This window comes from Chlamydotis macqueenii, chromosome 7, assembly GCF_036417535.1.
Source record: "Chlamydotis macqueenii isolate bChlMac1 chromosome 7, bChlMac1.mat, whole genome shotgun sequence".
Taxonomy (NCBI): domain Eukaryota; kingdom Metazoa; phylum Chordata; class Aves; order Otidiformes; family Otididae; genus Chlamydotis; species Chlamydotis macqueenii.
The window spans coordinates 25,250,069-25,525,234 of NC_141562.1; the positions used below are offsets into that span (position 1 = coordinate 25,250,069).

At 47.4% G+C, this 275,166-nt stretch overlaps 5 protein-coding genes across 16 annotated transcripts; 2 read left to right on the forward strand and 3 right to left on the reverse strand.

Moving 5' to 3' along the window:
- Positions 1 to 913: 913 nt before the first annotated feature.
- Positions 914 to 8,162, reverse strand: DPCD (deleted in primary ciliary dyskinesia homolog (mouse)). The gene is made up of 6 exons (XM_086752666.1): positions 8,074 to 8,162; positions 7,775 to 7,855; positions 7,083 to 7,207; positions 6,283 to 6,416; positions 2,242 to 2,344; positions 914 to 1,116 (listed from the first exon to the last, which is right to left on the reverse strand). The coding sequence occupies exons 1-6, from the start codon at positions 8,135 to 8,137 to the stop codon at positions 1,012 to 1,014; spliced, it is 612 nt and encodes a 203-aa protein (XP_086608792.1). The 5' UTR covers positions 8,138 to 8,162; the 3' UTR covers positions 914 to 1,011.
- A 1,358-nt stretch (positions 8,163 to 9,520) lies between these two features.
- On the forward strand, positions 9,521 to 35,627 carry POLL (DNA polymerase lambda). 7 transcript variants are annotated; one of them, XM_086751922.1, is made up of 12 exons: positions 9,521 to 9,941; positions 10,201 to 10,498; positions 11,171 to 11,339; positions 14,484 to 14,807; positions 15,366 to 15,539; positions 16,323 to 16,451; positions 18,502 to 18,670; positions 19,059 to 19,184; positions 26,446 to 26,627; positions 27,731 to 28,353; positions 29,788 to 30,066; positions 30,363 to 30,643. In XM_086751922.1, the coding sequence occupies exons 1-9, from the start codon at positions 9,827 to 9,829 to the stop codon at positions 26,520 to 26,522; spliced, it is 1,581 nt and encodes a 526-aa protein (XP_086608048.1). In that variant the 5' UTR covers positions 9,521 to 9,826; the 3' UTR covers positions 26,523 to 26,627; positions 27,731 to 28,353; positions 29,788 to 30,066; positions 30,363 to 30,643. The 7 variants fall into 7 exon arrangements, with proteins under 7 accessions (XP_086608048.1, XP_086608049.1, XP_086608051.1 ...); XM_086751923.1 differs by having other exon boundaries at positions 28,247 to 28,353; XM_086751925.1 differs by lacking the exons at positions 29,788 to 30,066; positions 30,363 to 30,643 and adding an exon at positions 34,882 to 35,627.
- Positions 35,628 to 36,324: 697 nt separating this feature from the next.
- Positions 36,325 to 44,156, reverse strand: LOC104484794 (solute carrier family 2, facilitated glucose transporter member 5-like). The gene is made up of 12 exons (XM_086751928.1): positions 44,022 to 44,156; positions 42,947 to 43,045; positions 42,318 to 42,478; positions 42,113 to 42,237; positions 41,703 to 41,848; positions 41,490 to 41,622; positions 40,949 to 41,136; positions 40,711 to 40,821; positions 39,410 to 39,511; positions 38,756 to 38,831; positions 37,104 to 37,231; positions 36,325 to 36,869 (listed from the first exon to the last, which is right to left on the reverse strand). The coding sequence occupies exons 1-12, from the start codon at positions 44,154 to 44,156 to the stop codon at positions 36,630 to 36,632; spliced, it is 1,644 nt and encodes a 547-aa protein (XP_086608054.1). The 3' UTR covers positions 36,325 to 36,629.
- Positions 44,157 to 49,912: 5,756 nt separating this feature from the next.
- BTRC (beta-transducin repeat containing E3 ubiquitin protein ligase) lies at positions 49,913 to 171,864 on the reverse strand. Of its 6 annotated transcripts, XM_086752813.1 has the most exons (16): positions 171,739 to 171,857; positions 155,143 to 155,211; positions 143,726 to 143,833; positions 122,776 to 122,853; positions 109,520 to 109,609; positions 78,771 to 79,002; positions 74,810 to 74,996; positions 70,383 to 70,479; positions 69,360 to 69,497; positions 68,760 to 68,878; positions 66,149 to 66,398; positions 65,330 to 65,448; positions 61,091 to 61,201; positions 60,420 to 60,498; positions 56,848 to 57,041; positions 49,913 to 55,838 (listed from the first exon to the last, which is right to left on the reverse strand). In XM_086752813.1, exons 1-15 carry the CDS (start codon positions 171,784 to 171,786, stop codon positions 56,880 to 56,882), a joined length of 1,887 nt encoding a protein of 628 aa, XP_086608939.1. In that variant the 5' UTR covers positions 171,787 to 171,857; the 3' UTR covers positions 49,913 to 55,838; positions 56,848 to 56,879. The 6 variants fall into 6 exon arrangements, with proteins under 6 accessions (XP_086608939.1, XP_086608940.1, XP_086608943.1 ...); XM_086752814.1 differs by lacking the exon at positions 155,143 to 155,211 and having other exon boundaries at positions 171,739 to 171,864; XM_086752817.1 differs by lacking the exon at positions 143,726 to 143,833 and having other exon boundaries at positions 171,739 to 171,856.
- A 97,830-nt stretch (positions 171,865 to 269,694) lies between these two features.
- Positions 269,695 to 272,487, forward strand: LBX1 (ladybird homeobox 1). Its single transcript, XM_086752101.1, has 2 exons — positions 269,695 to 270,580; positions 270,909 to 272,487. Exons 1-2 carry the CDS (start codon positions 270,256 to 270,258, stop codon positions 271,397 to 271,399), a joined length of 816 nt encoding a protein of 271 aa, XP_086608227.1. The 5' UTR covers positions 269,695 to 270,255; the 3' UTR covers positions 271,400 to 272,487.
- The last annotated feature ends 2,679 nt before the right edge of the window (positions 272,488 to 275,166 follow it).

Consider the following 275,166-nt stretch of genomic DNA (forward strand, 5'->3'; position numbering starts at 1 on the left):
TGCTGCTCAGACTCTTAAGGAGCTTTTGTGGTTTGAAAGCAGCCCTCATCAGGGGAGCTATAGTGGGAGCCCGCAATCTGCTCACTTAAAAGTGGGGTTTGTTGGGATAGTAGCCCTGCAAGTATGAAGTGGGATGGAAGGACATGCAGAAATCTAAACAGAGGGTGCAGAGCAGGGACAGTAGCTGGCTGGAGGCAGAGTTGCTGAAGCAGCACTGCTCCATTGTCCCAGTATGTGCATGGAGTGTCCCCAGTGTGCAAGGGGCACTGCCTGTGCAGCGAGGTTTGTGATGGGCCATGTCTGTGCCCTCACGGAAGGGGTGTGCTACTCCTGAACTGGCCAGCAGCCCCTGTCACTGCTTTCCCCTCCATGCTATGCAAATGAAGGCAGCTGCGTTTCGGTTCCTGCGCTCTGCACAGCCGCCCTGTGTTCTGCATGCCATGTTGCACACGGCTGGCGGTAAGGAAGCAGTTGGGCGTTCTCCTCTTCACCCTATTTCACAGGCTGTGCCCGTTCCAGTCTAAGCATTGATGCTGTTTGCAGAGGTACCAGAGTTGCTGGAACATGCTTCTAACTGCACAGAGGACCTTGCACAACAGCACAGGAGGGGAGTGGCTTCCAAGCACATCCCAGGCAGGTAACGGGGTGTGAGGAGGGGAATCTTGTTTTCCAAATGTTACTGCCTTCAGCGGTGGTGCCAGACAGAGGGAATTCCCAAAGGGAACTACCCTGTTTTTGTGTCACTTCTGCTCATGGAGGTTGGGGAGAGGGCTACTGGCTGTGGCACGCTTCCTTTGCATGCTGCAGCTTCCCACAACTCGTAGAAGGATCGTAAATCAACAGACCAGGCAGTAAAGAGTTTGACCACCCTGCCATCTCCTGAGGCCTACAAAGATTCCTCCAAATGGCTCTATTGACAACAGAACTAATTTTTATTAGAAAAGGCAAAATAAATACCGTGAAGCTGTAGCAGAGAGCTGCCCACCACCTCAGCCTCTTAGCAGCCACTGCCTACTGGGTCTTACAGTCGCCATCCCCATTGTTAGCTGCCTTTATCTTCTTCAGCTCCTTCTGCAGCTGCTCTTCTGCAGCCAGGATCTCCTTCGGCTTCTGGTACTGTAGGAGAGAAATGCCCTTAGTGCTCCAGTTCAGCCTCTGCTCCAAGCAGAACAACTGGAGCCAGGTGCTACCAGCACAGCTGGGGTCCTCCTCCCAAGGGAGGCCTTTCTGTTACCAGCTGCCTCTGAAGCCCGTTTGGAGAGGTGGTGCCATCAAGCTAGGGACGTTTGCCAAGATCTGGAGTGTCTTTTACAGCGCAAGTAAAACTTTCCAGTTGGATGTGGAGTCCTGGCCCCCACCAACCCCTCTGGAATATCCTGGCAATCTGTGTCATGCAGATCCCTAGTGTGCTCACTGACTGTATGCTCACACATGTTTTTTATATATATAACATATACATCAAAGATGCTTTTTTTTTTTTTTTTTTTTTTAAAAGGCAGACAGAAGAGTTGCAGTTCCTCTGTCCTCCTTTCAGAGCCTCCTTGCCCAGTTGCAGTTTCGTGGTGGATGCAGGTGCTTTCTTGCAAGGGTTTGGCCCATAGCAAACAGAAGCTCAGAAGGACTCAAGGTGCTCCTCTTGGCCTATTTCCTGTGCACGTGCAGTTCCCCTCAGAGGAGATGCTCTCTGGGGAGCTGACTTCTGCTTTTAAGATGATGAGCACCTGCTGCTTTAAAGCATCTGTCTGCCTCTGCTCCTTGCAACAAGAAGTAAGTGCCTGGTGTGCTAGACTCTCACACCATGTGTATGGAAGAGTGTCCTCTCCAACACAAAGCAGCAGGTGATTTTTTTTTATTTATTTATTTATTTTTAAGACTGCAAGACCTCTAATATAACAGGTCCTTGAACTCTTGAGACTTATGCTTTGATGTAAGAGAAAGCAGACCTGATCAGACCTGAGGGAGGGGATACATAGAAACCAGGGCACAACAGACACTCTTCTACCTGCAAGTCACCTTGAGGAGCAAGCAGGGCCCCTCCTGTGGCCCGGGCTGTCCTGGCTAGTGTCAGCGTGCCCAGTGTAATCTGAAACTCCCACTGACTGTGTGACAGAGAAGGGGGCTCATCAGTGACCCTCAGCAGATCTCCCTGCTCTGCCTCATTTCCCCACGTGTAAGAATTTTAACTTCTTTGTGGATACAAAGAGAACGGTAAAGTGCTGTTCTGCGTGGCTAAAACCTCACCGTGATGATCAGGGTGTTGTTGGCATGGGTGAAGCTCAGGGCAGCTGTGTCCAAGGGGAGCTGGTATCGGTCCAGGTCAGGAATAGAGAACTTTTTGTAGTACCTACAAATGAGAGAGGAGACAGAAATGAAGAAGGTGGGGTTCCTAGTCCCCTGCTAGCAGCACTGACCTATGGAGTGCTGTACTACAAGGTGTAGATGAGGACAATAGACCTCTCAGGGTTGGCAGGAGGACCCTGTGCCACACTGTGTGCCTGCTGATGTCCTCAGGCTGGCAGGAACACTGGAAACAAACCTCCAAACTGGAAATCAGAGCTGGCAAAGTCCTGAAGGGCTTTGGTGTGTGAGAGCAGGCTGATCCCTCCAGCTTGCCCTTGAGTAGTGCCAGACATGGTTAGGGACAGACTGCTCAGCCCTATGAAGAGGTGTACCTTGTCTTTGTGCATGCTCATGGCCTCTCATTCCCTCCAAGCACCAGCTGCCATTAGCTCCTGTCAAAATAGCTGTCAAAACCCTTGTGCCCTGTGACTTACTTTCCAGAGCAATGCACTGTTGTGTTGTAATCCTTCCTAAACCCATCTTTTTGGCCTCTTGCTGTGCTTCCTAGATAACTCCCTGCTTTGGTGGTGCTCAGGCATCCCCCTGGGCACAGGGCTCCAGGTCTAGCTGCCCACAGTCACCTGAGCCTCTGCTCGGCAACATCTGCATGCAGCCCTCATGGTGGCTGTGGTGCTCCTCTGTACTCGCAGCTCCCCTAGATGTTCTTTCCCTGGTCTCTACTCCAGTCTCCTGATCACCTTTCACATCCAAGCAGAAGACAGAACTTTTTGCCAGCTCCCTATCCAGCCTGTGTCTCTCCACTGACCAAACCTTGGCCCTTTGCTCAGTATGGAGGAGAGGGGATGTGTCTCAGAACTGGAGAAGTTAAGCTGTCTAGGCAGCTAAGAGATTTCCTAAGATTTTGGGACCAGAGCCTTGTAGACCTGTGTCTGTGTTTGCCTGAGACCTTTCCTGCTTGGCACGGCTTGCCCTGCATCTCCTGCTTCTCTCTGGGGCTGCACCAAATACACTAGCTGGTGGTTCTGTGCCCACGTAGAGGCATGGTTGGGTTCTTAATCTCCTCTAGCACTCTCGTGGGCAGTCCTCTTGGAAGAATTGGCCTGTAGCTGGTACTGAGGTGCCCAGAGCAGAGCGGGAACAGGCAGCAGCTGCTGTCATGCGATGAGGGATTCTTCTCCATTCAGCTGGCTGTGTGTGAGGCTTGGCCTCGCTAGCTACCTCTGTCCAAATTGCAGTTTATTTTCCAAGTCACGGTGAAAACAGCTACAAAGGGCAAATGGCTCTCCTGGTGCAGTGGGAGGAATGTACGTGGCTTGTTACCGCAGGGCTCAAACCGTTCTGTGTTGTCACTGCTGTCGGTATTTGGAAAAGGTGGCAGACATGGATAATAAGGGAGATGTCAAAGGTTAAACAGCAGAGATTAGATGAACACAAAGACATGTTAAGGAAGTGTTAACTTCTTACCGATTAGACAAAAAAAAAAAAAGCAGTACACAGAAAAAACCCACTGTTTCAAAGGGGCTTGGGAGTCATCAATGAACAGCAGCATTCTGCTGCCCCAGGACTAAGGAGAAGGGGAGAAGAATGGCTTTGGCTGGCCTCAAACTAAAATCTGTGACAAGATCAAAGGAAACCAGATCTGCCTGGCCACCCCCTCCTCCTCCTAACATTACCACTGCCTCTCGCTGCAATAATTGAATCAGGTTTGGGGAGGTGGCTTTCTGGGTTTGTTTTTAGAGTTTAGTTTAATGGATTTATTTTACAGCAAGAGGTTTTAAGCAAATCCCACTTGAGCAGCCCTTGCCATGGCCAGAGGGAACGGGAGTGACTGCTGGAAGTGAAGAGCTCCTGTCTGGGCTGGGGAGGTAGCTGACAGGCAGTTATCCCTGGATTCTCTGGCAGATGGATTCTCTGCCCTCGCCTCTCACCCCATGGCCAAGGGCAGTATTGCACTCTGAGCCTCGGTCCTGGCCCGAGATCCACAGTGCGTAGGTGAAGCCACCTCTATTTTTTTCCTACTGGAAACCCACTTTTTTGTCAGCCTGTAGGGAAAACTGCTACTGGTATGCTGAGAATTTAGAACTGAGCTACTCAGTAGTGACTTGGCAACCCATCCCATGGCTTGTGCCGCTGGCTGGCGGTCAGCACAGCTTTGTTGCTCAGACGCAGCGTGGCTGACTTCCAAGGGCTGGAGAGGCTCCGAGGCTTCCTTTCTCTCCCATAGCGATGCGTGCTCTCTCTGCGCACTCCATGCCTTTCTCGCTATCTTGGAATTAGTTGCTGAGTGGTGCCTTGCTCTGGCTGAGACCCAGGAGAAATGACAGAAGATATCCTGGAGCCTGTCCTAAGTGTTCTGGTGCTGGAGTCAGTCCCTGCTCCCTACTGACAGCAGTCGTTCTTGTCCCTAATGAGGAGACTTTCAGCTTTAATTCTGAAAGTCCTTAACTTCCATACGCAGGCTGTGAGCTCCTTTCAGATACTTTAACTGTCTCTAGTGTATGGGTGTGTAGGTGGGACAAAAAAAAAGCTTCAATTCAGGTAGAGCATGGGTGAAGCCTCAGTGGTACATTAACCTTACAGCACCTAAGCAGGCAAGGAAGTTCCCACATACATACTACTGTTAGTAGGACTGGGAGTAGATAAGCCTGTCTGTGCTAGCAGGGGGTTGGACTTAGGCTCACATGCTCCCTTCCTGTCCTAGCTCCATGGGTACCCACATGTGGCTGACGGGAGTCTCATCCATCTTTGCTACATCTGTCTCCCTACTAAATGGCCACTCTTCTCCTGTGAATCCCTCTGCGTGGATTCAGGCCAGCATCTTTCTGTACTAGAGCTGTAATTGCTTGCTGCTTTCATGGGGCAGACTCCCTCTTCCTCCTGTCTAGCTGTCTTCTGCTTTAGAGCGTCCAGGTGTGCTCATGTGCAGAGTTCAAGCATCCCCCTGCCGCGGCCTCTGATGGGGTAAAGCCTTGTCTGAAGACTGCGGGTTCTGTGAACCGAAAGGCGTTCAGCAGCCACAGTGGAGCAGTTCTTTGCCAACAGCACCACCTACAGTCAGTTACAAAGAGCGGCTTCAAGAGGGCAAGGGGCAGATCGGCAAACAGTGGGGTGATTTTTGCCTATGAATCTGGTCCTTCTCTGTTGTGCAGCAATGTTGGGGAGGGAAGGCAGGCAGAAGGCAGCCTGCCTAGCTTTCCACACTGATGTATTATCCCAGTTTGTAAATAGCTTTCACTTATCTTCCAATATCCTCCCTTGTTCTCCTAATACTCGCTCCTTGTTATCTCTTCCCAAAACTACTGCTCATCCTGGCTTATCTCACTGAGGCTGTAAATGCTTTGGGGCACAGTGACAGAGGCTGTATAATGACACAGTATAATAGATGCACAAAAGCCTTTTCTTTTCCTCCCATCTCAATTTTCTTTTGGCAGAATACTGTGGTGCTTCCTTTCTAGATTCAGTCTGCCTTTACTTCTTGCTACCTCTAGATCATATCATGGTCATTGTGACTACAGAACAGGCTTATGCAGGGAGATCTGTCTGCCTGGGTGCCCAAGACTTTGCTGTACCTGTTGAATGCTGCAGCTCCGCGCATTCTGAGATACAATAAGCAGATCAAAGTATCGTGTCGGGAGGAGAGGATAGGATGCTCTAGCTTCAAAAGGTCTGCAGGGCTCTTTTTTTTATTTTTTCTAAGGGAGCGACATTTGACAGGGAACTGTCAATTTGCTATTGGAACTGTAAGATAAGTTTGCAAAGGCCAGCACAGAGCTTGAGGGGCTCTACCATAAATGTGTCTGGGGCAGTTGGGAGAGGAAACTGGACAGCTGGAGACACACAGCTGTGAGGTGTGGCTCCTCAGCCCTTGCACACTAGGGACAGAAGGCCAGAGAGGACAGCTCCCTTCTGCAACCGCTAGCCTGCCCCCTGAGCCAGCCCACCCCAAGGGACTGTCAGCCCGGCAGTGCTGTCCTTACTGACTTCTTGTTGGTGGTCCAGATGACACAGCAGCGCTGCTCCTTCTCCACGGAGACACTGTAGACCTCCTTGGGGTAGGGCAGGTTACGGATCCGCCACTGGAAGCTGGTCAGGGTATCCTTCCTCATGAAGACAGGCTACAGCAAACAAGTACATTTAGCAAGACTGCTCCAGCTGTCTTCTCTCCTCCCTGTCTCCTTCTTCCTGTACTATCTAGAGAGGCTCCATGTGGGAGTAGCTCTTCTTTCCCACCAGACTGTTAGACCAGACTGAGCTCTGCCTACCCTAGGGACCTGCTGGATTCAGTCCTGGCTCTGCCCTAATTTGCTGTGCAGGGCTGTGCTTGTGTTTCAGGTCTGTAGAAAAGATGAGACTAAAACCTCTGGCCCCTAAGCCAGAGGGATGTCAAGATGAAACAGGCCATACTATATTAAGGAGCAGCCTGCTATGCATTGCCTGTGTTGGCCTTTCATTGTCATTGCCTCTGCTTTCCAGCCACTGACTTGTCCTGGCACCAGCCTTCCTTTCAGTCTGCTCTTTAGGAAGTCAGAATAGTAGTTGGCCAACAAAGCAGTACAATTTCTCTGCTTAAGGAAACTACAACTCTCCTGAAGACCCCAAAAGGTCCTAAGCTGTGCCTTCTTTCTACCCAGCCCCACAGCTTTGGGATGATTTGTCATAGAGTGCTGGGCAGGTTAAGGCTTTCTCTTGGATCTGCAAGTGATATGCAATCTACCAACTACTGCTGTAAGCACAAAAGTAGGTAGTTTTAGGTGCAGTAGTGCCCGCAGACCCTTACATACATTGGAGCTACTTTCCTTGATGAGCTCTGATTCCAGTGCTCCCAGGAGCGACGAGGTTGGCTCTCCCACTTCAACCTCCCACTTGCCAGACCCCCCGAGGGTGTTCTTCTCTCGCCATCTTCTACCTGCGGAAGGGAGAAGAAGGGCTTTCATTATTCTGCTCTATAAGAACTCCAGCAAATGACTGTCAAAGGTGCCCAGTACACTGAGATGATATGAAGATACATATCTTCATTCCAGTCATTTCCACTTTGGTGTGAGTGGGTCTGCTAGCTGGCCTGTTCCAAAATTCTGGACCGACTGCCTCTCTTTTTTGCTACTTGGTGCTGAAGCCCTGATGGGGCTGCAACCACAGAGTCATAACCAACACCTTGCTTATTTGCAATTGCAAAAGCCATCAAAAAGCATATTTCACCCCAGCATATGTTACAGATTCAGTGCCTGGCTATGCAGGATTTCAATCCCATTTAGTCTGTTTAAATCTGTTGTGACAGGTGAACTGAACCATACTTACATCCCTACAATATTCAGGGACAGGCATGCTTATCTCCCAGAATTTTCAGGAGCGATTTGTTCCTGACCAGGCCGTCCCTCTCAGCACCCCAGTCCTGTGCATGCAGCCCCCCTGCTACGCACGGTGCAGTTCTGCCCAAACCCAGGTCAGCTGGGGGCCAGCTGAGAGCACCACTTACTCAGTAACTGCCCGCTCTTCACGTCGTACTCTTCAGCCATCTCCTTGCCATCCTCGAACAGGTAGTGGATTTTCCGCTTCCCTAGAGGCAAGGCAGGTGGTGAGAGTAAATAGGAATACACCCAGCCCTGGGACCATGGCCGTGTCCCCGCGCTGACGGCCCAGCGTCCTTTTTCGGGGCCCTGTCCCGGGTGCAGGCCGCCCCCGGGAGCGCGCCGTCCCCCCGCCCGTTCGCTGTGGGGTCACCCCAAAACACGCTGAGGGAAGGAAGGGGCGATCCCGCCTGGCCGCCGCGGTTACCGTCCTGCACCAGCGCTGTCTTGCTGGCAGCCCGCAGCCTCTCCAACCAGCTCGGCACCGCCATGGCGGCCGGGCCCCGTCGCCACGGCAACGCCCACACTTCCGCCGCCAGCCGGAAGCACTTCCCGCCGCCCCGGCCCGGGCCGCGGCCTGCAGGTGAGCGCGGCCCGGTGGCCGGGCCCTGTCCCGGCGCCCAGCTGCCCCTGCTCGCTGCCCGGCCGCGGGGGAGCCCCAGCGCCCCCCCGTCTGGTTTGGGGCGGGGTGGGGCCCTTTCCCTCCTTGGGGCTGGGGTCGCGGGGGCCTCTGGCTGCTCCCGCGCTGGCGGGGGGGAGGGGGGGGTCTCGGCTCTCTTGTCGCCTCTCCTGGAGCCAGGTTGTGGAGTGGGAGGTCCCATCTTCCTCCCCCAGTCCTCCCTCGGTCCTCCCTCCCATCCCCGGTGTCGGGCCCAGCCGCGAGGTTTCGGGGGGATTGTTTCCTGCCCCCCAGTTTTGGGTGCTGCTTGCCCTGGGGCGAGCTGAGGCAGTGGCCTGGAAGCCTTCACGGCCTGAGGGTGCTGGCAAGGCAAGCTTGTTACCTGGCATGCGTGTTTAGTCTTGGATGAGTTAAAGTACTACCTGGAAAAACATTTTTCCAAGTCCTGAAAAGGACTGGGGCACCTAGACGCTTGGGGGTTAGTTTGTGTTTTTTCTGTGTCTAACAGAAAGCATTGCTATTTTCAGAGGGCTTTTTTTTGGTTAAAATGTCACAAAACCTGAAATGTTTCTGTGAAGCTGAGTTTTAGAAATGTAGCAGGATTTCTTCTCCCCTGAAGCTGAACTTTTCATGAAAGCAAGAACACGAGTCCAGCTCTGCCTTGGTCTTTCAGAGGATTGTGTTTAACACTTGGGTGAGAAGGTGGCCGTAGGGAGAAGACGCAGCCAGGTGGGACCATTTGCAGCTCTTCCAGGCTTAATGTGATAGGTTTTCACTGGCTTCTGTGTGAGAAACCTCTAAGCCAAACACAGAGTGCTGCACAGAGAGGAAACCTAGTTGGTGTTGACTTAACACTGCAGCTGGGTGGAAGAGGCTGTTGGGATGTACAGCAATTTGGGGGTTTGTTTGGGCTATGGAAAACTGAGCTTTCTGGTAGCCTGGGCCAGTAGTTAAAGCTCCAGAGTTTGCTTTTGCAAGGCTTGTGATGGTAAAGCTGTGATAGTAACTGCGTTGAACTGGTAAATTTTCACTAATTTGCTATTTCCAGCTGAAGCCAGGTTGGGGGTTTTCCTTCTGTGGCTGTATGAAACACTTGGTGTCAAACAGCTGCTCTGTCTCTTCTCATCAGTGACTGGATTTCAGCCCTGGCAGGAGAGGCGTTTCCCTCTTGGGAATGCACTTAAGAAACATCTGGGACATACAGTTGCTTCTGTTGGCTGGGTAGGAAGGAGCTCCAAAATGTTATAGTTGGATATTTTCTATTATAAGAACTCAGCTTTAGTGGTTTCTAAGGTATTCTAGCAGGGTCTTCTTAAGTGGCTTTTTGGTGGTTCCTAACTTTGATTTTTCTGACCTTGTGGGCTGCAATTCTTGTTTCCAGGCGCCTCCCTCAGGGCAAGTGTTTTTGGAAGGCAACAACAAAAAAAGAACTCCAAACCAACAAAGACAGTGACCAAAATGAGTTAATTTTAAGTTGTTGTGGTTGCGTAACGCCATTCTAAGCGACCTCCTTCTTTCCTACTGGTATTCAGCGGCTGCACCTAAACTTCCCAGCACGCCTATGGAGCCACGAGGGATTGTCAAAGCTTTTCCCAAGAGGAAGAAGGTGAGGGATGACTCAGCGAAAGGTGTCCCTCCAAAGATCCCAAAAGAGGAAGGAGCAGAGATACCTGAGGGTAAGTCCTGCGTGCCTGTGACGTGGAATATACTACTCCTACCCCAGCTTGTTGACTGGAGGTGCTGTTACCACAAAGGCTTTTTTGGGCCCTTGAGTGTGTTTTCTGTAGAGATCATGGCCAGCTTGCTTTGGTCTGTCCAGCTGGTGCCCAGCAAAGACTGCCTGCCACTGTTGGTGCCATCAAGTCCTCTGTGAGATGTGCAGCCCCATTGGTTTGGGACACTTGCGCTGAGCTCCTGCCCCTGTGTTTTCCTCAGCAGAGTGGCTGAAACCAGTCACTGCCTACGTGTTGCAAGCTGGCATTGGCCAAGCCAGGGCGGAGATCTTCCACAAGCAGATTGTCCAGAATGGGGGCGTTGTATGCAACCAGCTCTCCTCAGAGGTGACACATGTCGTTGTGGCTGAAGATATGGACTGTGATCGGGCCTTTCGACTCCTTAAATTAACCAAGCTACCTTCAGGGCTGCAGCTACTGAAGGCATCCTGGCTAAGTGCTTGCATTAGAGACCAGAAGCTGCTGAGTACTGCTGGCTACAGTGTCTTTATCCCTCACAGGTATGCAAATGCCACACTGTCATTCCTGTCTACAGCGCTTCTATCCGAAGCTGAACAGCACTAAAATTTGACCTCTGCTCAAAATCTCAGACTGCAACTCCTTGCAGCTCTTGTGGGCCTGACTCAAAGTCACTTTTCTCCGTGTAGACTGTGAAATGGAGTGACTGTGACCAGTTGCCATTCTGTGGGGTAGCAAAATATGGAATAGAGCCCAGAAGTGCTAACAGGAGTCCTGTCAGTTGCTACAGGTGCTAAAGGCACCTCTTCCTAATCTATCAGTGATAACAAAATTTGTTTTAAAAATCCTGATGATTAAATGCTGTTTCTTACTTATTGCAGATGAAAAGTAGAGAGAGAATTGACAACTAGGCACAAGAGGAAATAAGGAATGAAGCAGCAGGCATCCACAGGTTAGGATCAAAATGTTTTGACAAAGTTTTGGAGAAATAGTCTTAAGAATGAGATAGATAGGAGTGGAAGTTGCAGGTCAGTGAGGTAGATGGAAATTGGAGAATTGAGCCAAAACCAGAGTAACAAATATGTGATCTGAGGTCGTACAATTCATATGGGTTGTTTGCTCCATCCCAAAACATGCAGAAGGATTTCTCAGTCAAACTTCGGGGGGCTGTGGAGTCCTTCTTCTCCTATACTGAGGCATCTGATCCATGGCAGGTACCTGGAGGAGGGAGAACTGCAGAAAGAGCAGCAGCAGCAGGTCCTGGGCAGTGAAGAGATCCAGCCACCAGCAGAGGAGGGAGCAGTGAAACCAAATACTGAGGCACAGGTGGAGGATTCCTTACAGCAAGACCTGGGCACCCTTGGACAGCAAAAGCTGGCTGAGGTGAGGCTTCCTGCACAGGCTCTTCACCTTACAAACAGATCCTGCATGCTGCTTTTCCTGGCTAAGAGCATCCCCACAGGATACAATGGCAGATTTTTCTAAGCAAGGGGAAGGCATTTGGATGTTTCAGTGGGTGGGTGCTGGCAGACTCAGGCTGTGAACATGGTTACTGCTTCTCTTTGTCCCTTTTAGGTCTTAAAAGTAGAAACAACACCCCTTAAATGCCTGACCTCTTCAGAACATTTCTAGCTGAAGCAGTCCTGGTTCTCTGATCAGGCCAAGGCTCACTCTGATGATTGTATTTCCCCAGTGTCCTTTTGAGGAATATTCCCTGGCTGAGAATATCTCCCCTTCAGGAAGCTGTCTCTGATATTTCATCCTGTGTTCCTGCCTGAGCCATACCGACCCATTCTCCACTCCTTGGCAAGCACCCTGTTCAGGCACATGTGCAGTGGATCAGGTTGCTGCTCAAATCATTGCGATGGTGTGCTTAAAATATCTGTGTTGGGTTATTAGTGGTCTCTGCTGTGAGTCAGCTTCTCCAACCTGCTGTTAGCTTTCTTTCCTTTCTCTGTATTTTTGTTCAAGTTTGCTGAATTCTTTCTGAGCATCGGCATAATTCAAATCTATCTATAGCAGAGTTACCCCAGACCTCTTAGGGTAGCAGATACCTTGTAATGCTGGCATCTGTTTTCTAACACAGTTCCAAATTTTATTTCACAAAACCCTGTAGTTACTCCCTAACTGGCAGCCCACTGAGGGATCCTTTGTTTTAGGCTTTCCCTTGAATGTGTGTAGGGGGTGATCTTTTCTCCCCAGACTTACTGTCCAGTGTGCTATAGGCAGACTTGGCTGCTGCATAACTGCATCACCTTTGCAGTTACCCCATCTTTGCTGTTTCTTGTAACTCTAATTCAGTGGCAATCATTATTAACAAATCTCACACTTAATGGGAGAAAGGATCTTTTTTACTGTTATGGATCCTGTGGTATCTGCTCTCCTTTCTGCTCACATTTACTTTGGGTGATCAGACAGCTCCTAGAGTCTGAAGCCTTATTGCCTTTTTTTTTTTTTCTTTCAATCTCCTCAAGCAATGATATTTCCTGTTGGTCTTTGCACAAAAGCAGTATTTGTAGACACTTCAGTAAAATCCCTTGTCTCAAGCTTAGGACTGTGTGAGTTTGGGGAGAGGAAGAGAACCCACAGGATATGCTTTAAAGACAGTACCAACCACTTTTAAGACTCAGCTACAACAATAAAGCTGAAGCTGAAATTCAGCTTAGAAGTAGCCTCCATGTAAGTAGAGTCTTTTCCAGCTTGGGTGGATATTTCTTCTCTAGGAGATGACAAGTGCGCCAATGTTTCATAGTGAAGAAGAGCTGCTCTGGGAGTTCTGCGTTTGGATGTAAATTCCTGTGAGGAAACCCTGTTACCAGTCAGACTTAGCAACCACTGTGTGACTGGCATCTGGATGCAGCAGTTTTCTGCAAGGCAGCCTTTGCAAGTAGCACCAGTTATTCACTGGCTGAACCCTGGGGCTGTTACCCTAGGCTGCCTGCCTGCCTCCCTCTCAAGTGGCATATTGCCTCAGTTGCTGGGCTCCAGCTACTGTCCTGACTCGTGTGCTGTGCTCCAGACAAACCGTGTGCATCCCAGTCTCACTCAGCTCTAGCAAGTCAGCTGCTGCAGGATCGTGGCATATCTCAGAAGCTAATGGGACTGGTTGGTTTTGCACATGTGGTTGTAAGGAGTCCATCAGCTTCGTTGGAAAAACGTAGAGAGTCAGGGGTTTACGTGCTGTTTTACCTGTGTGACACTGCTGGCTGAAAGGATGGAAATTGCGTGCTCCAGCTGCAGAGTTGTTTGCATTGTGCTTGGATAACATGCTCTTTAAATGCCTTTAAGGGGCTTACTAACCAAGCTGAACACTCTGAGGCTTTGCTACCCTTAGAGGGAGCAGTGTCTTAAGGGAGTTGTGTTTCAAGGGTTTCAAAGTGAATAAAATTGCTTTAGTCTATCAAGTCCTCAGTCTGACCCTGTTTTCAGCTTTATAAAACAAGAATATAAAAGGGAAACATCCTGCCTCTTCTACCTAAAGATTTCAGCTCTGTATTTTGCAGGATTTGTGTCTCCAGACCTCATTAGCCAGCAGAACCAGAGGTTGTAAGGATATGGCTCTGACTTAGTTAGGCTGACGCTCTGCAGAAACTCATAACAGGACTTGTGTGCTGCATGTAGTTGCTGGACTGATCCTAAACAGCCCTGTGCCATTCAGAGTTACTTCCACGGTACAGGAGCTCTTGGATCTTCGTGGACTCCTGTGTTTGTACATCAGGAGAGGAGGGGATCCCAGCGAGTAAAGCAGTCTACAAAGCCTCTGTGCGGCTTCCCACTTCTGTCCCCTTTTGTTCGTTACCTGAAGCCAAGGCTCATTGTTTCTTAAGTCCACACAGAGGCATCTTAATGCTGAGGGTATCAGCAAATGTATACATTGGTTCTTTCTTCTGTCACTGAGGAATGTGGAGTCCTTTGTGTCATTCCTTCCTCCCCCTTTTCTCTTGCAGATAGCCATGGGGAAAATGGGGGGGTTGTAATTTACTACCCTGTTAAGATTTTCTGTCTGTAATGTGAAAACAGAGTTCAGTGTGTATCTCCTGTGATCTGCATCATGGGGTGGAAGGTGCAGAGTCTGAGTGCGAGTGATGTGTCTATGCAGCCACCAGACCAGCAATAGTTTTCCCAATGGGAGCAGGGACTCAGGATCTGCCCCACCCAGGGATTTCAGCATTGTCATACTGCTACTGGCAGCAGTTACTCGCTTAACCAGTGTCTGACCTCGGTTAGATCTCAGGGTGGCTATAGGAGGTGTATGTGTGCTTGGACCACAGGTGGGCAGCAGTCTGTAGTCTGTTGTGCTTTGTGAGATGTGCGTGCAGCTTTAAGGGATGCATGTGTAGCTTGAGGCATGAAGAGCTATGGTGTGCATGTAACCAACAGCTTCCAGGGATGGCAGTTGGAGCACTACGTACCCTGGAGCTCTGTTAGTGCTCTGACTTCCTACTCTCAGGAGCAGCCTGTGCTAAGGGGACGTATGTGAGGCATGCACTTGTTCTCACATGGTTGCTTTTCTACCTCTCCCTAAAGAGAGTCTCTGATGATGAAGAGAGTGAAGGAGAAGATGCTAGTGTCACCCAGGGAGATCTGGAGGCATTGATTTCTGGCCGCTACCCTGTGAAATCATCAGAGGAGACCAGTGACAGTTCTTCCACAGTGGCCCAGCCTGCCAGCAAATGGGTTTGTGCCCATTCCTCCAACAGCAAGAAGGAGAATCACAACCAGTGCATCACAGAGAAGCTGGAAGTGCTGGCAAAGGCCTATTCTGTCCAGGGGGACAAGTGGAGAGCTCTGGGCTACTCCAAAGCCATCAATGCACTCAAGAGCTACCACAAACCAGTCACCTCCTACCAGGTAAAATACCTCTCCAGGGTGGTGGAGCAGGGAGATAGACTCAGCATCCTAGCTCTGTTACGAACTGGATCCCTTCCTCTTTCTGTACATGGAATACCTTATCTTCAGGCCTTGGGAATTCTGATGGAGGTTGTGTAGCAAGTGAGTTGGATTCATTGACCACCTGCAGTGTTTTCAGATCAGCAAAAAAGTGGAGTCTGGGCTTCTTAGGGTCAGATATGAGCAGATATGAGATAAATGCCTTCTCCAGGCTCAATGCAGGGTCATTTTCACCCTTCTCTTAAGCATCAGCAACTGCCACTGTTAGAGATAGTACATAAAACTAACTGGATCTGGGCCTGGTTGACTGTGACGGTCCAGCCATTCAGCTTGTTATTATTTCAGTCCTGTTCTGCATGCTTGTCCTTTTCCACTTGGCATAGCCTATGTAAGCCTGGCCTAGAGAAGAGACCATCAGGCAGAACTAGTCCTGCCGCTTAGCAGTCACTGAGTGGGCAGCAGCTCCTTAGCTTGTCTGTGACCTTCGCTTTTCCAACAGCAGTTCTGGTTTCTTGCTAGGAAGCCTGTAAAATCCCTGGAATTGGGAAGCGGATGGCAGAGAAGATCCTGGAGATCTTGGAGAGTGGGCACCTGCGCAAGCTGGATCACATCAGTGAGAGTGTGCCTGTGCTGGAGTTGTTTTCCAACATCTGGGGAGCAGGGGTCAAGACAGCTCAGATGTGGTACCAGCAGGTAAGTTTAGTGCCTTATACAAGAAGTCCTCAGACTAGGGTTAGAAGACTGCTTCTGAGCACAGGAGGATTCCTTTCACAAATAGTTTCCAATTGCTGGTATCTGCGGGTGGGATTTGAGTCTGCTTTTATAGGAGGAGCTGTGAGGCTGGGTCATATTGTGGGTGTATTTGGGGAGAATGGAGAGTACCCAGCTGAGACTTGAGTTTGGGTGGTGGGCAGAGGACAGAGTGATGTGATAGAAGGAGTAGGAGGGACACTGCCTCTTCCATTAGCATCGCTGCTTGGAGCTCATGTCACACTGCTCACTGAAATGACACTGCTAAGAGCCAGACTTGAGCCAGGACATCTTGGCCATGAAGCCTGGTTTCCTGTAGTGTTTGTTTTGTGATTGGATTCTTTGCTGTCTTGAAAATGTGGTTGTGTTCACACTGTAGGCTTTCCCTCGTTGGGACATTTTGGATGTCTTTCCTTTACCTCCGTCACTTGCTTTCCTTCAAGCTGTAGGAACACAGTGCCTTAAGAACAGTACCCTTCTGTCAAGTTTGGTTAAGATTCAAAGTCATTGTGGGGTTGACGTTAGAGGTGTGTGTTGAGTAGTGGGATTGCCTAAATCCCTTCTTTTAGTAATGAGGCCCTAAGTGATCTCTACATGAGATCTCAGAAGCTGTGAGAGGCCTGGACTTGAGACAAGTTAAATGCAATCTCCCCAAATCTTGGTTGAAAGTATTTGAAGAGTGAAGTCTTGGTGGGTGTTTGAATATCATCACATGGTCTGCACCAGGGTTTCCGGACGCTGGATGATATCCGCAGCAAGGCGAGTCTCACCAGCCAGCAAACTGTGGGGCTGAAGCACTACGCGGATTTCCTGGAGCGCATGCCGCGGGAGGAAGCTGCGGAAATAGAGAAGACCGTGAGTAGCTCAGCCCTGGGCCCTCGGCATGGAGTACCTGCTGGGATCGGACAGGAGGGTGCACGCTGTATCAATAAATGTCCCTCGCGGTTATAGCTGAGCTCTTCAGCCTCTCCTCTGACCAGTGTCAGTGCTTGGGGGACCTTTTTTAGGCATGGGCACACAAGGCACCTGCAAGGCACCTACAAGGAACCGTAGGAAGGTTCCGTTTGAGTGCCTGGCAAGGAGGAGGATATTTCACAGGTGTCAGTTCTACACGCTGCTTTGAAAAAGGCTGTCTGTGGCATGGTGGGATGAGCAGGTTCCCAACTCCTCTTTCTTGCCTCTCATCTCTGAGATGTCTGCTTCCAGCCGAGGCCCCTGAGCTGTCTCACTGGTGTTGCTTCTCCAAAGGAAGCTGTGAGCACCCTGTGGTCTGGTTGTCAATGGGAGGACAGAGTGTGGAGTGGATATCCTTGCTGGAAGCAAAGGGTGTCCAGGTTGCAGATGGGTGCTGCTTGCTCTAGTACGCCATGGCGCTCCACGATTATGGGATGCTAAGCCAGTGTACCCTAATATGAGCAGAGAGCTTGGGGAACACACCGTCATTGCTACCCCTGTGCTCTCGGATCACCATGGAAGCAGCAGCCAGCGTGACCCTGTCACTCGGCCACAGGGCCTGGCCACGAAGAATACACTCCTGGCAGGCTCCTGCTGGGGTGTCAGTCCCGTGTGCCGGATTAGCCATTTTGGTGGTGAGTGGTCCCTTTCCCAGGCAGGCTGGGTCGAGGAACTGGCTCTTGGGGGTGGGTCTATTGTTATCTTGATGGGATTACTGCGCTCCCCTCCATACACACGCACACACCTCTGATCCAGGCCCAGGAGAGAGAATGAGGGATTAGTCACTGTCTGTGCTGCCTGTCACAGTGAGATCTGAGGAGCTTTTAGGCTCTTGAGTGGGGCTGGGAGTTTTCTAGAAATCTTCATTTAAAGCCAGAAGGGGGGCAAGAAAACCAGAGGAGGGCTTGCTCCGCATGAGAAAGGCTTGTAGCTTCTTGGAGCACCTCTGGGGCAAAGGTTAATGGGTTTATCTCTTGCTAATGAAGGATGATCCCCAAGAGTGACAAGGGGCTGTGGGCATGGACACTGCCTTCCTGAACCCCAGCCTCTGTGATGGCCTCGTCACTGAGAATTGCTGAGCCCCTAATTATTTGCTGCCAGCAGGGTGATTGGCACAATCAGACCAAGAATACTTTACTCCTGTCCAAGGATCTGGGAGCCTTTCTTAAGCATTTAATGAATGAAGCCATCAGAATTAGCGCTGTCTGCGCAAAACAGGAGCTGGGATCCAGCCTGGAAGTGGCTACATTAGGGGAAGTTCTGATTATATGTGTCTACTGGCAGTAGCATGTTGGCATCCATTCAGTCTAAAATGCTGGGACATTTGTGATTTTTCTGGGTCAGGAAGCCCAGCTTTCCTGCAAAGGCAGAGCTCCCGGCAGGAGCGCGCTCCAAGGGACACTTGCCGATTTTCTGCTGTCTTGGGTCCTGCTGGGGAGACTCGCCATGAGCCCACCTCTGCTTCTGAAACAGGATCTGTGACCATCTCGTGTTGAACTGATTCTTTTCGTGGGCAGAGCTAGTGAGCTTTGCCCTCCTGGCCCACAGGAGAGCTGAAAAATCTCTTCTCTCCTGCTGTCTCGGAAACCGAGGGCTCTGAAAGGTTGTGCCACACTTTGCCTCCTCAGCATTGTTGCATCTTCCTGCTTGTCCCAACCAAGCTCCAGCCCAGTGCCCCCAAAGGCTGATGACTGATGGTAGCATGGTATTATTGTATTGTGTGGCAGTGTGCTTGTCATTTGCAGGATTGGGCAGAGGCTACCCCATCTCACATGGCTCCTGACAGCGGGCCAGCCTCCTCGGTGGGGCAGTTTGCTCTGCCTGCCAAGTGTCTGCTCTGTATGGAGACCCTGAAAATGCAGGACAGGCCACAAGGCAGGCACAAGACTTTGCTGTCTTGATGGCATGAAGAGACTGATCTCTTACTCCTCATCTCTTTCTCTTTTTGAAGGTCAGAGAAGCTGCCCTGGCCCTGAAGCCGGGGCTCATATGTGTGGCATGTGGCTCCTACCGTCGGGGGAAGCCCACTTGTGGAGACGTGGATGTGCTGGTCACGCACCCGGATGGGCAGTCTCACCGTGGAGTGTTCAGCAAGCTGCTCGAGAGCCTCCACAGGAGCGGTAAGAGGACTGGGGACTGGCACATCGTGCTTCAAAGTGTTCTTAGCATGGCCAAGCTGAGGAGGCAGTGAGGTGAACGGCCTTCATTGAAGGGCAGGTGATTGCTTTTCCCAACGACAGGACATCTTGTAAGTCCTTAGGAGTACTGCCCCTGCTCCTGGCCCTGCTCCAGTAGCAGCTCTGCAGCCAGTTTCAAGGAGAGAGTATTGCTGCAGCTCAGCATGGCTTCTCCTGTCTGTGTGAGGCTGTCAGGACTGAGGCTGGGCTGCCCCTGCGGTTCCACAGCACATTATGAGACACCTCAGCTGCTGTCTGGACAGTGGGGAGTTCAGGGTGGGAGTGTCAGTCTCCGCCATTCAGCTTCTCTCTACCTGTTCTCTCTCTCCAGGCTTCCTTACAGATGACCTGGTGAGTCAGGAGGACAACGGTGATCAGAAGAAGTACCTGGGGGTGTGCCGCCTCCCCGGGCCAGCCCAGCGTCACCGCCGGCTCGATATCATCGTGGTGCCTTACAGTGAGTTTGCCTGCGCCCTGCTCTACTTCACCGGCTCGGCTCACTTCAACCGCTCCATGCGGGCCCTGGCCAAGACCAAGGGCATGAGCCTCTCGGAGCATGCCCTCAGCTCGGCCGTGGTGCGAGGCCCTGGAGGTGTCAAGGTGGCATCTGGCCATACTCTGCCCACTCCCACTGAAAGAGATGTCTTCCTTCAGCTGGGGCTGCCTTACCGGGAGCCCTCGGAACGGGACTGGTGACAGCCGATTGTCATCCAGCACCCTGGGCCCGCTGCCGTGCTGCTGTTTTCCCGGTTTTTTGCTGGTTCCCCCGGTGCTGCTCTGTGGTGACTGCGGACTGGGGAACATATCCCAGCAAACTGGGGCTCCTCACAAGCGCGAGGCCCTGCCGCGAGCAGAGCTGTGGTGGCTGGAACTACGCTGGAAGCGCTGCCTAGTGCCACAGGCAGCCCCTGGCTACCAGAAGGGCTCACTGGTCCTGCTCTCCCTGGGGAAGCTTCAGAAGGCTGGGCTGCAGAGCCTTGTGATCCAGCACCTCCCAGTGCTTGGGAACTGGGGGATTTTGTGGGAATTGTGAAGGATCCCCCTGCGCTGCTGCTTTGTCCTCCCTCCATCTGAGCTGACTTGTGTCCTCTAATGGGTCTCGCTGCACGGGGCCAGGCTGCTGCGACTGCCGTCAGCTTCCCCTGGTGCCAAGTAACCCTTGAAGGAGAGGTGGGGATCGATGTCTGTGTCTGTCTGCTCAGCCCATCGTGTGCTGAGGATCCTCCAGTGCAGAGAGCTGTGATCCCCCTGCTCTGGCCCCAGGGGCTCCTTTCCTCTCGGTGCGGGAGAGGAGCAGACCTCACAGCTTGAGGGGAGCTGTGCTCAGGAAGGGTTTGAATGTAACGACGCTGAATGTAACCCGGCAGGGCTGTGTGTTTGGTGCGCAGGAGGCACAGAGGCAGAGAGAAACACGAGGAGATAGATGGGTTCTGATTTGGGGGAAGCAAAACTTTCCTTTTATATGTGTGGAAGCTGTGGAGGTACCTGGTCTTTGATCAGAGAGTGTGTGTGTGTGTATCTGAGTATATGTGTATGTGTGTGCTGGCCCTGTCAGTTCCATGGGAGTGAATTTTGTTTCTCAGGAAACCTCAATTATTTTTGTATTCTGGAGATGAATGTCCCAGAGACTTTCAGTGCTCTGTCTCTGTTACGAGTATTGCAGTGGTTCCTCCTGGCAGAGGTGCTGCTTGGTGGCATCAGCTGCCAGGAAGGTCAGGTTGGGCATTTCTGTGCCAGGACCCCAGGGCTCCATCTGGCCAGTCTCTGGGCCGGGCCTGGCCTGGCCTCCTGCTCCCTTGTTTTGTGTTGGACCTGGCCACCCCTGTTCCGCACTCTGCTGTGTCTTTGTCACGTGCAGTGACAAGCTGCGTGTTTGCTGCTAGGGCAGGCTTGAGGGCATTAAACCTGGTGGGTTTGCACAGTTTCTTGCTGCGCTGTCAGCCGTGGGCACCAGCAGTGGGCTGGGGTGTTTGCTGGGGAAGCCTTGACCCCAGCAGTGTCACTTGTCAGCCCAGCCTTTCTACTGAACACCTGATGGAAATGAATGTCTTCTGGTATGTCTTGGTGCTTTGGAACTTGAAGTATAATAAATCCCTTCTCTCTTTTTCCCTGACATCTCTGTCTTTTTTTCTCTCTGCCCTGCAACTGTTGGGACCCTTCCATCTGGCTGACCAGGAGCCCGTCCCATGCCAGCCCATTTCCCTGTTTTCAGAACAGGCAGGGAAAATGCACTGGAGACCATCATGCTGTTGAATGACCACTGCTGGATCTCAGGGCAGGGAGTTGGCTGGCCACCGCCTTTCCCATGGCAGAGCAGGACCTGGCTCTGTCCTCTTATTCCTCTGGCAGCGTGGCTGGTCGCGCTTTGAGAAGGGAGCAGTTCCCAAGCTCTGAGCCTTGGAATGAGCTTTTACTTCACACGTGAAGTCAGGAAGGGATTGCCATCAGCTTTTCCATATTTCGTCAAGGAACAGGGTATGTGGGAGTCGGCTGCTGCTCTGTCTCCTGTGCCTGGAACGCAGCTCAGTGTCCTGAGTGTGGAAATGCTTTGGTTGTCCAAGGGGAATCTGAACAGCCTGGAAGGGAGCATGTGGTGATGAGCAGCAAGAAGGATTGGCTCAAAAGGGAGATGGGAAAGCTGGAGAGGGCAGGGGCTGGGTGGGCAGAGACAGTGAGGCCTGGATTCTCTAAGGGCAAAGGGGGGTCAGCCCCAGAGCAAGGCCTGGGACGTCCAGGGGGAGCACTCTCTCCCCAGGAGGGCTCTGCAGGCCAGGGACCAGCCCCTGGGAGGAGGGGATCCCCATCCTTGGGGTCAGGCGGGCTTGGCTGAGCAGGGCCACAGCTGGCCTTGTCCAGGTCTGGGGATAGTCCTGCCCCAAAGGGAGGTTGGATGGAGGCTCCTCACCCCTCCGGTGCTGCTGGGATGATCCTGGAGGATTTCTCCTAGAGCCTTATGGCTGGCAGCCCTGGGCACGGGCCTGTTTCTGCCTGGGCTGGGGCGGGGAGTGGAGTATGGTGCTGTTTACCTTGGCCCCTGGATGAACGTGGTTTTGCCTCCAGCTCTGGATGCTGGGGTGAGCTGTTCCTGGAGGGCTGGGGCTGCCCCTCTCACCAAGGCCACGTGCTGGGGACATCACTGGGGGTTGGGGGTGATATTACTCCTACTCCTTTTGTCACCCTACTCTCCAGGGACACAATTGACACCCTGGTGCCAATGCAGTGCTGCAGCAGCACATCAAAGCCCTGGCCCTGCTGTTTGCCCTGCTTTTCCTCACAGGGAAGCCAGACGGGGGCTGAGGGGCTGGGGACGCTCTGGAGCAGGACTGTTCCCCCAGCCCCTTGGGAATCGGCAGTGAGGGTGGCCCTGGTGCACACATGTAATGTGGAGGCCGCTGGGGGAGAAGTCCTGCCAGCCCCCTGTGAGGGAAGGGGCCCGATGTCTTTCTGTCCCCTCCCACGCCACGTATCTGTCCAGGAGCTTTGGAGGCGGCAGAGGGCCCTCCTGTGGCCAACTGCAGCCAGGTGGGCCAAAAATGGATGCGGGTCCTCTCCCTTGGGTGCAGCTGCAGCAGGTGCAAAGGGGCAGGAGGTGAAGGAGCATGACCAGGGCTGGCCGGAGCAGCTGGGGGTGACCATTCTGCATGCTGTGAAGGCTCCCACTTCTCCCTTTTCCTGGTATAAGGGGAGAAACACGAGGAGCTGGTCCGTGCTGCCCACTGTGAGTCAGCCCTGGGCTGGGCAGTCCCTCCTGCCCTGGATGGAGGGGACAGAGCTGCCCCACACCGTCTCCTCCTTGTGCCCCTAATCCTGCCCTCCACCCTCTCAGTCACTTGCAGGCCTCAAACCAGAGGCTAACTCCAACCCGGCATCCCCTCAGGCCGCGTGCTCCTCTGAGACTCCGCTTTTGCCCTTGCAGCACGACCAGCCCCTTAGCCCAGCACAGCTTCTGCCTCTTCCAAACCCCAGGATGCCACACGTGCAAAGAATGTCCGAGGGATGGGGCTCCCAGGGTGAGGTGGGTGCTGAGCCCCCAGGATGGTTGCAGGCAGGGTGAGCAAAGATGGTTTTAGGCATCTCTAATGAGGTGTTGCCTGGTTCCTGCTTCCCAGGAAGGGGCTTTGGCTATTGCCACTCCCCAGCACACCCCCTCCCCACCATCCCTGGCTGTGAGTCTGATCATCCTGAAAATTAAAAATAAACCCAAACGCAGAGGCGCTTAGAGACGGAGTGGAAAGTCGAGGAGCTGGGATGGAGGTTCAGCTCCTGCTGCAGAGCCCCTCACTTTCACTTTACCCCAAGACGGGTCCAGAGTGAGGGTTCAGGCAATTTGTGTCCTACCATCAAGCATCTCTCTGCCCCCCAGGATAAAAGGGAGAAAAAGCCTGGGCCAAATCGCTGCAGCCCTGAGCATTAGGCAGCTATTCCCACCCTGCTCTCTACGCTGTGGGGAGGACGCCTGTCCTTAGCCATCACGCCTGTCCTTGTGCACGGATGGGAGGGTGCTGGGGCTGAGGGAAAAGGGGTGCAGAGGCGGGGGTTTGGCTCCTAACACCAGTGCTTCGTACTCAAGAGTGAGTATTTGCTAATGGCAGCACGGCCGGGCGAACGTAAGGGAGCTGCTCTCCCTGCCGGAGCAGGCAGGGAAATGAATATGAATTTATCATGATTAGGTGAACCCAGCAGGGAGAGCGAGCGAGAGAGGGCCAGGCAGGGAGGGGGCGGGCGAAGATGGATCTGTGCAATAAAATTAAATAAGGACACCAAATAGAGTCACTTCTCACGTGCCCACACGCCCTCCCGCGTGCGGGGCCTCTCCTGCCTCTCGCGCTCCTCTGGCTTTGCTGATTTCTCTCTTTCCTCAAATTTATGAGGCCAATTATGAAGAAGAGGTTGGAAGTTCTCGGAAGTTCACTAAATGCAAAGTGCAGTCCCTGCTGTTTCCATCAAATTAATTAACCAAGTGCTATTGATGGCCGGGCCATGTGGGCGTGGCATGGAGCGAGAGGAAAGGGCTGCTGGGGTGCAGCTGGGGGGGCCCTGGTGGGTGGGCAGAGCACCCTGTGGGGTGTCCCCAGGGCTGGGGGTGTGCAGAGTGAGACCCCTGCCCGGGCAGGTGGGCAGCGGGAGCTGGGGGTGCAGCAGGGGATGCATCAGGTCCCAGCGTTGATGCTCAGCATCGCAATTTCTGTTTCCAGCACCGGTGGTCTCCAGCTGGAGGAGGATCCACCCTGGTGACAGCAGGCCTGCGCTAGGGAACGTGGCGTGGATGCTGTGCCGTGTCCCACGGTGGAGGCTGCGGCAGGGGCTGGCAGTCAGCATGAGCCTGTGCCTGGAGGAGTAAAGGCTGGAGCCGGTGCCCTCTCGGGCAGCCCAGGATTGTTCCCCCGGTGGGGCGGGGGGATGCTGAGCCCGATCCCATGGGGGTGGTCTGCGCAGGGACCTCACACCTGGTAGACAAGGGGCTTTCCCTATGGCTTAGCAGCGATGGTGCAGGCAGGACAGGCCCACCACCACCTTCCCTTGCTCTCCGAATCCCAGCAGCTCTCCCTGCCTCCGTTTCCCTACCTGCGCCAGTGACTTGCAGGTAAGATCTCACGAGCTGAGTGCCCTGATTCAACACAGCCCCTTGGCCATCCCTAACTTTTGCGTGAAGCTTCCCAGCTCTGTGTAGGGCTCACAGAGAGGGTAGACAGCTTCATGGTGGGGACAGCGTGCCTAAAGCACACCAGATCTTACAGGGCAACTCCTGTGCCTGAAGTAGCCGTGCCCCTACACCCCAAAGCTGTGGGAATGGCTTTTGGTGGGGGAGGCGCTGGCATGACCTCTGTGTCTGATGTGTCCCATGGTGCTGAGATTGCTTCACACTGAATGTGTGTGCCACAAGGCTCCCTGCTTGTACCACCCTGGCACAGGAACCTTCCTCCTGTAGTGCCATGGCGTCCTTGACGTAAACCCTTTTGCAATTGCTGTCCCAGTCCAAGAAAACCGGCTCGTTCAAGGGGTGAAAGACTTGGGCTGTGTCCTCAGACCAGGGACCTCCCAGCGTGGAAAGGACACTGAGATCCCAGGGGAGGCCAGATCCGAGCATCTCTGCACACACCCAGCTCCAGGCACAGCATGGCTGTGCATCCCGCAAGGAAGTACCAGCCCCACGCATGGGTCCGGCCGCATGCCTCTGCCTTTCCCGCTCCTGCTGCTCTTCGTTGGCTTTGCTCCTGCCCCAGTGATCAATGGGCTCTGGTCAGGCTGGAAAACTGTTCAAACGGAGGCATTTACAAACCCGCTGTCTCTTCAGTGGGGCTGTAAGTCAGGCTCCCTGTCACCGTGGGGAATGGGAGGCAGGACCTTCTGCTCCAGCAGCGGCAGCACATACGTTTCCCCTCTCATGGTAAATGCGTTACCTGGGGATAATTTACCTGCTTATGTCAAGTTTTACAAAGAAACAGACGGGCCGCTCCGCAGCTCCCGACACTCGCAGTCTGAGTGTGTGCAGACACACTTGTCTGCCCAGAGAAATAAAACATCACCTAAGCTGAAAGGAGAGGTTTACGAACGCCCGGACTTCAGAGCTGCAGTCCTTATGTGGAGTCTCCGGTGTCTAGTATTGAGGCTGAGCTCTCGTCATAGTCTGTCCCTCCTTGGGGTCTCTGGGGTGGGCTCCCCAATTGCACCTGGGGCTGCTCAGGGCTGCTCACATCCCCCGCAGCATGCTGGGAGCATCCTCTGCCCACTTCCCTTCTCCGGGGCAACAGACTGGGATGGAGAGATGGGAGGGGAGTTGGGGGGGGAATGGATGCTGGTGCAGCCGCCCTGTCGCCCGAGGGTGAGGACCTTACCGGGGCCCTCGCTCCCGGCCAGCCCGGCCCCGGCGCGGTGGGCTGGGGCAGCCGGCGCCCCGGCGGGCAGCAGAGGGAGCTGGAGGACCGGGTACGGGCAGCCCGGGCCGGTGCTGCGGCCCTTGGGGCGGCCAGCTCAGCCAGCCCCGTATTGGGGGGGGCAGCCCCCTCCGCCCAGCCTGCCCCCCCCCCCCAGCCCTGTGGTGCCACCCCTCCGGGCCCGGCTCCAGACACCCCTGTCTCTGCTGTCGACACCGCCTGAGCTGGTCCTCCGTGCCCCCTCTAGTCTTTAAGGGGCTCAGCCCCCCTTGCTTCATTTGGTGGAGGGGCCCATGCACCTTCTCCCCGCCGCGCCCGTTGTTCCCCCTAGGGCGGGTGGCACAGCGCTTCCCATCACCCTGAGGACCCTGGGGGGGGTGGGGGGGGTGGGGGGTGGGGGGTGGGTCAGGATGGTCCCCGGGAGCCTGGCTGGACGCGAGGCGGAGGACACGGTCTCCATCCCTGGGCAGCATCCCGGGGCCGGGTTGGGTGCTGCAGCACGCGATGGGTGCCTGTCGCTGCTGTCCCCCGGTCTCCGCGCCCACAGGGAACTGATTTATGTCCGGGCCAGCCTGTGCTGACCTCCTACTTTGGCTCGGGCGTTACAACTAACGGCAGGTCAGCAGGGCTACAGCCAAAGTGAAGTGGCTGGCAGGGGGCTGGGGTGGGGGTGGGGGTGCAGGGTGGAGTCGGGGGGTCCGAGGCTCTGATTGCAATGGCACAGCTACCCAGAGCCAGGGGCAGCCACGGCTGGGGCAGGTGTAGCTGTCCCCCTCCACCCTGTCCCTGTCCCGTCTCCTGAGAGCTCTCCCTGACCCTCCTTTCCTCCTCTTTTACCCACAGGGAATCCTGGGTCAGCAGCACCAAGCCTGGAGGGGTGGCTTCTTTTTGGGAGGGAAACTGAGGTACCCATGGACTGATGGCTTCATGAATGTCAACAGCAGAGCCAGGGAGGGCGCCGGGTGTCTGAGCCCAGCCCCGGGCCAGGACTAGCTGGGATGAGGAACCAAGAGGACCTGGCACAGGTACAGAGGGTCGGTGTCCTGGAGCGTCCCCTTGGTCTGGTGCTCCCACCTCCTGCTTGATCCATGAGCCCTGGGGTGCAGAAATCGCCTGTGGGTGCTGCACTCCCCCTGCCCCCCTCATGGGACACTCCAGGTCCCAGACCCCCCACCGCAGTGCACATGGGCCCTGTGTCACTCAGCGCCATCGCCGCATGCTTTCTGTGTGTTTTGACAGTAAGCCCTGTTTGTTTTCCCAGCTGGACTGGATAACCAGCCTGGCAACACGGCCAGGCTGTGGGAGCTGAGCTTTGGGGACGGCTGTATCAGCTGCCCCCCAGTCCCTGCCTGCAGCCACTGCTAGGGTGGGACCTCATCACGGCTGTAAACCTTGATATTCCCATACCCACCAGGCAGCTGCTCCCTGTCCCGGGATGATGGCAGCCTGACCTGCCAGTCTAGGTGGTCTGAGTGGGTTGAGGGGAGCCTTTGGGGACACTACAAAGAACACGTGCCTCATTCCTGGCTGAGAGCTCCCCACTGTCCAGCAATAAGTGAGAACATTTAAAAAAAAAAAATGACAAGAGCACAAGAACAAGGTTTCTGACTCCTGAAACTCTGCAGGAGTTGCACAACACAGTGACTTCCTTGCTGTCCTGTGCTCACACGGGACCCGAGTGTCCCCTAGGGGTGGCACTGCCATGGCTAACGTCATCAGTGTGCCCTGGGCTGGGGTCACCCTGCCTCGACGGGAGCAGTGGAGGGGAAGTTGGAAACAAACCCAACCACAGTCCCATTGCTTATGCGGTTCCTGCTGCACGAGTTCCCTGCTTGCCCAGTCTCCTGATTTGGCTTTGTTTTGCCAGGAGGAGGAGGAGGAGTTCTCTCTGCAGTGTATTTTCCACACAGCGTGTGCTGGTTTGGCTGAGGACTTACCCACAGGGTGGCACCCGTGACCCCCAAAGGCAGAGCAGGGTCCTGAGGCTGAGACAGTCCCTGGGGTGAAAACTGCATCCCCACGAGATATCTGCACAAACTCTCCCTTAAGACCATCTTTGAGACAGGGCTGGGGCCACGGTTTTGGCAAATGTTTGTACTGCTGTTGTCTGGCGTTACCCAAATTTCAGGTCAATGCTGCACAGGTGACGCAGCCTTTGCTCCCTGTTGGTGAAGGATGAGAAGGTCACAAACCATATGCATGGAAGACATTAGGACTTTCCCAGAGATAAGCAACTTCTGCCTGCCTGCTCGCTGTGGGAGGGGCTCTTTTTTGGTGTGCTGTACTGCCAAGGGCTGGGGCGTGCTGGCTGCCACCCCCTCGGCCGGACACACGAGCCTCTCCTGGCAGTGCCTGGCCATCCCACAGATGCAGTGGGTCCGTCGTGGTCCCAGCTGGCTTCCTGCTCTTTGCGAACTAAGGGGTCTGCTGGTGTCCGGGCTGACACTTGTGGTACTTTCCAGCTGGTACCGCATTTCTGCTCCACGTTTCTCAACCACGGAGCATTACCTTTGCAAGGCTGCAGTGAAAGCTCAGGTCCTTGCAAGCAGCCCCTCCCCAACAAGTTTATCAAGTCCTTCACATGACCCCACTGCAGACCATTTTGAAACATTATGGCAGTGATTTTTTTTTTTTTTTTTTTTAGGATCCCTCTTAGGGCTAGGCTGGATTCAGTCAACCGCAGCTTGTGGCTTGCCACCCCTGAGCGTTGGCCACTGACGGGCCTGGGTGCAGCATACAGAGTACAGACAGGTGAGTCCCGCTCCAGATCAGCAGCTTGTATTACAGGGCTGGGTGCTCCCACTGAAAATAGTTGCTGTTTGGGCTTAGTTTTGCTCCAGCAATATTTCAAGTTTGTCAAACACCCTAAATGGCCTGGACAGCACGGAAGGTGCATGGGGAGCTGTAAATAAGTGGGAGCTTCAAAAAACTCCCTGAAATGACCAATAACTCCTCCAGGACATGACAGGGATCACTCATGGCAGAAGAAATCCAGCTCTGCACTGAAAAGAAAAAGCGCTTTCAAAAGCCCAGTCAGAGAAGCACAACGTGGTGCCCGGGCAAGGAGCAGCCTTCATCCGAGCCTCCGTCTCCATCAGCCTGGGACGGTGATGTCCCCTGGCAGGGCCCTGTGCCACCCACTCCCTGTGCCTTGCTGTGTCCTGCCTGGAGCTGTGGGGATGCATGCTGCAAAGCAAAAGAAACAGAGGGTCTGAGCCTACAGACTGGGAGGGAAATATCCCAGTACAACGGAAATATCCCACGCTGGACCCGGCTGTAACCCCCAGCAGGAGGCGGCGGCTGCTCTGTGCTATCTTGCAGGGTCCAAAGTGGGTGCAGGGGCTGCATCCCCTCGGTGCCACCCACATCAGGTCTTCTGAGGGCTGGGGGCTGCACAGGGCTTCCCTGCATGTGGAGAAGATGGAAAAACCCCAGTGGTGGCCTCTGCCCATGTCTGCAAGGTGCCAGCGGGGCCGGATCCAGCCGTGTGGAGGGACCCCAATGGCAGTGCAACTGGGATCTGGATAGAAGGTGCTGGTGGGGGTGTCTGTAGCTCACTGAGACACCCCGTCAGTCTGACCACATCTGTGGATGCTCCTCGGGTCTCCAGGGAGAGGACAGGAATAGAGTAACTGCTTTTACATCTCCTTCCCCAGCATGCCAGAGAAAACCCCCTAGGGGGTCTGAGGATGTGAGGTGGGGAGTGAGACCAGACCTATCTCCTTACCTGGGTGGTGGGAGGGAGTTGGGGGGGGGGGGGGAGTGCAGGCAGCTGGATGGGTGGGGGGCACCTGGCTGCAGCAGGAGAGTGACAGTGGGGTCCATGAGGAAAGGCGTCTGCGTGCACAGCCTGAGCATCCCGGCCCAGGGCCATGGGGTGCTCATCCTCCCTGTGCACCCCACACTGAGGGGCTTACAGCCTCTTTCCCCCAGCAGGTGCTGGATTGGGCTCTCTCTCCCCCTCATTGGCAGCTGTGGCCATCTCCTTGCCACAAAGGGCACAGCCATGGGTGTGCTCAGTGGGTACAGACAGCCCTCTTCCCTGGGGGACCTGGCCACACCCACCAGCTGCCTTCCCTCAGCCCCATCCCAAAGCAAGTCACTGCTTCCCACGAGCATCCCAGGGACCCCCCTCATGCACTGCTTCACCCTCTCGATGGCCACCCCCCTTCTCTGTCCCCACAGGGACATGATGGTCGGTGTCAGCATCCCCATTCGCCAGTGGCTGAGCATCCTCCCGAGTCCCGGCTCCTGTCCCGACTCCTCCCGCTGTCCTGACTCCTCTCTGCCACGCAGCGCTCCTCCTACCCCCCCCCCCCCCCCGGCACACTGCAGCAGATGGTGGAGGTGACATTTGTCTGCGAGTGACGCACTTGACGGTGGCCGTGTCCCTCCACCTCCTCCCCTCACCCTGGATGGAGGAGCCGTGAGCCCACCCAGCAGTGGTAGGACGCGCAGGCACAGGTTGGGAGCAGCCCCCTGCCTCTGCCACAGCCCCCGCCCTCTCCGCCCCGGTCTGTCTGCACCCACACCCCCCAAACCCCTCTCCCAAGAGGCTGGGGGGCGCCCCCTCTGAGGGGGAGCGCCCATCACCACAGGGTGTTCGGGGAGGGCGGGGGGAGGGGGCTGGGTGGGGGTCGGGCACCGGGGACTCCTGTTTGTTCTCCGTTTTCTGCCTTAATTAGAACCCGGAGAGACCAGGCGAAATCGCATTAGCTGGGGCCCCGGTGCGCTGAGCCATCCATCTTTTTTTATTACAGCGTAATGGGGCTGCTCGCGAGGCGCCGTGCGATTTGTCACAGGCCTCGTTCCCTGATAACGGGCATTTGTCATCACTTTCTTCCCGTGTTAATGTCATCATCGGCGGGCTGACAGGCAGACCCGTTGAGGGAGCGCTGGCGACAGACCACATCCGTCAACCTAATATTTCCATGGCTGTGGGGATCAGCCGGGCTGCGAACACACATTAAAGTGCTTATGAGGGGAGGGGGAAGGAAAAAAAAATATCGTTGTCATTAATTAAAATGTTAGTGCGAGCGTGCGTGTGGGTGGTGCTGCGTGAGGACAGGGGAGGCTGCGGCGCGGGGCGGCGTGGATGTGATGCGGTGGCCTTTTAACGGAGCACGCATCAGCTCCTGAAACCCATTTAAAAGATATTTGGGACTGGGGAATCGGCGGCGAGCGCAGTGGAAAGGTCATTGTTAATAAGGGAGCGTGTGCGGGAACGCACAGGGAGGGCACGGGCACGGCCGGTGGAGGACGGCAGAGATGATCATCCCCTGCGCCTGGAGCAGGTTTGTCCCCTGGAGTGTATTTGAGCCACTGGTGTCATGAAGTGAGCGGCCTCAGCCTTTGTGGCAGCAGAATGGGGGTGAGGGGAAGGTGACCTTGCAGTGGAGTTTACCTATGTCTGGGCAAGGACTGGAGTGGGGTGGATGGTGATGGGGGGGGAGGGGGGTGCTGAGCACCCCACAGACAAGGTGTCTGGACAGAGCTCTGCAGCTGCACGTCGGGCACATGGGCAGATGAAATCTGGAGGGCCAGACCCGTGACACTCAGCCCCCTCTAAGCAGCCAGCAAGGGGCCCTGCCTCAGCCCCTGGAGTAGCAAGGGGCCTAGGTCCTCACCCCATAATATTTGGCTGTTGCTATGGAAACAGGTGGTGATGATGGGGAGGAGTGTGGGCAGTGGTTGGTGGTCCTTGGCACCCTGGGTTTACAGGGTGGGGGAGTCTGTTTTATATGCTTTTCTGGGATGCCTGTGATCATACAGAATATGAAGATATGGGTGGCTTTTTTTAAAAAAAATCAGCTTTTGGGGTGTTTGGGAGAGTTTTGGGGTGGGTGTCTCTCAGCCAGCTCTGCCCACTGCCCTCCTAGCTCCCACAATGTCCTGGTACAACCCCACTTTGCACAGCAAAATGTGACTTCAGGAACTCTGACACAGCCCAGGAGGGTCCAAAATATTTCTTCCTCTGCCCAAATTCAGCCTGCAGCTCCTCTGGGAGAAGACCCTGATGTCCCTGGCCTGCGGCTGGATGAGGTCGCAGAGGCTCGGGCATGGCAGGGAGCAGGTGGCCGTGGGCAGCGCTGAAAAAGGGGCACGAGGTTTGAAAATGCGGCCGTGCACAGAGCCTTCACCCCACGGCCCCACCCCAGGGGATGGGCAGGGGCTGCGAAGGCAGCCGTGCGTCCCACGGCCCAGGGAGGTGCCAGCTGCGTCAGGAAGGCTCCCAGCGCTTTCTTTCATTGCTCTTCTTTTTTACTTCTTTTCCATACTTGCTTTTCCCAGACGCAGCCTCTACGCTATGGAGAGTCGTGTTTTGGGGGGCCGCGTGGCTTTTTTAGAGACCTGAGCCCTTTACGTGCGTGCGCATGGACGCACACTTGTGCAACACACAAGCAGAGTCACTTCTACCAGTGCCCCCGAAAGTTTGGCTCCCAAGCCAGCGCCTGGGGCTGTCACCAAGGCTGGGAGTTTCTGGGGATGGTGAGAGCTGGGAGGGGGTAATGATCTCCAGGTGCTGATGGGGAAATCGAGGCAGGAGCAGGGACTTGTGATCCCCATCCACGCTGTGGTCACAGGGCATCCCATCACAAGCAGCATCTGACAAGCCTGCAGACGTCAGGGAAAAGGTGTCCAGGAAGTTTTTTCGGGGCTGCTGGGTGGTGGCCGGGCTCCCAGCCACTTGACATCCCCGGCTGGACTCCCAGGCCACCCCTGGCAGCAAACCCTGCCACCAAACCCTCCCTCCACCCCGGCTCCCCGCCATAAATCTCTGCCCTCCATTGGCCGAGGACCTTTTAAAAAGGATTTATTACGGGGGATTTAAGCCCAGGCAGCGATACGGTTTCATAAATCGAAAGGCAATAGCGCTCATCATTAGCGGTTCGTTCGGGGGGTGACATGGGAGCATCCCCGCTGCCCCGTTCCCGAGGCTGTGCTAACAGCCCCCTCCCCAGCTCCGCTGCCTCCGCCGCTCCCCTTCGCCTCCCAGTCTGTGGAGACCGCGAGCGTGGAAAATCCCCAGACAGGGAGTGTAAATGCTTGTTCTTTGTAAATGAAGAACATAATTAACATTAAATTAAGGTAATACAAATGAAGACAACACAGAGCCTGACAGGATGAGTGTTTGGGGAGGCAGTAGAGAGAAGTGATTCATATTTTTAATTTACTGTACAAATAGACTAGCAGGGCTGGGGGGAAAAGGGCCATCCAAGTGGAGTGGGGATTTTTTTTTTTTTTTATCCCACTGTTGTTTTGCTGTGCTTTAAGCACACAATGACTATTAAAGTCAACTGCCCATATAATAGGACATCTCCTACATGACTGCTCTCCGAGAGGCAGCTTGCTGTAGCAATAAATTCTGGGAATGCCATCTGCTGGTGCGCACCCTCCGCCGGGCACCCTCGCCTCGGCCACCCTGACGCCAGGCACCCGCAACTGGACCAGCCCTGGCACCCTGCACCCGCTGCAGCGACCTGCTCCTGGAGAGCACTGGCCACAGTCTGTGTTGATACACAACTGTTCTTTTCTCTATGGGGTAACAAGTACATTTTTCCCCTCACAAATACGCCCTTAAATTTTTCATAATTTTTTTTTCTAAGAGGTTGGAGTGGGTCTGGTTGATGCTGAGGAAATATTTTAGGCTTCTAAAAGAAAAAAAATTGCTGTTCTCCACTGCTTTGAAGTGCTGGGTTTCAGCTGAATGCCTGTTACCCAGAACACAGTAAAAAAATCGCCCATTTTAAGTAGGTTTTTTTTTTCCCCGCCCTGTAAAAAGGCGCTTGACCAGAAAACGTGTGAGCCGCAGGCTGGGCTGGAGCCGGCTCTGCGCTTTAAGGAGCTGAGAGCTGCGGGCTCAGCCCCAGGAGCCCATCCTGCAGCCTCAGACCACCCGTGAGCACCGATGTCCAGCTTTGAAGGGGCTCAGCTGCCCATCAGCCTGGGCTGTTCCCCGTGACATGCCGTGTCAGACGCACCACGTCCTCGCTGCCATGCATCCCCGTGGCCGGGTCTCCCTGCTCCCTAGGAGAAACTGGAGCGGGCCCATGATGGAACCCCACGTGCTGGCTGGCCCTGCTGCCTTCACCCTACTTTGGACAGCCCCCAGCAGCTGGGGTCCATCTTGGGGGGTAAATCACCCCTCACATGTGTCCCAGGCCCAGGCCGCAGACACAGGGGCTGTTTGCAAATCAACCTCCCCTCGTGCAAGGTCCCCATGTCCGGCATCCTCCTTTTGTGACGGCTGAGCTGGAAGCAGGGCCAAGGACAGTGTGCATGAGCCCCCTGGACTGAAGGGGACACCTGTGTCAGCCCTCCACCATGGCACTGCAAGTTGCTTTGGGGTCCCCAAGGCCAGGGTGTGAGGCCACGGTGCCGTTTCGGGCACCATCGAGCAGCAAGCTGCTCAGCCCTGGGCCCTCTTCCCCCTTGGCAAGACAAGACACGTGGACCAATCCTGCACCCGTGCCCGCAGGGCAGAGGGGTGCTGCTCCAGCTCCCGTTTCTCCATGCAGAAGGAGGCAGGCAGAGGGTGTTCACCCCACTCAGAGCACGTGGGATCTGCAGCCCACTCAGGACTGTCTGGTCCCTGATGGAGCCTTTGCAGTCAGGTGAGGCTTTTGGGGAGCAATGGCACCCCTGTTGAGGTGACAGGAACAGTTCCCTGTTAGGGCACCTGGTGAAACCAGTGCAATAAGGTTTCAGCCTCAGAGGCTCCGTTGGTCCTCATCATTAGCAGGATCCATCCCCCAGGAGCCCATCCCTGCCAGAGCCATAGGGACCATGAGCACTGGCAGGATGTGAATGCCCACGGCTTGTCCGGTCACAGCCCAGGGACACGGGCTGGCTCACCAGCCACCAGTGCTGGCACAGGCACACCAGGGTGTTCTCAGCAAGCTTTCATTGACTTCCTAGTCAGGATGTGATCATTCACCTTGAGGCAGGCAGCCTCCAGGAGGGCTTCCTTACAGGATCTGGACATATCCAGTGATGGACCGTCATTGGTTCCATGAGGAACCCATTTCAAATTATCTGAAAAATTCAAACCAGGGCCTTTTTTTCCCATTCCAGTCTGGTTAGGGTGAGCTCCAGCCCTCCACATGGATACCTCAGTGCTTAAACTCACCCGTCTTTTAGCATTGGGTACATCACAAGAAGGCACTTACACATTTGGAGAAAGTCACCTTAGTCTTCATCTCTACATACATTAAGAGGATCAGGAGCGTTTCCAGGCATGAAAGTAATTTCTCAGACTCTTCTTTGCATCTTCTCTAGTTTTTCAAGGTCTCTTTGGACACTGCTAGAGGACACAGCCTTACCCACACCAAGCAGAACCAATGCTTTTGGAAGCCTGAGTCGAGAGAGCTGCTTTGGGCATGGGGAAGCAGCACGGAGCCCACTTAGCTGTACCCTTCTCAAGATGGTTGAGCTGACAACCCCAAAAAGAGATCCTGCCCTAATATTCTAATTAATAAAAAAGCTGATGAGAAGCTGTTGTCCCATGAGCATAGGGTTTCCTCATTCCCATCCTTCCAGCTCCTGAGCAAACACACCCAAAAGGCACCATAGGATCTTGCCAGTGTCCTTCAGTCCTTGGAAGGAGAGGACTTCTGGCTCTGGTGGTGTCTGAAGTCCTGGCAGAAATGGATCCTGAACCCACGTTTCCTAGGTCTGCCCCATCTCACCAGCCAGCACAGAGCAGTCCTTGGCCATAAGGCAACACCCCGGCTCCTTGGTCTCGCCAGGACCCCGGATGTGGGGCTGCTCCCAGGGGGGCCATTGCCTCCCACGCAGAGGGCAGGGGGCATCTTCCAAGCCGCTCTGCATGCTGGGTGGGAGAGATAAATAAATAGCAGAATAAATAAATACAAGTGGCAAAGAGGCCTGAAATGATGCTGTCGTTTGCTGGGAATGAGAGACACAAGTGTAATTTAGGTTTTGATATTATGAAAGTCTCGCTGCTCTAAAACAGCAGGGCACTCAGTGCCTCATTAATAAAGGATAAACTTGGAGTCTATTTACAATGCACTTTTTGGGGTTATTTACACTCCATTATACATATGTAATGCTGCACATATTTACCGCTCTGCTCTGCCGCCGAGAGCAGTAGAGTCGGGAGGGAGGCGGAGTGGGAAGCGGCTGGTGCTGTGGAGCCGTGACCCCTGCTCTGACTGACGTCCTTTAAACGGCCTGGGATGCGGAGACCCCCAAGCTGGCTGCTGAGGAGGGAGAGGCTGGGACTGGGGGACCCAGTATGATCCAGTCCCTGTCCCCGTGGGCCCAGCACCCACCCAGCACCCAGAAGCTTTGCCAAGTGATGGAGAAAGAGTGAGCTCCTCACAAGAGGTGAAGTCCAGCGCACCAACAAGGGACCATGAGCACCAAACATGCAAGCTGTGGGCCCATCACAGAGTGGGGAGCTGGAAAAAAAGAGGGCCAAATCATCTGCAACAATGTCTGTGTTGGCACTAGAGGGTTTTGGCCACACAGCCATCCCCATCGCCCAGCTCTTACCACTTAACAGAGCAAAATACAATAGCTTCCTTGCAAATGGCAGCTCCCCGAGGGTCTGCCTAGGCCTTCCTGGTGAGGCACAGTGGAGAGAGGGACAAGCCCCCCATCCCATCCTGCTGCTCCCCGGCACTGGGGAAGCACCCACCCGTGCCAGCACACTCCAGCTCGCTGCTGTCCCGGGTTGCGCTTGCCAGACGCCAGCTCTGGAGGCAACGCTCTTTATTGAACACCTTGTGTGGGCAGCTCTGGGCAAGCCCACGTGCCCGGGAGCGATGTGGACCCCCTGCCCCAAGAAGGTCCCTCTGTCTTTGGGGGGCATCTCTTCCAGCATGGGGGTGACGCGCAGTGGTTGGTGTAACCCTGGTGCATCATCGGAGCTCGTCCTGGCCATAGGCTGCGGCGTGATGAGATGTCCTGGGAGATGCAGAGCTGATCAAGTTGAAGGAAATGGGCCCTCAGTTCCCTCCCCAGCCTCCTCTGCCACGCCGGTTGCCCCAACACCACCCAGATCAGAGCAAGCTGGAGCCTGAGTCCTCCAGGGAGCTGCTCTCCAAGGCCCCGTAGCCTTTGAGCTTCATCATCCCGATGAGGTGGGCTGGGATGGAGAGGAAGGAGCAGCGGGTGGTGAAGATGTGGCTGATCTCCATGAAGGTTTTGTTCTTGGTCTCGGGGATGATGAGGTAGATGTACAGGGCCACCAGTAGGCAGATGCCACAGAAAACCAGATAGCAAAAGGCACCAGCTGACATCTGGGGACAACAAGAGACCAGGGACGGGGCAGAAAGCCAGGCATCCCTGAGTTGGGCATGGCACGAGGCAGCATCCCCTCCCGTCACCCTTCCCCGGGCTGGCTGCAGCCAGCTTCAAGTCAAACCAGGAGCATGGGCAACCCTGGGGTTAAGCCTACTTTGGCACCCTGTCCTGCGGGAGCAGCAGGGCTGTGTCCATCCCCTCCTCCTACTTCAGCCCCTCAGGACTGGTACCTGCAAGAAGGGGAAAATGAAGCCCACAGTGAAGTTGCAGAGCCAGTTGAGGGACCCTCCCACGATGTAGGCGGCTGGGCGGTGCGACTGCGTGAAGAGCTCAGCTGTCATCAGGAAGGGAACACCAGCTGTGGAGGGAGGGGACAGATCGAGGGTGCAGGGCACAGGCTGCCCCAGGCACCACCGGGAATGAGGGGTCCTGCCTGTCTCAGCCCTGCAGCCAAAGGGCTGGATCCCAGCAGAACCCACAGGTCAAACTGGTAGTGCTGGGAGGGCTGGAGGAGACGGGGAGTGTGGGGATGCGTGAACCAGTGTCCTGCCCTCGATGTCCCTTTGGGACCCAGTAGGGGGGTGACGTTCCCCCTGGCATACCACAGCCACACCTTGTTGGGGGCTGAGGCCAATTTCACAAGTTGCTTGACTGCAAAGTTTCAGATCGAGTCAAAGTCAAGGTGGAACACTTCACCTGGATCCTCATCTTGCAATAATTGGCCTAAATGCCAATCTATTAAATCTCATACAGATCACATGCAGAGAAGCGCATTCCCGGTGCTCTCCATGATGCCCTTCCCAGCCTCCCTTGATCAAAATGGTTTAGAAAATTTCCTTCTGTCGAGCAGCTAATTGGACACCGTGGCTGATTTGGGCAGGAAAGAAGCAACCACATTTCCAGCATCAGAATTTCGTGCAGGACACAGAAATGCCATTTTTCCAGCTGGCTTTTCCCAAGTTGTACTGTGAAAAAAACCCAGAATGACTGAAGATGATTGCCCAAGCCAACTTGGCTACTGAAAACTGGACATGGGCCGTGGCTACTTCTCCTGGAAGGACGTGGTCCCCCATGTCGTGTGTCATTGAGCTGGCACGCCTGTGTCCCAGGACTGTCCCTTTGCTGGAGGGCAGGATCCCAGGTCCAGGGCACATCTCGGGGATCTGGTAGGGGACTCCATTTGACTTGGTGACATGGCTGGGGTCCCACTGCCTGGCATAGGGCTGACTGGGACCTCTTTATGAAAGATGCTTCAATGGAAAAGACAAACCAAAAAAAAAGTGCCAGTAAGCGAGGGAGGAGCAGAGCCCCTGACGGACTCTTACTCACAGCTCGCCCAGAATAGAGATATATATTTTTTTGTTTTAAAATTCCTATTCATCATTGTTTGTGAACAATGAGCCATTAAAATCCTAATTAAAGATGTAATTACAGTGAATAAAGTCTGAGCTCAGGATGAATTATAGATCTGCTAGCAGCTCTGCTAATACATCAACTGGGTAAACCGGTCCAAGTTTCACTCCACGGTGTTCCAGCCCGCTCTCGCGCCCACGCTCCGTCAGGGGTAGGACAATGCTCGCCATGGGAGCGGGTAACGCCTCCAGAGAGGTCTGGGGAAGGTTCCCAGGGCTTTCTCCCTGCTTGGCCAAGGAAGCAGGGATGAGGAGGAGGAGGTGGAGCATGCCGCAGGGACACATGGGGCTGGAGGGGCTCGTGGCAGGGTCTCGCTCAGGGGGTGCAGGATGATAAACCTGGACCTGGCCACGGGGAAGGGGCCAGAGCACCTGTTGTGCCCCCTCTGCCTGCAAACCCCCCTGCTCCCCTGGGGACCCCATTCCCAGGGACCCCATTCCCACCCCACTCCCGCCGGCCCCAGACCCACCTGGTCCCATGCAGAAACCAGCGATGATGCCAACCACACATGCGACGCCAACGTAGCGCATCCACGGCAGGGCGGTCTGCGAGGGGACACGGGGACGGGGGATGCTGCTGGGGCAGTGGCCCTGAGCTTCACACCCAGCGTCCCCAGAACCAGGTGTCACGCGTGCCCCTCGGCTCAGTCGTGGCCCTTGGGAATGGTGGCCATGCAGGACATGTGGAAGATGGTCTGGGGCAAAGCTGGTGAGAGTCCGCATCAGCAAAGCTCAGCGACCTGTGATGCTGAGACATCCCTGGAGCTGCAGGAGCCTCACCCGGTAGCAGACAGCAGAAGGACTCTGCAGGCCTCTCCAGCGCCCCTGACATGTCACAGCTACCTCCCTGGGGACAGCTATTTCTGCCAAAAAGTGACCAGAAGTAGCAGGACTTTTCTCACATAGACTTATTTTGTTGTCGCTCTTTGCTCTAATTTTTCCTTCTCTTGAAATTTGGAGGGAAAACATTGCTCGGAAGGAGCCGTCTCACCTCTTGTTTCCATGCCCGCTCCCTCCCCTGGGGTGGTACCCATCCCTTCATCACCCACCCCTCCTTAAGGCACCCAGTGCTCCAGCCCCAGCCATGTCAGTGGCCCAGGGGGGTGGTGGTGACAGGACCCTACCTGCAGCAGCAAGGAGACGGTGATGCCGGCCGAGCAGATGCCCATGGCACAGAAGCCGGTGATGATGAGGGGCCGCCGGCCCACCTTCTCGATGGTGAAGCACTGCCAAGGGAGAGAAGAGACTGACAGGGTGGTGGGGAGCTCCCCAGCAGGATGGGGGCATCCCTTGAACCCCAGATCCCAGTGCAGGTGGAGGGATGTTCCCGGTGGCATCTGGGGGGTGGGGGCAGCCCCAGCTCAGAACAGGGTTGGGGCCGGGGCATGGGAAGAGCCAGGACTCCAGGGTCCCGGGGTGAGCGTGCACCAGGCAGCAGTGGGGTCCCGCAGAGCCCTGTCGGGGTTCGGGGTTGGGGCTGACTGGGGTGGCCCCACGGCTGCGTTTGCACCGGGGCCGAGCAGATGTGCCAAGCTGGGCATGGGGCATTTGGGGGGCAGTGGGCAGAGGAGGCAGGGCGCGGGCAGGCGGCACGGCGGCGGCTGGAGCAGGCAGGGTATTGACAGCAGAACAAATGCCTGTAATTTTATAACCAATCTCAGCACGTCCGTCGGGGGCCGTTTGCGGGGCTGCTCCCGAACAATCCTGCTGCACGCCGGGCGGCTGCTGGGGGGACCTTGCGGCCAGGGCAGGAGAGAAGGGGAAAAATAGGAGAAGGGGGCATCCTTTGGAGGGGCAAGGGGGGACCGAGCGGCCCCACTCTGCTGTGGGGTGAGCTATGGGGAGAGGGGAGCAGACCCCGCTCAGCCCCGGTTTTCTGGGAGCAGCCGCTCCCCATCCATCTCTGTAATTGTCAGGGAGCAGATTTAGTGCTGGGTGGCTTGGGCTGGCCCCGGGTGACATTCGCAGATGGGGCGAGGGCCATAAATCTGCCTGGCCCAGCGCTAACTCTCCAGCTAAATGAGGCCTGGCCGGGGGGGCCGGGGCTGCTTGCCCGGGGGCCAGGCTGGTGCTTGGCTGGGGGGCAGATGGGGACGTGTGGCCCTGCTAACAGAGTGACAGCAACATCGGGAGCTGGAAGGAACCACTTAGCCCCCTCCATCATCCCAATCTGCCCTTGCCTGGCGTTTCCCCCAACCTCCCTGCTACCCTTTTACCCCCAAGTTCTCCCACCCCTCCCATACTGAGCCCCTCTAATCCCATCTCCCTGTCCCATTTCCCTGCCAAACCCCCTGTCCCCAAGCAAAGAGGCTATGCTGTGGCACGGACGGCACTTGGGGTCCATCCAGCACCCCCCGTTTGATAATGTCAGGAGCCGGGGAGAAGGCACTGAGAGGCTGCGTCCGTCTGTCTGCCCATCACTCACCCCGATCAGCCCTGCAACCACTTCGATGGCACCGGTTCCCACGGTGGTGTAGGGGATCTGGGACGCGGGGATCCCTGCGTTCTCGAAGATGGTGTTGGTGTAAAACCAGATCTGCCAAGGAGGGGATGCAGTGTGAGCTGGGGGTATGGAGCACGGGGCACTTGATGAAATGAGTTGCCAGGTCTCAGCTCAGCCTCTGCAGAGTCAGGTGCCGGGGTGAGGACCCCGCAGGGCTTACGGCATCGATCCCTGAGAGCTGCATGCCGGCGTTCACCACCACCACCGAGAGGGTTTGCCAGCGAACAGAGCGGTCCCGCAGCAGCTGCCAGACGGAGACCATCTCCATGGAGGAGAGCGACCGCTGCTCTTCCTTCATCTCCTCGATCACATCCTGCACATCAGACGTCCCCAGGAACCGGCGCAGTGCTGTGGGGAGAGTGGGGGTCACGGGCACACATCTCCCCATTGCAGGGTGGATGCTCATAGATACAGCACGGGGCAGGGGCTTGGCTCTGCCCTGGCTCAGCCTGACCAGGGGATCTCTCTGACTTGTGGGACTGAGCATCCACAGGAACCGAGGAGATGCTTCACATCACGGGGATGGGCACCACAGAAATGCTACAGCGCAGCTGGCTGTGAGAGAAGGGCTGAGCCGTAAGGAGCGTGGTGGGCTGTTGGGTGTGGAAGGATGCTATGAGGATGCACCTTGGTCTCAGGAGACCTTGGACAAGCACCCAGCACCTCCTGGAGCCAGTCCTCACCCCAGGACACCCTCTCACCCTTGGAGGCCCCGCAGATGTCGTTCCTCTCTATCAGCAGGTACCGTGGGCTCTCAGGGAAGCAATGCAGCAGGAGGAGCTGGAGGGAGGCAGGAATGACCACCATGGACAGGAAAAGGGGCCAGAACCTGTCCTGAGAGGAGTCCAAATGGGATGTGTCATGGGGAGGGCAGAGCAGGGTCCAGCACGCGTGGGCTGGGGTATCATGCTCACCTTGCCCAGCAGCTCCGGGAGGCCCAGGAGCTGTGCCAAGAAAACCCCCAGGCAGATAAAGATGCTGGGCATGAGGCCCAGGAAACCTCGCAGGTTCTTGGGGGCGATTTCTCCCAGGTAGAGGGGCACCACGCTGAGACAGATACCTGGGGAGGGACAGGAGGGACCAGGATGGAAGAGGCAGCAGGGTGCCCAGCCAGCCCCTCGGTGCATCTCCTCCCATGCCCAGCACCATCCACAATGGGGACCCCAGGGCCAGGGAGGTGGTCCTGTCTTCCCCATGCAGAACCCCCCATCTCATGTGGCCATGAGGAATACGAAGTCTTCTCCAGCCCCCTGGGAACGGGCTGTAGGACACTGAGCCGTGAGGAAGAGGCCATGCACAGCCACACAGCCCGGGCAGCACCTACCTGAGTGGACCCCCGTGATGGAGCGGCCGATGATCACCATCTCGGGGGACCCCAGCTCCCGGCTGAAGCCCATGAAGCCGCCGGCCAGGAGGACGAGGAGAGCACTGCGGCTCAGCGCGCCATTCCTAGCAGGGCACAAGCAGCAGAGCAGCCCCTCCAGCCCTGACCTGTCCCTCAACCACCCTGTCCCATGCCACCCCCTTACCTGCCGTACCGCTCCACCAGCACCCCCACCAGCAGGGAGCCCACCAGCCCACCCAGGGCAAAGATGGAGACGGTCAGGGAGTAGAGGAGGGTCAGGGGGCCGGGGGCCAGACCATGCCCATACCGCCGGGCCCACGTGGTGTTGTAGAAAGCCTTTATGTGCTGCGGGGCAGAGACACAAACATAGGCACCAAATGCGTTGGGAGAAAGGAGAAGACCAGGGAAGACAGGCCCTGTTGGCAAAATGCCATGGGTTTATCAGCATCGCAGGAGGTGCAGGGCAAGACGTGACTGGGGATGACTGGGATGTGCTGGTCTGGTTACTCAGCCAGCTTCAGCACCACAGGGGTTTAAGGACAACTTGGAGATGCCACAGGCAGAGCTTGAGCAAGGAGGTTGTGGGGAGCTTTCCCCAGCCCCTGCCTTTCAGGTAGAGACCAGTTTGGGGGGGGTACAAGAACACAGGTTCCCATGTCCCTCCCACGCCATCCCTCCCCTTGGGCTCCTTTCTGTGGGCGACTGCCCAAGGGAAACACCAGCGTTTTGATGTGGGGCTGCCAGGTAGCAGCCCTTCCCAGGGAGGGATGCAGAGCCCTTCCCCTGCTCCTGGAGAGGCTGCCCATCCCTTACCACTGCCGGCGAGTTCACCACGGCCAGGTTGTAGCCATAGAGCATGGAGGAGCCGAAGGACACCAGGAGAGTGACCGACAGCAGGGGGAAGGTGAGGTGCTGGGAGAGAGGAGGGGAGATCAGCACAACAGAGACAAGGACCAAGGTCACATAAGGCAGGACCTCCACTGGGTCACTGCCCCAGAGCAAAAATCCCAGTGTGACAGAGTCCTGCGCTGAGCAACACTTTGTGCTATTGCCCAGTACCCAGCCCAGCCAATTCGGCTACCCCACGGCTGGTCGCATGGCTGTGAAGTGAGGCTTTACTCTGGCAGCGGCCCAGCTCAGGCTGCCTGGCCAAAGCACCCCTGCTCCGACAGGGACACCCAAACGGCACTGCTGCGAGCTGCCCCATGCACACCTCCCTGCCTGGGAGGCCCAGAGCTGCTGAAAGGTGCAGCTCCCCGCAGTGGGTCCCAGCCTCACCCCTCCAAAACCCTACCTGCACCCACCTCCTAAACCCTCACCCCCACCAGTGCCTCCATCACCCACTCGGGCTGTGTGGGGACATGCAGGACGGGCATCCTCACTGTGGGGAGCGAGGGCTGCGGAGGGGCACCCTGCAGCCCCAGCCGGGCTGGGGGGCGTTGAGACCAGCCCACCCCGGGACTGGAGTGCCCAGTAGGACCCAAGAGGCACTCAGCACCCCGCCCCCCCCCCGCCCCCAGCCCAGGCTGGGTGCTGCACCCGGCTCTCTCCCCTGGAGAGGAGGCGCCCTCCGGCCCCACAGCGACAGGCCCTGTGTCCCCCGTGGGCAGCGCCGTGTCCCAGCACCCAGACCTCAGCCTTGCAGAGGGGAGCAGGGCAGGGTCCGGCCCCCCCCCGCAGCCCCCGGCCATCCCACAGCCCCCTCAGCACAGTAGCCCGATCCGTAGCACCCAGCAGCTCCCGCACACCAAATCCCCGCTAATCCCACCAGGAATCCCGAGCCAGGAGAAGGCAGGCGGGCGATGACAGGAGCTTGGGGTGGGAGTGGGGCACCGTGGGGCAGAGGGGAGCGGGGATGCGGCATCCCCCTAGCCCGCAGGGAGCTCACCCCAGTGATGTCCCCGCTGGACTGCGGGGTCCCTTTCCCGACCGTCGGGGCGAGGCTGAAGCTGGAGCGGAGTGGGGGAGGAGGATGCGGGGAGGAAGGCAGCCCCGGTCCACCGGCCTGGCTCGTGTCTCCCATTTTTCGATGGAAGAAGGAGGGGAAGAGGGAAGGGAGGGCAGGGCAGGCAACCTGGGTGCCCCTGGGCTCATTGGAGGCTCCTCAGCAGCCGAAGGAGGAGTCCGGGGCCCTTCCCCCCTCGCCCGGGGGGGTGGGGGGGGGTGTGGAGGGGCGGGCAGAGGCAGGCTGGCAGCTCCGGGCTGCCCAGCCCCGGGAGGGGCCACGGCCAGGCCTGGGGACGGCGGGGTCACCCGTGTGATGCTCTGCACCGCCGAGGGTCCCCGTGTGTCCCCTCCAAACGGGGTGAGTGGCCCAGGGACCGTAAGCAGGGCAGCGTCCCCGCATCACCCCCAAGCTGGGGGCGAAGGGGCAGCCCCGTACGACCCAACGCCCCCATCAACATTCCCAGCCCCTCTCCCACCCTGTCAGATGTCCCCTGACCTCAGCGATTGGGGTAGGAGGGCTGGAAACCCACACGGCCGTGGAGCGGGGCAGCTGCTGTCCTCGCACACGGAGGGGCACAGACCCCAGCCCCAGCGAGGAGAGACCCGGTGCGCAGCAGCTGAGAGGAATCCAATTTTGCTGCGGCCAGGAGCTGCCTCCCCTGCTGCTAATGAAGTGCCTTTAATTAGCAGCCTAATAGCAAGCTCTTAATTTGCCGAACAGCCAGTGGAAGCGATGGGGACCCCACCAAGCCACGGCTGGCAACAGCTCCAAGGGATTAAAAGGGACAGGCCCTGGCCTTACCTGGGGAGGGGTCCCACGGGGACCGGGCAGAGAAGCAGGGAGAGCCATGCAGGCACGGGCATCCCTCTGCATGAGCCTCTGGCTCTCCCCAAAAACTCTGTGCCCTCTCCCCCAGCCACGAGCCCGTCCCAGCCTGCTGGCGTTCGGCTTTTCCCAGGGCAGGCATCCCACTGAAGGGCTCCCATCTCCTGCCCAGACCCATTTGCTCTGGGCCTTGGCTGGGGCATCGCCATTACCTTTGTACAGGTGGGCCAGGCGGCTGCAGAGACCTCGGTGACAGTGCCACGGCAGGGAGAGACCTGCAGGGAGCCATGGTCCTTTGGGGGATGTTCCCGTTTTGTTCCCAGAGCAGCAGGATGAAATTCATTCATCAGACACAGCCTGCGGGTACCAACCATGCCAAAAGCACTAGCAGTGCTGCAGGGCAGCCCAAAACACCCCCAGGACTCACCTCAAGCCCCGTACTAAGACAGGGCAAAGCAGAAAACCTTGGAGGGGACAATAAGCCAGGCCATGCTGTGTCCCGCAGCCATCTGGTCATCAAGGTACATGGCTCGTCTCTGGGGCCAGTACCTGGAGGCTTAAGTGTGCCCAGTCCTGTGGTTTCTGCCACAGCGACAGGAGGAAACAGCAGCAGCCATCTGCCCTCCGTCCTGACCCATCCCAGCATGTACTCACCTAAAATGCCTCCCGGAGCTTCCCAGCCCCTCTGAAGCCCTTACCTGACCCCAAGCCCAGTGTTTGGCCCTGCAGCCACAGGCCCCCTCCAGCCACACAGCCTGATGCCGGGGACCGAGAAGGGACATCCTCAGGACACTGCTCCAAGCCAGAGGGGTGGCCGCTGCCTTGATTTAGGGGGTAAATCTGGGTTACTGCCACTGGTTCCCCACAGCGTGTGGGAGGGGCAGAGGTTCAGCAGAAGAGGTACAGGTGAGAAACGTGTGCTGGAGGAGGAAGAGGAAAGCTTGGGGTCCCAATTAAGGGCCACCAGGGAGCTGGGTTAACTGGAGACACTCCTGTGACCTGACCTGGTGATGGTGGTACATGGTAAGATGGAGATGAGTGCTGGTGAGAAATGCTGCTCTGTGCTGTGAGGGAATTTGTCCACTATTTACAGGCATCCTTGTTCCTTCCCTGACTTAGTGCAAGGGGTCCCCGGGTAAAACACCTCCTTTGGCTGGAAAAGCTGCTGGAAGCCCACAAACCACCCTCATCCCCTCCCACTGTCACTCCCAGGAGCTCCCATCCCACTCTTGCCTTGCTGCTGCCCTGGTCCCCACATGCAACGCTGGGGCTGGCCCTGTCCCATTGCTTCACACCGTGGGATGCTCACGCGCCTCCTCTCCTCAAGGCATTGCACACGCAGTGCCTGGGGCACGCAAAGAAACCCAGGAGGACTGGGAGAGGCAGAGCAGCAAGAAGAGCCGGTCCTAGCACGCATCCTGCACAGAGCAATGGCATTTGCGAAGGCCAGGAGGACAGAGATACCGTTGGTAGCCCTGTGCTCTCCTGAGGGCTTTCCCCTGAGCTGACAGCGTGGTGCTGTGCAGGGTCCCAGCAGAGTCCAGATGCTCAGGGTGTGGGCAGAGCCTGGACCCATCCTGACCCAAGGAGGTTCTATGGAGGGGAAGGACAGAGCCAGCCCCGCTGCAATGGCAGAGCACCTGGTACCTCCCTGCCCAGCTCCCCAGGGCCAGACATTGGCAGCCAGGAGCCAGCCATGCAGGACTCCACACCGAAGACATAAAACACTTGCAAAAAAGAAAAAAATGGCATGAGGATTTTTGCAGGACTAGGGAACACAACAGCAGGAAAGACCCGCTGGCAGAGTTCGTCCTCTTTTCCAAGATGAGATGGAAATCCCTCAGAGAGAACAGGGTCTTCAGTGCTGCCTCTTGCCCAGCACCATCTACTTCAAACCAGAACAAAGTCCATGAGGAAGCAATAAGCGGCTCAAACAAATGTAGGGAAAAAGACGCATTGCTTAGCAGCCACTGGCCCCTTTCCCCGCGCTGGAGGAGAGGAGACTTGGGAGCGCAGCAGGCAGAGCCGCTCGCAGGCGTCTTCGCAGCTTGAAAGGTCGGAGCAGTTTGCCTGTGCTGCCCTTTCGGAGTTGATACTGCAGAAATGGGGACAGTTCGGCAGCCTCCCCACCTCGCTGCCCCCTCGGAAGAGAAGCCTTTCCTTAATCTGCCTTTGTAAATGCTAGCAGGGTGCTTTGGGCACGGGACAGGGAGCTTTGGACGCATCAGCTGCGTCATGTTAACCAGGGGCTCCAGTTCCTGCAAACTGCAGTGGCCTCCAGAAGAAACTCAGCGGTGTCCCTGGCAAAAGCACTGCTCGGGCTGCTGTCTCTGCCTTGTTGCCCTGTAAACCACCACACCATCCCACTCTGTTCTCCAGCTGTGGGAAGGCTACTTACCTCTACAAGAGAGGCCTTTCTGAGCTCAGGTTTTCCTGGTTATACTCCTTATCCAACTCCAGTAGTCCCCATCAACTCAGCAACATCTCTGCTGGTTTGGATATTTCCAGCTACTCCTGCCAGCAAGGTGCATGTCAGCAAAGCACTGAGGAGACGAAGCTTAGGACGGGAAGGTAACACTGGTGAGAAACAGAGCATCCTTCGGGGATATAATGGATGTGTGTTCAAGCTCTCTTAGGGAAAGCAAAGTGTCTGGTACTCACACACACACTGCCTGGAGCTTGCTAGAAAGGCATCACATCCCTGTCCATCAGACATCCTCAGCTGTTCCCACCAAGGAAGGATCAGCCAGCCAAAGAGATGAGATGAGACATCAGATCGCTGCAGCCCCTTAAGGGGTTACGTCAGATTTACACAGAACAGTTACCACAAGCAGGATCTTACTTTCCTCTGCTAGTCTTCTCCTCCAGCAGCTCAGGTGCTTTCCTCCTGGGACAGGGTCCTGGGCAGTGTGTGTGTTGGCTGTGAACCAACTTGAGTGCTTGGAAAAGAGAAATCTTCCGTGGGCACAGCTATACAGGCAGAGCATCAGGCCCTCAAGCCCAGCAGTGGCATCTTATTCCCACCAAACACTGAACCATTTCCACACCCTCCTGGGTGCTGACAGGTCTGCCACGGCATGGGGGGAGCTCTGCCGCTTTTGACAAACGGAGCCAGGATGCTGCTGGAGCCCCAGCGCAGCCCATACCCCAGGGACTGCCGGGCCAGCTCGCCCACTGAATCAACAGCAGCACCAGAGCACGGCTGTCCGCTCAGGGCTTCTCTTTCCCTGGCCACGCTGCCTCCTCTGCTGAGAGCTCTCCACCCCAACCTGGTTCAAATCGACGCAGCACCACTCAACCGCAGAATTCATCCTAAATATTTTTTGTAAGAGTGACATTAATTCTAGACTGAGCAGGTCTAAACTGGGCATTTTTCTCCTTTCTCAAACCTTACTACACTCTTGAAAGCATGTATATAATTTAATAAAAAAGCCCCAACAGAAGATTTCATTTTAAAGCTGCAGGTTGATCCAATGCTGTTAATTTGAAGCTATGGTAAACATTACTTTCCTCCTTCATTTGAAGTGGAAATAAGGCACACATTTTTAAACAGAAAGGGTAATTAATCACTGAATCGATTTAAGATAAGCTGTCTGGTGTTCATTCTTTTCCAGTGGAAATTTACAACTGAGATTGCTTCTCTTTCTCAAAGACCCTGGTTAGTACCCGAGATTTTGAATGCCATGCCAGAATTCCTGGCAGAAGTTTTCCAGCCCGTGCCCTGCAGCACCGCACTGTCCTGGTCCTAGAAATCTGGAATAAATACTCTGATCCTCAGCCTTAAACATCAAGAAGGGGAAGGACTAGCTAAGGAATGGCTAGAAATAGCCCTCAAGGAGCTCCTCCTCATAGGACTGGGTTGCATTCATGTTGTTTGGGTGCGCACAGAGACCCAGGACCGAGTACGAACGGTAAGGGGTCTCATTTGTGTGTGCTGGCAGCCCCATGTTGTTCAAGTCAAGCTGCATCCTGCATTACAGACTGATCCCAAACGGTGGATGAAGCCTGTCACTGCAATTCCCTTTCCAAATCTATTATCAGACGGGAGGAAAGAGCAGGGAAGGAACAGAAAAGGTTAAAGTGCTATAAATATCTGTATACAGAAAACCCCCAACTCTTGCCAAACAAAGCACGCGGCTGCTGGGAACCCTGTCACAAGGAGAGATGGGGATTGGAAGTGATGGGAGCCCTGCTCCCACCACTTCAGAAAAGCAGGAGCCATCACAATCTCCAGTCCCCCGCTGTCTCCCAAGAATGGAGCCAGCGGGGAGAGAGACGGCAGGAGCGCAGGGTTTGTTTGTTTTCTGACCACCCCAGGAGTCAGGATCTTAAAACTGCGGTGGCCTTTGTTTTAAAAGGGGCTGTTAAGTAAAATGGAAAGATGCAAGGCTGCTATCTGAGGAGGGTTTTTAAGAGAAAGGTATTCTGAGGGCAAGGGTGCTTGCGTTAAAATTTGGGCGAGCCGTAAGCATGACAGCCTCCTCAGCCATGGAGCTACGTGGTGGTGCTGCGATATGTCAATTACTCACTCATTATTGAACAGCAGGATTCTGATTAGCTTATAAAACAAATTTGTGCTTCTCCTACCAGGATCTTGCACCAGTACCCAGAAAAACACAAGTCTTTATAGCTTCTCCCCCTCCACTTTTTTAATAGGCAGGATGGCTCCAGCTCTCCTGCGTCACTCACATCCGTTCTCTGGCTTACAGGGCGGACTCATTTGCCCCAACCAAGGGCCATCAGCTATGAATGGAGAGTTTCTTAATTAAAAAGTATGCTGTGGTTTTAGGAATAAGTGTTTTTTCTGACTGCCAGAGCAGTCTTTTATGCTGCATTCATCAACAAGCGGCAGCTCTCAGGTGGGACTGGCTACCAGACTCCGGTGCATCACGTGAAGCTGCACGTCACGTACGGTGCGTGTGTAGCAGAAGTGTGACTCATGTACCCGGGGCTCGAGGCTCTGTATTTTGACAGTGTCCTTCACCCCAAAAGGAAAACAGGAGAGATTCACAGCTTAATCTTTGTATTTGTATTTAAGTTATTTTCTGAACAGTTAAAAAAAAAAAAAAAACAAACCAAAAAAACCACACTGTTACCATGATCCTAGCTCAAGTGAACATTAGTACATTAACTACACATCACCGTAACATAATCACAAAATTCAAAGCACTCATTACTTAAGAATCCAGATAACAAATATAGCAAACAGAAAACTCTGGAGAAACCATGTTCTTTCTCATCTCTCCCACTTCTACACCCATCTCAGCCTGAGCAGGCAGGAGTGACGCAGCACAGGCTGGCCTGGCAGGCAGCTCTCCTAAACGTAGTGATGTAAAGGGACTGGGAGAAACAGGATCTGTTACACTTCGCTGAGGTCCGCACTGCTTTTCTGCCATGCTAAAACTGTGGCTAGGCTGAGCCCTGCAGTGTCTCGCATAATAAAGACAAAGTAGCTGAAAGCAAAGTTTTACACTCAAAAGCAGCTCCAGATTCTCAGGTGGAATTGCCCCCAAATTCTCACAGCCAGCTCCTTGTAAACGCCACTGCAAACAGCCCAGGACAGGCCGGCCCGCCCTCCTCCTGTACGTGGAGCTTTGCTCGGACATAAACCAGCGCTCCAGCGCCAGCAGATTAAAACACTTTGCCTGGAGAGGCCACAAATCGTTACTCATCACACAGGTACGAGTAGAGCTGCTCTGTGATGAAGAGTGGTATTTCATTATGATTTTCTGGCCACAGCTGCACTGGGTTTCCTGCTTGAGCAGAAATCAGGATCTCTTTTAGGGCGACAGGCTATTAACAAACTGGACCTATTTAGGAGCTGGCTACAGTATCTCAGGGGCTTGTTGTACATCCATGCACATCAGCCTTCCTATGATTTTGAGAGTATCAGCTTAACATCACTCAGGATTAACCAGCACTGCCAGCTCCCACAGGACATCCACTGGACAACACATGTGGAAGCCCAGTGGTCTTGGGGAACAAGCACAAAGTCACAGGAAAACTTTTCTGACATGACAAAGGACAATTTATTCTGGCAGTGTGCCAAGGCTCACCCTGGGAGAGATGCTTAGGGAATTTGCTTCCTTGGCTACACCTCATTAAAAAAAAAAAAAAAAATGGGATGAGGAGGAAAGGAGAGGAAGTCAAATGCTCAGCCTCAGCAGGCAGCTGTTCCTCTCAACCCACTGCTGGGGCTGTAGAGAGGGAATGCACTCAAGGGACCTGTTGCTTTTCTAAGTCTCTGAATTTAAAGTGGGGACAGAAAGAGTGCAGCCCCCTCATGACAATTGGTCCCGTGGGGATTTGCCAGCAGGAGGATGGAGGGATTTCATATGGAGACCTCCTCTGGGGACAGCTGGGTCACCTGGTGTTCCCCGCTCCTTCTGGGAAGCTGCTGCTTATTGCTTTGGGAGGAACAACAGTAGGGCAAGGCTCAGCATGTCAGATGCATCATGCATGCCACTTGGAGACCCTGACAAAGTTCTTTTTCCTCTTGGCAAGTGCAGTTCAGGTCATCCCTTTCTCCTCATGCCCCCATTGCAACCTAAAATGGGCATCAACTAACAAGTTCAACAGTTGGAGTCCTTACTCGATTACCTCCTGATGATTCCTGATGCTCTCATAGAAAACCTCTACTGTTCTGAGTCAACCACACAAGCCAAGAGATCTATTATCAGCATTGTCCCCACTTCTGCAGAGATCCATCTCCATCCCTGCACTCCCTCCTAGCTTTCAACCACTTGAGTTGTCTCCTCCTTTTCCTCCCACAATTAAGAGCAAGCCTGCAGTAGGAAGGCTGGCTGCTCCTTCTTGCCTGCTTCTCCAGCTAGGAAGAGCTGCTAGTATTTGTGATTTATCAATCATAAATATTCCCCCCCAAGCGAATTTAGGAATCACCACCCACGAAAGGCAGATCTAAAATGGTGTTAAAGGAAGCTAACAAAGTTCGGCAAAGAGCCAATCTGGAGATGTGCTTCCCACTGGAGCCAGGATGCCAAAAAACTCAGAACCAAGCCTGGAGCTCTGCTCAGACTGAGAAAGGAACATGTGGCAGGGGCAGAAAACACATACCTGGGAGTGGAGAAATGCACATGATACTCTCCAGCTTTTTCAGTGCTCAAAAAAAATTAAGAAAAAGAAAAAAGGATCCTTTGGAGCAGGAGCAGGTGGCGGGTAGGTAGAGCACGGTGGTCCAAGTCAGCCTCCAGTTTAGAAACAAATGTAAAGCATTTCAATGTTTCCGATGACCATATTCTCAACTTGTCACCTGAATCCTTCCGTTCCAACAGTGGATGTTTCTCTCCCTGACTGTTAACGGGGAGCACAGGGAGCTGCTCCAGAGGAAACAGTTGCAGAAGTTTTCTCGCTGCACATTCCTTCATGCCATTTTCTATTTGCATATTTTAAAGCAAGCAGTATTCCTCTGAGGATGAGAAATATTTGCAGCAAAACTGTGCCCTATTGCAAAGGAGTCACAAGCAGGAGACAGCACGGCCATAATGGATTGTCCTGCTCTGAATGTCCAACACCTCTGGTACCTTCCATCCCACAGTCCAAGGGGGAAGGCTAGTGTGAGCTTCCTACCTGTGGGAGAAGTGCCAATCTCTACGCAGCAGAGGTATTTCATTTGATGTGCAACACTTAAAGCCCCCAGACACTTCAGTCCCTTTTTATCTCCTTTCAGCAGGCACAATCTAGTTCTTTTCATTATAAACTCTGCAATTACTCTAACCTGGCTGAGGGTTTATCCATCCAGTTCATGCCAAAACTTCTCTCTCACACGCCCTTGCACACTCACACACATGCACACATATCCTACCGAGGTGGGGGGAAGTTTGAAAAAGCAACTTTCTTCTGACATTGGGAGCTCTACTTACCAGATTGCTGCTCCCTGGGTGCACAACAAACACCACCTAATGTCAGGCTGTGGCAGTTTCAAGTTCAAGTGAGATCAGTTAGCTTCAGTTTCCTTCTCAGCTATCAGAAAATTTGTACAGCCTGGGGAGTGGGGTAGCAATCCTCACCCTTTTGCAGTTCTGTACGAAGTACCCAGACACAGTCCCTTCTTGAGGGTAAGACACTGTTCTTACCGTGTGCCAGAAATGGACTTCAGCTGTTGCTCACTAATTGTACCTTAAACAGCTCTATACAGCAGAGTTCAAACTACGGTACCACTGAAAGACCCAACAGCGCTCAGAAGTTATAGAATAGCAGCATGGAGCAGTAGGGCTATGACAACCGAGGACAATCTGCAATGGTGTTGTCTCTGTGTTTGGCCAGCCAGTCTTCCAGTTCTTCCAAATTCTCTCAACCAGCAAAATAAAATGCACCCTTGTAGGTATTGCCCACAAAGATGCAATTAAAATATTAGTAACTTCTGCAGCCTTCAGAGGCTGGAGTAACAGATAACGCAAAAGACAGAGGATGACCAAACTGAGGAAAATAACTATTAAATCTGCAGCCAAGGTCATATAAACCCCTGCTGATATGCAACCGTGCTGCAGACCTTATAATAACTGAACTTAGAGGAACAGTGTTCAAATAACATTAAGGATAAGACTCAAAACTTCAACTCAGCAAAGGCTGGGACGTAAACTTTGATTCTCTCTGCTTCCTTGCCACTTTGGCTTTAGGACTGCAGTGTATGCCTGATTCGTAGAACTGCCTGAAATCCAAAACGGCCTCCCTAGACTTAAAAGTAGTGCCAAAATTAGTTGTGGATGAACTTCCCATTGTGACTCAGAACTTCCATGACTCTGCAGAGTTAAGTCATGCTGTCAGTGTTACCTGAACAGAGCTGAGTTGTTAACCTGTTTGACTCCTTTAAAGTAATAGTTCAAACAGACAACAGGAGTGTCAGCACACGCTCCGAGACGCTCTTCAGAAATGATGTAGTCCCTAGGCTCACTGAAAATACAGAGCTGAGTGTTCAACACTGCTGCCCACATGCTTCAGGAACTGCACTACGTACTCCCCAAGTATTAGCTTTCCCTTCGTCCATAACTCTATCGCCTTCTCATCTGTCTTAGCTGTTACCAAAATGATTTAAGCCCTTTGGACTGCTCTTTGGGGACTCTTGGCCCAGCTCCTTGCAAAATTTCATTGGTGGAAAAAGTGCATCTCAAGCAATTAGAAACAACGCAACTGCTTCCCCAGCAAAGTGAAGTTGATGAGAATAGCTTAAAAAAAAATTCCCATCTGCCAAGTTTCAAGTTTAGATGGTTTTAACAAAGCCTGTTTAAAACCCTTCCAGCCCAGAGACAAAGTGCCTCACTTCCAACTGGGGGACTAGAGCAACTCCTCACTAAGGCAGTTGGGGTTACTTAAGACCTACAGCAGAAGATCTGGGCCCACACCTGGAATGGCCAGGGACTGCTTTACACAGTCTTTCCTGATCCAAATGCAGGCCCGCTGCAATTCCTTTCAGCTCTGTAAAAGCAGCTGTTTTCCCCGAGACCCCTCTGTCTAGTTCAGACACATGCAGAACTGTTTCTCATGTCCCTCCTCTTCAGGGCTATTTTTATCTTCTAAACAACAGTGATTTGCAAACGTCTCAGCTAGAAAGCAAAGATCCAGCTCAGCTAGCAGCAAAGGGACTCATCAGCCTGTGTCCCTAAACTGCAATGCAGCATGCATGTAGGTGAGAGAAGCACACCAAAGGCTCTCCCTCCGAAGGCTTTCTAGCAAGGCCAGCCCCAGAAATGCTGCAGAACTGGCCCAGAGCCACTGCCAGGTGTATGGACTGGACTCATGACCATACTCATTTTACCCACCTGCCATCACCAGGGGATTGTGCCCCACTGGTGCTCATGTGAGCAAAATCTTATTGTCATTGGCCAGAGTGTTCTAGGGTGGCTTGATCTCGACAGGTCCACAAGGCTTTTAGTAGCTCCCTCTTTCAGCACTCAGCTACAGCCTCTCTGAGGGGAGAAGGAACGGAAAGAAAGGAGCAATGTCCAGCTTTCCTCCTCACCCCAGCCTCAAACTTCTTCCAGTTTACCAAATGATTTGTAAACCACCAGCAACACACTATCTTCAGAGAGAACAGCAGGAGGAAGATGGTACAGACAATCCCTTTGCTAGTGAAATACCACCCTGGGCCAACGTTTCACCTGGAGCACGGGTGGACGGGGTCTCAGCCCCAGTCTATCATGCTCAGGATTTTGGCAGAAGAGAGTTTAACTTGTCATGGACTAGCATTCCCCAGCCAAGCAGATGTTAAGGGAGACTACAATACACATTCAGCTTCCAAAGGGTTAGTAGAGCAGGCAGGAGAGGAAAGAGATGGATTTGGCTCATAACAGTCAAATTTCAAGGGTCCTCTCTCCACAAAAAATAGGTCTGCAGTCAGAATAGCCAAAAGCTGCAGGGAAGTCGGGGAGGGGGCGTTTGGTCTGGCTGTTGTAAGTGTTTCTGTTGCTCTTTAGAGCTGAATGCTTTTTCAAAGGCCTAGCAATGGATATTGATTTCAGTCTGAGAGTAGCAGCCTCCGTCCCACCCACCCTCCCACCCACCTTGAAGTGACTCTCTCAGCGGAGTGCACTGTGGCTATAAGTCTTCTGCTTAACAGCAAAGCAACACATTCTGGTAACATCTTAAATATATTCATAGGACATCTGTGACTGTGTTTGGAGGGGAACCAAACAGGGTAAAAGGAAGAGGAGTGAACAGGAAGAGGGGGACAAGGGAGGAAAGGGATGGGAAGGTTTAAAAATGTTAACTGTTCATGAAAGATAAAAGTCATCTTCTGATATAGCAGCACTTTAGCAGTCAGCCGCGCTGAGTAGACCCTGTCTGAGATCAACCGCATGCCAACTTTGTTCCAGAAACAAGTCTGAGAGCCTCCCTCTTCAGCAAGTATTGGTTACGTGGATAATTCTTTTGTCCTGGCATTGGCAGATAATTTAAATACTGCAGCTTAAATGAGTCCTGGGAAAAAAAAAAACAGAACAAACCAAACAAACCCCATTCATACTAAAATTTTTAATGATTTAAAATAATATCTGATTGACCAGAGTGTTTGAGACAATCAAGATGTCTGATCTGAGAGCTCTGGAGCATGACTGCATTTTTACCAATCAAACAGGATACAGGATGTGCCTCATGACAGAGCATTTTCATGGGAAAATGTCACTGTGGAAATCCCCGTACAAAAGACTGTCAGCTCTTCTGCCATTTTTCTCAAGCTGCTAACAGAAATGGTGCATGCACCCACCAAAGTGGGCAATCATGCTATCCCACTCCACTCGCACACATCAAATCCACTCTACCACTGACCCAAATATATGAAACATTATGTCTTCCTCACACTGTGTTGGCCAAGACAAAAGGGTAAGGTGATGAGCAAACTAGCCAAGCTCTGACATAAACAATTTAACATCCATGCTGTGCTGGAGAGAATGAGGGCTAGGCCCTATCAGTCAATGATTTTGCACATTGATGCATCTCGATTTAATTTGCCTGGGCTTGTGTTTCAGTCTCCTCTCCCAGCCAAACTGTTCTCTTGAATCAGCTTGCTGCAGAGTGAGAAGAATGGTCACTTCCTCAGAGGAAGGGAATAAAGCTGACGCTTCTTGGCAAAACCCTCCTGCCTGGTGATAACTGCCCAGGGTCAGGCCATCTGCATCCCCTTGTTAGGCAGCAGCTGCTGTACTCGCTCTGCAGAAACCCTCTTCCTTCTGGACAGCAGTGAATAGCTGATTTAATTATTGATGATGATCGACAGAGGAGAAGTCCTTCAGGGGAACTCACATGTGCCACATGCCACAAATCCTAAAATAAAGTCCCTATTCTAAGGCATCAAAACCATTCCTGTCCTTTTACAGGGCACTGCGATTACTGTCCCGTCAAGATGAGAAATATTGATAGACCCAGGTAGTTATTCAAGCAGCATGCTCACACTACATCCAGTGTCTTTGATTTTTAATTTTTTTTTTACCTGTGCGAGTGTGAGGTACAGTGTAGTGTTATTTATCTTGAGATGTAGGTGTATGTTCTGGACGGGGAACGGGTGGATTCTGCTTGGGCAGCTGGGTCATTCAGAAAATCCCAGATGAGGATGGTGTCATCATGTGAGCTGCTGACGATCTGGAACTCATCAAACTGAAGTCGAAAGACTCTTCCAGAATGCTCCTAAATGTAAGTGGGAGACACAGCATATTACTTCACAAACTGCCTGGCACCTGGGATGGAGCAGGGAAGATGAACTTGGGCTTGGATTTTAGTGTTACATTCATTGCTCAGAAAACCCCAAGTGACACACTGTGCATCACCATCACACAGCGTAAATTAAGCCCTCTTTCAGTGAAAATGGTTTGCCAAATCCAAGTACTTGGCTCACGGGAAGCTTACATTACAGTTATCTCATTACTCCTTAAATCCCAACACTGGACACACACTGTGCAGAGCAAACCAAGCTCCTTCCACCACTCAATTCAGTCTGGCATGGCTGATAGGAGCACTGTCTTCCCTGTTCCATGGTGAAACTCCTTCCCGAAATCACAGCATTCCCAGATGCAGTAGGTTACAGGGGGAGAGATGAGAACTTTGCATTCAAGACTTGGCACCATTGCCACTGCTGAAGAGGAAAGAGCTTAATACAGGAGGACACTAAGGAGCCTGGTGTAAAGTCCAGTGGCACAGTAATAATTCCTCTTAAGCAGTTCTAAAAATATGAGCTAGAAAGGGCATTCTTTATAGGCAGTTTGCATTCTGCTCTGAGGCTGAGTGGAAATGGCATGACAATTTGGCAAGAGTTCAGACTGTAATTAACAGGAGGTAACGGCAAGATCCTGGATATCACAGAGCAAATCCACTAAGCTCTCCCTTTTGCATTGCCTATTTTTTCTTGGTGCTTACACTGCCTGCAGGAGTGAGCAGTGGCCTCCTTAGTCAGAAGGGAACAGAAACCACGCAAGTAGAGTGATGTCTACTTCTTCTATTAATACATATTTGTCTTTAGTACTCATATGTTGTAAGGGTCTAGGGTCAGGAAAAAAAACATGCTTTAGAATATTTTAGTACTGAAAATACAGGTTTCTCAAATATTTAGACAAAAGAGAATTGTTAGCTAGTAAACAGGAAGCCTCTGTCTTATTGCACAGCACTACAAAACAGCTCAGTTTGCAGAGCACAATAATTGCTTTAAAATGAAACTCTGCATTTTTAAATTAAAATTAACTGAAAATACACACACAAAAGTCAGATTCTATTTTTAAGAAAAATTTTTAAAAAGGTCCAGTCATTGGAACCTTTCTGGTCTTCTAACCATAAATCAAATTTGTCTTAAAAACACCTTATGGGTTTCTATCTTACACCTATTCCAAACAGAAATGTTTTTCCAGAGTCCACGTTACAACAGTTAAGTAAGTGAAGTGCTTGCTAAAAAACATCACTACAGCAGTGAGATTCACTGAGGGACTGCTCACAGAGACGCCGAGAGGGAGAGTGGTACTTCCAAAGCCTGTTCCCAAAACTCCCTTTTTTCTCCCAGTCACTGCAGGTTAAGTAAGGTTGCCCTAGAAGTTCCACACAGTACCTGCCCTTTGCTGTTGCAGTGGCAATAAGCCGACTGCACACCCTAAGCTGAGGCGACAGGGACCGGAACATCATAAGGAAAGCTGAACTGTGTGCTTATCCTGTGCCTGGAAAGCTTCTGTCAAATTCATGTGGCCGCTGTTCCAGCTAACGAAAGACAAAACTGGAAGGAATCTGGCATGCAGCGAGCATTTGTTATCTGTGCACTTTCCTCCTACTGTTTGAAAATTGAACACGAGCAGCAGGAGACTCACGATGCTCATTGTGCAGCCAGGTTTAATTTTGGAGGCCGAGGAAGAGGAAAAAAAAAACCCAAACCATGGGTAAGCAGATATAAGGACACCCTGTGGTCATAAACATGTAAAGTCCTAAAAGCACCACAACAGTCTCCTCTGCCCTACCTCTTCTGGCCCCCTCCATTGCTATCAAATGGGGATTTATCAGTATCCATGTGTTGAGATTCCTACAGTGTTTCCATCCCACCGCTTCTGATTTATAATACAATTAGCTGGAGCACTTTGGCTGTCCACTGCTGGAAAATGCAGAGGAAATCACACCAGTTAAATTAAGTCTACAGGTTACTGGGCACACATTTGTCTCAGGCTGGAGCAGGAACACAGCTAATACCAAGCTGAAGTCTCAGGCTATGTGTTCATGAGCACAGAGTTGTTCCATAGTTTGCAACTGGGTGGCTGATGACAAAGGGTTTTGCTGGATTTCAGCCATGAAACTATTTGCAGTTCTATTTGGCTAACAAGGTTTTTCAACATAGTACTTGCAGGCATCCGAGGCTCTCACAGACTCTTACTCTGCAGCTTATGGTCCAAAGACACGATTGGAAAAAGAGTTAGCATGGCTTAATGATCTACTGCCTGTCAGCTGAGTCACAGTAACCCTCACAGCCTGCACCAAATGTGAAGTAAAATACTGCAGCCTAATTTACAGTAACAGCAGCAATTCAGGTGGTCGACGAATGCACAGAAGGTCAGCTAGCACAGCTCAACTGGTTAGACACAACCACACTTTCAGATAATCAGACAGCCTTGGTATGATCTTGGTTTAGAGTACTGACTACATTCCACAGCAGGAAAAGGTCTAACAAATACCGACTTCAGCACTGCCCAGATGTTTCTTGTCCAAAAAATAAACAAATTTAGTACTTATTTTTCAATGAGAATTTGGTACTAGACTGAAATCTTCCTTTATCCCCAGGGCAAGTGCTGTCAGAGCAGCAACAGTGCGAGTTCCTTAGGGTGAATGGGATGGAGGAATGCTTCTAGGAACCACCGCATGGCCTTGGCTGTACTGGTGTTTTTCTCACAACCTTCCCATATCATTCTAAGACCAGTGCAGAGCCACTGTTAAGCATGACTGTGAATGCTGTTAATGCTCACAAAATGACATTTTAACCACACCATGATCAGACCTGCACCAAGTATCAATCAACAGCATGAAAGTAGCCATTCCTGTTTAAGGATGATGCAATTTCATTGTCCGTGCCAGTCCTTACCTTCTCTTCCCTTTAACACCCAAAAGCCAGTTAAAAGTAATCGCAAGGGTGTTTTTGTTCTTGTTCTTCAAATTTGGAATGTACTAGTTTTCTTTGAGAAATTTCCTATCAACAATTCAGACAACGTACTACTACATCATTAGGTAAATACAGGTTAACATAAACCCACTGGCACATTGATTCCAAGAAGGACAAGTTTCAAAAATGGATTTAGCTATTAACTTCAAATCACAGAACAAAACCGTTAAAAAAGTGACTGAAACATCCATAGGTTCTGATTTTTAATGCTTTATAGCTTGCAATATTAAAAAAAACAGTTGGATACCCAAAGAAACCAGAACCCTAGAAATGACTTCTAGATCTTGCAGTCTGGGGCTAAACTGACTTGAGTTTTCACGGCTCAAGACAGCCCTGAAGAAGCACACTTTTCTGCCCTCTCCACCAGCCCTACCAAAAGCTCTTACCACAAGGGTTCGCAAGCAGAGGGTCCCAGCTGGAGCACGGGGGTCCAAAGCAGCCACAAGATCCCATACTTTTATTTTCCTAGTAGTGAAAAAATAGACAAACACCACAGCTCTGTTAAAGAGAAAAGAGCAAGTGCTCACAGAAGTAAATCAACTGTTAGTACAGCTTAGCTAATACACCAGTTCAAGGAAAATTACAGCAATCCTTCTCCTCTTAAGACCCGGTTCTTGCACTTCCCCTTTGTAAAGCTTATAGAGCTTAATGGGAGGAAAAAAAAATACTGTCAACAAAGCAAACTACCTAAAAAGCAAATGGTAATAACTAAAAGAAACATGTGGGAGTGCAAACACTTAGTCTATAATGGCAAATGATCCTGAAGACATAACCACAGATGGGAAAGATTGTTCTTATCAGTGGTTCATCCAGAAGAGGTTTCAGGTTGTGTGGGTCAGATATTCTTACAAGCTAAAGAACAAATCACACTGACTTATTTCAAAACGTGAAAAAAGGCATACTTTGTAGCATGGTCCTGATTTACTGGCCATGAAAAGGTCCTCTTGGTATGACAGACAAGGAGTCTAGTATTTATAAAGAAGATACAGCAAAGTGGCGCATGAGACACTGAGACAGACAGGAAGATAGAAGGTATTGACTGCACTGACAGCCTCACCCATCATATGCCCCGCTGACTATCCTCTTGTTATCAAAGCGTATGCATCTCACCAACTCTTCATGGCCTTCCAGTACTCGTAAACATGCCCCACACTCTATATCCCACAGCCTAGAAGAGAGGAGGAAGAAACACTAAGAAGTTTTTTAATATCTGATCGCTGCAACAAAACATTTGGTCTTTGCTTGTAGTTAACGGGAACTTGGAAATAAAGATCATGATGAAGCAACAAAGAAGAAACAAACTACATTCATCACCTCTTTTCCTGCTGTTAAGCGGATGCATGCTTTTCAACATGACCCTGTTATGTTACAGTGTCACATGGGAAATGAGTCAGAGATCCAAAAATTTTAAGATCAGTTTTGTCCAGTCTTTGCTGCTGTAGTAACAGAGGACACCTCCCAGTTATATTCACAGTGTGCCTCACAACTTTATTTTACTGAAGCTGGTTTTTCATAAAATATCCTGCCTTGATTTTAAGACGTTAAGAGAGGGAGACTTACCAATCCCCTTGGCAGCTTGTCCCTTTCTGCATCCCTAAATGCCTATTTCTGATTTGGAGACTACCATCAGGCAAATCAAGACACCAATACAGTGGTGAAAGTTACAAGAATTAACAAGCCCTCTTTGTTTGCCATTTCTCCCACTGAAGGTATGTTTGCTCTGTAACCTAGGCACCTTATGCATAAGCTAAAATGGGCACTCAATGTTTATTGTTTTGTAATGCACTTTCTTCTTGCTCTCAAATAATTCCTGTGGCTCTCTGCTAACTTCTTCTAATAATCCAAGATTCTAAAAAAGTTCTGGCACAAAAATCAGTAGACACTATCCCAGTCAGAGACCCAACAATGCGTTATTCTCTCAACTGTAAGTATCCCAGAGTTCTGGGCTTTGTGGAAGATTTTTAGCATGGAGAATGAATTAAAATATATTAAATTTTACACATATACTACATTGAAAAATACTTAAGAAATGCTTGAACAGTTATGAAGTAAGTCTATTTGCTCTCCACACTTTTGTCAGCTCTTTGGCATGACTTCCAATTATCATGGATAAAGAAAGATTATTTGCCTACAAGAACTGAAATTCTTTGACATGTATTGTCTAGTTGCCTCTGGCTGAGACATGCTCTGCTCATACAGGAATCTTTTAATTGCAGATTCTGCTGCGGCCCCCTGACACACAGCTGAAAAAAAGCAGTCACAAATGTTCTTCAGTGCTCATTCAATTAGTGTTCAGACTCACATGAACTTCACAGTAGTGAGAAATATGGTGGTTCGTGGAATTTTTCTAGGTGACACATCTCAAAGCAGCACAGCTGCTGAGGGTCAGGTCACTTTTCCTTCAGAGACAGACAAAGAAAGAAATAAACTGTCCCCTACTCCTGAGGTCCCCCAGGGAATAATCCAGAAGCAGTGGATGTGTGCCCCAGGTTGGTGGACAATGATTGCAGGTGTCCTGCCAAAACAAGCTGCTTTCACTTCGGACAACAGAGGAATGAACAGAACTCTTTTGTCACTGTAGAACTGGGACAGGATTTGTCAATGTATAGGTTTGCCAAAGAGGAGTACAAGGTGATTATCAGATCCATGAAATTGATCTTTCAAGAATCTGTGAAGATCCCAATAGTTTTCACAAGAATACTAATACATTAGTGAAGGTCAGAGCAAGCAATTCCATGGCAAAGGTCAGCCAAAGGGACTCTAGCTGGTCCGAGAGCCTGTCAAGGACTGTAAAGAGGGTGGACAATGCCAGAAATGAACTGGTGCAGAAAGGTTTGAAGAGCAATCTTGTGCCAGGAACTTCCGTGCCATGTGTTTCCATTCCTTGCCATCAATCCTGAGATTGCCAGCAGCTCTGGGAGGCTGCATCACAGTAAGTCAGGCCTGTATTTTCAGGTTCCAGTTTGAGGTCTTACCTGAATCCATGTGGGGAATGGATCTTCATGTACAAAAGAGAATCTCCTAGCAGTCTCGATGCCAAGTGTACCTTCCAGATTTGATAACCTTCTCAAATTTCCACTTCTTTAAATAGTCAAAGGATCACATAGTAAAAGAACTACTCTTAGGGCTTGAGAACTAACTAAAAAAAATCACCACAAAGTGTACACAGAAAAAATCACTACCATTCTTCCTTCCTATAGCTTTGGGAAAACTTCTGGAAGTCTGCAATTATCTCAGACTTTATCTTGGCAGAGCTGGAAGATGTACAGAAGGCAGGTGAGCCTGAATTCCCATATCCTAAAGAGGATGTTGTCTAAACAGTCCAGTATCAGATCCCCATGTGTGCAAACAGTGGAGGTTGAATACACACATGTAAATCAAGCACTCATATAAATAATTAACCCAAGATGATGTAGTCTGATTCTATTTTCTTGCTCTAAATTATCTTTTCTTTTTTTTTTCCTTTTTTTTTTTTCCTATACCATGCTTGTCTGTATCAATTAATAACTTTGGCCCTAGAGACTAAGATACTGAAGTGATTGGATTAAACTTGATGAACCAGTTTCTATCAGATGGAAATCAGCACAATGATATTGATGCCTATGCAGCTGTGCCCTCTTACACTCGTGAAATTTCTGGCTTAAACCAAAACCTAAATAATTTTTATACATGGAGTCTCCCTACAGAAGAAATATTTATTTCTCAGCTACTTCACATGTCCTTATGTTTGCAGTTGCAAAACCAGAAATCAGAGAGTCATCTTTTGGAAAAAAGTTTCCCTGCAACTGAGGAACGATGAACTTCAAATTCTATATCTGGGAGCAGTCTCTAGTAAAGGGCAACACACAACATCTTGCATTTTACAGTGGATGAAAATCAAACATACAAAGCATCAAGCCGCCCACAAAGATGACTTAGTAACCTGCCCTTTCTTAATCACCCTTCCACTTGTGCCCTCTGCTAATGGCTAGGAGAAACGATGTGACCAGGTAAGTCTTGTGCCGTGCCCACACAGCTGCCAAACTTGACTTCCATTAAGACTCACTGCCAACATTCCTGAAATTCTATCACAATTTATCTGTCAACTAGGGATTTTATCCAATGTAAACATAAAACTAACTGTATTCCTCTTCAGCGTTATCACTATCTTGACATTTATTTTTATTAGCATTGCAAGTCGTATTTTAGATCCTTCCCTGACTGCTGTAATACTTAACTATTTCTTACTCTAGTTCTGAGACCAAGTTTCATAGTATTATTTTCTGTTTGAAGTGCAGTTTTCACCACGTATAAGTGGTGCTACTCTTACATAATGCCTGTAATACTTCTTCCCCGATGAAGAGACAGAAGTCCCAGCTCTCCTGGTCATGCTTTCAGACAGCCAGGTATTAAAATCTGGCACAATGACCTGGTGATGTCAACCAAAGGACCACTCTTTTCTACAGAATGCAAAGCAGGGAGAGGCAGTGTGTTGCAAGGAAAGTCCACAGGCAAACAGCAGCATGAACCACTTTCACTGACGAGAAATTATTACTGACATGCAAAGTGAAGGGGTTCTGCTTACACTACCCAGCTTTCAAGTTTTATCAGAAGGCAGATAATTATTTAAAGCAAAGACAGAGACAAAAGGGAGGTTGCTCTTACTCCTGTTTGCATGAAAGAGCCATTTCCCCAAGTCACGTACACTACTATGCAAGCTTGCTCTGTACACTCCGAGATTATGAGACATCCCTCTGCCAGCACCTGCAGCATGTAGGGAGAAACTCTAGCTCATGATACCAGAAGGAATTAAATCTCAGATTGCAAGCAGGGCAGCTGGAAAAGTGCAAAAGGCAGCAAACTGAAGTTCGTGCTCTAAACCAGCTGTTCCAAACTTAAGCAGGTGCCAAGTACCACAAGAAAAGTTTGGCGAGAGCCCAGGAGGGTTTCTGCAGAGGATTAAATGCCTCTTAATGCAAATCTGACCCCTTTAACTAGACACATCGCCCAATTAAAATATCACAAGAGGACATCAGAGAAAGTGGTACTTGCCAGCTCTTTCATACACCAAAACTGTTAGAGCAACACAACTTGTTGATTAGTATGGGACTCTTGAGATAGAGAGGATGAAAGACAACACAGTAAAACAGGCTTCTAATATCTCTTTCCAGTAGTTCCCAGTGTTCTACATCAAAGAAAGCATATTTCAAATACGACAAGGGTACAGAGCATTTCAGTTGCCTAACCCCTGCACATCCCAGGGAATCACAGACAACGTGCTCGCACAGAACTCTGCAGTGGGGAATGTGTCTCTCACCTGATAGTATTATCTGAAGAGCCGCTCACAACTAGCCTGTCTCTGTACTGCAGACATGCAATGCCTCGTTTGTGGCCATTTAAGGTGCGCACAAATTCGCAGGTACTAGTGTTCCATACCTGTGACAGGAGAGGGGGAGGGAACCACATAAAGACAAAATTATTACAAAAAGACTAACAAAAACTGGTATCTGTATAGTACAGAGGTGCATCCAGAATGTTCTTAATTGAAGATGCTCTCATTAAGACTGCGAAAATTACCTCTCCAATGACTTCTGACTACAGTCTGCAGCTGTTAGCAGCTTGGGTCACTGTACACAGAAGATTTTTGCCACACCATTTGAGAATTAGCTCCCAAAATCAGGGTTTAGCACTCTTGGGCTATGATTTAATCTACACAGGATCTCAATTTTCCTCAGTTTTAATACCGCAGAATACTGCAGATCAGAGTCACAGCAGTAATGCTTAAGTTACTCCTATCCACCCACCTTCACTTTTGCCCCCTTGCTGCCCTCTGACAACTGTTTGAATGACTGATGCTGAAACAGATTATGGAAGTGGTCAACTTGAAAAAGAACACAGAAAGAAAAAGCCCTTTCACAACTGCTTCTGTACTGGGATCTGATACACCATACAGCTCTGTAAACAAGTTGTGCAAGCTTAAGAGAGGAGGGATGAGAGGAAATGAGCAGCAGGAAGAACACTGCTTCTAAATGAAGATCTGTGTAATAACTGCCAAGGACCATTTTCCCTGTCTGGTCACTGTCTTGGTTACTAAATACTCCAGTGTTGCAAATAAAAAGCCTTTGAAACACCTCACCTTTATAGTTCTGTCACCTGATGCTGATACAATATACTTGTCATCAAAGTCCACTACGTTGACTGCAGCTCGGTGACCTACTAGCACCCTCCTCAGGGTGATGTCTGTTGGTGAAGCCATGTCCCACACAGCAATGGAACGGTCTTTGGAACATGTCACCATCATGCCGTTATTAAAGCGGAGGTGCAGTACTGCTTCACAGTGGTGAATCAGTGTATTCAGCATCTCACCTGCGTTCACATCCCACACCCTGCAGTTTCAAATTTCAAAACAAAGAGAAAAGAGTTAAAAACTGTAGAGTGGATTTTCTGCAGAGCAAGAGAGGGACGGGGGGAGAGGTAATTGACTCTCTAGCAATATTAGAGAAGCAAACACCACAAGTTATATCTAGATCTATTAAACAGCTCATTAAAAGATATATTGCATAAACCTATGCATACATTGAGACAGACCAGCAGCCAAAAACCCTGCAATGCAGTTAACACCATAAAAATGAACCAGCCAGGAATAAAGCATTCTTTAATTGAGGGAATTTAGTGCTGAGGAAAGGTATGAGATTGATGGCCTTAAACACTGATGTTTCCTGGTTGTGTCAGCCTACCACACACTCCATTTCCAGTCAATGAGTACTTAACCATGACCTATGGAAAACCAAGTTCAGTGACCAAGTTCAGGTTTAATTTTTGACCTCTCTCACAAGACTATCAAGTCAAAGGATAATTTATACAGAAGCAGAAGACAAGATAATGCTTTTGAAACAAAGATAAGTAATTGCCACAAGTAGCACCACGAATTGCATTTACCCTGCAGTGCATCTGGTACACAGCTACATTCCAGGAATGTGCTGAATACCCACATTAAGACAGAGCATTTATGTCAATTTAATGTTATTGGAACCAACTGTTTCAGCTGAAAGGTAATTTAAGATGAAAGTCAGACAAAATGCTTCATACAGAACTTCTAGGACTTGAAACAAAGACTTAAGCCTTAAAAATATTTATTTTGGGCTACTCTGCTGGCAAACTTCTACCCTCCATAAAGAGATTTCTCTTGGCACTATGATACCTGTATCCCAAATACACTAAGTGAAAGCAGAAAATGGCTGTATCATCAGGCACATCAGACACTGCAGAAGTTAAAACTTTCCTCTGCCAATAAGGCAAGCAGTAAGAAAAGGCAGGATGTGAGAAAGACTTCTAATGTCTTATTTTCTAACTTATGGAGGCTGAAGTGCATCAACTTATGGACTATAAATGAGAACGAAAACTACATTCCAATTACAAAATGCAAAGGAGAAAAACCCACAGACTAAAGATTCGAGCCGTTAACAGACAAGCAGTTTGCAGCCAGGATTGCCAAATCGTACAGGAGCTGGAGACCTACTGACTTCTTTGGACAAGCGCATCCCTGAGATCTCAGAAGCATTTAGAGCCCATCTGTACTGTCTATTGGATGAAGCCCCTCTTCCTGAGGAGACCCAAGGATAAAAGTGATGCATCCTATATGCCTCTGGGGTCTAAACACAGATACAGTGGGAAAGAAAGTACTTCTGGGCAAGTAGCCAGTCTGCAATTTGGCCTGCCTGGCCTGATATGGAAGTTGATAGTGCTTGTTACAGAAATCAGCCTCTCCTTTGCGATCTGTTTAGCACAGTGCAGTTCCCACACCGTCTCCAGGCAGGCAGCACTGCTGAAATTCTAGATTCCTAATGATAGGATCCCAAAATCTAGCAGCACCGCATGACTGCATGCATCACATGTCAGGAACAAAATTTAATGGTTATTAGCTTAACAGTCGTAGTCTACATGCAAGCATGGTGATAACCATGAGGAGCTTGCAGCCATAGGAACACATGCTCATAGCTTCAGAAAAGGCCACTGACACAGCTTTTTGTTGTCTGTAACTTCACTGCATGGGCGTGGTTTGTACTCTGACAAGAAAAGAATATATAACAACATGGAGAAGACAGACTTGCTCCTTCAAATCTAAGCTCATATTTCAGTTCACTAACTCATATGTGCCTGTATTTACGCTGCAGGTCTTAGACTCTCTGAGGTCCTGTAATACATCTACTGGACTTCACATCTGCACAACATGCACCACAAGTGCTGACTTGAGGTGCTCAGCCTTTTGCTGGAGATTGGAAGGAAAGCAAGGTTAGAAAGGTTGAACGAAAAGAAATATCATGCTGAAATTCATTTAAAAGTCACAGGAGATCTAGTCATACATCTTTTGTTAAAATTAAGTGACAATGGATGACTAAATCTTCAAACTTGCTTTGAAAACTTCAACCAACTTCTTAAAAGTTATTCTCAGGGAGAATTTAAAACATTCTCAGGGAGTGTCAAAACATGCAAAACCTTGGTGAAATGCCAGATGGCCTTCCTAAGTCATCTTGACCTTGACTGGTCTTTGCTTAGGTTCTCATGTCTCCTTGACAGCCATTTGCATGGACATCTGATAAACAAGGACAATACACGCCTGAACAAAATACGCTGAACTACTTCATGGAACTGATCAAACTACACACATTTAAGAAAAGAATGTTTCAGCAACTTGCAAGACTAAAATCTTAGAGGCAAAAAGAAAGCTCCAAATCACAAGCACACACCTGACTGTTGAGTCTGAAGATCCAGTAATGATCACCCGTTCATCGTACTGGAGGCACAGGACAGAACCTGTGTGTCCGGTGAGAATTCGCTTGCATTCCAATGTATTCTTATCCCAGATCTAAGATGGCAAACATTCAAAACCAGACAGCTCAGTAAGGTTTTCATCTTTCAGCACCTACTGGTTTCACTGGTCTGTTTTTCACTACAACACATCATCCATAGTGCATGGATGTTAGAACATCTTTAGTGGAATCTGTAGAGTCTTCTAAAGGCTCTTTGGTGCAATATATTAACACATTTGATATTACTGGCTTTACTATGAACACTGGTTTAACCCTTCTCATCAGTGTACAAGGCACAGTAACCACACAGCTTGTAATTACTGATGGACACAACTCTGCTAGCAAAGTCTGTTTGTAAGAAAACAAGGTCTCTCTTGCCAGATAAAAGAGGCATACATGCTGTGCAGTTGTGAGGTGGGGGAAAAGAGAAGGCTAGGTTACTAGCAAGAGATTTGGTAAGTGTCACTAAAATTAGGACAAAATATTTATGGCATAGGCACTACATGCCATTAGTATGTCATTCTGGAGTATTCTTACCTTGATAGTATTGTCTCGTAGGCCACTTACTATCTTCTGATCATCATACTGTAAACAATAAACCCCTTTGCTTGTCTCGCTTCGGCAGTGGATTCTCTGTAAACTGTGCCTTCCACACCGCCAGTTTGACTCTATTGTCTTGAGGATAGACAGGAGAAAAAAGAGAAGTAAAACTTAAGCACAGAACTATCTCCCCTTTTTTTTGTTTGCTTAAGACAGCAGATACTTTTCTTCACACTTTTTCCTGCAATCAGGCCCATACAATGACATAATTGATTTCAAGAAGAAGCCACACACATAATGAAACCAATTAACAAAGGCCTGGAAAACATTACGTGGCTAAACTAACCTGTGTTGTCTGGAATGGTAAGGGAGAAGTGACCTAAAAACCTTCTTCTGTCTCCAGCCTTTAACATTCTGTGACTCAACAACTGAACAACCAAAGAGAAAGTCTCAGTTGAGCAGTAGCTAAGTGTTTGTACAAACTTGTCATAGCAGTGCCTGAGCACTGTTTTTGCCATTAGGAAACTGCCAGAACACGGCATTTGCTCACACCATACAAGGCAACCACGCTCAGCCGCCTCCTGTTTCCCTGGGTCTTAGGGTTGCAGTCTTGAGCAAGGCACTTTCTCCCGGCTCAGTTCCTGGTATCTGCCTGTAACATCTTATTAGGTCTCATCTGCACCGGATAGAGCAAAGCACTGTGGAACAGAAAAAATTAAGATGGTACAGTGCTGCCATAGATTCTGATGTGCAAGGTGTAGGCACTACATCTGCAAAGAGCTCATTGAACAATCCAACTCATTCTCTGTCTAAGGAAGTGGTGAAGTCTCGAACTTCATTAACTGTCCCAGATCTACAAACTCCAAGCAAACACAGACACATCAGATTTAATGAAATATTTCATTACTTGAAATATTGTCAGAATTTCAGCATCATGAACAAATTGGGAAGATATTAAAAAAAAAAACCAACCACCAAAACCCAAAAAAACCCACACCACATCTGGAAAGTGTTTCTAACCTCTATGTCCTGTATAATTTTGGGGTAAAGTGCTCTGTAGAAGGAGTTGGGTGGTGCAGTCCCATCAGGAGGTTTATTTTTAAATAGATATTGTCCCCTGGAAGACAAAGAACACTTCTATTGAACACAACTCATCTTTCAGCATTTTGGAGGAAGGTCCTCCTGGCATTTTACAAATGGGTAATCACTGCTGAAAAGCACAGATTCACATACAAACTTAATTTACTCAGTAAGACATGGTGGTTACTTGTTTGTTTGCTCTGCAACATGTTGGTGTTGCATTAGTACTCAAGAAAAAAAATCTGTGCCTAGTCACTCATGGAAGGGAAATATATTGTCTGTTATGGACATGAGCCCTTTCAACTCAACAGGAGGTGAGAACAGCTCATGCCTACAATACACACACCAATATGAGAGATCACGTTTAAAATAAAGTGTACAAAGAAAATGAAAAAGCCAAGGAATCCTCAAACTCATCATGCATTCAAGCGTAGCTTTTATCTGCATGAGCAGGAACAGTATCAGTTTTGGTACATGGACATTTTACTGCTACTACTACATTTTGGTAAGCAACATTTCATCTGTTGTGCCTCCCTCACTTCAACACTGATTTGGAATACTCATATCCCAAGCTAGATTTTTGCTACAAAAAAATTCGTAAACGGCAATCACTACCTGCTGTGTAAAAAACTTTAATTCCTCATCCTGAAGTTAAGAAGCCACCAAACACGGTGTGGAAGCTAGTAAACCCCACCATGGGCGTACTAACTGCTGTTCCGCCTGGCAACGTGCCTCACAAAATGGAGAGAGGCACAAATGCCTCCGAGTGTAATCCTGGCATCAGAGGCACAGAGTTTACACTGGGCCAGCTCTCCACTTCTCCCTCCCTTGCTCCATTATGGCATAATTAATTGTTCAATACTTCCTTGCGCATGTCTTTCCTGTCCTTTCCATCCAGTATACCTTGAAACTCATTTGACAGACTGTACGTTAGCTACTCTGATCCACTTGAACTAGGGAAATCACAACAATGAACTGAAATTTTTCGGTTATAAGGCGGTAGCAAAGTACAGGACTGAACAAACAAAATAACAAATGCTCAAGATTTTTTTTTAATAAATCTTTAAATAAAGTACTTTAAGTATGACATGAGAGAAAGGTGCTTTCCACCTTGGGCAGAGCAATCATCTAAGTCATCAAATACAGTGACCGGCAGCTACTCATATGGGGACAAATACACGTGAGGAAAGGACACATGGATGCAGGATAACCGCTAACTAGATGGTTGCCTATTTACTCTGATCCAGTTTGGAAGTGCATAAAAGAAAATTAAAATTATTGGCCCAGGGAGATGAAAAATGCTTTAGAGATATACAGAACACCTAGGACACATCCTGGAAGACTTGGGGTAGGTCTAAAAAATCTGCGTACAAGCCTATGTGCCTGAGAAACTGTTGATTGTTTGCTAGCTGTTCTAATACAAGGTCTTGTTGCTACCTATAAGCCCTGCCTAGCAAGGGTCAGTTGTTTACAGTCCAGCTGAAGGATTGCTTGGAATTTCCACGGCATCCCAGTGACCGTTGTGCTGTGGCTCTGGGATAAAAGGAACTATTGTTCGCACGTTTTGATCACTGGCCAATTCAATCAAGTATTCAGACGGACGCAATCGCGCCCAGATTTTGGGCTTCTGTTTTATATTTTTCTAAATCTGTGTAACCCTTACTGCTCCCTGACCGGCTGTCAGTGAAGGCTACCGTGCTGTGGAACTGGGTGTTCCTGTTGTAAACCATGAGCTGCAACTGCTGAAATCAGTCAGCCCAAGTGCAAAGTGAGTTGTACGCAAATAACACCAGTCATCTATCATTCTGAACTGTCCCACTAGTCACCTCCTCGTGCTAAGCACAGCGTCAGCGTTGATTACAAGCTATAAAGCTCTATATGGCAGAGATGCAATTACATTGGATGTTTCTTGTCTGCCTCTCTTAACCACCTCACCATGTCTGCAGTTGTAGCTTCTAGAGCTAATCAGAGGGCACTCTTAAAGAGAGGGCACAACATGCTCCTGTTGTGTCAAAGTAACCTCCAGGACACAGCGTATACCTGAAGAAGAGGTGCAGCTGTCCTTTGAGGTGAGAAGTAGGATTTTGCACTCTTTTTTAGCAATATGATGTGTCTGTATGACTAATAATCAGTGCTAATGTTATTTCTAAAATCTAGAGAGAGCAATCTGAGAACTATCAGCTATGATCTCTGAGAAGATGTAGAGAATGGCTAAAGTTCCACAGAACAGGAAAAAGACAAATGTAGCTCTTGCATTTTTTAAAAAAGGGAAGAAGCTAGACCCAAGAAAATGGTGGACCATCTGACTCAACTTCAACAGTTTGGCAGTTCTAGAGCACACAATCATGTCAAATTGACCTAATTTCTTCTCACAGGCTATTCTCACGACTCAGCTAGAGAAGTATGATCTTGGAAGAGCTGAAGGGTGGACACACAAAAGGCTGGAAAGCACAATTCACTGATGGCGCACTGTCAAACAGAATGGCAACTGGGATCTTGCATGGAGTCTGTCCTAGATGTGTCATTACTGAGCATTTTCATTAATGACAAAGAATGGAACAAGGAGTGCACTTATTACCTGGTTGACGATACTAAAGCTGGGAGAAGCTACAAACACTTTAGAGAACAACACTAAACTCAAAATGCTCCTGACAAAATGGAGAAATACCAAGTAATAAATAGAATCTAATTCAATAAGGACAAGTACCAAGTTCACCACTTAGTAACAACATAAGCATGCGAGAGGAGAAATAACGGCTAAGTAGAACTTCCACAGAAAGGGTAATTAAAACTTTTATAACATATTATATCACTGTTAAAAAAAGAGCACATGTCCTACTGGAAAGCATAAAATGGAGTGTCCTCCATACGGCATGCAAAACCGCTTCCCACACCACCAAACTCTGGTGATGCCTCAGCAGAAGACAGACACCCAGCTGATTACACCATCCTCCAAGAATGGAGCAGAGCAATTGAAAAGGGTCTCAACAGAGAAAACCAAGAATGACAAGAGGACAAGAGGACATAGGATAATGGTTGGTTAGTGCATCCAATATGTAGGAAGCATGATCATCTTCCAACATGCAAAAGATTACTACAAAAAAGAGAATGAGAAACTGTCCTTGTATCTGTGCAGGCCAAGTATAACATCCTGAACCATAGGTAGGAAGACATCCTAAATTTTAAGAATATCTTTGTAACACTAAAGTCAGTGTAACAACAGAACCACTTGCCCCTGCACAGCCTGAGGAATCTCCATCAGTGAAGGTTTTTAAGAACAAGTTAGACAAACATCTGGCATGACTTAAGAGAAAACTGGCTCTGCCTTTGGGAAACAAGAGGGACTAAATAACCTTCACACTTACTGTGACCTTAACAGTACAAAGAAAAATGGAAGTTCTAGAGAGAGCAAGACACTAAAAGAGATGCAAAAGTCACCACTGTCATGCTTGTGTTTATTTTACACTTCTAATAAACATTAGACTATTGGAAGCAGACCAACATAGTACTTATTTTTAAAGGATGTTTCACAATCCTGATTTACTAGCCATTACTTCCTGAGAAGAACAGTATCTGTAAAACTGGAGTCTTTGTTTGCAACTCTGTACCTTTTTTCTTTTTAATAGCAACCAAAATGCCTGAGCTGTCACTTTTATCTTGTTTATGAAATATTCATACCCAGCTTCCTTTCTGCCAACATCCTAGGGACACCCTTGGAAAAGAAAATTACGTATTAAAGGACGTACCCCTGAGAGGGAAAGTTCTAATGAAATGTTAACAGAGCAGCTTCAAACTTGAGTGAGACTCACATTGTAGTGAGGCTATTCCAGATGATTATTAACTAATCTATCTGCATTTCTAAAGTCCCCTATTCTCCGTGGTACCTACCCTCAGCTTCCAGTTTGAAAATTAAACAGATATCTAATAGTGAAAATCTGCTGAGGAAAACAAACAGACCTATCAGGAAACAACTAATTCATAGCACATGCTGCCCCACTGCCACCTCTAAAAAAGCTCTTCTGCTCCGAACTGCTGACTAGTTTAGTGTTCCTCTGGGCCATACACAGCTTCTCAATTTGAACCGAATGACAGCTGGGTGTAAAAATCTCAGTCTGTTTATCTCACTTGTCACAGTGGAATAAGAGTATGATCAGCTGAGGAAGGTGAGGAAAAAGCCCCCACGTTGCCTGCACAGCCAAATGATGCCCTAACTCCCCAACTCCTGAAATTTGATTTAAGCAACTGACAGGTCTGGAACCAACATGATGTTTCAGGGTGCTAAATAAACCTCTTCAAACATGGTTTGAAACACACAGCACCTACTGTCCTGAATGGGGTCAAAAGAGGTGAAGATGCAGTTTCCTCACCATCCTCTCCTCTCTGACAAGCCCCTCCACAGGGAGTCTGTCCTGACCATTCTCTCAATGAGCTTCTTCCACAGCATGCCGTCTGACGTCACCCGATACCACTCTTTGCACACCAGCTCAGCAGCACACAACGATTTGGCATCCAGGTATGACAGAATGTTCTCAGCAATGTGATCCAATCCCCGAGCTGGGGGAGGAAAAAAAAAGAAGGTTATTTTCTGGGGAGACATGGAGTTTAAAACAACTCCCCTTGCTAGTACAAAGATGCCCTCTCTTTCCATCTACTCTTCCGCATGCAGAGCTTGGACCAAATGCACAGAAGAGCATTTGCGGCTAAGTTCAGGAGTGAACAGCGTTCTCCAACTTCCTTTGGATATAAAACAACAAGTCATTAAAAATAATAAAGAATCCAAGAAGTCATTCCAATCTATTTCGATGGGTTTTAGCACTAGGGGGATATTCTATGGATGGCATTTCCAACTCAGCAATGCAGCCCCCAAAATCTCTCTATATTAGGACCATTTCTCATCTCACTGCTACAGCTGTTCTCATGTTCCAATGGCTCAAAAGCTGTTTTTGCTAAAGCAGTAGCTTTTAAACGTAATGAAGAAAAAAATATATATTCCCAATGTGTGCCCTGAAGGGTAGTGGTACCTTTAGACATGGAGGAGGGAAAGATATGCAGATGCACAGTGGAGAGGGAAGGAGAGGCTGTGTAAGAAGAAAGTGAAGTAGGTTTGCCAGTTTCATCTGTTTTAGTGGGTGGAGGAAAAATACACACCAAAATGGTATAATTTGCAAATATTTTCCAATGTGAATATCAGGACTGTCTTTGTTTCAACATGGCTGAAGCGTAATGTAAAGCAATTGCCTGGTTAGCACCAAGCAGCCCGATGTAACATCTGCGTAGCTGGGAGCCACGGAAGGTTATGCTACATTTCTTAACTGGATGGACGTATCCAGTAAAAATGTGTCCTTACCCACTCAAATTTAACCACCAGCAAGACTTCAGGAAAATAAGATGCCTTTTAAAGGAGATGTTGCATAAATACAGCTTCTCTTGGAGGCTGTTTAATTTACAAGTGAGACACAGCATCAAGAGATTATTTCACTTCACCAGTCAGATTTCAGAGGCTTTGTGAAAGCTGTAGTTTAGACTCCATCATCCCTCAGGCACGATGTTCAGACTAACCAAAAAGGAAGCATGGCAGATTGGTATTACACGCATCTTCCCTCCAGTTCACATTTGGGACAGAGTTAAATACATTTTTTTTCTTGCTTTTAAAAACAACAGCCTCAAAGACCTCTCTGCTTGTGACAGAGAAAGAAAAAGCAGCAAGTGCATTTTTACAGTCACATGTCCATACTTCTGCAAACCCAAACTGCGTGCAATCAGCTGATTCAGATTAGAGTTCATGAGACACAACACGCCCAATCTTTGTTTCTGATAATCAAAAGATCTCAAAATTATCTCCCAGTGCATGAAAACCACAAAACTCAGTGTGCTTCCTTTCAAATATCCTAAATTTATAATATACTTTGGGTGAGACATTCTGCCCAGCATTTTATGCTTCCATTCACACGTAGAAAAAGCACATGGTGAATGATACAGAGAATGATACCATGCACAACCACAGAGTTCAGAAAGTGGCTTGACATTTCTTATCTTTATAGACGCAAAATTAGATGTCAACCTGCAAAATAAAAGCATCAGCAGCCTTTATTATGTACTTAATCTGAAAAAATCTATACAACCACTATACAAAATTCTTTTAAAAAATGAAAAAAAAAAGATTGTTTCTAAATTCAGATTGATACTACAGCAATTTTTGGGAAGAGAGATACAATTTTTTAGTGAACGTGAACTGGAACTTGCAGGAATTCCACAATCTGGTAGGGCAGATTGCGTACCCCTGCTTTCCCATGCTGACACCTCCAGCTCTGAGCTCTCTCCATGGGATGGAAATGGTATATTTGCTTTCCCAGTGTTGCTTCCCATGGGCCCAAATACATTTACAGACTGACAGGACGTTTACAAAGGCCTGCCTGTCCAGTGTCCATACTGGTGGCTTTATGTAAGCAGTGTGACAGCAAGAAATTATTTGACATGGGGAACAGATCAGTGGCTTTAAGAAGCAGGGCTACACTGCATAAACCGGGCACAGCAATTTTCACCCACAAGTCTGCCTCTGACCCACCTGCCCTTTCTGGACCATCAGTAGTTGCAATGAGGTGTTGTAACTACTTCCATGACCGTAAAACACCCTTTGCCATTGATCCTAGGAAGGTTTGGCCTCTCCTCCTCATATTTAAGACAAGTGGAAGGGCAGAGTTATTTTGGCCTGGCTGCAAACTCAATTTTATTACTGTGTTTCTTAGGAATAGCACAACTCACTGAGACATATATTTAACAAAGCATTGCTCCCTTAAAAAAGACAAATCTCTGCTCACAAAATTTTTTGCTAAATCAATGTGAAACACGATTAGCCCTTCAGGCCCCCATACCAACAAGAATGTTTCAGTTAGTTCACACATTAAACCCTTATAAAAATTACTTTCTTCATGAAAAATGTTAAACAGCTTGGAAATGCTAAGCCGAGATCTTATTTTTCAGAAACAGAACAAAGTTTGTTAAGTACACAGTTAAGCTGTATTTTTCAAACAAACTTAATTCTGTCCAAAGTACTGGGAAAATAATCTGAGTCAATTTTACTCTACATTAGTAAAGCATGCTCACGATCTAAAACTACCCATAATTCTGGTCATTCTTTGGGACAGTGCTAGGAGGACAGAGATAAGATGCCTCATGATTTTGAAGTAGCTTTATGGCTTTATTTACTTGAGGGGGAGAGCAGGAGGGAGAATGAAGGAGTAAAATGAAAACAGAATACTGAACACTTGAGAATTTCAGAAAGCTAAAAAATACTCAAAGATTTTAGTTTGGGTTTTTTTTTTTTATTATTATTATTATGTCACTTATTTTGAAAGTTTAAGTTCATCATTCTTTCCTAGGCAGTTTTTTACCTTTCTCTTTCCCATTTCCTTCATTAGAAACCTGCCTATACACAGGACATCCTGCATAGACTGCAGAGCCTGCACCAGTGTGACTCCTTGCCATTAATTCTCTCCCTTAGACTTATACTCACCAGGACATTAGCACTCTGCAAATATGCAAATTGATGCAAATACATTATTTAGGCACACAGTTTCCAGAACTATTCAAACACTTAGATAGTAGCTGCCTGATTCCTATCTGTTCTGCATTCTGAGATAGTGAAATTAGCTGCTTCCTGGGTAACTGTGAAAGGACCACTAACAAATATGATATGGCTAGGAAATTTTGAATGTCTCTGAAAATATTTATAACATTTGTCGAAAATTTTCAGAAAAAGGCCTGTAGGATGAAATTAAGCAAGTGCAAATGAAATGTATTGGCTTGTTTTGATGGAGTTTTGTGCAGCAAGATCTGAAAAAACTGTGTATGTATCTATATGTATACTTCCACTTTAAAAGTGGAGAAACCAATGCCCTTTCAAAATACTCTCTATTTTTCTGAAACAGAACAGCTCCACGAGTTATAATGCTGCTCTAAATACAGAGATTATTGCCACCGGACTACTAAAAACTAACATAAAGCAGGTACTTAGCATAACTAAGATTTTTTTTTTTTTTTTAATGCTACAACAGCTATTTGATTACTGAGCAACCAAAAAGAGTAGTAATTTTAATTTTTAAAAATTTTGTTATTCATGCATCGTTGTGGGCATTATGAGTACAACTACCTGTGCTGTGGCTTGTGATGACTATCCTTACAATACATATATGAGCTGTCATTTACTCCTAGCCAAACCACGGTGGTATTAGATCACGCATAGAGACCTCTCCAGCAAGGCAGGCCAGAGCAGAATAGTTTTCCAAGACACAAGATGGAGGAGCAAGCTCCCTCTGCCTGCAGAAATACCTGGCAGTGCAGTGATGAAGTCCCGCTGTAACATGGGTTTGAGGTATGAGTTTATATGTCCGTGCTGGTAGTGACACATCTGGGAGATGAGGTGCTCCACAAACTCCACCTGGTCAGACTCAGACCACTGTTCAAAATACTTGACGCAGAGCTCCTTCTCCTTCTCATAGCTTGCAGACAGTTTTCTTTGCTTGGGCACAATCATACTGGAAGTGCCATTGGCAAGTTTTGTCTGAAAAGGAAGGGGAGAAACAACTCAAATCACACATATGAAGAGAAGCTCAAGCAGTTTTTGATTATTTTTTTTTAGGGGGAAGGAAACAGAAGGTAAAAAGCACTCTGATACGTAAAGTTGGCTGAGGTCACGCATCCCATTTGGAGCTGTCAGCGGGAGAGCAGCCACCGCAAGCTGTAATCCCTGCAGGACAGTGCACTGGCTCACACCAGAGCTGCTCACACAGGACTGTGGTTAGACTGGAAACCTTGAGCAGCAATTGAAAATAAACACAATTTTACTTACATTGTGCAGACAGGAAAATGCATTTGGATTCCTAACCTATACAGTTACCAGTTACTTCAATGCACCAACATAAAACTGCATTTGTATTCTGTTTTGTTTTTCCTAAAGAATGGATTGCTGCTAAAATTCATAGGAAATGCACTAAATGGATGAGGGGAAAAAAAACTGATAGTACTTCTTTTGAGTATAAAATTATACCTTGAGAACAAAGTCAGCTAAAACCCTGATATATTGTACACACTTCTTTCACAGAATGGAAGATTTTCAACTTTCTGAGCACTGTTAATATCTTGTCAGAAGGACTCAGCTCAAAGAAGAGTTTCAGGAACAAAACAAAACACTGACATTTCAATTTACTACTTGATAGCAAGATAAAATTTCTGCTTTCTAAACGATTTAATTGGAAGAAAAGTGCACATTGTGCATTGTAAGGCTCTCCTTTGTCCAAGTAAGATTAACTTTTTGCTGGGAAATTGTTTTTTCCCATACTGGTCAAATAGTTTGTATTAAATGCTGAAAACATCTGATTTTCCCTTTTTCATTGCCGCAGTTTAACACTGGAGAGCATTATAATAACAGCTAATATTATGATATCATTTTTATTTACAAAATACATTTAACGGTTCTCTGTTAATTATAAAATAATTTTTAAAATTACAGAAATCAGAATATAAAAAACATTGATCTAGGGATGTCATATGTCTGCTCTATGATGATAATTCCAGGCATCGACCTCACCAGGGGACTTTATTAACTTTAAGATAAAAAAAGTGAGTACCTAAAACTCTCTGCAAAGATATCTAATAATTTAAAAGAAATGCATGGACTAACTAATTTTACAGGAAAAGAAGAAACAACAAAAAAGCCTTTTTTCAGCAAGTGCCAAAACTGTGAGTTATTTAGAGACCACAAAATCTAGATACCGAAACTGGATTTGGAATACAGGAATTTCTGATTTCTCACTCAGGAGTAAATAATTACTGTACTTCAATACCTCGTCCCAACCCCGACAGTAATCCTGACTTTAGAACACTAAAAACCTCATAATTTGAAGACCTACTCAACTAACCACCATGCACATTTAATTTTCTAGAGAAAATCCACCTAAATACTCTTTTCAGCATTTCCAGCAGAGCTGTACAGACTTTCCTCTGGTAGAAAAAGACAGCAATTAGCTGCCATTTTTAACAAGTAGTTTCTTCTATTTCTGAATTATGGTTTGACTGAAGTTTCTTTGAGAACACAGAACACGGAGATCACACCATCAGTGCTCAACTCTGCAGCTCAATGTTTTCAGCCTTGCTTTTACCCCTACTCCTTCCCATGAATTCCTGCTCTGTCCAGTAAGATCGTGCCAGACAAGGGCTATGACTGAGTCACACTTTCATTTGGTCACGACACGGACAGCAGTAGCCGCAGGTGAGCCGCAGACCCGGTTACTGGGCAGAAAGAAAGAAACATTCTCTCCTTGGACAACTTTTTATATAGAGAAACCTCTAAGGGGACTGTATGCATGAAGTCCCAAGTGTGAAAGGCTGGAGTTTTTCTAGCAAATGCCACAACATGCAGCAGCCTGGCAAAAAATAATTACCAATGGACTGCACTGAATACCAGTCTTAAGGGATTCTGGTCATTTCTGCTGCAGCTAAGCTGCCTGCGAAACAGACATCCCTGTAAAAATGCTGGATTAAGACAGTAGAGAGACGTATTCTACAAGCTTGATCTCATTTCATTGCCCATTTTGTGTGCTGTGCAGCCAATCTCACAAGTCTGTCTCTACAAAGGATTTTTCAAAAACCTATACTTCCGTCTTTTAATTTGAGAGATTGTGGTCTGACTAATATGCTGAGCTGAAGCTCATGTGCAAAGACCACAAAAAGGGCAACTCCTTTCACAGGGTGCCACCACATTCCAGCCCTTCCTTGCTGCCTGAGCACCCTTCTCTCAGCAGCCTTCAGCTCCTCAATTACCTCTAAAACATTGGTTTGGGTTATCAAACAGAAGCTGCGACATCTGCAAAAGCAAGTAATGGCTTATGTGCGTACAAAGAGATGGCTTAGATGGGACAAAATAACCCATTTTGCTTGCATCTCAAGTGAATACAGGCCTCTTGAGTGGAATAATAAGTAAATTAAAGAGTCCATTGACCAACACTTGTAACAGCTCCAGAAGTCAAACTCCAGGTTTATAGACTGGATCTGCTAAGAAAAGCACAATACATGTTACAGTGTTTATGTCCAAATAAGTGAACAGGGGAACACCGTATTTTTCATGCACATACTTTGGCCACATTCTGACAATGTCAACTTGAGACCTGGTTTGCACCCTTGCCTGCTCTGGTTTCCCATCAAAAGGAGTGAGGACAAGCCCAGAGGTGTGGTGTAGTGGTGTGCACACACACACACACACATCTGGTGTGCCCAGCAGATCCTGTGGTCTATTCCTTCTCCTGGGAATAACCAGGTCTCACCTGAAAAAGAGCGAACTGTCTCACATGCCATCCATACTTGAGGGTAAATATCCATCCAAACGCACTGCACACGGTCATGCTTTTTATACGCTTCACTTCCAAAGGCGGCAAAGAAGAATAAGCACTGGTAGTCCATCATCTGGGAGGAAGTTTGAGTATAAGAGAGCAAAATACTAACTCGGAACAGGTAAAGCTTTTCTGACTCCCCTTTCACAGACCCCTGCAAGTGAGGGCTAGGAGGTGTCCAGCTGGCTGCAGGCACAACAACCCATCTGCAGGAATGGCAGAGGTGTCCTCCTCCAATGGTATGCCTGAGCTCGTAAGCTGCACCAGGAAACCCAGGGGACTGAGTGCCTCAGGTTGGTACTAGCTCAGGGATCTACGTACTATGCTCCATTGCAGTCCATAATTACAAGACCATTTCTCCAAATGGCTACATTTAACAAAAAGCACATTTGTATGCCCAGTGAAGTAGAAGAGGACTAATCTATGAAAGGACTTTAATTTAAATAATGGCTTGCAACTATAGAAAGGTGCAATATTTCAACACAGATAAATAAAGCCTGGATAAATCTACTGCTCTGCATTTAAAACAAAACCGCCATGGTATATCACAGCTGTAACCCATCTATGACAACCAAGGTTACTTTTGTTTTTGTTCAGTATAGGGGACCAAGAAGCCTCCTAAAGCACAGAGCAAAAAACAAACACAACCACAGTTCTCTGATTCTAGTACAGGTATAGTGTTTCCCCACCCATATGAGTGGTCACAACTTTTATGTATTTTTTTTTTAAAAAAAAAAATGTCCTCTAATCATCGCAGAGGACTTTGTTGAGGCACTTTCCACAGGGTGGGTGAATTCAGATGATATGTTTCTTAAGGTAAGAAGACATCTCCTAAGTCAAAGAAAAAGAGAAGTTGTCTCCTAGAATATCAAGAATGGCTTAAAAGATCTCAGCAAAGTTTGGGACCTTCTGAACCTTCAAGACAACTTCATGCTGGAGCTCTGAAAAGACAGAGCTTAGATTACCACTGCAAATTTCTCAGTTTCTCTCTAGACAAAAGGAAGGGACCTGCCTTCAATGTTCCAGTACTGACAGGTCATACTGGGCTTCTCTTCTCCTTCCCAGACTCACTGGGACTACAGGCTCTGACACAGGGATGTCTTCTACTGCTTATCTGCAACTGCAGCATTTCACCTTCAGCTGCTTGCACTGCCAGTCGTGGCTAAGTCACTGATCTAGACAGAGCCACCTTAACAGGAATTTTGGATGGGTCTTAGTGAAGGGGAGGAAAAAAGAGGACATAATGTTTAATTATAAGAAATGATTGAAATAGGCACAGACATACCCTGGGTGCCTCTGCACTGCAGCAAGCTCTAAACTTGTTATCGTTAATGGTTTAAATTTCACTGTGCTAATCATTTCAGGACACAAGCCTTTCTTGATAATCTAATGAATTATTCCAACATCCTTCAGCAAAAAAAATCCTCCATGACAGCACTAATTACAAGACGTTTTCCCAGTGCTTATGTAAAATATGACAGAGCAGCAGCTTAGGGAATTGCAGAAAACTGCTTCTAATTTCCACTGAGAAACTGACAAACACCTCTCTTTCATCTCTCCCAGCTCTCAAGTAAGATTTAACTTTCTCATTTAGTTAATTACCGAGTGAGGATCATCATTTTCCCGGATCGGAGCGGCACAGAGCCTTTATCGTGTTAACTTGTGAACTTGATCGATGGCTGCTGCTAAAACTTAATAACTTCACCCCCTGGCAAATTGTAAGATAAATATAATAGGAGAAACTCTGACAGTAAAAACCTGCCAGAAATGAGCGCTGTGTTTATGTTTCTTTGCAGGCAGCAAAAAAAACAACCGACAGCTTATTACTGGGTGCGTGTTACTTATATTTAAAAGACTCCAGGCAGTTAACTTTCTGCGTACTGTTCAAACTTTACTCACAAGATAAAAGACACTGGGGAAAAAAAACAAGCAATGGGATGACAAAGACAGGAACCATGGAGGTGTATGTCCAGAGCGGGGAGGGAAGATGGAGGCTTCACAATGAAAGCAAAGCCACGCTTGCCTCTATATCCTGAATATTCTTCAAGATTAACCACATTAAAAATACCACAGCAGTGAATCCAGACATGAAACTAGTTTCAGCAGCAGCACAAAGCTCAGGAATTTTGGAGTATGTTAGAAGCTGTGTGGGAAAAACAGAGGGATTAAAAAGTACCATCGTGACAGCAAGATGATTCAGTTTGATGTCGGTAAAGGTGGTCTTAGTCAGAGAATTTCAGCACGGCTGGCTTTTCCAAAGCTACTTGTGTGGCCATGAAACTGCTTGCTACTGCCCACGATGAAGTACCACTCAATACCACTCCAATGTAGCAGTGTAACAAAAACGGCGAAACAGAGCTGAGAACATACGCCAGGCCTCCATACCAAAGGGCAGAGCCAGTATTTGAGAATCCTGTTGAAAGGGTGTTGTTTGAATGGCCTAAAGGCACTAACAGCACAATTAAGAGGATACAGGTTCAATTTTTATGGCTAGCTGCTTCTTTTTTTAGGCTTGTAAATACCAAATGCTGCAGAACTGATTCTCACACTGCTGAGGCTAAGCAAAGAGAGAAGTCCTCTGCAGCTCCTTATTGGCAGCTTCCTATTAAAGATCTTCGCTTTGAGCATATTGAGGTGGCAAGGAGATGTCTCACCATAAAGAGCAGGATCTCGTAAGCCACAGGACCTGAAAGGCAGAAGGGTAGCCAGCTCCTCATTTTTCTCCTTTGCAGGATGAACCCGCTTTTCCAGTGCTTGACTTGACAGCAAAGCTACAATGGTAGGTCATTAAACAACTCACTCCATTTACTTTTATTTTAGAAGCTCAGTTTAGAATCTACCCATTTCTGTCCGCCTCCATCTCACATAACAGTCTCTGTGAGGTTAACCATGGGTTTAGCACATATACGGACTTACTCGCTCAGTACTGAATTAGTTTCCACGCTGCAAAGCTCACTGAAACATTCTGAAAAACGAACATATCCCAGAAGTACATGATCATCAATCACATCCGAGAGTCAAAAAGAAAGCACCATGAAAGAAACCACAGCATCTTTACTATTTATTTTCAAGAGCAAATTCAAAATACACACTCACACTGGAATTAACAGTTCCCCGGGTCCCCAAGGATCTCCCAGTTTTGCCTGTCTGGGGCTTTTAGTTGCTTGTCCACATCTGGTTTCTGATCACACTGCAGAAAAACTTTGATAAGAAAGAAAATATCTAGATGAAAGATCACTGGAATTACGCTGGACACAGCAGCCCAGCGTGCAGCACTTTGTGAAATCCCGGGGGGCCAATAGTTTTCAGAGGTACCACCTAAGTACCTGCTATATGGTGTCAGCCTGGAGGGCACCTGGCTAAGGATATTACCTCAGACAGAGAAGAAAAGGTGGCTGTTTTGGTTTAGGGCCAGAGAAAGCTGTAGACAACTGCTGAGAAGTAACACGCTGAGTCTCTCCAGGGACTGGGGAGGTAGGACGGAGCCGTAAGCACTTGTACACCAGCTATACAAAGAGCAGCAATAATACCTTCCTGGAGAAGCTGCTCCCCTCCCACACTGCTACACAGTAAACAGGAACAGGGAGAGGAGACTAAAAAACTATTCTTTTAAGCTAATACTTAATGTTTCAGACAGACTAATAAAGTTTAATTGTCTGGAATCTCGTAGCTCTTACTGTAAACTTTCCTTTGATATAGGTCTCCCATCTAGATTTTAAGTGTTGGCAAAAACCTCCAAAATAAAATTTCTCTGATGCCAGGAATGGATGAGAACTGGGAGTCCCTCTCCTCCTCCTCCCTTATCTCCAGGTTGCCTTTGCAAATAACAAGCACTGATGAGAAATCTGCTTGCATCAGCAGAGCACTGGCATATGTTACTTTCCCAAACTACGATCCCTGACCAAATGTGTATCTAGACATATGGGGGGGAGGGCTGACACTAACACTCTTAAAGAGCTAGATTTCAGAGCACACCTTTTATTAGCTGTAAAGTGATCACACACAAATTTCAAAGCAGATTCACCAGTAACAACAAATCACTTCCACTGGAAGTCACCAAAGGAAATGCTTTCTTCCTCAGCATGGCTACCAGAACCAGAGTTGAACTGTTGGGACCATTACATGTTATTACTCATAACGGAGGGAAGGAATATGCACATTTTCACTTGGAGAATCAGTCCACTAAAGTCGTCGGGTAAAAGCCAGTAGCAGCAAAGGGCCATAAATAATGGCAGGGAAAGGCATAAGCTATGCTCTAAGCAGCAGTTTCATAGTTTTCTGGAACAGTTGCTTCTGTTTTTAAAATATCCAAGCATGATCTACTGCCTGAGTGAAGTTACTCTTCACAAGTGTTATTGTTGATTTTCTTTTTGCTCCAAGTACTCCCTTAACTCAGAGAGAAAAGCTGTCAGGAACAGGTAGGTACACTCGAGTGATTCAAAACAAGGCTGAACAGTGAAGACTATACCATGGGGAACAACACACAAGTAGAGGGGGAGAATGACTCAAAAGACCTGTTAGACAAGACTTAGATTAGCTATCAGGAAGAAATTCTTTACTGTGAGGGTGGTGAGGCACTGGAACAGGTTGTTGAGAGAAGCTGTGGATGCTCTCTCCCTGGAAGGGTTCACGGCCAGGTTGGATGGGGCTTAAAGCAACTTGATCTAGTGGAAGGTGCCCTTGTCTATAGCAGGGGGTTGGAACTAGATGATCCTTAAGGCCCCTTCCAACCCAAACCATCCTATGAGTCTGTGAAGACTTACGTATGTGCTTAGCTCCCAGTGCAAATGTGCTCCTTAGATCTGCTGGCAGAGTTGGCTACACAATCACTCTCTAACCTATTTCAGTCAAAATAAGCTTGTTAGCAAAGACCTGCTATTTAAACTGTCTAAGCTAAAACACTTTGTCTTAACTGAAGGCAAGTTTGCAGTTCTGCTGACAGATCCTGGAGGGCAGCAACCTACAGCAGTCAGGAGAAGGCTGAGTGATATTCTTTCCCACCAGTATAGTTAGATCTAGAAGAGGACATCTCATCAGCTCACACCGACCGATACCAATACTGCTGCTGTTAGCAGCCACCACAGAGGCAGGTGTAAAAATCCATTAAATACTCTTGCACAGTGTCAGGTCAAAGCTGGTCAGTGGGCTGCAGCTAAAATCTTGATAGGTTTGCCTTGTAGCCTCCCACAACCCCTACAAAAGAATCCCATAACTCTCACCCATGTGCATTGTCTTCTCAAGACGAGCTGTTCTGCTAACCGTGCAGTCAAATGTTACCTTGCTGGAAAACTGAGGTGATTCCCACCAAGGACGACCAAGACTGCTAGGGGAGCTGGATGTGTTTGGCCTGGAGAAGACTGGGGGCTAACTACCAGTCTTCCACTGCCTCAAGGGAGGTGGTAAGACAGAATCTTTTCAGAAGCGCATAACAACAGGAAGAAGGGCAACAAGCACAAGCTGTAGCAAGCAAAAGCTCCCATTAAGAGGGAGCTTTTCAAAATATGGGTGGACAAGGCCCTGAGCAAAATGAGCTGACTGTGAAGGTAATCCTCCTCTAAACAGGCAGTTGGACTGGAGACCTCCAGAGGTCCATCTCAAATTAGAGTTTTCTATGAATTTATACTTTAAGAACATGTTGGTCCATTCTTTCATTGGTACCTGGCAAGAGATTCACGACCTGAGGAACAGGCTCCAAAAAATACAAGCTAAGGACATTCTCTAATGAATTCTGTAACTTCAGAAATTGCTTTAGGTTGGGTTAGGCCAAATGGTGTTGATACATGAAAGTACCTAACAAAAGAAAGGCAAGAAGTAGTACCCTCTGCAACAACAAGCAACCAGCTCTGACCATAACAGTGCTTCATGAAGGCATACTCAGTTTCACAGCTGACCAGATCTTCTTGGTATCAGCTGATACTCAAATTGCACAAACCAGAAGCCCAAGTCACAGACTATCACACTAGGGATTTCTCCTTGGCTCAGCTGCCAATAACACTTCAGAAAAACCTCTCAAACTAAAGCAGGTAGGGAGCCTTCCAGTATTCCACTTCCTATAGTAGACTCAATCAAAGTGGAATTATTTGAATATAACACATTAGCAACATAAAAACCCTAGTAAACTGGGGCAGAACAGGATTGCCAGCCTCAGCTGGTCATTCAGCTGACTGTATTTTCCACAGTGTTCCTTCACTCAAAGGCATCAGTCCACTATTACTTTTAGTGAGGTTAATACACAGTGAAAATAGTATCAACGTACCTACATTTCCCTTTCTACAAATATAGGCTAAGTTTTCTTTTCTTCTTATCATCCTACTTCTGGGAGTTACTTTCCTATCATATCAAGAATGTAATCAGTGTGGAGCATACCATGTGAGAAACTTCTTCCATCCTCAGGCACTGATGCATCCCATTGTAAATCTATCTAACAATCACCAACCCTTTCTTTAACCCCTACTACAATAATTGGCTGAACATCTAAGAACCAATTACATGCTGAGTAAAGTAGCTTTTCCTTCCAACGGTTTAAAATATATTCTCTTTTAAATATCATTAGGTCTTCTACTGTGAAAATTGTCCTCCTTTGTGAAATGTAGGGAATATTAGACTTCATCATTGCATGCTATTTGTCAAACACCTCTGTGATACCTCTCACTTGTTTCCTGTATTTTCAGTGAGCTCACAATAGCCTGTACTACATCTAGTATTAGTATACTCAAAACCACAGTATTTGTATCTTCTAATTTAGGAAGAGTAATTTGGGATCATGCCAGGAAAAAGTATATGCAACCTTCTGATACAAAATAAAATTAAACACCAAGAGAATTCACCGTTTCCTACCACAGACCAAACTATAGAGGCACCATTCGTAGCCTGTTCCTTTGATGGAGGGGTTAGAGCTCCCTCTAGCACTCTCAAAACAGAAGAGCCATAGATGCTAAGCTGTGACTATCTGGTCTCAAGCAAAGCAGTCTTGGGTAGGGTTGTCTATAACTTTTATTTGATTTATTTTCTGCTGTCACATGAATAATTAAGAATACATCCACTAGTTTATCTGAAACTCAGGAGAAACAAGTGTCAGGAGAAATTCCCTCTATAACGGATTAAAAATACTCAGATTACTATAATTAACTGCTCTCTATCTCAAAATGTAATTTAGGACCAGCTGAAGGATTATCATGTCAGCTGTGTGTACAATGTGAAACCGTAGCAAGAAATTAAATGAAAAAGTTGTTGAAAATTTTCAATTTTCACAGCATAAAAAAGTCTTGCTACCTCACCCTCCCTTGCAGCTGACAAACATCCCAACGCAGCTGACAGGTTGCCTGCAGCTGTGAATTACGTGTTTCTATTTCAGCATTAAATATTGAGTAACGCTGCTTAAGCAAAACTCAAAAGGTGTAACCCTGCTGAGTTCTGCACAATGCTGAAGACAGAGAAACATCTCACGACAGAACAAGTGTCAGCCCTTTTTCATCATAGGGTATTACTTATTAATTCCTGATAGGCTGAAAGCTGGCAGTACAACGTGAAAACAAGAAAGGAAAATGGCAGCCAAGTCTTTTGAGTTTTACACCTAACTCTCTCACTGCTTTCTTGCACTGCCATAAGCAAGTTGCTCCATTTCACAAGTCGATCAGCTGAACAGATGCATCCCAACACACTTCACAGAGGCAAAGCACAGCTTAATGCCTGGAAGGTCTTCAGAGGCTTCTGTACGAACGGTGCTTGGTGAGGGCAATGTCACCAGGTGACACCACACCACACCCTACACAAGCACAAACTTCCCCTCAAGTGCCAGCAAAGAAAAATTTGCCACTTAATAACGAAACAAAACAGACTCTTTAGAAAGGGCATGGCCTTGACTTCACCAATTAGAAAAAATGCAGCTGTATTAATAATTTCAGCAGCCTTCCAAAGCAGGATAAAAGCCGAGTGCTTTAAGAAAAAATTTTACCTTGAATTTTCTCAAACTGAGCCACCGCATCCAGATACGATTTCTACAACCAATACAAACATGGAAACAGCTCATGCACCCCTGAGGGTGAGCACCCGAGCAGGGGTGTGCTTTAGTGACATTCCTTTACTCATCACCGCAATTTCAATACGTAACCACCAGGGGACTGCTGAACATCGCTTAGGTGTAGAAGTTTGCAATCTTAATATGAGTATGTGACAGAGAGGAAGAAATACAATAGGCTGCGTTAGGCTACCCGTGGCTACATTTGCACTTCTCTGAGAAGTCCAGTAAGAAAGCCTAGAAGTAACTAGACCCCAGTAGATGACAGAAGCACCTGACAAAAACTTCCCAGCATCGCCCGCCGGTGGCCCTCAGTCCTGGTCGACAGCTGTCCTTGCCATTCTGTGCCCGAACTCTGTACACAGTTCTGCTGCTGCACCCAAATCCTGACACATAGACCTTCCCTCCCGCGGTACAGATGGCATCCGAGGCTGTTCCTTTCATCCCCTTAAGAGGACTTGGAGAAAAGGGCTGGCAATGACTTCTCTCTGTCCACACCTCTCGCATGTGGCAGGAGAGGATTACAGTCCGATATCTGACCTGTCCAGCGGGAGTGAGAGGACATGTGAAGTGAAAGCAAGACCTCTGCAGTTGCAATCTGTTAGTGATGCTGGCAGCCCTCAGCTGTGTGCCTCTTTGGGCTGACACTGCAGTCCACCTGTTCCCCCTCATATCTTCAAACAGTTGTGGCTTGGATCCTGCTCAGAGACAGGTAGGAGAGAGGTTGTGCTGACTGAATGGCAGTAAGGCATAGCATCAGCAGCACCTCCGCACACACGCGTGCCCAAGCACTGAAACTTTCGAGATCTCTGATCACTTCTGTATATTAGAAACAATATATCTCCCAACTTCATTTAGGAAGCAGTTTGCAACCATTGTTTTTTCGCCTTTATTATTTTCAGACTGCGTAATTTAATGAGGTCTATGGTGCTATCTTAGGAAATAAAGGGAGGCAGCAGCTAGTGGAAATGTAGCCCTTCTCACGCGAACGCATTATGTACTCCAAGCGTAGGCTTCATTTCTGGGTGCAGTGCGAGACTTCGAACTGTAAGGCAGACGCTCAGTGTAGGTAAAACCTGGGAGGAGCACATCCCTAGCAGTGGAGGTTATCTGGGACTAATGAACTCTGTATTTACCCTGCTCCAAGCAGAAGGCTGGACCTCCTGAGGTATCTTTCAACTTAAGTGACTCTGTGTTTCTAACCTCGTAGTCAAAGTTCATCTACACTTCCCAGGCTTTTGGAGAGAAGAGAGATTTAGATTTTGACTGAAGCCAAATTATAGTTGTGCATTGTTGATGTATTTCATTTATTATAAGCAAAATCTGAAAATCTTTTTTAAAAGATGCTGTATATAGATATTTTTTTTTTAAAAGGCTTTCCAGTTCTGGGCTTCACAAGCCTTTGCTATTGTATCATTCATTCTTCATAGCAACCAAATACCCAGTCCTTAAAGAATACTGGAGATGTGCCAGCTCTCTGGCTTTGCAAGTTGAGAGCATGCAGTATTCAAGGGACCTCTTTGGATATCCAGTCTTGACTTTCAGTTCCATCCCTCCAACTTTTCAAAAACTGTTGATTTTGTTTTTGCATCACTGCTGAGCTTGGAGGAGGTGATCCTTGAATATTAAACAACTTTCTCAGGCCCTTCTTCCCTCCAGGGCTTTATCCCATGGTACTTTGCCCAGCAGATCCCGGAAGAGGCCAAAGTCTGCTCTCCTGAGAAAGATGGCATGAGAACACAGCAGGAGAGGAACCTGATTCAACTCTGTAGCGCATACAAGTCTGTAAAACCCAGTGACTTGAAAGAAAACAACACATCCACATAATTGGCATTAGTTGAGCAACATTTTTATTACCTACAATCAAAGACTTATAAGGAAGGTTCACTTGTCAGAAGAGGGCTTGCTTTGCTGACAAATTACAAGTCTTAATTAATTAACAATCTTTTTTTTTGTAGTATAGTTGTTTTGTAGTATAGTTGTTTTGTAGTATAGTTGTTTTGTAGTATAGTTGTTTTGTAGTATAGTTGTTTTGTAGTATAGTTGTTTTGTAGTATAGTTGTTTTGTAGTATAGTTGTTTTGTAGTATAGTTGTTTTGTAGTATAGTTGTTTTGTAGTATAGTTGTTTTGTAGTATAGTTGTTTTGTAGTATAGTTGTTTTGTAGTATAGTTGTTTTGTAGTATAGTTGTTTTGTAGTATAGTTGTTTTGTAGTATAGTTGTTTTGTAGTATAGTTGTTTTGTAGTATAGTTGTTTTGTAGTATAGTTGTTTTGTAGTATAGTTGTTTTGTAGTATAGTTGTTTTGTAGTATAGTTGTTTTGTAGTATAGTTGTTTTGTAGTATAGTTGTTTTGTAGTATAGTTGTTTTGTAGTATAGTTGCAGCTTCAACTAAGCCGTCAGTCACATGCAACAAGGGACTGCCTGCCTCGTTGAAGTTATCTTGGATACGAGCTTTCACAGGCAGATTAATTCAAATCTATTTTTGTAAACTACATATTGTGTTAAATATACATGAAGGAAAATATGGAACAGTTTCTTCTACTGCACAATATGAGGTATTTCCCATTCTAGGTTCCCTCCAAGAAAATCCTAAATTTTAACATCTGCCAACTAGTGGCAGTGACTACTGGTGAGACCTAATCCTAAGCAGTAGTTGCTGAGTACTGCAAAGGGCAGAACAATGTTCCAAAAGAGCGAAGGGCCCAGGATACCTGACAACAACAAGGAGCAGCATGCAGTTGTTTGCCCCAGCTTCCTTTTCCTTTCAGAATAAATGTCGGTTGTGTCACTGCCTTAGTGTGACAGTTAAACCATAAGCTTCACATCAGCCAGAAGGATTAGATCTTTACATGTACGCAAGACTGTTAATAGCTGCAGCACAGTTTAGGGCAATAATTTGACAATTTCTAAGAGAGAGCAATCAGAAATGTAAACAAATTCCTCCTAGAAAACAAACTCCTCAACTACAAATACTCATATTTACCATTTCTCTTCCCTCTTTTCTTAAATTAAGCTACTGCCAAAGGACCATTCAACTTATCTTAATAAAACAAAGAGGATATGACTGCTCTCTAAAAATATATGGGGATAAACACCAAAAAGGGAAGAAGAACTATTAGAACAAAAGGAAGAAACAAGCCAAAGAACCAGTGGTAGAATCTCTCTGTGAACAGCCTAGCTTGGAAACTCAAGGATGATTTCCAGTTGTTAGAACAACCGGGTTGCGGAACTATCTTCTGATGGAAACAGAATGGAAAAAAAGACCTCAGACCAACCTCTAACTGGCTGTAAGATGAAACTCAGTAAGTTTACTAAAGGGAGAAATACTATCTGCAAGACCAAGAGGCTGGAACCAGTAACCTGTAAGGTCCCAGAAGGTAGAATGACACAAACAAGGCCATGTCCTGTTCTGCAAGAGGACATTCACCATTTTATAGCTCAAAGTATACCTGAGAGGGCACAGATGCAAACTTGTTGACTGGTAACTGAGCAAAATTGACTTTCAATGAGTAGAGAACATTGATGCGACTGTGGGCTGCACTCTGTTAAATATACAAAGGGAGGGCTTGATTCCTCTGTCACAGATGATGGGCAACTGTTTCACCCAGAAAAAGAGCTGTCAATTTTCAGTCTGGCATGTGCTCAATGAGCTTGAGGAGACCTGAGATGTATGAAATGTACAACCTACACCTTTCCATCAGGTGCTGAACTGCTGAGTTGCACACGGCACACAGGAATAGTACTCTGGTACGGTTTTATCCATCTGTTTCAGCTCCAGGAGACTCACAGGTAACTTCAGACTGCCCTGAGGCAGTGTCTGTAGTTGGTTCAACAGGATACCCCTCCTGGTCTCTGAGGCATTTATAACAAATGTATTAGACAGGAACAGAGAATATCTCTTTTCAAACCTTCACTGCCCCCAGGTAAACTCTCATAGGATCTGGGGAAAACTGGATGTTAGCTGGATGTTAGATACCAGATAAAGTTAAGGATGTTAGATGAAGATAATATCTGGATTTTAGTAATGCAAGTGACCTTAGAGTCCCTAATATGGAGGCACTTTTGCTGGAGGAGTTTCCTTCAAGTTACTTACCACTGACTGGGAAGATTAGGCTGTGATCTGCTGGGCAGTCAGCTGCTGTGACTATGAACTCCATTGTCTCCAGGAACAATTGTCTATTGTTTCCATAATTACAAGAAAAGATACATGGCTGATTTCAACATAGTTGCTGTCTTCTGTTAGCTTCTACCTTTAACTGACCAGTTATCTGGGTATAGGCTGCAATGGGTATTTGCCAGTCTTGGGACCACGAAGAGCAAAAACTCAGACACGTACCAGCTGGAGCGTGGTATTCTTCTGACTAGCAGGATCAAAACTTGTCCTGCCAGTTGACAGTGATCTACTTTGAGAGACAATGATAAAGGCAAGTGTCTGACCTCTAGACAGACTATTTAGGTTGAGCCACTTGAGGCACCACATAAGATGAAGAGTTCTTTAGTTCAGTATCAGGAAACTCTGAAGGTAAATGTGTCTCCACCTGAGGACTGATTTGAAGCCTGCTGATCTACTCTTTCATATTAGAAGGGATTCTAACTGCCAGTACTTACTCTAAAGAAGTTATTACAGTGAGAAATGGTCAGAAATGAAGGTAAAGACAGTTACACATTTGGAAGTAAATCAAGGGTAAGACATCAAGTTCTACAATGAGAACTGTTTTATTCCATTAAACACTACTGTAGGAGAGGAGACTGCAGACTTAACAGCACTGCTCCCATTTCCCAACTGCTAACTTACCTATGCAACTTATAAATTCACATTTCTCTGACCCCATCTTCATGGGAGCTATAAGATACATTTTAGGGACTAGTACTTTAAAATATGTATTGATTTCACTAGTACAGCTAAGGTTTTATAATCTCTCTAAAGACAAATTACATTCTGTAATAGTTCATAAATAACTGTTTAGCTATTAAAACCTTAATAGGTAAACTTATAAAATTATTTGTCTTTAAATAAATGTTCTCCTTGTGTTTTCATATTATTCACAAAAAATGTAATGTACTTACATTTTATAGATCAGATACCACGTTGCATTACTTGAGAAACAAAGTTACCATGTACCACATGTTGACTCATACCGTGTATATGAAAAGGGGACAGTTAAAATCAAGTAAAAAACTTTGAATCTTCCAAATTTTAAAGTGTTTCACCTATAAAAAGACACTACTGTAACTTTTAAGTGAGGAAGGATTTCTGGGGAATAGTAATATTGATTATACAGCTGGAAAAAATACATAAAACATTTAGATATATGAGACTCACTATTACTTTTTCAAACACAAAAAAATCTTCTAAGTAAATTGAGTCTGAAAATTGTGACCTAGTTTAGCCCAGTTTTGATTTGTTTTGTTTTGGTTTTTTACAAAAAAAAAAAACAAAACAAAAAAAAAAGACAGAGAAATTTTAAAGAAAATGCTGCTGGTCTTCTGTCAACAGCTCGTAGAAGTCTGCTAGCCCTAACAGAGCAAAAAAAGAAATGGATAACTGGAATAAGTAAATTATAGAGAGTTTACCTAGAGGAAGGAAAATTCTAACGCAGCATACAAACAGGCTTGGTTTTGGCTTCACCAGCAGTATTCAGGAAGGTTTTATTCTGCTGGACAAAGCACATATACTCCAGAAAATGCACTGGTATAGGATCCATGGAGTCTAGCATTCTGCTTGGGGACATTACAGGGGAAACTCTTCTGAGAATTTTTGTTACTTAAACATGGTCTGGTGTGTGCTTGGCTGCCTGAACACTTGCTCCTAGCAATGCGTTCATTGAGGTTGTGTGAGCTCTTGAAAGCTACAGAGCAGGGTGAGAGGGAAGCGTTCTAGGAAAATTTTTCCCTGTATAGGCTCTAATTACATAATGATTTTCTTCATTGGATCCAAACCAGGCCAGCTTGTCCATACTAGTTCACCTGCAGCAGTTTGTACAGGGATTCTGGGTAGCTTACCCAAAGATGAAAGCCACCTCTCAACAGAGGAGTCCTGGCTGGGTGAGGATCTCTTTAGATCGCAGAAGCCAATCCAGCCATATTCTCCTCAGAGCATATACAACATTGTCTGAGAACCTGGCTGTACATCAAAGTCTCTGTGGTGGCCTCAGGTCATTGCCGGATTTATGGAAGTAGGTATACTGCTCTATGGGGTTCCCTTTCGTCAGTCCTGATGGTCAGAAAGTTACATTCATACAAGGAGTACTTTAGAGAGAGTTTGATGAAGAGGTGATGGTTATTAACTTGTGATGAAAATTGGTGGGAGTCCAGAAAGCAAGCACACACGTCTGTGAAAGGAAAAATGAACTTGCAGTTAAAGCAGAACACTTGACTGTCAGTAGAGCTGGAAGAAAACTTTTACTCCTGGTTCTCCTCAGGTTTTGGTCTGATGGTCCTTTCTCCTGCGATATTATACAGCTACTTTGCAGGGTATTGTAGAGTTCCCTAAGCTGACTGAGCCTCAGGGAGAAGACACTAAGTAATAACACTCTACACACAGCTCTGATCCTGAAAGATGGTAGAGAAAAACTTCAGAGTGACCAGGAAAAAAAATGGTGAAGTAAAACACCCCAGAGAATGAATTTTCCCTCAGCTTGCTGGAGAGTGAATATCCCCCAGTCTCAAAGCAGCTCTCAAACTGAAGGGGCCAGCACAGGGAGAGCCACGAGTGGGGATGGCAAGAGAGAGGCAGGAAAACTGCACAGAGAAAATGCAAAACATGGACAATTGAATATGAAAAATATGTGAAATATTTCAAATTAAATTATCAGAAAATAGGATCCAAAAAACAATGAAGAACTACTAGCACTGATAAAATCATCCAGTTGTGAAACCCAACCAGGAGCTAGAATAAAATTAATTTACTAAGGGGGGGAGGGGCGGGGAATAAGATTAGCTGTATGTTCTTTTTAACATGTATGTAAACATTAACAACCCTTGGGTTGCCTATTAATTCACATGTGGCATTTTACACTATTTTTGATATTATGCCCCATGCTGGGACATCCCATTACAGAGTCACGCTAGTGGCTCCATACTTAAGGTGAATTCTGCAACACATCGCCTCTTTCCTCTTATTCTCTTACAGTAAGATTACTTCTGGGCAAGAATTTACCATTTGATTTCAGTCCACAAGGGAATCTCTCTGGGAAGTGACAAACTGATTTAAGCAGTTGTGGAATAATTTATTGGGTTTTGTGTTTTATTAAAGGAGAACAAAAGGCTTTGAGAGCTTTTGGTGTTTTATGTAACAACCAGCAGCCTATTTGGCTTAGAAAGTGTCCACTTTTTCTTAGACTTTCCCCTTGCCTCCCATAATCATCATATTTGATTGCAAATTTGACTCAACCATTGGTAAGTATATTTTTCCCAAGATGCGTGTCTAATACAGCCTTTTAAAAATGCAGACTGACCTGGGGAGAGAGAAGGTGCCAGAGGAATAGAGCCCAGACCAACATTAGGTGTATATAAACAAAAATAATGCTTAAGTACAAAACATGCTTCAACTGATACCATGTTTCCAGATCCCCAAATGTCTAATAGGGAAATGTTAAGTAGCATTATCCCCTTTTACAGACGGAAGAGCCAAGATGGAAAAGTAGAATATGACAAAGACAAAAAAGGTCACAAAATCTGGAGTCGTAATTCCTAATCTAATATTCCTCCTGTGAGGCCTAGTTGCTTACCAGGAATTAACTATTTCTTCCCTACATTTCAGTTGTGAAAGTAACTTTTGAACTCCTCTACACAAAAGGGATGCTGTGAGTCCAGCCCTCGCCCCAAGAAACACTGGAAAGATTAATTAAGGTTTGTGAAGCACTCAAACTACAGGGGAAAACCCCCAGGAAGAAGTCTGTATTTCCATATTCTGACCAGGCCTTGAAAGGCACGCAATAAATACAGCCCGGGGCACAGAGCAAACAACACAAATAAAATAAAATATTGAACAGCTGTTCGTTAAGTGAATACTGTTCATCCCACACACTAAACTTTATTTCTGCCTCAGGCTGCAGAGAGTACAAGGAATCAGACTCAGGCTGAAATAAAATTTTACTTCAAAGGGTTAAATAGTAGCGAAGTTATAAAAAATGGAAATTGTTTCCTACAAAGAAAAATATTAGACAACCTTAGCAGGCAGAACTGCAAGCCCCACTAATGATTAAATGAGAAATACAACTGGTTTAGATAGTACAAAAGGTCTGTGACTTATCAGGTTTACTTCTTTGCAGAGATGTCATGTCTTTCAAGCTATAAAAACTATGTGGATACCAACAAACTCCTACAAACCCATTTCATTTTTAAAGGAGGGCAAGGGAAGAGGTTACACCATCATTACAAAACAAGAAAGTTCAAAATACTATAGCAAGCAAAAATGGTGAGATCTGCCTAGAACTACAAAGCAAAGAAAGCAACCCTGCCCACATGAGTCTTGCTTTCTAGCACATCTATTTACTGCTACCTACCTAAAAGTAAGCAATGCAAAGCTGACGGGTGAGTGCCAGCTCACAGCGAAGCCACACGAACAGCCTGTACAGTTTGCTGGGTGCAGTGCGCAGTGATTTTTGGCTTCTCTCACAAACTGGTAAGATTTTACTTGCTTTTCAGTAGCAGAAAGTGGGATACCTAGAAGTGAACAGAGCCTGTGTACTGATTATCAAAAGGAAATAAAAGCAGCATGGACATCATGCACAGAATGACGGAGTCTCGCTCGTCAACTGTTACAACTTATTTGTGAATTACCGGGAAGGAGAAAAGTAATGCCTGAAAAACACAATGCAGAGAGCAAGGAAGGAAGATCAGGAACTGTGTTAATTAGAAGTAGCTGGATTCCCCTGCATTGCGAACATTAATACTATTTCATAATATTTCTTATTTTCCTTCACAGAAATCACCTCCTAATATCACTCTTTTTCCCATATTAATTCTTCCCTTTACAAAAATACCAATTTTCCTAAGACTAGTATGCAGATCTAACAGTCGTTAATTCCCATGTCTATTTTCACAATAGTTGAGAAAATTGTGATTTTATCAAATCACTAGGAAAAAAAAAAAGTCAATCTTCTTAGCAACTACAGCAGACAAATCTTACAAATTATAATTTCTTGCTGAGAAGTGAATAAACTGAAAAATACTGGTGCAAAAAAAAAACCCATTGACAAAAAAAAAAAACAACAGAAAGGAGCGTTAGGAAATCAACGCAGTATTTGATCTCTCCTCTTTTTTTGTTGATGAAAGCCACATGGCATGCATAGTATTTTTAACTGAGGAGTCTCATTTCAAATATATGCTGAGGAATCTTATTTCAAACATATACTAAACAAGGAGGGGAGTAATAAAACAGGCAGTCCCTTACTCTAATTTTATCCGTCTCCCTCCTCTTCTTTCCTTGATGCAGTGAAACTTTAAATCCAACGCCAAACCCCGACTCTCTCTCTTTTTTTTTGTAAACAGTGATCAACATTTTCCTAAATGACCCCCGAAAGGACCTACTTCAAAACTGCTCATTAGTAACAGCCACGTTTGCAATATTAACCTGGATGCGGCTGTTTATTAAGATCTTTTAAGGGGTTTCGAATGAAGACACACTGCCGGTGTACAGGGAGCACAGAAGGGGTAATTTAAAACCCATGTTTTTCCTCCCCCTCACCGAAAACATGCCCAGCATTGTGCAGCTGTGCTACCAGCTTCATCACTCCCTCCATCTCCACTCTTGCTAATTAAAAGGTTGATCACAGAACAATGCTCTTCTCATTAATTTCGGCTTTCTGATTGGGCAGGACTCCCGCTCGCTCCGCCTGATCTTTTCCACACTGCTGAAGTTAATGTGACAGGAGCCCGAAGATGGATTACCCGCTGCCATATTGCCCATCACCTCCAATCAGCAGCTATCTGGGTAAACTGATTGTTCTAATTTGCTCTCATTATTTTTACAATATCAGGAGAAAATAACGCACACAGCTCACTGTCAAAGCCGTGAAAATCAGCCATTAGTTAAACCCAGACACTGAGTGGCTTTATTAGAAGCACCGCAGTTTACTGACGCAGCTTCACTAAACTAAGATAATACCTGCACTCTTTAAACACACTTTTTGGGGGGTATTTATGTTGAAAGAAAATATTTATTAGGATACTTTTGGCAACACTTGCTGTCTCAGCCTGTTATCCTAACACGCTGGCAGACAACGAAGATTAAGAACAATGGAGGCTTGACTTCCACATAAAGAAGGGCAAAATATGCAGCGTTACCCGCACAGCAGCCCGCCTGCACAGCTCAGCTACTATTTCACAGTTTAAATAAAAATCACCTCAGTATGAATATGACACATGAACATGTAAATAGACCCCAAAATGGCATGAAATACAGTACTACCGTAAAGGCAAACACAGTACAGACATAACGTGCGAGCTGTACGTACAAGGTCAACAATTTAGTTTTGTGTTTGTTTATTTTTGCTAAGCAAAGGAGCCTGCATAGCCCAGCATCAAAACACAGCGACCGAGAGTAGGAGCTCCAAATGGTAAGGGAAATGGTTTTGTACGGCTGGGAACTATGTTCTCCCCTACAAAAAGGCATTGTGCTGCCACAACTTGGGAACAAGTCGGAACAAAAATGTTGCTCCACACCGAAGCCCTACAGGATCCCATAGCTAAGAGATGAATAAAGTATTGTTAGTGGGATGAAGTCAGGCATTTTAACACCACAGCGGTGCTAAGAACTACACTAGAAATCCTGGACCTCTGATAGTCTCTATGCCGTATACAAAGGGACCTACATTATTTTGCCTGCTGCCTATCCACGTCTCAGCAAGGGGAAATGCTAAATAGAGGGATTAACAGAAATATGATACTTTAAATCTTGCTAAACATAAACCTTAAACTGGTGTCTACAACGCTGTAACTTGCAATGTGCTCTAAAAGTGACAGGCAGAGCGCAGCAGACTGATTTTACTTTTAAATAATACCTAAATTAGATTAGTTCTTTGTGTAGATCTGCATGAACCAGAGGGGACATTCATCATTGTGCCAAAAAAGTTAAATTCACTGGGGTACGCTCAAAGTGAATGGTTCTAGACCTACGTTTTATCTCCCAGACACATCATCAAGATGCTGTGCCAATATGCATGAAGCCAGCTAGGAGCTGCAAGAAAGACAACGGGAGAGTAACTGGATACCAGAAAAGGTTTAATTTTTCCCTTTGTAGGTTATGAATTACTTGGGACAGGATCCACAGCTTCCCTGTCTTGTAAGCACACAGCATTCCTTTCAATACTTGATCTTTTTTAATATTTAAACGGTTTAAATATAAGGAAGGGTATTCTCCTCCTCCCCCTCCAAAACAGATGTAATTCTAGTTCCCTCTCCTCCCCCTGCTGTAATTTAAAATGCTACAATTTGCATTACTGCTTTTTAATATTTTTAAATCCTCATCAGCCTCAGCCTTGCGTTTGAGGGCTCATTTTTCCTCCCTCCTAGAAAAGCCACCTCCCAGCTTTGTTTGGTATCTCTTTTGACCCTTGCTGATGGTTTTCTCTTGGAGGGGCGTGCCACGCTTTTCTCCTTAAAATTCCGGCACTGAAAGACTGCACCACACCGCACTCCACAAAACGTGCTGATGGCACAAATTACAAGCCCCCAGCCGAACACTCCAGCCCCCACCATTCGGGCAGATTTATGTGGGCTCTTGCCGACGTTATTACAAGTCAGAGTTTATTGGGAAATTGTTACATTATGCGGAGTGTCTAACAAATTGCTTATGCTGCTATAATTGGATTACAACAGCCGCTTGCTCCCACCGGTAAGATTAGGCAAGTAGGACTCCTGCCGATCTCTGAGCGTTAGCAGTAATTTTATTTGCCTTGCCTCTCTCTTTCCTAACAACATGCCTCTTTCCCTGCCAGCTGTCTGCTGAAAAGGCACAGGCTTGTTCCTTGGCCCTAACAATGCAATTACAGCCCTGCAGATCGCACTGTTTGTGCATTAAGTACAGAGCCAAAACGAGGCGAATTGATCGTTTGACTTTTGGAGGAGCCATGTGATCTCGGCGCGCAGGCGATCCGGCACGCATCAGCGGGCAACGCCGCGGTACGCGCCTGACTAGGAACTAGCTCCGCTCCTGCGTCCGCTACAACAGCAAGGGCGTTGGAGCCCACCCCACGTTAACCCCCGTCGGTCTAACAAAAACGGGCTCCTTTTTAGCAGCTCTCTCACTAGCCTGAACTCAGAACTCACTCTGCTTTCTGAAGTGCGACACTTGTCCACGCCAATGGCTTCCCTGCAGTGGGCCACACTATGAAACCATTATTCCCGTGTTTCACAACACAAGCTTTAGCACAAGGATTGGACATATTTTCCAAAAAACTCTTTCAGTTCTTGCAGCTGAAGAATACTGAAGATGTATCTAGTTAATGTCACAATGATGGTATTTGTATTCTCTACCATCTGAGGGTGCTGCCACTGCAGATGACTACTTGAGAAGCAATACTTCTCTTTGTGTTTGCCACAGTTTACCACTAAAGCCATCACTAAAGCATTCCAAACTGTTTCACATTGCCAGTAGAGAACATCCTAAAGCACTTCATAAGTGCAAGTCCAGTTTGTTTGATAACTCTTATCCTGGCAAACACTCCTTACAAGCTTAAGGTGATAGGACTTGAATGAAGACCTCAAGGCTCTAATTTTTATGCAGAGTATCGATCAACAAACAAGCAAACACTTGGGGTGGAACTACAGCATGTGAAACTACACACAATACAGGTGCAGGGGAATGTTAATTAAGGACGCCAGGTCAAATTCTAAATTTTAAAAGATTTCTCTTACATCTTCACTGCCTGCATACTGAGAGGATCCCAGGATGATTCAGTTTAGAAGGGACATCAGGAGTTCTCCAGTCCAACCTCCTGCTCAAAGCAGCATGTGTTATGAGGTCAGACCAGGCAGCTCACGGCTTCATCCAGCCTGGTCTCGAAAACCTCCAAGGATGGAGGCTGCAGAGCCTCCGCAAGCAACCTGTTCCAGTTGACTGTCATCAACAGGAAAAAATATTTCCTTATAACCAGTCAAATCTGAGAAGGAGCTTCTAAGATCTGTGTGGGAGCCCTTCCAGTATTTACTGAACTCAACTTCACAGGTAATGCAATTTGCTTTCTGTATATTTCAAATCCAGGGCTCCAAGAAGTAAAAACATTCACATTTCATTGACAGAACTTTGGAAATGATTCTTCCTATCAGGATTTTACATATCACTTGACCATCCTTACTGCAGAGCTTTGAGAACTAATCTCCAGAACACACTTACGAGACCCTCGGCTATAAAGCAATTTATGAGTTAACTAACATATCAATATTTCTTCAAAGTCACTTTCGCATTTAAAAAAAAATAAGTGCAATTCTTTTTAAATTCGTGGGTTCATTGACAGGCATAATCATTTTGGGTGGTAAGAGAAGCAGAAATGACAACCACTCCACAGTGTTTGCATAACTGAAGACTAAAGAAGTCTGTTTACATGTAGTTTAACACTCCAAAGAAACTCCGAACAGCTGAAATGCCTTATAAATAGCTCAGACCCAGAGGAAGTGCAAACGTCTGCATTGTGAATTGTAGATCTTAATTACAGACAATGGCTGGTACAGCAAGTAGCATGAAAAAAAAAAAAGTGAAACAGTTGCACTGTTCATGGTTGGCAATAATTCTTCAGGAAAATATTTACTATCAATCAGTTATGAGAAAAGGGACTCTGCGCTCATAAAACAGCACGTTGCTTCTCATACCAGGACCATTTTGCTTCAGCATAATCTGAATTTAAACAGCTTGTTTCCTGCGGATATAATTTTGGAAATAAATAAAACAAGTCTATCAAAATCTGGAGAATGTGTATGGTGGGGTGGAGGGAGCAGGAATATCACATTTCTTTCTCAGTCATTTGCAAAGAGGTTATTAGACCAAGGGGAAGCTAAGGCATAAAGATTGTCTGGACCTAAAAAAAAAAATATATACGTGTATACATATAAAATGAGAAACTCACAATTAAGATAAAAGTAGACATATTACTAAGAAAGAAAGACCATTATTACATCAAAACTTTTAGATAAACCCCCGATGGTGTTTTCTACTTGTGGTGTCTAAATATTGAGAATGCCCCTGCAATACCCACCATTCACACTACCCTCTTTTTACAGAGAGAATACCTACAACAGAAATGTAAAATGACATATTTAAATCTTTATTAGCCAGTAGCTGAGGCAGCGTTTATCCAGTTTGCAATGGCCCCAAAAACTGATGTCCCAGAGAAAGGTATATTCAAGCGACAAAAGGGGACATTGCTACCAAAGGGTTTGGAGCCAGACGCGTGTCCACTGCCAGCCCCTCTGCATCATAACGAAGAAATTTAATACTAAAAATTAACGTATAGAGGGACATACTTTCTCATTAAAACAGTGGAAGGAGTATAAGAAAACTGCATGTAGCTAGTCAAACAATATTTGTTCATAATTAAATTGCTCTAATTTCAATGTCAAGGACTGGAAAGGCTTCAACAGCACTGGAAAACTATGCATTATCCGAAGATACACCGACTCAGTGGTATATCCCAGCAGAACTCCAAGTCAGTTGTGGTGTTCATGGAAAGTAAAAGCAGGGACACTCTCCGTAAAGAGAAGCCATCAATCTGTGACATAAAGGGACTTGAGAGTACAAGAGGGACGCTCTTCAGACCAATTTGTCCTACTGCCAACTGGAACATCCAGCCTGGAACCTTGAATGCTTGTTTATTAAAGAGTACTTGTGATTTCTCCTTTTAATTCACATAAAAATTCTAAGCTCAATGTTATTATTGTGAAGACTATTTTTATTCTAAGAATTCAGAAGTAGTGATGCAGAAAGAACTGACAAAGGAAGGTTGATTTCAATTACCATCTATTTCCACCACTCCTTGCTTTAGCTGAATCATCCCTGAATGTAAAATGTGTAGCTATAGCTAAATAATACTATGATCTTTGAAAGAAAATTTCTTGAAGTGCCAAGCCCTGTTCTGTGTTTCCAGAATTGAGCAGAACACAGCTCTGTCCCTGTGTACAGTACAAACAGCTTGCTGAGCAGGCAGAACATCACTGCATGCTTAAGCAGGACTTTTCATCTAAGCATCCAAAAAGCATCATACAGTTAAATTTCACAGCATTTCGGCAAGGAGAGTATTAATCAGTTCCCTTTTTGAAGGGGAGCAAGAAAAGCCATCATGGTCACAGAGAATAAAATCACAGTGCCAAAAATAAGGAGTATAAACTCTTTCTGAATTCCTAGTTCAATACTGTAACCACTGCAGCATGCACATTTAACAATACGATGAACAGCAATCAAAGACTCGCTAGAAGACACAGCATGCTTAAAAGAACCTGAGAAGGCTCTTCGTTTGCCAGGGCTTTAAAAAGGAGGACCAGTTATCATATGTGGGTAGCCTGAAACAGAAGTCTGATTTTTCAAAGGTGGTGTGCTTCACTGTATTTTTCTTCCTCCTAGCTTCACTTAGACAAAGACAGAGGCAGAGAACCTCTCCCAGCTGCTGCTGAGTTCAGAACTAAGCAGAAACATGGGGATGTTGTATGCCATTTAGAAGGTGTCTCTGTGCTGTCTCTGGCAGGTAGGCCATAGGGTGCCTGTCCCTGGCACATGTAGGAAATAATTCAATGTGCAAAATGAAACTCAGAACGCTTCTTTATATAGCAGATACAAACAAACTGAAATCGACTGCAGGAGTTAATAAACAGTAAAGACCTATCTAATGAATACAGAAATGGGTATTACCGTAGAACTCCGTGAGATCAGCTGTAGACCAGTCTCTTGCTGGGAAAGAAAAAAGTACTTTGAATCAAAAGGATATTTCCATGATGTAGGGAAGTGCAACATCTAATGGACTCCAGGCGAACAGCAAAACTCAAACCTAATACAGCCCATATTATGAACAGGTGAAAGGGTAAGACCTCTGTTTGAAAACAGGAATATGTGTAATCCGTCCAAGCAAAGATTCTGCCAAAGAGACCAGAGACATACCAGAGCATCCCTCACTGCACAGCAAATAGAAAGTGTGAAGGTCACCACAGAAAGTAAGTGGTCCCGAGCGAACAACAGAAGAGAAACTTGTTTGCACACCCAGGAGCATCACAAGAATCCTAGTGACAAACCAGATGCCAGGGGATTTTTAACTGTGCCCCTATCTAATTGAGGATGAAGCACACACCAACACCATTATCTGGCCTGAAGATACTGGCTTACAAAATATGGAACAAACAATAGGAACAGATGCTCATTTGGCCAGATTTCAATAAGCCTCATTAAAACCAAACACCCTGTCCTTGGAGCTCAGGTTCATGCTACATTTCTACCTTATTTAAGCACCTACCACCAATTCCTGAGAAAGCTGTCCACTTGTTGTTGCACACCAGTACTATGTTTAAAAGAAATCCTCTCACAGACACTTTTTGTTTCTACAAACAGGAGGATTTTATATATATGTATATGTTTGTGTGTACACATATATAAAAAAACACAATTAAAGGCTGCATTTCCTTTTTAAAGACATTAGCTCAAATATACATCAGACCTGTTGATCACTCAAATGCAATGGGTAAAAGATGCCAAAAGGTGAATGGAAAAACGCCCAAGAATGGAAGAGAACCAATGCTACAGATCACACAGATGACATCTGTGCATCACAATAAGTCATTTTTAATTCAAGATCTCACCTCTTTAGTCAAAACATGAGCACACTTGAAACAATTTCTACTGCTCCTTATTGGCTTCTACTCCAATATGCCCAAATCCCATCAACAGTTTCAAAGCACAAATACCAGAAAAACACAGCTAAGAACAAAATACAAAGATTTATCAGAATGTGATATTTTAGTTTTATTTTTAAATGTTTGAATAAAACTAGATAATCCATAGGTTTGCAAAAGCCACTGATCACCTGGCTGCACAGTCAGTAGAACATTGTATAGAAGACTGGGCAGACAAGGTTTCCTAACAAACAGAATTCCTTGAATGGTCAAAAAGACAGTATCCCTGCACTACTCTCCATACTTGAAAATGCATATATGTTTATGATAAACTTCTTTTCCCTCCATTTTAGAAAGAATGTCAGTTGTTAGGTTGGTAAGTTACACCTGACTGGTGTTGTCCAACAGTTAATACAGTCTTAACAGAGTACAATTTTCTTTTTTGCAAGTAGATGCAGAATCAGAAATTCTGTTCTTGGAAAAAACATCATCCCTTGCAGACAGACTGACACTTCTGACAAGCGTCTGATAATGCTGACTGTGGCTCCCAGTCAGAGCTGATACTGCACTGCAGAATGAAAAAAGGTAAATTGTAATTTCCAAAGTAATCCTTTTTGTCTTTCAATGCCAGTTAAAAAAAAATTTGAAACTCCTTTTCCAAAAGTGCTGCAGATATAGAAACGTTCCAGTATTCACCCACTTGAAAAAAACATTTTAAAGTCCAAGGCTGTAAGACACATCAATCATGGAGGATAAAACTCGCCATGTGCATAAGGCTAGGAGAAGGCCTCTGAACTCCTTAAATCCCATTTAAGCCCTTCACCTAGGGAACATTAACAGTTGTGCCATTTGCCTATGCCATCACTGAGCCATCTGCATTCAGCTAACTGGATTTACAAATGCTTCGACACTTCTGGAATTCAAAAGACAAGCTTTCTTAGAATCTATTTCATTTTTGTTTGTAGCTGGGAAGGCAAAGGAAAGGAGCACAACAGCCAAGAAAGTCAGTACTAGGAGAAATATATCCCCAGAAAAGTCCTTATTTTTCTTCATACATCTATATATACATCTATGAAAAATAAATATATATGTATTTGCATATATATATGCATGTAAACATGTATATGCTTTTTCCTATATATATGTGATGGCAGATTGTCCTACAGGATATATACACATATATTGTCCTACAGCATATAGAGACACAACACTTTAAAGCATATGCTTTTTCATCTCCAAGGTGATGGTTCAAATTCACCCCCAAAAACATGAAAAAAGTCCTGCTGTTCCTGCCTTGAGCCCTACCCTCACCTCTCACCATGATCCCACTGAAACACAGTTTTAGAATAATTTATTTGGGGCATTAGGATGCTAAAGGTACGTCATTTCAGTGAAAAGAGGCACCACATAAATTAGCTGTTGTTCTTGCACATCCTTGCTCCTTAGTAAGACGATCAGGTCAAACAAAATGCTATAAAGCAGATGGGGTTGAAGGCATTTACTCTAGCTAGCTTGCTGCGCACCGCTTCATGGCATCAGAATGATGCTGTGTGCCAACATGATTCAGTCAGAGCTGCTCTAGCGCTTTGCTCAAAGAGTGTCACCTACTTTGCATCATAAAGCGCCTTAGGAAGCAGTGTGCCATACCAGTTGTCTTAAGCTAAGAACGGAGGTGTTGGTATTAAATATCAGCACTTTGTACAAAGATTGGTAGCTTCTCTCAGAAGTGCTTCTCCACTGGAAGGTAACTGGCACATCAAGAACAGTTTACAAGCACTAAGCCACCTGCAAGCACCATGACCAACTTTTATGATGGCCAATTCCCTGACAGGAAACAAAAGTAATGGGACATCCAAATTTCACCAGCAAAATCCCAGCAAAGATTTAGCTGGGAAATTATCTTAAAGGTCAATACAAAAGTGAGCCTTGAAGGGACAAGGCACCTTTAACAACCATTCAAAGTATTAAAAAAAAAAAAAAAAAAAAAAAAAGGGGATTTCAAGAAGATCAAGGAATAAAAAACTGAAAGAGAAAATAAGCTTTTGACTGGTCAGGTTTGTGGTGACAGAGGAGCAACAAAATGCCAGCTGGTTTCAGTAACAGATGGCTGCGTGCACCGATCTGTCCTGCATGCCCATTCTAAACTTCCTTTCAGTAGAAATATGAAGCTCACACGGGCTAAACGCATCCTTCATGCAGCCTTTCTATATATATTGTATCACGGTTCAAATGTTTTCCATTCATAAACAGTCCTACATGTATGTTGTTTTATTCTAGTTACACTGAATTTTCAGAAACAAGGGTGGCTAATGGCACCTCATTTTTTCCAATCTCACCTACTACAATTCTCAAGGAATGACTTTTCTCTGACAGGATAATATATCGATTTTCTTGTGCTTCCGACTGCCATATCTCCCTCCTCCCTTTCCCCTAAATACAGCATTCACTGTATTTTAATTGAAAGGTCTTTCTTTTTGCACCTCCTCTCTGGTACCTAAGAAAGGGAATCATGATACAAAGAGCTCTCATGCAGTACTTTTAGCATATATCTGGACATTTTTCATTTGAATTTGCCACAGCTAATTATATGGCAAGCATAGGTCATCTCACTGGAAAAGCTTATTCGTTGTGTAGCAGAATGAAGCCTTCAATCCTAGATAGCTCAAGACTCAAGTAATCATTTCCAAGAAACAACAAGTCTGAAAACTCTACACTGAAAGACAGAAAAACCTACCCCAAATACTTGCTTTCTGTTTAATTTTTTTTTCTAACTGTAATTTTTAACAAGAACTTATCTTTGATTAACAATGAACAATCTGCTAAAAAACTCTCAAAACCACTCAAGCCATTCTCTTACTTACTTTGGCCACACAATTTTCAGTCTTCATAGCAGTGCTTCCCAGACACACTGTTTCCTGGTTTAAGCACAGTCTGGCACAGCTGTTGTAGGTCTGCAGAAAGATTAAAACAGTTATGAATAGAAGAACACGATTTTCTTTCAGGCACCACATTTCTGGCACAGGAACCCACAACAACTCTACTACATTTCCTTTTTCCTAAGGTGTAAACATTTCGAACCAAAATAAACTAGTTTACAGCAAAAGCCTATATTGAGGGCACACAAGTCCTCTGGGAAGCTATGTACAATTTTATAGTTCTGAGAGACAAAGAAAAAAATTTTTCTCCTCTTTTCCTTTGAAAAAGGAAAAAAAAATCTGATCTCAGTTGTAACAGCAAAACGCTGCATAACTGAACCACTAAACACTAGTTATCACAGTGTATGTCAAACACTAATAAACACCCCCATCTTTATCAGGTAAAAACATGCGATGACAGCACAAAGGTTATAGTCAGAAGGGAGCACATGTAGACCATGTCACTTGTATTTAATCTTCCTAATTTTGGAAAGCTTTTTCTTTTAAAGTAGAAGGTCTTTTTTTTCTTTAACCCATACACTGTCCCAGGGGACTCTCAGCTAGGGCTGCAAACTTTGGGAGTCTTTGCAAAACACATTGTTCACGGTCCCTTCAATTTTTTAAGGGCAGCACACGAATGGTACTTACAAAGTGTGCTTAAATTATAATTTGGTTGATTTGGCTATTTAAACTAAGATTTAGTTTAAAGAAGAACTCAGGAGTTTCTACTGGAGGCTTCCCCCCACACACTTTTAACATCTTAATTACTACTTGATTAAGCTCACATTTTCTAGTAGTAGGAAGAGTATAGTAGCACCTAAGAGCTTCAGTATTGGATTAAAACCCCAGCGCCTGTTGCCATTTACAGAAAACTGCTCCCAAGCAAAAGTGGCAGCCCAAAAGCAAGCACAAACTTGCTTTGTTTCAAGAGCAGTAAGTGGACCACAGAGAGGATGTTGGTACCTCAAATAGTTGTGTGGGGAAAATCCAAGAAGCATGTTGAAAGAGAATGAAATTAAACTTGCTGCAAAGACATTTCCAAGAGCACTAAGTAAAACATACTAACGTTCATGATATTTTTAAGATTGCCTTAAGGGAAGGATGCACAAAGATTTGCAGTGAACTGCCTGTTAGTTCTCTCCCTGTAATGTTCACCAGCAATCTCTGAAGATCCTTCTTTCAGGGGTTGCTACAGATTTCTCTTTGTTTGATTTGAAACTAATTCAACTGCAAACCTGCCATGGGTTACAAAACCTGTGGGCAACACCAGCATGACAATGGCTCCTAAACCTCTCCCTCTGCTCTAGAGCTATGTCATCAGAGCCTGATTCCCTCAGCCAGTGCTCTCTGTGCCAAGCACCAGACCGATGATCTCCCCATTTTACCGCTCTGCCACTGGCCTGACTGCACAAGATGCAGGCAGTAGCAACATACAAACCAGTAGAGGACCACATCTCAAAGGACATCAGAGGCAAAAATGCAAAGAGATTAAAAGGGGGTTAACACTAAGCAATAGGAGACCAAGTGTTCCTAACAGTCTCCAGCTCAGGAGGACAGTAAGCACCAACTGATGGGAACAGAGCGTTCACAATCAGTTTATAACATTATTCACCTAAGTTCTTCTGATCCTCATTAAACACTCCTTTCTGCCCACCATGGGAAATCAGTATGGATCTGTACTGGTTTGGCACAGTACAGACACTCTTGTGGAAACTGAGGAAATCACAGTCCTTTCCACCTTACTTCTTTACAGACCCCCTTTAAAGTTCACCATGAAACAGAAACAAAAAGGAGCACAGAAGCCCTATCTTCTCCACCGCTTCAGCAGTTCAGGTTTTATTTCTCAATGAGCTCTCTAACCAGAAAACAACCAATGACAGACAGGAATGCAGAATATCCTGGCTCCAGCAGATCTCCTTACAAGTCCTAACACTGCTATCTGCTGTGACTAGCAGCCAGCTAGCAATTTCTGACTCTGGATTCAGAAGGAGGAACTGAAAAATTCAAACACTCAAATCCTTTCAAAGTGCCGTGCAATGAACAGAGTGCATCTTTCAGCAGGGGAGGTTCAGATTCAAACCGGGATTAGGCCACAAGCAAACAGAAGTCTGATGGTCTCAACTTGGTCTCTTGCAAATATTTGCCAACATCATAAAACCATCACTCTGGTATGCACAGCACTTTCTCCTCAGAAGAAAGATCAGAATGGCATAAACTATTATAAATCGTGGCTTAGATGTAGCAGCCCAATTGGTGGACAGAAAGCTGACACCATCTGCTTTGCACTGATGTCCAGACAATACCATGCAAACTTCATTTTATAAGCATCATGTTAGTTAAATTCAATCAGGCTCTGAAGATGAAAAACCATGGAGAGCTGATAAGATTCTTTGTTCAGTATTTACATTTGTGTAATTTAACCCATTTATTGTAAATCTGTGGTTTCTTTCATTTGCAATTTAATGCCTGCATTTCCAGCAGCAGTATTTCTACACAACTTGTCTGCTACCTACTGTAAATTTTATGAGGAGCCCTGACTCAAAGCAAGCTACTAATTCCACTTTGCAGATGAAAAGCTCAGCCACAAAAACATTTGCTGAAAGCAACAAGGAAGCCTGTGGCTCCATGAACTGAACCATGAACCTAACTCAGATCTCGTCAGTCTTTTTCCTCCCAAGACAGGTATGCACAAACCTTGGTAGCAAGCCAGCTTTTTAAAAGCTAGGCTTACAACAGGCTCTCACATTCACAAATGGGAAAGAGCAGACAATCCAAATACACAATACGAAATACTAAATGCTAAATCTAAACAACCTAGAACTTTCTGAGAAGGAAGGAAGCTCACTATGCCACTATTCAAAAGTTGTGTGCATGTCAAAATGTAGACAGAAGTAATTATTCCAACATACTGCTTAATTTTTATTACTTTCATCCAGACATTATATCTTGGTGTGAACAGCAGCAACTGAACTTCCAGCATAACTTATTCATCAAACCCTACAATTCCAGGATTAGTGACACTTGATGGAACTAGCATAGTACAAATTTAAAGCAGATAAAATGAAACACTTTTTCACACAGCAGGCAGTGAACTTCTGGAGCTTTCCATCCCAGGACATTGTGGAGAGAAACAACATCAGCAAGTGGAAAAAGGGATTAAACAAAACCAAGCACAGAAGGTCCAGAGAGTACTCAGCAGAGATATCCCCTGGATATCTGTAGTGCAACAGCGGTAGATGCTGCAGGAGCGGGAGGGGAATGGAGCACAGAGAGCGGCCAGAGCCGCTCAACAGCATCTTCCACTGCTGAAGTCAGCGCTGGATGAGCAGACTCCAGGTCTGACTGACCTGGGCATTCCCATGCTGTCAGTACCTCTCTGCACTTTGACAACACGCCAGCAATACTTAGATTAGTCCTTCTCAACCTTTTCAGCCACAGAAAGGAGAGAAGAACATGCTTTTACTGTGAGAATCAACTTTTACACAGCAATTTTATTACATAAAGATCTGTCTAAGTGCCAAATTACCAGATAACCATTTAGTCCTTCAGCAGCTCTTTGTTTCTCAATAAAAGTAGTGAGAAAAAAAGAAAATTAAAAGGAGTATGTTTAACAAGGAGTTCCTGGACAAACCCGAACACAAAAAAAAAGGAAGCCTACAGAGGGTGGAAGCAAGGACAGGTAGCCTGAGAGGAATACAGAAAGATTGTCCAAGCAGCTGGGATCAGGTTAGGAATGCTAAAGCCCTGATATTATTAAACCGAACCAGGGACATCAAGGGCAACAAGAAAAGCTTCTGTACGTATGATGAGGATAAAAGGAAGACTAGGAAAAATGTGAGCCCTCTCTGGAAGGAAACAGGACACCTGGTTACCCAGGACATGGAGAAGGCTGAGCTACTCAATGACGTTTTTGCCTCAGTCTTCAGTGACAAGCGCTCTAGCCACATTGCCCAAGTCACTGAAAGCAAAGGCAGGGACTGAGAGAATGAAGAACCTCCCACTGTAGGAGAAGATCAGGTTCGAGACCATCTAAGGAACCTGAAGGTGCACAAGTCCATGGGACCTGATGAGATGCATCCGTGGGTCCTGAGGGAACAGACAGATGAATTTGCCAAGCCACTGTCCATCATATTTGAGAAGTTGTGGCAATCTGGTGAAGTTCACACTGACGGGAAAAGGGGAAACATAACCCCTATTTTTAAAAACAGAGAAAAAGGAAGGCCTGGGGAACTACAGGCCAGTGAGTCTCACCTCTGTGCCTGGCAAGGTCATGGAGCAGATCCTCCTGGAAACCATGCTAAGGCACATTATTGGGACCAGCGCTAACGTCTTTGTCGGCAACATGGACAGTAGGATAAGAGTGCACCCTCAGCAAGTTCACCGGTGACACCAAGCTGTGTGGTGCAGTCGACACACTCGAGGGAAGGGATGCCACCCTGACAGACTTGAGAGGTCGGCCTGTATGAACCTCATGAAGTTCAGCCAGGCCAAGTGCAAGGTCCTGGATGTGGGTTGGGGCAATCCCAAGCATAAATACAGGCCGAGTCAAAGAATGGATTGAGAGTTGGCAAGTTGTGGATGCCTGGAAGTGTTCAAGGCTAAATTGGATGGGGTTTTAAGCAACTTGATCTAGTGGAAGGTGCCCCTTCACATGGCAGGAGATTGGAACTAGATGATCTTTAAGGTCCTTTCCAACCCAAACCATTCTATGATTCTTTGAAGACACAAGATTACTGCTGGACATGGAGATTTTATTTCAACCAATATTGTCATGTTTGTGTTCATACACTTACAGTTACTAGTGAATAGACCTAACTGAAAGCAAAATGAATGTCATATCATCAAGTAATAAAGCAGAGCCCTACATTTTAGGTGAAATATTTGACGGTGTCTCATGCTACACTGCAACATCAGAGTACCTCCTTTCATTCATTCGCCTACAGAAACACTGACTAACCTGGAAGAAAACCAAGAAAATCAAAACGAGAACCAAGCCTCAAAAAAGCAAATTTTTCAAGCTCACTTTTAAAGCTCGACCCTTTTATGAATCTCATCTAATTTGCACCAAAACTGTTCAAGCTTCTCCTCACCTTACATCAAGATAAGAGGTTTCTTCGCCAAGGAAAAGCAGTCTGAAAAGGTAGCCTGGTTCAATGCCACAGGCAGATAGCTTTGCGTTGGAGTGCTTTAATATGTTTTTATATTGCATATAAAGCATGCAAACATAAACCAGTTTGTTGAAAACTTCCCTCTTTGTGGAAGCTGGCTGTAATTCTGAACAAGTTTTCAATTTTCGCAGTGCTGCTAGGGTAAAACATTTTAAAGAGTTTAATTTTTACAGTGGCTTCAATGACATGAGATTATCTAACAAAGTAATGGTTAATCAATAGAGGGTTTAGTTGTCAGGTGAAACATATAACACACTAAAAGGGATTGATTGCAAGGCTCCTCCTTATTTACTGGGAGGTATATATTTAAAATGACACAAACTTGTTACCAAGCTGCATTCCTTTAATCTTGCAAAAGCTGTTTGAGAACAGGGTTAAGCAGCCCAATAGCAAAACAAGCTCTAATGAAAAAAAAAACCAACCCTACAAATATATGGGAGCACCAAATCATGTCAGAAGCAGGGGAACCACAAAGCTGTATTCACTCTCAGCCAAAGGCTTAAAATGCCACAGAGACACTAGACTATGGTTCACTAAAGATAGAGTTGTATCTGATCTCATTCCGTAAGTGTCTTTGGTTACATTTTTCTTTTTAAAGAAAGTATGATCCTGCTCTTTGACACAAACACATAAACATTTCTGCTCTTGCCTATGCAGCTCTGGATGAACACTGAATGCCAGCCTGAAGCCTCAAACCCCAGGCAGAACTCTGTGTGTGCAGCTTTTCCACCAACTGAAATCCATTTCTTTGGCCATTTATTCCGAGAATCCCCAGTCCCTGAACAAAACTCCACTTTTTAATAGAAGTTGCAGCCCAAGAGTTCAATAAGATTCCCCCCCCTCAATAGTTAATAATTACATGATTTATCAGAGAAAGATAACACTAATAAAAACACAGCAAAAAGACAAAACCCATACCCTCCCTTCAAGTCATTTTCAGGGAAAAGATTATTAAACTGTTCTTTTTGAACAAGGGCTTTTGTAGCTAAGCACAAATTGCCAAACAGTTAGAAAAAAAAGTTATTACACTCAGAAGAATTGTGAAGTTATACAAACAAATCACTCCAGCAGATTTGGAAAGATCGCTTTCATCTTACTTAGCATCTTAGGAGACTTGCATTAATTACCCTTTAAAGGTCTTTCACATGGACTATTTAAAATAAATGCAATTTATTTATTTATTTCAAATGAGGTGCTTCTTCTGAAAGAATTAAGTAATCTCAGCAAATTTAAAAACGTTTTTATAAACAGGTAATTAAAAAGAAGACTAGAATTAAGTCAAGCTGTAAGATATTACCCAGGATTCGTCATGATTATTTTCTGAAGATGAAATTTTTGTTTTGCATAGCCCAGCCTTGGGAAGAGTAGTCTCCACGGAAAGTCGTAAGGCAAAATAAAGACTAGCCAAACAAAAAACTACATCATTTACAGGATTTTCCCTAAAGCACGGTTTGTCATATTGCAATTACACCTTGCCGGCTGTGAAAGCCAGAGTCCTTAATATTGCCACTAGAGGGAAGACGTGTCTCAACACATGGCAGTGGTAGTTGGGGAGTGGGTTTTCTTCGGCAATTACCATAACAAAGCTCCCTTGGCTGTGTGTACTTTCTAATTACTCAGTACAATTAAAATGACTTACCTAAAACAAACAGGAGGGGGGAAAAAAAAAAAAAAAAAGAAAAAAAAGGGGCCCCTAAAACAAACAACAAAAAAAAAACCCACCTCAAAACAATACAAACAAAAAGCCTTACTCCAATCTGCCTGTTATCCAAAATTACATTAAAGCTGAAGATCTTTCTTCCTCATGCATCAATGCACAGTGGGGGAAACAAAAAAGGGTATGTCACAAAGCCCAAACACCACAGGGTTGTTCAGCGACGTAAAAGCATTAAAACAAACAAAAACAAAGAGCAAGGAGAACTACATCTCTTGTTAAAGAAAAGAAGGAAAAAAAAAGAAAAAGGAAATGTCGTGGTATTTAGCCATCTGGTAGCTGCTTGAAAACAAATTGCCCTCAAAAGAGCAGAAATACAGTATGTTGCCTCTCAGTTCACTGGCTTACGAATCAGACTTTTTTTTTCCCCCTCTTTTTTTTTTTAAATATAGGCATGGTAATGTTAGACTTCTGTGCTGCTGCTGCTTTCACTTCCCTCTTGTCCCACTGTGCAAAGATAACCGCGGTCAGCCCAAGCAGATCTGGCTATTCCAACTTGGACACATTATTCACAGTCTTTCGGGACACATCGTGTTGGGCCCATTGTTCAAAATCCCTCAGGATTTTTTTTTTCCTGACAGCTACTTGCTGATTTTTAAACCCTTAAATCTTTCATTTTATAAGGCACATCATTAAGGGAAGATGGCAGCCAAGTGATTTTTCTTTCCATTGACAATTTGTGACATTTTTCCAGCAGCGTGCAAGGTGTTGAAAACCTGGCAGCTGTTACCTCCCGGGATGAAGCTCCTTTTTTATCCTCCCTTGACAGTTTAACTCAATGGGTCAGCACCTTTAAAGACTGCAAAGTACCACTGGAGTGGATGGAGGCTTGAATTACTGCTCCCTCCCTAATCAATGTAAACTCTCACTGCAGGTGAAACTCTTCATCTATAGAGGTGCATGGGGGAGGAAAATGTAATGCCCTGAGCCAGATGGTTTTCATCTTGTTTTTTAAAGAAGAAAGGAACAAGCTAACAAGGGGACAGCTACTTTGTTAGCTTCTTGGCCTCTCTCATGGCTTTGGATCCCCAGGGTTCCAGCCAGACAAGAGAAAGAATACAGAAAAACATAAACACTTAAAGAAATATAACTAGGGGGCTGGCAACATGCTGCTTTCAAAGAGTTGGGAGCCCTGTTCAGCGCTTTATTTATCACTGCCCACGTTCTTCGGATGGTAAGTGGACATGGCCACAACAGGCAGGGGGGAGCTGACACCACTTGCAATTTACTCAATTACAGAGGAATGCAGAAATGTGCCGGGGTGACAGATTCCTATTAGCACTAATGCTGAAAGAGCCCAGTGGCCTTTCTGCCACAAGGCAGCATTCCTATTGTAACTCAGACTGCAGCACAATCCGCCTTGGCTAGTTTTTTAACATGCATTAAGTGTCACAGAGGAATGGAAATTACTTTCTGTTGTGGTTTGAGAAAAAAAAAGAAAGTCTTAAAAGTAAGACTAAGAATGTACTTTAGCAATTTTAGGAGGCTTTTCAATCAGCAACTCCTTACTAGCAAACCTTAATTGCGTAAAAGATGAGGTAATCAGGATAATTTACAGACCAGGTACGTCCTTGCTTCGGCCAGCTCTCCAACAGAAGGCAAATTTGAACTGCAGCGTCTTCCCCGGAGGGAGGGAGCTGAAGGACCCTCACTGCCTCCCCAGTAGGTAACCTTCTCCACCAGCCGAACAGAGGGCTTCAGCTGTGCACAGCAGAAATACTTTTGAGGAGAAATACACAGAGAGGAGCCCTAAGCAGCAGGATGAGGCTACCAGCTGGAAGTAAACGGTTGATGGTTGCTACTTTTTTACTTTTCTTTGCTCTACCTTCTTTAATATCTTTGTGCTTCTTGCAGTTTGCTTGTCTATTGGCTTCAAACTCTTAAGATCAGACTGTGCCTACTTTAACTTCAAAATAGCACATACAGCATGTTTTAGGTGCTACATGTAATTTTACAAAATTATCTCAAATCTGTGCAAGTGAATTGAGGTAATATTCTGTGCCAAAAATGGTAACAGGGAAAATTCTTGAAAATGCTAAGGGGTCTGTCTGAATGGGGTAACAGACAGGGATTTTTTTCCCCCGGACTTCCATCTGGAAGCTTACAGAAAGACAGCAGAGTCCAATGTGAGGTTTGCAGGAGGTATGGTGCAGCAGCCAGCATTTCCCCACAAGGCACCTTCGCCCACAGACTAACCACAGCAGCAAAAGGCACTTCATTATTGCTCTGCCGAAGAGAAGGGAGGGAGGGTTTTAAACAACCTGCATTGTGCCCGTCGTCTTTAAAAACCAGTGGGGTAATCAAGTTCAGGGCAGCCCCGGACAGCTGCCCTGTGACCTATTCATGCTGACCCCCACTATTCATCACTTTCCTTAGGACTATGAGGGCAAGCTCCCAGGGAGTGGCCACCACAATAGACAGATACGAGCCAACAATAATACGGTTCCTGCAAAAAAAACAGATGGCACTGCAATAAATTTACAAATCTGCATTCATGGCTCTGTTAAAAACACCCAGAAGCTAAAAGGCTGGAGGGGCCCCCAGAGAGCTTCCCCTTCCCAGTTTCTAAAGGCCGACTCTCTCCCCAAGACTATTGAGCTCATGTTCTTCATAAATGAAGAATGGAGACATAGCCCTTAAAATAACAAATGCCTGACCTAATCAATCTAGTGTTTGGGTCTAACGCTAAATGATAGGCACTGAAAACTAATTATGTTTTTTGGCAAGGAAGTTGAATTAAAATGGAAACACACAGGTTAAAAAGGCACTGAAGCATTTGCGAGTCCCTTTGAAAGGGCAGCACACGCACACACTCACACGCAGGGCTTGAAACAGGAACCTGATTCAATAACTCATGCATTTATTTTTAAAATGAATCAGATTAGTCCCATGTGTGACCTGCCGGTCCATCTGTAGGAGCTGGACTTAATGGGCAGTCTTCTCACGCTTACTTCAGTTTGAAGTATGAGAGAGATAAATTTAGTTTAATTTTCAACAGATCAAGCTATCCATTTTCCAAATGGACCATCTGGATCAGCCTATTAAAATTAATTTATAACTTTGCAGTGTGAAAATTCGTTTGTTAGCTTAAATAAAGTTGCCAAAAACTTTTGCCACTTGTCATTGTTTTTTCTGAAGTCTGTTCTCATACTATGATTTTCAGTTTACCCTTTCAAAATTTAATTTTGTCAGATCAAGCACTCAACAAGAACTGCACATATGCATCCTTACTGTCATAGCTTAGATCTTTTCACTGTTCCAGCCAATAGTGTCAAGTTCACTGCCTTTTTCTGTTTCCTCTCCCAGTGCTAATCTCCATTTCTCTCCTGCCTTCCTACCCCTCATGCAGCTAAGAGTGGCCGTGCCTCCCCCTTGCAGCACACCGACAACACAGCTCCACTTGCTGAGACTTCTGAAGACATCCTTCTCCAAAAACTGTTTTAATCAACAGAAGAATGATATTTCTCCTAGTAAGAGGTCCATAGCACTGAGCAATGGGTGTCTTCAGCCTCGGCTTACAGCTTCAGATGCTTAAGTAACCATTACACCTTCTTAGTACTTCCATCTTCTGCTATGTCTGTTTCACAAACCCACCTGAGAAAACACGACTAAGGCTGCATACCAGCACAGCAAACAAGGCAAGAAAAGGTAATGCACCTTTACTTAAACTTGTCAGCAGCTGAACATGTCAAGACATCATACTTCCCCTGAAGTGGTCTGATGCATCTCATTCATTTTCTAAAACTAATCAAAAAGTACTAATATGGCAACACTTTCCCAGAAAGTCCATTTAAGTAGACAGACTTCTCTTTCTGCATTCATGCATCCAATTCTTCTGCACATGTAGGTCCACAGTCCCCAATAATGACATTTTAACAGTAGGTCTTAAGGGAGAGACAGAAAATATGAAATTGTACACTCAATATTTACCAAGTTAGCATCTTTCCACTAAGGTACGAGTACAGAATTCAGCACTTTTTGTGTATTACTGCTTTGACAGCATTTGCAGGTCAGATCTTTTGGGTTTTACAAAGTATGGATAGATGTAAGACGTGGTAGCCACTCTGCACGTCTTCCTGGAGGAGATGCAGATCTTTCCAATAAGCATCACTCTACTCATTGCTTAGGACAGAAGAAAGCACACAGCTGCATATGTGTCTGTTCCCTGCACTTAGAGTTGGAAAACTCCCCACTGCTTCTCGTCCATCACTAATAGAGGTGAGTTTCTAATAATCTGAGTTTCCAAAACGCACTGTCAGCTTCTATTTATGCCTCTGTAAAGAACCAGAATTCCTTCTACCACAGGCTAAAAATTGTGGTCACCCACCTCCTACGACCTAGATAAGAGGGCATTTGCTTTAAGATTACAGCTTCAGCTTGTCCACAAACACTGTTCTTGACACAAAAGACTCCAGATAGCAATCAGAAAACCCAAGGATTTTGTCCTGCATCTGTCACTGTAAAGACTGGACACAAAGATGGAGACTGATACAACATCTCCACAATATCCTGAAACACAGCTAATCCATCTTTTTAATAAAGAATGTCTATGTGAATTTCTTCCAATATGAAATATTTGAACAGTAGAAGTGGGTTTTAGGTGTCTTCTTGATATCTAGGCACCTTGGTTACAATGAATTGTGGGCCTGTGGGAAAGACAGCTTTCCCTGGACACTAAGAATACTTCTGCAGATTGAAATATAATAGAAAGGAAACTCAACTCGAGAAACTGCACTTTCTTGATCTGTATAATACTACCTGCGAATATTTGTCTCCTCCTTAACCAATGATCATGAGGAAGGACTCCTGCAATAAGAAGGCAGACAAGACAGGTAACTTGTGTTCCTTTTGAGTTAACAGCTCTTACTACGAACTTTCTTCTTGGAGACGGGATACATGCCTTTTCTTGTTGAACCTGAAGGCTTGCCATCAATAAGATAACTCTAAGATGAAAAAAATATATTTCTGGTGTGCTGGGCACCTTCTTGGCTACCTTAGGGATGCACAGTAGGAACCTGGTAGCTTTGCCATCTTCCTCTAGCTCCTGTATTTGTTACTGAATGCCAGAAACATTTTAAGTTTGGTGTAACATATTTAATAAATTCTACAAGGTAATTATCTCAGCAATATCTGGTACCTCACTCATTATCCTAGCATATTGCCTCTTGTCTAAAAGACTTACATGGACTAAGTATGTTAGATGGACCTCTTAGCCACAGATAGTCCTTCACATGACACCTACTCCCACAAAATCAAGCACACCTAATACAATACATTGTTTAAAAAGAAAAAGAAAAAAAACACAACAACACCACATCACCCCTCACAAAAACAACTTTGAGTACAAGCATGCCTTATCAAAAGTATGTTCCTTTCTTTACCATAGTTTAGACGCACAATTCCTCTTGGAAACAGCAGCAGTGAGGCAGCATATAATCACCCTATTCCTCTGTCTGAGACTGCTGCTTCTGTAGCTGAGATGCAGAAGAAAATGTGCCAGTTCTTCAGCTGCTGCAATGTATGGCCTAGGGTGTTCACTTAAGTCACATTCATCAGTGGTTTTACTCTGATACACCAGGCAGCAACCTTGGGCAGCTGAGGCACGGACGTATTTTTACTTCTGCTGCCTGAAGATTGCAGTGGGGAGAAAGAGTCAGATGAAAAGGGATCTGAAATCACTAAATCCAACCTAAATCCCCGAGAAATCACAACCCAGACTCCGTTTGTTGACTATTGGGATTTTTAAAAGTGATCCTTTTGAATTGGCAAGAAATTTGCTTTACTAGCTATAAAAGGCAAATATATTATCTTTTATCAGATCACCCTTTCTCCTTTCTGCCCATTAGTAATTTATATGAGTGGAGAAGAAACAAGAACAGGTCATTTTTCAGGTTATTAACCTGGACATCACCTCCAAGAAAATTTACCTACAAGAGCAATGAAAAGCTCAATTGTTGTAGAACACTTTGAGACTCTTGATCTGATGCAAGGCAAAATATACTACAAACAAGACAGGAACAATTACAGAAGAAAAGACTGAAGAGGTCTTGATGAATATCAAATGGAAAAAGGTACAACTAGAGAGTCACAGCTGACTGCACCATACAGAAGTCTAGATTTCTTTTGAAAGAGTAATCAGACTCTCCTGAAAGCTAAATCTCTGTGTCTGATTTTCCTGGGTGTCATATGACTTGTTCAGACTTTAAAGGAGAAAAGAAAGGATTTCCATGAGCACAAGTCAGACTGCAGCTTCCAGAAGCATTTAAGGATTCAAATAGCTAGAAAGTTTTATTGCATTTTTAAAGAGACTGATCACATACCTGTCTAAGTGAATTCTTCTCAGGAATGATCTTCCTAGGGGGCTCATCATTATTACAGTCTTCTCTCTCAGAGGAATTCTGTGAAAGAAAGTAAGCTTTAATTCAGTTCTTATCCCTAGTACCACTCTACGAGGAGAAAAGAAACAGAATATTTGTACTACACAGGCTGTAGTATTTTAAGCATACATATACTGGAGGCTAACTTGTACTTTTAAGCCAAACAGCTTGTAAGGGCAGAGAAAGAATTCCTCCTCCTCAACACAACAGTGCACCACTGTGCAGCTATCTACTGAAGGATCCTGTGCGTTGGGGATTTCTTCTGTAACTACCAATAACAGCCACTTTAAAATGGTGGTTGGATCCGCATTGCAACACCAGTGCTCCTGAACAGCCCAGAATAACTATTTAAAACAGGGGAACCTGTTGAAAACAAAAGGCTTTTAATGGGTGCAACTGCTGTTCTCTGTGCCCCCATGCTTTTAATCTGCCTAACACTTATTAATTGCACTGAGTCCGCTTGGCTGCCAAAAATCATAAAGAAATTATGACAGAGCTAAATTCTGGTGAAAGAGGTTGTCAGGAGATCCTTTAAAAAACAAACAACCAACCCACCATGTAGGTAGTGTATGATATTATGGCTACGTACTTCACTCCTGCCCCCTGACTCTACATACGTACACAATTTCTAGAAAGATTGATGTGCCAAAGTTAAGCTGCCATCTCCAAAAAAAGAGCATCAGTAAGACAGGAGAAGGTGGACAAGAAGAAATATGAGGGTTTTTCCAGCATGAGTAAGAAAATCCACCAGGAAACTTTTGTCCTGTTAACCTCATGATTAAAACCAATTATTCCTCGCTGTAGAGTTAAGATAGGCTACGGTTATCTCAAGGCATGCACAGTCTGCAGCAAACATTTGGTTAAAAACTGTTGGGTATGTGGGGAGATGCCTGGCCTCACTGCCAAAATCAGCTACTCTGGAAGACAGTGTTCTTTTGCACGGGTTCAGCCGCTGTGTTGACAGAGTAATGACAGCCAGCTTTGGGGGAATCCCACACACACATCTAAAATCAGTTTGATCACCACAGTATTCATAGCCTTAGGCCACATTCCCACGCATTCAGTAGCGAGCAACTAAACAGGTTTTAAAGACATACAGAAAAACTGCTTAGGGAGAGCTCTGCCAGGAAAAGGGTGGGTTTCCAGCTACTTGCAGGCAAGCTCAGGAATGTGTATATTAAGGCAGAAGCTTGCATACTGTACCTCTTCCATCTCCTCCACCAAATAATCCTTTGCTGAGCACAGGCCCTGCCTGGCTTCTCGCAGAGCCAGTTTCCAGCCCAACACCTCAGGAGACAGAAGTGGCATCTGTTGGCAAAGGAGGAGCTGGGCCCTGCAAAGAGCCAACATAGCAGAGCAGGGCTAGCGAAAGCAAGCAGGCTGCGGGAAGCCATCGAAGAGCAGTGTGCTCGTGTGCCCACTGCAGCGCTGCGTGATCAGGCACCGTCTAGGCAGCACAGGTCTGCTGGTCTGGTGAAGGGGAAGAAAAGGTACAGCCAGGAGGTAGCTGTTTGCTGGGAAACAGCACATAAGGGGAGGGGAACACAAAAAAAAAAAAAAAAAACACAAAACACAATGACTTGGGATGTCATAAAACAGTCAGGAGGATTTGGTGTAAATCAGGCCTTGCAGACCAAATAGTGGTTTTGGATTTATTTTTTTTTTTAAAACAAGATACTCACAAGGCATCATGACATTGGGAGGTTGTAACAACTAGGGTTTTAAAATGGAAATCAATCCACAATAGGACTGATAAATTGCTGTAAGAGGCCAGCTTTTAAAAGTTTTCATATGAGGCCTCAGCCAGGATCAAGTTATTACATTACATCTAGCTTAGGAAGGACCGTGATTGTAAAAACATACAAGCTAGAATCACATACCTCCAAAAAGGAAGGTCAGGCACTAAAGCCGCTCTTTTCTGCTCATGAAATACTGTTTAGTAAGTGGTTAATTCAAGTAAAGATTTTAAATTTTGTGCTTTAGAGAAAAAGACCAAGTACAAGAAACATAAGAATCTGAGGTGAGTTACTATACATTGCCAGGAAACACATTTTGTTGGGAGAGTTGGGGGGGCGTTTACTATTTCTGGATGCTTTTTCAACATTCACCTCCTTCCTTACAAGAAGTGCCAAAATGATTTCCCCTTCCAAATAATCTTTCTACAACAGTGAAATCTTGCATTCTTCTCGCCTTTCAAAGCCTTTGAAGGATCCTCCCTCAAAAAACATCAAGAAGCAGCAAAATCATTGCTGCTGGCGAACTGTCAAGCCGTTATTTTGAAATTCCTAGTTACTGTAAAGCATCGAGTTATCTACTTTTTCTTTAAGCTGAGCATCTAATTTTAAGAGCAAGCAGAGGACCATTTTGCATTCATTATCTTTATAGGTGGCAAGGCTAAGAGGTTGGCTGAACAAAGACCAGACAAAGACTGCCAAGCGCATATGGTGGTTCACAGCTTGGCGTCTCACCATTCTACAGCACCAACGCAGCAGCTCCAATAGCAGACTATTAAAGAGGAGCGCTGCTCATGCACTTTTGTCGGCAAGTAAGTTCCGCTTGGTGAAGACAGAATGACTGGAAAGCATTACACTTAAGAAAAAGCACAGATGTTTATAACTCCCGCTCATTTCTCAGGAATAGGAAACCCATCAATCCAGGTGCACGTACAAGACCTTGCCTATTTTGGGACTAACTGTAGCTGTGTGGAAGTGAATGTCACTTGATAGGCCAACACTTAGCCACGGCCATGGGAAGAACATAACGTAATCGACTGAAACGGTACATCTATATATTTCTCCTTGCTGAACAAGGTGGGAGGAGGGATAAATGTGCACGAGGTCAGAATAAGGTTTGCTTCAGCAGGACTTTAGTGATGCTCTCGGCTGTAAGAGAGGCAGACAAAGGGAGGAACCGCTCTGAGCACCCTCTCGTGGTTACTGAAACGCACATCTCAGGCACAGACCTGGAAAGCAGCATTTGGCATCCAGACAGTAAGGTGGGTGTACTCACTGGGAATATTAAAGATCTGCAGCGACTGTACTTGATACATAGCAGAGGAATGATGGAATTTGTTAGGGTGAAAGCAGCAAAGAAAGCCAGTGCATGCAGAAAGCTGAAAAGCCATACAAACTCCCTTCCGTCAGGGGAAATTTTTAAATCCCACAGGCAAGCCTTCCTTCACAGACTAAAGCCAGACTGGCCAAAAGTGTGTGCGCATGTGTGCAGGGATCTCTCCTTTTGAACAAGTACAAGCAAGATAAGATGAGAAATGCTGAAGTCTCCAAAGCACAAACTGATCAATCTTAGTAAGTTAAATAGTGCCCCCTTCCCCCATCCTTTCCACAGACAGGTAAAAATTTTCTTTATTTGCCCAAGGTCACACAATGACAGTGGAAGTGCTGGGAAGCGAAGCCAGGAAACCCCAGCTCACAGTTCTTGTAACCTTCACAATTTTTCTCTAGCAGGAGGTTCCTGTAAAGGGGCTCTGCCCTCCATAGCTCTTTTTTCCTAAAATGGCTGCTGTCTGTAATGAGATCCTTTTAAATCTGATTTGCATTTAAAACTTCAGCCTGTAATTAACAGAATATAACTCCGTGGCAGGTTGTCTTAAAGACCACTACAAAATTATTACTATTTAACTCTCCCCATGAAGCCTCCTCCACCACTAAACTCAACACGCTACAATGCAGATGAAATCCCTGGACTGAAGCGTTTGACGGGAGATGACATGCAGTATTTTGTGTACACAGCCCAGCAAAACACTGCTGGGAATGGGATATAACACACAGAGAAATGCACTCCCAGGGACTACCAACGGGGCAGAGCTACCTTTAGCACCGCCTCGTTCGGCGTGGTGGAAATCAAACCCCTGCCAACCGGGGGAGGCTTTCTCTGGTGTGGCTCTGCCCTGCACTAATTACAAAAGAGTACAGACCCAGGCTTTTTCCCAGTGTGGGGAAGTGGGGGTGGGGGAGAAGCGTGTGTCTATGTGAAGAGCACAACTATTTTTTATGCTTTCAAATTCTTAATCCTGTTTGGAGCTGTCAGTGGGGGTTAATGGAAGCCTTGGATAGGAGAATTCCAATCTGGTTGGCAGATGGATAGGTTGGTTATAGCTGCATAACTATGTCTTGCCTGCAGGCACAATTCAGAACACTGTTAAAGCAATATAAAGTCTCTGTCAAGCTGAACCATTTGGATCAGTAGCAAGGAGAAATAATAATAAAAAAAGGAGTTCATTTCTGGGCCTTGCGCGTTTATGCTAGTATGCAGAAACTGATTAATTGTCATCGTGCGCTGGTCTGCTATACCTCAGATTTCTACTTCTGGAGTAGATTTTGCATGCTAATATAATCATTCTCCCTCTTGAGACATTAGCAAATAATCAAATGAAAAACAGGATCATAATTTACTGAGATTCGGGCAATTCTCTATGCAAATTTGACTTGTTATTGCTGCTGCCTCGTTAATCTGAATGCCTTTGACAAACTCCTTTGATTTATGAACTCATGACAACTCCAATGTGTATATATTTTGCTAGATTGACATTATCATTAAGAGTGGGTGGACTGAGCTCACATGAATGGCTGATTTTATTCGCTGGTGTCTGCTGCTCAACAGCTGAGCATCTCCTTCTCACAAAGCCCCTGAGCACCAGGCTCTTCCCATCTACCCATCCATTCATCATCTCGATGTTAATTGGCCCAGGCTTTAAGCAAATTTTCAACACGATTTAAAGGCACGATGACACTGATTACTGACCCTCTGCCATACGGTGCCTATTGATTAACCTGACAGAGATGATGAGCTTGAGGGAAACTAGGTGTGTGCAGACCTCAGGGTGGGGAAAAATAATATATTGTTTATGCAGGCAAAACACTTGTCATTATCCCAAAGGCCAGAATTTGTGCTGCACTGGCCCTTAAAACACACTATTGCTTTAAAACACCTGCATCCAATACAGAAAATGCTTGCTTGCTGTGGAAAAATGATTACAAATTTGATGTCATGTGCAGTCTGTATTTTAATCGAGTTCCCTGATAAATAGACCCCCTCAAGCCAATCAAGTCTCACTCTGGCCATTGCGTGCGTATACATCAGGTTGAGCAGAAGCTGGGGTAGGGCGTGTTTTTAGTGGTATCAGCAGATCCAACCATAGGTAGGAAATTCTACTTGGGTATTTCAGGTCTCTAAGCAAATAATACAGTGGGAACAGAGTGTCCAAACAGTTACAGTAGAGTAAATGTTTCAAGGGCAAACTGGATGCCAGATGTAGCTGTCTCGGTATTTCTGTTGCCACATTAAAATAGATGCTTTAGCACAGACCAGCAAAATAGTGCATTTCCCCTTTTCCAGTGCGAACTGCGGATACAACCTGACCCTCAAGCTCTTAGGTGCACTGAGAGAACACAGCATTTTATCAGAGCTTGAAAATAACTGACATGCTCTTTCCTGTTTCTTTAAGTGTTCCCGTGCTGCACTTGGTCCTCCTCACCAAGGACAGAGGGGTACTGTCTGAGCAGAGAGGGAGCCACTGAATAAAGCAGGAACATCAGCATTCTGCCTGCAGACTGGTGCAATATGAAAGGAAAAGGAAGCATAAGGCCCGTCTAACCCCTGCCCAGCCCCAGGTTAAGTCTGTCAGTCAATGCACACTGTTCTTCCTTCCCAATTCAAGCCAGCAGTCAGCATGCTTCTCTTGTTTAGGAGAGGGGGAGTCAGAGGGACACGAGGCCGCCCCAAGATGCTACCAAGTTAGCTGTCTTCTAATTTGCATTGATTGCTTGCAGGAAACAAGACGCTGAGTAAAGGTGTGGAAAAATTATCTGTGATTGCCTGATGCCCGTGTCAGACAGAGTGGACTGAAAGGGGAGGTGGATGGAGGGAGCAGAGAAAGAGAGATGTGTGGAAATAAGTGCCAGTCTAAGACTAGAGGCACATATAAGCCTTACGTTCCCTTTCCAATAACCTTTGCAAGTGATAGATGAGTCCAAGCCCATTGTTATCGTTAAGGGACTGTCAGTATCCTGATTTTATAAATGCTGTCTGTCAGTTTATAAATATCTCAGCCATTTCAAACAGTGCTAGGATGAATCCTGGCATAGCCAATGTCAGCTTGAAAGCAGTATTACCATTAAAAAAATATATAGGTCTAACATCCAGTAAAAACATTTAAGGATAGCTTCTCCTTTTTCTCCTATCATGAGGCCTGAAACATTCAAATTCACACTTATTTGGCTAGTCACTACAATATATAAAAGCGGTCCTTAACATTGGCAATGTTCTTTGAGAAAAACAAATATGAAAGCTGCAAGTTTGAAGGCAATTCTCTGCCTGTTCAGTAGATAAAACAAAAATGACAGCTGTAACACATAGGGAGATCCACAGCAATGAAAATGCAGAGATAAGTATCAGAACCCATTCCTCCTTGGCATTTGCTGCTCTGAACATTCACTGAGATTAGATCCTTTTAGAGAACTCCATAAATTGCAATGTGTAGGCACAAGGGGGTGACTTCAGCCTGGAATGAAAGCACAGATAAGTTTCCCAGCTCTTACAAGTTTAAAGTTAAATGGTACTTTTTCAAGGGGTTTATGGCTAAGCATTAGAATGACGGAAGGAGAGGGCAGAGAAACTGCAGCCTGCCTTGCAGTGACCAGTATCGGAAAAGGAAAGGGAATAAGCTAAACTGGCCTTCCAGTTCCGTGCCTGCTCTACAGACTGGTATGCACATGCGTATCATGTTCATGTATCTATGACCTGGTTAGCTGCACAGAATCTTGGCTGTTTTTCCTCCACTACATTTATAAACTCCCCATGACAGGAACTTCTCCACCCCCACCCTGAATGTTTGTGTAGCATGTAAAGAAATGAAGTTCAAATTCATGCCTGAGCAGTTCAGGTACTTACTGTAACCTAAATTCTTAAAACTGAAGCTCTGACAGCAGTGAAAATGGAAAAGTACAGTAGCGCCCCTCCAACCAGACACATACACACATGTTCACACAAGTTCTAGTTTGGTCTGAATCTATGTTAACGCTGCCCATGATAACAAAAGTTTCAACAATCTTTTCTGCAGTTGAAAACCAGGACAAGATTCTGGTTTTTAAATCTGTAGGATGGATCCTTCAGATTTTTCCTTATTCTTCATTGAAATCAATAATTAGAAAAACACACATTTTCAGAGCAATTAGGCTTGATAATGAAACTTCATCACATCAAGAGGAGTGTCTAATCAAGTTATTTAACTTAGTAATTACTGGTTGGTTATAAATGGTAATTTAAGAGTGTGGGGAGTCTTAGCATTACTAGAAGAACAATAAATTCAGTTTAATGTTAAAATACCAAAAGCCAGCACAAATATCAAAGACCTGATGAACAGACGCATTTTGAAGCATACGAATCTAGTTGTAGTTAAAAAATAAACAGAAATCCAGATGCTGGGAACAAGCCATCTAGGGAAATTTTTAAAAGCTAGCTTCACTTCATACACATTTCTCAAATGAGAGCAAGAGAGATAGAGAAAGCGAGAGAGAGAAAATATGGCTAATGAGAACAGTCTTTCCACGTTCCCCGGGAAGCAGCCCTGCTTAACATTTCTGTTCTGTGAATTTAAGAGAGTCAGCAGTGGTAAATTTGTTTTTAATATTCAAGCTTTCAAGCCTTGCAAGCTAGTTGGCCAATGGCCCTTTCTATTCCAATTTTTGTTGGTGCCTTATTTACACAAGCATTACATCCGTAGAGTCTTTGAATATAATTTCACGTGGATTAAGGGAAGAACATTTGCTTCTGCTAATCAGGACATATGGTTATTTTTGTAACTCACAGACATCTGCATTAGGCAGTTTGACTTCCCAATTCCTCATAACAAGGTTAGAGCTTAAGAAGCCTCAAGGACCTCTAGTTGAATTTTATTATTTGCATTTTTTCACAGCCAGGTCTGTTTCAGAATTTCTTGTCCTAAATAGCACAAATCGATCAGCACCTTCACAGGTATACATACACTTTTACAGCTTGCACATTCTATGCACGATTTTATAGCGTACATCTTGTACTCCAAGATTTTACAGCACTTCAAAGCTCTCTACATCTTTTTAAGGAACAGAAAGCCCATATTCCCAAAAAGCATGGATGAAAACACCCAATTAACCTTATATGATACACATAATATGGGTATACTTCCAAATCCAACCAGGCCACTTACACAGGACTGGTGTCAGGACTTGTTCCGAATCTTGTTATCACCGTGCTTTGCTTTGTCTATTACTAGCGGCTTATCCAGCATTTCTGCTCCCCACACTGAACAAACCAGTATTCTTCCCTTTCTATTCTTCAGGACAACGTTAAAGGTTTCTCCAATCGTTTAAATTCTTGCTCGAATTTTTCTTAAAATAGTATCAGTAAGGTTATTTTCTCTGGCAGACTGGAAAACTGTGCCACACGTACTTCAGGAAGTGGGATTTCGCATGCAACAGAAGCTTTTTAAAGAAGAACAGAATCAATCAGGGCTCGGCTCTCGTTTCTTTGTTGCTTTCATTTTGCTACATTCCTTTCACAAAAATTCATTTTCAACACATCCCAGAGTGTTAAAGTACTAAAGTTTGAAATTCCCATTAATCACAGCTTTTATCAGTGCTTTTGTATGCTGGAATAAGGCAGAGTTGTTATTTTCTCCCCTACATGTTAGGGGGGCAAAGAGGGGGTGGGAGGGAAGCAGAAAGTCAGCTTTTACTGGCTCTGAACATAAGCCAACATCCAAAAAAACCCATCCAAAACATATTTCTAGTACTAACAAGAGTTAGCAAGAGCCAACGGATCCAGGGAGAGTTTTTAAAAACTTTTTATTTATTAAAATTCTCTAGATACAGATTAACTTTCTTTGTACAATATTTATTACAGCTTCATCTGCATAGGAGCAGCAAGTGCTCTGAAAAATGGGTTGTAAAATTGGCTAGTTTTGCTGCAGATTTCATGTCCTTCTTGAAGCATTATTTTCCAACTTCATAGAACGACTTCCCTCAAAGGACCAGTGCCATCTCACTCATCTCATTATAACACTTCTTCCCATCCCATCCCTGGTCATCGTTTACACTTATTATTGTTATTATTATTATTTTTTCCCCAAAAAACCTCTCATTCTGAGCTTTCCTGACAAGTAGACAAAAAGACCTGCCCTCCTCATCAGACCCCTTCAGACCCCATGGCTTTCTCGCTCCCAAACATCTAATTCAATCACACTGTTCTCATCCCGCTGTACTGTTTTAGGCTTTTCTTGGTTTTTTCCTTCCTATTTTTCATTGCAGGAAAAGGAGATACAAAACAAAGGTATGAAGCAGAAATTGTCTGCCCCAAAGTCAAAATAACAACATGGGGGAACAAACCCCAGATTCTGTCCCCTACGGTGGGTTAACTTTTTAGGCACAGTTCCTCCCTCAAATAGTGAATGAAAGCAGCTCGCTTGTTTAAAGAAGCGGCTACCCGGTGATCTCACTGCAGTGTTAGATTGATGTGAATTCACAGCGTGCTGTCTACACCACAGTACCTGGAGGCACCCAGGTAGACAATGTGAGCCAGGTGACCCTGCAGCCAAAGTGACTTGGTTTTCAAACCAGAACAGGTTCAAAGTACCTACAGAGTCACCATGGAGCAGTCCAGGTGACACAGCTCCACCTCCCTGATGCGCCTCGCAGTAGTAATTTGGACACACATGCAGGCCTTGGTGCTTCTTCCAGCTTCCAAAGCTACATCCATTACAGGAAGAATCATCCACCACCAGACTATGGGGCAAATTTAGTTAACTTCCAATACACGATGTGTTTACTTCCACACAGGGCTATGGAAAAAAACCATTACTGGTATTAAAAAATGTGTGAGTCTAAACATGTCCCAACCTTCCATCATATTAAGCAAAAAAAAAAAAAAAAAAAAAAAAAAAAAAAAACCAAACCTTATAATCTTCTAATAAGAGAATGGAAAAATACAGATTAGGCATCACATCATAACATTTGGCTAGCAAGCATCGAGGCCTTTTAACAGCTGCCACCTAAGAAAAAAAAAAAAAACAACCCTGGGTCCTCCTGATTTGGCTAGACAAATTTGAATGTGGTAACACAACACCCCCTCCTGTAACATTTCCATTTAAAAGCTCACTATTAGGTTCTGCTGTTACCAAATAATTCAAACTCAAAAACACTATCTTCTTGTACAAGAGCAAGGAGTTCCAAAATGTTATTGCAAATCTCACTCTGCTGGGTAAGGAAGAAGAGTTGGACCTGCTATGGAGACCATCAACCGGAGTGGGTAATCAAGCAATCAAAGAAGGAAAGATAAAGGCGTATATAGTATCTCGCCTCCAGATACCTTGGGGCTAGCAAACACTTTGTTCCTATAGGAAATTACACAGCTCTAGATCACTGCCTATTGAGAACCACCACTCACAGCTTTTTGCTACAACATGAATGGCTTATTAAACCTACAACATATCTGTTTTAGTTAACTTCTTGGTGGAGAGGGGCCAAGAAAACAAAATGTACTTAAATGCTGATTTTTTTTTTCCAGGCTGAATGCCTTTCATCCAATAAGACATTCAAAGCAGTGACCCAGCAAATGGATTGAAAAAGCAATCTTCCGTCTCAGTGCCACATTATCATTCCTATTCAGTATTCTCGGTGAGATATCTCAATCAGCTGGATGTGTGTGTAAGTGACAGCGCAGCCCATTGCTGGGTTAATTAAACATTTGACTTTAACACCCTCCCCGTCATTAAGCAAATAAAAACAGATAATTCAAACTGCACTTCATCCATGGGGTACACAACATACATGTCAAAATTAAGAGAGTCCAAGGCCCTCAGGGAGTTCTGCTCGGGGAGGTAATCAGTTTAAATCTTATCTGGTTTATCAATTATTCTATTGATTAAAGCAGGGTGATTATACAAAACTCCTTCTTGCCACATGGGATACATGTCAGCAGAGCAGGACAACACAGGGAGGCTCAAAAACGATTTAAAGAAAACTTAGACAGATGAATAACAGTCTATTAGTACATGCTAGCAATCCATAGATGGAAAGCCTGATTCTTCTTTTTAAGCAAGTGAATTAAAGTCCTTCCAAATTGGAGTGCCAATGTTGTTACCTCATCTGCTTTAAAATCAGATCTGCATGTTGAAAGGGCAATACTTCTTCATTTTAAGCAGATGATTTCTTGCTCGGTATTTGAAACATGTTTTATTGATACTGGTCTTGGAACATAACAAAGACATCAAACAGAAGAAATCCCAGACTTTTAAAAGGCATTATACTTATCTATCAACAGCTCTCAGAAAGTGAACGTAAAGGGCATTCTCAGTACCTAAACCCTCCCACATACACACATGACATAGCTGTAAGTAAAATGTTGCATTTTAATGATTAAAGCGTGGCAGCTCATCTCAGACATAAAAAGACTGTGCTTTGGAGTTCTGGAGATTTTTTGGTTTTGCAGCCCTCCAAAAGGAGACATTAGCAGCTGTGGGAGCTGCCACAGCCACATTCTCCTGTTTTTCACAAGCCCTCACACGAAATCCCACCACAGCAGTCCTTACTGCAACCTCTCTCTTGCATACAGCCACAGTACACAAAGCAATTCCAGTTACTTCTCTTTTTTTCTTTCCAGGCAAAGATTGATTCAAAGGACCCGTCTCTTCCAAGGTTTGTTCATGTCCCAGTTTGTAAGCACAGTCCCATCTCCACTATCTTCCCAGTAACATTTTGTTTCAAGTTTTACTGTCATATCCTAAACTGGATCCTAAACTGGCCTGTACAAGACCTTGCCTTGCACACACAAACCAGAGACCTTTTAAAAATGAAACACTGTAGTACAGGAAAAACAACTGAAATTTAATTCTAAAAGGTGCCTGAAAGCAAACAATTAGCAGCAGAAAAAAAGATCAGCCTTAAACCAAGGACTTTTTTTTTCCCCCTCTAACACCTCCTGTAATTTGTTTCATAATGGTCAGACCAGTAGCACAAACTATTTATTAGCGATCTAATCACATCTCAATTTTTAACCAGGACAGAGGGTATGATGGTGAAAAACGCCAACAGGCTGGAGAGCCCCAACGCCCCACCGGCCAATGCAGTTGGAGTCACAATCACAGAAATTTTAAGAAACAAGAAGAGCTAAAAACACGGCCCAAGGTATGTTTTTGCCCTTCACCTTCAGAAGGGGATTATACGCCACTCCACATTGGCACTGCATGTGCATCCAGCCATACTTCAGCCTCTTCTTTGCAGATCTCTTTTCTCCTTTGGAAGCAAACTAGAAGCCTGCATTAGCATGCTGTATTTTACTTTTACCACTAGAAATACTGAGGGTGCTATTTGTAATTGTATTCTTTTAAGAGGTTTGTTCTCTGCAGCTGTTTTCTGCTTGCAGTGTATTTTGTGTAATCAGCACATCATCATAAATACATTGGCTGTTCCCCCGAGGGAAGCTGTCACTGTTTAATTTACAGAACAACCTGGCCAATGTGAATTCTAACACTACAAGACTATGGCAAGAAGTTACCACACTCGGAAAAACAGGTTTCTATGAATTTTTATATCAAGAGCTGGTCCCAGGACAATTTAGGTTCTAGAAATAGATTGTTTTTAAAAGCACTTTATACACTGGATGGAATGGATTCTTTCCCACTTACAGCTTCTTAAGGCAGCACCAAGCTCACTCCCACATTATTTTAAAGGCAATGATCCCACTCCCTTCCCCAACATTACCATCTTTGCTTCTGACTTTATCAGAAGAAAGCACTGTATGTAGGTGTCACGCTATACACCAATATCTTAATATTTATTTTGTTTTTAAATTAAGAACAAGCCAAAACATCAACCTGTTAGTTTTCTTCATTTCAACTAGGGAACGTACTCTGTTGCAAGGTCAAATGTTATTACCCACATCAAAGGCTTGCTGCACAGTTTATTACTCTGAAGATGTGATAGAACAGCAAAGCATATTCCTGAAAGAGTAAAAACGTATGCAGCTTTATTGGCTGAATGAAGAGTTGCTTCCTTTGTTTGCTGGATATACGGTTGTATTTTGAGAGAACAAATCACAACGATTTTTGTAGAAGGTAGGCAAAAGGCGGATGGTTGATCTTGCTATACACAGACACAATTTAGAAAATTCCATAATGGTACCAAGTCATATTGGCAATCATTTAAGAACTAAACATGAACCCCCAAATAAACATTTGGCCATGACCAGTGAGTTACTTGGCTATTTCATTATGAATAGCTACTAGCAGCAGTCTACTTGACTTGGAAAAGGAGCCAAGAAGGCTGGCAACTTGATTTTATTTTTTTATACTTATATATGCATATATAAATAAAAAATAAAAATGCTAAACAACTACAAATGTAAATAAAATCAAAACCAATTTAATGGATAAATTGGTTTGGGAATTCTTATCCAAAAGCAACACAAAACTACTTCATGCATTTAAAAAAAAAATCTGCTTTTCATTTTGGGGGGCAGCAGGTGGTTAGACAAATTTCAATGAAACTGAAAATTCCCAAGTTCTGTGTATAGTAGCACTTTGCTAATTCTCAGTGGTAATTAGAAGCCCATTTTAATATCACCAGACACAGGGCAAGTATACAAACATAAAAAAAACATTCATGCACATCACAGAGTATTGGTTATGTATTTTGACAAGCATAGTTGAATTTTACTTAGTTTGCAGAGCATTTTAGTAAATTATTTTCATCTATCTGGAAACTAACAAAACCTAACGAACAACCATTGAAGCACAATAAATACTATCTTATCTCCAACATTGTTTATAAGAATGATCTACCAAACAAAAAGAAAGCTGAGTGGAAATGGCTGAAATTTAATGGAAAGCAGTCATCTGGTTGTCTATAGAAAAAATATTACAGGAAAGAGAATATCTGACTATTTTTACCCATCATGGAAGTAGTAGCCAACAAAAAGCACAAGAAATAAAAAGAAACCCACTTAACACAGTGTAGCAAAGTAAGTGCCTCTTCAAGGCATGAATTTTAAGATTTAACACGTACATTTCTTCTCCCCAGTGTTTGGGTTTGTTCCCCTGAAATTTGCATGTGGTCACATAAATATTTGTTTTCAAAGAAGAAATATTTCACTTTGTTCTCTCTATACATGTGTGTATTTAAAGTTAAACAGGACCACTTCTACATGTTTTATTTCCCAGGAGTCACTGAATTTTGACTAACATTGTCTTAAATGCTGTATGATGAAGTACTTCATGACTTCTCCGAATTTGTGGTAAAATTCTGCGTTTTAATTTTTCAATTAAACTCATTAATTAATGTGTTATTAGCTCTTTGCCGTTTCTCCAGAAACAGGTAAACGTGATCTTGCCCAGCCGGCTCCCCCCCGAAGCGCTGCCATCAAATTCGAAACGACAACGGAGCCGGGTGATTCTCAGCTGGCTGCGCCTGTGCCGCACACGCAGAGGCCGACAGCCGCTGCGCGGGGCCTGCAGCGGGGTACGCGCCAGGCCCCCTTTCTGCGTATAAAGCAAGCAAGATTAACACCAGACATGGGAAGAGCATGGAGAAGTCGCTAACGTGTTATGTAAAAACAAAAACAACAACTATCACGCGAAGTGGGATGAAGCCGCAGTTTCGCTCCGGCTCCCGCGGGGCCCCGTGCCCCCCTGCAGTACCGGCCGGGGCCGTGAGGGCGCAGCACAGTACGCGAGATGGCCGCCGCCTCCCCCCCACCCCCCCCCCCCGCCTCCCCGCTCCCGCACGCATGCGCGGTGCCGTGCGCGCACACGCACAGCCCGATCCTAATTCAATTAGCGCAGCCTGCAACTCCAGAAAAGAGTAATTCAATTAGTGCATTGTGCAGCTCCGCAGTACCTCCGAGCAGATGTTCACAATCCCGAGGAACTGGAGCTAGCTTTAAAAATACCTGTACGCCTCCAATGTGGCGCTGCATATGCCGTTTGTCACTGCGGCTCTGCACACCTTCCCGACTCCTAACGAGCCAGGAAGGAAAACTCGGATGAGGTTTTGTTTCATTTCTTTAAACTAATCAGCCAAACTAATGCCGGTGTGCTAAAGACCTTGCCCTCTCCATTCCAGGACGAGTGCATTACATAGTAACAAGATCATTAATGCAGAGGTTGAAGGAGGGGAGGCTTTTTAGCGAGGATGCAGTTTAAGTTAATCATCATGCTGGGCATACTGGGGTGGTGATTTCTCAGTGACAGATGCTGTCACACTTCTTGATGCTCAGACCGAAGAACTAACGAAAGCACGTGCAACTTTTGACAATCAATACACGTGGAGAATAAATGCCGATTTCCAATTACTAAATTGTAATGTACTAACAAAAAAACCCCAAACCATCTCCCTTGATGCACGGAGGGGGAAGACTTCGCCATCTGAAAGGAGGGAAGCGTCTCTTGTCGTTGCTGCTACCCGAGCACTGAGACCCTGCAGCACAGCCCTGTGGCCATCAGTTTGGTGGGCTTCCCAGTATCACCGAGTCACAGCGCAGGCTATGCCACCAGTCAGGCAAGGTCACCAGATTCAAAGTGGGATAAACCCTAAATACGTTTAACAAGCTGTTCTTTAGTCACTGGTCATTTACTTTATTTAAAAAAGAAAAAAAAAAAAGCCCCTGTTAGGATAACCCTCTTGGTCCTCCTACAGCAAACCTCCCAAAAGTCTGAACCACATATGGGGATCAGAGTCAAGTGCAAAAATGATGCAACTACTTTGGCTTCATCCTCTCTCTCATCCTGCTCACATCCTCTCTCATGCCTTCATAATTGTCCCTGCCAGGTGGTAAGATGGGGAGGAACAGAAGAAACTGCTGCCAAACACCTCAAACAAGAAACTTTGCTTAAAAAAAAGAGGTGTCACAGTGTGGCAGTTCAATATTTCATAGCCAATACAAGGAATGTGCAACAACACTGCAACTTTAAATCTCTGCCTCCCGTGTCAGTCTCTCTCCTCTCATTGTAATGCCAAAGGGAACAGCAATCAGAGAGGAGATGTTCAACGTGATAGAGGTCAGGACACTGGTGGATCAACATACCAGAAACACGACCTTGTTTATTTTTTTCCCCAGTATTATTGTTTACAGGGTGCTTTGCTCATGTACCTTGTGGTTCTTAGCTAAAAGATGAAATTACAGCCCAGGATGAAGCGCTCAGGCACACATCCAATTTGTGTTTCCATCTCAGAAAACAAAAAGCTTCTGAGGCCCTCGGGCTGCCATTCAAACTTGGAGAGGCTGACATTTTTAACAGCATGAACCAGAGACTGGCAGAGGGAATGATCTAATGCATTTCTGACTTGTCAATCAAAGATCTCACCTCTGCTGTCTTGTAAACAGTTGGGGGCCACCTAACTACATTCATAACCAGGGGAGAGCCTGCCGCCAGCCGGGGGGTGCAGCAGCCACATGCTCTGGCTATTAGTCACCAAAATTATGATTCCGTTTTAGAGGCACACCATAAACAGCCCGTGGGCAGATTTCACACGGCCGCTGGGAGAGCGCGAGAGGGGAATACAAAGCAAGCTGGGTCCAGGGCAGCCATGTCTCTATGCTGATGGAGTCTATCGAGTGACCTGGTCTAGCGGGAGATGCCCCTGTGCAGGGCAAGGGGGGTGGAACTACCTTTTAAGGTCCCTTCCAACCCACACCATTTTGTGATTCGATGACTGGACATCCCATCTCTCCCTCTATTAGAGACAGAACTACATACACCAGCAAACATTCACTCCAAGGCCAATTTCCTTCAAACGCTTTTCTCACAAATGCATTTCTGAGCATGCACAGCTTGCCCACCCCGAGACTTTAGCTTTAGCCTCCTTTATAACTGTAAATAATGTACTATTATTCACATTTACACTGTATTTCTCAGTAATAAAATGTCAACTTTTAAGGCAAAAATGCATAAACAGGCTGAAGGAAATTTACACAGACAATTTACCGACAATGCTTAACAAATATTCCACTTCCTCACAAAAATATAAACATTAGAAAAATAACTTGAGAAATAAGTTCATTTCTTCATCATGGGTGCAACAAGCTTCCATCACTATAGACTGCTTACATCTTTCACACTCTCACCTTTCTCCAAAAGTGATCTCAAGTGCAAAGACAGGAGCAGCGAACATCACGTCCATGCCGCAAAACCTCAAGCGTGCTCCTGTTCACTTCAATTTGCCTAGCAGAGTACACCCATGCTTTCCTCAACCAGGACACAGCTTTCTGCCAACACCAAGGAAGACACATCTTGCCTCTGCAAAACCAAGCAGAAGGTAGTCCCCTTCATCTGACAAACCCCGTTGTGCAGTTCTTTAGGATCGAGACCTTCACTTCAGGTAAAGCAAAATGTGAATTTCCGGCATTACAGAGAGAGTAGATGCTGCTATCTCTACCACAAAAGTTAATCCTCCTGTTTGACTACTAGACCCTGTCACAGAAAGAGTTTCAGATGTGGCAAAATAAAGTTGACAACTCTTCGCATTTTCACTTGTGCCTAGGCTCCAGACAAAGTAGTAAAAGCTTGATTCTTGTCCAAGGAAGTTTACAACCTAAACTGGAGCTGGTATTTGTAAGGGGTGTCAATTAGATAAAAAGGAAGAGCTGGACTGTTCTCTGTGATTACTCTGATACGTAACCTTTGGTAAGACTTTTAAATTGCTTCTTAAGTCTCCTCATTTATACAATAGCTTATAGAAATAAATTCAAGGAAACACTATGGTCTTATGCAAATCTGGAAGGATTAATACAATCATTTCCTTGACATACTTGATGGATGTAATTGTAAATCAGGATTTTCAGAGAACTGTGACTATTAAAGGCAACATAAACTAAGCCTTGTGAGCATGCATGAAAAATATTTTAAAAGGGAAAGTAATTATCTTCAAATGAAAAAAATGTAGTGAAAACAGACACCTGTTGGCACAACTGGAAATTTCTAGAGCATGGATTTCTAGGAAAATGAATATCATTTGCCTAAGCTGGGTTTTTTATCATTATTAAAAGGATCTACATGCAACCTAGGTTCAGTTGCTTTGCAGAATAACAGTACAGTAAAATTTGGCATCCAAGACACTGAAAATGGAAGGACTGGCCTTTTTCCCTTGTTAAAATACCCTCTTTTACTCGTTCCCACAGTGCCTTATAGGAGTTCATGTTCCAATCTGCTGCCATCTTCCACCATGATCTCCATGAAATTCTGTTACACAATAGACTATCAGTTGCAAAGCCCTTTGAGACAAAAGATGTCAAAAAGAACTGTTTCTAGCTGCTTATTCCTCCATTCCTGGGTTTAGCCTTAAAACATTTCCCACTGTGTGAGGACTGCCAAACAGAGCTGAGGAATCAGAAGATCCTGTTTTAACACAAGCGTCTCCAATAATAAAAACACACAAAGAAGAAAAACGAAGTTATCTGACATATTAACAGAATCATCTCTAAATCGACTATCTGCCAATGTTTCCCATGAGGAGTCAGCAGGGCTTTAACTGAGCTATTCAAAAAGAGCCTCTTTCCACATTTCTGTCTGAGCATCTGAAGGTAAGCACATAAATAACTAGACATATTCAGCAGTGACTAAGTAGCCTTCCAGATGGCATCTTCTCTTTTGCCACAAGCAAAGAACATTGATATGCTTCTCCAGTTACTTCAAACTTGCTATGGAAAAAAAGAAAATAACTTAATATGAGAAAATTTTCTGGACTACAAGAACATCTTTAATGCTTTCCTGAAGATTCGATATTAAAAAAAAGCATTAAAGAAAAATGAAATATTGCAACATCACAGCTTCACGCAGGCTCAAAACCACTCTCACGTAGAGTTCTGCACTGGACAATGCAGAAGCCATGCCTTACAGAGAGGAGTTCTCTTCAAATCATGCAGGTTAGTGGGGATCAAAGCCCACTGAAAAAAAAAAATTGACTGAAGTATGGATGATTCCTTGCTGCAGAAGTTGTTGCTGGCAATTTAGTTTCTCTCTCAATCAGCACTAAATGTGTTCCTCAACACGGGAGTCAGAGTGCTGCAAAGAGCACCAGTAGACTGCTTTAGAGGGCAAGCAGGCAGATTTCCCCAGTTCCCATAGCCACTAGATACACATGGAAACATATCTCAAAATCTGCAGGAATGCAAGTATCAAAGTCCTACTACTCTCCCAACAAGGCAGTACATGGTGAATGGTTGTGTAGTTGGCTCATTTGACCCCAAATATCAATGTGCTGCATTAGCAGAAAAGTTATTGTTCATATCTATCATTAGCAAGAACATCTTGAGGTAAAGAGGCTAATTTCCCTTTTCCTTTGTATATGCTTATTCTGAGTAATCAAAAATAATTCAAGCAGAAATAAATTAATCCCAATTTGAGTTTCTAAATTGTTTTCCATATACTGCTAAGGTTCCTGAAAACCTGAGCTTAAAAGAGATCTGAGATTTATTCAATAGCAGAAAACCCAAAACTAAGGCCCATCCGATTTAGTCAAATTATGCAAATCAGGATAAGAAAGAGTCTAAATTCTGCCTGTTGTCTCCAGGGTCCTCTTAGACTAATAAAAAGTCATCTTCCCCCCTACCCACGGAAAGCTCTGCTAAAAGCTTGCTTCAGCAAAGGAGGCCTGGCAGGACATCTTTCAGAGTCCATCAGTGCTACTGCTGGGTCAGCAAAAAGAGTTGCAGCAAAATGATGCAAGACACTTAAGCCTCCCCTGAGACTGGAAGGATTATTTCCACAGTAATCTCCTAGCCCCAGGAGCAAGAAGTCAAATTCAAAATAACGTCTGCATGCTGTCCTTTAGAGGCAGGCAATGAACTTTCACCAAAGTGACTGAAAATTACAGAAAGATTTTAGCTTATTCATTACACCTGGTTTTGCAAAGTGCTAGGAAACAAAACTCTATGCCACAGGTTAGGTCAGCAGCAGCGTAATCCAGCAGCACAAACTTTTGAAGTAAACATTCATGATACCACAAGCTTCAATGAACACATGCAGCCTACAGAGATATTGCTAAGGTCCCTCAGTCACTGCAGCTCACACAGAACATCTCAGAGACAGAGGATCCAACATGAACATCTCTGCAGTCCAGTCTCTGCTGCTCTCCTGGTTATATCCACATGTCATCATAAAATGCTTGCAATGACCATGAGAGCCTCCTCTAGGTTTCTAGATGCCCACCCAACAGTTGCCTCAGTCTCTACCCACAGCGAGTGTCTGCATTCTGTAAGATTCACTGGTCACCCAAAGTGTCTGAACAAACCTGCTGGGCAGAAAGCTGGCTCATGACAGAGAAAAGCTTGAATCTAACAATCCAGAGACTGAAGGAAAAAAAAAAAAAAAAAAACACACAGGTTTCCTTTATTTGCCTTTTGATTGACTGCTTGATTGTACGATAATTTTGTGTAGTCAAAGTGTCCAGACTGCTGCTAACAAACCTGAATTAAACAAATGCTGGCATCAATTATCACTATGGCGATGAACCCACCCCCACAGTCCTGTAAGTGGCATACAGAAAATTTAGATAGGAGGGGAATCACTGCATGAATAGCCAGATTGGAGACTGTGTGAAGGATACTGTTTGCCAAATATAATTAAGTGGTGTATTTTTGTTACAACTGAAAGCCAATGAAAAGATGACAGCACTAAGCCGATTTAGACAAAACCATTGTATTACATCCAGGTAATGGAAACGCCCCAGTACTGAGCTGCCCTGAATATACACAAGATGGGTCTAAATACCACAGGAGATTTGAACAACACAGGAGGGGTATACAGTATGAGGGAGAATAAATGGAGGAAAAGCAAGCAAGGAAGTGAAGGAGATGCACACATACACAGACGCAGAGAAAAGAAGGTGTGGGGAGAGACAGAAAGTACCTGGAAAGCTGGGAGTGCGCCAGTCCCTGGGTTATACAGGCATCGCAGCGAGGGCATGCTGTCCGCCAGGCTGGAGCAGCCCAGCCACAGAGATCTGGGCATAGAGCACTGCAGAGAAAGGACAACTATGAGATGGGACTGTATGAGACAGGATGGCACAGATTACAGGAACTTTCAAGGCTTAGCCAAATGGCATCAATACAACTGAACCTGGCCTTAAAGACTGAGACATCTTTAAGAGAATACAAACTGCTGATGAGTCTTTTCCTTGGGAGCAGCTCTACAGATGTCATAGTAGCAAGAAAAAGGTACTACGGATCAAGAAAGTAAATTTTTGATCGATTTTCTACACCAATGTGTGAGCTTTTCCAGGAACAAAAAGTTTCTTTCCAGTTAATCAGATCTCTTCTCCATGCACAGCCACACTCCAGGCACAACACAAAGCAAGCAATTTTGCAAGGGAAGCAGAAAAGGAAACGACAACTTTAAGTGTAACACTGTCAGGGAAACAAAAGGTTTTGTATGTTTGGTTTTTGATTGTAAAGGGGATAAAAGGAAAAACCTGCAATCCAAGGTGAACAGGAACTTGGTGACTCTTTATAGGATAAAGTTTCATGTTTCTGCTTGCCTTGTTATTCGTTAAATAAAATACAATTATTATAATAAATTTACTCTGTTCCTTCAAACATAGATACAAAAAAGGAGACAAAGCAGCCAATCAAGGAAAATACTAGCCATTTTAATAGTTAAAGTCACTACCCCCTGAAACAGAGAGCTGCTTGATCATTTTACACCACTACTGTTAAATTTAGGGATGTATTATGACAGCAATTGCTTTTACCAGCCATGGAGCTTTTGATGCCACAAGCTCTGCTGCATTTGTCTAATTACTGGCAAGGCAGGAAAAAAAAAAAAGGATATTTTAAATTGGCAGATAGCTATGAAAACTATAGGATGTGATAGATTAGACGCTAGAGATTTCAAACCCTCATACTCTTCTTTTTTGCAATCCTTGCCTCCCCCTTTTTTTAAAGGGGGGATGGGAGGAAATCTGAGTGGAAAGGGCAGCTGGAATGGGTACGAACTGACAGCTGCCTTTTGAGCTACCATTTCTTGCTGCTCTTAAGAGGGCTAGAAAACCTTGCACAATCTTGCACTAAATTAGTATGTAGGAGAAACGTAACCCATCCTTGAACGAGCAGAAAGGTGATCACCACATCCATAATCTGGTACCGTGCAGACAGCCACAGAGAGATTAACCCTGTCTGTCACCACATTCTTTGCTGTACTTTGTTGCAATTTACGCTGCTGTTCCAGAAACAGTATTAAAAGACTGCTGGTGAACATAACCTACATGAATGTGCTTATTAGAAGTTTATGATACCTTAAGGTAAACTCCCCACCTAATTTTGGGGTTTTTTTTTTTAAAAAAACTCTTAACTTTACAAAGATACTGAAACTCAAGAACTTGAGTACTTCATAATACTACACAACACGTGAATTTGTAGATAATGCCCACTCTGAAAACAAGAGGTTACAGCCATAGCATTATAACAAGCAGTAAAAATCTGAGCCATACTTCCTTGTCTGCCATCCTAACCTCCCAGAAACCAAACACTTCCACAAGCAAAAACCTTCCAAATGCTAACAATATTTTTTTTTCTAACGTATTATGTAACACTCTGGCTATTAAAAGCTGTTGTGATAATCAGCTGTTATATGTATTTTTATATATATATATATATATATATATATATATATGTGAAATGAACATCTATGGTTAAGCATTTCACTGACTTAATAATAATGTATTTAAATCAAAGTTGATCACTCTCCAAGAACATCAGAGTAATACGGGAGACTAACAACAACACAGTACCTCTGATGATGCAGAGCAAACTCTCTAGGTGAGTATCAACTGCTTACCAGTATTCATCCTAGGATTTATAACATAATATAAAATAAATATGGGGTGATTCTTTTTTTTTTTTTTTTTTGGTATACTTATCAAAGTTTCATCCCAACCATCTACTCCCCCTTCTCAGGCTTTCCCATCGCTTGTGCTGGCTCAAGTTTCATGCTGTGATAATGAACTCAAAGAACTCATTGCCATTAAAATCAGGTTGACAAGATAAAAGAGACTACTTTAAATATTTGTACAGGTTTAAGCATGAAGAGACACTGAGGCAGGAAAAATGAGGACCGCTCTGTCAGAGAAAGGCAACTTTATGTTGCCTCAAAGTTTATGTGAGACTATGGCTCAAGTCAGAGTTACTACAAGCTGCAGGTATGGCACTCCATTGTGCTAGGGCACTTACAAGGTGATGAAATGTCTTCCTCTAAAATTGCCATGATAACAAAGGAAAACATTGGAGGTCTATTCTGAGACCTCTCTGCACCTACAGAGGGTATCATTACTCAACCATGCACTCTCACTGCTTAGTATTATTCCAGAATTAGAAAGCATGCGGTAGAAAACTACCAACACCTTAGATGACTTCTGAATCTGCTCCAGTATATAACAAAATTTATATTATTTACACAGTTCTGTTACCTATCTTAAAAAAAAAAATTGTGAAGTTGCACACAGTGTGGGAGAAGATGTCATTCCTGTACTTGCCTTTTACCTATTGAAGGAAGCAGCTACACTAAATTACTGTTGGTGACTGAAAGAGGCTTATTCACAAGCATGAACAAAAGGCCCCAGGTGCTTCAATAGAAACAGCTTGTGTGTAAATCAGATGAGTGACCCAACAGAACAACTTCATTTACAACCTGATCTCTGAAAAATCTCAGCAGCCTCCATCCCCATCTACCAAGCAACCCACGTGTCAAACACTCACTTTTGTACTGTCAGCTCCACAAACAAGGGACCGGCCTCAGCGTTCACTAAAGCTGACTGACAAAACCCTCTCCTGAACTCAAGTCAATCTACAGTGATTCTTCAAAACAAAGATACAGAGGCATAGCGTTTGGAGTCCAGCCAAATGGGAATGCTGGTATTGCTTACTAAGTACCAGGCCAGGATGCCGCAGCCTTTCTACCTACCTGACTCCCAGCTGCATTAATACTTCAGATATCTGCATAACTTTTGGACCCAGAGATGCAAAGTTTTTAATTTATAAAAGCTAAGCATCTTTAATACACAGAGTGGCATAAGATTGGGAATTACTTGACAAAAAAAACCAAAATTTTATTTTCCAACTTATTTAAGTCCCATTCCCCAGATTCTGAAATGTATTTTCCCACTAAAGAAATACAGGGAATACAGTTTCAAACTGACAGAGGCTGGTACCAGCTGCTGCACTGGTGATTAAAATGAGCTTGCCTTATTTTGAATTAAAATAGGCTAGAAGCATTCACAGTCACTGGCTGAGCTGAGTGGGCAGTAACAGTGACCTGAAGGGAAGCCCTATTTTAACCTATGCAATTATTCTTGTAACTATATTGCAATAAGATTTTTTACTACATCAGATGTTCTGCCTCTAATAGCCTACTCTCTCTTCCAATTATTTAATGTCCTAAAGACAAATCTCAATATACACTCAATGGCTAAATTTTTGCCAGTGCTAAAAATTGGTTATTTACTTTATTAGCCACTGCATTACAAGATTACACGTTACCATTTCAGACCATTATTTTTTTTTTTATCAAATTTGTTCTCCTCTAGTCCTTCAGCAAACACAATATATTAGGGGTAACTAACACAGTTTTAGTAAATTGTGTTACAGGTCAGAAATACATCACCTTGTCCTGTAAAACTAAGTGGCTCTACATGGGGAAAAGCAAAAGTTCTTGGATGACTACAATTTACAACTATAGTGCATAGGTGTGAAAACACAAACTCACTGTACTGAATTCTCTGTAAAACAAGAACAACAACAACAAAAAAAATCAAGCAACAGTTTAAAGATATTTTCTGTATAAACATTTTGGAGAAATTAATTAGACCGTAGTACAGAAAGACTGTCTTTAACTGTGGTATATTTTAACATAATAAAGTGTAATAACCTATTATCCCTGTCTGAACCCTGCACTCAACCTCACGATAACCCGTGAGCCTAAAACACCTTTGATTTATAGGCAACTTAACATATTTCTGCACATCTTCACAACTTAGCGGCAAAGTCTAAAAGAAAATTCAGTTTTTTTCCCAAGGGCTGATTTTTTGTAAACTGTACATTTGGTCAGCTGTACTAACTTCAGCTGCCAATCACATCTATTTCAATCCTTTCCTAGTTCAGAACTATTTCCCTTCTAGAACAGTGTCCAGTTGAACTCTAAAGATAAACCAATAACAATTTCTACTTCTTTTGAGAGATGGGAATTAAGATCATGTTCACTCAATATTTTCATTAAGGAGCATAAACAGAATATGGCACACGTTGACAAGAGACGAAGAGCTTAAAAAAAAAATCTAAGAAATGGGGCTTTCTGTGCTTGGTCCAGCTAATTGCAAGCCAGGGAACTGGATAAGGTTGTACAAAGAAAAACAGGAACACAAGTTGTAACTACCACAAAATAATACAAGAGGGGAAAAGATGTACCACCACCCAAACTGGAGCAGATAAAACATAAGGGATACTCTGAAGAGTATTAAAACTATATACACTAGACCTGAGCTTGATATAATACAGATCTTTCCCCACCTCTTTTTTTCCATCACTTTAGAAAGCGAATATGGTATGGTTGGCAATTACAATTCTCCCTGAAAGTCTCTTTTGAAGTACTGCACGCTCCCTAAAATCTAATTCTCAGGAATTCTGATCCTTCACCATGCTTTATCAAACGCATGCTAAGATGTTACTAGGATTCCTAATATTCACAGTTATTTTTCTAAAATAACACAACAAATGGGAGAATAAACCCCAATATTTGTCAATCCCACTCAGTTCTTGTACCTTTTTGGCCGCATATTTAACTAAGCCAATGCCAAAAATCCCCCACACATCACTTTCACATTGTGTCCAATGTGCACTATTCCTGTCACCACAGAATGCAATACATTGTATGAAACACACCAGATAAGGCAGCTGCTATTTATTTTACAAGTGTTGGTCTCATGAAATTGAATAACAATTCCAGAAATTTACTTCTGGCTAAAAAGACCTTTAATTGGTCCTCTTTTTATCCTTTCAACCTCTCACACATAAATAAAAACAAAAAGGTATCCTTACTTTTAACTGTTCAGAGAGGTGTTCTCTCTAATTAAATATACATGACATAGATATAAATAAAGAAAATAAATTCACTGTGCATCTTACGTACTTTCAAAACCAAAAAATCTGACACACATATTTCATTTTTTAGCTTGGGTGGCACTTGATCATATAGGCTTCTTATCTGAGAGAAAAAGTATATGATATAACTTTTAAAAACCTGCAAAAATGGAATAAGAATATTCTTTTTTAAAATTTTTGTAGGTTTTTGTGGGGTTTTGTTTTTTGCTTTTCTTCCCCCCCCATCCCAACAGTGGATACAAGGCATACTAAATACGTAATTAGATGAGAGAGCCACCCAGCTCTCAAAGGAGCCATTCTAGTGAATTGTGTAAATAATATGCCTTTAAAAACCCTAACATACGAATACAGATTTACCAGTTATGGAGCAGTTATATACCTGAGAGACAAGAATACCCATTAAAAAAAAAAATCCTGCCCAATTACGAACTTACTGAAGAGACTAGCATGGCTCAGAGCAAATTAATACTTCTATAACTTTATCCAAAAGATTTTTTGTCTGTTTTCTTTTGAAAATAAGAAAAATGTTAAGAGCTGTAAATATTAATTAAGCCAAAAACAATGGCCAAAATGCATACAGTTAGAATGTATACCTCCTTGGTATACTGTTCCCCGCACTTAAGATAATTCTGACTTTTTTTTTGTCACGGACCATTTTTCTTTAAAGTCTTTCCACAGTGTAAGATGATGACTTTATAAAATAGACAGGCAACTACTGTACTCCTCAGAGTGTGACCCTGAGAAGGATCTCCCAGGTTTCAACTAGCCCACAAACCGTCAGCTCTTCTAGCTGGCACATATTGCATCAGAATCATGGAGGGCAACAGGCAGTTGCTGTCACAACCAGCGCTTTTCACAATTTCTCAGCTTCTATTGTGTTCAGACATTTCGGTCACATTTTCGCAAGCACATATGGGGACATGAAAAGTGGTTTGCGCTCCTGTTTTGCTATAACAAAAGTAAGTGAGCTACGTTGTTAAAGACTCTTGAAGCATTTTCATGAGCCACGAATCAAGCAACCCAATACCTCACTTGTGGAAAGCTGAGAATATGTTCCTGGGGCAATTGTAGGATCTATGTTCACAACAATTAGGTCTTACAAATCAGAGGTTCAAACATGCTACCAGGGTTCAATTATAACACTCTTCCTAGATTCCAAACATAGGAAATACTGGACTTCTTACCCTGGTACAGATCACTTACTTCAGTGAAGTGGTTTTCCCCTTCACACTATGGCTCAGGGGGTTACTACATTCTGCAAGCTTTGCTGTACACACACAGCTCAAACTGCTCTAAATTATTCCTTTTCCTTCAGCCTCTCCCTTTTCATGTAATTGCTCAGTAAATTTTCCTTAATATACATATTATGCAAACTCTTCTCCAATCTTCTGGTAACTCCCTAGCTTACAGTAACTTCTACAAGAGATTCCAGTTCACTAACTACTCTCAAATACCAAAGATAAGAAAATAGAAAAGAGCTTACATATTCAGATTATCCAAATAATTTCTTACCTGAGTGGGATCCAGGAGGATAAAATCACAGCTTTTAGGTAAATGTTTGTGAAGAAATGTTTTCCCCAAAGAGTGGTTACTGGAGTTCAACCTCCGTAATCCCAGATCAACAGAAGTTACACACCCCAGAAAGAGGCCAAATTCCCATCTATAAGGTGTACAAGATCCTCAGTTGCCAAGTGCTTGAGGGAACTTGTGTAGATCATATCAGAACTAGACAATACTAATGTTTTCTTAATTATACATCTTTAATCCATGAAGCTGATAAATCTAAAACAGTGCACCTGCAGAGCTTTAAATTCAGATGCCATAGCCTTCTTTAAAGAGTAAACATGCAGAGACTTGTGTGCACTTCTTTAAGCAACACCAAGATGGTGGTGTTAAAAGCAAGCCCTACCCAAACTTACTAAAAGCAATCTCAGAGTTTATAGAATGAAACTATCTGAAGGCTTAAAATGGAGTTCTTGCAATACCAAGAGCATTAGGCTCTTTCATAAGCGAGAAAACATAGTTGCTATTAAGCTCCATCATGTCCAAAGTCTGATTTTGCAGCACTTCTGAACAATTTAAAATCTTATGTCATAAGAGAGAAATCTAATTCTTTAACATTGGCATTCTGCATTAATTTGGGCATAGCAACACGGCATCTCAGTTTCACACCCACACAGCAAAGACAACAGAACTGCTCTGCCTGAGAGAGGTGTCAGAGGCTGCGTCCTTAATTACAAAGCTCTGACATACAAACACCAAAAACTGAAACAACAGGGAGTCAAGAAGAGAATGGTGAATCATCAACTTTATAATAAAAAGCAGAAAGAGCAACAGACCAACTGCCTAACCATCACCAAACCTGAACAACTATGAAGCTTTAAAAAAATACCTAATGCTACTCTAAGAAATAGGTTTGAAATCTCTGCGGCTTGGGACACTTCTACAACTTTGGTCTGGGTTTCCATCACACAAACTGCAGAGAACAAACTTACACTGGTAGAGAGATGAAATGGAGGTTTCATTAGATTTTTCCTCATCTCTAGTTTTATTTCATTCCATAAAATCCCTCAGGATTATTGTTATGTTATGCACCTACCACACAAAAGTGTTTCAAGGATAACTGATATGTCTGCATAGCAATTTGCATTCTCAAAGTACTATATGAGTGTGAAGTATTAATAATGAACTGCAGGGAGAAAGTTTATTTCTACTTTCCATCCAAGGAATTAGTTTCTGAATTTTAAAAAGTATATGGATCTATTGAAAACAGAATACATGGTTTAGAAGATAAGCAGGAGATGCTAATGACAAACTTACAAAACCAAAGTATTTATAAAATCATTGCATTCTTCTCCTAGGAAAGTATAATTCTAGTGGAAGAATCCTGTTCTCACCACAGTCCTGGTTTTTACAGTCTCTTTTCCATCTGACTTGACTGAAGTGCAGACCATTAATATCCGAAGTGCCTTATTTTGATTATACTGGCCTTTGCTGGTACCAATCTAGTTAAGGTAGCACCAAGAATTTCCAACATAAAACACATTTACAGGTTTATAACTTGGCTCTAAAAATCCTACTCCAAAAGACAGTGGGAGGCAGAAGGGCTCAGATGAATGCATTATATTACATATCCTATGTGATGCACACTTGCTCACAATGGTATCCAAAGGGGAGGGATGAGCTTTAACTCTGAATTACCTTGTTTCACAAGCCACTGAAATGATACTTTTAACTTCCCTGTTTATGTAATCAAAATAATGTTTTGTAAGTGTTTCAGCTAATTAAGAGCTAAACTTGCCCAATGTCACAGCTTGGCTTAAATCACAGAAGCTGTCCATATAATACAGGAATTGAGATGTCATATCTACTGATCATATTTACACACAAGCATTCTCCCCCTTCCTCCCCTCAGAAGTCAATGGCAGCTTGTCTCCAGCGGGTGAACACCTAGGTGACGGGGCGCTACAGACTGCTAGCAGCAGAACACCGCCATTCAAAGAAAGAAATGAAGATCAAGGCTAAACAAATTCACTGTAGGTGTTTGCCATTTTGTAAAAGATAAACTCACAGGAAACTGCTAAGAGTAAAGAGAGCTTTGCAGGCTACTTAAAATGCTGTTCTTAAAGCAACATGTATTTCTGGCCACTGGCATTTTATTTCCTCTGCTCCCTCAGGAACACAATGCAACTCTCCACTGCAGCACAGCAACATTAAATATAAAAACCTGCCATTAAAGGGCAGAGGGTAATAGCATCAGTGTGGGCGACCCATGCTCAGGTAGTGTTCAACTATTATCTCCAGTTTAAGTAGGCTGAAAATACGCAAATCCAGCCAGCACTGTTTTTAGGTAAAATTGTCAGTTTTATGGATATTTATAGTATATGTCCAGTCTTGCAGAACTCTGTCTTCCTCCACCTCATCTGTAACACAAACTGCTTTTAGCCCACATTAATACAATGTGTTACTGGGATACTTCTCACATTCTGTATAAGCCAGGCAGCTGATCAATACTCAGCTATGTTGAGGGGAAAAAAAAAAAAAAAAAAAAAAAAAAGTCATTATGTTAGGATCCTGTTAAAAACAGACACCAGGAGAATAAAGTTGATGCACTGACACCATTCTATCTGGATGCCTCTTTAGATTACTGCTTTTAAATACATCAAAAGTGACTTCCTTTCCAATATACAGTTTTAAAGAATCCTACAGGTAGGACCTCTGGTCCCCACACCAAATCAGTCTCACCTCAAAAAAAATTAATCCTTGCTTCTCACGAGAGCTCCTCCTTTTGATCAAAAGTTTTCACCCTTTGTATCAACTCCCTTACCTATACTTCCTATGGTGAAATCACAGCACAGAAATTGCAATAGCAAAGTTATTTCCATGACAGCATCAACTGATGACACAACCTCAGGTTTATAACTTGTCCTTGGATCAAGAAGGAGTAAGAAGATGTAAGATAAAGACTTTAGAATCAATAATAGTAAACTAAAAATCAAAAGGAAAGCAGCCACTTGGAAAAATATTTTTTAAAAGTATAAGTTCTTCTATTATTTGAGGTTGCCTAATGTGAAAGTCTCCTTGGAAAATTCACTAAGCATTTTGGTGGGTGTGTGTGTGTCCCCTCCCAGAGTATTTTTCAGTGTCAAAAAAAAGCATATATCCCGCTTGCATCAGAGCATTGGTAATATAACATAGCAAGAACAGATGCAGGTCTATTTGCCTCAGAAGTAAGAGAACAACGACAATCCTCTTCCTATTGTTCTCCCAACCTATCACATAAGAAACAGAAACTCATGCCATGCCCCATAGGTCAACAAACTTGAGCTCTGCGAGACAGTAACTGCAGAGTTGAGACTCCTCTGAGACACCTCGCCTCCAGCTCAGCAAAGTTTAAATCAAGAAAACATCAGCTTCAATGTCCCAGCTGACCTTCACCAGTATGTACTTGGAGAGAGAGAAACAGTCTCTCCAAGAGAAGCTCCAAACCATGCTTCATCTTTGCAACACATCACTCATCCAAATAAATGGTTTGCAGATGTAACACAGGACCCAATGCCCATCTTCTTTCAGGTGTTCAAGCTCTTCCCGGTTTCACAGAAGTCAATCTAAGTTGACAGCAGTAAGCAACTTGCACAAACAAGTTACTACTTACTACTTGTAAGATATGAGACAAGACTGGAGAGAATCAAAGTCATCCTGTTAACACCTGCAATTAAACTCTTGTGTTTTAAGGGGTTTTGCTGACGTAGTTTTTAATTCTCTCACAGTCCGCTCAAGTGACTTGGCTCTTTGTTTCTGTTGGGCTCATGGTACCATAGATCCCTTCGCCACTATGTTTCATCATTTCACAACTCCAGTTGCCACGACAACAGGATGCAGCTTATCTGTGCTGTTTTCATATTTCCAGTTTTTGTTGCCATAACAACACAATCATTCTGGCTTTCTACAAAACCAGCAACTTTAAACCATGTATTCTCAAAGATGCAGGATTCATCATACTTGCATCTTCATAGGAGAAGATATTTGTACCAGCAATTCGTAAATTAAGCTGTTCTTTTCTGAAGGCGGATTTTTCACTCACAAAAGTGAAAAGCTGACAGCAATTGCTAGAGGCAGGCTGCTGAGACATCTAAAGTCTGGCCTTTAATAATAGCCAGAGTAATATAACACTAGGCCACTTCCGAGTGGGGAGTCCCCACAGTGTCAGATTGTGTCAAACTGCACAATTGTTATGTGATGTGAGTAAGTGTCCACACTTGTTTCACCCAGGCAGATCTGAATTAGATGCTAGATGCAATTCTCTTGAGTTTTAACCCAGTGGCCTCCCCATTATTACCAGCACCACCACCATGCAGTTTTGTGTTTTAAGATCCATTTTAATTCTGTAATTTGAACTGTTGTTATAGACTTCTTTTCAGACTCTGACCCTTTTCACTTTCAGGTGACTGCATTTTGAACTTCTATTTACAGGAAGTGCACATTCATCAGACCGGTGAGAAAACGTTACACAAACACAGCATGCATAAACACAAAACAGTGATGGCTATGAGGGGTAGCAGCTAACATGGCACCGTAACTTCGTTACACCCTCATTTATGTACTTCATTAATGAGACAAGCACAGGTGTCCAACACGGTTCCTCACATGAGATGAATAACAATAACACAGTCCAACCTGCTTTAGCCATGCTTGGTATCCAGAAGATAATAGTTGGAATCCATCTTTTGGCATGTGTATTCGGGGCTAGGAGAGAATAGACATAAAGAGAGACCTCCTTTTACACTGGGACCTAACTAATCTAAGTCTAAATTCTGGAGCATTTTAAACAATGCAGATTTTTTTTAAGCCATATATGAAGGTTTAGTCCCCAGATTAGTTCTTCTTTACTACTCTGATAACAGCTGCTTTAAGAACACTTCTCTAATAAAGCCACCACCATTTTTTACGATTTCCACCATTTTACATTTCAATTCAGTACACACAAATATTTCTTTTAAAATTCCCATACAAATTCACTTGCAGAAGCACAGCCTCTGTGGTGGGTGCAGCAGCAGAGACTAATGGTCATTAATGCTTTTGCCACTACATAAAGCTAAACGGTGTCAGAAGAGCAGCAGTCAAGCTATGAGAGCGTTTTTACAGTCACCATCCTCAACACGGTCAGACCAGACATTGGACAACATGAAAAGATTAAGAAAAATCCCTGAAGAGGTGCAGCCTTACTATGTGGAGTAACAGGAAATTACACTCACACATAGCCATAAATTATGCCTCAAAGTGATAGACAAATATAAACTCCTCCCCATTTATTGTTTTCATGACTTATCAGGTTGAGGAAAAGGCAAGACATCCAATTGCTCTGGAAGCACAAAACATATATAGCATAACTTACAGCTAGAAAAAAAACGCAACTAAATTAAAATGCTACCTATCATGACACTTATTTGCAGTTCAAAGATATTCTCATAATCAAGTGCATTCAACTGTTCTCCCCCATCCCCATCCCCTGAAAAAAAAAAAATAATAAAAGAAAAATGCTTAGAAATTAAAATCACATCAAGGAACAGGACACCCACGGACACCAAGTCCAGAGACCTTTCTTAGTGTTGGAAACTACTTCACAATTCCTTTCTTAATGCACTGTAGTTCTCCTCCAAGCCAGCAGATGTGTGCCCACAGCACTCCGTCCAAAAGGCTGGAAACATCTTTCTCATGTTCAGAATGGCTCTATTGAAGGGGAGTTTACCCCCATTTGTTTTGCGTCAGCACAATGTTTAGCTCATACAAACTGTGTCCACCTTGGTATTTGTAACACTAAAGAAATACAATTGGTTGGAGAGGAAAAATGTGTCACCACTGAATGCCGAACCTTCAGCTACGGTGTGGAGGTAGTCCAGCCTTGAAATTAAAGAGAGAACTACAACAGACTAAAATCTTACCTCTAAAGAGAAGTACACTTACAGGATTTTACAATATGCTTTGAACACTAGTTATTTTTTGCTTCTCTCTGAATGGAAATCCTCCTAAATCTTTCAAAGCAGTGATAAAATTATGCCCCGGTGTCCCAGTCAGTAATTTCAGTCAAACAAGAATTTTAATAACCACCATTGTGCTGATAAATTAAAGTCAAGTATATATGGTTACTGCATTCACCTGCTGAGCCTGGACTTGCAATGCTTAACACATTAACAAACTATGTTTTAGGGGACTTCTCACACAGCTAGAAGCATCATGCTCCAAGACCTAATCCTGACTTCAGCACAAACTTCATGGGTGGTTAGTCTCTCTACTACTGTAAAATGAGGACAACACTCATTTAACCCACCTCACAGGTTTGTTGAGAGAAACTGCTGACATTTCTACGTGCTTTGAAAATGGAAGAAACTATGTGAAGTACTACATATCTAGCAAGAAACCACAGAAACCCACGTTCTCCTTCTGGCTCAAGAGCTTCTGTTGCTTTTCCAAAGCAGCACAGCTCAGCATACCTATCAAGGAAAAAGAGCCTTCATAAACAAGCAGAAATAACGACCTTTTGAATTCACAGTGTCAGGAGTAAAGAGACCTGAATACCAGTCTCAGATCTGCCCGGGTTCACACAACAAATCTGTGAAAAATGACTTCATTTCTTTCTGTTTCTGTCACCTAACCTACAAATTAAAGGATAACAGTGAAGCTTTCTCTTAGTAGGCTGCTTAACATTTGTAAAGCCCATCAGTCCAGAGTAGTTTGAGTAATTGATTTAAGACACTGATTTAAACTACTTAATTTGAAGACTCTGGTCCTGCAAATATGTAAGTGTATTAATAGATCTACTGCCATCAGCAGGATTACTCTCATGCAAAAGTGTCTCCAATATCAAAGATAACATTGTATTCCTATTTAGGCAACTCTTACCAACACCAGCTCTTTGTGACTCCAAAATAAAGTTCCTTGAGTGTTAGAAATAAAAGTCGTCAGACTTTCAGCAGATTAGCAGCTACTGTAAACTCGACTTACTTTTCAATGCTGACAAGTTAAATACACAAATAGCAGAAACTAAGACCCACTGCCCATCCCTCGGCACCATACTTGGTAAAACCCCTCAGTGAAGTGCGTCTCCTCTGCATCTGACAAGCCTATTCTCAGCTAAGAAGAAAATAAATATACAGGAGAGAAGCAAATTTTACCAGTACGAGGTATGTCATTAACGGCATAAGCAGCAGAGTGAGGGTGAAGTGGGATATTTGCACAAGTGAGAGCTCTTTCATATCAAATGCAAGCACTGATAGAAAAGTGTAATTTAATTAAAATCTCTGGAGATCTCACTTACAGGTATCCAATACAGACTGACCACTGGCTAAACTTTTGCAACCAGGCTCCTAAATTTTAAATTTCTGTGGTTCTCTTAGGCACATTGTGAATGACACCCAGGAACATCTCCTTCAGCAAAGACATGCAATTAAGTACACTTGGTTCAAATTTTCCAAATTTCCATGTCCAAATGACAGCAGACATGCAACTACAAAATTACAGAAAAGGAAGTCATACATGCTTGGTAACTTAAATAAAATTGCCCCTCTTCCCACAGCCTTTAAAAGATCTGGGATACATACAACTGCCCTCTTTGAAAGCTGTGCTATTTTATCAATCATCACTAAAATCTTCCATGATTATGATCCATTCAAGGCAATTCTATTAGCAACACAATTAATTGCCCAGCAAGATCTATTCATTTTTGTATTTTCATTACCACATACTGTTTATGCTCATGGTTCAGTATCATTCATAAGCGTAGTATTTTCTCTTAGCATCTGCTGCAGCATTTTCCATGACTAGAAGTCAGACTGCTAGCATAATTTTCTTCTTTCACTAGCCACCCCAAAAAGCAACACTGAAAGCACTACAACTGCTAACTTCTATCACACTATTTTTTAATATTTCATATTTTTATCTAGGTGAGTGACTAATTCATAATACACCCCTGACAACTGCCTTTTCCAAGACATTCACGTTTATTATTGAGGACTTGCTTTAAAAATGAGCCTTCCATCACTGCAGATGGGTTATTCCATAACCACCAGCAAATTATTCACAGTTCTGAAAAGTAATTTTACCCTGTATGAAATGCCTACCTTCTCTTTAGTCTTTCTGGAGGCTGCAGAACTTATCATTTATATGTTACTCATATATTAAATCATATTATTATATATATTGCAATTGTCTCTAAACTCATGAGTCAGAACAGCTTACTTCACTCATTTTTTTTTCCCCGCAACCTCTGACTTTTTTTCTTCAGTAATCTACTCTTCCGTTTTTAATCCATTTTATTTCTGCAGTCCCTAGTAAAGCCCAGAACAACAGAATGATTTCTGAGAACAAGTCAGTAATTTAAAATTCAGTGGTACCCCCTTCCCTTCCCTACAAAGGCTGATTTTTAGGGGACATTTAATTACAGGCCTGAGTTCCTATTTTCTAAGCCTAAACACAACCCCTGAAGGCTTACAATATTTGAGTCACAGCTGGAGCTGCGGTTACTATACAGTTTAAATATCAGCCTCTTTACTGTGCAATTTGTTTTGAAAATCAAATCAGATGCCATGTCATAAACAAGTGCTAATTAAGTACTGAGCGGAAATTGGGCTTTTTTGTGCAAGAAGGGTTCTTAAATATCTGCATCTTCACTTCCATAAGAAGGAATAAATATGTCAAGAGTGATCATTATAAAAGGAAACCTGCTATGGTACTTGCAAGGCAGTACTGGTACTGCTGTTTCTCCATTTCAGTTCCTGCCATGTAAGAAATGGTGGGGGGGGGAGTTGAGACCTATATGAAATATATATGTACTAAGGATCTTACGAATCTGATCATGCAACCCATAACACTTCCTTTTGCCTCAGAGAGGACATTCACGCAGGGTTTCCATCACATATGATTTAAACAGGCAAGCTAAACCCATCTCTCTGTCGCTGCAAAGCAACAGTATTTTTATTCCTTTTAAATTATGATCTACACACAGCATTTATCTGACGATACCACTGCATTCATTAGATAGAACACCTTGTTCAATAAATATCAAGGGAATAACAGGAATAATGCATTTTGATACTCTGAAGGTTGCCTCTGAGTAACAATATTCATGACTCCATTAACTAACAGGCTCTCGGCTACACAGGCAGAATTAAATCTGTCAGTCACTGACATGGGAGGGCATGGGCAGTTGCACTGAAGATTGTCCAGTTGAGATGACTTCCACAGCAAAGGGAAATATCCCCTGTGGCCTAGATCTTGTTAATGAGTTTGTACGCATTACAGCAATAAACTGAATTCCTACTACAGGTATGCCACTTCATGGCCCAAAAGATACCTTACTCCACTGTCCACAGCAGTACTCAAAATACAGCACAGAGACCTGCGGACTCTAATTCAACAAAACCAAAGACAGGATTTCAAAATCTTTCATTCTTATTAGGAGAGAAAACCATGAGCTCTCTGATTCTAAAATCATAAGCTGCCTATATTTAAATGTGCCCTTCAGGAGATTTTGGAAGAGGAATGAACACTGAGTCAGCTGACTGTCAGATCTCACAGTTTGATACAAACTCCTTCAGAAGGACACAACACTCTCGAAGAGTAGATCCTGACTGCCAGGAAACTTAAAAAATTCACCGCACATGGTGAGCATGGCTAGTCTAGGCCTTTAGTGAATCTGTTCAGAGTACATTGACCAAGATCTGCTCAAAACAAACTCCCATTGGAGAATGTCTATTTACATTCCTTGACAGATCAAAAGACACAAATTTTTATATCCTGCCACAGCAGCAGCTACCAGGAAAACTACTACTGTAACATGAAACACCTGGATACCTTCTTAAGGGCTCACAAGAATACTAAGCCGCTGTATTCAAAACCAAATGGAGATCCATGATGGCACTCCATTAATCTTGGGACAAAGTAAGAGTAAGCGTTGTGAACATGAAGAGCAAAGAGATTCTCTTCATGCCCAGAAATAAAAACATGCTTGATTTCCCAACCATTTGACATTTTAAGTCTGAAATTCAAGTTCTGTATTCAACCTCCTTCAAGACTGCAAGATGCGTGGTGAAGAAAAGAGAACCTGCATTCCCATGGTACTGTCTGAAGCTGTGCCAGGTAAGCATCCAACAAGAACAGCGGCATCCACATGCTAGCTTTAAGCATTATGCATAAAACAGAAGCTGGAACCTTGTCTAGATATTAATGCAAACGAAGCTGATGCCTTTTAAGTATCTTGTTTCTTTTTCATAATTCCATAGAAAAGTTAGAAAGGCTCCCTTGGAATCTAATTTTTCACTGAGACTCATAGCATCAGGTATCGAGAATTCTGTACTTGAGAAAAAAATACAGCCAAAGTGAACAAAATTAAGAAGTCTGGAAAACTACAATCTCCACAATCAGCAAAAGCACCTACAGTGCTAACTTTCACCTTCCTCATCTCCCGCTGAATTTTACGTAGTGGACAAAAAAGCATGCAGGAGAGACGGGTTAGAGGTCTGTGCCAACTATCCTGGAAGGAATTCTGCAGTTCACACATTAAGCAGACAGATTTGTAAGAGGAATACCATTTTTTTTTCCTAAAGAAATGGAAATGCTTTCAAGAGCAGACTCTAGCACTCAACCACAATATTTTCTGCTTAGCTAGTGAGCTCTCAGCTGCTGAGTAGACTCCAGCACTTAAGTCAAACGTATTCCACTTCAATAAACTAATCAAAAAGCTTCCTTTTTGCAGGAATGGCCATTCTATCGCAATTCATTTCCCTCACAAAGCACTGTGCTACAATTACAATGTGGGACCTATCCACCCACCACAAGTAACTTGGAATCCATAACTACCCAGATAGGTTAAATTTCCTTTCCTGATCTAAATGCCCTGTACTGAGTTTAGCTCTATGACAGTTCTCAACTCCTTGAGAATGGTACAAGATATAAATGCTTCTTCGCTTGGCTTGACTAGAGGAAACTCCTCCTTAAAACAAGAAGTACCAAAGAAGCCTGCTGTCTCAGAGGACTATGATGCAAGAATGAAGCAAGGGCAACAGAAGCAGCTGAAGATACCTAACAGGCAGCCTCTGGCAACAGCCCCATGCAGAACAAGTATCTGTAAGACGACTAACTAGAATGAGTCTAAAATGTTGCAGAATTGACTGACCAACCTTTAAAAAGATGAAAAAAATACCCAAATAAACCACAAACAGTATACCCTGTCTCTCAAGATAAGAAATCCGCTGAGACTGAGTACTGGTAACTATTGCCAAAATGAAGCTGTCACCATGGGAGGTCTACACAAATCTACTCCCAATTTAGAACAAATTAGAATTAGTGCTAGACTAACCCAATCTTCTTCTTTAAGAAGATCACTGAAGTCCAGACAAATTAGAAGTAGTTACGCATTTGATAGATGACATGTAGGAAGTTACTAGTTAAAATGGAGAGGATTAGGATTAATACCAGAGTTGTAAGGAGGATAAGAAACTAAAAAGGGTAGAGGATCACAGATTATTTTGAAAAGGGAACCATCAAGCTGTACAGAGATTGATCCTTGTCAAAATCTATTATTAACCTTGAAATTAATTTTAAAATATTCTCAATAATGGCTAAAAAAACCCAAGAATTACCAATGTGCTAATGAAATTGGCTGAAGATAAAGTTAAGAGACATCATAAATACATAGCTCACAGCACCTTGAAGACTTGGGTAACAGAACCAACACAAGACGCACATAAATTAAAAAGTAACATTATTTCCACTATAAACTAGGGATTCAGTAACTAAGAAGAGGGGAAGAGGCCCTGGGATGTTGCTCATTAGATAACGATGGTTCACCAATAAGATGCAGCAATGAAGATGGCAAATACCACTATAGGATATTGTAAAAAGTGAAAAAATCCTAGAAGAGAGAAATTAGGATTACTTTTCCTGGAATATTCTATGTAGCTCTGGTCATTCGTGTTCCATGTAGATTAATCAAATTCTGCAGCTGTTTAAAAATGTCTGCTAAAATGATCAAGAGTTACAGGAAACATCCTTTGGGAGAAAAAAAAAAGAAAAAAAAATACTAGTTTAGCTTGACCAGATCCAGCTCAGACAAGAGTACAATTGCTCTCCACAAATATATGCAGATGAATACAGGGGAGCAAGAAGAGCTGTTTAAGCTCAAGGACAACTTTGGTTCAAGAATAAGTGAGGATGAATTAGCCATGAATGGAGTTAAACTGGAAAATAAGAATGAGGACTCTAGCTTTCAAAGTAGTCAAATTTGGAACGCTCTACAATGGCACAGCAAAGAAAATTCAACTCACTTAAATACTGCTTGGAGAAGCTGCAAAAGGGACCAGAGTGCACCGCCTGCCAATATTGGCCTTGAACCCATGCTCCACAAGGGGTGTTCCAATCCCATGTAGAGATGTTTCCTCTCACTGATGGGCTCTGTACTGATTTGCCTCTGCACAGTCTTATTTTAAGGTCATTGAGATATGGATATATAGGAATATCTTCTTGTCAGTAAAAAACTTTCAGGATATTTATGTTTGTTTACAAACAACTGTGACAAAATACAAGAACACACTACACTGGAGTCATCCCAGTCAAAAGGAGAAAAAAAAAAGGAGAAAAGTTACATAAAGAAAACAGAGAATACCGATTTTTGTGCTTTTGAACCTATTAGTAACATAAAACATCTTCTGTCATATTTAAAGAGGGTGTTAACATTGTCTGGATTTCTTCAGAAAACTGTTGAGATGTTTCCAAGACTCATCTTCTAAAACAAGACCGATCCATCAGTTCTTGAGACTACACCCACTTCTCATTGTTCAAATTCACACGAGACGAATGATAGCTGGCTGCATTCCTCAATACTGCTGAGAGTTTTGGCATCTAAGAAGAAAGGGTGTTAAGCAGACCCAATGAACAACCCCCTGGAGAATTGCCAGCATCTTCCTAACAGAATTTGAGGCCTACTATCCACGAACTAAAAGCAACTCCCACATAAACACTGCTCCATTCTGCATCATTCTCAAAATAAATTACAAACGTGTGTAGAGAGGGAGAGTGCCTATATTGTATGACAGACTTTCATGCTAGACTACTTTTCTTTGAAACAACTAGAGACTGTTTCAGTTGCTCTTTGGGCAAGCCTGGAAACCTTAAGATTTTATTTTCTAGTCAGAATGCAGTCTAGTCTGCTTTGTATCCGAGCAAAGACAGCCATCACTTTTCTCCTGACGATTTAATCCATCTTGCCGTATTTGGGGGGGGGGGGGGGGGGGCTGGAAAAAAAAACCCAACAACAAACCTCACTACCTCTAAGAATAACTACATTCTTAGCTGGAAACATCAAGAGAGGACTCCTATAACCACACTGAGAAAATCCACACAGACACAAAGCTAGCCAATGGAAAAATCACAACAGAGTTCTGCACTGGCTGGTATCTCCCAAACTCTGTTTCTACAATCTTCTTCAGATCTGTTTTGCTCCAAGTTCTTCTGAAGATGGGCCATCTGGACTACAGCTAGAGGCACACTTATTACTGTTCTGCTAACATACCACTGTGCTTAAGAACTACTTCTTCACTTGTTCATAGTATGTCCCTGCAACTTTTCCCTTCTTACCACAGGATGGAGGAAATTAAACCAGCACTAAGGCACGTTGCTTCTGCCAGTCCAAACTGGTTACTCCAGTGGATTCTGCAAAAGGTTGCATGGCTCTTGCTCACAGACTGTAAACCCTCCTGTCCTTCCCTCAAGAAGACTTGAAAGACCCCTTGCTGAGCTTTCCCATTCCTCCTCATTCTCTCCTTCCTGCTGCTCTCATCAAGATGAATGCACAGATTCTGTTTCAGCAGCAAGGGGAGGGAAAATTAAATTGGATGTTTCTCAATTCTTAGTACAGAGGAGGACTAGAAGCAGCTATAGAGTGCAAAATTACGATCAATCATTTGCTTCCAAGCAAGTGTGGAAAAGTAAAATAATTTAAAACTGAAAATCTTCATTGCTTCTTCTCAAACCTTCTGTCATCAGAGCTAACAAATTTGGCTGTGCACGTACAGCTGCAAGCAGGCTGAGCACCCATCGGTTAATGGAACCATGGAACTTGCAGATGAAAGAGAAAAAACGAATTTTAATGCAGTTTTTAGAAATACTTGTCATTGTTTCAGCATTGCCATTTAGTGAATGGGACCGATTTCTCTCTCAGCAGGGGATGATATTTTAATGATGTAACAATGTACTTCCCAGAAGAAAGACAAGCCTCATGAGGCAGATTAGAACTAAGAATACTCAGATCCCATTAAAAACAGACAGTTTCAAGCCATTTTAAAAATTAATTTTGTTTAATGATAAACTGTGTTATCTTAACAGGTGGCTAGCCAATTGTAAAATTAACCAAAACATGGTCAGAAGCACAAGGCTAGCTATTAGAAGAACTGGTTTCTTTTTATTCTGTCTTCTATCCTCAGTGTACCATATGACCCTACAAAAATTCCTCCAGTCCATGACCCGAGGCAAATTTCTAAGCTTCAGCTTCCTCTTTCTGCAAAGCAGGGGCAGTATTTCTGCAACACCAGAGTTCCTCAAGACCTCAGATAAAAAGACATTTAAAAGTATTGTTGTTTAATAAGCAGGGACATATCTAATCTAGCTCCCAGGATGTTTATTTTCAACAGTTTCTGTGGGATCAAGAAGTTTTTCTCAGCACTAATCAGCATCCTGTCAAGACACCAGCTTCATGTTTGATTGCTTATTAATTGTATTTTGAGCACTCAATATTTAGCTGCAGCCACTGGACTCCGCAATGCTACAGTTTCCACAGGGAAACATACAATGCATTCAGCCCTTCAGTGCAAAATTACTTAAAATATAAAAATAATACGCCTTGTTGAGCATCTCCTGAATTGTAGGAAGGAGGAAATGAGGAAGACTGAAGAAAATGTCGAGCATTAGTAACACTAGTTAAATTTGCCACTGAGAATGGTTAAATACTACACAAATCTCACCAGCACAAACAGAGGTTAGAGATGACACAATGTAAGCAGACAAGGAAGGGAGAAAACAGCTTATTCCATCTGCATTGTTGAATTTAGCATGAACACTTTTATACAACAGAATAAAGTGGCATGGCTTGCTGGTTTTACGTGTGATCTGATCATTTATATTCTAAATACTGTTGCAGTGGTCACTGAAAAAATTAATATGACAAGAAATGCATCTGACCAGATGAAGAATAGAATCCTTTCACTCAACTCTTAGCAAAAGTTCGTAATTTCCAGGTATAAATTACATCCCTTGTAATAGAAAATAAGTACTTCTCATTAACAAGTTTTACGACACAAACTACCAACACAGTAAAATCCAAAGAAAACAAAACAGCGGATGAACACATTCACTTGACAAGCATATTCAGTCAACATTTGTATATCAGGAAACACTTTCTGATCCCCACTTTAAATGTTTTTAGAGAGCGAAGTGAATTTCAAACAAGACGAGACCAGGAAGTTTCCCCTGTCATTTAACTTCTAGTTCGAAGTAATTGTTTCTCCTACCTCAGTAACTGTTTACACTGAAAATAAGCAAGAAAACAATGTAACTATATCTTGATCACATTTACCGCCCAGACATCAGCACTTGGTTGGCCACTGGAAATACTCCAAAGATCACCATTTCATTTTTTCTTCAGTAGGCACCTCTTAAAGAGGCGATCTCCAAACACTGTACATTCCTACCTTACCTCTAGAGATAATACAGAATAATTTTATTTTCTTCCTCTGAAATCTTCATTACCTCTTTCCATATCACACACCACTAGAGAATATTGAGAACTTTTAGGCCACTGTTTGTGTCTTGTATCTTCCAAAGATGATCTAGGAGACCCTCTGCCTAACCAAACTTTGTGGTTAGAACAGTCTGCTTTATCTCACTAATGAGAATGATAATTTAGCACCAAATACTCATGAGGAATTATAGCTCTGCTGACTGGCAAATAATTTGCCAAGGCAGATTAGTTTAGCTGCATAAAATAAATATCCACCTGCACATACTAGCACTAATCAGGGCGTGAAATTAAACTTTTTATTCAGTGGGAAATAACTGCTGCAAGGCGGCGATTTAGTCTGGGAAGCAAATATTAAGGTCAGCCTATTCTCTCTGATGTTTATAGTATATATTACAGTGCAGGGAGCATGGTGCAACAAATTCTGCTTTTTAAGTCTATGAAACTAAATACTTCAGTGATGCGATAGCAAATTTGCCATTTGCTTTTCTAATTGCATACATTTAATGGAGCAAAGTGTCTGAAATGAAACATTGCCAGAGAAGTGAGGGTGAAGCTACTGAAGTACCAAAGGCCTGCACCAAGTGTAGGAAAACCTACGGCACAAAGTTTGGAGCTGAAGAAAATAAATCGACATTTTCTTTACAATATACTAGTCTCAAGAAATCCTCAAACTAAGAGAATGTTATTTCAGTTCTACTGGAAAAAAAACTACTAAACATATGTTTAATATTCAAGCAGGATTTGCAACCCTGCATTTGGGAGGCAACTCTCTGCTATCCCAGCTGTTTTACAGAATTATTGTCATTGCTTTCATGCCACTCTTGCTTTGGATACCCAGGATTCTCTGTCACAATGACCACGACACAAATATGGTATTAGGAAGACTGGAAGGTTCTCAAAGCAGAGTTTTAAAACAATAGCTAACAAGTCCCAGGCCTTAAGAATCCCAATCCTAGTGACACCATAAATCACACAGGTTCAGTGCAAACAGAACCTCTTCTAAAGTATAAGCCTAAAGTTATAAGAAAAAAAAAAAAAAAAAAAAAAAAGAGATTCCAAGTCTATTACCCTTCAGCCTCCAATCGCACTAACTATTCCTTACTACATTACCTGTCAGTTATGTGGAAGTTCCTACAAACATGAAAATATAAGAATTAAGGAACTTCAGAGTTGTCTCATTAAATTAAAAAAAAACAAAAAAAAACCCCAATCCAACAAAACCCCACTCCACACAACACCTCCACATATGCATCTTAAAAGACAACCAAAAGGTTTTGGTTCTCCTGTGAAACTGGAAGGCCATCAGCACCTCCCAGAATCACATCCTCCAGAAAGAAATGGAAAATGGTAACTTGGGGGTGAAATGGAAAAAACACACTCATGAAGAACACGAATATCAATGTCTTTCTATCGTGAAGCCAGGAAATTAAATGAAGTATTACAAACTGATTCATTCACAAAAACTGAAACTTCATTAAATATCGAGCTATTGCCTCCCAAACCATCCCAGATAGGATCCCAGACTGGTCAGGTACAGCTCCAAGCACTGCTAATTACACACAACTGAAGTTGTCACTAGTCCATTGAAGAAAACAGATGTTGCTTCATAGAGCTTTGATATTTTTCTTAAATACCTTTCAAAATGAGGAACAAAAAATATGAACTCTTATAAAAAGGGCTTTATTGTATTTTTATAGCATATTACATACCTTGTAACAATCATTCTGTTAAGTGTAAATGTCAGTTTTATTTTCTGTCCCTTTTTTCCTGGCTATTTACAAGCTTTGTAAGAATCGTTCCTTAATTAAGTCTAAACATAGTTTTATATAAATGGATTCCTGGAATTAAAAACGTTCAGACTTAAGAAATGATTGTTACAGAGACTGTAACAGGCCGTAAAAAAAGAATGCCACTTTAAACAAAGATTTCTCATTTTAATTAAAAAGATAATCATCAGAACATTCGTACACTTAACAGAACCATTTGAAGCTACTTTGAAAAAATATCTACTATTCTATGCAGGCATATGTAGTTTCCTTCATATGACATTTAATCAAAGTCTCAGTTGAGCCTATTGCACTCATACTTTAAATACTACATCTACAGTTTTAAACACTTTATTCAAATATGAAAGTTACTTACTGAGCACCTCATTCCTAGTACTTTTGTAAATGGTTATGACCACAGAATTCCTATATTCTTGAAGAGCTCTGTAAGGCAAGAGTTTTTGGAAGGGGTTTTTATGGGAGTTTCTTCAAGCTAATGGGCACATTCGCCTTTCCTTTTAGCTTGTGCACCATCTCTTACACTCTGTACTTCACAGAGTGAAGTTTTATCTGTAGTATTGTAGAAACATGAAAAGCGCCTGAGATGAACTAAGACAGGTTCCACTCTGGTAAAATCCCTGGTGTTGCTGCAGAACACTGGACTATATAATTTACAAGACCATATTTTAAATGCATGAACTGGCTTTCATTAAAAAGAAAAAAAACACCTTTGAAAGATGACATGTAGAATACATGACAGAAAACACTCCTTCACCTGCAAAAACAGCCTTTCCTGGTGAGCAGTTGCTTAGTATTGCATAATGCTAATACACAGCACTTTAATATCAGAAATAAATTAGGCCTTCTTAAAATGCAGAGATAAATTGAGTAGGTTAAATATATTACTTAAACCTTAAAGTATTAGATTATACATGTTGGAGCTGACCATGGATAACTAGGAAACTGGTAGCAGATATTAGCTAAATGTAATACTGCTTCATTGGCAAGTAATCAAGCCAACACCAGCCAGTAAGGTGGCAGCTTCCTTTTACTTCCATCAAAAAGTTCCAGACACAACTGCAGGGGGCAGGTGGGGGTGGGAGAGTCTAGTTTGTCTTTCAAAGCATCAAATACAGATACTTTAAAGCAAGATAATTTCATTCATAATATTAGCATTGTATGAAGTCTCCACATGACATTTTTCTATTAGAGTTAGACATTAAAATAAAAAGCAAATTACCAGGTCCATGTTGCCTAACACCTTGTGACTCAAGAGAGCTGCTCAAAGTCAATGCCAAAAATTAGGTACTGACATTTTTCACTGCAAAAAGTATTATTTTCTAGAGAAGCACAAAATTACTACCGCCTACTGGGCTGCTTTTCAACGTGAAATGAAGCCTACCACAAATCCATATGAAAAACAAAACTACCAAAAGCTGGAGAGTAACAGGTCTCATGCTTCCAAAAGATATCTGAATATTTACCTACGATGACTCTGGGGAACCTCCCAGGGAAAATCAATAATTAATAGCAAAGCCCACCTCAACCCAACCTGCGAGCCACCTAATAACAAAGATGCACATGAGGCGTATCGCACACTTGGATGAGCAAGGTGAATGATCACTGTGAATGATTCAGCATTAGCCGAGAGGATGCACAAGCTGATCCACCACCTCTATGTGGACAATAGTACCCATGCCATTACTGCAGTACCTAAGCACTTTCTGAGTGCTAAAAGGCAGAAACAACAGGATGCTTCCCAGGAGGGTCAAGCCGATACTTGCAATGGATACCTCACGTATCAAAACAACCTACCTGTGCCACACCTCCACAAACACCAAAAGACCCCACCAAGCCTGACAAAAACTTTACTTCATCAGCATGATTAAAGAAAAAGCCATGTTCCAGCTACACATGCGCTAAAGCAAAACCCTGAGATGTGTTAAACAAAAGCTTTTCTCACTCTGTAAGTAAAAACACCCTAAGAAGTTCAGAGGGGAAGCCACATCTTTCACTGCACTTTTTACAAATATTTTGCATACAAGAGGCATTTTAACAAAACATTGGGAACTCAGTTTAGCTTTCAGTTCTCAGCACAGTCTGATCTTGATAATTCCTCCCTTTATCTGGTGCTCTTAACAGATGCATCTCCTGTAAGAGCAGCTCTCTCTCACGCTCAGGTCTCTCCCTGGAGTCAGAGAGCTTTATTGTTTGAGTGGAACACGGCCAGATGCAAGATGGACAGGGACTCCCTCAGGTCCCAGGCCCAATCTTACGGAAGATCTCAAATGCCTGAACTAAGCCCTTGGATGGGAATCTTAGCACAGAGGGTGAACAAGCAGAATATGGTAAGGCAGCTTAGCATGTTCACAATGCTGTCCGGCAGAAGACAAAAACGTTTCAACAAAAACTTTTCAGAACATGAAACTGACTATCTAGAGGCAGGCTGTAATTATCAAGCTTGGCCAAACACAAACGCAACAGGATCTGGGACACTCCTTTGGCCAACTACACACCAAAGAGGGCAGTTTATTATTACTAATTGCTACCTTGCCTATTTAGGTATCCATTGCTACTTCACTGAGCTGAGACTCTACAAATCTGACAAACCTGGAGACTACTAGCAAAAGGGTCAAAAGTCTCAACAGAAACAAATTTTACAAGACTAAAAAAAACAGAAGCCAAACAAGTGTTTTGAAGCACAATTAAAAATTAAAATTTGCAACCAGCATTTCCTTAATTTCATTTTGGGAATGTGTTCTGAAGGTTTAATAGAATTGCTTCTTGTTGATTAGCTTAGATTTAATTCTGTACCACTGGAAGCACTAATCCAAAACAAACTTTTAGCAAGTGTTGTCAGTCATTTAAACTAAAACAGTTTGGGACATCCAAAATTTACATTAAACTCAGGAGACACCAGTTTGTTTTCATTTCTAAATCTTATGTTTCTAGATAAAATACTTAGAAATATCAACAAATGAAGAAAGAGAGAATGAAACAGCACTTTATGCGCATCATGCCTGAAATCTAAGTAAACTAGCCACATCTGAAGAGCATCTCGGCTGCAGGTACCCCCAAGACTGTTGTCCACGCCAAAGGCCAAGTCACAAACCTAAACAATGTAAGTGCTCTTCACATTCACTATCAATTATATGCTGCTGCAGCAGGTGAAATACTTAAATGTCAGTATTTACAGCTCTCATGGCAGAATTGAATGAAAAACAAAACAAAATTGCAGAGAGAAGGTGTGCAGCACTGAAGGATACTCTTAGGTGTGTAAATAAGGAGAAAACCCCAAGAATTACAGCCATACCCCCCCTCCCCCGGTGCCTCTGGGCCCCTCTTGCCAGCTCCTGCCTCGCTCGAGTTTAACTTCTCCCGCTCCCAGGTGGCACCTGCAGCCCCCGCCGCCCAACACAACGGTACTTTTCCAGGGATTTGGGGGCCCCGCTCCCGGCACGCGGCCCTCCCCGCCCGGCAGTCCCCTCCCCGCACCCCGCGGCGCCTCTGGGGCTCCGCTCACCGCCCGCCCCCGCCCGCAGGACCAGCCCGGCGCCCCCCGGCCCAGCACACCCGAGAGGCCCGGCCTCATCCCGGGTCCGCTTCCCCATCGCCCCGAGCCCCATGCCCCCCACAGCCCCTCCGCACCCCTTCCCCCCGGCTGCCCCTCCACACACACACGGGTGCCCACCCCCGCCAACAACCGCCGCGGCTCCTCACCATGAACTTGAGGGCCTTCTCCTGCAGCACGGCCTCCGCCGGGTCCATGGTCCTGCGCCGGGGCCAGGGCCGCCCCTCCTCTCACTGCCAGGCCGCAGCCAGCGCAGACAGGAACCTGCGCTGCCCCGCGTCCCCCGCCCCCCGGCTCCACCTCGCCCCGCTGCCCGCATAGCGCATGCGCCATCCGCAGGCCCACGGGAAATGGAGTCCCTGGCTGCGCGACCGACAAGGGCACGAGCAGCGAATCGGAACTACAAAGCCCAAAAGGTCTTGGGGCTGGGAGCACGCCGGGAGCCGGCTGGCGCATGCGCTGTCCGCTGGAGAGGGGGCTGACGGGAATTGTAGTGCTGTGGTGCTATGACGGTGTAACCTAAGGGTAGGGGAGTGCGGGGGGAATCCGTGCTCGGGGCGGGGGAGGAGGGAAGCCCCTCTCCGCAGGGGCCGTGTGGGCCATTTCCAGCCCCAGACCTTCCCTGGTGAGGCGCAAGGCTGGCTCCCAACTCACAGCCCTGGACTCTCTGCAATTAGCATCTCACATGTGGCTAATGGCGGGGGCAGCTGGTTCCCCACGCAGGGCGCCTCACGCGCAGCCCACGGCGCCCGCCACAGCTTGGCTGCTCCCGTGTTCTGCTCTGGTTTCTCTCCATGCCTGTGCACTTCTGTTTTTCAAGTCAGTCGTTGTGGGTACACCGTCTAAAATGAATCCTGCGCACTGGCGTACCCCTGCACGCACAGGACAAGGACCAAAAACATCTGATGACCTTCATCTGGAGAGAAAGCCGGCCCGAGGAGGCCATTGCTGCTCCTCGGCAGGGGATATGAAATGGGGAAACTTGCATCACTGGAATGGGTCGAGTAAACTTAAATCATTCCTGAGGGATTCGGAATCAGTCCCCTCAAGAAAACTCATGTAAACAGCCTCCCGTGGCACTTCGGTGCCCTTACATGTAGTTTGTCTTTTTTTCAATAATGATGCTAAATCAACTTTCCTGGAAAATTGTGCCACATTCTCCTTGCTGTACCAACCAGCAACAAAGAAACAAATTGATCAGTATCCCTTTAATAGCAGCTGCACATGGACTGGAGGGTATTTACCATATCCCCCTCTTTAATCTTCTCTGTTGCACACCAAACAAGACCAGCTCATTCTTTGGCAGCCATCTTTCTTAATCCTCTCAGTTTTGTTCATTTTGTCTAATCTCTTTCCCGTTTTCCTACATTTTTTACAGTGTGCCCAAAAGCTGAAGCCATCTTACAGGAAGCACCAGTGATTAATTACTTCCTTTGTCTTTAGTACCAATTAGACGAGCCCGATAAGTTTTTCCTTTCTCTATAGCAAACACGAGACTGATTCCTACGCAGGTTGTCATCCAGTAAAACGTTCGGATTCTTTTCCTTGCTGCATTTATATATTTAACTCTGCATGTTAAGTGAGTTACCCTGAATTTCTTCCTATTTAGATGCAAAGGAGCCAGCTACAAACATCAGCACTTGATTGCTGACATACAGCTTCAACCTATTCTTTTTGTTCCTGTGTTTGACCTATAAAGTGAAGCTTTGAGTCGCAGGTGTGAAACCAGTGTCTCCTGTGCACCAGCCCCTTCCCACATTTTCTCTAAACACTTCATCTCCTCCAGATTTTTGAACAAGACAATCAGAGACAAAACAATGCAGAGAATATGCCCATTACCGGATTCCTTGCAGGGACATATGACTTGGCTAGCGCCTCGTGACCCAGTGCCAGGAGCGTGTCCTCCAGCCAGTGACCCAGCAGAGGTGATGGGGAATGTCAGCCCATGCAGTGCGTGATGCTGGGTTGAACTATGCTCCCAGAGCAGTGCCTGGAGAGAATGAGGCAGGGATAACCTTATGTGCTCCCTCTACAATTCCAAGGCATAGAAATCTTCCAAAGAAAGCTTTCAGGTCACCAGGACATGGGCTGCTATTCTTGGACTGGCCCAGCCACGCTCTTGGTCATCATACTTTAAGCCCAGACTCTTTGCAGCGAAACGCCTGAAATGCTTGGCTGTAGTGGTGCTGGGCATTTTCCAAACTGCTGACAGCACTGAAAACACTTACCACAATTATATAAACAACAGTAATTATAATGAGGGAGTCCTATAATTACAAAGAGACAGCTCCTGTAACAGTACTACAGGCAAGCGTGGGCCGCTGGCACTTGGGGCACGGCTGTCCTGCGCCTCCTCCCTCCAGGCATTCTGCAGTTGGCTGGGATGTAAATGGATCCTCTTGGTAGCAGCATGACGGGCTCAAGGCTTTAATTGCACGGTTTATTTGTCAATAATATCTGATGCTGGCCTAATTGTAGGAAAATTGAAAAGTGTAATGCTTCAGCACTAGACACCACTGTCCCAAAGCCCTCTAGGCTGATTGATCTGTCTGAACTGAAACTTATAGGGGATTAACTTCTCTGGGTCGTAAAAAGCATGAACAAAGTGGAGCCAAAACTTATGAGTGTTTAGGTGCTTGACTTAACCTTGGTGGAAGAAGAGAGTGGCTCAGTCATTCTGCTGTACTGCCATCGGGACCCCACGGTGCAGGACGACTGCAGAGGGACAGGGCAAGAGTCTCCACCACAGCCCAGAGAGATGGAGGAAGAACTCAGGGAGCTGGCACTTGGCCCAGCAGCACTGAGCATGGAGGTCACACCTTGCCCTGTGAACCTCACCTGGATTCCTGCATCTGCAGCCCAGCCATGTGGCCTCTTCCCACTGCAGGATACTCGCTGCAGCTGGACAGCCAGCTCTGTGCCCACCAGCTTGCTGCGTCTGCTGGGGCCCAGGGCAGAAGAACAGCCACCACAATGAGTTGTAACACCCACCAGATCCCTGCTACAGCCCTGCGCCATCAGGGTGGCACGTCACACCAAAGGAGTTGGAGAGGGTAGTTGTATAAAGTAGAGTAAAGGCACACTTTGAATTCAGCAGATTTACAACCAATTAAATAATGATTTGTTTGGATTGCAGGAACTGAGAGGTGGACATGTGTGGTCAGTGCTGTCTCTGTCACAGTAGATCTGCCCTGACCAGCTCTTCTTTTTCCTTGAAAGAGCAATCATATACCCCCCTTCCTGCCCTCCACACCCTCACCACAGAGCTTGTTGCATGAAGCAAGCCATAGAGCGCACAGGGAGCTCACCATCCTTCCAGATGAAGGATGCTACCTACCAGTAAAGATATTACTGTGATTATTTTTGCAATAGCATATTGCTCTGTGCATTCTGGACTCTGCGGACCACATCCACGCCTGGTGTAACGCCATGTTAATTTGCTGTGGCAATCATTAATTGGGTAAGGAACAGCTGGTGCTTTGCTTTACGTGAAGCTGATTGGGTCAATAAGTAACTGTTTGGTTAAGCGATCTACAGCAGGTACAGCCCTACCTCTCTCTGCGCTCCAAAGGGGTTTCACTTCTTGTCCCAGTGACCCTTGGAGGAAGCAGCAAGATTTGGCCATGAAACATTAGGGAGCTTTAATCAGTGCAGTTCCTTTGGGCATTATTGCCTGAATTTTAATATTTTGAATAATAAAGGATGATTTTAAATTAAATTTGTGGGCTCACCATCTGTGTGTGCTTGGCCTTGTTTTCCTCTGCTTTGGCAGTCCCTTGACTTCATTCTTTGCAAGTTGCAGCAAAAAGGAAGGGCAGAGAAAAGAGGGGAGAGCACCGGCATAGGAGCCTTTTGTTATTCCCTTTGTCCTGCAGGATCCTTGCAGCAGCAGCAGCCCTTTATTGCGGCTGTGTTGCACAGTGCTGAGCACACAGGCAAGGCTCAATAGCATAAATGCTCATGAGGGGGAAGACAGGGACACCTGCACCCAGAAATGTCCCAGCAGTTCAGCTCAGCCTCGCCACCCCAGCTCGTCCGTGACGGCGGTGTGCTTCACGCAGGGCGCTGGCATCTCAGCTAAAGGGGCTTGGTGCACAATGGCCTGAGGGGTCTGGGGACAGGACATCTCCCTGCAGCCAAAGGACAAAGGAGCTTTTTTAGGACAAGGGGACATTGCCACTCAGTCATGCAAGAACAAAAGAAGAGAGTCCAAGACTACGTAGTATGAATTATGTTCACTGTGTGGCTGGAGCGGGACAGTGCCCGTTAAGGAGATGTGCAATGCTGCCTATGCAGAGGGGGTAGGTTGGATGGCCAAGTGGTGCATATGGTTGCTCCACACTGACCAGAGAGGCTTGTCCACAGAGAAACCAGGGCAGTGAAGCTATGGATTGACATTACAGGTTGAGCTTGTGCTGCTGTACAGGGGCTCTGCTCCCTTAGAGCAGAGCCAGCCACACACTTCCACCTCTCACCTTGTGCCAGCTCTGATGCTTATTTGCTTGCACAGTGAACTGTTTTAATTCACTGTAGTGGCAGAACAATGATAATCAGGAAATACAACTAAACACTTCTTTGTTGGTGAGTCAAACTGTGATCAGACAAATGGCAGAGCTATTGCGAGGTGGATGGGAATTGTACTGCAGGACATGGGAGGGTAGGATGAGACTGGTCCCTCTCAGTGATGGGGAGCTGCTAATTCAGCAGATATACCAGATGAAATAAAACACTGGTCTTCACAGTCAGGGTCTTTTGACCTTCCTGAGGGTTGAGAGTCTTCCCTGCTCACACAGCATCATCAGTACCTCTGGAGGCCCTGAGTGACCAAGGCAGAGTGGGGGGATGTCTGGGGAAGGCAAGATCCTGGCAGTTTGGGATCCTCACAGGCATCTTGAGCAGGGAATTCTGAGCTCATTCCCCAATTTTCCATCTTACCACTGGAGCTGCAATGGTGCTGTTCCACCCTTGGGTTTTCTTGGCCACTGGGAAGCAGAAGATGCTGAAGCCCTTGTCCTAGTCCTCTCCATAGACTCTGTTAGGAACTTTGTTTAAAATATGGATTAAAATTAATCAGGATGACAGCAATGTTCTCGAACAGGGGCTGTAGCCATTTTCAGTAGCACTGGGCTGTCCTGCAGGACTGCGCACAGACAGAAACACAAACCCTGACTCACAGCCAGCCAGTTCCCCGCAGGACAGATCTGGAAGTGCTTCTTTACCTCTAAAAGCAGCCCCTTTGCTCGCTGAGGCCTGGCCACCTCCTCACACCCTCCACGCTTCTGCGATGTGTCCTCTGGTGTTTGCAGCACCTTCCATCAGCCTGTCCTCGAGACAGCAGCGATGACGAATGCATCAGTCCTTCGGCAAATGCAAGAGCCTCGGAGGAGCATCTCTGGGGGCTGAGCGTTGCTGCCTGCAGGGTGGGGAAGGGGGAAGAAAGATTTCTTCTTATGAGGATAAAAAACAAACCCAAACCACCAAACCTGACCCGACAGAACAAAAACAACCCCAATGAGTACCTCGTAGTCAGAAGCAGCCTTTTAAAGCCTCATGAATATTTAGCTTGTCCTCATGTAAAATATATGACTTTGTGTAAGGATCAGGCAAAGGAGGTGCGTGATTTTTTTCTGATTTATGGGCCCAGCAACGGATTATTCATAGCAGAGCAGCTGTGTGGAAAGATTCATCCACTGCAAAATGTGATTGTACATCAGGCAGTGTGAGGGAACAGAGCTATGACTAATGGCTACTTTACATATAAATGAGAAGGTTTGTGCTAGGAACTGTAAAAAAAAATACAATTCAGCTGACGGGCTCGGCCTCTTTATCGCAAGTGCTGCACAGGGGCTGGGGAAAGACGGGAACAAGGCTGCCTGAAGGCGCTGCCTTCCCTCACATCCTCCAACATGCGATAAATAAGGCAATGGCAGTCAAGGCTTCCAAGGGCCAAATTTGTTGCTAGTGTCAACCTGCAGGCTGCTATGGGGGAAGGCAGATGTGGCTCCTCCTGACTCGGATGCTTCTGGAAGTCCTTTCCTGGCCAGATCCTGCTTTGAGCATCGTGCTCAAAGGCATGATGCTCAAAAGGCAGCATGAGCCAGGGCGCTTGGCACAGGCCTGGCATAAGCCCTTCGCTACCCCTCCCTGCTGCGAACACAGCCTCCCCCGCACTCGCTCGCCTAGCCGAGACAGTTTGTCTAGACTTTGCAGATGTGGACAGATGTTGGGGCTGTAATTTATAACAATGGCCTCCAGAAGGCAATTCCAATTTGTTTCGCTAAAGCTTTAAGTTACAGGCAGCAAGATCTCCTGTAAATACTCTTGACTTACATATTAAGTACATAAGAGTTTGCCTGGCAAAAGCTCACTTGCTGCAGCGATTATAGCTTTCCCCAGCCTCAGAGGGACATTACGATTCATAGGTCCAAAAGCAATCGCCCTCTGCTACGGACCTAACGGGTCCAAGAGTGACCCGAGTCCCAGCTGCTGACACACATGCGGTTCAGAAGTTGCTTCTCCAGCATCATTCACCTCCTCAGGAGAGTGGTTGGGATCCTGTCTCCAGAGCCAGCCCCCATACCCCTGTGCTGTCTCCCTCATGGGAGATGTCCCTACCACGCAGTGCCTGAAGGACAATCCAGAAAAGGGAATTTCCCCAGTCCCTTTTCCCTAGAGGGAAACCTCTCCTGAAAGCAAAAAGACTCTCACAGAAGAGGTTTTCCCCTGGGGAACCTTTCAAACGCAAAGCGAAATGGAGCACACAGCCTTGCCTCTGCCCAGGCTCCTACCAGCTTGGCAGCCCAGCACAGGCACCATAAGGCCTTCTCCCTCCATAAGACACCAACCAATATGCCAGCCACACTCATCTTGCTACTCTAACCCTCTTGTGAGAGACAACCATAGTCCCAGCTTTGCAAACCTGGGGCAGATACCATCACAAGTGAAGGACATACTAACAGCAGCGAGCCTGCAGCCGTAGCAGAAAAGAGCGCAGTCGTAAGCAAGTTTTGTGCACTTCTACCATTCAAAGCCTGTCAGCCAGTGGTATTCTGACAAGGGAAAGAGTATTTCTCCAACATCATTTCATAGGACCTGCAGTTCTTCTGCTTGGGTGCTGTGAGAAAACCCAAGCTCTAGCTAGAGGACAAGGTGAAAGAATAGGAGCTCTTAGCAACTATTTGCTCCTGCAGTGGTGTCTGTGCAGGTTGTTCCTAAACTGAGCAGCATAGACTTTTTCACTGCTTCCGAAGGACACAGGACACTGAGGTGCTCTGCAGTGACTATACTCGTGCGTAGGTGCTTGTGTACCTAGGGAGGCATGTGCTGAACAGGAACCCACTCCAGCAATCCCTGATAAATTACAAAAGCTGGTACTAACATGCAGCAGCCAGCCAGACCCCAGAGATCCCACCCTGTAGCAGATTCAATCATGCTACATGCCATCCACAAAGCGGATTACTGCCCAGAGAACTAGCAAACTCATTCATTTCAGTCTACGCAGATTTTCATCTGCACAAGGCTCTCTGTCCCATTCACCTCTATAGCTTGGCCACTGCACTAGCGAGAATCTGTAGAAAAGCTCCACATGGAGCTTGAGAAAACAGAGACATGAGGTTACATCTCACATTCATCAGAGGTGAAGGGCACATCTGGAGACTGGAGTACAGCATATGGCTGAAATCCTACCTTCAAGAGTTCCAGCAACAGGGCACCAACCAAGAGGAAATGTAAAATATATATATAAAACAAAGAGCATACAGTGTGTTATACACAAAGTCAGACAAGGTTGGGAAAAGTTGTGGCTTGGAAACTCCCAGTTTTCATCTCAGGGATGAAAGCTCGAGCAGAGCCAGCAACTATTGCAATTTCACCCATGCAGTAAGATTGTGAAGAAACAGGACTTTGCAAAGCCTAAGAGCCACAAACTGCTTTGATTAAAGCACATCCCTGGGAGGTTTGGTTGGGATTAGAAACGTGCTGCCTTTGGATTTGCAGCTGCAAGTCTGCAGCCATGTGCCACCCTGGAAGAGTCTGACGGAGAAACCCACTGGTCTCCCAGAGGGGTGGGAGCAGAGACCAAACCAGCATAACTGCACTTTGTAGAATTTCTGTCACATTTCCCCCCCCCCCCCCCGCCAGAGTTTGCAATTAAAGCAATATGAGAAGACAGTTTTCAGGTTTTCAGCAAAATTAAAGTCTTCCTTTCCCCAGCCCCCAAAAAGTTTAATCTCAGATTTAATGAAACATTTAATTTGAAGCAATATATCTTAATTTGGGGGAAAGCAATTTTTTTGAATTAAAGTAAATAAAGTGATAAATTATTTATTGTTCTTTAATTTGGAATTTTTCAGCAGAGTGATCAGCTGAATTCAAAGTGAAATAAATGTCTGCGCCCCCATTTACCTTCATCAGCAAAGAGAGTATTTGATACCTCTTTCAACTCAGTGTGGGACAGGAGAAGGTCTTGCAGGAGAAGCTTTTCTGAGAGGGGATTGGGCTTTTGGCACTCAGCTCTTTTTGCAGGCAAAGGCACATTTCCATATCGCTTTGCATACCTGCAGTTATCAGTGCTGTGGAGGCACAAAGGTGCGGCAGCTCACTGCAAACAGCGTCCAGCCCCAAAGCAGAGGAATGGGCACATCCATGGGAATCTGACTTGGAGACTTTTCTGTTCCCTGACGGATGGCATGGGGTTGGGAATCCAAAAGTGGATTCACTCCCTGTTTGCCTAAAAATGGGAAAGCAGAGCAGATCTCTCAAATTTAGGGTACCCTCTCAAAACATATCCCAGTTGCAAATTACATACCTGATATCTGCACCCCATCCAGCCACTCTTGAACCCCAGCCGGGAGCTGTGCTGTCCCTGCCCAGGGAGAAAGCGCAGCAGATTTTCATAGGAGGGGACTGAGTCAGCACAGGACAGACAGGACCCTGTCTCACTTGCACTAGAGCTTTGTGCCCTGAACCACCTTCCAGAGTGAAATGCAGACCCAAATACTGCCCAGCAGCTTCAGAGCCGCATCCCTCCTGATCCAGCATTTTGAGAGTCCACGTGAGATCCTACCTACTAGCGGAGGAGGCAGCCAAGGTTGGGGTGCATGGATGACCCCCGGCCAGAGCCTGCAGCTTCCCCAGCAGATAAAGGGATGAGGTGACCTTGGGACCAGCCAGCCCCACAGGTGTTGAGTTTGGGGACAGCGCTGCTGCTTCCAAGGGGCTGGACTGGACTGCTCCCTCCCCTGCTTGCTCAAGCACTTCCAATTAAACCCGGTGGAATTCAATCTCTTACTCTTAATAAACTTCCCTGTTTCCTTGCCAACTCCCCTCCGGACACCAAGACGCTATTACTCCAAACACAACAGGAAAGGGCTATTTTTTTCTGCAAACTTTCTGACTGAAGAGGCAAGCACGATCCCCCCTAGCAGGATCTGAGCCATTAGGATCCATGAAAATTAACTGCAAATAAACATTTGGGGAGGGAAGGGGGGGAATGGGGCTGCCGAGGCACAGCAGAAGAGACGTGCATGCATGCACGGGCTTCCCGAGACGGGCAGGCACCCATGGTTGCTGACCAGTGTGTCTGCACATGGGACCCCAACATGGAAATTGGGAACTTGTGTTCCTCTTTGAGCACATGGATCTCCAGGGATGCTGCCCCTTGTCTCCGCACCCCTACAGGTTCCTTCTCATGCATCTCAGGTGCACAATTCTAGGGGTGGGGAAGATCTAACATCCCCTTCCCTATCACTGGCATCGCTCAGGATAGCGTGCACACGCAAGGGAGATATACAGCCCCCCCTCCTCCAGCCGGGCTGCCTCCTTCCCGGAGTCCTCATCCCACACGCTGCATCTCCATCACACAGACCCAGAAGATTAATGCAGCCATCTCCCCTTTCCCAAAGCTCTGGTCGCAGCTTTGCAAGGCAGGAGCCTCCTTCTCCGCTCTCCTCTCCCTGACAGATGCCTCAGAGCCCGGGGCCGCTGTTAAGGTGACAAGATTCAGCAATTCTTTATGAACATTTCATTCCCGCTCGCTACACGACGTAAATTAGATGGTGTGTTACATTCGGGCAAGAAGCACGATATGTCACTGTGGCGCCGGCCCATTGGATGGAGAGGCTAATCCTGCCGTGAATTTCATTACTGCTTTTATGCCGTCGGAATTAGCTTGGTGACAGCGAGCCTGATTGTCTTTCACTAGGGGTTTGCCAGGGCGCAGGAAAGCTTCCTCCCTGGTGGGAGCACTACAGAGTGACCCCGCTCTGTGGCCGCACATCGTGCCTTTGCTGAGGCAGGGAGAGAGCAGTATCCAGCTCATGGGGAGCTCCGACACTCCTGCTCCACAGTGCTGGGTTATGCAAGATTGAAAGAGCCCCCTGCACGGGTGGGTGGTCAGGGTGGCAGTAATCCCCCTGCCCATAATAGGAGGGTGTTGTGCCCTCCCCACCTTTACAGGCACATAGACTCTTATCCTGGGGATGCTCTTCTTGCTATGGTGGATTCCTCCTTTCTGCCAGCTCACACCACACCAGGTACCAACACTCAAAAACCTAAAGTCTGAAAGCCAGGAATGTGGCCTGCAATCCATGCTGCAGCTGGGCCAAATTCAGTCCTCTGAGTCGCTGCACTTGGGAGCTTCATGCCCTTGGCCAGTGTAAGAGGAAATGAAGGAGATGTACAGAGCCATGTTTCCATCATTACCCACAGGCTCCTATTGCACTGATGCTGAGGCTCAGTTTGACTGGGCTGCCTCTTGAAGCATCCTCACAGAGAATACCAGGAGTTCAGGTGACGCAGAGCAGGTGCTGACTTTAGTGAGTGAAGCTGGATGAGTTGAACCCATCCTGTACCTGTGTCTACATCTCTCCTGTTATAGAGTTGCTGCTAATCAAGGAGCAAAGCCAGAAACACAAAAAACTTCCCAAACAGCCAGCACTTACCTAAGTTGAGATTGCTGAGAGCTCAGACACCGAAAGGGTGGCTCTAAGCAAGAAGTGGCAGAGAAATGTGGGACACCTGGAGAGCCCAAGTGAAAGACAAATGTGGGGCTGGCTGCATGCACATGCTGTGTCCACTTAGCAAGTTGCTCTGTCCCTCGTAAAACAAGGACTCTCAGAACCATGTCATAAACTATCCCCTGAACCTGGCCACCACATTTCATAGACCCTGTGACATCACTTCTCCAAATCTAGATTCTTGAAAGGCTTTCTCCCTCCCTGCCCACCCCCAGTTTGCACTGCCACCAAGCTCTCCTTGCTACCTCTCTCCCAAGTTTAGATGTCCCCATCCACTTAATCAGTACGCACGTACAAACACGTGCCTGTCCGTGTCTTACTGAAGCACTTGACTTTTCTCTGGGTGCCTCCCAGCACTGCTGCCATTTCCAGCATTTAAAAATGTCAGTGCAATGCCCTCTGGGCATCCAGACTATTGAGCTGCAAAACACTTGAAGGTTGCAGATGACGTTTGTGATGGTTGCCAGGCTGATCCCATCGGTTCTGCACGCTAGCACAGGTTCAGAAACAAATAGAGAGACAAATTGATCATTGCTGCCTATCATCCCAGTGCATCCCCAAAGCTCAGGCTGTGTGGTTCTGCATGGCTCCAGCCTCCAACCTTTCAGCACTGGGTGCAGCTCCTAGGAAATGGACGGTAGGCTTTAAAGCCAATGGACCAGCAGGAAAAAATCTCTCATGACATTCCTGGAAGGAAGGTTTAGGTATTCCGCAGCTCCTGAAGTGCTCTGTGCCACCAGACAGACCCCTCTGCTCTCCTTCTGGCCGTCCTAGTGTCTTGTCCCAAGGCAGCTTTGGGTGATGCAATGCTCAAAGCACCAGTGGAGGCTCTTCAATTCAGAACAGAGGACTAAAGGAGCCCTCCTGCACGATGTGCTGTACAAACACAGAGTGGGGAAAAAGCCCTCCTTCTGCCAAGCAGGAAAGCTTGTATCTATAGCTGGCAAAGAACCATGTTGCACATACTGGGAGTCAAATCCACCTGGCTGGGGTGTTCCCAAAAGGCAAGTTAAATCTGAAATCCATCCCTAAGGATGCATCTGAGAGCAGTAATGGTCCAACTATACAGCGCAGTCTGGAAACCTGGAGAGAGCTGGTGGTATCAGTATCTGGAGCTCTGCTCTGTGTTCTTGGCCCACTGCTCCCGCTCTCAGGAAAACAAGAATGCACAGACTTAATGCTCATCTATTAGTCAAAGTGCTCTCCCCTTAGGTAAGCACTTTGGGAAGCTTGTCTAGTCCCTCGCAGTAATACTCCATTAGTCCTTCACTCTAAATCTAATTAGGGGGAGGACAACAAGGAGTGGGAGAGGATGGGGGAAAAGGAGGAGGAAGTTAACAAACCAATTTGGGTTGATGAACTACATAAGAGGTTTGTCAAAGCCAGGAAAAATAATAAAAGCAGTCAAATATCAGATGTTTGCAGGATGAGTGCCTGAAAAGTACATAGTGAGAAAGTGTAGGAGAAAAGGGCTCCTGAGCTCTCCCCCAAGGAGGGGGCAGGATGCAGCCTTTCCCCTGGCCTTTGGGGTTGAGAGGCAGGCAGCACCTGGAGCTCGAATGGGGATGGCAGCCCGTTGCCAGCAGTTCTGGGGGTCTGCATTGTTGGTTTCAACTGGGGTGAAAAGAAAGAAAAAAAAATAAATATAATGAGGATAGAAACTGATATTGTGTCCATAGCCTTCTTGCCAGAGATTTCCTCTCCTCCACCACTAAGCTGGATGCAAACATGCCCACAAAGCGCAGGACCTGGGCAGGGGAGCTCAGTGCAGAGAAAATAAAAAAGGCTTTGCGGTGTGGCATGTCATGAGAGGTGACACTTCTGCCCCAGAGGGCAGAGAGGGGCCTTGTTCTGGGCATCACTGGGGTCCAGGCATCACTGTCAGAGTGATGTCAGTGACCTCTTTCCCCAGCTTGGGAGTCCTCGCCAAACCTGGAGGTAACCAAACCTGGAAGGGACTCACCTGGGATAGGGGACAGGCTCTAGGCAGGTCCAGCAGGAATGAGTCACTGCAGAGAGCAACTGCTTGGGCACCCACAGCACACGACCCTCCCTCAGCCCAGCTCTGTTACCTCCGTCCCAAAGTGTCCCAGCAACAGCAGCAAGGGCAGGAGAGCTCGGTCACACCCAGCACCCAGCCCAAGACCAGGGCCAGCCCCACCACCACTCTGAGCATCGGTTCCCTCCCCTCCAAACCCCTCCTCTTTCACCCTGCCAGTCCACTGGGCTTCAGGCAGAGGCTGTTTCGCAGAGGCAGGTCTCCCAGCAGCCGAGAGCGGTCTCAGCTGGGTTTGCCCCCAGACGGAAGGAAGCCTTGGATAGATCATTCATCGTGCAGCCCAAGGCAGCCAAGACAAGAACAGGAGCTGTGCAGAGCAAAAATAAAAAAGTCACCGGGACTTCTCATATCATATATATATCAGCCAGCAACGGCTCCATCGGGAACAAAGGTATTCAAGCATTGGAAAGAGAGTGCTTAGCAGTAAAATAGGTCCTGGAAGCCCTCGGGCACTATTTACTGGGGAATGAATCTACCTTGGTGACTGATTGCAGCCTTTTAACCTGGATAAATCAGATAACAGATAAGAGCGTCTCCCAGGTAGCCCTGCCGGCAGGTACCTCCATTACAGCCCCATCCATTTCAGCCGGCTCTGTCACCCACCAGGGAACATGTCCTCTGTTGGCAAACCCCGGGGAGGATCAGTGGGCAGAGGTGCTTGCTGGTTTTTGAAGCACCTCTGCTCTTCTCTTTATGGCAGGGAAGGCAAAGGAGCCATTCCCAGCTGGAGAAGAAGCCCAAGCAGCTGCAATGCTGAGGACTCAGCCCTGCCTGGTTCTGAAACCCGAAAGCATCTCACATCCCAGACCAGAGCACTGCTAGGTGGTGAGGAAAGGACGAGTGATAGACCTCAGCATGGGTTGCTGGGGTACCCCAGCCCAACACACTTTTCTCATCTGCAGAGAGCACATTCTAGGCTGCTTGCAGCAGGACCCATTGCAGTCACTGGATCAGCCCATCTCACACCTGAAAGACAGTGGAGATAGTGCCACCCCCAAAGCCACCCAGACTGCAGAGACAGCCACCAGCTAGGGAAAAAGCTGGATTTATATAAGGACACTTACAAGCCGTGAATGCTCGCAGGCAGGAGCAAACAGACAGCCTGTCCCAGTCTTTCATTTTGAGAGATGCCCTGTCTGCCACCCTGCGGTACATCCTAACCAGGGGGACTCAGTGCCAGCTTTTGCTGCAAGTGTCTTTGTACGATGCAGTTTCCCTGTTTGTCCTGTCCCAGAGACAAGCTGCAGGGACAGAGTCTCCCACCTCCCGATGTGGCTCTCCAGCAAAGCAATCAGGAGAGGTGGCAACACTGCACAGCAGCTCCAGGAACGTGGTAACCCCTGGCTATGTGCTTTCAGGCTGAGGGCTGGCTTTGTGTGCACCCACCCTTGCCAGGTCAGCCGTGGCCCAGCCCATGGCGGTAAAGCACAGGTCAGCAGCAGAGCCTGCCCCGTGCAGTCTGTCACCCCTCATGCACAGCAAGAGACCTGTAGCACAAATTAGGATGTTGCTCCTCCTTTCTGTTTTCCTAACTATTTTTCCCCTTTGGGTACTCAAAGCTTGCAAGCAAACAAAACAACTCACTTGATGTCCACAATTTCAGCCACAACATTTACATCTGCTCTCTGCAGAGTCTATGCACCATCCTGCCATATTTCGGGTTCTGATGTCTTTTATTTCTGCTTCAGACACCCTTTGGAGAATCCCAGTAACCCAACACTCACCCTGAAGCTCTCCTGACATGACATGAAACACTGGCCAGGAACATGGACATTTCAGCAGCCACTTGAGCAATTAGCATTTGATGCAGCCCTTTACCTTACAAAAAGGGGTGTGAGTCCCTTCCACGCTGCAGCTTGCCCACAGGCACCTTTCTGGAGCAGAGCATGCAGAGACCATGCCTCCTTCCCTCTCCCACTTTATAGATTTTAGGAGGAAAGCAAGAGGCACAAACGGGTGTTCTTGCATCTTACAACCCAGTCCTGTGCTCTGCCACTCTCCCCAGCACAGCTCCCACTCAGGACCAGCTGTTGATGTTTGAGATAATTAATTACCCACCCGAGATAATAACCCTAACCAAAGCACTGGGTGGGGAAGAGTTAAAAGAATAGTGCACAGCTCTGGTGTGGAGTTTGAGGTCAGAGAACCTCATAGTGCTCCAAGCTACCACTGTCCCCAAATGAGAGATGACTTCTGAAAACTTTGGTGGCAGAGAATAAACTGGGGGAGGTTGTGAGTGAATTGAGCCTTGGCTTTGTACACTGGATCAACACGGCCTGGAAGGGGCAGAACTGCTCCTGGTTTTCTGTGCCTTGGCATGGCAGTTTCTGCAGGGAGAATGGGAAACAAATTCAAACTGACACACCTTGTTTGAGTTCCTGCGTATGGGAGTGCTCCCCTCCATGCCATCCCTGTGCCAGCTGGGTGCCGGCTCTGGCCAGAGGTGCGCAGAGCAGGCATGGGACGTTTGCTGGGGCTGGAGGCAGAGCGGGGCGTGTAGTGGTGCCCGGGTTACAGCAGAGCATGCACAGTGAGGCTGAGTCTGCTGCAAATCACCAAAATCAGGCAGGAGCCCTTTCTGGCTGGTTTAAGCTCATCAGGCTGCAGCTCTGGAGGTGCTGAAATGAGCAGGAACCCCTGGTTAGGGTTGTTCCCTAAAAGGCTGTACAAGGGGTTTCTCCTCTGCAGTAGCCCCTAATGACATTGGTAGCACTGGGATATAGAAGAGGATGGGTCTGGTCCAGCAAGTTGCCTTGCAGAGGGAAAATCCAGACAATTCTCTGGGAAGCACTGGGATAGCCCTGCTCTGTGCAGTGGATTGGCTCAGGGGCCTGATCCTGCTGGGTATTACTAAATTTTTTTTTTGTGATAGGGTTGTTTTCAGCCGGATTGCTTCCCTGATCTGGCCTCCGTGCGTCCTCAGGGACCGCAGACCTGAACAGGGTTAGACAAACAGCTTGGCTGAGCGGCAGGGGTGAGCTGCCGAGGGTGCCCCGGGGGCAGGATTAATCCCAGCTTGACACATTTCCCACACACCAGAGTTTCCGAGCAGAGACGGGGATGCTCCAGGGAGCCGGGCAGGAGCTGGGGGTCTTCAGGGACCAAGATCCCCCTTCACCTGGCCACACGAGCCGCAGCATGTTCCTGTCCTGCTCCAGGTGCATGATGCAGACAGGGCAAGAAGCCAGTGACTGCCTGTCTGTCCAGCCAGGTCAGTCTGTCCAGTCAGGTTCCACATATCCAGGAGGGTAAAAGAGATGAAGGCATGCGTGTGAGGACTGGAGGGTACCGGGGATCCACCCCGAGCCTGATCTCCCTCCTCCATCAGAGATCGCACCCTGGAAGCCATATTCAGCCATCATTAGTATGCAAAGACTGTGATCCGAGAGAGGGGGAGAGAGAAAAAGAGCGGGAGGGGGGGGGGAGAGAGGGAAGGGAGAGAGAAAGAGAGAAAAAGCCAGTTGTTTTATTCATGGCTGGTGATATTATAGACTGAGTGAAAATCACATTATCGTAATGGGAAAGTTAGAGTTGCCGTGATGATGCCCTGAAGCTTGTGTGCTGATTGGGGTGTGATTGCTATCTGTATTTATATGTAGAAAGCAAAGTTCACTGCCAGTTCAAGATGGTGGAGCCTGCTTCTTCATGCTACATAATTCTTCAGTAGGGAGAAACTAAGAGCAGCCGGGGCGGCTGAGCAGGCGTGGGGGGCTCCTGGAGCGCAGGGCCACGGGCAGACATTGTGTGTGCTGTCACAGGCTCCGGGCACAGCATGGGCTGGTGTCGTGCTGTGAGCGAGGTGGGGGGCAATGGGTGTGAGCAGGGTGGGGGGCAGTGGGTTTGAGCACCCAGGTCTGTTTGCCTGTGAGTCACTCTCACAGCCCTGGTTGTTGGTGATGCCGGGGGAAACTGAGCCGTGGTTCTAGTTTTGGGGGTACGGTGGGATGGGTGTGGAACAGCAAGAGGAGTATGCGAATGTCATGGTGCTGTTTGCAGGCTGCGATGGGCTGCACAGGGCTTTGGGGACATGAGTTAATGATACCTGCTGGTATTTTCTGTGAGATGGAGAGTCAGTGTGATAACCTATGGACCCAGCATGACCTGTGCATCATCCAGCTTTCCCCCTCAGCCCCCAAAGACTTCTTAGGGGGAAGAGCAGCCTTGGATCTTCCTGCTCCAAACCCCAGCCCCTGCCGCTGCAGCCAGGAGGTCGCTAGGTTTCTGTGGAGCACCAGGTAGTGGGGACACAGGTAAATCCTTAAGGTATAAATCCACCCACAGAAAAGGATGGTGCTCAAGGAGCTCTTAAACCTCCAAGCACACTCCTCCTTGTCAGCCCTGCCACTTATGTCTGGCTGCTTTGGACCCTGTCCCCCACCCTGCCCCAGGTGCCCAGGAAAGCCTGTAAGCCCAAGTGCATGTTGCAGTCCAGGAGCTGCTGTCCCTTACACAGCAGCACTTGGGAAACATCCTCCCACGGGATAAGGACATGCCGTGGCCACTGGCTCCCCGAGGCACTCAGAGGAGATTCGGGGGTAGAAAATCACTGCTCTGCTTGGGACTGAAGCAAGTGCCCTGATGCTGCAGCACAAGGGCACTTCCATTCACCAGTTTGGGTTTTTAGATCCCAAAGTGACACACATTAAAAAGACAGGCCATTAACTGTGCATCTGTCAGCAGTAATGCTGAGGTTATACCAGCATCCGGGCGTCCCTGCTGCCTCCTCCCAAGGACACACCTTCCAGCAGGCTCCTGTGTCTGCAGAGATGTGTTGGTGTCCAAGGGGTGCATTTATCTTCTGTTTCTGGAGTCCGTTTGAGAGTACAACAAAAATCCAAGTTTGAGGGAAACAAAGGGCTTGTTATTAAACCACAAGAGAGGGAAATAAAAACAGCCAGCGTTGCAGAGGGAAAGTGGGGCAGATATTGGAGAAGTGGGAAAGAGCAGAGGAACAGGCTAAATCCTCTCCTTGCTTTGCTGAGTTTCAGTAGGGTTTATAGTAAGCCACTAAATGTGCTCCACTCCCGCTGGAGAGCCTTCTCCTTAGTCAGCTCGGCCACATGCCTCCCATCTTACTGTTGCATTTCCCTTTCCACCCCCACAACGCCCTGCAGCGCTGTGATGGGAATTTCTTGTGCATCTCCAGACTCCTCACCCTTCGATTAACCCTAAATGATTAACAGTCATTTGCAAACACACCTCAGGTGTATGAAATGTTTTTCTGCGGTGATGCAGTCACACCCACGTTTTGCACTGATGCAAGTGATGGCAGAAGGTGCAGGGCCCAGATCTACTCTCACAGCTGGGGACAAGACACAGCCTGGGAAGAGACAGGCAGAGGCCGGACTGTGCCCGGCCTGTGCAGAGAGGGGCTGCAGAGCAGAGGGACTGAAGGATGCACTGAGCTCCACAGGGACTGCTCAGCCCCAAGGTCAGAGGAAAGGACAAGTTTCCCTTTCCAGGCAGAGCTCAGCCCTGGCCCTTCCAAGGACACGTGGTGGCAGAGCCAGCTCCTGGGTGCCAAACCCCCTGTGCCCTCAGCAGACCAGATGGATGCTCATGTTCCCGAAAGAACAGCCATTACCTTGCCTGCCTCCCACCCGCTGAGGGAGTCAAACGTGGCTCCAAACTGTGCCATGCTGCAGAGCAGAGACTGCCTCCGACCCCACCTGTCCCCTCTGCCAGCCAGCACGGCGCTACTGCCAGCCAGGATGCCCCGTGTATTGGACACGAGGTAGGCTGGACGGAAAGAAAATGAGCTGAGATAGGCAGGAGGCAGCAAGGGGCTGCCTGGATGCAGTCAGAAATGGAAGAGCCTGAAGGCTGGTAGCTGGGCCTGAAGGCAGGAGAAGAGGTGGCAGCAGGGCACTGTGGAGCTGGGGACAGGGACAGCAGAGGCAAAGTGAAGGTCAGACCATGGGCACAGCCATCTGGGGAGCATCCCTGGGGGTAAATGCAGCCCAGGGGACCTTGTGACTGCCCATGCTGACAGCTAGTGGGAACTGCCTAACTAGCTGCTCATGAGCTGCAGCATCAGCCCCCCCATGCCCCAGTTCCCCATCCCTGGCCATGGCAGTCCTGCTGTGAGAGCCGGCTGTGCCTGGGGCAGGCTCCGGGGCTTCTCTCCCTCCCCAGCCGCAGGGGAGGCTGCACCAAGGGCACAAGGGGAGAGGGGCTGCTCTGAGCCACCTTTGTGCCATGCAGGCTCTGCTATGGCCAACAGCCAGAGATCGCAGCCCACCTGCCTCCTTCCCCAGGAGCCTGGGTGCAGGCATTTGGCTGAGCACGTGTATGGATGTGGCACACAGACACGTTCCCTGCGCACATGTGGCTGTCAGCGGGGTGAAAAAGCATGCACATGTGCATGCAAGTGGAAGGAACCCAAGCTCCAAAATCCTTATTTCCCAGCCCTGACTTCCCCCAGTGCTTAAGACAGGGCATCCCTGCTCACATGTGTTGCTGGTGCATGCAAACAAAGAAAGAAAACCATGTCCCGCAGACACAGACCTCAGCAAACACCCACACGAAACTTGAGGTTTCCTCCTGCCAAACACCCACACGGGGCTCCACCACACACAGAAACACACTAGTGTCCCAACACACCCACGTGGGACCATCACAGCGTGCACTGACTGCTACACAAACATCTCTGCCCAAATCTACACGGAGTTTGCTCTGTGTATAGAGACATCATCCACACGCCGAGGTGCTGACAACCCACATGTGAACCGGGTAGCGGGAGCATGGCAGACCCAGGCTACAGCGATCAAAGAGATGTAAAGGTCTGGATATTCCCATACGCACATGGGCGTATGCACACACATGCACAGACATTTTGTTACCACAAATGCTTGGGCCAGGATGCCCGTAGCTCCCCTCTTCCCATGGCGCTGCCTCTCTCCTCTTCCTAACTCATCCGTTTTTCACAGTTTAACCAGAATCAGCAACTTCCGTCACCTGCTGCTACCTGGTGCATCCCTTCCCGCGCTGGTTAAATCTGTTTGAACCCACAGATGTGTGATTAAACACGGCAAGCGTTAGTGGTGAAGCACCGCTGCGCGCTCCCCGTCTGGCTGATGAGCGTGCAGCTGGAGCAGAGCTCCCTGGGGTACCCTGCTGCTCGCTCAACATGCGCCAGGTCGGGGGGAGGAAGGTGTTGACATGTCAGGGAGGGTATTTAAGCATTAAGCCGTTTCTTTTCCCTACAAGGATCCTGAAACCGCAGGTTTTCCTGTCTGGCTATGTCTGGCTGAGATTCTGACAGGGAGATTGGAAGAACTTTCCTTTGTAGGAGAGCAAGAGAGGACAGGGAAAGGGCAAATGTAAAGGGAGAAGAGAAAACTGCATACAAAATAGCAGAGGGAAGCGCCATGTCTTCTCTCAGCCATGCAACACAAAATTCAGGGGGCTTCCAGGGGAACAGAACAGCAGAGCACATGGGGGTGACACAAGGAGCTTGACTCTGTACCTCACTGCCACATGATAATGCCGATACCAGACAAGAACATACCAGCCTGTACGTTTCCGAAGTGGATGAAAACCTCGTAGGCTCCAGCATGTAGGCCACCCTGTAGCTCCTCTCAGCATGTGTTTTCTGGATTCTGGGGGGTTTGGGATCCAGTGGACTCCCCTGGCTTATGCATCCTGTCATCCAGCAGCAGACAGGCTAGTTCCAACATGACCCATGCTGCAAGGGAAAGTGGGAAGCAAAGGGAAAGGTGCCTTGATCCAAATCACTGGAAGCGTCTTGCCCAAACAGAGCACATTATGAGCCCAGAGCAAGGTACTTGGGTCCCTTTTCCAAGCTTATCAGTGTGAAGCATTTTAGGTCAGGTTTAAGAGGCATCAAGTGGCATCTGAAGATAGATCCCAGCAAAGGGACAGAGATGTTTCACATTTGCCTCAAATGAATAACAACTCAGGTTTCTTGCAAGGCTGGTCTGAGGTGCAGAAACACAGGGACACACTTGGGTAATGCAATAAAAACCTTTTCTCGCAGCACAGGACTGATCTGCTGGCTCCTCACCGGCCTCTGCCATGGTCCCTGCCACCAAACTCTACCCAGCTTCTCTACTGCCCTCCCAAACTGGACGTGGCATCAGGGCAGCCTCCTAGTGCTTCAGGGACAGGGTAACCACCTGGGCCAGGATGCTCTCCACCTCGTTCCTGATGAGAATGACACATGGCTCACCTTCAGCCTGCCAGGCACTGTCACCCGCAGCAGCTCCAGGGGTGCGATGCGGAATTACTACAGACACACTGCTTTATCTTGCTGTTTTCCTGCAGATACCCCAGGGGTTGCCCTGGAGAGGGGAGACAGCTGGAAAAATGCTGACGGGGCTGAGGAGCAGTGTGGGACAGAGCAGCCTGCCAGGCCAGGGAGCCAGCAGCACTGCTCACCTCCAAAGGACACGGAGGCTGCGTCTTGCTGCCTCTCTTATTGCCTCTCCCAGCTCCGCTTTTTCCTGGGAGACCCCTTCAAGACACCTGTGATCAGCATGAGCCCATCTGCTCCCAGCACTGCAGCTCCTGACTCTTTACTTTTCTCCCTCTTGCCCATTTCCCTGCAGACACCCTTTATTTTTCCCCTCCTCACCCCTCCCGGGTATCACTTATCAGCCTGCATCAGGCCCTTCCCTCTCAGCTTCCTTCTCTATTCCATTTGCTTCAGATCTTGCTGCCCTCACCACCAGCCTCCTTGCTTTCCCGTGTCCTGATTTAACAGGGAGCAGATCGGGTGTGACGCTCATCTCTGAGCAGGCCCCGTGCCATGGAAATGCTGAGGTGGCTGTTCCACTACGTGCAAACGGTTAACACATAAAGGGCAACTAGAAAGCCTGTAAGACCACGAAGCATCATTCCTGGGGAATTAGTACCGATACAAATTGACATTGTGCTCTGCAGCTGGTTTCCTCTGTGCAATGCCTTGTGCCAACAATTACTGCAGGCAGGAAGAGGAAGTTAAACGGATGAATGGGTGGTTCACGGAAGATCCATGGATGGAGGGATGGATGAAGGGCAGCCCAGATGGATGGTGGTTCCAGTCAAGGTTCCGGTGTAAATTCCCAAATTCCTCATATTAATTTACTTTCCCATCTGCTGTAGTGAAACCAAACACCCCAAACTTTTCCTTATTCCACAGTTTTCCCACTTTCTGACAACAATTTGATGCCATTCTGTTGGCGCCTTGCTTGCCAATCCCTTTCTGCATGGCATGAAGTGCTGCAGCAAAGCAGCCAGGATTAACATCCTTCCTTCAAGTGCCTCCTCTTCTCAGGGCCAGCTACAGGATGCTCCTGAGTCTGTATTTTCCCCTGTCCCATCTGTGACACTGCGTAGTCTGATCAGCCACCAAGGCCTTTGCACCGATCTTCTGCACCCTGAAAGAGGCATGAACATATAAGGACTTGGGGAGACAGAGAAGGTTGCTAGTCCCTGTCCCCCAAACTGTGTGATTCACACACCATCAAAAAAGTCTGTAAACCTCTGGGGTGTGAAGCTAATTTTCCTTTGCTGATCTGCAGCATGGCTGGAGTTACTCGGGGACACGGATCATGGGCATGAGGCAGCAGCAATCCCCCACTTTACTAGATTTCAACCCCTTGGCTCTCCACATCTCACATCTGCTGCCCACTGGGGGAGCCAAGCTGATCAGAGGGCATGCAGAGATCCTGGAAGGGCCGTGCTTTGCATGCCACAAGTGGTTTTGGGGCAAGCAACAAGGTGTTATTTGGATGGAGTCAGCACAGTCATAGCCTTATTTTCCTCGTGAGATGAGAGACAACAGAGCTGGTGATGCTGATGACTTAGCAGGGAAGGGGAAAGGATAACCCTGCTCAGGAGCTCTGCACCTCTGCAGCAAATGCTGATAGAGTTGGGTAACATTTTGGACAAAATGTTTCTTTAAGTAAACCCAGCTCTTTTTTTTTTCAGCAAATTTCACTTTAGTAGAAACCCCCTTGTTATTTATTTATAACTCTGCAAAGCCCTTGTGTCCAATTCAGGTCTCAGAAAGGGAAAATAAACAAAAAATGACAAACAGAGGTTTGTTCTGATTTTTTAAAGCCCAGCACATTTAACAAAATCTGGCTTTGAAAGCTGATTTTGCCAGAGAGGGAGAACAGGTTGCTTCCAGCCGCTCATGTGTAAGAAAAAACGGAGAAAAAGTGACGCCATTGGCAGTTGCACACAAACTTGGAGAGGCAGAAGGAAAATGTCAATGCCATGTCACAGCTCTAGCTGGTACAAGACAGCTCTTACACAGAGATGTGAAAGGGCTGTTTGGGATCATGTACCCTCTGTTCCATAAATTACGGGTGAGTTGACGGGGGTAGAGCAAAGCTGGGCTGGTCGGCGGTTTTGGGAGGAGGTCCCAGCCGGTTCCTATTTCATCCAAAGTGGGTCACCTGTCCCGGCTCCTATTCCCTCTCTCTTTCAACCTTGCCTTCCTCTAGTGAAAGTCTTTGGGTGGTGGTGGGCGCCTCACCACAGCGCTTTGGTTCTGCTCAAATCCAATTTTGAGCTCGCCCCATTGCCTTTCTGAGCCCTTCCTCCCAAGGAGTCATTTGCAGGGTGGACAGAGCCAGGGGGATGGAGCCAGTTGCCCCCTTCACCCTGCAGTTCTCGGAGTCCCACAGTGCTGAGGCCCCGTGAGCCAAACAAGCGCTGGCACGGTGAAGCCAGGCAGCCCATCCTGTGGGCTGTAAATCATGCCTGCACATTCCTCTGGTGGCATCTTGCTTAGGACATGTTCCCCCTCCAAAAAAGCACAGAAATCCTGCACCCCCCCACCTCCTCCCCACTCCTGCCCAGCCACGCTCCAGCAGTTCCCACCCTGGGGACCAACACTCAGCCCCTCCTTGTAATTTTTGAGCATGAAGAAGCATTAAATTGTAATCTACCTCCTTGGCACTCTTTCTCCTTCCCTCCTTCTTCTCCTCCATCCCCAGTGTCCCCATCCTTCTGGGCCCATAAATCTTAATTGTGTCTGTGACTTGGGTTTTCTTTTCCTCTCTCTCTTGCTCTCTTTCTGTCTCTCTCTCTTTTTTTCTACAGTGTTAATTAATCATGTTTAGGCCTGGTCCCAGCTGTTACCACAAGGAGAGTCCCTTGGCAGCCCCATATCCCCACCCCCAGCCCAGATGCACGTCTCTTTTGGACAAATCCAACCAGTTGGAGGAATTCTTTGATTGTCCAGCAGTGGAGACACTGGGCAATTCATCACGCTTCCCCTGCCATCTCTGTGACACGCCACTTGCAGCCCTGCTCCCTTGGGCTATGCCCAACCCAACCCCACCTCCAAGGGGTTACCGTCCCAGAGGGGCTGGAAGGATCTCTCTGTTCAGAGAGACGTTGAAGAGCCTTTTGCAAAGAGGACCTGTCTGCCCAGCTGTACGTGGATGTGAGCAAAATGTGATTGAGGGGCTCCTGTCTCTGGGGCCTCATGTCTACCCAGGAGGGATGCAGAGGGGAGTCAGCCTCCCTCCTTAGGAAGCCATATGGTGGGAAACCTTGGCAGAGCTTCTGGGGGGTCCAAATGTAAGGTCAGACCCTGCAATCAGCCTTCCCCTGTTCTCCCATGCCTCCCTTCTCTGCAGTCAGCTGCATGCTCACCTGGCATTGCTCCCTGAGAGCAGGAGCAGTGTTTGCATCAGCTGACGGGGCTGGCACATCCCTGTGCCACGTGGCACCTCATCTCCGGAGGTGACCTTGTATCTGGCACTGCTAGGATGGATGGGAACATGCGAGGAGGTGGTTGGAGGGTGCTTGCTCTTCCCAGAGCCTCCTGATAGTTGATATTCAGTACCACAAAAAATGGAAAGATTCCTGTGTGTGCAACTTAAGATGGTTGTGAATCCTTGTCTTGGAAAGACAGAGGGCTGGAATAGCAGAGGTGGGAAAGGTCAGTCCTGCCACGGTGTGGAGGATGTGCAGAGCTCCCCTAGCAGGGGCTAGGAGGAAAGGTGGGGTGCATGGAGAGCCCAGGGGTACAGTGAGAGCAAAGGGTGCCTGAGCCTGGTCCCTGAGCAGTGATGGCAGAGCTGGCACTGGGGAGCTCTAGGAGAGATGCAGAAGACAGGGAGGGCACCAGCAAAGGGGGCAGGGTTGGACATCAAAGGCCTGGACTGTGTACCCCGACTGATGCGTGAGTGCAGCTAAGGCACAGATTTATCCAGCTTCTAGCCATGCCCAGCTGGCGCAGGCCCCCAGCACTTCCACGAATGCTTGCTTCTTGCACCCGGTGTTGTATTGCTCCCCAGCAGTGTGCCAGTCCGTCACACCAGGGATCACACGGGCCAGCAACGTGAAAAGCCCGTGAGCTCACCCCAGTCTTGCCCCTCACTCCAGCTGTGCTCCCCAGCATACATCCCAGCTCCTTGTCCAGGATATTTGTGGGTCCCAGGCTGTGTCCCACCATTGCCTGGATGAGCACATCCCATTTCCTAATGCTCCTGGTCCCCTAGAAGTTTCGTTGAAGCTCCTTCTCTATTTTGCCTCCCTTCTCTGCTGCCTGTCGCTCTAAATTATCCCCCCAGGACTGGTTCGAGTGCTAATACCCCTCAGATATTTGCAAGCTATCATCGTGTCCTCAGTGACTCATCATTAGGCTAAGCTCTTGCAGTAAGCTCCTTTAATCTTTCCTTGTAAATCTTTCCCTTTGCACCTCTGCTTGTTTTCATAGCTTTTCCTGAACGTCTTCCAATCATGCCAGCAGCTTTCAGGTCATAGGCCTGGAAATGACCCTTGTAACTCTACTTGGACCATAGGCAGAGCTGCTCAGGGTTTTCCCAGGCTGATCCTTCCCTCTGGACATTTGTGTTCAGTCCCAAATCATACCAGCATCTTTCCCATGTCCATCTCCTCTCTATTGGCTACTCATGGCTGTGCCCAACAGTGATGTTCCCCCACTCCAACACCAACTGAACCAAGGTGGACTGGAAAAGAAAAAAAAAAGGAAAAAAATTAATTCTATTTATTCCCTTTGAAAAAAGCCAGCCTGTTTTCCTTTAAGCTCACAAGGGAAGAGGTGGCAACTCACATGAAAAGTGAAGCAGGTGAAAATGGATCAGGATTCTTTCCCCCGTGGCAAGCCAAGCCACCGCTGGGTATTTTGGGTTAGGAGCTGGAATGAAGCTGATGAGGCCCATCTGTTACTTTCCCCTTTGCAGATCAGCTGTGTTTTCCCAAGTTGACATTCATCTGCTATTTCAAACCCCAGGTCAGCGTTCCCATGGGCTCCATCCAGCTCCCACTGGGAATGAAACTGAGTGCTAAATATTTTGGTGTCATTTCACTATCTGTTCCTGCCTTTACTACCACTTCAGGCTTCAGGCTTCATTCTTCAGGAATGAAGAAGCCTCTTCCCAGATCATTAACAGGGAGCTTAATTAAAAGCTGTCATAACACCAGCCATCATTGCTGGAAAATGGTAGCCCACTTTGCAGCTGGGCAGCAGAGTCACACCGTTCTCATTTCCCTGTCGAGAACATGGTTTCTTTATCACTGACTCCGGGACTCATGGAGGCTCCAACTCTTTTTTTAACAACTTACCCCTCCTGCAGCCTTTTCTGCCTTTCTTAAAATTCTGGCCAATTTTTAAAATGGAAAATGCCACTTTGAAATTAAGAATGCAAGACTGGCGAAACAAATTGTTTCAGGTTGTTTCTGTCCTATCCCCTTCTCCTCTGGATAATTTACCATCGGGAGATACTCTGGGGTTTTAAAGCAATATTGCCATTAGAGGATTTGGGGAAGCGATTAAGTGGTTTCCCAAAATGCACAAAAAGCTTCCTTAGAGTTAGATGGCTGGCAGCCAGCAATGGCAGGCACAGCCAGACCAGAAAGCTCCACGTTTTGTTAAAAAATGGCTCAAAGCATGCCTTGTTAGTGCATCTTGGGCTGTTTGGGTACCAAAAGCCCCATCTCACACCAAGACTATATCCAGAAAAGTCTCCACTCAGAAGGGAGGTGAGAATAATAAATAGGCACTCTTGGTTTTGCTTCATTTTCCTTCATTAGGAACAAAAGTTGTTGATGGGGCCCTATGCAAGACATTTTGTGTTTTACCTGGTTGCTGTACCTTCCCTGCACTGTGCTAGCCCCCCTTCTGTGGGTTTTCATGTCCCATTTCTCTGCAATTTTGCTGTGAGCACAGCCATGACCCTGCTCCACATAGGCACAAAGAGATGAACCTCTCTCCAGGTGTACCCTCATCCTACCCAACTCTCTGCACTCCATAAGTGGGTAAAAGTCTTCACAGATCAGTTCTGTCCTGCCCCTTGCTGTTTTCAAAGCTAAGCCCCACTGGGACCCCAATTCACGCAAATACCGAAGCACACACTCAAACCATGAGTGCATGAGGTCTGCCACTGCTCCCAGAGGACTTCAAAGGGTAGGGCCCATGTGCTTAAAACTGAACAGGTGTTAAATAAGCTGCCGGATCAGGGCATCAGTCATCCGCAAGGCAGGGGGCACTGGATATATCTTGCGATAATAGACCACTTTGCTACATTTGCACAGGCCTTTGCAACAGCCAATAAATCAGGCAAAACAGCTGCTGCTAAACTATGCAGAGACTGTGCCCTTCGTCACAAATTTTCTGAAAAGATCAGCCATGATCTGGGCTGAGGTAATTTGAAGCTGGGCTCCTGCACACTCCGATGCTGGACTAGGGATGGCCAGGGCAGCCTGCCTTGCAATGCAGAAGCACAGACGAAAGAGCAGCTCATGAGCGAGACCTGTGGACCCGTGTACCCAGCCAGCTGGACTGAGCATTGTCCCACTTGCAGCGTAGGGAGTCCAGTTCAGCCATTGCTTTAAGAGCACCAAGCCATCCAACAGCTAAAGCATCTGTGTAGCTGGGGAGGTTATACCCCTGGCTCTGCTATCAGGGCTCCTCTGGTCTGCCCAGCTCTGTTAAACCAGGCAGCATCACCAAACTTGGCTCCAAAACATTCTGTGATCTGCTGAGCAAGGGGACGTGGCAGGAACCTGGGGCACGGGTCCTAAGTCTGACTCCATCAGCTTCTCCTCAATAACCCTATGATTTGAGCATCTCACTTCCCTGCTTTGTAAATAATCCTCTCCAATTCAACCAGTAATTTACTGGGCACAGTTCCCCAGGGTATGTTCTCTTTGGGCTTTATCACCTGCTGCTATGAAGCAAAAGAGAAAGAAACCCCCAGCAGCCAGTGAGACCCTGGGGACAGGCTGTTAGGGAGACAGCAAGAAACAGCTGCCGGAGCAGGTAGCAATGGATGAAGAAAGTTGAGTGACAAAAGCCTGAGTACAGACTGAACACAGAGGAAAAGAGAAGAAACACCTTATTTGAGATGAAGCTCCAAATGAGGCAAGTCTACAAACTCTTCGGAGCCCACCATGGGGAGAAGGGCTAATGTTGCTCTCTGTCAGTATTTTTCTTCTGATCCCAGAGGCTCATTTCTGCTAATGGAGAGCTATTCATGTTGGCTGAGATCTTCAAGGTGACACCAGCTCCCATCTTGCTCCTACACGCATCAGACATGTCAAACCATTGCAAGCCTGGAATCCATACGTTGGGGCTCAGCTGTCACCAAGGCACTGGGGAGACTGATAGAGCACAGCTGCTGGACCAAGTGTGTCCCATGGTGGTTGGTGCTAGCATGCTATGTTTCACAGAAAATCTATGCTAGGTTTTCCAGATCCAGCTACCACTTCAGCACTGCCAAAACACTTGTTTGTAACAGGAATGGGAGTTTCTCTGCAGGACAGGAAGTATCATTTCCCTGCGTGGCCTCTCGGGGGGACTCAGACTGGGGCCCTCAGATTTGAAGCACAATCTTTATTCTGTAAAAGACCCAGGAGCCGATGAGATAAAGCCACCAGCAGTGAGAGAACACATTGTGTTATATCAACCTGTCAGGCAACAAGTTTACACTGTAGTGGACTCTCTGCTTTCAACTGGGGCAAATATATCCAAGCAGGAGACGGCAGCTGTGAGAAGCTCGTTTGTGCCTCTTACAGTCTCAAGCCAGGGGTGCAGAACAACTCCCAGAAATCTCCTTCTCACCATTGTCTTCTCTGCTGCTTTTCTGCCTCCATTCTCCCCTAAAAAAGAAAAAAAACACAACAACCTCCAAATCACTCTTGCTCCTCCAGCAGCTGCAAAAAGAGTACAGCAGGGGGGGTTTGCCCCACTGCTTACCCATTTTTTCACAACCATGGGATACTGCAAGGCTTTGCTCACAGAGATTAAAGTCTTGATGTTGTGGCGGGGTCTTGTTGGGAATACAGTGCTGTAGGTTTGGTGCTGTTTGTTAAAGGTCACAGCTGGGCAAGCTACAAATTGTTATCATCTCTCTGTGCCTGAATCTACAAGACATGGACAAGCATCAGGGCTTGTCAATAATCCATGCAAAGGGGCAGAATCACCACTGATACCTGAGGCCAGTGTTTTCCATTTGTCTATACTGAGTTCAAAGTTTTATGCAGCACAAAGCCAAACCTGGAGGTGCAATTGGGCCAAGGAGACCAGGTGATGGGCTGCCAAGAGTGGGGAAGGTGGCTGACTTGCCACACTGTATATTAAAGGGCTTATTTGTCTACCATTTATAGCTAATTTTGTCCAACATACTCAATTCAGTGTGAGATCCCAAAAGACTATTCAGGAATTCAGCATCTACCTGTATTTTGGGTAGACTCTGACCCTTATTTTTCCCTGTCTCAGTTAGCCCCATACATCTGCCCTCCATTTTTAGATGTGTTCCTGCCCAGTCCCATTTCTCTCTCTTTCCAGTCATCCATCCACAAGCAGCCAAGTGTCACCCCTTTACCTGTCCATCTCCACACATTATCTCCCTCTCCATAGTCACAGATCCATCCTTACCAACCTGTCTGTCCATCTGCCAAGAGGATGCAGCACAGTGTGTGTTGTTAGGATGGCGTCAGCTGGCAAAACCCAATGGCACCCTGTCCAGCTGCCCATCCTTACAGAAAGAAAATCAGTGGCACAGGATTAACAGGAGGCAGGAAGCCCCATGAGACAGTTTGGAAAGAAAACCAAGCAGGACCAAAATTTGGGGAAGATAAAAGGTGATAAATGCCCATCTCTTCACCAAACTTTTCCTCTTAGCCTCTTGCTGAACCCAATTACCCTAACTAAAATGAATGTGCTGTAATATGACAGACTTTTCTCTTTGATTAAGGACTTCCAGTTCTCTTGCAGGTGATGCACTCTATAACTCATTGTAAAGATGGCTGCATTTTATAACCAATGAGTTGCATGGAGTTTAGCGGGTTTTTTTCTCTTTCTCCCCCTTCTTCCCTGTTTCCTTGCTCTCCAGTTCAGACCGAACTGGGTTTAACTAGGCCTGAATAATTTAATAGAGTCATTATGCTCCTGTGTTTTTCCCTTACTGTCAACTGTAAAATCCATACAGTAGCTTCGGGAAATGGGGCTAATTTGAATTGATAATAGAAGACTCTGGAAAAAGTCATCTATTGCTGTGCAATGGTGGAGCAGATGCATGCTAAATCTTGTATAATGAAAGAATATGCTGGTGTCAATTATGTAAGAAAACGACTTTACAGTGGTTTGAGGCAATGGGTTAGCATTCTGTTTGATATTATCACATAAAGAAACACCCATCAAAACTTCTCATAAATATGGAACGGCAAGTAAGATTACATTATAAATTTGAATGTTATGAATGTGTATGAGAGAGACAGATCGAAGCAGGATACCCACCTCTCACAACTGGAAGTGAAAAAGAGCCATATTTCAACATTTACACAGCACCGTCATCAGGAGAGAGGACCGGGAGAGGGTCTGGGGCTGCAACCCTCCCCTGCCTGCCCCAGAGCCTCCATCACAGCATTTGCTGGGGAAAAAAACACCGTAGGCACCAGTCTTTTAGTCGTGAGCCTGCATGAAACAGCGATTTGTCATCTGGCAAGGTGGCCAGGAAGATGAAGATGCTGCTGCAAGTGTAGGGGTGGCTTTCACTTCAAGAGATTTCTGCAGAAGGATCTGAACTTCATGTCAGGCATCAAGCTCAGGGGAAGCACCACTCTCAGCTTTCAGAGTTCGCTGCTGCCTGGGCACATGTCTTTTGGAGAGGAGTGTTATGGATGCCAACTACAGTTCCCATTGCCATCAGCCAAAACCAGTACCGGCGGCCAGTTAGGAGAGGACGGCACACTGCTGAGTGTATGTTTGACTGCAGAAGGCCACAGCAGCTCCTGTTAAGCAAGTCACTGGGGAAAGGTCTGTTTCCCTGAGGGGAGAGATGTATCAGCTCAGGGCACAGTGAGATGGAGTGAGACAGAAAGGATTAGCGGATATCAGAGGGGATTTGCTTCAGAGCGGATTCCCAGCACGTGCTGGAGGGAGGAGGCGCTTGGGGCAAGGGAATTCCAGGGCACAGAGTCAATGAACCACGTAACTAAATTCAATTCCTCATAAAACACGAGCTGCACTGGGCGTAGAGGAGAAAATGGACGGCTGGCCCAAGCCGATAGCAGGGACCAGGGAGGCTACGTGGCCGGTCACACAGCTCACTTCTAGCCTGGGGCAAAGCAGGTCACCCAGCACAAAGCTGCTGAGCTTGCACTGGCCAGTTCAAATCCCCATGAGATCCAAACACCGCCTGCTTCGCTCACATCGCAGGGCCTCCAGCAGAGCTGTCGGTTAGCCCAGCTCCAGGGCTGGACAGAAACTGGACCAGATCCAGGCTCCTTGTGCCCAGCTGATGGCTGAAACCTGTCAGTTTGTTCTCTCGGGGCTCCAGCTGGCTGGCTGCAGCCCGAACACATCAGGCTCTGTCAGTACGATGCACTCGAGCTCCCGACACAAATGGGAGGCATGTGTGATACATCAATTCGCAGCCATTCCCTCATGCTCTCCCAGATGTTGCTGCCCTCCACAGCCAGGACAGCTGAACACACCATGCATCCAGCCCAGAGCCACCCCAATCCCCCACAAGCTTTTAGTCACCACTGCATCAGCACAGAGGGAGATGAGCAGAAGCTGCTGTAGTGCAAAGGGTCAGCTTTGGGTCTGGGGACAGTCAGATAGTTGGGGGTATGGCACATCTGCCATCTGCCTGCAGCATTTGGTTTGTCCCCTGCTCTCCCTGGCTGGCTGCTCTGCCCTTCTGCTGGACGTTGCTACTCCTGAAGCAGAAGGGAACATGGCCTGCACCGCTGCCACCCCAATCAGCAGTCTGCAAATTCGTCTTCAGCAGTGGGTTATGCTGTTAGTGCCTTCTGCTGACTGCTCCAGAGCTTGTCGCTCTGGGAGAAGCAGAGTGGGCAGCGGGGATAACATTGCTGCAGCTAGATTGACCCAAGCTTAACTGTATCAAATGATACCTCAGCATTCTCCTGCTAGGACAGAGTATGGGCACAGGTTAAAATCATGTCTTGGATGGGTTGGAGCTGGTGTGGAAGGCTAAACATCCAGCTACTCTTTCAGACCTGGGAGCTAGAGCAGACCTCATCAGAGAAGGCGGTCCACCTGGTTGAGAAAGTGGGGCTCCCAGTGCCAGCAGCTCCACTGAGAGACAGACACAAGGCAGGGAAAGGTGCTTCTCACCAGCAATGCCTGACTTGCATGGAAAACATAACTGAGGCTGGGGATTATTGCTTTGAATGCATCCAGCACAGCGGTCTCTTCATGGACTGAACGGGCTCTCTCTTATACAAGCACTGACTTTGGCCCACTCTGGCCCTGTGGGATGCCTATTCCAGCCTCTCTTTGCTCTGGTGGTTACAAATCTGCCACTAATTTCCAGCCTACATTTCTTTCCTTCTGCTTTAGCCCTATTTGCTCCAGTGCCAGTGTCCTCTTTTAGCTTCAGCGGCTCTTCCCTGCTGTTAGCCATGTTGACGTATTTATGGACAGCAATCAGATCCCCTCTCAGCGGGTGTCGTGCTGGGCTAAACAAGCCGAGCTCGTTCAGCCTCCTCTCTCCAGAAGTGATAAGGACATCCCGCACTGAGGCAGTGCAGCTGCTTTGCTTCTGCAGCCAGGTGGGAGCACATCTGGGCCGGATTCATACAACCCCAGTCCCCATGCCTCGCTTGCTGACACAGTCTTGCTAGGAGCGGAGGCAGATGCCGTGCCTCACCTGTGCCCTCCAGGACAGAAATGTATGTACAGGAGTCACCCTAAGCAAGAGGGGCACTTCCAGGGTCTTCTTCACGGACAACCTAAAGCCTTGCTTGCTCCTGGATAAGCTTAGTAGGGAAATAGGGAACATTTGGACAAGCTAGTGTCTGTCCACCCAACAAGTGTCACCTGAATGCTGTTGTGAGGAGGGCCCCTTCTTTGGCTTTGTGGAGGGGCTTCTTGCGCGTGGCTCTGTGCTTGCTTTTCATACCTTCGCTGCTCGCCACCTTGGCTTTTCAAAGATACCCAGGCAACAACCTGATTTAAAAGAAGGGCAGAGCGATGGGGCTCCCATCTCCCCCACAACAGCAAGCAAGGAAAGCACCACCTGAAGATGAGACTGGAGGAAGATGTATTCCCAAACCCATCTGCTGGAAGACTGGAGAGGCTGGTCCATGCCGCCTGATGGAATGCAGCAACATCAGCAGGGGAGGAGGAACATCTCCTCTCTGGATTATTCACTTGCGGTTCCCCTCTGATCTAACAAAGATGTTGGTTTTTAAATGTAGCTAACTTAAGAGAATGACAGCTTATCTATCAGGCTAACATACAGCCCTCTGTGCTGGCTCTTGCCAGCAGCACAATACCAGATAATTTAATATTACAATAGGATTTGAGCGGTCCTTTAAACTAACAGAGTAACAACTCTATTCTGGTACCCAGGAAGGGAAAATGAGGTGCTGGAAAAACAAAGGATGCATCAAACTTAGACTTTGATGGAGGGGTTCACATCACCCCGACATTTGCTTTATTCCCCAGCTCCTTCAATTTATTGTGTGGAGAGAGACAGTATGTTTGTAGGATCAGCCATGGGCTGTGTGTGAAGGCAGCAGTGAGGAAGGTGGTACAGCAATCCAACCACTAAGGTCTAATTCCTAGCATGGATCAATCCTTTGTGGTCTGCAAAGATGCCCCAGCTCTGGCTGGTTGAATCTACTGCTAGTGTAACCTATGCAAAAGCCTGCTGGCTGCACTACTGACCCAGGCTGTCATCCTCAGGGGAGTAACCTTGAGTTTAGATGCAGTGGGGTCAGGGTCTGGCTCACTGAAGCCAAATTTTGAGAGTGTGAATGGGGGTTAGGTCCAGCTCTGTAAAGTCAACTGGTAAATCACATCTGAATCCCAAAATAGCTGCTTAATCTGACTCCAGAGAAAGACACTGGCTGATCGTGCTGCTTCTTCGCTATCACTCATCCTTTGGATTTGTAAGTCTGCACCAATGATACAGAAAAACCTCAGCCCCTGCTGGCCCTCTTGCCACACTCTCCAGACCCCCCAGTCACAGCACTGTGACCCCCCCCTTGGGCCTGGGTATTGTCCTTCTCAGGCAGAAATGTTGGGTTGGTGAATGTCATCTCTCCTGTTTGTTATGTCCATTTCTGGACTCCTGTCTTCAGAGAATTGGATTTAGAAGTCAGGCAGCCCTCTCCACCATCATCCCACAGGGACATTCATCACCTTTTATTTTTCACATAGACACTTCCATATGGTCACATACCCTGACCAATATTGCTTTTCTCCCACTGGCTTTCGTGCAGTGTTTGTATCCCATTTCCCATTTAGATTTCTCACTTCCTCTCATCCCTGCCCATCTCCTCTTTTTTGTACCCAGTAGAGAGCACAGTGTCTGTTACCTATTTTGAACCCTATTTCCACTCTGCCCTACCTGCGGGACCTCATTTTCACCCATATTCACCTGGCCTGTTGTGCCTGTAACCTCTAGGAGCAATCCAGCTTCTCTTGACTTCAGTGGCAATGCAACAACTTGATGCTTTGGCTTTTGAGAGATCTGTGCACCAGGGTGTCTCCGCTGAGACCTGTTCATAAAAAACACACCATCAGCTTCCGTCTTTCCCTGTGACATAGCTCAGAAGTGCCAAAAAAAAATCAGCCCTAGAGCAAGATGGCTAAAAATATTTCTGCTGGACAACGCTCATTCAGAATGGACCATTATTCCACATTGAAAAGATTTGCCTAATTTTAACAGGATTTCAATTTGGAAGAAAATCCAGAGGAGATGTCTGGTCCATGTTTAATGACTTCATTTCTGTGTTTTAAAAAATTGTTATGCTTGGTGTTTAGACACAACTTCTTATTTTAACATTTAAGAAGTATGATGCTTTTAAGCCTTGAAAATAAACTGAAATTAATTAATCAGATCTGAAAGGAGTGTTCCTTGAGGACTTGCCTTTGCAGATAGTTTTGAAATCAGTGAAAGGAGAGAGGGAACAAGATGGACATTTCTAATTAAGTGCTGCACATCTGGAATTCTCAACCGTCCTCCCCTCTGGATTTTGCAAAATTCTGCACTTTGCAGAGCTCTGGCCAGCTCTTTATTGTGCTTGATGCTATAGAACATTTAAAAATGGTAGTCCCAATGCCAGTCCAAATCCCAGAGCTTCAGTTCTTATGTAGCCAAATGGTTTTCATTTATAAGCAGAGATTTTCTCCCAGAAAGCTGTTTCTTGCTATAACTTTGTGCAGCATCCATTGCACTTTAGCCTGCCACCCCCTAGTTTCCTCTAAATGCCCCCTCGCTCTGCCACAGACCTCTTGCATAATCCACCAATTCCCTGACTGGAAACCAGAGACACCTTGCCCAAGCAGAATAATGTTTTGTTAATTTTATCTCTTGATTTCCTGAAGTTAAATCATTCAATGGGCTGGTTTAGACATATTTTCTATTTTATAAAAAAGTATAAATATTTGGAAACAATTTACATACTCTGCAATGAAAAAGTAGTTGTTTTCTGCTTAAAATGGGCTTTTTCTTTCAAATTGTAAATTAGCTTGATGAAAGATTGAAAACTGAAACCCAGTGGTTCAAAGTGGCACATACAAAAATATTCATCTAGATTTCTGACCAACCAGCTCTGGTGATGGAAAGGGGGCTGCTGTGACTTTCGCTGATTTTTATCCTGACTTAGGATGGGACACTTCTGCAATTCTCAAAAAAAAAAAAAATACTTTCTGATCTTAATTCCAACCATGTTTCAAGGCCTCAGACTGTAAAATTCATTAAGACATAGATATTTATTCCAACTTTGTCCCTGCCCCAGCTGGACAGGCCAAACCAAACACCCGGCCAGCTAGTTTTCTTGCAGTGTTTTACCTCTTTTGCCCTGGCTTTTAAGCTACGAATAGGGAAACAACCTCCCCAGCCGGCTGGAAAGCTCTCCCAGCAGTCTGACAGCCTGGCCCAGTGTGCGTTCAGGGAGGACTCCGCACTGCCTGCAGTCCCTGGGAGCCTTGCCCACATGCTGTTCTCATGTACGGGAGGGTATTTATAGCCACCGATGCCAGGAATTCGGCAGGGACGCGGCCGGGGAGGATAACAAGTTTCTCTTTAGGAGGAATGTTCCACCCCGACTGGAGGAGCAAAGGACAATAAAAGATGATTGATTTCCTCGCAGCCGCCCCGAAGCATGGTGGGGGCCATGCCAAGCGTCCCAGTGTGCAGGGCTCCCTTTCCCTAGCTGATGTGTTCCATGTCCAGCCATAGGATTTCAGCAGCGAGCAGTCTGGAACCACACCCTGGTATTCACGTTCACTCCCCAGGCTGGGCATCTCGCATCGCCTTCCCTGAAATGAGTGGGAAGAGGAGGAAGGGGAGGCAGGGCTTATAAGACCGTCTCTCTGGGCCTTCAGGCACTTTCTATTTACATTCTTTGGAGTAAATTACTGAGCCTTAGAAACTTACAGGGAAATCGCTTTGATTCTTAAGCTATATGAATGAAGCTGCAGATGGAGAGAGTAATGGCTTAAATTTATTAGTGTGCATAAAATCGTTGATGCTAATTTTCAGCTGTACACTAAGCAAACAGTCGATGGGATTAAACTGGATCCCTTATTTAAACAAACTCACAAAATGTAATTTACATCTAGTTATTGTTTCCGACTCTTTCCAGACCCCTTCCCAAAGCTCCCTCTAATGTTGCCAGGTTTGTATTGCACTAGCTCCCTCCTGCTCCTCCATCACCTCTGGCAGGACAGCGATGCGACCGCTGTGGGATCTTCATGGAGATATATATATATTTAGTCAGAGCAGCGCTGTCTGAGCTTTCTTCTCCAGACGAACTGGCCTGAATTTTTTCCACTACAGATGCCAGACTTTCCACTAGAGATGACACTTAAAGATGCTTTTTTTTCCACTACCTATGCTAGTCATGAATCTTTCCACCACTTTTGGTTTAAGCCTTCACCAGTAGCTCTCACAACGAACGGAAACCTCTGTCACAGGGCAACACCAAGCTGTCAAGCCTGAAAGATTAAGTCAGTCTGGATATCACTTGTTCACAGCACCAAACATTTCCCCTGCTTTTTGACCCCTACTACTGATGCAGCCATGCCTGGTGCACAGCACCCTGGATCAGGAGGGAGACCAGGGGGGATACAGCAACACACAAAGCTCATAGGGACCACGGGAGATGATTTCCATGCCAGCAGCAGCCTCATGCCCTACTCCTTGCTCCACCAACTGGGGCTGACGTCCCCTGCATCTTGATGTTTGCTTCCCTTGGGAAGGGGAAAGCACAGCAGCTGCCCCTGAGCCAGCACAGAAGACTGGACAATCGAAAGGATGTGCAACACCCACTGTGTTTCTTCTGCATGTAAAACTCTGCAGGTCTAGTGAAGGTTCCCTCATTAGATGAAGAGTGCCTGACCTCAGTGAGGTCTGTAGGTGCTGCAGGGATGTAAACTAATTACATGGAAAAAAATCTGGCCACCCTCAGCCCTGACCAGTCACATGAACTAACCCCACAAATTTATTCCCTGCCCTCTGGTGCCTCCCTATGAGAGGAGTCAGTGTTACGGAAAGTCTGGGTGGTGCTGGATGGTGGGAAGGCTGCAGAGGAGTAACAAGGCTGGCAGAGCATGTGGAAATACAGGGATACCACAGGAGCTGCTAATCCTGCTCCCTATGGATGTTAGGCCACTGCCAGCAAGACCCATGTGCTGCCCTCCCATATCTGCCAGCAGCAGTGGGGGGTACAAGCCTTGGGCCAGTGCAGAGCACAGGAGTCATCCAGAAACGCCTGCCGAGGGAGCTGGCTGGGAGCAGGAAGAAGGTCAGGGCAGTGCAGCTGGAGAAGGGATTGCAGGGAGATAGAATCATAGAATGGTTAGGGTTGGAAGGGACCTTCAAAGGTCATCTAGTCCAACCCCCCTGCAAGGAGCAGGGACATCCCTGACTAGGTCAGGTTGCTCAGAGCCTCATCCAGCCTGGCCTTGAATGTTTCCAGAGATGGGGCCTCCACCACCTTTCTGGGCAACCTGTTCCAGTGTTCTGTAACTCGCATAGTAAAAATTTTTTTCCTAATTTCTAATCTAAATCTACCCCCCTCTATTTTAAAACCATTACCTCTCATCCTATTGCAACAGGCCCTACTAAACAGCCTTTCCCCATCTTTCTTGTAGGCTGGAGCTTGCAGAAAAAGCTCTTGCTTTGTTGTCCCCAGATGGTGGTAGGGTCCCACCATGTTTCTGTGTGCCAGGTGGAGGAAAAATGACCACAGTAAAACTGACCTAAGGTAAGAAAATGTACAAGAAATGGACACATCTGTGCTTGAATGGCATCTACTTGCCCCCGTACATGCTCTGCACTTCTAGCTCCCAAAGGCATCCCACTGGGAGCATCACTGCTTGGGACACAGAGAAGAAGCTGGAGAAACAAATCCTTTTCTTCTTGATGGAAAAAGACAGAAAGGTAAGGCCTGAAAGGTGGGTGGCAGATATAAGAGCTCCTGTTCCTCCAACTCCAGTGAATACAGGCTTTCTAGCTTGGGTAGCGACTGGACAGGAGACTAAGGGCAGAGATGGAAAGCCACTTCAGCATCTCCCCTCCCACCACACCACTGAGAGCTGATCAACCCCGTGTCACCTTACAAGCCACTTAATCCCTTCCGTCATGCTTCTCAAGGAAGGGGGTGTTGCGGGCCAAGGTTTAGCTGCCACCAGCTGCCCCAAAGTCATATGCCGAGCGTCTGCAGGAGCATGTGCAGGGAGACGTGACTGACACCTCGCCGGTCCCCTGCACCTGGGAATCGTCCAGCCCTGCAACCCCAGACCCAGCTGGCCCTTTGATCTCCGCAGGGGCTGAAGCTGGTTCCCCTTCTCTCCAGCTTTGGAAAGGATCATTCTGATTTTGTCTGGACATCTCACATCCTGGCAGGTGTCAGTCTTGGCTTCCAAGACGCCTTGGAGGGGGAGGTGGGAAAATGGAGGATAGTAAAAATAAATATTGTGTTGAAAACCCACGTCTGTGCCCACCCTTCCTCTCAGTCTATGTGTTGGGGCTTTATTTGATCTCAGGAATGGCCCCCTTCTCTCAATCAATGCCACCAGCCTCCATAAGAGCAGCTACACACTTTCTCGCAAAGGAAACATCACCCTCAATGTTTTTGGAGCACCCTGGAAGTGGTGATGTGGGTAGCTGGATGACCTGGAGGCAGCCTGTGCCCTGACTCAGCACTGGACAACCTCATCCATGATCGCTACTGGGGAAGGGACCAGAAACCACCAGGCACATATGGGGCCGGAGAGCAAAGAAAATAACTCATGTTCTCAGCTGCTCTGCTCCGGGTCCCACCAGCTGCTGCTCACACCAGCTGATCTGTGTGATGAGTTAGTCTGCACCATTCCTTGGAAGGAGCTGCTGTAGGAGTAAACTGTTTACAAACCAGAGCCCTCTAAAGCCTTGAGTGTTCTCCAACTGCAGCAGGCATCTTCCAATCCATGCCAGGAGGGCTGTAATACCAAGAGGGGTCTCCTGCTCTGGGGCTCCAGCCCCAGACTTGGTAGTGGTAAGAAAGGATGAGAGTTCCCTTGCAAAGTCAGGCTCTTTCTGTCTGTTCAGGTTTAAATTACAAACAAAAGCCGTGGCTGCCAACAGATTCAGCCCAATTCAGATGGGCTAAGACACCCCTTTGCTTTGGACCTCACCCTTCCAGGATGTTTGACCTTCGCTCCAGACGGAAAATTGATCTCACGACTGGCTGGAATGGGATGTGTGAAATCTTACTGTAAATTGCCTAAAGTCCAGGGGCAGACATGAACAAAGCTGTGGCCACACAAGATTGCAAGGCAGGTCACCTTCTCCCTGCCCCAGTGTCCCATATGAGACCAGCATGTGTTTTTAGCTGAGCAGTGTTTTTAAGATCATAGTTTATTATGCTAGAGAGCAAACCCCTAAATGGGACCAAGTTTGGTCTATCCTCCTGTAAGTTTCGACGAGAGGAACTGAGGCCTTCTTTCTCTCTCTTTCTCCACGTTTCTCAGGTTTCCTCTCTCTTTGGCTACTAAGAGTGCCTAAATGACTGAGTCAGCCTATGTGCCTTTCTGACAGCTAACGCTGAATCCATTTTTTAGCAGGCCTGATGTTTACTAAAGCAAACAGCATTCTTGGATGCTCAACAGAGACACAGTGTGAGCTAGAGCAGGAGAAGGCTCGATCAGGTCAGATCTAAGGTCCACGCAGCCCTGCACTATGTCTGAGAGGATGCCTAACGTGCAAGAAGAGGGTCACTGTGCTGTGATGTTTCTCCAGAACATTTCCCAGTCTTCAGCGATCTTTGATGGAGTACTTGCTCAGCCAAACATTGTAGCTTTTTATTTAACAGCAGCTCTTGTGGATTTTTTCCCATGCATTTTTTGAGTTCTTTTTGAACCCTACTTAAACAGCTAGCATCCATATAATCCAAGGCAGGGAGTCTCTCAGGTTAGCAGTACACAGCACAAAGAATTTATCTTTCCATTTGTTCTCCTGCTGCTTTCACTTGGCAGCCCTGGTTCTTGTATTGAAAGAAACAGTGAACAGTCATTCCTTATTTACCTGTTCAATAACATTCACCTCCATCACCTAGCCTGCCTCTAGTCTTTCACCAGCTGAAGGGTCTCAGCTCGTGCTCGGTAGTGTCAATCCTCTGGCCACCCTTGTAGCCCTTCTCTGTTCCCCATGAGGTCCTCCTAGATGCCTTTGGAGGGGGAAGACCAGAAGCGCACTCTGGAGCCATGAGCTCTTTGCCCACAGTAGGTGAGACATCCAGAGGGCTGTGTGCCATTCTTGGCATCACACTGTAACAAAGATAAACACATGGGAAAATCTGACTTTGGAAGGAAAACTGAAGAAACTGGATTTGTTTTGTCCAAAAAGGAAAGGACCAGAAGGCAGTAAGTAAAAATATTTCCATATATAAGGTTTTTATACGAGGACACAGATGGATTGTTCTCCGTATTCAGTGTGGGGACAAGACAAGGAGAGAGGCTCCATTTGCAGCAGAGATGATTTAGGTCAGATGTTAGGAAACTCCTTCAACTCTGAGCACACAGAAACCCTGGAACATGCTGTCAGGAAGGGATGGAGCCTCTTTCACTGGCAGTATTTACAAGCAGGTTGGACACCCATCTGTTGGGAGGTTTTAGGGAGAGCTGTCTTGCAAGACTATCTATCAGGGTCCCTCCAGCCTCACATTTCTCCCTTCATGTTCCCTCTGTTGAATCATTCGGCTAGGACAGATCGTGCCATCCGGGGGCTGGAGATGCTCTGCCAAAGACCCTGAGGGGATGAACAGCACTAAGAGGAAATCTGTGCAAATCTGTTCTCTGTACTCTCTGCCGAAGGCAGGGAGGGTCTCAGTATCAGGCACATCCCCAATGGGAACTGCCTTCTCACCTCCCTCTGCTCCCCCAAAATGTCACTGCATTAATAGCCGAGGAAATCACGAAGGAAAACTTGCCAGGGGCAATGTGGGTTTTGGTCATTTGCAGCCTCACTGGCTTTTCTTTCTCACTTTTCGGGGATATTTTGGGAATCCACAGACCACAGGCTGAAAGCCATTGGTAACAATTACCTGTCATGGGCTCGTGTCCCTTCCAGGGTCACAGCCTCTGGGGCCAAGCTGAGAGACCCCCATTGTTCTCAGCTGCATGGAGGCAGAGGTACCTGCTCCCAGCTCTGAAGGCCATGTGAAGATGCCTCCAGCTTTGCCACTTCCCGGAGCAGTGCTGCTGTTAGGGCAACCATTCGTCAGCTGCTGGGGGAAGGTGGGTTGTCCAAGCAATAAACCTCCAACTGCCCAATGGATCTCACTGAGGACATTGTCTGAAATCTGAGGCACATATTTTTAAGAGTTTATACCAAAGGATGGTTGCTGATGGTTGATGCTTTCTCTGTGAAAGCAGGGTGGGTTTCCTACCGTGTGTGGTGTGCTGTGGTGCAGGGCTGGTGAGGAGGTGGATTAGCTAGGCCAGATGTGCACAGGCCACCCAAGAGTGTGGTGTCCCAGGCAGTCACTTCCACTCTCTGTCCCTGAGGACAGATATTCTGGCTGAAGACACTGCTGAACTGCTCTGTCAACACTGCATTCATCATGGGAGCCTTCATAAGTGGCTGGGCTTAATTAATGTGTCCTCCACGGGCTACCAGGGCATGTGTTAACTGTGGAGGATCGTTCAGGTTGCAGTAGCAATCCAGAGACAATGTTCAGCTCCATCAGCATCTGCTGATGCCCAGCTCCCTCTCCAGCCTTGTCTGCGTGGCTGCTGCTGCACAATCACTGTTGTGTGCTCTCCCTTCCCTCTCTCCTAGCTCATGTGAGACATGGCCACAAAGCAACCCATCTTTTTGCACTTGTAAACGCATTTTACAGAGTTGTAAATGCTCTTATTGATTCCTCAGCCTTATTATCCTTGCTGCTCAGCCAAGAATTAACTTCCATTTGAGGATAAATTATTAATCAGCCTTCTCCAGGTCTATTTCATAATCATTTTGACCATCCTGGCTGTCACAGAAGAAGGATTTGCATATTTATTCTGCCACTTTTCCCCAGAACAGTACGTGGGAGCCCATGTTTACCTGCAGTCTCTTAAATCACTTTCCCTACCTTCTAAAAGCATTGCTTTTAGACAGAGCAGGCCCTGCGCAGCGCAGTCCACGTCCTTCTGACTCATTTACTTTGTGGCATATTTTTGCAGGCAAATACTTTTCTTTTTCACTTCTCTGCTTTTTCATTGCTTATTTATGATACCCTGTAGGGTAAAACTGTGTGGTTTGTTCAACAACCCGTAACAAAAATACACAAGCTTCCAGCCTGGTACCGACTGTCTTTGGTCCCCAGCCCAGCTTGCACAGGAGAGCGTGTTGAGCTGGTATTTTGGCTTTCAGCGCTGTTTTTTTTTTCCCCAGACGGTCAGAGATGAGCGGCCCACGTGTCCTACTCAAGGCATGGCTGTGTTTCTGTGGCAGGGGAGCGCTGCTCTATGCAATGCATTTTGGGAATGGCGGGGAGGAAAAGGGATGGGAACATGGTGAAGCTAATTGCACCTGTCTTGGAAGGGACAATGTTTACAGTCACAGTAAGTCAAATGGAGGGGACTGAGCAACACCAAGGGCTGGTGTTTTAAGTAGCAGCAGGGAAACTGAGGCATAGACAAAATCAATACCTTATGCAAGACTGGGGGGGAGGGTGGTGTCAGAACCAAGGAAACCCTCGGGAATTGCAGCCTTTAAACAACAAGCAGGAGGCTACATGCTAGCAGAAACATCCAGGCATCCCGGTCCCCCTGAGTGCAGGGTGGGAAGGCAGCAAGCGGGCAGGTTCACCGCAGTGCTGCCCTTGTCCTTGTGCCCTCCCAGTCATGGCTCCCAATAGGGTTTCCATTTGATGGACAAGCGCACAGGCTGATTCCTTCCAGCAGGTGGTAGCAGGAGTATACGAGGGGACAGATATCCACACCAGGACGCCCCCCCCCCCCCCCGCCCCGGGCCGGACACCACAACGCTGCCCCACTGCCTCACTGCAAGGCTGTTGTCCAGGGAGAATGTCTGCCGAGCAAGCAAGCACCGCCCAGAGCCAAGGCACCCCGGAGTGCTACAGCCCTTCCTTGGCACCCAGTCCATGGACAGTATGAGTTTAACGAAGGACTCACCATTCCCATAGTGAATTCGGATATGAAATGACAGGGACATATACTCGTAGACTCAGTGGCTCATTGGGTTGGGTCAACCAAGATGGCTGCCATGGCACAGGCCAAGATGGTGGCTGTGGCTCAGGCAAAGGTGGTTGCCATGGCATTAGGCAAGGTGGCAGCCGTAGCACAGGCCAAGACAGCTGCCATGGCACTGGGCAGGAACTGATTTACAGCCCCATTGGACCCAGGTTGCATTTGGAGTGTGCACCTCAGACCTCACATGCCCGCAGGAGACATGACAGCAGGCCTTATCCCTCCCTGCAGCTCCTCAGATTTACTCCAGTTCCTCTCCCTCTTTCTCTCCTTCATTCTTCCTTTTCCCCCGTGTACACCCCCAGGTCTCCTGATTTATCATCAGCAGTCATGACTTTCTGCACGTCTTCAAGTCTGGAATTCTTAGTTCTTGGACATTGCGGGGAAATTTCTGTGTCATATTTTCTTTGGAGAAAGCTTGAAAATGTGATGCGAGTGCAACAGGAAGAGCGGACACCAATCAATAGCAATCGAAAGGAGCCATTAAATAAGCGGCTGAACATAAGGACCCGGACTGTTGAGGTGTTCGTGGTACACAGATCTGTTTCTCAAGCGGGAACAAAAAAGATCCTTTAAGCAACCTGAGATGAGAGCAAAGTGTGGAGACCCAGCAGCAGGGCGGACAGGAGGACAGGCAGGGAGCTAACAATGCTAAAGGACATGGTTGGCAGCTGAGACTGGCCGTATCCAGCTGGGTGCATTAACAAGCAGGGTTGGACTGGCTATGATTGCCCAGCAAGCCTCTTAGCACCCAGGCTAGCATGCCATGGTGCCCATAACCCCACCGCGTCATGGTGGGGCAAGGAGGAGTGAGGTGCAGCAAGGAGGGTAGATCAACAGCAAGAGCATCAACTGCATCTGCTTTTCTAAGGGAATCTTGTATTTTGCTGCATGGTAAGAAGGCTACATTACCATTTTGGCAAGCACATGGAGAGGGTTCCTTCAAGAAGCCTTGCTGGGAATAGCCAGGTATCTGTTTTTGTCTATACAGTACGTGTAGACAGGTGAAGCTATCTGCCAGAGGGTTTGGTAGCAGGTCTGTAGCACTGGTTAGCAATACAGCTCATTCCTCTGAGCTCAATGCCTTTGTCCCCAGCCCTGGTATCTGTGATTTAAGGTTGCTGCTCAAAGGGCTGCAGTTTTGGAGTTTATCTTGGGGTTTCCTATGGAAGCAAGCTTTAGTCCCCCTCTTTGCATTTGTGCCTGCCTGTCTCCTCTTCAATGACTTTCGAAACTATTAGAAGTTTCAAGTAATTTTGACAGATGGGAGGAGGTCTCAAAGATGTGAAGTTCTGAGAACCTTTAGGAGGGTAAGTGCTTGGGAAGAGGAGAGACACAAAATAACAACTTCATTGCAAGAAAGAGCTCAAGCCATGAAATAAGACAATTATCCCCTTGCTGCCTTTCTTTGCACTGCTCAGTGTAACTAGTCATCCCTAGAGCAGACAGGTTGGGTGAAGCCTGGTTCTGCTGCAGAGGGAGCCATGGGGCAAATGTTGCTCTGTGTGACATTTGACAGGTCTGCAACACATGCTGCGTCCCACTGCAGGCCTGGGCTGCTCTCTGAATCAGCTTCCAGCCTGTCTCGATGTGAGGTTAAATCCTCGCTCAGGAGCAGGAAAGCAGAGAAGCAGCGGATGGAACCAATCGATTTGGCATCCGAAAACTGATCAATTTGTGGGGACCTCTCTCCATCTGAAGGCAGGGTGGGAACAGGGCCTGTTTGCTGCATGCATGCAGGAAAGATCAGTGGGCAGCCCATAATAAACCCTAAATGTATTTGCAGCCATAAAATGCTTGACGTGCCTTCAGAGAGGCTGTTGAAATCCCTGATTTGCAGCTGGCACTCATTTTCCATCGCAGGTAGTAAAAAAACTCAGCCAGAGTGCTCAGATATTTCATTGTCGGGGTCTGCCACCATCCCCCAGTCCCACAGCCAGATCACTGGGGCTCGCACACGTCCTCCTCTTCCTTCTCAGGGCTCTTCTTTCCCTTCAAACAGGGCATCCAGACCCGTGCAGGTAATGCGAGGGTGAGATAACAAGAAGTGGCGATTTCAGGAAGTGGCCAGGACTTGTAAATCCTTGCGGGGGCTTCCTCTGTCAGAGGAGCCATCCAGGGAGCGGGGCATGTGCGGGCTGAAGTCATGCCTGTTAGGGAGGTATTTGTCCTTCTGGCCCCCGCGGCCCAGGCGGGTTGTTGTAACATCCCTCGAGCTAGGATCTAGTTGCAGCAATAAAGTTGGGCGGGTTGGGTTCCTGGCTGGGCAGGAAGGAGTTATTGATCAATGCCATGAATCCTTCCCACCTTCCTCCCACCCCCAGGGTGGATGTAAGGGATATCAAGAGAAGTGGGAAGGAAACCAAAGCTTAAAAGATGCTCTGGTCAGGAGCAGAGGGAACAGAGGGTGGCACAGCCAGGGCAAGGACATGAGGAAAGGTTAAACAGGAACTGAGCAAAGCACAGGACCTTTTAAATGTCTCCAAATTGGGACTGCAGGTGGATGTGGTTCACTCTGTGGCTGAGCAATTGCACCTGCAAATGTAGGAGGGAGCATTTCTCCATCCATTTGCTCAGAGGACATCCCAAAGCCCTGATCTCCCCCTCACATGCCCCTGGGTGCCTGGGCTGCAGCAGCTCCATGCCTTCTACAGGCCCCAGCGATCAGGGCTGGGGATGGTTGCTGATGGGAGCACTCAGCCATTCTCTGTCTGCTGAACATGTGCACCCAAGCTCACCAGCACTGTATCTGTAAGCACATTTAGCTGGGAACAATTTGGAGGCAGTTCTTTGTGCTCTAGGGCTGGAGAGATTGTGATCCAGCATGGAGGTCCCACCACAGTAGGATAATATCAGGGAAAGCTAACTCTAAAGGAACAACAGTCTTGTGTTGTACAGGATCTCCAGGGCTTATTTCCTCTGCCACGGTGGGGCTGTGATAGACTATCACTATGTACCCACTGGGAAAAATCTTTGGCATGTGGCCTGAGACCCAGCACTTCAGCCAGCGAGCCAAGCTTCATCATTTTTAATCCCGACCAGTTAATATGACTATAAAAAGATTGATATTAGTAATACTGCTAACAATTGTGGTAATGCTAATAAAATAATATTGTACTCCTCCATCCAAGGAGCTCAAAGCTTTTAAAGGTGATTAAGTCTCATGGCATCCATCCCACTTCAGGAAAGCTTATTTAGACAGCAGCAAAGCCTCATCGCCACCTTTGTGGAGTGCAGTCTCCTCCAAGGTGGAACACAGCAGCTATTTATGAGTATGCAATAACAGTCCGCAGCAATCTAGGCCAAGCAACAAAAGTAAATACCATCTTCAGGGCAATTACAGGGGTTATAAGAAGACAATGTACCAGGACACTCAGCTCAACCACTAGGCTTTTAGATGTATTAGGGGACTTTTTGTGGTGTTCAGAACTTACTGTGGTCGATCACAAAGACCTTCAGCTGTGGCAGCAGCGTGGTCTCTCGCCTCACCCTGTGCACCCATCCCCTCCTCATTCAGAAAGCAGGGAAGGTGGGACCCTTGCTGTCTCCTCTGCGTTACTCAGCACACCCTAACTCCTGCCCTGGGACTCTAGAGGAGGCATTTCTTCATGTGCTGTCTTGAGGTTGTCCACTGAGACCAGCAGCTTGGAGGTGGAAAGCTCCCTAGCTTTTGAAAACCGTGTTCCCCTTCCAGAGCTGTGTTGGTACAAGCCTGTCAGGAGCAAGCAGTCCCCAGGAGTAAATTACATCCACAAGAGCCGGTTCTTGGTTACTATGAGGCCTCTTCAAACAACCGCCTTTTCTTCTATGGCCTTGGGGAAGTCACAGACATCTCTAGCCCAGCCTAAACATCTCCAATAGAAGCTGCTCTGGGACTTAGACCCACAAGCCACTTGTACAGAAAAAGCCAAAGCATTTCTGCTCATCAGCACAGGGTGCACTGCCCTGTGCTCCTGCAGGCTTTGATGAACACAGAACTAGTTAGCAGCACTGGTGTGAGTGGGTCCAAGAGGTCATGCTGAAAAATGGCGCTTTGTCAAAAATGTCATTTCAGCAGCGTTTCATTGCCTTTTTCTTTAAATGAAAAATTTCAGAAGGAAATGAAGCCAGTGTGTTATTTCACTGTGATTTGAAATTTTTTGCTGCTGTTTTTTAAAAACAGTTCTTCCTCATGCTTGAACTCCTCACTCCCATTTGCAGCTCAAAAAGCAGATTTTTTTACATTATTCAGAGAATGCAGTTTTGGTCACATCATAGAAATTCAGTATTTCCTTTACTTGAAAAAGATGTGCAAAAGCAAGATGAAAATTTAAACTCCACAGGCTTGGTCCTGTGCATGTTTTTTTCTTTTTTTTTTTTTTTTTCAGTTGAGCCATTGTCAGAGAACTTGGCCACCACTTTCTACTGAACCTGGATGACTGTGCTTTGGGGTCTTGATGCAGGAGGCTAGCTCTTTTCTTGTGGCCACCAATGGAAGTCCAGGGCTGATGCAGAAGGAGGGAAGGCACAAAGACTTACTTGTTCTGACCCTGTCTCCCACTCGCAGCCTGCCAGCCTGGTGCTGGGAGATTTCAGCTAAAGCTCAGCCACATCACTTGTGTTTGGCTTCCCAGAAAACACCCCTCCCAGATTCAGGGATCTCCGGGAATGTAACAGCCACCTCTGCTTCAAGTTTGAGCTCCAGAAGCTCATCTCCCCTTTCGCTTGCAAATGTGGGCTTGTTGCTCGTTCAAAGCAGCCTGGCTTCATCACCAGCTCTGCATTCACCACCAGAATAGACAATAAGCTGTGGGGGCCCTGTGGCTTTCAGGATCATGGGGACAAGAGATGTGAGGGGCAGGGGAGCCTGTTCTAGCCCTCCTTGCCACCCTCCCCCATCTCTGCTTTCTCACTGCCTGGGAAAAAGAGAGCAAGACCTCACCAGGGACCCTGGAGACAGACTTTCAACAAGGAAGAGGCTGCTGCTGTGCATGTCAGGAATGATTTGATCAGCAAGAGAGATGAGCACCTCTAGCACTGACATCAGGGGACAGGCAGAGGAGAGTGCGAAAAAAGCTAATGATGGGCAGCAGGACTGCAGCACGTGGCGGGGTGCAGAGACCCAGGGCCGAGGAGGAACACCCACGGACTGGGCACAGGTGTCTGCTGGGGACAGCGGAGGGGCTGATGGGACTGTCTGATGCTGTGCTGGATTTCTTCTCCTGCAAAACCAGCCCTACTGCTTCCATCTGTGCTAACAGTTTAAGAGCTGTTAGTACAAAGCTGTGTCTAAGCATCCTGTGCTGGCTGAGAGTAAAACCAATTGGATGACGCAAGGGTGCTTTGCTCTTACCCACATGCATGAGCATTAACCCACATGTGCAAACACCCCACACGTTATATATTACCTATGAAAAGATGGGTGAATTCCCCATCCCATTCCCCATCCCCGGGGAAACAGCTTTGCCCAAGCCCTTCCTGGCAGACCTTCTTTAGCCTGCCGTTTTTGGGAAAGTGGTCCACGGTCAGGCACACCTGCAGAGCCTTTCTGTGGGCCACCCAACAGCCTTCCTCTGTGCTCACTGAGCAATGGGAACGGGCTGCATGACCCAGACTCCTCCAGATAAAACAGTTTCAGCCACCAGGCTTGCCAAGCCACTGACAGAAACCCTTTCCAATTTTTTTCTCTTTAAAATTTCATTTAAAAGGGAATTCAGTGCTGGTGAGAGGTGCTGTACTGACAGCTCTGGACAGCGATGTATCTTATTTACCCATGAAACAGAGTTTTAAGGGTCCTACAGCAGTAACAGTAGTGTCATGCTTTTTGCAAGACCGAATTTCCAGCAAGAGAATTCCCATGAAGGTTTCCAAGCAGAGGTCAGGTGTGATGCACACCGCCATGTATGTGCATCTACACATATGCTCCAAACTGCACGGTGCTCTGTCTCCTCCTGCCACACCAAACTCTCAAGGCCATCAAGACCCTCAAGGTCCTTCTTTGGCCTGCCCAGCTCAGCAGTTTCTAAGGGCAAGCATACCAGCTGCAAATTGCTTTCAAGGGCTGGATTCCCACCAAGCACAGCCCAAAGCCTGGCATCGCAGCGTGTTCTAAAGGACCATGGGTATATTCTTGCCTCTCATTTAGCCAGGCACTTGAAGGCCTAATCCTCTTCAAGGATGCTCATGGGAAATAGGCCTTTGGGTAACATCTCCTCCCTGGGAGGAATTCCCCTCCTTTAAGAGCTGGAGCTCTTTTAATACATCTCACTCTCCTCTGCCCTCTTATCTTCAGAGCATTTTGCCATCTGTTTGCCATTATTTCCTCCCTTTTATTTTTAGATTCCAGGGACAAAACGTAGACAAGTGGCTGTGGGTGCAGGTTAGCCTCTTTTAGCCTCCACCTTAAAAAAAAAAAAATCCCAAAACATTTTAAAAAAACCCAACGGCAAATTCAAACCAAAAAAAAAAATCAAAATCAGAAATTCTGCAGAAGGCCACAGCATGGTATTACCACCACGTCTACAGCCAAGCCCCGCTGTCAAAACCCCACTCTACCCCTCTGCATATGATTCTCAGCCATACAGTCTGCTGGTGTCTCCTTGCCTCTATTTATACTAAAGCCCTTGCAGAATAAAACATCCATGTAAAATCCAATTTCCTCTGAATCTCTCTCGGAGACGAGGCCTCGAGATTGAGTAGATAACCTCTGCAGTAATTGCCTGAACCACTCCTGTTTGCTGGAAAGGTGAGATCCATTTTTCAATTATCTATCTGCAGTGACAGCAGCGAGCAACGGAGCTAAGAGGAAGGAGAGAGAGAGAGAGAGAGAGGAAATCCAGCCAACAAGAGCCGTCTGTGTCAATCCTGGCAAACGGGAGGTACGATAGATGTGGTCACAGTTCCTGCCATCAATATCCTCTAATATAAATGTCAGCGATGCCATTTTACCCACAGTCATTTCCCACAATGCTGATTACATTATCGTATAATAGAGGGGCGCCAGCCGCACCGCTTTCTCTCCTAACCCTCCTTGCGGTAATGTGTCAATAGCCTGCCTCCATGAAACAAGTCAATTTTCTGCAGGCTTGGCAGCGGAATAAATCTGCCGACTATCTAGAGAGCTGGAGATATTTATACACACCGCGTCCTCTCTCTCTCTCTCGCTCTCTCTCTTTCTTTCACCCACCCCCCTCCTGCCTTCCCTCCCTGTGTGTGCAAGCATAGATGTGTGTCCTCAGCAGAATTGAGTGATTTTCAGCCCAGACTCAATAAGAAGAGAATTTAGGGCAGTCCTACAGCTTGGCTTCCAGTAACAGCCCTACACGTTTATTTTCTTTAGCTTAACAGGAAAGAGAGAATTATGTTTAGATTTATATGACAAGGGCAGTTCTACCAAAATGCTTGCTATAAGCACCGTGGAAGCGAGGGGAAGGTGTGTGCATGTGTGGCGAAAAGCAGGCAGGCCAGTGGCAGAGAGGGATTGCAACACCTTGCAGGTCACGTCAGGGGGGTCCTCTGGGAGCTGGAAAAGCAGCTCTTATTTTAACCGACAGCTCCTTTTTTAGTGTACGTCCAAATCGAATGCCAATGGAAGAAGGAGGAGGGAGGCCATGGGCTTCTCCATTCCTGCTGACAGATGAGGGTGGACGTGTTTGGCTCTACTCTCTTGACTGTTGCAAGCAGAGAGCTTGCTGCAGATGAGATGCTCTGGCCACATTGGGGATGCTCATTCTCCCAGGGATGTCCCCAGGACACCCTGTGGTCCACTGCCCCACACAGTCCTGCTGTGATTTCTGCCTTCCCCCAGCTCAGAGGGGTCTCAGCCTCCCCGAGAGCCCCAGTGGCTCCCTCTGCCAGCCAGTGTGAGCTGCTCAGGCCACCCTGAGCTCCCAGAGCACAGGCTAAAATGGCAGATGCTGTTCAGGCTCACAAATGCAAGGCTTTGCCATCTTGCTAAAACAGAGTGGCAACTCAGAGAGCTCTGGAGAGGTTCTGCTCCCTCTGGATGTTGACCAGAGAGAGATGGACTCTCAACAAGTGATCTCTGATCCCTCTTGGTCTAAGCCAAGGGAATGGAAAGGGCTTCCCCTTCCTCTCAACTCTGCTCACCACAGATGACTTTGTATTTAACATTCAGTGGGAGAATTTTTTGGTGATGGAAAATGTCATCAACTATTTTTGCCAAGAGGGGCAAAAAAAGCCTGAAAACACTAATAGCAAACACAACATTGCCTTCAAATTTCTGGGCTTTTTTTTTTTAATAAAAATTTGCAAATGTTCCATCTGTCTTCATGTTTTCATCAAAATTTTGTGCAAGTGGCAAATAATGCTGGGATCATTGCTTTTGGCTTGATTGCTCTGTCCTCCTGCTCCAGAACATGGCAGTTTCTGGGCAAGAAGCTGGCACGTCCTCCACTAGCCCTGGGAGGAGCGAGTCCACCACCTCCCACAAAACAATGGGAAAGGCTCCACCATATGAGACGCCAAAGACACAGTTTACAGTAAAATGCTCCATACAATCACCCCTGGCAGCTTTCAGAAAGAAGGTCTGGGAGAAGACAGTGAACTGCTACCATGCTAAGAGGATCCTAGAGATCTCATTCAGTCCCTGACCCTGAGCAGAGCTCTGCCCATGTATCCCCTGCCTTGGTGGACATCATGCACTTCCTTGCCCAGCTCCACTGTGACTTTGCAGAAGGTCATTTGTGACCCACACCAACACTGCAAAGTTCATTTCAAACACAGATCCCCTCTGGGCAAGAGCAGGCCCAGGGGACGCAGGGCATCCCCAGCACAGTGGGGTGACTTGGCACAGAGGGGAAAGCCAGGCAGTCAGTACGTTGCAGTATTATCCTGTGCTTGGGCTCTGTGGTTCTTCTGTACGGAGGGAAGACATCCAACTCCCCACCCACTGTTCTGCTTCTGTACACACCTTTACAATGATGCCAGCAGCTTTTTTTTTGCCCTGGCAGCTGTGTCAGAGATTGACAAGTGCTTTACAAAATCGGGAGGGAAGTGAGACTCTGCGTCTTGATGAAAGCTTTATTTAGAAATCAATGAAACCCACAGCTCCATCTCACAAACTGCAGCCTTCTTCTACCCTTTTCAGCCCTGTCTGCCTGGGCTGCAAGTCATCAGCACCCGTCAGAAAGAGAGGCCCATACCAGAGGTACCTAAGAAAAACCAGGCACCGTGTGGTCTTGCACCCAGAGGAACCTTAAATTCCTTCCATGCTATCTAGAAAAGACACTTTGTCTGGGAGAAGGTTTATACTGGGTCTTTGCTGGGAAAGGCTCTCCCCACATCTGGAAGGGACAAATCTGACCACAATGGAAAAGAACTGAAGTCTGATATAGTTGGGGCTGCCTGGTCCAAGAGCCATCAGAGCCAGCGGGAGCCTTCCCATTGACACCATCAGCCTTCAGATGAGTTTAAAATTTGGAGACATGCCCTGGATCACAGCCTTCCTAGAGTCAGGGGGATTGGGGCTGTTCCATTGCCAAGCCCTGAGACAAACTGCAAAGGAAAGATACTGTGTTAAGATACATTTCTCCAAAGTGAGGAAGTGGGGACCAACTCTAGAGCTCTGATTCAGATCCTTGTATGCATATGTGGTATGTCATTAAGGGAGAAAAGCTGGCAGCAAGCTTCAGTCACTTACTACGGCACTGGCAGGAAAGACAAATGCAGAGCATAAGATAAATGAGGCACTTCAAGTGCGAGAAAGTCAATACTATAGAGACCTTCAAACTGGAGTCTGGGGAACAGCTTACAATTCAGCTCACTGGTACAGACAAGAAGACATCTCTGTGTGCTAAGAGCTTATGAAGACTTCGGACTGGTACATCCCAGTGGGGTGACAAGACAGGCAGCCACGTGGGGCTGGACTTGGGCACAAGTCCTTGCAGAGGCCCACCAGGAGGGATTGCTCATGCACCATCTGTATTATGGGAGCTCTTGAAGGAAATGAGAGCCCTGCTGTACATCGTAATATTTCAGAAAAAAAAAAAGACTGAGTCCTGGTACAAGACAGTCTCCAGTGTGACCAGGCAAAGAGCAAGAAGGAACAGAGAAGAGGCTTGCCCAAAATTTCATTGAAAAGTCAAGCTGATCTCCCTGAGGTTACTCTCCAAGATTCCCAGAGTCACCCAGAAACACTGGGCACCCAAAACGCTCTGCCTCGTGTCAGACCCCATCCTGTACCATTCCCCCTTCCCTGCTGTGATGCACAGAGGGGATGCACCTTCTCCATAGTCCTTACAAGAGCCACCAGCCGTGCTGGGTCCCAGCTCGCCGTGCTGCATGGCATCGCAGCACAGCTGTGTGCAAGACTGGATTAAACATGGCTCTGAGTGCGTGTGCATGTGCTCCGTCCAACAGCTGAAGGAAATGCAAACTGATCCACCTGAGGAAAGAAAGGAGTTGCTGCCCTCCTTTTTTCAATTATATCCAGGTCCAAGGTCAGCGACCTCTTCCCTCCTGCACTGCAGTATCTTGTCACACAAAACCCAGGGAGAAAGGGAATGTGATAAAGATGAAAGTGATGTGGCAGGCTTGTATGTGAAAACAATCACCCTTCAATTAAGTGTGATTGATTTCCCAAATCAGAGATGCATTCAGCTTCCAACAGATAGATATGAGCGAAGGCCAGATGCTGGGGAATTCAGCACACATGCTTAGGCTAGGACATCGCAAGGAAACAAAATGGAGATGCTATAAAATACCAGGTGCTTTGAGATGAGTTTGAGATGGGCATAAAACTGAGTCAGGAAAATTTTCCCCCTTAAAGCAAAGCTCAGGGCTGCGAAACAAGATGCACAGAAAGAAGGTATTTTTCCATGCAGTGAAACTGCGGCCTTGTAGATTTTTTGTATGACAGCCCAAAAGAGAGTGAGGATTTTGCAGACATACAAAAGAGACTCGCTGACATAAAGTTGTTTCTGTATAGGACAGACAAGGGACACAGCCCGACTCACAGAGGAGCTGGAGGCAGAGTGGGGCAAGGCACTTTAATGACATCTCACAGCATTGCTCTAAAGCCTTTGACAAACAACTGTGAGGTCCAGAAACTCCATTTGGTTCTTCTAATGTCAGCTGTGTTCCCTTTCACATTCAGATGCACATGGGGCCCTTCCAGCTGTTTTACAGACCCCTGATGTTTCGTGAACCAAACCTGCCCACCCACCATGTCCACACTGCCGAGGTGAAGAACCTCAGGGTGTCTCACAGCAGGCAGACAGTGGCATAGAGGAGGACATCAGAGGAGCCACTGTGCTCAAAGTGGAGGGAGCTCTGCAGTAAATGTCTGCAGCAAGCCCTGCTCTTCACTGAAGCACTGCAGCATGGCAGAGGAGCAGCATCCAGACAACCAGGCTCCATCGACTTCATGTGACCTGAGCCCTGTGCAGCTCAGTGCACAGAGCCCACACACATCGGGGCTGGCCAAAATATATGTTGTGCTTTTGGGGGAGACTGGGTACTTTGGCAACCCTAGTTGCCAAAACTGCTCTAGCTAGCACCCTTCAACAGCACTGTTCTAACTGTGAAAGGGCAGCTTGCTAACCTCTCAGAAATTTGCCCCCTCAGCTCTTTTATGAGCACCCATCATTGTGGCATCCAGTCACACCATTTTTCTGAGTCCAGCATACTTCTCCTGCCTTTATCAGCAATAGGCAAAGGAAAAACTGGCAGCACCAGTGAGGTGTTTGGACAGAGAGAAGGGCAAAGGCAGCACTGCAGATTTAGCACAGTTCATGGCAGGAGAGGAGCACCCGTAGGTTAGTCTGGGCTGTTGTCCCGTTTTTCCTATCACAATGAGCTTCATCCATCTCCCCCTCTCTCCCCCTTGTCCCTTTCAGGCTCTGAGAAGGAGGGATTTCACATAAAAGGTCTGCACTTGACCCCCCTCCTCCCTGCAGGGAGAGGGGAAGGCCGTGAATAGAGAGACCCTCATGTTTGCAGAAGTGATTTTCACATTAATGGCAGCATATGTTTGCATTTATTCCAACCTGCGGGGCTGCGCGCGAGCGCGTGTGTGTGCCTGCGCCCACGCTGCGGGCGGGGGGCGGCCAGCAGCCCCGTGTGTGGGGGCACCAGGTGCTTGCTGTCAGACTGAACAAAAAGAAGTGTCAGCACTCTGCGACGAGAGGCTGCGCTGGCAGTTCCCCCCTGCCTTCAGCCTTGCGCTCGGAGCATCCTGCCTGTGATTCACAGCAGCATCTTCTTGCGTCAGCTCCTGAGCTCTCCTCCCCTTCTCCGCTCCCCAAATTGCAGGACACAGCACGCCCTGACCCCGGGCTGTCTGCTGTCTCCCGTCCCCGCTGCCCAAAGGCTCAGATGGTGACTTTGGATGGATGATGGTCGCACAGCCTCCTTCTGCTGGAGCATCCTCTGGAGACTGCTCTGATCTCCTGCCAGACTGGTGCATCTTACAGCCCATATAAGGTTCTGCCGTACCCAAAAACAGATCAGCAAGGTCACTTGCTGAATTCACATCTCCAGCTCATGGCTGGCTGCAGACTGCTGCCTCCTTTCACACCTTCTCCCAGTGCTGAGACACCACAGGGCCAGCACCCCAACAAGCGCTCCAGGCTGTCCTGGCTGGCATCCCCCTGCTCTCTGGAGGAGGACAGCTGCCCTGTCCCCAGCACCCCATCCTCAGTGGGAGTGGCATCCGCACTTGCCTGCACGGGGCTGGACACCCTCCACCCAGCACCAGCAAACCCCCAGCCCTGCCCTCCCCAGGGCAGCGGTGAAGCTGGAGTTGCAGATTATAAGCAGTGGGGATCAAAAGCAGTTTGCACATCTCAGTGCCCTCCCAGGGTGTCCTGAACCCAGATTATTTCCCCATGACAATGAAGCCAGGCATTGCAAAGGGGGGACTCCTGACCCTGCTGCCTGGTTCACTCACACCCAGGGAATTTGCCAGTTAGTAGATAAACTCAAACTTTTGTCAGCAAAACTTTCTGGAGGAGATCAGGCCTTAATCTTTTTTTTCTGCTCCATTTCTCCTGCCTCTGAAATGGGAATCACTGTGTTTCTTTTTGCTGCACTGTGCATCCATCTTGTCTGCTTAGATCCTGACCTGTCTGGTGCCCTGGAGACACACACACAATGGCTCCAGCAGCAGGACCAGCATCTCCAGGCACTGCTGCAATCACAGTAAACTAATGAAGAATAAGAATTAGGCGTGATCATGTGTGGACTACAAGGAACCTCACAGGCATGGCTGGAGTGAATGGAACGAGCAAGCATGTAGGCAGTGCTGCTGCTCAGGACATGGTGATAAGAAGTCTCTTCTCTTCCCAAGCAAGCTCAGACCTATGCTACCTTGTGCCCCCAGGTGAGCTCAGCTGCTGAAGGATCCCATCCTGAGAGCAGCAGAAATGAGTAAGGGTAAGTCAAGGGTGGATGTTGCAGAATCTTTGGCCTGTGCCATCTATTTTACCTCTTGATGAACAGTACATTTTTTCCATCCATGGTTTTATCTCCATCACAGGTGAGGATTGGTATGAACGGTGACACTTTTGAAGTTTGCAATCTGGAAATTGTTTCTCTTCTACAGGACAGCACTGTGCCATTGCAATGAGCCGTTCCGCAGGCAGAGCTCCCAGGGAGGACTGTCGTGGTACCTCCATGCACTCACAGAGCTCACTTGGGTCAGACTCAGGGCCCTCCAGGCAGCCACCACCAAGAGTTCAACATTCATGTGCAGTTCCCAAACCAGGACATTAGGCCTGGAGCTTGGAGCTCCTTTTCTTGTCCCTCCAGCTCTCCAGCATGGCTGGGCAGGAAAAGGAATGGAAACTTTCACTTGCCAGAAACCTTGGTGTTTCCAAGTCAGTTTCTGTGGGGAATCAGAAGGGAAAGTTGAAAAGTCTGAAAGCAAAAGCAAACAGTCTCCAAACTGCAGATTGCAGCTACACAGCAAATGTGGAAAGTGAAAACAGCAGCAAGAAAAATCTGCACTTTGCCACTGGAAGTGTAACTTGGGAAGGGGAATATTCCTGCTGTGTTTTAAAATGAAGACTGCTGCTTGGCTTGGGAATTTTAAGATGGAATTATTTGTACTGTTGCTTTGATTCTCCTGATCAGAACAATACATAACCTGTAGCAAAGTATTTTCCCTAGAAGAATCTTGATGTTGGACTAATAAGTTTTTCTCCATAAGAAATTCTTAACCTTCTATTTAGATACACTTATATTCTAGTCTTAAATTTTTCTTTCTGCCATTTGAGCTATTAACAGGTTTATTTTCCTCAGAAAATACCAGAGCCGCCATTGTAATAGCAAAATCCAGGGCTTTAATGAAAACACCAGACACTGCAAAGGGGCCGATGCTATACATAGCCCAGACACTGCACTGCTGTAGACTGGAAGACAGCGAAGAATTCAGTGGGTGCAATAGCCCGATGCTTTATTTATAGCGTGAAGCTGTGGAACAGTAGTGGGCTGAGCTCTGGTTGCCATTTCCCTTGCTGTGCTTGCACCCAGCAAGATAAAAACATGTGAGACAGGCTAAGTTGGAGTCATCCACTCTCAGAAGGACACCTCCCAAGGCAGGCTGTTTTAATCTGCCTGGACATACTCTATCTGCTGCTCTAACCACCCTCCTTCTTTGTCACTGGTGCTTTACGTGCAGATGGCCAGTGCAGATTCATGTTCTCAAGCACCTGATGACCTGCTGCATGTGCAGATCCATATGAGGGTTTTTTTCCTTTATTTTCTCTCTTATTCTGATGCAAAGGGTTGCAATACTGCTCTTGATGTACAGGAGTTCTGCCCAAGAGAGCTTTGTAGCACTGCGCTGAAAGTGCCCAGGCCAGGTCTTGTTAATGACTGAAGGCTGTTTGCACTCTTCTGGACATTGGATCTGTTGACTGTGAGAGGAATGTGGGATGCAACAACCTAGGTGCTAGGAGCGCTTAGTACAGCAGTGTTTCAAGTCTTGAAGACTTTAATAGTCCCCAACAAGCAGATGATCCACCAGATCCATCAGTGGTGCACTTGGTGCATAAACTTCTACCAAGCCAGGATGTGGGAATTGGGCAGGTGGCCTCCCGGCATGGAGAGGTTTCCTTTGGTGGTTTTGTGGGACAGGAATGATGGGAGAAGAAGCTGAAAGTGCATTTTTTTTCTTTTTCCCATGCAGCAAGATTAGCCATTCATGGAAATGAAGGGTCCCACCCAATTTCAAACACTAAACACTCAGATGGGGCTAGAGACCTATGTAAAATGCCCCCACAGCTACTGTCCTCTGAGACCGCACTGCAACACCCACCGCTCCCTTCCTCCAGGATAAGCAGGCGGTGGGAATCACGGGCTGCTGAGCAGAGCAGGGCTGCTGTCAGGTTCACAGCAGGGCAGAGTGAAGGGAAGCCCCGTGCCCTCAGGGGATAGAAATCCCTTTGGCTTTTGAAAACTGTGGTTTTCTTTTAAAGACCTCAAAGCAACCAGCAGCCCCGATGCACAGCCACTCCCGTCAGAGCAGAGGCGCGAGAGTGTCTCACACAAGGTCTGCAAGGCACAGCTGACTTTAACCCCACAATCCCAAATGTGTATGTAAAATTCCCTTGCCTAGCACCTTCCCCCCAGCATTCCTGCATCACGCTGACAGGATCACACACTCCCAGTACATCCCTCCAGTAGTAGCAAGGCTTCGGGGATAGAGGCTGATGTGAGGGCTTAATTAATCAGTTAATTAATCCCAAACATTTTAACCCTCCAAATCCCTGCTGCGCTCTATTTTGGCAATTTGTTCATTAGCAGAAGTTTTGTGGTTGTGTTTGAACTTGGATCGTTTGATTTTTCCCCCCAAGACAGAAGCGAAATATAATCATGTCATTACAAGATTGTGTCTTTGTGTATGCACACCACTGTCTCCTGTGTTAGGAGCAAGGTCTGCTCAGGAATTTTCTGTGCTGTCTCTGACCTCTGCTTGGATCCTTCTTTGCACTGGACACTGCAAGGCCAAAGCCAGGCTGTGCAGGGGTGGTAAAGCTCCCTTGACCCCTCTGCACTGGTCAAGCTGCCCCAAATGCTCGGGCTGTACTGAGGCAGGCACCTTTGGGTCTATTGGGAAACTGTCTTGGTAGGGCTTATGCCCACATTCATAGAATCATACAATAGTTTGGGTTGGAAGGGACCTTTAAAGGTCATCTAGTCCAACCCCCCTGCAAGAAGCAGGGACATCTCCAACCAGATCAGGTTGCTCAGAGCCACGTCCAGCCTGGCCTTGAACGTTTCCAGGGATGGGGTATCCATCACCTCTCTGGGCAACCTGTGCCGGTGCTCCACCACCCTCATTGTAATTTTTTTTTTCCTTGTATTCAGTCTGAATCTACCTCCATCTATTTTAAAACCATTATCACTTGTCCAATCACAAGGAAAAGGTAAAACTAGGAAAAGTGAAACACTGGAACACTTTCAGCAGGAGCGGAGCACTGACTTTCCTCCCTGGCAGCATCAGGGCCACTCCACATAGTAGAGGTGTGAGACACAACCCTCAGCTTTCTGGAGGAGCAGCAGTTAAATGCATGGTCTCTGGCTATCACATGAAAGGGAAGTGTGCCCTGCTGAGATTCTGCACTGCCTGTTTTGGGGTAATGTTATGTCTAAAGTGCCAAGACATCCTGTCCCATCCCCTGGAAGGTGGGGATGCATTTTACAGAGCTCCAAACTCTTCCTCCACCCCTTTGCCCTGCCTCCATCCCTGTCCCTCGCTGAGCTGGACACCTGCCCAGCTTACCCAGGCTGTTACCCACACCTCATTACAGCCACTGTTTGCAGACTTCCATTTCATTCCCATTCTCTGCCCCACTGAGTACACATGTTCACCACCCCTTGCTGAATCTGCAGCCCCCCACCTTGAGACAAGCCCAGCAGCTGGGCTCGAGTGCCCAAGCTCCAGCCAGCACCCCCCAGGAGAAGGACCTCTGGGCAAGTGAGTAGATTTACTGCTCCAGATCTTAAACACCGCATCAGTGCTGTTACTCTGCCAGTGCACATCCCCATTCCTTGTGTTTTTACGGCACATCTTTGTGCTGCTTGCCTACAGTAATGAGGCCCCACCTAATTGCCATTTGATAAACTCCAGTTAAATTAACAGCTCAATCCAATGATCACCAACATCTGCTGTTCATCAGACAGCCTTCCCTCCCCTCCTGCTCCCTGTGTCTCCCTAAATCCCAGTGCCCCAAAATTCATGTCCCTACTGAAGGGGCTGTGAAAGCTGGTCTGAAAGCCTTGGCATTGCCAGGGGATTTTTATGGAGTGTGTGTGGAGGGGTTCGTGTGAGTGAGAACAGGGAGGAAGGCTGTGGGTGTGCAAGCAGAGAGAGGATATGAGAAAGAAAGTGTGTGTTCAAGAGGGGAAAGCCCAAGGAACTTGATGCCCTATGGCCTGGAGGGTGTCAATATGTGTATGAGACAGACAGCAAGCAGCAAGCGAAGGAGGGCAGCATGATGAAGAGCAGTGGGAGACCCTGAGTGCCCAGTTAAGCCCCAGGAAAGAAGGCATGGCAGGCAGGCAGGGCAGGTGGAGGGGACAGGTGGATGCACACATATGCTTATGGTAAGTGGGAGGAAAGCATTCCTTTGTGTCCATGGAGTGTGCTCAGATGAGCGTGGCTCTGTGTGTAGATGTCTCTCTGGTTGTGGCATGGTCATCTTATTTCTGTGTTCACACACAGTATGTTAGTGATGGGTATGAGCTTGGTGTAACTCAAACATGCTGTCTCTGCTTTCAGCTGCGTTTGGCCAGTGTATGAACCTGCTCACTTGTGGGAGCTGCAATGATGGGACTAGGTGAGCCAGTCCAAGACATAATCACAAAAGCATACAAGCGTCCTCATGCTTTTGTCTCACAAATATCCAGTCTCTTGATCTCTGGCCCCTCTGTCACACTGCCGATTCATTTTCCCCACGTTGCCTGCAAAGGAACTGGTAAAGAGGGGATGTGACTTCACAGGAGCTTCACGCTCCTTTGACTCATCATTTCTGTGTGAGGATTTAGTTCTGCATTTGGCCAGCTCTAACTGAAAATAAGATCCTGGATCCGACTTCTGTAGGTAGGTTCAGTCTGTTTGTACACAGACGTGTGCATGCATGTATGAAAGCCTGCATGTGCATCACCATCTCCAACAGCTCCACAGCAGCTGGGGAGAGGGAAGGTCATCTCTCTGATTCAGAGGTTAACAGGGTCATGCTTCACTTGTGGAAAAAACTCTTGCCTAAAATTAAGCCTCAGCCTTGCAGAAAGGCAGGCCAGACAAGCCATTAAAAAAGGTCAAAGATATTATCAGCTCCTAATCCAATTAGATACTGATTATCTGTGAATTCAGCACAGCCTCACTGTTAGAGCTACGCTTAGGAAAATGTGCTTCTCCAAAAAAACAGCTGGAGATCGGGGGGGGCTCTGAGAGCTGAGGCAGCCTTGTGAGAGATTATGCCACTGCCTGGGGAGCGGTGGCTGTAGCAAGAGCCATGTTGGGTTTTCGTAGCTATCTTTCTTCATACATGTCACTCGGTGGGTGATATTACGTTGGCTGGTGAAGGAGGCAGACGGATCTGGAACCATCCCTTTTCCTGAACAAAAGTTTAAGGACAAAAGGAAACAAGAATTTCTGTATTCGATTAAAATCAGTGATGCAGCAGCCTGACTTGTTGGGAATTCTCCAGCAAAACATTTTTAATGGAAAATATCATTCTGGCAAAACCAACAGTTTCCATGGGGAAATAACAGTTTTACCGTTTACTTGTTGTGGGTTTTTAAAATTTTTGGTCAGTCCAGCAAAAAGCGGCACATTTTAAGGAGGTTTCCTGCTAGTGATGTTCTGGAAAAAAACCTTTCAGCAGGGTAGAAATCTAGCAGGTTTTAATCTGGAACTTGATTGCTTTATTAAGGGGATTATGTGATACAGTCCTAAAATACCAGGGGAATGGATTTGCTCCCCTGGCAGGTGGTCTGACTTTGAGAAAAGAGAATTTGTGTGTTGAGTGCTGGCTGAAAGAGTTATGGAAATTACCCCCCGGGGTTTCATCCCCCTTGTCTCCAGAGAAGGTCTTTGATATTTTTCTTGCTGGTAATAGGACTGAACCATGTCTAATTTCTCTCCCTAAATGAAGCACCTTGCACATCTTGCTGTGGCAAACTTTGATTCCATGTAGTGTGAATGGCTTCGGGTGGTTTCTTCTGCAAAAACAAGGAGAGGTGCACTGGCCAGGGCATGTGCTGAGTGTGGGCAAAGCCTGTTGTGCAGAGGCCTCACTTTTTGGGCTGATGCATTGTGGCTGATGCTAAGGATGTGTTTGGGGACCTGCTTTTGCAGCTCTCCCTTCCTGAAGGCAGCATCAGTTTGGTTTCTTACTTGTAAAAGTCAACCCATGTAAATCTCTTTCCCTCTGTTTTACAATCTCCCATGCCCGGCTCGGCAGAGCCAGGCAGCTTTGCAATAACCAGCTGAGCAGCTCTATGGATTTCCAGTGTTGCTATTTGGCTGCAATGACACGTTGGTTGTAGCTTCTGCCTTAGGAAAGCGATAGTCTTTTGAAAGCAAACCTGCCCATCAGCAAAGCCACTCCTGGGCAGGGGCTTGCAGATGCTGCCGGGTAGGGATCAGACCTGGAGGGCAGCACTCCTAATGGAGCCAGGACTCAGGTACCACTTTCTAACCTCCAAGAAAAAAAAACTTCTGATCACAAGCTGGACCTGCCAAGGATGTTCGATGCTGCAGGAGTTGAACCAGTCTGGAACTGACTGCCAACAGCAGTTCTTGCTTCTGACACAGATTTGCTGCTCAGCCTTGGGAAGATGGAGTTTCCTCTCCATATTTTAGCTGTGAGAGCAGCTCTGTGGCCGGGCAGTATCACTCAGGGTCTGTGCTTTGGGTTTACATCTGCTGAACATCTGGGCTTGAGGGTTTAGCCACGCAGGAATGGTCACCAGCATGCACTTGTAAAGGGCATCTATTACGCTGCATTAACCCCACGTGGACACGTGTGGGCAGGATTAAGAGGCTGTAATCACATTCAGCTTGGTGGGCTTTTGAAAGAGAAATCAAATGAAGGCTGTGAACAAGGACGTCCCTGCGGGGGCTTAACACAATTTGGCTAATCCACTTGCCGTGTAAATGGTTTGTTCAATTTCATCTTTCCTGCCAGTGTGTATAGATGAGGTGAGAGTGAGTGCATGTGGGCTTGAGACCCTCAGGTAAGCTGAGTCAGGTTTGATGGGGGTAGTCTGGCTCTGAGGTTCCCCTCCTGTTCCCCTTAGGGTGGGGCCTTTCCTTGGGAGTCTGAAACAAATGGGGGGAAAGCACAATGGGCACAGCTGAGGGTAGGAAGCAGTTTCCCCAGCTAAGTGAAAGACAGAGGAGGAGATGTTGGTAAATAGGCTATTAACACCCAATGTCACTCCATTAATTTCATGGAATAAATCTGTCCTCTTTTCTTCCTCCCATGGCCTGAGCTGGAGGCTGTTTGCTGGGCTGGAAGGGAGGACCCAACATGAAACCAGGACTGTGCTTGACTCAGTCCCCTTCTGGAAGCTCAGCCGGCTTTGGCACCAGCACTGTCCCTTTGATTTGACAAAGGTGACCAGCAATGGCAAATGCTCCTTCCATGTCAAGAAAGCAGGAATTGTGTGGTATTTCCCTCACCTAGAATGGCAGGCAAATGCCTTCCAGACAGCACATGTACAGCTCTGCCTATCCTGCCCAGAGGGTACCTCTCCCTCCACATCTGCACCTCCCCAGCAAGGACAAAGCCCACAGAGGATGGGAAGAGCTGCTGGCCTTGTCTTTGGGCCAGGGTCTTTGCTAATAGAGAGTCAAGACTCGAGGCAGAATGGTGTGAAGGCTCCCTGGGATGAGCTACAAGGCCATGGCCAGAGGAAGAGCTGCAGCCAGTCCCCAGCTGGAGCAGCTTGCCTTGGACCTGGTGCGTGCGACACTGAAGCCTGAGGTGCTGCCACCTGGTTAAAGGAGCCACTCTATTAGGGCATCAAATAAATTAGTGGGGTTTGTTCTCTACGTGCTGCTCCCTGGCCCTAGTGCAGTATACTGCAAGACAGAGTTATCCATGCAGGAGACACCAGTGAGGTACCCACAGCCTGCAGCTGTTCGCATCCTAGGCATTTCTCTGGCGATCGGTAAAAGCAAAGCAAAGGGAGTGAGCACAAGGTGGAGGAAGGAGAAGAGGCAAGAAGTGAAGCTGGCACTGGGACCACAGCTGCCCTGCAGGAATGGCCAGGCTTAGGGGCATTGAGCATCTCCCCTCTGCAACAGTGGCAATGGATCTGTCCCTTTCTCTGGCTCATTGACCTGCCTGGGTTGTGGCTGTAATTATTTCATACCTGTAAAGCACTGCTTAAAAATCCTCACAAGCTGGCATCACAGACATGGTACAGAGTGTGACTGACCTATGTGCCTTCACAGCAATCCCAGACCCTGTCTCAGGCCTTCCCGGAACACATGTAATCGCATCCAGCCCTTACCGCCACAGATCAGTGGAGATTTTGGTTGCCAGGTAGAGATCTCATTGATTTTTTTTTTTTAATTGATGTTTCTATGGCAGGAAAGAGTTTTGCCCTGTCAGAGACCACACGACTGCAGGTAAAGACTGCTACTGCTTGTGGGAGACTTAATTAGAGCAGATGATTTGAGTGACCTGCCTCAGAGCTAAAAAAGGACCAGCCTTCCTCAGGAAGAGGAGTTTGGCAAGTGCTGTCAGGAGAGAGCTCCCTGTCTCTAACCAGTCTTGCTAACCAAACTTCTTCCCCTCCAGTGTAAGAAGGCTCATGATTCAATTTTTAAAAGCCTGCTGTGATAAATAGCTTTCCTCATCCCTTTGCCAATGCAGCCAGCACAGCCCCATGTGCTGGGTGGCACTGCTGCCTTTGTACACCACTGGCCACCCCACAGGTCTTACTGAGGGGGAAATGGGGTGGGTGAGTGGGGATGACCGAGAGGGAAGGGAGAGGTGACAGGAGATCCTTTGGTTTCAGTTGTGCCTGATCCCGTGGGAAGCCAGGGAGAAGGTGAGAAGAGATCCTACTCTGGCATGCATCCCTCACATCCCCCTTCCCACCAACTCCTGGGCAGCTGCAAAATTCACCACTTTCCCAGAACTCGCCCAGGAGGGAATAACGATAATAAAAACAAAATACGAAAAACTCCCTTCCCCAGACTAGGGGGGCAGGAAGGGAACGAGCTCTTGGGAACGGCTTGGATTTCACAGCCTCTCCTGGCAAACGTGACTTTTCAGAGAGAAAGTCACCGCCACCAGCTTGTCCTTTGTGTCTGCAGAAACAGGGTCCTCTCTCAGCCTTTCCCTTGTCATTGGATCTGATCGGAGAGGCTGTGGTCCTGCCACTTCCCCCATGCAAAAGAAGCAGATTTGTCATCCCTGCTGCGGGCTCTGCATTCCCAGCCTCTCTTGCCTTATTTGAAAAAAATCCCCAATCCCTCAACAATGTAGAGCTTGAAATCTTTTCTTCCTACTTGATACTTCATTATTGTGATTGCTTTTTATTGATTGACAGAGCTGCCTTTGCAAACACTCAGGACCCTTGGAGAATTGCAAGCGGCTGATCCAGTCCCACTCTCACACATACATATGCACACACTGTCTCCCACTGAGCACAGTGGAGCCACATCTTCCCACAGCTTCCTTGGAGGGGTGGTGGGAAGATTGGGAGCTGGTTTGTCTGCCAGGCAGGGTAGCACAGAGCTGGTCCATCAGGGAGTCGCAGTCACGCACAAGGCTACACAAGGCTGCCCTTTATTAATAACAGCCAAAATGGTCTGTGCACCAAGGGCAGACTGTGACTCTCGAGGAATCACTGCACAGGGACACATCACTACATCAGTGACACACAGGTCCTGGCAGGATCTTTGGTTTCCTTCTCCTCCTGAAAATATCCCTGCTTCCTCCAAACCCACGCCATGGCTTCTCACTGGCCTCCCATGAAGGGTGACTGGTTTTCCATCCACGTTCACAGAGGCATCACCCAATCACCTCAGCCACAACAGACCAACCTCTTGTCCCAGCCTTCAAATGTGCCTGCACTTGGCAAACAGGCACAGGGCAGCCAGTGCCCCCTGAGCCAGACTCACTGTGTAGACCCAGCCCCAAATACCTATGAGCAGACTTCAGCTTCTGCCTCTTTGGGGAACTCAAGGATGGATGGGTGGAGGAACAACCGTAGCTGCGGGAAAGATCCTGCCCTTGCTCCTGCTCCGGGACCCTATACACAGGTGCACTTTCAGGGTCTAGACTGAGAGAGGGGACACAGAGCTGGGCTGCAAATATGTGAGATCCCAGCCTGTCCGTGGGGCTAAGAGAGCTCACCCTCGTATGTGAGACAGACCCAGCTTGCTGAGGCACCCCATGGCAGGATGGGCTTTGCTCACAGTCAAGGGATTTAAACCCCAGGGATACAGTTGCCGGGGTCAGAGCAACCCACTGGGGACTTCCCAGCAGCAAACCCTTTTCCCCACTCTGAACTTCTTGCTACACATGTAAACCCAATTAAGCACAGTGCAATGGTCTACGCTTGTTAATACTAGGGCTTGGCTGGTTTCATTCCTGGCTGCCAGCAGGCAGGAACTGGGGTGGAGGAGCGAGCAAGGCAGTGAAACCACACAGCATAGCAAAGCTCTGGCAGCTTTCCTGCTCTCTCTTGATAGGATTTAGGAGGACAACAACTCCCAGCAGCCGGATCTCCCGAGGTGGTCTGGAGGATGCGTCTGCCTGCCCTGGGTCTTCAATCAAACCCGAGGATACTTTTGTCTCTGACTTTCTGAGGGCACGTTGCTCAGAAAATAGGAGACAAAATGCAACTGTCAGAATACAGATCTCAGTCATGATGTATGGGGCAGCGAGATGGGCTGCTGCTTGTTATCCCCTGCCCTGCCGCAGCAACAGACAAGGGGACGATGCGGAGAGTCGCTGCCAGCCGGCAGGCAGGTTGCAAGGAGCCCAGCCATAAGGAAAAAAATGTCCTGAAAGGATCACTTGTAAAGGTGAGGAGAGCGTTTGCTATTAACCTGCTGCAGACACTGATTAAAGAGACACTATCCCACAGATTACATTCCAGATTTTCTAGCCACACTAGGAATAGCAATAATTCCTAACCTGGGGGCTTCCAGTGCTGTTTCCAAGTGTTTTAAAATTTAAAGCAAATCTTCTCTCTCCTTCCCGCAGGAGGGAAGGTGTGGGGCTGCCCCAGCAGTGCTCACCCAGCCCTCACTTTGGCACCACTTGCTGAGATGGCTTAGAACAAGCACAGGCTGGGGTTGCCCTGCCCTGCCTGAGCAAAGCACTCAGTGGGACCAGCGGCATAAAAGCCAGGGATGCAAGCTGAGCCAGCTCGCAAGGCAGCCTGCCCTCCCCTGCCTCAACGTGTCGGGGATACTTTTTCTTCCTGCCAGCTCCATGGCACTGAGCAAGGGGTGGGATCCGTTCCCAATGGCAGACACAAGGAGAAGGGGAGCTCCCTGTGTGGGGAGCAGCATTTTCCAGAGCTCACACCACCGCTGCTCCAGCCACTGGCTGCTTCCCTTCCCGCCCACCCTCTCTACAGTGGTTTCCAAGCCAGGGCCAAAGAGCCACCCCAGAGGTCCCTGAGAGTGAATTTAAAGCAGGTGCCAGGTGACTTTCCTGGTGCCATACACCACGGGTGGGCATTTGGAGGGATCAATAGCAGGAAAATGTGATGCTCTGCAAAGATGTGGAAGGAGGAGACATGGGACTTTTTTGCTTTGTAAATGGTGGCACTTCAGGATCATGGCAGTTCTCACACCTCTCCAGGGCCCAGGAGGAGGGAGATCAGAAGCAGGGGGGTGACAACACTGCAGGCCACCTTACACCCTCCCCAAAACGCCTTTACTTGCCTGAGTGCTGGGTGGCAGCATCCACAGGCAAGGGAACTATGTCCATTTTTGCCTGTGTCCTTGGCAGGGACCTGGTGACAACTCAGAAGGAAAGGTCTACAGCTCTCTCCTTACGGGCCAGGGGTCTGTGCTGGCAGGGAAGGACCAGAGCAGCTCGGCGCTGCAGTGCCACTTCCTCCTGCCTCCCCTGGCCCCTTGCCCGGATCATCAGCTTAGACCTTCGCAGACAACTAATCTGGGGTATTTGCATCTCAGACCAGATTATCCTGAGAGCCAAGCCACCTCCCTCTGTGGGATCATGGTACCTCCAAAGGTCAGCCCTGAGGAAGAAAAGGAGCAAACACAGCCCATCCCCTTGCAACCACAGTTTCACAACTGCTCTGAGTCCGCAAAGACATGGAAAAAGGCAGGCTGGATGGCATGGCCACGCTCCTACCCTTTGTGGTGTTTCTGCAGCAAGTTATCTTTTTGCTGGAAACATCTTTGGGCACAAACAGCAGGTCTTTCCCAGCAGCAAATGGCTGCAGCATGGATGTTTGACCCCAGCACACAGCCCTCCATCCCCAAATCCCCTTTGCCATGGGACCTATCTGAGCCTCTCTGGTATCTCCCAGCAGAGGGAAGCACCAGCACAAGGACAGAACCATGTTTCAGCAACATTTTATGGGATGCTAGTGATGGCCATCAGCACCTTGCTTCCCTCCTGAGAGCCAGGGCACTCTTTGGCCCTGTCTGGGTGCGCAGGTGAGCCCCAGGCACAGAGCATCCCTGCAGGGGACAGAGCAGCTGCCAGGCCTTCGTGTCTGGGGTGCCCGGTGGCTTTGCATCCAGGAAGCTTTTCCCCAAGGTGAGGGCAGCTTTAAGCAGTGCCCCGAAGCCCCGGCTTCTTGGAAGGTTTGTTCCCTTTGTCTCATTTTCCTTTTTTCCAGATCTGACTTAAATCAGAGATCAGGATGACTCGCAGCAAGCAAAGATTCCATGACTATTTCCCCAAGAGTTAGACATTAGTCCTTGTATCCTGGCCATATTCCAACTCGGGAAATTACCTTCTGCCTCCCCAAATCCCCCCTGCAGTTTAAATTGGATACAGGCTTCTTTGCTCTCTTGCTGAAACTGCTGCGCAGGGTTGCTGTGTGCGGTTAAGCAGCTGCTATGGGAGGTGGGTGACAGGATTAATCTCGGGGGTGCTGGGGTCAGAGCCGAGCAAGGGCAGGGAGCGCCGCCTGCCGAAACGCCACACAGAAGCCTCTCCCCGGGGTCGCACTCAGCCCCAAATAGGGCTCCTCTCGCAGAGCTGCCCCTAATGGGCTCTGCTCCCAAGCTTAGCCCCCTCTTTTACCAACTTTGTATTGCGGAACCATGACTAGCACACACTGAGATGGATTTTGCTTCATTTTCTGGCACACCAGTTGGCTGGCCAGACACCTGCTTCCAGAGCATCGATTTGCTCATGCACCTGGAGAACACGTGCTCTTCTCACAGGCACATTTAGGCACAGGATCCCTCTCCCCTTGGCTTGCCTTCATGTCTTTGCAGAATAACTATGGGCCGTTGGCCATTCCAGGACTAGTCCCCCTGGGAGAAGCTGCGGAGGCCCAACATGGGATGCTACGTGTGCAGTATGGGGTCCTGAGCAGAAAGGGGCCATGACGCAGTGTGGGACCCTGCCTGGAGGAAGGGCCCTGCTCTGCCCTAAGCCAAGGGCATGACCCACAGTAGGGCCCCTTTTGAAAGCCCTCGTGCTGGGGAATGTGCCAGCATGGTGCTGTCTACAGAGTCACCCAACGCTGGAGCAAATCCCAGGAGCGAATAGCCCTGGAACAGGAACCCCAGAGGTCTCCAGACTGAAGTTGTTCAACCTCGAGTTAAAAATGCAACACTGTCGCGCAGCCAGATTTTGTGTTGTTCTTGTTGCCAGAATCTATACAAGCAAATTACTTTGCTGTCAGGAATACAACAGGAGACAGAGAGAGAAATCCCCTGCCCAGGCACTCTGGAGACATACCCGCAATATTCTGAGTAATGCAGCCATCACGCTGACATCCCCTGACATCTGGGGAATACAAAAAAAAGCCAACAGAAAACCTTTAAAGTCATTTAGTAGATGTGATTTGTGGATTAAATATAATATACAGTGAAAGGTAGGGACAATAGCCTTTAATGAAGTGTCTTGGAGGAAATCTCATATGTTCATGCAAGGCGGGGGTGTTTATACATATAAATATATATACACACAGTTACACACATATCCGTTAAACATTCTTCCTATGTGTTCTGTGTGCATATATAAATACATACATCTGTGCATCTGCCTGTGCTGTGGGCGAGAGAGCTGCCAAGAGCAGTGAAATTTCACTCCGGCGTGTAGAGAGCGGCGGGGCCAGCGGACAGGAGCTCAACCCTCTCTTCTCCCCATGAATCACAGCCCACGGATGAGGATCAGTGCGGATGTCAACTCTGGTGCCAGCTCTTCTTCCCTGGCTCCTCTGGGCCAGATTCCCTCCCCTCTCTACCCCTCCACCCCCTCTCTTCCCTACGCCCCCTTTCCCTTCCCAGCAGGATGACATTCATCCATCATCAGCATTTTAAGTGCTGGCGTGTCATTGAGGCTGTCAGCCGCCCTCTTTGCTGAGCGCAAGGCGCTCCGCTTGGCGGCTTGGTGCGACCATTTCCATTTGGAGCCCATAATCCTCCTATTCGGGTTAGTTCCACTCGGTTTCACAGAGTGCAGAGTGAAGGGAACCCGATGGGACAGCAGTAAATTATATCAAATAATAAAGAGAGGGCTTGCTCTAATAACTCCGACCACGGGATACTCAGGCACGAATGCACTGCCGGGGGTCGAGCACTGCAGCCTGCCAAGGTAAATTCCCTATAGCCTGCCTTTGGCCCCAAAGCCAGAGGCTTCCAGTCCCACCTTAGTGCCACCGGGTGTAAATCTGGAATTAACTCCCCTAACTTCAGTGGAACTACTCCAGATTTATGGCTGGGAAACTGAGCTTGGGATCTGGCCCCAGCTGAAATCCAGCGGGTGTAAACTGACCTCCAGCAACTTGGCCCCATGGCTGAAAAATGGTCTGACATGAGGAGAAGGAGGCTGGAGAGAGGGTTACTTATGAAAGTCAGCACAAGGTGCCAGGGAATAGTTGCTTTGCTATCCCTTGCCCAGAGGACTGGCATTCCTCGGAGGTCTTCCTATATTTCATCTCGTCAAATGACCGTGTCCTGATGTCAAATGTGTTCTTCAGAGAAGACAAGCTTTCCAGTGGTACCCGGCAGGAGGGGACATCAGCCCCTGTGCCCCACTATCCTGCTCCTCTCCCACCAAAGCCCTGGTCCCCTCTGAAGCCCACGCAGCCCTAACCCACACGTGCCCTTGCCCCAGCCACTCCAGGTGCTGTTGCAGTGAAAGGCGGCCGGAGAGATGGCACAGCTGCCATCCCAACCCCGCTATGTCATGCACGGCTACTCAGGTTTAAACTGGGAGTTAGAGGAGATGCTTATTTTAGAAGCAAGTTGTTTTTGCAGCATGCTTAGTCAAAGCAAAAGTGGCAGGGGAGGCAGGGGGATTATTTAAAGGGAAACCCCCTGAGCATGGACCCAACCACTAGGCTAATTTTAGAAGCCAGAATATCTTGGAGTCGTGACAAGGGACTCAATGGGACTTTAAGAAATGGGCAGCACACCAGAAGAAAGCGGGGTCCAAGGCTGGCCGTGTATGGACTTGTGCTGAGAGCCCAGGTGGATGCACTCAATCAGCTGCTTTGGCTGCAGCAAGCAGCTTATTGCTCTGTGCCTCAGTTTCCCCATCCCTATCTGGGGATACTGCTTTCACGTGAGGTCACTGAAAGGGTGACAACCCAGGGTCTGCAGATGGCAACTAGAAAAGAACAGTTTATTTCAATCTCTTAGAAACAGTGAAAGGGAATCTGTGAAGACTGGCTTGTGTCTGGGTATTTTTTGTGCACTTTTTGGAAAAGCTGTTGGGATAAAGGTCCACAGCAGCTGCCTGGCAGAGGTGTGAAATTCACAGGAAGCATGCAAGCCACGAGGCCAGGGCTGTATGAAGCCAGCTGCCAGGTTTCCATTCCACGTCTGCAGACCTGAGATCGGGGTATAGCATCACCTCTGCTACTCCTGAAGCATCGCCCTGCTGCTCTGAGTACTGCAAAACCCAGGAGAAAGCGCTCACCTGCCTGCAGTGCCTGTATACAGCAGCGTTTTGCAGGGCAGCAGTTACGGGCACGCAGAGCCTCGGCTCGCCCTCCTCTTCTTGCTGGGCATCAGCAGAGCGGCGCGCCGGGGGATGAGCGTGCGTGCATGTCTGCCTGCGCTCCTTCCCTGCAACCTGCCAGCCTGCTGATCTATAAGCTAACCCTACCCCAAGCTGATCTATAACTAATTCGCTTACAACACAATTGCAATATCGATTCCCAAACTGCTTTGCAGACAGTGCTAAAACGTGTGTGTGTGTGTAGCGGGGACAAGGAAGCCGGCTGACAAAAAGCCAGAGCGCAGGGAGGGCGCGGGTCAGTGCCTGCTCTTTGTGGGGGAGATGGGAGCGTGCTGCAGAGGCAGCTTCGTGCGCGCCCTTCGAGTCCTTCCCTTTGTCTCCACTGCCACCGAGGGCTGTGGCTGGCTGTGGAGAGATCTGAACATGCCTTTCTACCCAGGCATCCTATGGATCCTAGGCATCCACCATCCTTGTGTCTGCTGAGCAAGGCCTGTGTATCACCATCGGAAGGACGGGATGCTTTTTGTCCATCCCCACCATCTCAGGAGAGCAAGCCCAGTCCAGCATTCTCCCGTCACTATGGGAGTCATACCTGTGCAGGCAGGCGTGGGCGCTGGACATCGACATCTGGAGGAGAAGTGCACAAGCAAAGAGCAGTTTCTCCAGAGTCACACCTAATGGGGGAAGTGAGAAAGGGGCTGTGTTTCCAGCAGGCTCCAGCCTTCTCTGGGGATGGGCTGGAGCAATAATTGTGCTTATCTGGGGAAGTAACCATCTCCACAGCTCCTGGTCCATCTCCAGAGGACAGAGTAACTCATCCCAGAACAGCAGTTGCCCTCTCCCCACCACACCAGGAGCCCTGTCCCACATGGACGGACAGCGCTTTGGGGGCTGGCCTGAGCCCATGTGTTTGCACCTGACTTTACTCACACCAAGCTGATTTGGGACCAGTCTAAGGTAACAAAATCCAGCATAGCCCAGGACCTTGGTATCTTGTGCTTGCCCCCAGCCCCTGGGGCAAGCACAAGCTGTTCCAGCATGTTACCCCCAGCATCGAGCAGCATGACAGAGCACGCAGTGGCAGCATGAAGGTTAAACCTTTCCCAACACCTGCAAAAGGCACCTAATTTCCATGCTTCTTCCGAAACATCGCTTACACCAGCAGAGTGTGAGAGCACGGAATAGACCAAGAAAAGACCCTGTTTTGGTCAGTAGTCTCTGAGAGTGACTTTTCAGTCCAGGAGCCACGTTTGAAAGGTTGATTTATGCAGCACAAAGTAAAGACGACATATTTAATGACGAATGGAAATGTCGTATTGATCCTATGGACAGGCTGTGAAATACTGTTGTACACAGGCTGTCGTTGAAGCCACCGAGCGGATGGAGACGTTCGACTGTGGGGCAGTCGATGTGGGGAGCACACTGCCCCCAACACATCTGCCTACCCGACGAGCATCACCAAACAAGGCTAGAAATCAGGAGAAAACTCCTAAGTTGCAAAGGAGAGAGGATGTTGAAAGACTTTCCCATTCATCCAACTGTACCTTTAGTATCTCAAGGGTGTTTGTGGGCATGCATGTGCAGGGTGGCAGGGCTACCATCACATGGCACACAGTACAGTGGGGCACTGGCTGAGGCCTTGGCACTTCTGGCATTAAATAATATTGAGAAGAGGCAGGACTGTGGAAGCACAAAGGTATGTGTCCCTCACCAAATACAGCTCAGTGATGGGCTTCTCACGCAGTCTATCAGGAGCAGCACTACCTGTGTGCATCCTACGCCTGTGATGCTCTCCCCATGGAAAAGCGATGTATCCAGGATTGCCAGCGCTCAGGCAGAATGCCTCAGGTTGGAAAATGAATGGATAATGCTGCTGTTGCATCTAAGGAAGGCCTGTGGCATCTTTGGAAAAGGGACCCGACAACCACACAGTTATGTGGGGTGACCCTAAGGGGACTATGGGGGCCACCTTCATACCCCCACCATGCTCATGCTTCAGCTGTCAGGATCTGTTGTATTCCTGTAGCAAAGATTTGGCTCAGCTGGAGGAAAGTTCCACTTGCACAGAACACAGCAGAGGGGAAAAGTGATCTTAAACTGGCAAAAATAGAGCATCAGCCTCATATAATTTCTCTGAAAACAAGATTTATTGAAGTTCTGTCTGTGGAAATCACTGTACTGTGGAACACTCAACGTATAGATTCGATCAGTGACTACATTTTTCATTAGGAAAAATATTGGCTGAGAAAGTTTGACCTCATAATCTCTGCATTTTAAACAATAATCAAGGAAAACAAAAGTCATGGGCTGAGGAAATCTCTTCCACTTCAGCACTCCCCTAGGCAGGAGGCAGGAGCTGAAATTCGCTGCTCTGGACCAGAGCTACCTACTATAACCTTTTGTGTCCAGATTCCTCCAGACCTGATGGTCTTTGGCTGCATCTACCTGAGGAGTCACTAGAGCAGGCACAATGGGCACCAGTATCTGCTGGAGGACTGAGCCACACTGGCTGTGTGTGCGAAGCAAGGAGGATTCACAGAAAGTATGGCAACATTTCAGAAAACTGAACTCTGTTCTCACAATAATTTGGAAGCCTGACATGCCCAAGTAGGCACAGTCTCCATAGCAGGGCAAATCGAAGATAACTCTCATCTGAAACTCAGCTTTTCACCTTTCTGCAGTAAGATGTCCCCAGTTTGCAGTCAGCACACGGCTGAGAAAGGGGACAGGCAGACAGACATATTCCCAGTCAGTAGAGCTGTGGTCTCCACCTTCAGTTTGGCCAAAAAATCCCTGTTACCCTGTCCCCACACAAGGGATGGCTAGAGTCTCAGCTGCTGCTCCACCACAGCCCCTTTCAAATTAATTCCTGTTTTACAGTCTAAATAAATTAACCTCCATCGATTAGAGGTTCCTGGTGCTTTTAATGTCAGTGTCATAATCAGATACCAGAATGGATTTGCCTTTCTAAATCATAGCTCCAAAAGGCTTTCAGTCTGAAGCTCTATTTTATGTGTAACCTGATTAGAGACTACAGAGCTTCGGGCCCCAGCCACTCGCCAGTATCTTGCTTTACACACACTGCTTGTTGGTGACCTTCATAACTGAAAAGAAACCTCACTCTAGACCCCATCTCTTTGTACTTCCCACCACCTGCACTCCTCGGTTCTCACCTTCTGCCAGCCAGAGACTCCCCTACCCTGCAGCAAAAGCCAGACTCAAGAAAGCCAGGGGCAGGCAGCACTTCTCTGTCTTTGATTCATGCAGCAGATATACATGGGAAGAGGCTTCCAAGTCATTTATGAAGATGAAATCATCCTCTGGGACAGCACTAGAGCTCCATCAAAACCCTCCATTCTTGCTGGAGGTCTCTGCCAACCCAAAGCCAAAACTCAAAGGATCCGATTATTCGTGGGTATCGGTCTCTTCTCCCGAGTAACAAGTGATAGGACAAGATGAAACGGCCTCAAGTTGCACCAGCAGAGGTTTAGATTGGATATTAGGAAAAATTTCTTCACCAAAAGGGTTGTCAAGCATTAGAGCAGGCTGCCCAGGGAAGTGGTGGAGTCACCATCCCTGGAGATGTTTAAAAGATGTGTAGATGTGGTGTTTAGGGACATGGCTTAGTGGTGGACTTGGCAGTGGTAGGTTAACAGTTGGACTCAATGATCTTAAAGGTCTTTTCCAGCCTAAATGATTCTATGATCTTAAGCAATGCAATGAGGAAAAGGGTAAAGTGGAGATCTTAGAGGACTTTGGTCGCAAGCGTGACTGAACAAAACCTTTTGCCCATGTGGAGAGGAAGGGGTACATCACAGGCAGTGTAATTGGCTTGGATCGGCAAGAACAGCAACCAGCTTTCTAGGGAGGTTTTCTCTCTTTCCCTTTATCACTGCAGATCTTGGGGCCCTTTCTGAGCATCCATTTGATACCCAGGAGGGAATTCCTCTCCACCCTCTCTCCCATGCTCAGCATCTCCCTTGCAACTTCTTCCAGGACCCTTCCGTTTGATTTCCAAGTTCTGACACAGCCATTAGTTACAAAGAGCTATTAGTTTGGTTGTTGTCGTTAAGTCATTTTTTAAATGGCTCCAGGCGGCATTGGAGAACAAAGAAACAAAATACCCATGAAAAGAGTTAATCACAAAGTACTAATTATTTCCCCCCCTCCCTTTGCACTCTTTCCTCCTCAAATCATGAAATATTATCCCCATGAAGAAAGGAAAAGGTCTGTCCCTTCGTGAGCCCTTCACGGATTTTATACACCTAATTCATCAAACGAGAAACACTTCCTGATCGTCCAGGATTATTTTGAGAGGTGAGCTCATGACCCCCCGACCCTGCCACCGCCAAGAGCCACGGCGAAGGGCAAAGGCTCTGATTTACGTATCCCGAGATGCGGCCCTGAGCTACGAGGTGGGGAATGGTGGAGCCTTGTCGGCTCAAGGAAAGAGCCCGGATACCCCAATGAGGGGCAGCCGCTGAGCCGGGCCCTTCATGTGGAGAGATATCGTGACTCCAAGTGTTTCTGAACCCATTTGGATTTTATGGGGCTCCTGATTTCAAACAGGCCGAGCGCTTTGAACAAGGAGCTGTGCATGCCATTTGGGGATTTGTACTTATTTACGGCAAAGTCTTTCATTCCTCTTTCCAGCCAGAACGTACGTGACACAAGACAGGTCTTTAGCATAAAAAAAAAAAGCTCAACCAGAGGAACAATCTGGAAGGCAGAGGAGTCTGAACTCCCACAAATTTTACTCAAAAAGAAAAATTGGAGGTGATGAGAGCTGAGCAGTCCAAGCCACAGTGACAGCTGTTGCTCTCAGGTCTAGATCCACTAGAACCTGCTTGTTAAATGTCCCCAGTTTGCTCAGAGTAGAGGCGACCATTCTGGGGAAAGTACTATTGAAAACAGTGACCCTTATAGATTCCCAGTTCCCTCCTCACCCCATTCTCCCAGTCCCACAGTACCAGGCATCTGTGGTTCCACTGGAAACAGGTCTTCGGCTGTGCCAGAGCAGAAACTACTGGTAAGAAATCTGGATACATAAAATCTCCATTTCCGATGCCCATGCCCCTGTGTCACCCTTACTCTTTGGCCATCAGCAAAACAAAAGTGTTCGTATGCCCAATCCCACACCAGAGCATCTCTTTGAGCCTTGGAGATGCTCAGCGTTCAGCTGCAGATCCATCTAAATACCCAAGATGTCTTTATAAACAAAAGTAAAATCAAACGTCTCCAAGAGATTTGACTTCCCAATCTGCACCAGCAGCCAGCACAAAGAAGAAGGCAGCAGTAACGTGGGGACCTCTCTGCAGTGGAAGACTTGAACATACCTGCTGGCTGGCAGGTACGTAAATCTCCACCTCCTGGTATTTTTGCAGCCTTTAGGGATGGCTCCAGTCACAGAGACGCTCTGAGCTGCACCAACATCACTTCAACAGGCTCGGATTTTGCCCTTTGCATGGTTAAAACCCTTTGACCTTTTCTGTACGCGTTCAGAAGCACATCCTATTTTGCGTGAAAATGAAGCTATTTGTTTAACTAAGATAAATAAATAAACCCTGGTTTCCTGTCCTGGGAGGGGAGCTTGGGAGAAGCATGCTCCTGGGCTAACCGTTGTTTTTCCCAGGACAGAAAGAACCCATCCTCTTTACCTAAAAGCTGGAAGCAATGCAAAAGGGGACCATAAGGGAGTATGAAAATGCATTTGAATCAATAGGATAAAGTTAACAGGATCAGGAATAAATAAAATGAATGAAATAGGATAAAAATGCCAGAGGAGATGCTAGACTCAACATCACCTCAGGGATCACTGCTGAAGGAGTAGCAGGGCCAAGTTCATCCTGGGTATAATTCCCTTGGCCGTTTCCTCCTGGCATTTTAAAGCTTGGTGGATTTAGGAGCTTTGGGTGGGACTTTTTTTTCTCCCTGTCTATGATGTCTCAATTCAAATAATGTGTGAGATTCTTGGGTTTGCTCCACGCCTGCCTGGCACGGCTGAGGGTCCAACTTCTATAAATGGCAGCTTCCCATGACCCAGCAACACTGCTCTGTCTACCAGGATGTCCAGAAAGGTGCCTACATGTGAATTTGGGTGATGAATTTAAAGCAGCCATGTTTGCAAACCAGTTTTGATGTTTATGTAACAGACTCAGTCCTGATTCAACAAGCATGCTGACAGCCAGGCTTCTCTCCAAGCATGTGTTTAAATCTCTTTGGCTTTCAAAGAGTTTGTGCTTATGCTTTAAGTAAAGCAGGCACTTTGTGGATTGAGTCCTGCATCCTTTTAACAGATGCACCATCATCCCATGGTCCCTTGAGGACAACAGCAAGACATTTTAGAAGAGATGCTTGGGTGTTTGCTGGTTGTTTTTCAGAACAGCTACCTGCTGTGTACTCCAGGCAGGTCACTCCAGCAGCTCACAATGCACCTGGCTCCCACACAGCCTTTGCTACACCACAAAAAAAAAAATAAATAAATAAATAAAAAAAGAAAGAAAGAAAATAAAAATATGTTGAAAAGCATCTTTTCTCCATACAAGTTCCCAAGGCGCCTCGTGAGCAGGTGTGAGTTCTGCATCTCAGCAAAACCATGGACCTGATTCATTTTCTGTTTTATTGAAGGGGAAAGTGGACACTTCAGAAACCAGCAGTCCCACATAAATCCCAGTCATTGGTGGGTGAGGGGAGGGTCCCTGGTCTCCCCGGTTCCTGGAGCACCTCCCTGGTGCCCGCTGGGATCCCTGCGCTGGGACATGACACTAGCTCATGTTCCCGTCCTTGCAAAAACAGCCAGAGAACTTTCCAGCAATAAAGCTGCATCAAACACCTTATTTGAAAGGTGACCCCCTTGGAAGGGGCAGTGCCCCGTAGATCCATGTCTGAGCACACTGATAATTCATGGTGACCAGCCCTTCATCCCGCCGCCTTGGCTTTCCCATCCAACTCCAATCCAAGGCCAAATTTTGCTTAGCTGAGGGGACTTGATGAGTGCACCGCCCCAGGCGAGATGGCTGCAGACCATCAGCTAAAATAGCTGCTTGTCATCATCTCCTTTGTCCAGGCTGTGGGCTGGCATGACCTGTCGCTTCCACTGCTTTTGAGATCCTTTTACACTCAGCCTTTGAAGGGCTGACTGACAGCAGGACCTTGATCTTCCCTTTCGTTCTCTTCCCTCTGCTTCTCTCCCTTTCCTTCACCACCTGCTCTAGTTATTTCCCCCCTGTGCCTTCTGGGGGGATCTTTTTCTCCTTTCCCTACTGTCCCCATTCTCCCTCCATGGATCCTCTCCCTATCATTCTGGATAGCTAGTAGACTCCCAAAATAGCCCTGCTGTGAGTTAGGGTGCTCATCCAAACCACCACCACACTCCCTCGAGGAGGGACAGGCTCTGGTGTGGCGTGGTGTGCTGGTGAGTGTGGGTCTCAGCGCAGGGGACCCAGCTGGGACCACGTTGTGCTCTGGGAGCAGTCAGTCCAGGGGGATCTGGTCCAGCATCCTCCCCAAGAAGTGCCCATCTCCTCGTGCTGTGGGGCAAGCAGATCTGGGGAACTCAAAAGTATTGTGTGAACCTCATCAGCATCATGTGACCTCAGCAGAGAGGGCTGATCAAAGGAGCCCCTCCAGACTATGGTACCAGGCTGTGCCGTGGTCTTCCTCCGCAGCAGCTTGCCTCCGTGGTTGGGTGTCCAGTGCGGCCTGGAGCACTCTGCCAGCACAAGCAATTCCTCACAGGTCAAGGACCTGGCATGATGGGAGGTGTCACTTACAGCCAGACGTGGATGGCACAAGCTCGGGGGGGTTAACTCATCTTAGTGGGCTGGGCCCATTCCCGAGAAGAACAGAGCTCCTGAGCTCAGCAAGAGCAGGGATGGGGGAACACAGCAAGGTGACAACCAGCTCCAGTGCTGGCCGTGCCCTGATGCCTGCTGGCCAGGGTGCCAGGGCTGTCCTCCATCACAGCCCTTGGAGGATGATCCTCCTGCCAGGGAGGTGTTAAGCTTGCAGGAGGGAGATGCTTTTCCTGAGACAGTTACTTTGATGCTGCCTGTATCAGTAATATCAAGACTCCATCCCTCCAGGGGTGCCTGTTGGATGTGAATCAGGCACTGCTGATGTGCAAGGGTGGCTCGTACCAGGGCACCATACACAGTAGTGGCCTTCTGCAGATGGGTAACCTGTGCCCTGCAGCAAGGGCAGCACCCGAGAACAGCACCCAAGCCTGGCCTTGCTGCCTCTAAGCAGGCCTGACGCATACTTGGCTGCCTCACCATTCTGCATCTCATGACAGGGAAGCCTTCTGGCCTTAAGGAGTTTATTTAAAAAAAAAAAAAGAGTGCCTTGGCATGCACTATTTTACAAGCGGGAGAGACCCAGGGCTGGAGGCCAGGCTGGGATCTAGCCCCCACCATGCCAGGGTCCCGTCTCAGCCCTCTGCAGCTGGGCTGGCTCTGACCTGTCCTGGGCTCTTACCCCAGACACAGGGGATAAGCTCGCCATGACGACGAGCTCATCCCGATGTGAAAGGTTTGAAAGGGGAGATGCTGCTTCCTAGAGCTCTTGAAGAGGGTGGATGCCAAAAACGTGCCCACCCATCTGCACCACACTGCTGGCCCCTGGATGTGCCAGATCCGGTGCACCGAAGGGTCTGGAAGGGAATCCAGGCACAGCGATCTGTGATTACTCATCAAGGACAAACAAAGCTCAAGGCTTTTGCTGTTGTCTTCTTCCATAGCAGGGAGATGGACATCAGCAGGGCCTATTGGTGTCAGCAGGTCACTCTCTTTCCAGTTAGAAATGAGTGGTTACACTGAAAATAATTGACCCTTAATGCCAGCTGCAGGGACCGGAGCATGCATTGCCATGAGGTTACGCTCCTTCCAATCCATCTGCTGTCCCTGCGTCGAGCTCGGATGTCTCTCCCTCTCCCCCAGCCCCCAGCTCTCCTCTCAGCTTTCAGAGCCACCCTGGCTCCCAGGATGTGCATTTAGTCTTTCCCTTCTCCCACCATCTCCATGGCTCCGCAAAGACAAACGAGGTCAGGGCCGGGTGATACGTCAACACCAGTCCCTCTGTAATCCAGAAGGGACCTGGGAGAAGGCTTAGCTACCCAATATCCATCAGCTAGTGGGGACATCAGTCATGTTAAAGTCTCAAAGGTGACATTCTTCTCTCTCCATCTGAGCTATGGCTCCAGTGAAAGCACCGGCAGACCGGTGTTTCCAGGGAGAGTTACAGACAGTGATGGGGGGATGCTGCTGCACTTCGAGGATCCTTGTCACATACCAATCTCCCCCTTGTGAGCTGTGGCAGGCTGGGAAATTGTGGTTCTCTCTGACCACTGCCCCATTCAAACAATTCAGCCATGCAGTTTGGTGAGGGTAAACAGCCAAGCAAATGACACATTTATACAGTGGTATAAATGGGCTGGAGGAAAGTTACTCCTTTCCTTGCCTCTGATCTGCTTGCTGACCTTGGCGGGGTCACTTCCCACTCCTGTGCCTCTGTTTCTCCTCTGCCTCTCTGCCTTGTGCATGCAGTCTGCAGCCTCCTTGGAGAGAAGCAAGAAGAATGGGCTGGTTCGGGCCAGGATGCCTGGTGTCTCAGGATGAGGAATAACTGTGGCCATTGAGGGGGTGGTCGCTGAGCTGCATTCCCGCCCTGATCCCCTGCCTTTCCCCTATGGCACGGCTGCACGGGGACATTTAGACAGCAAACGGGCAGCGAGAGGCCGGTCTGGCAGCACTGTGCAGTGAGCAGGGCAGGTTTGTGGTCCAGGCCTTTGCAGGTGCAGGGCTGTGCGGGCGATGCATCTGCCACGCTCGCCTCCACGCTCCCACCCTCCAGGCTATCTGATACGCTGGTCCCATCTTCCCATGACTCTGCTGCCTTTTTATCCTCAGTGCCTTCGCTCAGTGGGAATATCTGACCAAGACGCAGCGATACACTGTCATTTTCACCAACATCAGTGGCACAGCAGGCACGAGGCAGCCTGGCTGCCAGCACGGGGAGGGTTTCAGCCCAGTGGGAAGTGGGTAGCAGGACCAGCCCCGGCCAGGGGTAAACCTGGGGCATGGCACACTGCAAAACTGATGGTGACCGGCTGCAGCGAAAGAAGGAAAGGCTTGATTTATGCCCCTGCCATCTCCACGCTGCTTGGTTCCAGCAGAGCTAAAGTGCCGGTTTTGCCTGTACTGGGCCCATCGTGGTGCAAGATCCTGCCAAAGTGTGAGAGGGATGTGCGGTGGAAAGCGTATCAGGGGTGGTATTGTCTACACGCAAATGCTCAACTTTATGTACTTTTAACTAGAGGTGTAACAGATGGTTGCATTTCGGTCCAAGCAGCGGAGAGCCATGCCCATTCCGGCTGGAGCCAATCAATCCCGCCACTCTGGGGAAAACGGCAAGCTGGGTTTGGAAGCACGGCTGCCAGCAATCCAGAGGAAGGGTTTGCACAGGCAAACGTGGGCCGCTGCCATGCGAAACCAGGGAAACAGGATTAAAAAGACATCGAGGTAGACAGCAGAGCACAGCGCCGCGGGCCTTGCCCGGAGCAAAGAGTGGGAGAGACAAGGAGCAGCCAGGGCTCAGCCTCCCACCAGCCGGCTGCTCCTGCGCACTGGCACAGGGAGGGGAAGGGAAAGGGGTTCGCTGGGGAGGGGAGAGAAGTTTTGTGCGGATGGGGAGAAGGCTGTTCGCACATGGTGGTGCCGGTGGAAGGGGCTGCCTGCTATGCTCTGCCTGCTGAGCATCTACCCGATCCCCTCACCTGCCTCTGCACCTTGCAATGCTGTTTCTGTGTGCAATGGGGACTGTTCCCCACTTGTCCCGGCTCCTGCTCTTCACAGCCCCAGGGCAACAGCCTTCCTCTAAGCTCAGGTACCAGGGGTTGAGCACATGGATCTGCAAACCGCAGCCGGCTCTGCTCCATGGTGGGGCCAGGGAACCACGGCGGGGGGTCCGGGTTCACAGCCCTGTGGTGGGGAGAAGGCCTCCCCCAGCAGAGCCCACACTGGGAGACCAATATGGACTGAGATGATGCAGCTCTTGCACCAGGTCCCACAAGGGAGATTTGTCATTGGTTTCTGGGGAACTTTTGGGCTGATGGAAGGGAATAAGGGAGTGTAGTGGTGTCTGAGTTGGCTGATTCAGGGGTGCAGTTTAAGGTCTAGGGTATAAGGCAGTGGGTGATGGAGAAAGATCATCCAGGTGTGGTTATGTGAAACTGAGCTGGGAGATTATAGCCAGGAGGAGTTTTAAACATGATGACTTTCAAGATAACAAAGAGCAGAGGGAAACAAGCATCATCACCTCTGTTTCTTAGCCTTCTTAGCACCTAAAGCAATGGCAGAAGGTTGCTCACTTGCTGGGTAAGGTGCTGTATTTCCCACAAATCCCAAGCGGACCAATTTATCCTTATGGTGTGAAGGGCCAGTTAAGTACATGGGTTCTGCTAGCCCTTCCAGGCCCACATTGTGGGGTTAAGTGTCTGCATCACACCTTCCCTGAGCATCTCCCAAAACCATATGGGCATTTCTGCCTTCAGGGTACACAGGTCTGTTCCCTTCAGCAACAAGGATCACCGGAAACACAGCTTTGTCCTTTTTTCTAAAGTGCAGGCATATATTCAGAGAGAAGGCTAGACAGACCAACAGAGGTAAGGTTTCCCCATGGCCCTCATCTCCTGCCAGTGAACCTGCAAGGCTGAAGCACCGTGGGAGCAGATGCAGTCGGAGGCAGCCGGCAGCTGAGCCTGCAGTTCGGTTTGTTTGCGAGGTGCTCCACAGACACCCATTGGTTTCGGAGGTGTCCCTTGGGATGCAGCCTCGGGAGCTGTGCATTACAGCAGTGCAGAGCATCAGATCAGGCACTGCAACGGGAGGTCGTAGGGAAAAAAAAAGTGATTTTGTTTAATGGCTTCTGGAGACTGAGGTATTTTGGAAAATCACTTGAATTGTGGATCCTGGCAGGAAACTCATGCTCTGTTTCAGTGCTGTCAACATCGAGCAGCCAAAAAAAAACTGGGAAGCGGGTTCAAAATCATGAGAGAATGCTTAAACCAACAAAAAAAAAAGTTGTGATTTATTCTTGTCCCTTGCCTGGGAGGTTTGTCCATAACATCCACTCATCTTCAAGGGTACCTCTGTCACCACAAAACTCAGATAATAAAACCCACATGTGCAAGCTGAACTGCCCCCAAAGTTTTGAGTGAAACATTAAAAACTTGCAAAAATCTGTTGAAGCAATGAGACTGGGTGACCCAAGGAGCCTGTCCAGCAGGGCAATGGGCAGCTAGGGCTTGAGTCCTAGCAGACTGTTTAGAGGGAGACATCTGCATCAAGGACATTTTTGTCCCTGCCTATCACTGGCACCATTCACCAGTCCAAAAGTTGCACACGTATGACTGAGATAGAAACGCATCCCAACAAGCCGGCAGGAAGACAGCAGGCAGCTTTCTGCAATTAAAATGAAGTATTTCAAGCAAATCTGGCTCTTTCCTCACTCCTATCACATAGCAAAAACCTCAGGAAGACTCTCCAGAGGCTTCCTCCCCAGCCTGGCAGAGTTGGTGTCCCCCACAGTGCCATGGAGCCTTTCACATCACCCCCACAGCCCCGAGGGGTTTAACCTGTTTCAAAGACCCATTGTCCCTCCCCCCTGCACCTCCTCATTCTTTCTCGTAGTCACGTTCCCAGGTACCTCTCAGCAGATGTTTATGATGCTTTTGTAAAACATTTCCACTTTCTGGAGCTTACTCCGTCTCGCAGGTGCTCTTGTCTGGGGAATGCAATGTCATGAAACGACTGCTCTGACAGCAGACATTTCCTCCCCCAGCTCTCTCCCTCTCTGACAGACAGGCTGCCATATCCAGAGAGACCACGAAAAACCTTGAGGAGGCTGAGGACCCTTGTCCGTACACTTCTTCTGTAACCATTATCATTCCCAAGGCGTGATAATTTCGTAGTAGGGCCCAAAAGTCCCTTGGATGTTTCATTTGCATCCAAATTCCTTGCATGTTTCATTTCACACCTGCAAAGCCCTCCTGGCCCTGGGAATGCAGGGCACACAAAGGCACCAAAACCTGGGTGGGCAAAGGAACAAACCCAGAACGTTGCAGCACATGACGGGGCCAGGCTGAGGACAGTCTCTCGTCCCAGCAACACTGCCTTGGGTGCTGCCAGTGGGTGCTCTCCACCTTTGTTCAATGCACTGATGCCCAGCTTAGGTCTACCCCAAGACAGTAAGTGTGAGCCTCAAGCTCCTGGGCTGCTTTGCCCTGACTTCTCAGGAAAACGTAGAGATTTTTGAACAGGGATGGTCTCCTTGCCCCACTGTTTCTGTTTCACCCCTGTAGCCCCAGTAGCCCACACTTCATGTTCACAGCTGCCTTCCCTCATGCATCAGCCAACCCCATGCATCAGCCAGGCATCTTCCTCCAAGTCATCCTGGTGGCCCAACACCTTCTCTGGGTGTTTGCCAAAGCAGGGACACCACAGACCTCCCCACTGCCCGCTACACCATGAATGTTATTCTCTCTATGAGGCGCATCTTGGTTTTCCTTGGTCTTCTCCATCAGCTGCTCAGTCCTAAATAATTCGCCTCTCCCACAGCCAGCTCTGTGTTTCCAGGCTGACGGACGTCTGTGCTGTCAGACAGGGTGAGGAGTGGGTGAGCAGGGATTAACTGTGCATCGCCTCTTCCTGAACAAGTGCGAGCGGACGTGGAGGCAGATTCATAACAAATGAAAGGAAGATCTTGTCTGCATAGCTTGTAGATCAGCCGTGAAACTCATTGCCCCGGGATATTGTGGATGCCAAAAGATTATATGGGTTGAACAAGTGGTTAGACACGTTCATAGAAGAACAATCTATCCGGGGCTATAAAACACAAAGGTATCACTTCTGGCTCAGGATTCCCTGAACCACAAGCTGCCGGGGGCTGGAAAAGTATCCCAGAGAAGCATCTCATCCCATATACTTGATGATGTTTATATTAAAATAATATAGTGTAATGCTATAGTGATAATAATATACTATATAATTTGGTCTTTTGTTCTCTCGCGACATCCATCACCAGCCAGCAGTGGAGCCAGAGTATGGGGCTAGGCAGAACGTCATTAGACCCTAGGTGGCCTTCCTCAGCTTGTTGTATATGGTGACAGCATAGACCAGTGCCGGGCTGACTGCCATTAGCACTCCTGCAAACATGGAGCAGTCACAGCCCTGAGCTGCCTCGTTGCTGTTCCAAGGAGACAGGCAGGGATAAACCCACCAATTCTGAGAGGGCTCGTGAACCTAAATCTGAATGTCAAACCCCTGCCTCTGCCCAGGAGAAGCATGATGTTCAGCTGTGTGCTTGACTGAGCTCTGGGTCTAAAACCAAGCGTGTCGATCTCTGAGGCAGTGTTGTCTTGGGTGTGGATGTCTGCATCTTTCCTGGAAAGTTAATGATTAGGGAAAGACCTTCATCTAAAAATAGCTTTTTGTTTCTCAGGAATAGATTATTCTCCATCGCTCATGTCCTCTCACCTGATGCAATAATATTGACTTCTCATCGCTGTTCGGCATGATCCCCTCAGCACCCCCAGAAGTGGCACCATCTTCTGTGCTCCTGGTCCACGGAGAACCATTCCTGTTCCCAGCGCAGCCAAGTGCTGTGACAGGTAGGTCTCAGACGCTCCCCTGCTCCACCTCCATGAGCGAGTGTAGACCCTCTGCCCCGCTCCACAGCCTTGTAAAGCAGAACAAGCCCAGCTTACCTCATGCAGGCAGTTTTGGGCCTGAATCAGCAGTTTTGGGGCAGGAGAGCATCATGGGCTTGACACAAGCTGGCCCTGGTTCTGCAACTGTGACTGCATTCCCATCGGTGTCCTGCCCTCGTTGCCTGCACGCCTACCTCTGCCAAAACTCCTGCCTGGGAAGGAGACCTGGGGGTGGGGGACAGACTTGAGCCCTCCAGGGGAAAGTTTTGGGGAGAAAAAGCAAAACTTTTTTTCCATCCAAATGTCACTAATAATAAAACCAGGGGAGAGCAATGCTGGAAATGTGCTAAGTAAGCAGAAATCTAGCTAAACAGAAGTTTTCCACAAGGCATGGGGAAATCTCTGAATTGCCACGAGTGCCTTATTTAGTGGTGTGTGTGCTTTTTGTCCACACAAGTTCCAGTCACTGCAGCCATCAAACATTTTTTAATAGGAGCATTAACTTAAGAATAGCTAACAGTAATATTCCTAGCTGTGTGGAAACAGCATTTTATTAAATGCTTCACACAGATTTTGTATAATAAAGATGAATATATTATATCCTCTGCCTCCCCCAGAGTGAAACAATAATAGGAAAATAAAAAAAAAAAGCCAATAAAGTGAAACATAAATAGAACATAATGGGACTAGTAGCAAACTGAACTGACTATATAACATCTGCTATTGTTTGCCTGGCAAACGCAAACAAGGGGAGAAACCAAGAAAGATTTGAACAGCCCTAACCTCTTTCCCCTCTGCTGCAAGAAAGCAGCACTGATATCCCAAGCGGATCTGTTTCAGCGCTGACGGAACAGTGCAAACCACGACTGGCAAATTTGTCCTTAAACAAATGTGTTAAATTCCCTCGGCTTCTGTTCACGGAGCAATTTTCACAAGTCTGTTGAGGCCAGTCAGTTTACGTGTGAAAATACTCCTGAGTCTGAGAGTTCTGGATGCAAACATTCATTCATTTACAAGCTCTGATTTTGCTGTGTGTTTGCCCCTCACTATTCTCTGGTTTCTGAAGTCCAGTCACCCTGTCAGCTGAGCCAAAACAAAGCCCTGGGAGCTGGGCCACAAATCCTGCCAACTGAGGAGGTACAGAAAGAGCTGACATCTATGGGCAAGCCCTCAGCTGGTTCCTGTATATCATACCCATATCCAGGACCTTTGGAGAAATCGGGATAACTAAGGGATCACACTGTGAGCAGAGGGGAAAAAAAAAGAAAGGAGGAGGGATTTTTGCCAGGTGGCTCCTTTGCAGGTAGCGATCTGGCCAGCTCACAGGTGCTGTCAACCCAGGGCTCCTCAACTGCAAAATCCAGTCTGGGTTTGTGACCAAACTTAAATCATAGCCATCCTGATATCAAACTGATAAGAGAACTGGCTGGAAGCTGGGGAAAGAAAGAAGAGCTTAGTGCCTATAAAAGTCATTTTCTCTTTTATTTGTTATCTTGCTTGTAATGATCACACCATGTTTCCTATCTATTTTTACAGTAAGTTGTACGCTGATCTCTAGAGGTCCCTGGATGACTTATTATTAACGATGTCTTCTTATTATGGATTGTGATTTATTATCAGAATGATTCTATTTGTCCTGGGTATGTTGTTCTGCTGCCAGCACAAAGCTCTTACCATCTCCAGAGCAAAAGGTCGTGTTCTTGCAGCACTACGTGCCCAGCTCCACAATGTTGAGCCTGTGGGTCCGCAGATTACACGCATGCACGGGGCAAAAAGGGCAGAGACCAAAAAGAAGAGGGGCCCCGGTGCACCCACAGCATTGTAACCACTCCATAGCCATGGGGTGCATGGGTGCTCCTTCTCTCGCTGATGGACTTCTCTCCTCCTTACCCTCTGCCCACATCCCCTGTATGTAATGAGGTCACTGTTTCAGGATCTGTATACATCTCAACAAAATAATATTTTCTGTAATTTTTACCTTGCATTACCAGTCAACAGGTGTTTAACCATGGGAAACTGAAATAACTTTTCTACCCTGTCCTGGAGTCCGTGTACTCCCAGGCTGATGGACACTGGGTTTTCAGGGCTTTGAACACCGATCTCTTTGCTGAGACTGAAAGCAGCAGCAGGAGCAGGTCCGCAGCTTTCCAAGCAGAAAACCCCCGCATTTAAAGCAGGCGAGGGGCTGTTCCTGCGCAGTCCCCCTCCCACTCGGGACAGCCCCAGCCATCCCCTCCACGGCCGCTGTCCGGTCTCCGCAGCGGCACAGAGCCCTCGAGTCCGTGTCCCGTCCGCCTCCCACCCCCCGCCCCCGTCGGGTCCCCCCCGTCGGGTCCCGTTGCGGGGCGGGGGCGGCGGGAGCGCGTGCGGCGCCCTCCCCCTAGCGGCTGCGGCCCCGCAACCTCCCCCGGCCCTTCCGGGGACCCCCTGCACCCGGGACTGGTTTCCCCGTTCCCGGCCTGGCACGGCTTCGACCCCTGCCTTCACCACAGCCCTTTCCAACCAGCCGCAGCTTCTCCTCGGGGTGGGGGGTGCCCTAGCCAGCCGACCCCCCGACTGCCTTATTTCTGCTGTTTGTGACGTTATCATCTTTCAGGATCTACCTCACCGCCCCTTAGCTCTTACTGGGGAACACTGCTAGGTCCCCACTGAGGTGTACCACTCACCGTGGCAGAGAACCCAATTGGTCTTGCCATATGCAAGAAAGGGCAGAAATCCGGAGGCTGTTCACTACACACGCTTTACTCAGCGCCCAGAAAAAAAAAAAAAAAAAAAGCCCAGGAAGTAAAGATCCACCGTTGCAAGCGGTCGTATGTCAGCTGGAAGAGAGCTCTGGGTGGCAGGCAGGAGGACGTGGGACAAGATGTCACAAACTGAACAAACCAGAGAAGGGAGATGGGCTGGACCCCAGGATGCTCAGGGTTGAAATCAGTAAAGACGAGGTGCTTTTGTAGCAGTGTTAAACCTCAGTTCAAATCTTTTCCTGAAAAGCAGGAAATAGGGAAATACCTAATAGGAGTGAGATCTTTTTTTTTCACCCCAGCCTCCTGCAGGAAGCTCTTCTCTCTCCCTCTCCGTCCTACCACCATGCAGCACCTGAAACAGGGAGACAGCTGGATCTGACAGCGATCGGTACAGAAACGCTGTAAGCTGACAGCAGCTATTATGCAGGACGGGAAATGCCAGCCACCATTACAGGATGCTACAAGTACCCACAGAAAGAGCCATGCCTGCTTCAAGCCCATCTGAGAAATGTGTCTGAGGTTCCTAGGGTGGAAAGCAGAATAGATAAAACAGAGATGTGAAGAATCCCATCAGAGGTGTCTGCTGCGGCCAAGCTGTTGGGGAAAGGTCACTTTTCAGGCCAGGACTGAGAGGGGCCCCAAGCAGGATGCAGAGAGCAGCCTGGCACCAGAGTGCGGTGCAGCCAAGCCCTGTGTCCAGCAGCAAGGGCCTGGGAGAGGTTTGAGAATCATCTTGTGAACCTCTGCAGTGGAGGGAGGCCACAAGAGTGCAGGGGTGAAGCCTGGCCTTTGGGGAGAGAAACAGGGGAATAGGGAAGAGGAAAGCTGGAATACCCTGGCTGGGTATCCCTGCTGCTAAATGGTGCTGCAGTTCAGAATGAAAAGGACAAAGGGCCTCTGAGGCCTTGCAAACTCACCTCACATGTGAGTTGAAAGACAAGTGAACTGCTGTTTGGCCCTGCCTCTAGCTGCTACCCCTTCATAGCAGGACCCGAGAGGGACAAGGGGAACAAACACAGCAAGCCTAATGCGAAGGGATGGATTTTAGGGAAGTTTTTCTTTCCAGCAGCACTTGTCTGAGCTTGGAGAGGTTCCACAAGGTCAGACGGGGTAGGATGCAAAAAAAGGAGGGATGGAAAAACAGGAGCACTGAAAGGGAAAAGTGAGAGGTAGGGAGGAGCAGCCTTGCAGCACACAAAGTTGGAAGAGCACCCAGCCAAAATCTGGCTTCACATCTCAGTGCTGCTTTTGCAATGGATGGCAATATTAGTTTTTAATTAATTTTCTTACTGCAGTTGTTGGAAGGGGAGGAGGGAGGGGGATCACCTTCAAAAAAAGAAATACAAATAACTGCTTTAACAGGAAACTTTTGCTGCTGTAATTTATTGGAAGGCGAAATGAGCTCCGATTACATTATCCACCCGCACTGTGCCGGCAGCGCGTACTTCGGATATTGCGCTATAATCCAATGACTGCTCCTGAATTATTAACACCAAGTTGTTATTAGAAGAAGTTGCCTGGCTTATTTCCGCTGTTTTCCGCCCCACTCCCTTTATTAAGTTTCAATTGATTCCCCACACCTCCTCCTGCCCCCCAAAAAATGAGCCTTGGCCTCCCCGGCTCCTTCATAGCTGCCACAAACGTTACTTGCATTTGGCAGCCTGGTGAATTATTCACGTGTGCCGGGAGCGGCGGAGATATTACAGGTCTCGGAGGAGGCAGCACGGCTCGGCTGTCACAGCCCCGCGTGGCTGTGTCGTCGCCCCCACCTCCCAACAAAGTTTTCTCGGGCCCCGAGCCCGGAGCGAAGTTTCGGGGCATGGGGGACACCCCACGGGCAGCCCCTCTGCCGCTCCTCTCCCGGGTGAAGCGGAGGAGCCCCCGGACCGAGGTGGGCATCACCTCGAGGGTCGACACTCCCGGCCCAGCCCCGCGGGGTCCGGAAGTGACAGGGAGCCCGGCCGCTGCCGCTGTATTTCCAGCCGCCCCCGGGCGCTGCCTCCTCCCGCTCCCCTGCGCCCATCCCCGTGGTCTCAGGGCCCCGAACCACCCCCAGCCCCCGCCCCAGCCTCTTCCCTGGAGCCCAGGGGGGCTGGAGAGGAGGTTGCGGCTGCCTCCCTTCTCAAAACTAGAGTAACCCAGGGGACAGACAGGGTTTGAACAGAGTCGGGATGGGGACGGGGCAGGGAGGGTCCGAGCACTGCTAAATCTCTGCCGCCCACAGAGCCTGGCACGGCCGGAAGGCCTCGGACACTCCCGACCGGCTCCGTCCCACCTCCCGCCTGGCAGAGGCGTCCTGCAGATTGCGTTTATCGAAGTATTTACTTTTTTTTTTAATAAAATAGAAAATATCAAGTTATCGTCTTGGATGGAGATGGGACGGGCACGGCCCGGCTGTTCTTTCTTGGAAGCCCGCGTCCAACTGGGTTTCTTGGGCTAGAAATTAAAATACTGGAGTTCAAAAGACTGAAAAACACATTCAGACCCTCGCATTCGCCTTTCCCTTCGGGAACCCCTGCGGCGGCTGCGGGAGGATCCTGTCCCACGTGGAACCGGGGCGCTGGCCAGTAGCGCAGACTGGCTCTCCCCCCCCCTAAACCCCGAGAGAACCCCCAAAACCCACCCGGACTGGTGGCTCGGGAGGGTCCCGGCCGTGCTAAGAGAAGAGGGAACGTGCTGGCCCCAGATATTTGAGGTGGGGACATCCCCGCCGTGGGAAACTCTCCCCATGGCCCCACGGCCGGGGGAGTGGATCCACCTCGGGAGTCACTTTTAATTTCTGCTTCGGGAGCACAGCTCCCAGCCTGCGGAGAGGTCGGGCTCCCCGATTGTCCTTGCACCCCGCCCGGGAGCACCCTACGCTTACACTGGCGTAGGGTCTTGCTCAAATTTAGGCTGATCCCACTCTCCTGGCCCTGCGGCACGGCGCGGGGAGGCAGTCCGGGCACCGCCGTGCCCAGCTCCCCGCCAAGGCGGGGGGGGGGGGCGGCGTTTTTTGGGGCAAAACAACCCGGCCCTGGGTGCAGGCAGAGGATGCCCGGACCCTGCAGCTCCGCCGGCCCCGGCGCCGCCGGGTGTCCCCGGGAGTTCGTTTGCAAACGAAAAATCCCCGGAGGAAAGTGGAGAACTGGGCACCGCGCTGCCCGCCCCCCTGCTTTTGGCCGCGTTTTCTGGGGGGCGGATTTCGTCCCTGCCCGGCCCCGCGCCTCTGCCGGAGCCCCCTGCCCAGGGAACGGTGGCTTCTCCGCTTTTCTCCGCCGGGGAAAGGCCGGGGCTCCCGGGGACGCTGCTCTCCGGCCGGGCGCGCTGCCCCTGGCCCCGGCTCGCCGGCCGGGTGCGGGCGCTTGGGTCAGGTTTATTTTTGGTGCAGCGAAGTTTTGTGGGTTTGATTTTTTATTTTTTTTGTTTGTTTGTTTGTTTGTTTTCCCTTCGCAGGGAGCTGGTTGCCAGGGGAGGAAGGAGCGGGCCATAGCTATAAAACGACCCCCAGGGATGGGCTGGGCCGGGGGGTTTCTGCCCAGCTCCACAGAGTCCCCCGGCCCCCGACACGCCTTCCTCAGCAGAGCTGGGACCCGGCGGGCCCCCAGCTCGGGGTGGTTGTTTTACAAGTGGAACAAGGGCGAGCAGCGGCGGCGCGCCCGGCTGCGGGGCGGGGGGGGAGAGGGGACACCCGTGGGCATATTTTTACTGGGGTTTTTTTTTGTTTGTTTTTTTTGTTGTTGTTGTTGGTTTTTTTTTGCAAGAAAGTGCTGGGACAGGGACCTCGCACCCCTCGGCGGCTCCCCCTCCTCCGGGCTCCACGGCGGCTCCCACCGGGCTCCCTCCTCTCAGCACTCGAAGCCCCGAACTTGGGAGGGTGCTTAAAAGACAAAAACAACAGTTATTTCCAAAGTTCCCGACTGGCCACCCCGGCCCTGGGAGGGATGCGGTGCCAGCACCCGCCGCTCGCTCCCAGCTAAAGGGCACGGAGTTCGCTCTTCTCCGCCCCGCTTAACGGGGACCGGTAACGTGTTTAGAGCACTTAAACGAGGCAGACATAACCGGGAGCCGGGCACGGCTCAGCTATGCCGGGAAAGGAGGTGTCATTTGTACGCAGTTACTTTGGTGATCAACACTTGAATGATTTACGCCGCCTGCTTTAATTATATTCCCGTGACATTTTCCTGGACAAAAGCGGGCCGCCCACAGCCAAAGCCCGGCAGCCCCGGGACAGGCTCCCGTGGGAGGGAAGCCACCCGACACCCCCAAAATAGGGCTCGAGGGGCGGCGATGAGAGACCCCTCCGAAGATGCCACTCGTAGCCGGGGGGATTTTTTGCCCCCCTTCCCGGACAGTTTCCCGTTCGGCGGCAGTTTTCTGCTCCGTGGAGGAGGAAAGGCCGCGGCTTTGCTCGCTTTTCTTCCCCCGGTGAAAGGCAGGGAGCCCGGAGCGACCCTTCTCCGACGGCTGCGGGGGACCCGCTCACCCACCCCCCGGGGATAGCGAAGGGCCTTCAGCCCTGCTCCCCTCGCTGCCCCTCGGCCAGGGACCCGGCCCAAACTTTTCCTGCCTGCCCCAAGAGGGGATCAGTGCTGGGTCCCCTCTAGGAGGGTCTGGAGCTCGCAGAAGAGGAGGGGGGTTGAAGCCCTTCAGATGGTTTGTTGGTTTTTTTTTTTTCCCCCCCAAAGGCCCCCAAAGCTGGGAGGCACAGCCCGCAGCTGCCTCCCGACGGGACGAGCAGAGGAGCCCGGCGGGATGCTAAGTTCCGTGGTGGCGGCCGGAGCTGGGCCCCCCGGGCTGGCCCTGGTGCCCCCTTGCTCCCCCGGGACCCCCCCAAGGACGGGGAGATGCGACGGGACCCGCCGCGGGGCACTGAGAGCCCCTAATTAGGGGCTGGGTGACAACTAGGCTGCTAAAAAAAAAGATAATAATAATAATAATTAAATTTCGAGGGGTGAGGGAGGGGGATGCTGAGCTCTTCTCTTGAGCCGGGGCAAGGGCAACTCGACCTGCCCCTCCCCTGATTTTTGGCCGCCCCCGCAGGGCAGAGACGGAGTCGTTTGCGGGGAGCGAGTCGCAGGGATTGCAAAGGCAAAGAGAGCGCAGGGAAAACAAAACCGAACCCATTGAGGGCTCCGCGGAACAGCCGAGAGCGCAGAGGAGAGGGCTCGGGATCGGCCCCCCTTCCCCCCTTCCCTCTCAGCCAGCCCCTTTCTCAACGGGATGTTGGGGTGAGGGTAGAGAGGTGTTGGGAACGAGGGCAGGCGGCAGGCCCGGACCCACCGGGCTGAGTTACTCGCGCAAAGCATGGACCCGTCTGGCCCCCGAAGCGAACGAAAAAAGGGCCCCCTGTGGTAGGGAGCCTCTCCCCCGGGCCGCTGCGCGCCCCCCTGGGGCTCTGCCCCTGCTAGGGAGTGAAAAAAAAAAAAAAAAAAAAAAAAAGCCCCTATCGCAGGGAAGGAAGGGGAGATGCGGGCTGTGGGGGGGACAACACGGAATCCGGAACGGTTTGCGGGGCTTCGCTGCGGCTGGCACAGCTTTGCCCCTGCCCTCAGCGGAGCGGCCCGGGCTGCAGCCTGGAGCATCTTCACGCCCGCCCAAACTCACTCAGGAACGGGGATAGGTTTTCTTCCTCTTTTTTTTTTTTTGTTTTCCCCCTTTTTTTTTCCTTATTTCCCTTTCTTTTTTTTTTTTTTTTTAATCTTATTTCTGTAATTATAACACCAGCATCGCCGGCTGATTTCTCAATAAAACCCGGATCCTGACATAAAACGCCACGCTGGAAAATAATGCGAGGGGACACAAGGGAGAGGAGGAAAGTCTCTAATTGGTTAAAATATGTTTAAATCACTTCATAAAACCCAAGCAAAGCCAAGCAAATAATGCACCTAGCAAAGCAAAGAAGCCTGGCGATTTAGAATCGGTGTAATTCGCTCCCCCCCCCCCCGACCGGCTCCCCCCCAGCCTCTCGCAGTATTTGATATGATGAATAACCCAATATAGGCCTTTAAAAATAGGTCACTGCATAAAGAGACTCCCAGAGAGCTATAAAAAATGGGAAGAGGGCGCTTTAAGGAGAGGAGCCATTTGCTTCTTTTGTGCTTGTTTGGTACCCAGCGGCCTGGGAGCTGCCAGCCGCCCTCCTCCTGCCCGTCAAGGTGAGGAGGGAAAGTTAGGGCCCGATCCGGCCCCTCGCCCGCCCCTCCGCCCCCGACCCGTCCCGTCCAGTCCAGGCCCGACCCGGCCGCCCCACGGGAACGGGGACAAGGGGTCCCCGAGCAGGGTTGCGAGAGGGGGTCAGGCCGTTCACCCCTCTGCTCCCGGCTTTGTGTCTGGCCCTGCGGAGCGGCGGGATCGAAGCGAACTGGTGGCCCCGGGTAAAAATAATAAGGAGCGGTTGCAGCCCCCACCGACAGCCGGGCCGGGTTTGCCCCTAGGGTGGGAGGCCCATCAAGCCCCCTCGTCGCTGCCCTCACTCCCCAGCAGCCCGCAAGCTGGCGGCAAAAGGTCCCGGGCTGAAAACCCGGTCCCCCGGCCCGGCCTCGCGCCGCCCTGGCCGGGATCCCCCCCACCCCCGGCCGCAAAAGAGCCGGGGAAGCCGCCGACATCCCCGGAGCGATCTCTGCCCGCTCCCCTCGGCGGGGAGCCCACGGTACCGGCACCCTCCCGGCGGTAGGTGGATGGGGAGGGTCCCTGCCGAGCTGTCCCCCGCCCCGGCCCCCGCAGCCCTGCTCCGGCACACGGCGCTGGGAAAGAGGAGCACGACAAATTCGGCGGAAACCTTTGGATTTTATTGGAAAGGAAAAGGTCTACCTTACCTGGAACCAGGCTCTCCCCTTCTTCCCCTCATTAAAAAAAAAAAAAAAAATTAAAAAAAAATCAAACGGCTTTGCGTAGAGCCGGAGAAAGACATTTTAAATAAACTAGTAGCCGAAATTAACGGGAGAGAGAATAGAAGAAAAAAAAAAAAAGAACATTTCGGGAGGCAAAAAAAAAAAATAAACCGCCGGATATTTTTCTTTTTGTTTTGTTTTCGCTTATTATTATTTTTCACTAGACTGTATTATCCTGATGCAATAAAGGCTGGTTTGTAATGTAATTTAAAAATATATATGTCCAAACAAATAGCAGGGCCAGAATATGACAAGTGCATTCAGCATTATAATTCAACTGGGCTCCACCTCCATACCGCCTCCTAATTAATGGGTCTCCGAACTTGCAAAAGCCTGCATTGGACAGAGAGAGAGAGAGAGAGCGAGAGAGAGAGAGAGAGGGCGAAAAGTGTCATTGAAGATAATTGATTACCTCCCAATCAACAATAACTTGTTAGCAATAGTCAATTACCCCGTCTCTTCTCGCCTCTTTCCCCGTGGTCCGAGGTCTCGGTGCGAAGGCTGCTCTTCCCCTCTCCGAAGTAGTCTTTTAATTTTGGTTGTTTTTTTTTTTCTTTTTTCCTCTTTTTTTTTTTTTAATTATTGGGGGGGGGTATTCGCTTTTAGGGAGGGAGGGCAGGGGAAGTGCTGCGATTTGGGGTGTTTCTTAAAATAGCAGCTGGGAAGAGGAAGAGAGAAGAGAGAGCGAGCGGAGAGTGCGAAGAGAGAGAGGGGAGAGGGGAGGGAAAGAAAAAAAAAAAAAAGAATCAGCTACCCGGAGCCCTGGGACAGGAGGTGCGGTAGGACCGACGAGGGACCGACGGCAGCTCCGCTCCCGGCCGCCGCCGTGCCCGCCGCCCGAGGTGGCTCTCCCCGGCAGGACCGGGGGCTCCTCCGCCGGAGTTGGAGGTGGGCTTCAACTTTTCCTCCTCGTTGTCTCCGCCGCCGTCGCCCCGCGGTCCCGCCGGGGGCTTCTCCCCGCGGTCGCGCATCCCCGTCGCCGGTGGGGAAGGCAGCCCCGCGCCGCCCGGCCCCACCATGACTTCCAAAGAAGAACCCAAGCCTTCCTCGGGGGAAGAGCGGCGGCGGAGCCCTTTGGATCACCTCCCACCGCCCGCCAACTCCAACAAGCCCCTCACTCCCTTCAGCATCGAGGACATCCTCAGCAAGCCCTCTGTGCGGAGGAGTTACGCGCTCTGCGGAACGGCCCACCTCCTCTCCGCCGCGGAGAAGCACCCCCCGGCCGGGCTGCCCCTCTCCGGCCGGGCTCTGCTCTCCCAAACCTCGCCCCTCTGCGCCCTGGAAGAGTTGGCCAGCAAGACCTTCAAGGGGCTGGAAGTCAGCGTGCTGCAGGCGGCCGAAGGTAAGCCCCTCGCAGAGTCGGGTGGGGATCCTCCCGCGGGTGGGTGCCCCGCTCCTCCCCACGGCCTGGTTTTCCTCCCCCCCCCCTCCCCTTTTCCAGTTTTCCTGGGATGTCGCACTGGGTGGGATGGGGAGGTGGGGGGGGTGGCAGGTTTCCCCGGGCAGCCGGTAACCGGCCACATCCTCCCCCCGCGCCCTCGGGGTGCGGTACCGACCCCCGATACTGAAGGGGTGTGGGGTCTGGGAGTGGGGGAGCTTCGGGTATGGTGGTCGTGAGGCGGTGGGGGTGACATGGGGAAAGCGGCGACAATCTGGCGGCTCGTCGGCAGGCAGGGACGGGATGACGATCTTCGGGCAGCGGCAAACACCGAAGAAACGTCGGAAGTCGCGGACGGCCTTCACCAACCACCAGATCTACGAGCTGGAGAAGCGGTTCCTCTACCAAAAATACCTGTCCCCGGCGGACCGGGACCAGATCGCCCAGCAGCTGGGGCTCACCAATGCCCAGGTCATCACCTGGTTCCAGAACCGCCGCGCGAAGCTCAAGCGAGACCTGGAGGAGATGAAGGCCGACGTGGAATCGGCCAAAAAGCTGGGCCCCAACCCCGCCGTGGACATCGTGGCCTTGGCCGAGCTGGAGCCCAGCGCCGAGGGCCGGAGCAAGGCGCGGCCCGGGTCCCCCCCACCGCCCCCCGCCGCCGCCCCGCCGCCGCCCCGCCCCGCCTCGCCCCCCTCCGAGCGGCCCCGCAGCCGCCGGGACAGCGAGGAAGAGGAGGAGGAGGAGGAGGAGGAGGACGTGGAGATCGACGTGGATGACTGAGGGGCGGCCGGCGGGCCTCCTCCCCCCCAATACCCCAACCTCCCCCTCCGCCCTGTCCCGCTCACCTCCCCACCCCGACAGCTCCCGAATTGGCACCCCCGCCCAGGCCCTGGCAGCGCGGCAGGGAGCGGCGAGGCGGCTGCTCCCCCTCGGTCGGGGCAATAAGCAATAGACCCTCCCCACCCCTCCAAACACCCCCATTCATTTAGGGTAGAGTCGATGTCCCTCCGCCTGCCACATCTTCGGAACGGTGCAATCACGGACGGCTTCTGTATAAATATTTAAACGTATATATTGGATTTTTTTCCTTTCCCCTTCTTTTTGAGGTTTTGATTATTATTATTTTTAATAGCTATCCATGACGATTATTTTGCCTATAAAGGAAACGCGTAACCTTGGAACAATCTCGGCTTCCGACAGATGTGTGGGTAGGCAGTTGTTTTCAAAGACTTCCGAAACGAACCGCTTTAGAGGAGATTTAAGTTAGACTGAAAAAGGCAACAGCAAAAATTAGCCATTTTCCTTTCCTTGCATGTTTCAGATGTGCACGAAGTAATGTTTTTTTTCCTTTTAAAAATATTTTTTTTTCTTTCGCAATCTTGGGAACTTGGGGATGGGTTATAATGCAAGTTGAAAAAATATATACTTTCTTTTTTTTTTTTTCCTAGAGCATAGAGATTTGTCTCCAATGCAATTTCTGCCTCATTTTACCAATTAAAAGCTATTTTTACCATTTTCTGCTATTGTTGTGCTTTTATTAAAAAGCTGCCTTTCGTATTTTTTATATGAAGGTGGTAACAAAAAAAAAAAAAAAAAAAAAAATCCTAGAATTATTTTTTACTCTTTTTAGAATTTTTGCATGCTATGGAAATAAAAAAGGACAAACCCCAAGATCAATACATTTAAATATTACGCTATAAATTTAAAAAATGTACAGATTTAAGACCTGGTTTTATTTGAATTGTACAAATTTTAAAAGGCCTGCTATTTAAGTTCCGGTAGGAACAATGTCGCTTTATTTACTGTCTCTTAGAATTGTACAGATAGCTCTTTTTTTCCGATACAATAAAATCTTTACCATTTTAATAGACTTTTAACCTCCTTCTTTGTGAACGAGAAACCACTCCGCCGGCCCGCGGTGGCGAAAGACCTTGCACCCCCCTGGAATCTCCCACCCGTTCGCGTTTAAAGTTACTTTAACCGCAGCACCCGCGAGAAAATGACGGGGAAGGAGCACACGAGCGAGAACTTTATTATTTTAATTTTTAAATTTTTTTTTTAAGGTTGATGCCAGGCGGAGGTTTAGCAGAGGGAGAAGCCGGAGATCAACGAGGCCGGAGGTGCGGGAGCGCTTCCCCAGTGAGGGGCCACTGGTACCCCCCGCCGGCATCGCCGCCCCCCCACCTTACCCCCCAGCAGGGCATTTCCAGCCCAAAATTAGAGAAGTAAAGGGAGGGGGGGGGGAATAAAAGAAAGAAAAAAAAAAAAAACAAACTGGAGCGGAGGGGAAGGAGTTACTAGAGATTTGGACAAAAGGAGCGGGGGGAGCTGCCCTCCGCCAAACCTCCCGCTTCTGGGGAAAAGCGCTGCAGCGGGGACACGAGGAGGGAAAACGTTTCGTTTCCTCTCTTCCCTTTTTTTTTTTTTTTTCTTTTTTCCCCCCCTTCTCTCTCTTTTTTTTCCCCTTTTCTCTTTATTTTATTTTTCCTGCCAAAATTAAGGCTCTGGTGAATGTGTTTTCTCTTGGCAGCGTGACCTGCCTTTGGAGTCGAGCAGCGCGTGTTTCTCCCTATTCTTTGCAAAATTTATGTGAGAAAGACAAATCTGGTGTACAGTGGCAGAGCTCGGCGGAAAAGTGTCCAGATAAGACAGGGTTGGTTTGTGGGTTGGATTTTTTTTTTTTCTGTCCAGTTTCTCCGAGGCTAAATAAATCTTTCTCCTCTTTGAGAATGGATGGGGTTGTAATTTTTAGCGTAAAGCATGAAAACTGGGGACAAATGAGCCCTCTTCTCTGAAGTGACAAGCGACAATGGAGCATATACAGCCTCCTGCGGTTCGCCATGCTGAAACAAGCGTGCCCCTCCGCAGCAGAGAGAAGGCGAGCGCTTGGAGACCATATGGTTTTTGAATTTTCTTCACAATTTCCAGACAATTTGATGGATTAGGTTAACCCTCCCTTCCACTGTTTAACTCCACAACAATGGGAGCAGAGCTGTTCTCCCTTCGTCGGGGCATCTGTGCGTTTCTATTCTTCTCTCTTTCTCTCTTGGTATTTGGAACAAGCCTATGAATTACAATGAAATCCACTTTTCTTTAGTATTATTTGGAAGAGCACTTGTTTTCCGCCACCTCCCGCCTCCACCCCGCCATCCCCTCTTTTTTTTTTTCTGTTTGTTTCTTTGGGGGGGGGGGTTGTTGGTTGTTTTGTTGTTCGTTTGTGGTTTTTTTTTTTTTACCTCCGAGTGATAGCTTTGACTTCTGTCCAGATCTCTCGGAAAGCCTTCAATCTTGTCCTTAAGTGTTTTTATGCTAAACAGGCAAATCGTAAATGCTGAGAAACTGTGACATTTATGTGAAGATCTAGTTAAAGGGCTTTATTTGTTTTCTTTATCTGTTCTTTCCCCCCCCCCCCACCCCCCCATTTCGTCTCCTCTTCCCCCTCCTTTCCTGTCCCCTCCCTCCCCCCAGTCTTTTATTCTTTTGTCTTGGAATGGATTTAATGAGGCTGCAAACACTACAATTCAATATAACCAAGAAATTAAAAAAAAAAAAAAAGAGGGAGGGGTGGCTGGGTGTATGGAAAAGAGGCTGGGAGTTAATTTGGATTTCTAATCTATTGACTTGTGCGTGCGGAGAGCAGCGATGCCGGGCCGCCTTGCCCCCGCAGAAGTTTACCGCACGTGGCTGGGGCGGGCCGGTAAATAAAGCCTCCTTTCGAAGATGCGCAGGCTGTTCGTGGGGCTCGCCCCCGTTTCCAGATAGCAGGGATTTGGGTTATTTAATTTGCATATGGGGGGGGGAAGATTTTTAATTTTTTAGCTTAAAAATGAAGCGCCGGCTTGTGCCTTCCGTTTGCCATGCGTTTTTAAATGCGCCGTTTGCTGGGATCACCTGGCTGAGTAGATTTATTGCTCGGGGGTTGCTTTCCCTCGAATTTTAGGTACAATCCAGTATTGCCTTTTTTTTTTTCACACTTATTTTAAATTTATTATCTCTCTCTCTCTGATTTTGTTTTTGCTTTTTTTTTCTTTTTTTTCCCCCGCAGCAGAAGCAGGGACGCGGTGACAGCGCCGGATCGTGCCCCTCGGGGCTGCCCCGGCCCTGCTCGGCCGCCTTCGAGCTCCGCAGCCAGGACCGGGCTCCCCCAGCACCGAACCCCTCCTGCCGCCACTCCCCAGACCACCAAATTACCCCCTCCCCCTGCAACAGCCGGCCCTGCGGGAGGGGGATCCGCCCGCACCCCCGGCCGCTCCGCGCGGGGCCGACGCTGCCTCGGAGGAGGGGGGAGCTGGGCCGAGACCCCGGGATCTGCGGGCCGGGGGGACTTGCAGCAGCGACCTCTTTGCCCGACCTGTCCCCGCTGCTTCCCGCGAGGATGTAAAACTGGTCCCGTTTCCTCAGCCCCGGGAAAACCCAGAGGGGTTCGGAGCTGCGTCCCCCGGGATCGAATCCCCGCGATGCCCCCTCTGTGGGGGACGTGGGTATGGGGCCAGGGGAAGAGACTGGACTTTCCCAAATGGCTCAGATGGAAAAGGGTGCGGATTCAA

Excerpts from the sequence above, each read along its gene's own strand:
- DPCD (XM_086752666.1), bottom strand. The coding sequence starts at position 8,137 with ATGGCGGTGCCGAGCTGGTTGGAGAGGCTGCGGGCTGCCAGCAAGACA. Across the intron at positions 7,208-7,774 it reads GAAGAGCGGGCAGTTACTGA|GTAGAAGATGGCGAGAGAAG; the intron begins GTAAGTGGTGCT and ends TCCCTTCCGCAG. Across the intron at positions 2,345-6,282 it reads ATCTGGACCACCAACAAGAA|GTACTACAAAAAGTTCTCTA; the intron begins GTCAGTAAGGAC and ends TCTCATTTGTAG.
- POLL (XM_010130543.2), top strand. The coding sequence starts at position 9,827 with ATGGAGCCACGAGGGATTGTCAAAGCTTTTCCCAAGAGGAAGAAGGTG. Across the intron at positions 10,499-11,170 it reads AGTGTCTTTATCCCTCACAG|GTACCTGGAGGAGGGAGAAC; the intron begins GTATGCAAATGC and ends GATCCATGGCAG. Across the intron at positions 15,540-16,322 it reads CTCAGATGTGGTACCAGCAG|GGTTTCCGGACGCTGGATGA; the intron begins GTAAGTTTAGTG and ends GGTCTGCACCAG.
- LOC104484794 (XM_086751928.1), bottom strand. The coding sequence starts at position 44,156 with ATGGGAGACACGAGCCAGGCCGGTGGACCGGGGCTGCCTTCCTCCCCG. Across the intron at positions 40,822-40,948 it reads AGCTCTCAGGGATCGATGCC|ATCTGGTTTTACACCAACAC; the intron begins GTAAGCCCTGCG and ends CCTCCTTGGCAG. Across the intron at positions 36,870-37,103 it reads TCATTTTCCCCTTCTTGCAG|ATGTCAGCTGGTGCCTTTTG; the intron begins GTACCAGTCCTG and ends TGTTGTCCCCAG.
- BTRC (XM_086752813.1), bottom strand. The coding sequence starts at position 171,786 with ATGGACCCGGCGGAGGCCGTGCTGCAGGAGAAGGCCCTCAAGTTCATG. Across the intron at positions 66,399-68,759 it reads TCTTCAGACTCAACAGTCAG|GGTGTGGGATGTGAACGCAG; the intron begins GTGTGTGCTTGT and ends TTGAAACTGCAG. Across the intron at positions 65,449-66,148 it reads CAGGTGACAGAACTATAAAG|GTATGGAACACTAGTACCTG; the intron begins GTGAGGTGTTTC and ends CTCCTGTCACAG.
- LBX1 (XM_086752101.1), top strand. The coding sequence starts at position 270,256 with ATGACTTCCAAAGAAGAACCCAAGCCTTCCTCGGGGGAAGAGCGGCGG. Across the intron at positions 270,581-270,908 it reads CGTGCTGCAGGCGGCCGAAG|GCAGGGACGGGATGACGATC; the intron begins GTAAGCCCCTCG and ends GCTCGTCGGCAG.